Source organism: Budorcas taxicolor, chromosome 12, assembly GCF_023091745.1.
Source record: "Budorcas taxicolor isolate Tak-1 chromosome 12, Takin1.1, whole genome shotgun sequence".
NCBI lineage: Eukaryota > Metazoa > Chordata > Mammalia > Artiodactyla > Bovidae > Budorcas > Budorcas taxicolor.
In genome coordinates, this window is record NC_068921.1 from 86,823,222 (window position 1) to 87,069,158 (window position 245,937).

General features: G+C 58.7%; 8 protein-coding genes across 9 annotated transcripts; 4 read left to right on the forward strand and 4 right to left on the reverse strand.

The window, feature by feature from the left end:
• Positions 1-3,916: 3,916 nt before the first annotated feature.
• ADPRHL1 (ADP-ribosylhydrolase like 1) lies at positions 3,917-29,612 on the reverse strand. Its single transcript, XM_052650005.1, has 8 exons — positions 29,115-29,612; positions 24,920-25,084; positions 20,923-21,048; positions 20,040-20,180; positions 19,304-19,431; positions 17,999-18,131; positions 17,420-17,573; positions 3,917-10,518 (listed from the first exon to the last, which is right to left on the reverse strand). Exons 1-8 carry the CDS (start codon positions 29,326-29,328, stop codon positions 5,766-5,768), a joined length of 5,814 nt encoding a protein of 1,937 aa, XP_052505965.1. The 5' UTR covers positions 29,329-29,612; the 3' UTR covers positions 3,917-5,765.
• Positions 29,613-32,817: 3,205 nt separating this feature from the next.
• DCUN1D2 (defective in cullin neddylation 1 domain containing 2) lies at positions 32,818-51,686 on the reverse strand. The gene is given in 9 exon segments (XM_052650048.1): positions 32,818-32,909; positions 33,601-33,694; positions 34,847-34,935; positions 39,534-39,554; positions 39,557-39,663; positions 46,684-46,852; positions 49,074-49,154; positions 49,157-50,681; positions 50,917-51,686. Coding segments are annotated over 8 exon segments (744 nt in total). The 5' UTR covers positions 49,248-50,681; positions 50,917-51,686.
• A 671-nt stretch (positions 51,687-52,357) lies between these two features.
• TMCO3 (transmembrane and coiled-coil domains 3) lies at positions 52,358-73,728 on the forward strand. 2 transcript variants are annotated; one of them, XM_052649971.1, is made up of 14 exons: positions 52,358-52,524; positions 54,324-54,403; positions 57,202-57,724; positions 58,481-58,660; positions 58,978-59,169; positions 59,397-59,525; positions 61,579-61,671; positions 64,274-64,460; positions 64,536-64,653; positions 70,056-70,251; positions 71,445-71,595; positions 72,149-72,228; positions 72,828-72,977; positions 73,225-73,728. In XM_052649971.1, the coding sequence occupies exons 3-14, from the start codon at positions 57,281-57,283 to the stop codon at positions 73,336-73,338; spliced, it is 2,034 nt and encodes a 677-aa protein (XP_052505931.1). In that variant the 5' UTR covers positions 52,358-52,524; positions 54,324-54,403; positions 57,202-57,280; the 3' UTR covers positions 73,339-73,728. The 2 variants fall into 2 exon arrangements, with proteins under 2 accessions (XP_052505931.1, XP_052505932.1); XM_052649972.1 differs by having other exon boundaries at positions 61,591-61,671.
• A 13,766-nt stretch (positions 73,729-87,494) lies between these two features.
• On the forward strand, positions 87,495-105,338 carry TFDP1 (transcription factor Dp-1). Its single transcript, XM_052649954.1, has 12 exons — positions 87,495-87,514; positions 87,854-87,928; positions 95,034-95,100; positions 95,882-95,988; positions 98,294-98,415; positions 99,266-99,431; positions 99,744-99,887; positions 100,229-100,297; positions 100,483-100,634; positions 101,764-101,930; positions 102,541-102,619; positions 104,215-105,338. The coding sequence occupies exons 2-12, from the start codon at positions 87,917-87,919 to the stop codon at positions 104,360-104,362; spliced, it is 1,233 nt and encodes a 410-aa protein (XP_052505914.1). The 5' UTR covers positions 87,495-87,514; positions 87,854-87,916; the 3' UTR covers positions 104,363-105,338.
• A 4,342-nt stretch (positions 105,339-109,680) lies between these two features.
• ATP4B (ATPase H+/K+ transporting subunit beta) lies at positions 109,681-114,245 on the reverse strand. The gene is made up of 7 exons (XM_052650340.1): positions 114,134-114,245; positions 113,455-113,583; positions 112,446-112,559; positions 112,145-112,344; positions 111,398-111,454; positions 110,272-110,370; positions 109,681-109,842 (listed from the first exon to the last, which is right to left on the reverse strand). Exons 1-7 carry the CDS (start codon positions 114,243-114,245, stop codon positions 109,681-109,683), a joined length of 873 nt encoding a protein of 290 aa, XP_052506300.1.
• A 6,342-nt stretch (positions 114,246-120,587) lies between these two features.
• Positions 120,588-133,019, forward strand: GRK1 (G protein-coupled receptor kinase 1). The gene is made up of 7 exons (XM_052650321.1): positions 120,588-121,277; positions 125,187-125,314; positions 126,610-126,767; positions 127,475-127,558; positions 129,888-130,012; positions 131,430-131,631; positions 132,721-133,019. Exons 1-7 carry the CDS (start codon positions 120,588-120,590, stop codon positions 133,017-133,019), a joined length of 1,686 nt encoding a protein of 561 aa, XP_052506281.1.
• An 8,957-nt stretch (positions 133,020-141,976) lies between these two features.
• TMEM255B (transmembrane protein 255B) lies at positions 141,977-163,716 on the forward strand. The gene is made up of 9 exons (XM_052650327.1): positions 141,977-142,031; positions 147,761-147,900; positions 150,811-150,873; positions 156,665-156,754; positions 157,148-157,228; positions 158,339-158,424; positions 158,854-159,013; positions 160,474-160,617; positions 163,570-163,716. The coding sequence occupies exons 1-9, from the start codon at positions 141,977-141,979 to the stop codon at positions 163,714-163,716; spliced, it is 966 nt and encodes a 321-aa protein (XP_052506287.1).
• An 8,322-nt stretch (positions 163,717-172,038) lies between these two features.
• On the reverse strand, positions 172,039-203,921 carry GAS6 (growth arrest specific 6). The gene is made up of 15 exons (XM_052649979.1): positions 203,839-203,921; positions 203,498-203,664; positions 189,733-189,757; positions 188,402-188,464; positions 186,256-186,378; positions 185,442-185,564; positions 181,744-181,866; positions 180,413-180,534; positions 180,212-180,330; positions 179,779-179,968; positions 177,907-178,071; positions 176,682-176,850; positions 174,351-174,523; positions 173,195-173,423; positions 172,039-172,463 (listed from the first exon to the last, which is right to left on the reverse strand). The coding sequence occupies exons 1-15, from the start codon at positions 203,909-203,911 to the stop codon at positions 172,312-172,314; spliced, it is 2,016 nt and encodes a 671-aa protein (XP_052505939.1). The 5' UTR covers positions 203,912-203,921; the 3' UTR covers positions 172,039-172,311.
• Between the last annotated feature and the right edge of the window lie 42,016 nt (positions 203,922-245,937).

Consider the following 245,937-nt stretch of genomic DNA (forward strand, 5'->3'; position numbering starts at 1 on the left):
CAGGCTCCCGGCAAGTTCCCAGAGGCGGGCGTTCTGCCCACAGACCCCGGAGGAGGAGAGCGCTCTCTTGACCACCCACTGTTGCGGGAGGCTTTGGGGGCTGGAGGACGCGTGGTTGTTCGGCTTGTTGTGAGGCTGGGGGTTCACAGACTCACAGTCCCGGGGGAGCGACACCTCTGCCAGAGCTTCTGGTGGCCCCGAGACCACCTCCCTGCCTCCAGCACCGTGGAGCCGAGACCCCGCCCCCTGTGGGCTCTGGTCCTGCGTCTTCTCCAGCTCCTCCTGCTCCGACTTCCCAGGGGCCCCGACGGGCTGAACTTTGGAGCATATTTCCTTCCGGACTTTCTAACCCGTGTAGGGACTAGAAGAGCAGGTATGCATGTGCATACCTGTACATACGTGCACACGTGTACATCTGTACATACGTGTACACGTGCACACATGCACTCTATTTAACGGGCTCTCATTCTATACGACGCTGGAGCCACTCTTGAATCCTCAAGCCACCCTCATGCATTGCCCAGCCCTGCCCGCCCTGGCCCCTCTCAGACCCGGAGAAAGTGTCAGAGGACCTGCCTCCATGCGCCTCAGTGAGATCCGGAGTTAATCACAGGAGGAGGTGACCCCCCCCCACAGGAGTCCATCCTCACAGCCCATCTGCATGATGGTTACGGACAAGACTCTCATCCACGGGGACTGCAGGGGAGCGGTGACTGTCCACACGGCCCCGGAGGCAGGGACCCCCGCTCTGCCCCTACCCACCCTGCGGGCACAGTGGGGTGGCCCCTCACCGAGCAGGGGCCCCTCCTGGCCCCGAGCAGGATCAGCTGCGGGGAGGAGGGTCCCTGCGCCCGGTGCGACGAGCAGCTGAGCTGCACCCACCCCGCGAGCCCCCTGCGTCTGCACGCCCTAGGGGCGGTGGGACCCAGACCCTGCAGGGTTCCTGGGCCTGCAGTGCCCTCTGGTGACGCTGGCCCTCTGTCCCAGAGCTGAGTCTGTGCCCAGTGGGTCTGAGCCCTCCCTCCACCCAGTGACCTCGGCCCAAGACTCGGGGACAGGCACACGAGGACAGCCAGTGGGCACTGGGGCGGGCGGGGACTCACGGGTCAGCGGGGCGGGCCAGCGGGGACTCTGGGCGCTGGGGCGGGTCACCGGGACTCGCGGGTCAGTGGGGACTGTGGGTCACTGGGTCACCGGGACTCGTGGGTCAGTGGGGACTGTGGGTCGGCAGGGACCATGGGCACTGGGGCGGGTGGGCCGGTGGGGACCGTGGGTGCCAGGGTGGGTCACTGGGACTCGTGGGTCAGTGGGGACCGTGGGCACTAGGGCGGGCGGGCCGGTGGGGACCGTGGGTGCTGGGGTGGGCCGGCGGGGACTCACGGGTCAGCAGGGACCATGGGCATTGGGGTGGGTCACTGGGACTCGCGGGTCAGCGGGGACCATGGGTCAGCGGGGACCGTGGGTGCTGGGGCAGGTCACCGGGACTCGTGGGTCAGCGGGGACCGTGGGTCAGTGGGGACCGTGGGTGCTGGGGTGGGTCACTGGGACTCGTGGGTCAGCAGCATCACTGGGACGCAGGAAGGGCAGCCTCTCGCTGCCTCCCGACGCTGGGAGACAAAGAAGGGAGAGTCTCAGGTGCGTTTAGGGTAACTTGGGGAACAGTGACCCAGACGAGAGCCTGTGGTCCTCCACGGTCAGCGCGGCCGCCGGGGCCCAGAGAGTCAGAGCTTCTCGTCTCACTGCTGCCGCCCGTCGGCAGGGCGAGCGTGGAGGCCAGCGCATATCGGCTGGCTCCTTCAGGCTGTTTCTGAAAGACTTGAAATTCTCCCCTGGCTATGCGTTTCCAGCGCGTTCACACCTCCGCCACGACCCCGCCTGGCCCGCAACTAGGTGATGAGCGGCTCGCGTGTGCCTGGGCTCCATCCAGCCCACGACCCTCCAACTTTGCCCCGGTCAAACCCCTTTGGGCCTCACCCAGGTGTCTGCCAAGGTGGCAACTCTGGAGGGAGGGGAGACCGGGCCCCTGGTGAGAGGCGTCTTATATAATCAACATGCAACCTGTAACAGGAGCCGAGTTTTACCTGAGCAAACTGAAGACTGTAGGTGGGAGCCATCCTCCCAGGTGGTGCTGGGAATCTGTCCTGGAGAAGCAGTTTTCAGCAGTTTTGTGGCTTGTCGGAACAAAGAACGTCAAACAAGTCAGGGATCCATTCTTCCATGGTTAAAAAAAAAAAAACAAGCGGCACGTGGTATCTTAGTTCCCTGATGAGGGACTGAACCTTCGACCCCTCCATTGGAAGTGCAGCGTCTTAACCACTGGACCTCCAGCTGACAGAATCCAACACGGACGTTCTTTACTTCTGGTCAGAACATCCCTTTCTTTACCAGCTAAAGCAGACGTAGTGTGCGTCTGATGGGCGGCAGGTGGGCTGTTTTAGCGGCATCAAGCCCAGGTTAACTTGTGGCTGAGCCGGAGGGTCTCCCCAGACCTGGACGTGGAGCACTACTCCCCTCAGAGGCTCGGAGCGTGCGGTCCCAGCCCCGACCTCGGGGGGACGGAGGCCAAGTTAATCACCAGCGGCCAGTGAGTTCACCCATCCTGCCTGGGGTCGGACCACCCGTGGGAGCCCGAGACATGGGGCTGAGAGCGTCGCGCTGCAGACTCAGGGGCAGGAGGCCCGCCGGTCAGGACTGTCCCGTCCGGGCCCGCTGGCCTCATCGCCGGCCGTTCACCCGCCACCTTTCTAGAAAGCTGGCTGTGGGAGCGAGGTGTTCTGCACCCCAGTTTACAGAAGTGGGGGTGTTGGGGTCCAGCACTGCCTGCTGACCCTGGAGCTAAGCCCGCATCCGTGGGGTGGACGGTGGACGACATGAGCCTACTGCAGGAGCCGGCTGGCGTCCAGGGAACCGCGGGAGGGGCGGGCCGCGTGGGAAGCTGCGCCGGCTCTCGGTGTGGTGGGGGCAGCGGGGTTCCTGCTTCACAGGTTTGGGGCTCCTCCGTCCCTGCGGTCCAGGCCAAGCATCTGCTTGCTCTGAGCAGGCCTCCAGGAGAGCCCCCCGTGCACACGTGCGTGGGGTCACGGTGATGCCCCCGACCTGCAACCTGGGTCCTGTGACCATAACCCTTTGTCTCCAAAGCTTACCCACGTGTGCTCTGACCTCTAACCGGTGGGGTCCTAGAACTTTCTGAAAGACTACAGTCCTCAGGCGGCTCCAATGGAATCTCCCACTGTTTTTCTTGGATCAACTATTGATCAGGTTTTCTGTGGATATGAGAAAAGCCAGCTTCCTTAGGCTCTCAGTTCTTTCAGGGAAAAGGCCCGGTGCTTTCACAGGCCGCAGGTGGATCCACGCACTGAGGGTCCTGGGGGCACCCCCAGAGCCAGGCCAGGCCTCGGGGACGCTCACACCTGCTCTTCTGAGAAGTCCTTCCTGGGCAGAAGGAGGGGGACACGGGGACCCCGTCTCCGGCGTCTCCAGGCACCAAGGAGCTCGTCAGGAGAGGCTGGACACAGGCCCGCCCCCGCGCGCAGTGCTGGGCTCTGGAGCGCCAGGCCCGGGCTCCCACTGGCAGCCTCCCTACCCACCCTGGTGCTGACCCCAGGCCCTGCTCTGGGCACTGCAGCCTCCCTGGACATCCCGGGGAAGTGGCCACTGCCTCCCCCAGCCCCCGCTTCCAGCCCACCGGGCACCTGTGCGTCCCGGGACAGCGCTGGCTTTGTCCAAGCCCTGGGGGCCCCCTCGAGTCCCAGGAAAGCCGCTGGCCTTGTCCCAGCCCCCAGGGCTCCCCTGTGTGTCCTGGGACGGCTGCTGGCCTTGTCCGAGCTCCCAGGGACCCCACTGGGAAGCCTCCGCTCCTACTTCTTGACCTGAGACCTGCCTCCCCCACAGCTGTCAGAGAGGTGAGGACCAGGTGTGTGGCGAGCCGCATGTTTTATTTCCTTTCTCAAGATGATTTCCAGCTGAATAAAGTTAGTAGAAATTCAAAGGAAAGAATACCACAAAATATATTTAGTTAATTCTTGCCTAAGGGATCATTTTAGAGTTAACTTGTATACAAAGGAGGATAAAATAAGGAACATTGAATCAACAGCTGACGGTTAATATGTAATCAAATATTTAAAAAGTCACGACCGAACCGCAAAGATGCCCTCACTACACAAATACGCAATGCTGAATTTGTACACTCCTGAGCGACACTGCTCCTGACGGGGCACCTGAAATAAAAGCGCACGCCCGTGATCCTGGTGACAGCGTCTTCTCCTTGGGCAGCACGCACATACATACACACGTGGGGCTCACGGACGGGTCTGTAAACAGAGCCTGAAAGCGCTGAATCGAGGTGAAAGCCGAGGAGCTATTTCAACCTAAGAAAGCATGTCGCTAAGACGCCGATGTAGACGTCGGCCACCTGCCCGCCCACCGCTGCCGCAATGGTTGTTTCAGCCCAGGGGTCTCGAGGGTCTTTCTTCTGTAGAAAAGACATCCCATTTGCAGTGTGAGCACTCTGTCCACCAGCCAAGCTCGAAGGGCCCGGTGGTCCAGGCGGGGGCCCTGGACCAGCTGAAACGGACCCCCAGCAAGTCCTCAGGGTTCTCCAGGACCAGCTGAAATGGACCCCCAGCAAGTCCTCAGGGGCCCCGGACAGCTGAAACTGACCCCCAGCAAGTCCTCAGGGGTCCAGGACCAGCTGAGACTGACCCCCAGCAAGTCCTCAGGGGCCCCGGACAGCTGAAACTGACCCCCAGCAAGTCCTCAGGGGTCCAGGACCAGCTGAGACTGACCCCCAGCAAGTCCTCAGGGGTCCCGGACAGCTGAAACTGACCCCCAGCAAGTCCTCAGGGGTCCAGGACCAGCTGAGACTGACCCCCAGCAAGTCCTCAGGGGCCCCGGACAGCTGAAACTGACCCCCAGCAAGTCCTCAGGGGTCCAGGACCAGCTGAAACTGACCCCCAGCAAGTCCTCAGGGGTCCAGGACCAGCTGAAACGGACCCCCAGCAAGTCCTCAGGGGTCTCTCTGTTCTCCTCTCGGGGGTTGCTGGGAGGACGGTGTCGCCGGCAGTGGGGGCCATGGGAGGTGGCCCCTCGGAGGCTCAGGGTGGGGTGGGGGGCTCAGGTGTTTCCACGGACACGACTGGCTGCATCTCAGTGGATGTTCTGGTCTGTCTAAAAAGAGCGCCAAGCCCCTCCTGCTCCTCCTCTTGAAAAGGGAGCATGCAGTGTGCACAGCGCTTTTATCTCCTCCGTCTCTTTGCCGACCGCTGCCTTAAATCCTTTGTGTACCAGAGTACAAATCAACAGAAAGGTTAAATGAGATGGTGCCGCTAGGCGCGCAGTAGGGGGCGGGCACCCCCAGCCCCAGCCGAGGCGCTGGGCCTGAGCAAGTGAGCCTGCGGGAGAGGGGTCAGGCCGGGGGCTCTGCTGGGCTCCCCACACCTCTGCCAAGGGCCTGCAGGGTCTGTAGCTCGGGGGGCCGACCCCAGCCCCTGCGGGTGGGCGGCCCCGGGGCCAGCGCCTGCCCAGGCCCCAGCAGGACTCACAGGCCCTCGGACGCTGCTCTGACAGCCGAGGGACAGATGAGCTGGGTGACGGGCCCCTCTGCTCAGCAAGCCCTGAGGGAAAGCGCCTGGAAGCAGTGCTAGGAATGGCCTTTCACGGCTCTGAGAGTCAGTGGCCACCGGGTCTGTTGGTTCTGGCCAGGCTGGGGGTCTGGAGCAGCCGTGCCCAGACCCCAGTGAGATCTGGGCCTCTGACGCCACTCGGGGTCACTGCGGAGGCCTGTACTTGTCGCTGGCCCTGAGGATGGTTGGCCTAAAAGACAGCTCGAAGGACCTCTGGTCACTGAAGCTCTGGGCTCGGTACTTGGCCAGCTGCGGCCCGCGCCTGCCGCGCCCCACCCCGGGGGCGTCTGGGGGCCCCTCCTGGGCAGGGCCACGGGGCGCAAGGCTGCTCCCCAGCTTGGGTGTGGGCACTGCAGAGCCTGGCACTGGCTGGAAGCTGGGGGCCGCTGGACTCCGCCCCTTCTGGATGCTGGAGGGTGCCTGGATCTCCCCCTCCTGGGGGCTGGGGACTGCCGGACTCTGCCCCTCCAAGCTCTGCCCCTTCCTGAGACTGGGGGCTGCCCGACTCCGCCCCTCCTGGATGCTGGAGGGTGCCTGGATCTCCCCTTCCCAGGGGCTGGGGGCTGCCTGGCTCTGCCCCTCCTGGATGCTGGAGGGTGCCTGGATCTCTCTCTCCCCGGGGCTGGGGCCCGCCTGGCTCCGTCCCTCCTGGATACTAGAGGGTGCCCGGCTCTGCCCCTTCCTGAGACTGGGGGATACCCAGGTCTGCCCCTTCTGCATGCTGGAGGGTGCCTGGATCTCCCCTTCCCAGGGGCTGGGGGCTGCCTGGCTCTGCCCCTTCTGGATGCTGGGGGCCACCTGGCTCTGCCCCTCCCAGGGGCTGGGAGCCGCCTGGCTCTGCCCCTCCTGGATACTGGAGGGTGCCTGGATCTCTCTCTCCCCGGGGCTGGGGCCCGCCTGGCTCCGTCCCTCCTGGATACTGGAGGGTGCCCGGCTCTGCCCCCTCCTGAGACTGGGGGATACCCAGGTCTGCCCCTTCTGCATGCTGGAGGGTGCCTGGATCTCCCCTTCCCAGGGGCTGGGGGCTGCCTGGCTCTGCCCCTTCTGGATGCTGGGGGCCACCTGGCTCTGCCCCTCCCAGGGGCTGGGAGCCGCCTGGCTCTGCCCCTCCTGGATACTGGAGGGTGCCCGGCTCTGCCCCTTCCTGAGACTGGGGGACACCCAGGTCTGCCCTTTCTGGATGCTGGAGGGTGCTTGGATCTCCCCCTCCTGGGGGCTGGGGGCTGCCGGACTCTGCCCCTCCAAGCTCTGCCCCTTCCTGAGACTGGGGGCTGCCCGACTCCGCCCCTCCTGGATGCTGGAGGGTGCCTGGATCTCTCTCTCCCCGGGGCTGGGGCCCACCTGGCTCTGTCCCTCCTGGATACTGGAGGGTGCCCGGCTCTGCCCCCTCCTGAGACTGGGGGATACCCAGGTCTGCCCCTTCTGCATGCTGGAGGGTGCCTGGATCTCCCCCTCCTGGGGGCTGGGGGCTGCCTGGCTCTGCCCCTCCCAGGGGCTGGGAGCCGCCTGGCTCTGCCCCTCCTGGATACTGGAGGGTGCCCGGCTCTGCCCTTTCCTGAGACTGGGGGACACCCAGGTCTGCCCTTTCTGGATGCTGGAGGGTGCCTGGATCGCCCCCTCCCGGGGGCTGGGTGCTGCCGGGCTCTGGCCCTCTCCCAGTAGCACTCGGGGGCCCCCCTGACCACTCCTGGGGGCTGGAACCTGGGGTGCCTCATTTCTGCCTGCTGCGAGCGTCACTCCCCCCGAGCCACTTGCGGGCCGTGCTGAATTGGGAGGCACCATCTGGCTCACCTGGGCCTGCGCTGGGAGTGCGGGGCTCCCCGAGAGGGACGGGGCTTGGCTCTCCGCAGCTGGGGCCCTCCGCTCCTCCGGGAGACCCTTGGCGTGCCCCGCCTGCTGCCTCCGCGGGAGTTCTGGGCCCTTCCCGGCATGCCTACCGAGAGCCTCCTCCGGGGGCCTGCTCCCAGACTCCCTGACCCCTCGCGAGCCGGACCTCTCACCCCGAAGGCCTTCTCCCTTCCTTCCAGAACCATCCAGACTCACAGCCCCTGGGGACCCCTCCTCTCGTCCACGCCGACTCTCTCGAGTCCCCAGACCAGCCCGCTCCCCTCCCTCCACTTGCCCGGAAGCCTGGAGGTCAGGGTGCTTGGGGGCCACCCTGTCCCCCCATGGCCCGTCTGCTGCTGCGGACGAGGGGCCGGGCTGGTGGGAAGGCCTGGCACCGAGGGGAAGCTGTTCACTGGACGAGAGGCCCGCCCTGCCCTCTGCCTGCTGCGTCTCAGGAAGCTGCGGCCTTGGAGTCCCTGCCCCGTGGGTCCCCCGTGGCTCCGGCAGGCCTGAGGCTGGAGTTGGGAGCTCCAGGCTGTCCCCCCGAGGCCTCCGCCGCACAGAGCCTGTGACTCTGCCTCCTGCCTCCACCTTCTCTCCGCCTGTGGCCACGTCTCCTGTGGCCAGGTGACCCGGAGCCGCCAGGTGGGGCTGGACGGCCAGAGTCGGCGCGCCGGGGGCCTCCTGAGTGGGGCCGGGCGGGGGCGGGGACCCCAAGGCCGAGCTGTGGCCGCCAGGCTGGTGAGCAGACTCCTCAGGCATGACACCCATGAGGCCCGGGCCTGCGGGCCACCCAGCCCCCTTACCCTCCCGCGGCCCAGCTGCCAAGTTTCTGGGGCTCGGGGCTGGGGGATTCCGGGAGGCGCTGCCCACCGGCTCCTGCCTGGGGGCTCTGACACCGGGCGGTGTCTTTTCATTTGAGGAGGAGGCTCTCTCCTCACCAAGATCACTGCCGGCGCTCCCTGCAGTTGTAGGCATGCACCCAGCTGACTCCAGGCGTGGCGGGGGCCTCCCACGCCCTTCCTGCTCACTCGGGGGGCTCCTGTGCACGGGGCTCTCGGGCCTCGCCCCAGCCCCAGCCAGTGCCACTGGCCACGCGGGGACACGCGTCCCGCTCTTGCTGCCTCGAGCGGTGGGCGCTGGCGCTTGCTGGCCCGCGGGTGCACAGCCCGTGTGGCCCCTCCCACGGTTCTCCCAGGCACCGGCGTGGCCGCCTGGCCCTCCCTGCGGTTCTGACGGCAGAGGCGGCTCAGAACTCAGGGGGGACGCGCCCTCTCCACGCGAGTCCTCCCCACGCCCGTCCTTGGGCTTCAGGAGCCATTGTGAGGCCCCGGGCCCAGGTCTGGCGTCCTTTCCTCCCAAGGAGCTGTTCTGTGGCCCCGTCGAGGAGACGGCGGCGGGGAGGTCTGGACCGCGGGCAGCAGTACCGCGTGTGGCTGCGAGCCTCGGCTCCGCCCCTGCGCCCTGCGGCGGCGCACCCCGGCTCCCGCTCTCGGCGGTGGGGGAATGAGGGGCGCCTGGGTTTCCAGTCTCAATGACCCCGCCCAGAGGACCCCAGCCTTGGTCTCCTGGCGCCCTTTGCGGGGTGGCGGGAGGGGGCGGCATCGTGTGGACCACCGGGAGTCTGACCGTGACCTGCGGGGGCTCCATGGCGGGTTGTGTGCGCCGCGCGGCCTGCGCGGAGGGTGCGGTGAGTGCGGCCAGTGGGGGGATGTGTCCGGGCGCCTTCTCCTCTCGGAGACTCTCCTGGACGGCGAAGAGGGGCTCTGGCACCCAGTCCACACTCGCTGTGTCCATCTCGTCCTCTGAGCTGCACACGGTCAAGGTGACCTCGGGGCCAGCCCCCGCGCCGCCTCCGGAGAGTCCTGGCCGCGGCCCCAGGCTTACTTCCCTGGCCCCCTGAGCAGCCCCCTGACCGCCTGGGCTGGCTGGGCCCAGCGCGGAGCTCGCAGGCTTGCGGCCAGGATGCGCTTCACCCCCGGGGGAGGCGGCAGCGGGGGCTGCCGGGGGGACACACTCGGCCTCCACATCTGGGAGCCCTGTCTCCAGGCCGTCCCTGGAAGCTGCGAGCCGGGGCGTGGAGGGCTGCGGGGGCCGCCACCCCGGCTCTCTGCTCCCTCCGGAGTTCTCTGCCGCGTCAGGGGAGGTGCCTGTGTCCTCTCGGGGCGCACGGCCCACGCCCGTGTGGGTGACTCGGGTGCCGTGGGACAGCCAGCTTCGGGGCCCGCAGACCACGGTGGCGACGCTGAAGGGCAGCGCAGGCTCGGTGGAGCAGGCCAGGAGGCGGGCGGGCGGCGCGCGGAGGCAGCTGCTGGCCAGGGTGGCCACGCGGAGGACGCGCAGCTCCGGCCGGTGCAGCGGCCTGCGCGGCGTGCGCTTCTTGCTGCGCTCCTCCGCGCGCCGCGGCAGGAGGCCGGCCTCCGCGCACAGGCCGCCGCTCTGGGCAAACTTCTCCCGCAGCCTGGCCAGCGCCGCGCTCCGCCCACCCGCCTTCCCCTTCGGCTTGGCGGCCGGGCCCCCTACGGCTGCGCGCGGCTCCACGGGAGGCTGCTCCGCGGCCTGCTTCTCCTCCGCGGCCAGGAACACCTTCAGGATGCTCTTCACCGAGCTCCTCCCAGCCGGGAGGGCCCGCGGCTTCTCGCGGCCCGGCGGCTCCCTGCCGGGGGCCGGGCGACCGGCCGCCTCCCCGGCCTTCTCCAGCAGCTTGTGGACGGTGGCCGCCACCACGCCCCTGCCAGGGCCCTGCTTGTCCCTGAAGATCAGCCGCCCCACCTCCCGGGTCCTCCTGAGGCGGGGCTCGCGGCCGCTGCCCATGAACCTGGCCTGGAGCAGCTGGAAGCGCGTGGGCCGCCGCTGGGCGTCCTGGGGCTCAGGGGCCCGGCGAGCCATGCCCTCTGCCCTCCGGGCGGCAGGAGGCCCCGGGGCCGCGTCCTCGCGGTCGGTCAGGTAGAGCAGCAGGCTGCTGAGGACGGCTCGCACCGCCGGGTGGCATGTGACCTGGCCGACCTTCTTTTTCAGGGCTTGGACGTTGACGGGCGTCTTGTCGCTGCAAACCTTGCTGCTCCTGGGGCTGCAGGGAAAGAATGAATCGTCGCAGATTTTACCATCGTTTTTCTAGGGTGAGCCCGTACATTTCTTATGGGACGATCCCATTTAAAACACCCCAAGAAGCCCAGGAATGGGGCCTGGGCTTGGCTTCTAGTCGTCCCTGCGTCTGCGGCAAGAGTCAGGGCTGCCCACGCCCCTCTGGGCCACCGTGCCCCTTTCTGCTAACTGACCGGGCCCTCTGCAGAGCTTGGAGAGGGCACTTTGAAAACTGCTTGCACTTCTGGGGTTCACTTTTCCCTTTCTAATGCGGGCCTTCCTGGTTTGAAGCTAGAGGCAAAGGAGAAAAGGAGAGACACACCCATCTGAACGCAGAGTTCCAGAAACAGCAGGAGAGATGAGAAAGCCTTCCTCAGCTATCAATGCAAAGAAGTAGATGAACACAATAGAATGAGAAAGACTAGAGATCTCTTCTCAAATTGCCCACATCCGCTGGATCAGGGAAAAAGCAAGAGAGTTCCAGAAAAACATCTATTTCTGCTTTATTGACTATGCCAAAGCCTTTGACTGTGTGGATCACAATAAACTGTGGAAAATTCTGAAAGAGATGGGAATATCAGACCACCTAACCTGCCTCTTGAGAAATCTGTATGCAGGTCAGGAAGCAACAGTTAGAACTGGACATGGAACAGCAGACTGGTTCCAAATAGGAAAAGGAGTACGCCAAGGCTGTATATTGTCACCCTGCTTATTTAACTTCTATGCAGAGTACATCATGAGAAATGCTGGACTGGAAGAAGCACAAGCTGGAATCAAGACTGCCGGGAGAAATATCAATAACCTCAGATATGCAGATAACACCACCTTTATGGCAGAAAGTGAAAGTGAAGTCGCTCAGTCGTGTCCGACTCTTTGCGACCCCATGGACTGAAGCCCACAAGCCTCCTCCGTCCATGGGATTCTCCAGGCAAGAATACTGGAGTGGGTTGCCCATCCTTCTCCAAGGGATCTTCCCAACCCAGGGATTGAACCCAGGTCTCACACATTGCAGGCAGACACTTTAACCTCTGAGCCACCAGGGAGGCCCAAAAAGAATGAAAGGATTGCCCAGTAGGCTCCAGCGAGATTTGAACTCACGACCCCTGATTTACAAGACCAGTGCTCTAACCCCGGAGCTATGGCAGAAAGTGAAGAGGAACTCAAAAGTCTCTTGATGAAAGTGAAAGTGGAGAGTGAAAAAGTTGGCCTAAAGCTCAACATTCAGAAAATGAAGATCATGGCATCCAGTCCCATCACTTCATGGGAAATAGATGGGGAAACAGTGGAAACAGCGCCAGACTTTTTTTTTTTTGGGCTCCAAAATCACTGCAGGTGGTGACTGCAGCCATGAAATTAAAAGACGCTTGCTCCTTGGAAGAAAAGCTACGACCAATGTAGGTAGCGTATTCAAAAGCAGAGACATTACCAACAAAGGTCTGTCTAGTCAAGGCTATGGTTTTTCTAGTGGTCATGTATGGATGTGAGAAGGGGACCATAAAAAAAGCTGAGCACTGAAGAATTGATGCTTTTGAACTGTGGTGTTGGAGAAGACTCTTGAGAGTCCCTTGGGCTGCAAGGAAATCCAACCAGTCTAAAGGAAATCAGTTCTGAATATTCATTGGAAGGACTGATGCTGAAGCTGAAACTCCAATACTTTGGGCACCTGATGTAAAGAACTGACTCATTAGAAAAGACCCTGATGCTGGGAAAGATTGAAGGTAGGAGGAGAAGGGGACGACAGGGGATGAGATGGTTGGATGGCATCACCGACTCCATGACTGGGTCAATGGACATGAGTTTGAGTGAACTCGGGGAGTTGGAGATGGACAGGGAGGCCTGGTGTGCTGCAGTCCATGGGCTCCCAGAGTCAGATGTGACTGAGTGACTGAATTGAATGAGCTTTGTTTGCATAAGGTAGGAAAAAGCGTAAGTAGCTTCTAATCTGTGGTTCTGTCGGTTCCTCTAACCGCACTGTGCCCTGACTCAGCCCCAAGGGGAATGTCCCCAGCTCTGAGACTCTGCCTGCTGTGGCCCTCAGGCGCTGGAGGGTCTGGCAGGGGCCTCCCTTCTGGGTCTCACCAGGGTGGGAGTGTGGGGGGCGGGGACGATGGTGTGGTGTCTGCAGAGCTGGAGTGGGAGGACTTCCATGCGCGTGGAGGGAGGAGGGCTGAGGTCACCGCCCGGGGCCGCCTTCCTGAGCCCCTCGGAAACGCTCCCAGAGAAACACTGAGACCGAGGCCTGAGCCCCACCCTGCAGCCCTGTCCCCAAGGCCCCTTCACCCCAGCTCGGCCACCTGCGGCGGTGCCTCTACAGGATTCCTGGGGCAGGGGTCTCAGCCAGGCGTCCAGACCAGACACTTTCCCCGGAGCGTGTCGGCCGAGTGCTGCTGAAGCCTCCTCCCTGGTGGGGCCCCAGCCTCTACAGTTGGTCGTTTGGCAAAGACCGGCCCAGAATCGCAGCCCAGCCCTCCCCCGCTGGCCGCTCATTCCCAGAGATGATCGGCACAGGGCGAGGGTTACTGGGCTGTGTGCGGGCCGGGACCCGTGCTAAGTGGCTGACGCCTCGGAAACCAGCACTTCTGAGTCTGCGGCGGGAAAGTGCTGGAGACACAGCGGGCGGAGACGCAAGCCTGCGAACACACTTTCTTTCCGGACTTCCACTATTTTTGCAGAAGCGAGAGCTCTATTTTCAGAAGCTGCACACAGGCAGCTCTTAAGGGGCCGGTGGGGGGCTTCCATGGCGGTGTGACAGCCGCGGGCTCCTCGGTGAGCCGGGCGCACGCCCACTGCCTGGGAGCGGGTCTCGGGCTGAGTTGCTCCGGTCCAGGCGGAGGGGGCTCTCCGCGGACCTCTGCTGGGAACCCTGCGTTCACCGCGGCGCCGTGAACTCGCACAGAACGCGGCTTCGCGCGGTCGCCTCGGCCCCCAGGACCCAGAGCGGCTGGTCTCAGGCGCAAGACTTGAGTTTCCGGCAGGTTCCAGGAGCGGACGCGGCTGCCGGCCCAGGACCCACCGTGAGAACCTCGTGGAGCAGGGCCTCTCCAGCCTCAGACCCCGACGTGGGGGCCGAGGCTCCTCAACAGGCCAGCCCTGAAGGCACCGAGCCCCGAGAGGGCGCAGGGACCGCGGCTGAAAGCAGAGCCAGCGGGGCGGAGCGGGGCGGCACCGGCGTCCGAGCACTGAGCCCGCCGGCGGGGCCGCGCCCTGCGCGGGCGCCTGCCCGCGCCACCCCCGCGGCCCGCCCCCGGCCGCAGCTCCCAGCCCGGGGCCTCAGCAGCCTGCCCATCACAGGGGCCCGCCCAGCGCTGCCCGGAGGACGGCCCCGGGGTGGGCGTGAGCAAGCCCGTCCCAGGAGGAGAGCGGAGCGCGTTTCTCCCGGGGCCAGTGGGAGCAGTAGGGCCGCAGCAGGCGTTCCTAGCGCGGTCCTGTCAGAGGTCGCCCGAAACCCAGGGTCACCCGTCACCGCCGGCGACACCGCGGCCCCCCTGGCCAACGCCGGGCCCCCGCGGCCGTCTCAGGTGGGCGGGACGCCGGCGTCCTGCACCCGCTCCTTGTCCTAAGAGGCAGCGGCGTCCAGCGCCCGCGGGGCCACGCCCCCCGCCAGGGCCCCTGGTCTGCCTCCCGGAGGGCCCGGCCGGGCCTGGCCTGGGCCCGCTCTGCCGCACGTGGGCAGCGACTGGACGGCCCCGCCCCCGCGCCCCCGCTGAGATAAGGGTCTCCTGGGCACAGGCTGCCTCGGGCCCTGAGGGTCGGATACTATTTCGGAACCTGAGATTTAAATAGCGAAGTGCTGTGGGGACGCACCCCTCATGCCTAGCGACAGCTGCTGCGGCGTGCGTCTGTGTGTGCGTCTGTGTGTGCGGCTCTGAGTGCCTGTGTGTCTCTGTGTGTGTCTCTGCGCATGTCTGTGTGTGTGTCTGTGTGTGTGTGTCTTTGTCCGTGTCTCTGTGTGTCTGTGTGTCTCCATTGGTGTCTGTGTCTCTGTCCGTGTCTGTGCATGTCTCTGTGCGTGCCTGTGTCTCTATGCATGTCTGTGTGTGTCTGTGTGTCTACGTGTGTGTGTCTGTGCGTGTCTCTGCCCGTGTCTCCGTGTGTCTGCATGTCGTGAGAGGGAGAGAAGACTCTGCAGTAAACGGGGCCCAGTGCGAGCACAGTAACAGTGGGTGAAGCTGGGCGAAGAGAACGTGGATTCCTTGAGCCGTTTGCGATTTTGTGCTTGAGGGAGGCAGAAAAGCCCCTGGCTTCGAGAATGGCCTGCAGGGCCCTGAAAACTGACCGCCCCTGCGCCAAGGGGACGTGTGAGCCCAGGCGGGCTGGGTGAGGCTCTGGGTCGAGGGTGACCTGCGCCAGGGGGACATGTGAGCCCAGGTGGGGTGGGTGAGGCTCCGGGTTGAGGGTGACCTGCCATTGCCTGTGTCCGCGGGGCTGGCCTGTGGTCAGACTCCGGCCGGCCCGCGTCTCCCCGCTCACACCTGGGGGCCCAGCATTTCCTCTCTCGTGTCTGGGGGCGGGCAGGGGAGAGGAGAAGCCCAAGGAACTGGCGTGGGCTTGGCCTGGCCGTCACCTGTCTGCAGCTTGGCCCCGGAACCTAAGCCCCGTCCAGGGAAGCTGAGGCTGAGCGGATGGCAGGTTCCTGGAGCCCCCGAAAGGCTCGAGGCTGGCATCCTTCCACCACACTGGGCGCTCACATCATATCTACTCCTTCACCGGGAACAGGTTGAGACGGGGGGCATCTTAACCCAGGTGGTCAGCGCTGCCAGTGTCGCCCCAGGAACCCCTCGCACCTTCGGGGTGAGTCCTGGGGATGGGGTTTTCAAGCCCCGCATTTTGGTGGAGCACAGAGTTGGACGCTTCCTGCTCCATCTGGTCCGGGTGCTGGGTTCATAACTGACGGGGGGGTCAGGGAGGCAGAGGGGCTGGGGGTGGGGTCGGCTTGTTGGAAGGCCCCTCCCTGAAGCTGTGGCTCAGGGTGTGAACCTGTGGCTCTCACACCCGCGTCCTGACCGGCCGTGGGGCCGTAATGCAGGCGTGCAGCACAGACGCAGGAGGGAAACGGCCACCAAATTCAGGGCAATGGAATTTCAGGCAAGAGCTAAGGAGATGGAGAGGGATGTATGTGTGATGGTCCAGGAAAATGTCCAGAAAAGTGTCAAGTGAAAAACACCCAAAACAAGTCATAGGTAATGTGTGATTCCTGTTTGTGCAGAGAAGTCGTGTGTGTGTACCACAGAAATGCGTGTGTGTGGAACCCCGCTTACCCTCACTGTGTGTGCAGAGCCTTCTGGAAGGAAGTGTAGGCACCATGACCTCGCCCTGGTGACACCAGTCGGGTGACACCCCAATTTATGGACTGGGTTTCTGAAGCTGAATGCACGTATCCCTTTTCTAATAAAAATGAAATCAGCAACTGTTACATTTTAGAACATCTGAGTACATATGGGATTCTCTTTCCTTTTATGATTTTTTTCTTTTCAAGATTTGCGTTTCCCTGGAATAGGAAAAGGAAGTGGGGGGAACGAATTTCACTCTAATTTTATGAGCCTGAGAATCTCTGTGTGTTTTAGTTTATAATCAGTCTGTAAGTAGACTCGCTGCCTGACTCCCAAGGAGGCGATGAGTCCTCCTGCGTCGTCAGGAGGGTGGAGGCCCCACGGCTCCAGCCCAGGGGCTCCCCATCCCTGGGCACAGTGGCGCGGGCATGCAGCTCTGACGGGAGGGCCAGGCACACGGCATGGAGGCTGCGTGGAAGCCCAACACGTCCTGCGCGCCTGGGCCAGGGTTGACTCACCTTAGCTGGCTTCCGTTCCTGGAACACCACTCTGTTAATCTCTGCACCCCTGGCCCTGCCTGCACCCGCACGGTGGGGCACCTGCCCTCCCCCGACTCTGACTGCTGAGTGTCCTGAGCATCGAGGTTAGTTCGGTGGCTCAGAGCCGCGGCGTGGAGCCCCCATGTCACGATGCGCGCGAGGCCAAGGGCTTGTTAGCATAGCCAGGGGCCCAGCGGGCCAGTGGAGTACCACCCATGGCCTCGGCTAGAAACATGCCCCGGTCGCTGCGGCCTGGGGCTTGGGGTGAGTGCTGCGCGTGTCTGGAGGGGACGCGCCTGACCTCTCCGCAGTAAGCCTTCACCCCGTGGGGACTGGCACCGCATGATGGGCCTGCCGAGCTGGCGACGCACGCATTACGTGTCAGCCACCACCCACTGTTCCGCTCACACCAGCCGCTGCTTCACCAAGGCTGTGGTCAGAGTTATTTTTAACAAGAGGGAGTGTCCTCGGGGAGAAGCCCGACCACAGGGAGCATGCCCAGCTCTGTCCTCATCGGCGAGCCTGGGGAAGGGCGGCCCGTTTCCAGGCGTCCTCGGTTAGTCGCTCCCAGAGGGGTTGGTGTTAAGCGCTGGTGTGATTAAACACGTGGGCTGGTGGTTAGACGAGTGTGTGGGGTGCCCCGAAGGCCCGGGCTGGGGGCCGCTCTTCCTCCTGGTCTGGACACACCGTGGGAGGGTGCAGACGGGGCTGGGGACCCAGCAGTGTGTGGGGTGGACAGGCCCCACTAGGAGCTAGAAGGCGGCGTGTGGGACGCCCTGCAGCCTGAGGCCGCCCCAGCTGAGCCGTGGCGGTTAGTGCTGTCCAGCCAGTGAGCAGAGAGCATTAGTTTTGCAACAGAATAAAATACACCGACTGTCCAAGAGGCCCTTCGTGACCTTGTATTTGGAGGTCTGAGGTGTCAAATGCAGAGTGACATCAGTAAGGCACGAGGCCAGGGCAGGGAGAACACGCTCATCGGACAAACGATGCATTTTACGCAGCAGTTAGGCCCCGGGGACCCGGAGGGCGGGCTAAGGCGACACGGGGGCTGTGTGTGGCCTTGGCGGGGAGACTTTACTTCTCCTGTGAGGACAGGCGGTGCAGCGCCTCGCCCAGGCGCCTCAGCTCCTCCTGGTGCTCCAGCGCGCGGTACAGGCCCACGGGGACAGCGTCCAGGCCGTGCAGCAGCCCGAACAGGCAGCCGGCGATGGCCCCGGTGGCCCCGCTCTCACCTGGAAGAGACGGGACCCTCAGAACTGCCCTGTGGTCCCTGCCCCCGGCCCCGCATCCCCTCGCCAGGGGGCTGAGCCGTCTCAGCCACTGCCCTGACCTCGGCCGTAGCCCAGTGAGGGGGCGGGGTGTCCCCTCCCGCTCCTGGGACGGCTACACCCCCGGTGTGCAGAGGTCTTCCCAGCCCGGGGCCCAGCACTCAGGGGACAGCCTCAAAGGGGTGATGCTCCCACAGCGCCCCTCACCCGCGGACCTCGCCTCCCAGCCTCCTCCTCCCTACCTGCCTGAGGCCCCAGGTCGCTGCCCCCTTCTCCCCTCCGCCTGCCCCGGGAGGCGCCGCTGGGCACCCCTGGGCACTCGGAAAGGCCCCCTGGTGCTGGGGAGGCAGGTGCTCCTCCCAGCAGGAGGCCCGTGGGCAGCCCCTCACCTCCGTGGAACATGGCACGGCGGCACAGCTCCGTCCAGCTGCCCTTGGCTCCCAGGAGGGCGTCGTAGGCGATCATGGGGGCGTCATGGCCCCGCCGGCCCCCGCGGCCCTCAGAGCTCCATTTCCTGTAGGTCTTGGGAGGGCACCATGGGTCAGGGGCCTGGCCTGGGCCACGCCAAGGGCCTCGGGGCACAGCTCCTGGCCCATCCCTGCACTGATGTGAGGCCCCTGTACCCAGGCACTGCCCCCGGCTGCGGTGGACAGTGGGCAGGAAAGGCCTGCTTCCCAGCGCTCTCACGCCCCGGCCTTCCCGCAGACAAAGGCAGCGAATTCAGTGACGGCCGGCAAGGGGCCTGGAATGCTGTGGCCGGGCGTCACTGCGGCCTGCACGGGGCACGGGGACAAGTGAGGCCGGGCGGGTGCTGGGTGTTTTCTGGGCTGCAGACCAGTCAGTGGACACAGTGGGAGCAACGGTGGCTCAAGCAGCTGGGGGCTCAGGGCAGGTCCCTCTGTCTGGGAGAGAAGCCTGACAAGGGGCAGGGGCCAGGCACAGCCAGGGAGATGGACACGGGCAGGTCACACTGCTGCACCTTGGCAACAAAGCCAGGTTGGTTTGAGGCAGCAGCGTCTCCAGAACAGTGTGACAGAGTCTTCCTGCATCAGGGGACCCGTGCGAGAGAAACGAGAGGGCAGCAGGAACCACTTGGAAAAGGAAGGGCAGATGCTGTTTCCACACTTCCTGACACCTGGAATACAGGGGTGCTGGCTGGAGCAGGAGCAGCCAGTCTGGGCTCTGAGGCAAGTTCTCAGAATAGCAGAGCAGCCAAACCAGGGAGACCCCCAGTTCCTCCCTGCAGGAGACTGTGACCAGCTCTGAACATCCTTTATGCGAGGATAATAAATGTCTGTCTCAGTTAAACTATAGCTACACAGGCTTTCTCTTGTGTTGCCAATCACGATCCCAGTGATTTCAGCCACTGCAGGGGTTTTCTCAGCATGGGGAATGCCACTGGTTTGCACCAATTTGTTCATCCTAGACAACCCTATATCCCTGGTCTTCAGAAGAGATGAAGTGAGATGGACTATTTTTGCACAAATTGTGCTTATAATCAAGAAGATGAAAAGATAAACGCAGTAGCCATTTCAAACGGGCTTCCTGCATGGTCGCCCACAGCCCCCCAGATGCTCCCTCAGCTCACCTCCCTGGTTTCCCACAGGTGGGGGCGGTAGGCAGGGCTGGGCCTGGGACCCCGCGCAGTGGCCCCCACTTCTCTCACCCCATGCATCTCGGGCCCAAGAGCCTACTTTTTCCCTCTCCTCCGCGTCGTAGCGGTCGGGAAAGCTGGCCTCGTTCTCGGTGTCCTCGATGATTTTTCTCTCCTCCAGGTAAAACTGCCACTTAGCTTCAAAGTAAAACCAGTGCTCCTGGTATTCTAAACACAAAGAGCAGGGAAGCAGGCTGTGCCGGCCGTCCAGCCAGGTGCTGTGGGCTGCGATGGGGAGGGTCAGAGGCAGAGCCCGTGCCCCCACCCAGATGGGGTTGGAGGAGGGCCTGGGGCTTTAGCAATGGCTCCCAAAATTAAAAGATGCTCACACTGTAGCTGCTTTGAGACACTAGCAGGGAAGATGGAGAGGGGAAAGGATGCTTGAAGGTGTGCTGAACTAAGGCAGCCATGGCAAGGTCTAAGTGGCTTCTCACGGAAATTCTGAGCCTGAATGTTTCTGTTAACTCAGTGCTGTGCCTGCAAAGTCAGGAGACAGGACATTCACTGCCCCTAATTAGTCGCCTGACATCCAAGCCCCGGAGGCACTGGTGACCCTTCTGAATCGTTTTTGTGCAGCTACACCGGCTCATGGATGATGCCAGGGGTGGGGGGGACCCCGCGCCTCAAGAGCCCAGAGAGTGTCCCCACACTGGGCCTCCTGCCCTGCGGCCAGGTAGCACCGCAGACCACAGACCTGGGGTCCGCCCGTCACACGGAGCCGCCCTCCCCCGGGCCTGGCCTCGCCGCTGTGTGTGTGGATGGGGGCGTGGACTCACCTGCCAGGTGCCGGATGGTCTTCTTACAGTATTCCTCAGCCAGCGGCACCGTCCGCAGCATGTCTCGCCCCCACTGCTCCAGCCGCTTTCCCTGGACGGCGTACGACGCAAACAGGGCGGTGCACAGAGACCCGAGGAAGCCTGGGACGCGGGACAGAGGCCAGGGTGGACCCCACGCCCGCCGGGGCCACGCTCGGGACAGAGGCTAGGGGGGCCCCCTCACCCCAGGATGGAACCCCCACCTGCCAGGGCCACGCTTGGGACAGAGGCCAGGGTGGACCCCACGGCCACCGGGGCCACGCTCGGGACAGAGGCCAGGGTGGGCCCCCCACCCCAGGATGGAACCCCCACCTGCCAGGGCCATGCTCGGGACAGAGGCCAGGGTGGACCCCACGCCCGCCGGAGTCACGCTCGGGACAGAGGCCAGGGTGGGCCCCCACCCCAGGATGGAACCCCCACCCGCCAGGGCCACTCTTGGGACAGAGGCCAGGATGGACTCCCCACCTGCTGGGGCCAGGCTCAGGACAGAGGCCAGGATGGACCCCATGCCCGCCCGCCAGGGCCAGGCTCAGGACGGAGGCCAGGATGGGCCCACACCCCAGGATGGATCCCCCACCTGCCAGGGCCATGCTTGGGACAGAGGCCAGGGGGACCCCACGCCCGCCGGGGCCACGCTCGGGACAGAGGCCGGGGTGGGTCCCACGCCTGCCGGGGCCACGCTCGGGACAGAGGCCAGGGTGGACCCCACCCCAGGATGGAACCCCCACCTGCCAGGGCCACGCTCGGGACAGAGGCCGGGGGGCCCCCACCCGCCGCCGGGGCCAGGCTCCCGAGCGGGGCTGCCGGTCCCCCTGAGCCCCGCCGCCCACCGCCGCGCTGTCACCTGTGGGGTGGTTGTGCGTCATCCTGCCGCACTCCACGCTGACCTCCACCAGCGTCTCCAGCCGCTCCGGCTGCCAGTACCGCATCCCCACGCACATTGCCTTGGTGGCAGCACCAAACCCCGAGCCTGCGTGGGGAACCTGCATTCAGACCTCTGCCTGCAACCCCACCTAACCCGGACACGCACGGCAGTCTGTGCCCACGTTTATCCGCGTCGGTGCATCAGAGACAGGGAAACTGCCCACGTTCCTGACAAAGACTAGAGATGGAAGAAGTCGCAGAGGCACGTGTTGGGACAGACGCAGCCATGAAAGGCAGGCTTTCCACTGGGGTGGGGGCCGCTCCCAGGGTGCCCCGACTGGGATCGCAGGAGCCAGACTGTCCATGGTGCACGTCCAGGCAGGCATGCCCCCTGCCTAAAAGCTGCTTCCCTGAGCTACAGCTGACGGACAACCGGCCACGTGTAGTTGACAAATGCGTGTTGTCTTGACGTGATACCCCGAGGAAACCGGTGCCCAAAGGAAAACTACAACACGTCTGTGCTTCTGCCCCCTTTAGAAACGTATACAAACAGAATCACATGGAAAGCAGTCTTTTTTGCCTGGCTCCCTCCACACAGCGTAGCTGTGCTGGGATCGTCTGCACTGTGTGTCCGTGGCTGGGCTCCGCCGTGTGGGTGGAGGGAACTCAGCCAGTTTGTCCACTCGCAGCTGACGCACGTTTGAGTTGTCTCCAGTCTGAGGCTAATACAGATAAAGGTGCTATGAGCATTGATGACGAAGTCTCGTGTGGAAGGGCGCTTTCTCTTCTCTTGGGTAAACATCTCTGAGAAGAACGTTGAGCTCATACATCGCATGAATGTTCAGCGTTGTGAGAAACTGCGGGACCAGTTTCTGAAGCGGCCACACCACTGCACACCCCCACCCTGGAATCTCCGCCACATCCAGACACCACTGCCCACACGAGCTCGCCTGTGAGGTTGGGGGTGAGCCCGTGAGATTGGGGGTGAGCCCGTGAGGTTGGGGGTGAACTTGTGAGGTTGGGGGTGAGCCCATGAGGTTGGGGGTGTACCCATGAGGTTGAGGGTGAACCCATGAGATTGAGGGTGAACCCGTGAGGTTGGGGGTGAGCCTGTGAGGTTAGGGTGAGCCCGTGAGGTTGGGGTGAGCCCGTGAGGTTGGGGGTGAGCCCATGAGTTTGGGAGTGAACCTGTGAAGTTGGGGCTGAGCCCGTGAGGCTGGGGTGAGCCTGTGAGGCTGGGGTGAGCGCGTGGGGCTGGGGTGAGCCCGTGAGGCTGGGGTGAGTCCGTGAGGCTGGGGTGAGCGCATGGGGCTGGGGTGAGCCGTGAGGCTGGGGTGAGTGCGTGGGGCTGGGGTGAGTGCGTGGGGCTGGGGTGAGTGCGTGGGGCTGGGGTGAGCCGTGAGGCTGGGGTGAGTGCGTGGGGCTGGGGTGAGCACATGGGGCTGGGGTGAGTGCGTGGGGCTGGGGTGAGCCGTGAGGCTGGGGTGAGTGCGTGGGGCTGGCGGTGAACCCGTGAGGCTGGGGTGAGTGCGTGGGGCTGGCGGTGAACCCGTGAGGCTGGGGTGAGTGCGTGGGGCTGGCGGTGAACCCGTGAGGCTGGGGTGAGTGCTTGGGGCTGGGGTGAGCGCATGGGGCTGGGGTGAGCCGTGAGGCTAGGGTGAGTGCGTGGGGCTGGGGTGAGCGCGTGGGGCTGGGGTGAGTGCGTGGGGCTGGGGTGAGTGTGTGGGGCTGGGGTGAGCCCGTGAGGCTGGGGTGAGTGCGTGGGGCTGGGGTGAGCCGTGAGGCTGGGCCGTTCGCCGTGGCTTCCAAGTCGCCGGGTGGTGACGGGCGCTGCTTCCCTGGCGTGCTCACGCCTTCCCTGGGGAAGTGCTGGTTTAAGCAGTTTTCCCATTTTTGTAGGGGTTGCTCTTCTATAATCTGGGTTTTTAAATTAGCTACTCATTTACGCTTGCAGTGCGTCTTCGTCGCTGCTGTGAGCTTTCTCTGGCCGAGGTGAGTGGGGGCTGCTCTGGAGCTGTGAGGTGTGGCGGTGGCTTCTGGGCTCTAGACTTCGGGTTAAGGAGCTGTGCACATGGGCTTAGCTGCTCCGCGCCATGTGGTACCTTCGCAGACCAGGGATCCCACCCATGTCTCCTTCAGTGGCAGGCGGGTTCGTAACCACAGGGCCCCCAGGGGCGTCCCTCATCACTAGGCTCTGAGAGGGCTCCAGGGCGTCCCTGGGGGCCCGGAGGTAAAGAAGCCCACCTGCCGGCGCAGCAGACGCGGGCTTGATCCCTAACCCAGGAAGACCCCACGTGGCGCGGAGAAGCCACGCTCTCCCTCCTCCGCAGCTGAGCCTGTGCGCTAGGGCACGGGAGCCGGGACAACAGCCCACGGCCGCGGCTGCTGGGGCCCGAGTGCCCGGGCCTGTGCTCACGGCGGGAGAGGCCCCCGCGTCCCCGAGAGAGGCAGCGCCCGCTCTCTCAGCTGGAGGAAGCCCCGGGGCTACAGAGGCCCCGCACTGGCAGCAGTAAGTGAACAAAGTCACTTTTAAAAGCAGTTCCTTACGTCCTTGGGGCTCACATCCCTCGCAGACTTGTGCTCGGCAGTGCGTTCTCCCAGCATGTGGCCTGCCTGCCCGGCCTCTTGGCCTCCGTGGCGTCTGAGGGGAGAGGGCGCCTGGGGGCTGCTGACTCAGCTCCCCGGAGGGGCCGTGTACAGTTGGCTCCGGGCCTCTGCTGCTGTGGGCAGCCTCCCCGTGAGGACGCTGGGTCTGCGTTCCCGCCGTCATTTCCTTCACAGATGAACTGCTACCCGCCTGGCCTGTGCAGGTGGTCAGGACGTGTGGGCGTCCCTCCCTGCGGGCATCCCTCCCTGCGGGCGTCTCTCCCCGGCACCCTCGGGCGTGGGCTCCTCCGCTCCGCCCTCAGAGGCTGCTCAGGCCTCTCTGCTCCGGGCGTCGGTCTGGCTGAATTTTCTCTGCGCCCGGAGGTGCTGCTTCCGACGGAGCCCGCCGCCCTCAGCTTGGCGCTCTGCACGGAAAGCGCTCCTCCTTTGCTGATAGTTCTGAGTGATCTGATGGCTGTGGGTCTTGTTGGAGGTGTTTGTTTGTTTCTTATGCTTGGAATTTATTGAGTTTCTGGGGCGTGTGAGTTCACTTCTGTAAACATCTACTTTGGACAATTCGGGCCACTGTTTCCCACATGTTTCTGCTCTCCCTCCTCCTTTAAGGACCTGGTGCTCCGATCTGTCCCACGGCTCCCTGATGCCCTTCCCCGTTTTCGGGTCCTTTCTTCTCTGTGTGTCCCACTGTGGACAGTTTTTATCGCTGTGCCTTTCAAACTCACTAATCTTTTTCCTGAAATGTCTAATCTGCTGTGAATCTCAGTCAGTGAGTTTTACTCAGACACTGTAGTGTTTTTCTCCAGAACTGTGATGTAGGTCTTTTGTACACCTGTATGTCTCTACCTAACTTTTCTAAAGCACAGAACACACAGTTTTATATCCTTACGTGATAACTCAATGGCTGTCAGAGTTTGTCATTTCTGATTCACTGGCATTTCTCTTTATTATGGACCATACCTCCTGCTTCTTTATTTGCCAGTAGCATCTGACTTGATGGTGTCCTTCAGCATCAGCCTAGAGGTCGGGCCTGCCCTTGCTGTGAGCCCAGTGGTCGGGTCCAGGACCCCGGCAGCAGAGCCCCGGGGCAGAGGCTGCCTGCCAACATCACCCCACACGAGATCGTCTCAGAGACAGACATCTTTGCAGGTGATGTATGCTTTCCTTGATGTTTCGGCTAAGAACACACATTTAAAAGGAAAGCAGTGGGAGATTATCCTTAATGCAAACCAGGGATGGTGACTGAGATGCCTGAATCCCCGGTGGCGCCCAGGCGGGGCTGGATCCCCAGGGGTCCCGTTGGGGGTGGCGGGCCCGGTCATGTCACAGAGGCCCTCCGGCCCCGCCTCCTCAGAGGGAGAGGAGAGCTCCCTGACCTTTCTCGTTGAACGGCGTGTGCCACGCTAGGAGGTAGTTATCTGGCTTCAGCTGGGAGCAGCCCTCCAGGGTGGCTGGGTCTGCCCGCTGCTCCGGGAGCTTCTCCAGGACGTCCACATAGCGCCGCACCATCTCACGGTAGAGGTCGTCCAGGCACCAGAAGTCTGGGGAGGAAGGGGGGATCAGATGCGCCCCAGCACGCGGCCCGCCCCCCCACAGGAGGGAGGCCCTGGGACCCACTCCCTGGAGAGACCCGACCGCAGATGCAATGCGCTTTGGATTTCATCTCATTTCAGAGGTGTGCTTTCTCACTGTTACACACGAGAATCTAGGAAGACCTGGGGTCTTCATGCACAGCTGATGGCTCTGTCCACGAGGGGCCCGCTGGCCTGACACCCGCCTGCTCCGCGGCCCTCAGGGTCCCCCATCCAGGGCACCCAGAGCCGCCCTCCCAGCCCAGCTGCCCGCTCCCCACTCCAGCCAAGCAGCCACACACCCTGCCCCCACCGTCCCCATCATCCCACCGTGACCCCGCGGGAAGGTGGTCTGGGGACGTGTCCTTGGAGACCTCAGGGTGCCAGAATGGGGTGCCAGGCACAGAGGGCTTGCTGACCGGCGTCTGGATGGCCTCACGCGCCCCCACAGCACAGTCAGGCCCCCGTCTGCCTGCTGTAGGCTCAGCGAGGGGTCATGAATGGGTTTTGATCACAACTGGGCGCTTCTGCCATTAAGTGAGTCCACAGCGTGGCGGACAGAGGCCACACACCCTCAAAAGCTGGGGCCCAGGGGGCCTGGCCACACGAGAGCGGATGGGGCGGCGCGGGCAGAGGGCGCGCCTGCCAGAGAGGCTGGTGACACCTGGCCCTGTCTGTGCAGGGCTGCGTGCACCCCTCCCGGCGAAGCCAGTCTCTGGGGGCCATGGGGGTGGAGGAGGACCCTGCCCCTCTCCCGCCCACCCTGGGCACAGAGCCGGAGGCAGAGCACGGTTGGCATGAAGCCCAGGTTGCCTCCGGCCCTGGTGTGGGCGGGGAAGGCAGACGCTGAGTCCAGGCAGGGTTGGGGGCGCGCTGCGGGGGGAGCGGCTCCTGTCCACCCCCACCTCTCAGCAGCGGGGCAGAGGCCTGGCACCGTCTGGCCGCTGTTTTGACTCTGGGCCATGCCGTGTTGCCTCAGTTCTGAGCTGGGCGGGGGTGTGGTAGGGTCCGGGCTGGCGGGCGTGAGTCCCGTCTGGCCTGTGGACAGTGACGCCAGGTGACACTGGGTAACCCTGGCGACGTCGGGTGACAGCAGGTGGTGCTGGCTGACCCTGGCTGGGGAGGGGCAAGGCCAGGGTGTCTGCCACCTCCTCCACCTTCCCAGTCCAGGGTGAATAAGCCTGGCCCTTCCAGGTCCCCTAAAATGGGTTGTTTTATTCTGGAATCACATTCTTTTTCAAGAGACAAAAGTTCTTTAAAAGCAAAACGGCAGCAAAATCCTGGGAACTGATCCCGAATTCAGAGCCACAGAGACTCGCGCCCTCTGGCCTGAGCTCTTGGGCGTGCTGACGCGGCCACCGAACTCGCTTCTCTGTCTCCCCCACCCGACAGACCCACCTACAAAGCTCCCTGTGAGCCCCCCAGATGAGGCCATGACATAGAGAAGGCAGCAGACCCATCCGGACCCCTCGGTAACGCCTGCGCTTCAAAGGCCACCACAGGCAGCACGAGGCGGGGAGGACCGTGGGGCCGGGACCGCTCTCCGCTCTGCAGGGCCCGCCCGCCCTGCGGGGCCTCGGACGCCCCGCCCCGCTCAGCACCCGCTTCTGTTCAGCACTGCCCATCTCAGAGGCATGGCAGAGCGGGCACGGCCGGGCGTACCCGCCGCTCCGCAGGGCCCGGCCCACGGCCACACGCCTGGGGCGGCGAGCCCTACCTGCCTTTGGAAATCATGTGAAGAGCCGCGGTCTGCCGGGCCCGGAGCAGCGCAGGTCCTGCCCCCTCCCCCCCGGGTTGGGTCGGGGCTCCAGAGGCAGGCCGAGGCTGAGCGGCTTCTGTCTGCACTTGCTGGGCGGCGCTGGGCCGATGATGCTGCTCCTCTGCATCAGTTCCTCGACCTGTGATCCGCCGTAATAAAGACCTGAAGGGTGGCTTGAGGATGCAGTGGTAACACCCATGGAGAGACAGGCCCACAGGAAGGGTCCACCGGCGCCGTGACGCACGGGGCTCAGTGTGTCCACTCAGTCGTGTCCGACTCTCTGCGACCCCGTGGACTGCAGCATGCCAGGCCTCCCTGTCCATCACCAACTCCTGGAGTTTACTCAAACTCATGTCCATTGAGTCGGTGATGCCCTCCAGCCATCTCATCCTCTGTCGTCCCCTTCTCCTCCTGCCCCCAATCCCTCCCAGCATCAGGGTCTTTTCCAATGAGTCAGTTCTTCACATCAGGTGGCTAAAGTATTGGAGCTTCAGCTTCAGCATCAGTCCTTCCAATGAACACCCAGGACTGATCTCCTTTAGGATGGACTGGTTGGATCTCCTTGAAGTCCAAGGGACTCTCAAGAGTCTTCTCCAACACCACAGTTCAAAAGCATCAATTCTTCGGTGCTCAGCTTTCTTCACAGTCCAACTCTCACATCCATACACGACCACTGGAAAAACCATAGCCTTGACTAGACGGACCTTTGTCGGCAAAGTAATGTCTCTGCTTTTTAATATGCTGTCTAGGTTGGTCATAACTTTTCTTCCAAGGAGCAAGTATCTTTTAATTTCCTGGCTGCAGTCACCATCCGCAGTGATTTTGGAGCCCGAAAAATAAAGTCTGACACTGTTTCCACTGTTTCCCCATCTATTTCCCATGCCCCTTACACAAGCTACAGTTTGTTATTAAAGAAAAAAGTTGGGCTGTTTGAAAACTAAACTTAGATGTTTAGAGGGTGAAGCACATTCTGTGGGCGCAGCCTTGCCCGAGCACATCAGGGTCACCTGCAGGCCAGAGGGCATGCGTCCAGAGGTGCCCACGCCCCTCAGAACTGGGCCTGCGACCAGTGTGCTCCGGATCCACACGCTTAACCGGGTGGATTCCGCCCTATTCCTGCCAAGGGGATGTGACTTGCTCCAGCCCGGGGGAGCACGTTCTTGACAGGGCCACGCCGGGGAGTCCTGGGGCCACAGTGCAGGCTGGAGAGGTGCCCAGGCAGGTGGGCACCCCTGGAGGGCCCAGGGATGAGGCACGGAGGGGCCTGGGGCCTGGCCAGAGACGGCCCGGAAGCCCCACAATTGCACCCCACCCCCGGGTCTTGGAGTCTGCAGACTCAGAAGGACGGCTTGTCATGTCAACCTGCTGTGACACTATCTTATCTGAGGCTCAGTTCTCCGCCTGCTATTTGGAGCAGACGGCATTCCTGTGCCGTGACATCCGAGCTAAACCCGGCTCCCGCGCGGCTGGCGGGTGAGCACTCAGTGACACACACATTCCAGCCACTCAGAGCCGCCTCAGGTTCTAATTTTGCAGTGACGCGCTCACCCTCTGACAGGTTTTCAACAGCAATGGCAAAGGGGCTGTGCCTCACCCAGACACCCGCTGCTTTTCCGAAATTCAGTAAAAATGTGTTCCTCAAATCAACCTGCTACTTAAGGAAACTCTGTTTCCCCCAAATCCAACAACTTCATGGCATTTCTTAGGGTGACAGAGAACCTGCAGCTCTCCAAGCTAAATCCGTGTTTCGGCAGATGGCATTTTAACCACCATTCATCGGGATTTAGAAACAATTCCCCCCAAATATCATCTTAATCGGCCCAACTGCAAACTGGCTTGTTATTTTATATATTTTTTGAAATAAATTCAGAAGCAAGCTAACTATTCACAGTGAGAAGTTGAGGTTTCCTCCCAAATGGGCCCAAAGTGAGCCCTCTGATTGCATTTAACTCTGAATACACAGGGTTTGCTGAGTGAACGTTTACAAACGCGATGGAAAGTCTTGGCTTAAGAGCCCAAGTCTGCAGGTGAGCAGAGTAAAGTGGCACAGTTGCCCAACAGGCTGTCTTGGAATGCAGCGGAGGCGCACCCCGACTGCCGGGGACCCCGTGTGCCGAGCTACCTCCGGGCTCCGGGCCCCTCACCTCGGGACCCCCCAGCCCCCGCCCCCGGGCAGAGCCTCACCTGTGAGGAGGCCCCCGGGCTCTGGGCCCCCCGCCCCGCCCCCGGGCAGAGCCTCACCTGTGACGAGGGCCCCCGCCGTGGCCACGTGCATGATGGTGTTGTCGCTTACCGGCCACATCTCCGGCGAGAGCACGAGATGGTCCAGCCCACCTCCCTTTCCCATCTCCTCCTGGACCCTGGCGCCCGGGGCGCTGCTCTCCCTGGCAGCGTGCCCAAACCCCAGCGCGTCCCCGACGGCCCCCAGCAGCATCGCAGCCTGGAACTTCTCCATATCTGCCCCCGGCTGCGGGCGGCCGCCGCGCTGCTCCGCCTTCAGGCCGCCCCGCTGACCTCCGGGCCGCTCATTGTGCCTCTGTCGGGAGCCTGCCCGAGTGGCAGGGACTCCTCCTCTGTCTCTGCAGGTGGCACCAATGAGAACACCGTCTGGACTGCAGCTCACAGCCTCCCCCAGCCACGTGGGGCGGCAGCGTCTGTCCACAGGGTCGGGACTGAGCTGGCTCTTCCGAGGAGGCGTCTGCGGCTCAGAGCAGCCCTGGGCGGGCGAGGCCACGGCTCTGGGGAAGTCTGCCCAGTGACCTGGAGGACGCACTCGCGTTTCTAGAGCTCCGGTGTGGAAGCCCCACACCCAGGCTCAGTCCAGTCAATCACACAGTGTGCGTCGGCCTCTCACGGCCAGGCTGAGACCCCCGAGTCCCCGGCCCCTCTGCCGCCGTGACCCCCCCAGCCCCGGGCCTCCACCCGTCTGCCTTGTCCCTGCGTCTTTGCATTCCCTGGACTCGCAGCTCACGGGTCGCCCTCAGCAGCCTACACCTGGCTCCTGCACCCAGCACCCTGCTGGGACTCAGCTGTCACGCGCGCGGCTTTGGTTTCTGGAGGGCGTGTGACTGAGGAGCACGTTGACAGAAATCTGCCACACGGGAAGGAAGAAGCAGATGGAGCTGCAGTGGCCTGGGTGTCCCCCAGCCCAGCGCTGGCAATGCCTCCCTGACAGACACAGGCCATGCTGTGTGGGGCGGGATGCAGGGCCCCCACCCACGTTCCATGGGAAGAGAGTTCATGGCAGTGCCGCGGCTGGGGGGTCCAGGTGTAAACCAGGCGTCTGGACCTGAAGCCCAGGGTCAGAAAAGCCGCCATCTGTGTCCCCAGGCCCATGGTACCACAGGGCCCAGTCCTATGTGGGAACACATCTGATAGTTTCAGTAACAGCAAGATGCTGAGATGCTAAGGTCCTAAGATGCTAAGATGCTAAGGTGCCCATAAGTGAATGGTGGCCTGTTCGCAGCCCGTGTTGAGAGTGAGGCTCTGGAACACAACTCCAGCTGGCACGGTTCTGGGAGACCCTGAAGCCAGGGGCCTCACAGTGAGTGCCCTCGGGTTGCTGGGCATGCAAGCTCCCTCCCTGAGGGCAGCCCTCTGCCAGCTGCCCGCCGTGGGGAGAAGGGCACCGCTGGGCAGAAACACTCGTGGCTGAGGCAGAGGCACCGTCCTCGGAGGTGCTCAGGGCAACTGCACACCGTTCGGCCGACGTGAGCCGAGAGGACGATGGGAGGTGAGCCCTGGCTGTGTGCCGTGAGCGTGGGGGTGGCCGCCCCGCAAAACCAGGAGCCAGAGACGTGCGTAACCGCCCCGTAAGCTTCTACTAAGCCGACATCACAGAGCAGCACGCGTGGAGGCAGCACCGCAGAGGGGGCGGTGCTGCTCCGGCCCGGAGGCTCGGTGCGTGCAGGGCGGCCACGCTCGCTCACCTCGCGTTTGGTGAGCCCGCGTGCCTCCAGCGTGTGTGCACTCTGCATGCGGTGGGCCGGGCGGGGGCACGGTTCTTCTCGGCCAGAGGAACGCCCGTGCACGCTGAGGCTCCTGTGTGTCCTGAGAGCTGTAACCGCCCACCTGAAGCAGGCATGCTCAGCAGCGGCTGCCTGACACCGAGAGAGGAGAGGAGAGGGTTCAGGCCTTCCATGTGGGACGCGATTCTGTCAGGAGGCGGCAGGCCAGACACAGCTGGGAGGGCCCCGGGTGAGGCGGCTGCTCCCCACGTGGGGCGGAGGAGGAGAGCCAGCGCAGAGCGTCCGTGCGTCCGGGGCAGAGCGCAAAGCCACCACGGCCCCAGAGAGAAGCCCTGCAGTGTTTCTGAGTGCTCGGCGCTCCCGCAGCTCGCCTGACGGGAACGCTTATGATAGAAGGACGGACGCCGGCCGTGGACGAGAGGCTCGGTCCCGTCACTGAGCTCTCCTGTCTGCTGGTGAACAAGAAGGCCCGCGTGCACAGACTGCCTTTCCTGCACAGCCTTGCGCCTCAGGATGGAGCTGTGCCGCAGACCTCGCGACTGTCACAGGCCTGAGTCCTGCAACCTCCCTGAATGGAACTCACACGTCAGAACCCACAACCCCTCGAAGGACCCTGAACGATTGTTGAGGCTTCTGTTAAAGCTCTAAGAACCCCAGCCTTGTGGGCAGAGGTGGCCTGTGTTTTCTTTGCGGACACAGCAGTGGGGCTGGGAGAGGTCAGCGACTTCCAGGCCCTGCACCTCGAGAGGGGCTGAGCCCCCACCGCACACTGCCCGCCCAGCTGGGTCTCCAGAACTCAGGTCTGAGTGGCTCATACTTCAGGAAGCCAAACTAAGCTGCACATTTTAGGCACACGTTCTGCAGAGCTGAGAGCGCTCCCCTCTCCCGTGAATTGCCCCAGTTTCTGCCCCATAAGTGGGGCCGCAGTGGGGCTAAGGGCGTGCCCTGACGTGATCGTCCACGTTCGAGGTGTGGCCCAGCCAGCGCTTCTCAAACCGCCACATGAAGCCACTTCCACGATGGGCGGGTGGGTCGTGGTGCCCACCTGAACAGCACGCAGGACAGCCGCCCTCCCAGCCCCCCAGCTGAGCATGACCCCCAGGAAGGAAAGGAGGTGGCGGGGCCATGCTGGAGGCCAGCGGCTCGGGGCGCCAACACTCCGCCCCACGTGCGTGTGACACGGTTTCCGGTTTGTGGCATTCGGGGGACAACCACATGTGTCTTACCTTCTGGATGTGACCACACGTGAAGGGCAGGAGGGTGGACAGCAAGTGCTCACATTACAGATGGAAGAAAGCCAACAGTTGATTTTTAAATTTAAATTTATCACAAAAGAGATAATTTCTCACAGAAAAATGTCTTTTTAAATGTAATAAAATACATTTTTTAAAAAAAGCATACTTGCATACTTTATGAAGCTTCTTAGGTAGCGTAATGGACACTTAGCAGTGAACAGACCCGCTGACTTGCACACAGTTTAAAGTTGCTGTGCAAACCTCAACAGCCTGTCGACCTGTAAAACCATTCCCATGATCATCCAGAGAAAACAGAGCTGATAAATCTGGATAATTCAAAAAACTTACGTCTTAATCCTGGCACCAAATTTAAAAACCTCAGCGTCTACGACTGTCTTCTCAGGACATGTGTCCGGCCACCTGACCGGCGGTTTCTTGGGTGTGGTTCCCGGACAACCAGTGGGTGTGAGCGTGCAGGGCTCACCAGGATCTGAAGGTACGAGGCTGCAGACAGGCTCCGCCCCTCCACAGTCACGGAGGGCTCCTACCGCAGGGCTAGAGCCCCGCCTCCAGGCGCCCAGCCGCGATCACCGAGGGTCTCCGGCACCAGTAGTCAGCGGCGTCTTCTCTAAGCAGCGGGAGGGGGTCTCCAGGCTCACGACTGGTCAGGAAGAAATGGGCGACGGGCACAGCTGGCCAGCATCTCCTGCAGGACGCGGTTCCCGTTCATCTAAATCCAACTCAATTTTCTGCCGAGACACGACTGCCTTTACCACCTGTGACCACCGGCCGTGCGTATTCTACGAAATCATCTCTGAGAACAGGCCATGCTCCTAAAGGAAAGCAAAAGGTTTGGAAAAATCAGCGTTTTAGGATAACATTTTTCATAGTCAAAGGACCAACATTTATATCTCAAGAACTCAAATGATTTTAAACTTCTACACGTAATGGATCAGCTGAAATGACCCTCCTCGGCTCTGGCCAGCCGGGAGCGGCAGGTGCTGTGTGCTGGCATGCACGCGTCTGTGAGCAGCGCCCACCGCCAGCCCCGCTGAGCATGTCCACAGTCACGTCTGCGCTGGGCAGAGGGGGCTGAGGGTGGACATTCTTTCCGAGCGGGCAGCGCCCACAGTGGGAGAAGTTCCCTGAGCCCTGACACATGTGGGGTGGGGGCCACTGCAGGTGGGATGGTGCTCAGGTGAGTAAACACAGGCTGGAATCCTCCGTGTGCTTCGGCGGCATGATGGAATAACCGCTGGCCACACTGCGGTCAGCGGGCCCCCGTCACCATCCTGCTTGTGGTCCTGCCTCGGGGCCTCTGCACGCCCACCTTGAAAGCTTCAGCTCAGAAGCGGTCCTCCCGACTTTAAGTGTGAGCGGTATTTTCTCTTGTGGGATTTACAGGGCGTAATAAGTGAGTACCAGTCACTCCATCACTCCTGTCTCACACACGGGGTCGGGCAGGGGTCAACGGGGACCCACCTGCCCACTGGCCATCACCTGAGGTCTGCGGACTTCGTCTACCTTCTTCATCGTAGTTGGACATGTCATCTGCGATCGTGTTTCCAAAATCTAGAAGGTTCCAAGTGTCCCTCGGGATCGATCTTTTGTGATGCTCCTAAAACACAAGAGGAAAAAGCAGTGGGCCGCTGGCTCAGATGGTGCTCTCAGCCCCGCGGTCTCAGGACACAATGCGACCAGGCGTGAGGACCAGACCAGCACTGTTAATGCAGCAACGGAGCTTTGGGCCAGTGTTAGGGGCTGCATGACACCACTGTGCAGCTGCAGAAAGCACACTTATGGAAACACAAAATAAAGCAAAAATTGTTGACTTTTATTTCACATAGAAAGGCAGCATTTTTAATCTCTGTACCCAAGCCTGAAGCCAGCTCGGAAACAACATGGGCCAGCGGCGTCTGGAGGCGGTCACTTCCTGTGAACCAGGCAGCTCTCCACAGGGCTGGACGCGCCCCGCCACTGGACACTGCAGACACTGGAGGGCCCACTCTGCTCCTCGGGGGCCCCAGCTGGAGAGCAACCCCAGGTCTCCCGGAGGCTCCCGGCCCCCTAGAGCCTGTCTTTGCACATGTGAGTGCACGTGTCCCGAGATGGCTCCCAAGCTCGTCTCACACTCCAGAGTGCGTGCACACGGTGCGTCACGCGTGCTCATCTGCTCCTGCTGCTCCCCGCGCGCCCCGGGCCCCGCGCCGCCCCCCGGGCCCCCCGCCGCCCACCGTGCGCCCTGGGCCCCCCACTGCCCCCCGGGCTCCCCACGGCCCCCCGCGTGCCCCGGGCCCCCTGCGACCCCCCGTGCACCCCAGGCCCCTTGCTGCCCCGCCCCGGCCCTCCTGCTGCACATGCTGGGGCCCTTTCCCAGGTTGCTCCTGGAGGGCCACCCCACACCCCTCCACGAGAAGGACTGGTCCTCACAGAGCAGGGGGACCCTGAGCAGGACAGCACAGCCACCTCCTGCGGTCAGGGACGGGCCCGGCAGCCTGCACCCTCCCCTCGGCCGTGGTCGCCGAGAGGTCTCGGCCCATGAACGCCCTGGGGCGGGGACCACAGACACACAGTCTGGAGGCGGCCTCGAGCAGCCTGGCCCGAGCCCATGGCACCACTTTGTGCAGGAGGCAGAGCATGGCCGCAGGTGGGCTCCCTGGGACCGCAGCTGGGGACACTGGTTCCTCAGGGCCCGCAGACAAGCAACCGGTTATTGGGACAGTAACTGCCCTGGCTAACCCTTGCATGGGGACCCGGCAAGCAGGAAGACCCTTATCAACAAGAAGGTGTTCCAAAGATCTAGAAACTTAAACCTTCCGGATACTACCAGATTCCAGTACGCGATGGCCATTTCCAAATCTGGCAAAAAGAGAGAAGGCGCTTATGAGTCCCAACCCCTTTTAACACAGCACAGTGACCACTTCTTGGCACGCTGGAGTTCTCTTAGCCACACTTGGCAGTCTTACCCATGGTTACATGAGGTCTAAGGCTTACGGAAGAGCTCCTGAAGCTGAATCTGACTTGGTACCTTGGGGAAAATGGCTTTGAAAACGATTTGTGTACTAGGATAGTTGGATGTGTCGATAATTATCCCCTAATAAAAAGCCTCTTGATGAAAGTGAAAGTGGAGAGTGAAAAAGTTGGCTTAAAGCTCAACATTCAGAAAACGAAGATCATGGCATCTGGTCCCATCACTTCATGGGAAATAGATGAGAAAACAGTGGAAACAGTGTCAGACTTTATTTTTTTGGGCTCCAAAATCACTGCAGATGGTGACTGCAGCCAGGAAATTAAAAGACGCTTACTCCTTGGAAGGAAAGTTATGACCAACCTAGATAGCATATTCAAAAGCAGAGACATTACTTTGCCGAATAAGGTCCATCTAGTCAAGGCTATGGTTTTTCCAGTGGTCATGTATGGATGTGAGAGTTGAACTATAAAGAAAGCTGAGCACCAAAGAATTGTTGCTTTTGAACTGTAGTGTTGGAGAAGACTCTTGAGAGTCCCTTGGACTGCAAGGAGATCCAACCAGTCCATTCTGAAGGAGATCAGCCCTGGATGTTCTTTGGAAGGAATGATGCTGAGGCTGAAACTCCAGTACTTTGGACACCTCATGAGAAGAGTTGACTCATTGGAAAAGACTGATGCTGGGAGGGATTGGGGACAGGGGGAGAAGGGGATGACCGAGGATGAGATGGCTGGATGGCATCATGGACTCGATGGACGTGAGTCTGGGTGAACTCCGGGAGTTGGTGATGGACAGGGAGGCCTGGCGTGCTGTGATTCATGGGGTCGCAAAGAGTCGGACACGACTGAGCGACTGAACTGAACTGAATTAATCCATTATGAAGACTGTTTTTCTCATGTACTGGGCTCTCTTGACAGCTGGACCAACCTGAATATGATTAGCTGGATATGATTAACGCATACCATTTATACATACATTAAAAAAAAACAGCTCCACGCACTTTCTAAGTGATGAACTACAAGTTAAAAGCTTGTTCAGAAAGGAAGGGACACAGTGCTTTCCAAACAGACCTTCCTTGCCACGGTAAGAACTAAAGTGGAATCTGATTCAAAAGTCGATCCCGTAAGTCTCGTAAAGACTTGGGATTCCTTAAGATAGATCCAAGACAAGTCAGCAAGTTGTTTGGTCACTAGTAGAAGTCAACGTCCTCATTTTCCCCCAGCTGGAAGGTAGCAACAATTTCACGTCTAAACAGACTGACGCCGTGGGCTGCATCACAAGGTGGGATGTTCACGGACACAGAAGCTGAGCGTCAGGGCTGCAGGAGAGGGGCTTGCTCTCTGCTCACTGCAAGGCTGGTATCGGTTTATTTCTGTGTGATTGATACACCAGAACATCAAGGGGCTGAGAAGGAAACTTTTTGAAGCTGACAACCTTCAGCTAGGTCGGCTAGTCCTCACTGTCAGATGATAGAACCACAGTCTCGCACCGAAATAGTGCTGATGTGTGCATGCCAGGTGAATGAGGGCAAAAAGCAGGCAAATAAGTATTTAAGGCAACAAATGCGTTCAATGCAAAATAGTCTAGCAAACACCTTCCAAAAGATTTTCATCTAAATCTGGTTTGGCCCGACTTGGACAGAAGTCTTGAAAGCTGAAGCTCTGACCTGAGGTTCCCCGGTCAATCGCTAGAAATGGGTGAGCAAGAGATACGTGAGCGGTAGCCAACTTCAAATAAAATGCTTCTATCTCCTGTGTGTTTAGCGTCCCCAAGATAACTCAGTCTGAAATAACCTGGAGTCCTAGCCAGAAAGCAGTGGTCCGAAAACCTGAGGAGCGGGCAGGAGAGAAGGCTGGCTGGACCTTGCCCGCGGGCCCACGCCCTGCTGACTTTAATTCCTCATCTCTGAGGAAAATCCAGACTCAGCTCACCTTAGGGAGGGAAAGCCTCACACTGAGAGATGGAGGCAAACCTGGGGAAGAGAGAAGAAGGAAGCTCCATGGCAGACATTAGATCTGGTTACCTTTGGGTTCGTTTGGTCCTAGAAACCCTTCTTATGAAGTTCCCGACGTGCATTATTTGTGAAGCACACGACTCACAGCAGATGCCTGCATTTTCAGAGACCCAGCATCACCTCAGTGGATATGCCGAGTGCTGTCCTGATGGACCTGGCCATTTGCAAAGCAACAGCAGCACTCAAAGTGATAGAACTTGAGAGCTGAGGTCAAGAACAGAATCTCCTGTACTGGCCGTGAAAGGAGTCGTCGGAGCAGCTGTTTTCTTTCTGAAAACCTCTGGAAACCCTACCTCCTGGGTAAGAAGATGGTTATAAGATGTTCCTAAGCAAAATTTATGTCTGTGATGCTCCATTTAGAATTAGATCATAAAGATGACCATTCTGTCAAAAAAGAACCTTTGGGCTGATGGAAAAATTAGTTAATAATTATGAAACTTTACTTCCTCAAAAATTATGGTTTCTCAAAGCCAGCTGATTGCGGACTCGAGCCAGTATAAACCATGCCGAGTATCTCACATTAAAGCGGAGCATCAAGGAGTGTTAATCACCTCCTCTACTAGGGGGCTTCCGTAGTGGCTCAGCTGGCAAAGAATCCGCCTGCAATGCAGGAAACCCCAGTCTGATCCCTGGGTCGGGAAGATGCCCTGGAGGAGGGAACGGCTGCCCACTCCAGTGTTCTGGCCTGGATAGCTGCATGGACTGAAGAGCCCACGGGCTCACAAAGAGTCGGGCACGACTGAGCAACGAAGCAGCGCTAGGCTGAGGAATAACCAGCAGGCGGTACGTGCCCCTCTTACTACATACCACATGCTCACAGGTCTGAAGGGGATGAAGCCTCGGCCTGCAGGCTGTTTCTCCACCCTTTCCACTGCTGTCCACGCTGGTTTAGGAATTATAGGAACACTTGAATCAACCTCTTTAAATTACATTTAACCCTTCAGAAGACAATGTCGTAAACTCTGGAAACTGTAAAATCAACTGTTCCATCTGGGGTTCACAGCTGTAAAATTACTCTTTTTTTTTTTAATTGAAGCACAGTTGGTTTGGGAGATAGTGAAGGACAGGGAAGCCTGGCCTGCTGCAGCCCATGGAGTTGCAAAGAGTCAGACACGACTGGGTCACTGAGCAACAACAGCGGATAGCGGTCGCCTTACAACGCTGTGCCAGCCTCTTTCATGGACGACGGGGATCGGTTCTGGGGTTGCTGCCCTCCCGCCTCGGGCCTCCCTCCCGCTCCCCCATACTCACCCGGCTTTGTATCTTTCTTTCTTTAAAAAACCCTCAAAAAACCTTCTAAAATAAAGTGTGGTGTTTGTGAAGTGTCCAGGTATGTCATAATTTTCCTGAAGAGGCTACCTTTCCCTTTAATACGATTTTATGTTCTCTCAGTGAGTCTCATGAGCACAGACGAAAAAATCAGTAACTGTTGCAATTCTTCAGTGACTGATTCTGACAAGCATCTCATTTGTCTATAGGCATAAAGTACATACTGATTTTTTTTTTTTCCTCTCAGTAAAGGAATTACAGGATAAACTATGAATTTCTCCTTTTCTGCTGCCTGATACTCAGGCAAAGCTACTTAAAATAAAGGCTACACATGCCGGGCTCCATGCTGCAAAAGTGCTTCAAAATACTTCTCCTCACGCTGAACTTCATGACCAAAGAAAGTAAATTTATTAACTTTAAAACAGGTGATTAACTTGGACTAAGTTACAACCTCTTAGAACTTAGACTGGAATTTTAAAAGCACGGCCAGCGTGACGGCTTCAGATGGAACCAACGCTGTAGGGTTTCCAGGCAGCTCCCACCTCCCCTGCCTGCAGCCCTGCAGCCTTCTGGCGGGATCACCACCCTGCAGGGTGAGCTGACCCGCGTGGCACAGAGGGCTGTCCGGCGGAGCCCTGCAGAGCCCTGAGCCAAAGGATCATACACGATAAAAATGATGGCTGCTCAAAACCCTGAGTGTGAGGTTCTCTCTGACATGGCAACAGAAATAAGCAGATTTTATAGTCCTCAAATAAACCAAAACCTCAAACCGGAAATACAAGCTAAAGAGTTTCTGTATATACCACATACGGTAGTGCACAAGTAACATTTTGACAAAATCATACATCTCTGAAAGAAGAAGAAAAATATAATCCAACACACATCAGAATTAGTTTAAGTAAGTTAACATTAAATCCCCAGCCCAGGACGAGACTAATGTCACCTGCCCACGTCTCTAACCCATTAGACGATTACACATCAGTAGGAGAGAACGCAGAGCATCTGAAAATTACTCCACATTTAAAATTGCATTTTTGGCTCCACACGTCAGGAGTGACTGCAGGCTGAGGGGCTGGAGCGCGTGGGACTGTCCCAGGGGCGAGGGGCGCCCTCAGTGGGGACCCCAGAGGAGGGGCCCGCCCGGAGGCCTGCTGGCCACGCCCGTGAGGCCTCTCGAGCTGACCGGCGTCTGGCAGGCGTACTCGCCTAGCCCCTTCTGCCCCGGCTCCTAGCGAGGGTGAAGGTGAACTGGTAAAGGGCCCTGGGCTTCACCGCGTCCTTCAGCTCGTGCTCCAGTCCGGGCAGTAGGGCCCTCAGCTTCTCTGTGCTGTCGCACCTGGAACAGAGCCTCACGTGGGCGTCGCGGCGGCGGACAGGGCTCCAGCCTCCCCGCGCTCCGGTGCGGCCTGAGGCTTGGGCCTAAGGGCGGAGCTAAGGTCCCTGCTCTGGCTACAAGGGCTAGAAAGGGCTGGCCCTGTTTGTGGTGAAAACCCCACGCTCTGTGAAGAAACCAAACCCACTGATTCATATGGCGCATGGCCTGCATCTTAGCAGAGAGGCCACTGGGCTTCCCAGGGGGCACAGTGGTTAAAGAACCCGCCTGCCAGCGCAGGAGATACAGGAGGCGCAAGTTCGATCCCTGGGTCGGGAAGATCCCCTGGAGGAGGGAACGGCAGCCCACTCCAGCGCTCTTGCCTGGAGATGCTCATGGACAGAGGAGCCTGGCAGGCTGCAGCCCATGGGGTAGCAAAGAGTCGGACACAGCTGAAGCGGCTTAGCACGCACACAGAGATGTCATCAAAAGTAAAGGAAAAACCCCACAGAAGCTGCAAGGCTCTCCTTGCCTGTGTGGGCTGGAATACAGCCAGGGATAAGCCCGGCAGCCGGGGTCCCGCAGAGACCTGCACCCAGGCGTGATGGAGACGAGGCGGGAAGACCTGGGCCCTCGCTGAGGGCAGAGCTGAGCCGACCTGCAGCCTGTACCGTCCGGGAGGAGACAGGCCTGCAGACTCAGGCCAGTGTCCAGGGAATGCTTCATTACAGCGTGCTGGACTTAAAACAGCCAACACAGGAAAACAACTCTATCGCTTTAAAGCTGGATTTTCCTCCAAAAAGTCAACAACCTTAGGAATATTTAAAAGCCCTCACTAAAGCAGGCTTTAGAAGAGTGAAACATAAAATCGGTGGCCTATTTTGACTGCATGGCAAGGAGGCGGCTGAGAGCCACACGTCACTGACCTGCGTGCCCCGGTGTGGCAGTCCCCGAGCCCGCGTGGAGCTCGGTGTCTGGCGGGTGAGCGGGGCCCCAGCCCCCGTCCTCCTCCAGGCCGTCACCCCTGCTCTTCTCCGCGCCCCATCACGGCACTTGTGCTCCTTGTCGGGCCAGTTACCCCTGCGTTGCAGTTGATGGATGGAAACTCCCGAGTTCCACTTTGGTTGTGGGTTTCTGTGCCAGCGCTGTGTGTGTGAGGCTCACCCGTGTGACACGTGGGCTCTGGTGGTTCACCTCCGCCGTCTCACAGCACGCCACTGCGGTCACGCTGAGCAACACCGCTGTGCTACAGGCAAGCATTTCGGCTGCTTCTGGTTTTCTGGTCACGAAGAATGTTAAAGGTTCCCGTATGTGTATCCTGGCACACAAGTGAATGTGTGAGGCAGACACCCACCCACGATTCCACAATTCTTGTCAAACCCTCCTCCGGGTGACTGCCCACCTGCAACACTCGGCAGCTGTCCTAGAAAGGGCCTGGTTTGGTGAGCCCCTAATTTGCACCCCCCCCCCCCCCCCGAGTGGGGCTGAGTGCTGCCTGCGTCCTCACCGGCCCCTCGGGAAGCACCCTCTGTGAAGGGCGCGGTCACGCCTCCTGTCCGTTCTCCGCCAGGTCATCTTTCTCTCGTTTTGGGGGGGTGCTCATGTCAGCAGAGCACCTCACGGCCCCCGCCCCTCCTTCCCCGCGGGGGGCCTCCTGGTGCCACTTCTGGTCAGAAGTCCTGGTTTCGGGGCAGCACGGTTTACGCACGGTTTATGCACTCGTCTCTCTGCGGTGGTTTCTGATGACGCAGGGCTGCAGGTATTCTCTGCCTGCGGCCTTCGCCCGGAGATCTGCAACTCACTGAACTGACGAACCTTCTCCCACCAAAGCGTTAGTCGCTCGGTCGTGTCCAGCTCTTCGTGATCCCATTGCCTACAGCCCGCCAGGCTCCTCTGTCCATGGAACTCTCTAAGCAAGAACACTGGAGTGGGTGGGCACTTCCTTCTCCAGGAGATCTTCCCAACCAAGGAACTGAACCTGGGTCTCCTGCATTGCAGGCAGATTCTTTACCATCTGAGCCCCCAGGGAAGCCACGTTTTCCCAAAGGACTAGCCAGTTCCCTCAGGACCCTTTCATGAAAAGCCCCTCCTTCTCCGCATCTCTGCTATAAATCGAGTGTTCTGGAAACACAGCTTTGTCTCCTGGCTCTCACCCTGCCCCACTCCATGCACTGCTGATTACTGCAAGTACCGCGTTACACTCTGATAAAATAGCTACCCCTCCCTTCTCTGTTACCACAATAAGTTACATTAGTTAAGTTTGTAATGTTAAACAGATCTTGCATTCCTGGACTACAACAAACTGTCATCACAATTTATCCTGATTTTTGGTTGACTCGTTTTGGAGGGTTGATTTGTTTTGCTGAAAATCTGGTTAGGATTTTGCATCTTCTGTTCATCATGTGTCTTTTGATTCTCATGACTGAGAGACTTATAATTTTCCCTTTTCAACGTGTCCTTTCTAGGTTTTACTATTGAGGCTATGCTGGCCTCAAAACATGCTAGGAGAGTTTTTTTCCCGTACACTTCTCTGGCGTGAAACTGGTTTTATTCTCTTTATTAAAAGCTGGGTAAGATGTGCCAGTGAGCCAATCATGGCCACGAGTTTTCTCCTTCAAAAGATTTTAAATTATGGGTTCTGATTCTCTAAGATTTACGGAACTATGTCTTCACATGCCCATTTCAGTAAGTTGTCATTTTTTAAAAGAACTGCTGTATTTCTTTTCTCAAATTTATAAAGTTGTTCATAATACAGTCTCATTTTATCTGTAGGGTCTGAGTTTAATCTCCTGTTCTTTTCTCTACTTGCTGAGATGGATGCTTTCCTTACTGAGTTTCAGCTTTCTAAAATATGCGTCCAAGAAGCCGACCCCCACGTTCTCACACAGTTTCATCACTCAAAACACTTTCTAATTTCTGTCGCAACTTCTTTCTCAACCGCAGGGTTATTCAGAGGTACAGTATCCACACAGATTTCAACCTAGCTAGCTATCTTTTTGTTACATTCTTTTCTTGGTTGTATTGTGCTCAGAAAACACATTGTATCACTTCAACTCTGGGACATTGTTGCATCTTAAACTTACCTTAAGGCCCAGTTTATGCCAATATTCATAAGTGTTCTTTTTGAAAAGAATATGTATTCCTCAACATCAAGGGCAATGTTCTATTTCCTTTTCTGAATTTTCTATTTACTACTGATTTTTCATCCACTCAGTCTGCCAGTTGGTAAGATGTGTGTGAGAAGATGGGAAGATGTATTCCCCATTGTGCTGGCAGATTTCTATCATTTTCTTCAGAGGTTTAATTTCTGCTTTAAGTAAACCACACTGTCCTGGTAAAATGGACCTTTTGTCATCAGGAGATGGTCTTCAGACCTGCCTCCACTCTCCCCTTTCCCTTGCTCTTTAATTCACTCACACACGACTTTCCCTCCTTGCTCTCATTCATCTGCATACTGGTTGGTTTCTCTGCGTCAAAATGTCTCTAGTCGAGACATCACATGAGGTCTTCAGGGAATGCGATCCCAGGTGCTAATACCATCCTGCTCTGCCTGCCTTGGGCTGGAGCTGGGGAGCCGGGAACTCACAGGATGTGTATCCACAGGACTCCAGGGCCTTAGATGGCAGAAGCAGAGAGCCAGGGAGACGACGCGCCCCGACCACTGCAGGACCAGCCTCCAGAGGGAGGCTGGGGCTGACTGACGCTCCACTTCCAATGTCCCCGCCCCTAACCAGCAGCTCAGGTGGTCTGAGGACACCAGCCCACCACCTTCCCAGGCTGCTGGCCTTCTGAGTAAAGCACCTTTCCTTTTTCCACCAAAAAAGGGAAAGAAAAGGTCTTTTCTTGTCTGCAGAATTGCTTTCTGCTTTAAAGCTTGCTTTAACACACTAACAGCCACAGCAGCCTACGTCTGGCTCACGTTCGCCCGCTGCTTTAGACTCTGTGCCTCAAATCGTTCTGTGCCCTTACGCCTCAGGTGTGTCTGCTGTAAACAGTACATGCAGTAGCTCAGTTTTAAAAGCCGACCTAGCGCTTAGTTCACTCACGTTTAATATAATTACGTGAATGCAAACACTTTTAGGCTTAAATCCTCCATTTTATCGTGGGCTTGCTATCTTTCCCGCGGTAAGCTAATTTTCCTTTTGTCCTTTTTTTCTTGGATTCTTTCAGATTGAATTTGATGTTTTATAGTGATTATAACATATACAAAGGAGAACAAATCTTTTTTCCAACTGTTTCATCTTTTTCACTTTCCCAACAGCATCTTTTGATGCTGGTTTTAACTTTGATCAAGTCCAACTTACCACTTTTTTCATTTATGGTTAGTACTTTTTCTGTGTTTTCTGAAAAAGCTTAACCAGAGGTTACAGTTTCTTAGTCTGTCTGAAACTTTGGTTTCAGTGTCTTGCACAGGTCTACAATCCTCCCCGGCTGATTTTCAGGTATGGTATGAAGGAGGGACTGAGGGGAAGCTTTTTCATGTTTGCCCGTGTGTCAGCATCATTTGTTGAAAAGACTCTTCTTACCCCCCACCGAAATAACGCACACTAACAATCCTGCAGCAGATGAACAATGTGGGAAGACTTTACTAACTCATCAAGACTCACTCTGAAGCTACAGCAATCAAGAATACGTGGTGCTGGGTTCAAGACAGATAAAAAGACCCAGGCGCACAGCAGGAAAGACCCACACAGACCATTTTTTGCTTTGAAAAATGTCAAGGTATTTCATAAAGTTTATTCAGTTTATATCAGAATCCTCAAGCACCCAAAGATAAGGTGTAGAATTAACTATTAAAGGCAGGTATCCTAACCACAGTCAGCAGTCAGCAGCCAGGAAAAGTGTGAGGAGCTCACAACGGAGCGGACACAGAAGCTAGAGTATTTCCAGAGCTTAGCACCGTTTAGAGGAGAGGAAAACGGCAGCCACTCCAGTGTGCCCGCCTGGAGAATCCCAGGGACAGGTGAGCCTGTTAGGCTGCCATCTGCGGGGTCGCAGAGTCGGACATGCTTGAAGCGACTTAGCAGCAGCAGCAGCACCATTTAGAGGCACAGTCCTTCACGCCCCTAAAAGCACACTTTATTCTCCACAGCATAGTTCACTAGCGCATTCACAAAACTTTTTATATTTTAAATGGTGCTTTCACCTTTAACTGCCCCACGAGGTGGGGAGACAGAGCAAGCCACTGGCCATCACTAACTTGTGACCTTAAATTATATTCTGTAAACTCCAGGTAACAGGGTGTGAGACGATCTAAAACATTTTGGGAAGATTCATGCTCAAAACCTTTAAAATATGTATTTAGTTATGACACTTCATAGGCTAATAGGAATTTTAAAATTTTATTTGTATGATGTATGTCTAGACAATATCTAAGAAATACCATTAATTGTCTCTGTAAAAAGCACTTATTTCCAAAAGCTCCCGTTTTGGGGCGATTTTAACAGGTGGGGTAACTGTGGTCCAGAAGTCATAGAATGCTCTTTTAACGGGTCTTTCCGGTTCCAAGATCACTGGAACTTCTAGGCTTTCCCAGGTGCAAAGAATATGAACACATGTGCGGTTACAACACTGTTATAAAGATACCTGTTGTTTGGTTGGTTTTAAATTGGTTTTATCCAACTACCTGGAATGTGGTAAGATATTAGAAATAAAGTCTCATAGGACTTACCATCTTGACAGACTCCTCTTGTTTTACTGAAAACAAGCACCCTGTCTGCACAGCCCTAGAACATGTTTACTAAGGCTTTCGAGCTCCTTCGGGAGCTAAAAATAAGTGAGTCTAAGTTGTCAACACTGAGACCTCAGCATGTCAGCAAGTCAGCAGGTTGGCTTCCACACACTTCATGAGACAGTGCAGGAAGCTTAATGGTTAAAAGCCATTTACGTTACATGCTTTCATGTAATTCTCTGACTCACCTAATAAGAAAGAAACATCTTAAGGTATTAACGAAGATCATGGCATCTGGTCCCATCACTTCATCGGAAATAGATGGGGAAACAGTGGAAACAGTGTCAGACTTTATTTTTGGGGGCTCCAAAATCACTGCAGATGGTGACTGCAGCCATGAAATTAAAAGACGTTTACTCCTTGGAAGAAAAGTTATGACCAACCTAGATAGCATATTCAAAAGCAGAGACATTACTTTGCTGACTAAGGTCCGTCTAGACAAAGCTATGGTTTTTCCTGTGGTCATGGATGGATATGAGAGTTGGACTGTGAAGAAGGCTGGGCGCCGAAGAATGGATGCTTTTGAACTGTGGTGTTGGAGAAGACTCTTGAGTCCCTTGGACTGCAAGGAGATCCAACCAGTCCATTCTGAAGGAGATCAGCCCTGGGATTTCTTTGGAAGAAATGATGCTAAAGCTGAACCTCCAGTGCTTTGGCCACCTCATGAGAAGAGTTGACTCATTGGAAAAGACTCTGATGCTGGGAGGGAGTGGGGGCAGGAGGAGAGGGGGCCGACAGAGGATGTGATGGCTGGATGGCATCACTGACTCGATGGACGTATCTGAGCGAACTCCGGGAGATGGTGATGGACAGGGAGGCCTGGCGTGCTGCGATTCATGGGGTCACAAAGAGTCGGACACGACTGAGCGACTGAACTGAACCGAACTGAAGGTATTAACGAACCTTTTACTCCAACTCTAGGTAGAGCAGAGAAGTCAGACAAGCAAAAGACAGAACGACATTTTATTAATGCTTAACGTAGCAACACGACAAATTATATATTTTGTACACAGTATTATGAAATAAATGGCTGAAAACAAACAAAAACACCTGGATGTTTATGTTACTCAAACCTGGAAGGAAAAAATTAAAAAGGAGAAAGTGAAACAAAAGGAATTAATCTGAATAAAAATACTGAACAAAACCTTAATTGGAATCCAAAAGAAAACTGAAGGGTTAATAGCAGAAATGCACAAGCAGTTTGTAAAATACACAAAAGCCATAAACTGATATGATATTTACAGGTCGCTGAAAAATAACATCGAAGATACTTTCCTTTCTGAAAAAGTTTAAACTGAGACCAGCTTACTTACCCAAGTTCTGTCATGCGGTCTAAAAATTCCTTTTTGCTAAATTCACATTGAGTTGCAGCCCTGAATTTCCACGCTATAACCAAAACTGTGATACTGGCAGGATCTAGGCTTAAATCATCACAAAACTGTTGAATTCCATCAATTCCAATTTTATTTTCATCTTGTGGGTCTACAGTTAAAATTAAGGGAAAAATAAGTTAAAAACTTGGATATTTTGAAAAGTATTACTAAAATGGGTGGAAAGAATGTATTTTTAATATATCTATCAATGCACTGCAATTTTAAAGTATATATGAAAGAAATAGTAACAGATGATAATTTATCCAGAAAATACTATTTTTAAAATCTAGATTTCTGGGTTTTCAGGGGGAAAAAAAAATCACTGAAACTTCTCTGAAAATGTCATCATGAATAAAAATTTTGATTTCCCTAGAGTAAAATAAAAATTCAAGTTTACAGAATTTTAGCTTGCCCAAAGGCAAACTGCCATGGAAAACACTGCATGGTGAAGCACTCACAGGAGCTCAAGGATTTATCACCACCTTTCACGGCAAAAGAAAGATAACGTATTTTCCAAAAGCGATTTCATTGTTAGAGTGCTGACACCACTGCACAGCACTACTCAGTCTATACACCCACATTTAACAGCTGAGAAATTCTGGCTTACCCCTCCCCTAATTTCTAGTTTAGAAATAAAACTAAGGAAGTTAGCAATTTTCCATGGGAAAATCAAACAGTGACGCCCACTAATGCATCCGCAAGAGCACACCGGTGAGGCCCCGCGAGCTTGCCCGTCTCCGGGCCCGCCTGGCGGTGACGTGCCACCTGCTGCTGCGGGAGGCGCCGGAGCAGGCCGTAGCACTTCACTCGGAGCAAGGTCAAGCGCAGCAGACTCATCCCCACACAAGGTCAGACTCCTCAGTGCTCAGCACCACATCTAAGGTAGGTTGCCACCTGAGGAGACCGCGGGCCCCGCTGCTCCAGCAGTCACCAAGGCCCTCCAACTCTGGCTCACAGGTCGTGCGAGCGGGCTCACAGCACAGAGGGGCTCCCCACGCCCCGACGCAAGCCCGTGCTCCTAGCGCGGCAGACGGTCAGGAGGGCAGGCAACTGGGTCTACCGTGCCCTCACCCATCAGCTGTCCTGATGTGTTACAGTAGCTTGGAAGCACGTGTTCACGTGTACACATTCTGTAAGGATAGATGTTTGTCATCAGTGTCTAACTATATATTTTCAGGGCCCAAATCTTGAACTAAAGAATAAAGATAACTTTCATACAAAAATATTTTTGAAAGGCAGCTGCACATATCTGAATAACTTAAAAGATCTGCTGGGCATAGAACTTACGAAATTAGCTCAGTAATTAACTTAGCCAAAAAATCTGAAGCACGCCGAAAACGATGTTCCTTTTTGGAGAACTGCAAACACCAACCTGTTTTTTAACCACAGAAAGTTTCTGAACTAAGAGTAAAAAAAAAAAGGAAGGCCATTTTCAGTTGATTTTTTTAATCTAAATAGATTAAAATTATACACAGTATATTTTCAAAAGTAAAAAATGAAAACAATAAACAAGAAGTCAAAGTATAGGAAGTTCATGTCAGTATCTGTTTAGATGAGGATTCTCACCTTCTGCGCTCTATTTCTTTAAGTTTTGGAAACATAACAGTAACCTTAGAAGCTGCTAGAAAGAAAAAATAAGTCAGCTCTTGAGCCTCTGCCGCCTTCCCACTCAGCAGACCTGACGCCTGATGTGGAGCTCAGAGCCCGTGGAGCTGTCTGGATCTGGAGACTCGTCGTGCAGACTTGTTTGGCGGCATGACTGTGTTTTGATAGGGAAAGTGCCATTCTAAGTGCCAATTTCAATAAAAATAACCAGTCTTCAACTGACAACACAAGGTCTCTCTGCCAAGAGCTCTTCCAGAAGCTTCTGCCACTGGCACTGTGGCAGGACTCTGGCACCACCAACCGTGGTGGGCAGGGTGACCTGCACCTCCTGTCAGAACTACTCAGATGATGTGGAATAGTTCTCAAGCAGCCTTCTCACCAGGTACTCCTGCCCAGTGGAAGTGCTGGGGAAAAGTACTCTCGTAGCAGGCGTAGCCCCCTAGCCTGGACACCAAGCCTCCCACCAGTGACTCCCCACAGCTGACCCAGGCTGCGTACAGGAGGGCTTGCTGCCCATCAGCCTTTACTCTGTGCGCCTTGTCCCACCCCAGCCTCGAGCCGTCAGCAGCCACGTTCCAATTAAACCAACTAAACCGTGTAGCTGACCGTCAGCAAGGGGACTGTGCTCCTAGCGCGGCACATGGTCGGAGGCCTTGGGACACGGCATGGGAGGCTCCCAACCACCACCCCTGCGCCCTGGCCGTGCGGCGCCTTGGTGCCCTCGCCTTTGTTCCTGTTATGCAGCCGCTCCAGTTTCTTCCTGTCCATGGAGGGCCTCATGGCTCCCCTGTGAGCCTGCTCGGGCACTGGGAGCAGCTGTCCACGGCCAGGCCTGGTGGCTGCCTGCTCTGTTCTAAGCAGCGGGCGGCACTTCTCTTGCCAGCCTGGGTAAATGCCATGAGCTAGCGGACCTTGTCCTTCTGAGATGATTTAAGCTTATGCTCTGGGAAGCGAAAGCGGCAGGAAAGCCACTGAGGCCGGCCCAGAGAGCCGTTACGGCTCGATCACCAGCACCTACGTTGTATCCGGACTTAACTTCTCCTCGGTGACCGGACTGCACTTCAGAACTACAGAAATACAAAGTTTTGTTGCCCATCAGATAAAAACACTGGACAGCCTTCTGAAAATTCAAATGACAGCATCTATATAGTAACAAATACGGAAAGTCTAAACTCCCCAAATTAGAAATATCACTATTCTATGCAAGATACATTTTGATCTTTATCTGGTTCCCTTCGCATTAAGTAGGATGCTGCCTTTTTCCCTCTGAGTCTCAGGGAAATCCCCCTTTATAACACACATGTACCATCTGATGAAGTGAGGCTAGAGGGTAACCCGAGGTCTGACCATAACACCACAGCCCACCTGTGGGTCCTCCTCAGCTTCAATTAATTTCAGGCCCTAATGACCAGGAGAAGGCCCTTGAGATTTAGAAACATCATTATTTTAAGCCTTCCTCTGTCTAAAATTAGCAGAACACTGATGAAAACACACACACACACGTAACAAAAAATTGTGTGAAAAGTAACTTATAAAAGCTTCAAAAGCAGGCACAAAAAGCCCGTGATGATTAAGCAAAGATACTAACAATGAGAAGTTCATGTACATGAGACAGAAATAAGATGGAAAAACAGGGCAGAGGCTGCGGGTGGGTAATAAATAACAACACTGCCCCGTAACCGCACTATGCATAGTGTATGATGAAACCAAGTAGCCTTCTGATGCTTCCAGATACCGGAACGGTTACGGTTTATTTATTGACGGCAACCTGATGAAAACGACAGGAGAAATGACAGCAACTCACCAAGGCTGTAAATCAAAACAGATGCTAGGGCCTCCCCCGACAGTCCAGCGATCCAGACACCACGCTTCCACCGCAGGGGGCACAGGTCTGATCCCTGGTTGGGGAACTAAGATCCCACATGCTGCGTGGTGTGGACAAACTGTCCCCCCAAAACAAAACCAGACCCATCTACTGGACGCTAATACTTTATAAAACACAATGATATGACAAAGGGGAAAATTTTACTTTTAAAAGGATTTATACTGTTTTGTTCAAAAAAAGATGACATAGTTCACAGAAGCACATAGAGTAAGTTGTGACTTACGAAAACGTGTGGTTGGAAAAGAAGATGTCGATGAGGAAGTTAGGAGGAAAAAAGACAAAAAAAGCCAGAGATAAGACACAGACACGCATACCATATATAAGAGCTGAAAGCTGAAAATTAGGCTCTGAGCTTCTCAGCTGCCAAACAAAGTCCAGAGGGGACAGTTCATGTCACCACCTTCTTCAGCTCTGGAGCAGCAGGAGCTGGGCCATTTGGAGGTCATGCCTAAAAGATAAATTAATAAAGGTCCGTAAATCGACAGGACCACAGCCTACACTTCAAGCTCTGATGGACTTCACTAAGGCTCACCATGCCAAGGACATTAAATTATTATCCACGGCTTTTAAGGGAAGTCGGTGGGCTTTCCCTACATTTCATTGTCTTACCCTCTTAAAATGTCCAAAATTTTTATAAAAAATGTGGATAATCTAGGAGAGAAACATCAGATAAATTCTCTAACCTCTGGAAAAGGTCTCAAGCCTCTTCACTGTGGCCTTGTGAAGAACCACTTCTGTGATGTGGGCACCAAGACTGACCATATATCGAATGAAGATACGCCCGTAAAGTGCCCTTCCAGAGACACCGAATACAACAGAATCTCCTCTTAGGGTCGCTTCCAAGGGGCTGACCCAGTTAAGGGTGTAGGCTGAGTCACCCTGATGGTTCTGGGCTCAGCAGGAGGTGGTGGTGGTGGTGGTGGCGGTGGCGGTGGCGGTGGCGGTGGCGGTGGCGGCGGCGGCGGGGGGGAGGCAAGGAGTCAGACCCAAGTGCCCCCTTCAGTCTCCCGCCTCTCCAACCTGTTCAGGCCAGGCGCCTGCCCACGCAGCCCCTTCCCTTGGGGAGCTGGGGCGCGGTCTCTGCTTTCCGGACCTGCTGGGGCCCTCCCGGCGCTGACCGGATTTTCTCCGTCTCCTCCTCCGCGGCGGCTCTCCCCACCGGCAGGGTGCGTCCTCAGGCCGCCGCTGCCCCTGCACCTCCCTCCTGGACCCCCTCTCCCGCCCGGAGCCCTCTCCCGGGATCCCGCTGCCCGCAGGGAAGGCTGCCGCAGCGCGGCCGGCTGCGTCCTCTCCCTGGCCGCCTTCCGATCCCCGCGGGCACCGCGGTCTGCGCCCGCCGCACCTCTGGACGCCGCGGAGCGCTCAGCTCGCACCGAGGAGCCGCGGCTGAGCGTCCCCTGGCTCAGCGCCTGACGCCGCCACACGCCCCCCGGCCCGGCCCCGGCCGCGGAGAAGGGGTGGGGCCCCGCGCGCGCGCCGGCCGCTCCGCCGGGCCTCGGCCCCGGCTCGCCGGGCCCGCGTCGGTCTCGTCGGCCCGGGACCCCGCTGGCCGCACGCGGAAGCCCTCCGTCACCGCGCTGCCACGACGCCTCAGAGCGCAACCCGAAGGCTCCGGAAGCCCCTCCGTCGCCGCCCCCGCCCCGGTCTCCGACCCGGTCCTGCCCCCGCCGGCGGCCCCCGCGCCACCTCCCTCGCCCCACAGCGCGCCGGCTCGCGCCCGCCCCGCCGCCTGCGCCGTCCCCGCCCCGGCCGCAGCCCGGACGACGTCCGGGGACGCAGGACCCCGACTCCCGGCGCGCCCCGCGCCGCCCGGGGGCCGCCGGGATCCAGGCCGCGCTCGGCCTCCGTCTCCCGGCGTGCCGCGCGCCGCCCGGGGGCCGCCGGGATCCAGGCCGCGCTCGGCCTCCGACTCCCGGCGTGCAGCGCGCCGCCCGGGGGCCGCCGGGATCCAGGCCGCGCTCGGCCTCCGACTCCCGGCGTGCAGCGCGCCGCCCGGGGGCCGCCGGGATCCAGGCCGCGCTCGGCCTCCGTCTCCCGGCGTGCAGCGCGCCGCCCCGCCCCGGGCCGGGGACACCGCGCCCCACCTCCTTAAAGGAGCCGCGACGCCCTCTCGGCCGCGTCGGCGCCGAGCGCGTTCGGGAGACGGCGGGCAGAGCGGGCCCTCCGGGCGCCTGACCTGGGCCCCGCCCCGGGGGCGGCCCTGCCGCCTGGGAAGGGATGCGGAGAAGTCGCCTCCCTGTCCTCCCCTCCGGAGAGCCGGACCCAGGACGCGCCGCGGCCGGAACGTCCGGGTGAGCGCTGCGCGGCGTCCGGGGCCGGGCCCTCTAGTGCGGCCCTCACGGCTCCCTTCCCCTCCCTCGCGGGGCTCTGGGCTCCTCTCTCCCCGGGCGTCTGGGCTCCTCCCTCCCCGGGGGTCTGGGCTCCTCCCTCCCCGGGGGTCTGGGCTCCTCTCTCCCGGGGGTCTGGGCTCCTCTCTCCCCGGGCGTCTGGGCTCCTCCCTCCCCGGGCGTCTGGGCTCCTCCCTCCCCGGGGGTCTGGGCTCCTCCCTCCCCGGGGGTCTGGGCTCCTCTCTCCCGGGGGTCTGGGCTCCTCTCTCCCCGGGCGTCTGGGCTCCTCCCTCCCCGGGGGTCTGTGCTCCTCCCTCCCCGGGGGTCTGGGCTCCTCCCTCCCCGGGGGTCTGGGCTCCTCTCTCCCCGGGCGTCTGGGCTCCTCCCTCCCCGGGGGTCTGGGCTCCTCCCTCCCCGGGGGTCTGGGCTCCTCTCTCCCGGGGGTCTGGGCTCCCCCTCCCGGGGGTCTGGGCTCCTCTCTCCCGGGGGTCTGGGCTCCCCCTCCCGGGGGTCTGGGCTCACCCACCAGGGGTCTGAGCTTCTCTCTCCCTGGGGGTCTGGGCTCCTCTCTCCCCGGGGGTCTGAGCTTCTCTCTCCCCGGGTGTCTGGGCTCACCCACCGGGGGTCTGGGCTCCTTCCTCCCAGGGCCTCTGGTCTCTCCGCTTCCTCCCCAGGGCACTCTGTCCACTCTCGGGGTTCCACCCCCCAGGCTTTGTGCTGAGGACGGTGCTGCACCTGAGCGCCTTTTCCAGGCCCGCGCACCTGGCAGCCGATGCAGGGTGGATGCGGGCCGGGGAGGGCGCGATGGGAGCGCGGGCAGGGGCTGTGGACGTAGCGGGGTTGGACTGTCCACACCTCCCTCCCCCCTCTCCCCCATACCCCAGCCAGATCCTGGGCTCAGGTGTGCGGAGGAGCCACCCCCCCCCTCCCCCCGCCTTCCTGCGGGACCTCACCTGGGAGCTCACATGTGTTTGTCCAGGGGTCACGCGGCCTCCGGGTCCCTTGAGAAGGAAGCACAGCATGGCCCCCAGTTAATATGTGACTCAGGGACAGCCCCCAACCCACCTTCGGGGAGCTACTCCAAGGAGGGGATGTCGAAGGTGGCTGCGAGTCACTGGACAGGTGCCAGCGATTGGATTGGTACCTGTCCAGAATACTGGATTTTGTACAGTTTAATTAGCATTACATATTTTAAAATTTATTATTGTCCATAAGAATTTTCTGTCCTTCCTGTTTTGATTTTTAAATTCATTTTCCAGTTCTTTAGTGATTAGAAATGAACCATAAGTTGTTTTTACAGGATTATAAGTGCTTTACCTTTTAACAAATAGAATTTACATCACCTAACTTGTTAAAGTGTAAAATAGGCTTTTCAGGTAAGGGAAAGGGAAGTCGCTCAGTCGTGTCCGACTCTTGGCGACCCCATGGACTGCAGCCCACCAGGCTCCTCCGTCCATGGGATTTTCCAGGCAAGAGCACTGGAGTGGGGTGCCATCGCCTTCTCCATGAATGAGTCTGCCTGTTTGTAAAAGTGTGACTGATGGAAACAGTGCAGCCACTAGGCTATCACACTGCGCGAGTTCAGTGGCCCAGAGGGAGCACAAATGCTCTGCAAGCCACGTTGAGTTAGGTTGCTTCCACCCCAGGTGTCTTTGCCTCCTTCTTTGTTGCTGGTTTGTGCCTGGAAGCTCTGGTGGAATCTGGCCAAAATGCTCACGTCAGACCGTCCACTGCAAATAACCCTCCTGCTCTCTTTTTTCCAGAGGCTTTGCACCTGCTAACCCTGATCCCGCTGGACCCTGGAGGCTCGCTCTGGAATTCTTGCCTGGAGCTCTGGTGCCAGGTCAGGCCCCCCTCCCCCAACTTAGGGCCAGGGGTTCAGCTGGGTGTGGACATTCTAAGAATTCATTATAAGACCAAAACAAGTCCAAAGTGCCTTTTTTTAATAGTTAAAAATAGCAATAACAGGGACCTCCCTGGTGGTCCAATGGCTAAGACTCCAGGCTCCCAATGCTGGGGACCCACCTTCCATCCTTGGTCAATGAATTAGATCCCGCATGCTGCAACTAAGACCTGGGACAGCCAAATAAGTAAATAGAATTTTTTAAAAAGGAAAATATATGCCATTTATTAAAAAAAATATCAATGACAAAATAACACCATTTACTGAAGAGAAAACATGTTACAGTTTAGTAGTCCATAGGATTTGGTAGTTGAATTTTAAAGTAAAATGAGAAGTTTATGAAGAAGGAGTGATTCATATTTTAAAAAAATATTTATTTGATCGTGGTGGGTCTTCTCTGTGGCTTGACGGATCTTCAGCCTTTGTTGCAGCCTGTGAGACTTTTAGCTATGGCCTGTGGGGTCCAGTTCTCTGATCAGGGATTGAACCTGGGCCCTTTTCCCTGGGAGCACAGAGTATCTGTCAGTCCTGGTTCACATTTTAAGGGTCTATAAGTGATTTCAGCTTCATGTTCATAGACATCTGTCAAAAGACAGGCGCTCTTCTCAGTGGACATACGGCTGCGACTGAAATCCTCACAGGCTTCTCATTAAAGTGACTGAGCCCCCAGGTGTGTCGGGGGAGGGAGAGCCGACTGCAGGGCCTTGTCAGGGAGGAGCCGTCATAATGGACAAAGGGCGTCGCTCCCGAACTGGCTGTGCAGCGGCTTATCTTCCTGAAGTTTGGAATCTATAAAAGATTCACTTTCTGTGATCTTTTGGAGAAAACGTGTGTGTCTAGACCTGTGCCATTAACTCAGCGTTTGAAATTTGTGTCTCGATTCTGAAAAATACTAAATGTGTGCACATTTGAAGTTGAGCTTGATTTCTTTCCCTCGAAACAGTAGAATCTTAGCGCGTGAGTCCGTAAAATAACAGGTGAGCACATATTGCTGGTGTCAGTGTGATTGGCCAGTGGTTGGTTTGTTCAAGGTGGTAACATTTACTTAAAGCTGTGCTGAGCCTGCACGGCAAACTCGGTAACGCAGACAGCCCTAGTTGTGTATCCTGTCTTGTCGGGAAGTGAGCTGTGCAGAGTCTCTGGTCCCTGGGAGACGTGGGGACCAGAGGCTCTAAACACGTACTGAACGGATTCCTGACTTCATCAGAGTCCTGGGGCAGCATGCAGTCTTCAGCGGGTGCCTTCTGATTGTCATTCTGAACACGGGTCCCTCTCCTGCTCAGTGGGGGCCTCTTCAGGGTCTGCCTGGGACCGTCGGCCCCCGCTCAACCACGGGCCGCGGCCTCCTGTGCCTCTGTGAGCTCTGTGGCTGCGAGCTGTTGGTTTGTTTGGGATTCTTAGAAACGCACTGTCTCATTTTTGCTGCGTCTAATCTACTTTGCCTGGGAAACCAGATTAAACTCATTAGAGCCGGGATTACCGGTGAAGTGAAACGGTATTTGTATATTGTAGAATGCCACGTGAGTCCTGGAAACTGGGTTTTGCGTTCTCCCTGGCGTAGGACTTGGGCCTCACTGCCCAGCTCAGGAGTGTCAGGCCGCCTTCCTGGGCTCTGCTGCGCCTGCACCTCTTCCGTGCCCTCCTGCCTCTGTGGCTATCCTTTCTGCTTCCCTCCTGCACGGCCTCCACCCATGCCTCCACCAGCCCTCTTCTAGGTGGCACAGCCCCTCACCCCACAGGCAGCGCTGAGATCCGGGCCCCATCCAGCCCCTCGCCCCACAGGCAGTGCTGAGACCCGGGCCCCGTCCAGCCCCAGGCTCCGTCCGGCCCCTCACCCCACAGGCGATGCTGAGACCTGGGCCCCGTCCAACCCCTCACCCCATAGGCGGCGCTGAGACCCGGGCCCCGTCCAGCCCCTCACCCCACAGGCGGTGCTGAGACCCGGGCCCCGTCCAGCCCCTCACCCCACAGGCGGCGCTGAGACCCGGGCCCCATCCAGCCCCGGGCCCCGTCCAGCCCCTCACCCCACAGGCAGTGCTGAGACCCGGGCCCCGTCCAGCCCCTCACCCCACAGGCGGCGCTGAGACCCGGGCCCCGTCCAGCCCCTCACCCCACAGGCAGTGCTGAGACCCGGCCCGTCCAGCCCCTCGCCCGGCAGGCAGGGTGCGCCAGGCTTCTGCCTGAGGCCTCCCTGAGGGAGGAAGCAGAGGGGCCTGGTCTGTGGCAGGGAAAATGCTCCAGTGTGGTTGTGGTTTGTGACTGTCTCTTTTCTGTCCTTGACATCTTGTTAGCCTGCACCTTAGACTCATGCTGGAAATCAGACCGAGGTCCAGGTGGCTCAGGGAAGCGGACGGGCCATCTGGTGACATTCCAGCTCCGCCTCTGGCCCCTGGAGCTGGTCCCCAGCTCCACGTCTGTGATGGGGCAGCAGGCGGCGCCCCTGGCCTTGAATGGGAGGAGTTTGTGCCGTTTGCACATGGTAGATGTGGTACATACATGAGGCTGAATTTCCCTTAAAAAATTGCCTTTAAATTCAGGTGTAACCTTCCAGGCACCGTACTCCACATTCAGCACTGACTGCAATCTAGATGCCTTAAATAACTCAGATGTTTCTGTTCATCTAGGGAAAATGACATTTTCCTCAGAAAAGTGATAGCTTTTAGTAATTATGTAATACTTTAATCTCAATCGCAATGAATCATCTTTCAACTATATGTGACAGTTCGTCTCTTCTTCAGCTGAACGTGTGCATCTGAAATGCCTGCTCAGCGTAGCCGGAGTCCCTGGGCGGCCCGGCCCTGACCGTGAGGCTGGATCATGAAGGTGCCGGGGAGGAGCCACTTCTGGACGTGGCTTTCGTTCCTGCAGCTGCTGGCAAGCGGCGCGGAGCAGGAGGACCTGGCGGGGCCCGCCGTCCAGCTGCCCCGCGGCCGGGGTGCGGCCGTCCCGCGGAGGAGGCCGTGGGTCCTAGACGGCTGCAGGAGGCTCTCTGGGCTCCTGCGCCAGAAGGCCGTGGTTCTGAACAAGCTGGAAGACGCGATCAGAGCAGTGGAGAGGGACGCCAGCCTCTCGGACCAAGAGAAGCTGTTCCGGGTGCACACGCTTGAGATTTTCCAGAAAGAGCTGAATGAAAGCGAGAACTCAGTCTTCCAGGCCGTGCATGGCCTCCAGAGAGCGCTGCAGGGTGACTACAGGGACGTGGCCAACATGAAGGAGAGCAGCCGGCAGCGCCTGGAGGCCCTGCGGGAGGCAGCCATCAAGGCAGGTCCGGGCGGGGCCGTCGCCCCCAGGGCTGCGATCCGGTCCAGCGGGCGCGGGAGGGCTGCACCGCCGCGCAGAGCCACACCTGAGCTCGCTGGGTCTCTCGCGTGCCTGCCCGTGGGGAATCCCTGCCTCCGGAGAAGAACGGCTCGCGCTCTGTGGTGACCCCACGTGGAGGCAGGCCCCTGTTGCTGCCCGCACTGCCCGCACTGCCCGCACTTCCAATCTCTGATGGGAACTTTTAGCATAAAAGCTGATTTTCTTCAAGGCCCACAGGCTGAGAACTAAAGGGTTAAGGTAGCTTTAAACAAATGTATACACTTGAATTAAGGACTGTGATAAAGGATACTTTTAAAATGAGAAGAAACTATTGTATCAGATTAATATTTGTATAACATTTTAAAGCTATCATTTACGCCATCTATTTATGTGGCAGACACTTTAAATATACAAAGTATCATTATTGATCTTCCTGGAAAGGCTAGGATATTATTACACAGCTTTAAAAGTAAAAGGATACAAATGATTAGGCTTTTCTTCCCCCAAGTGTGGTATTTCTTCCAGCAATGAGGTGACGGGGTGTGTGGCTCCCGGGCGTGGTCCTGTCTATTGTGAGACACAGACCGCGCCCTGCCTGCCCAGGTGCTTCCCTGCCGTGTGTGGCCGGGAGCCTCTGAGAGCTTGCTCCTGGTGTGCGCGGGCTGGCCAGGTCCCCTTCTTAATAAGCATCTCTCTTCATTTCTCGCGCGTGAATAGGAGGAGACGGAATATGTGGAGCTTCTGGCAGCAGAGAAACATCAAGCTGAAGCCCTTAAAAACACGCAGCATCGAAACAAGAGTCTGTCCATGCTGGACGAGATCCTTGAAGACGTGCGGAGGGCAGCCGACCGCCTGGAGCTGGAGATCGAGGAGCACGCCTTCGACGACAACAAGTCGGTGAGTGGCTGCGGCGCTCCCCGCGGGGTGTGCGGCTGCTCCAGCTCGCGCGTGTGTGTTGGCACAGGCTGGGGGCACAGGCAGAACGGCAACACTGCGCCCCGGAAAGGGGCTCGTGTGGCCCTGCGGACACGCACTGGTTCCCCTGCTTGGCCCCGAGTCTGGCCGTCATCGCACCCCCGCACCCCCGTCCCCGGTGGCCCGTCTGCCTCCCGCCTGACAGTATTCTGGAGGCGTTCCTGTCTCTCTCTGTGCGGGATACGTGAATTTGAACGCATCTGGCTGGTTTCAGTGACGTGACGTTGGTCTTCCTGAAGGTCAAAGGGGTCAATTTTGAGGCAGTCCTGCGGGTGGAGGAGGAGGAGGCTGACTCTCAGCAGAACCTCAGCAGGCGGGAGGTGGAGGAGGACCTGGGCCTGAGCATGCTCATCGACTCTCAGAACAACCAGTACATCCTGACGCGGCCCCGCGACGCCACCATCCCGCGGGCCGACCACCACCTCATAAAGGTAGCCTCGCCCCTGACCCGCCCCTGTGGTCGGATTCTCGCGTTCTGGTTCTGTGCTTTTAGACCCCCCAGGAGTGAGCCACAGCTCCTCCCTGGACGCTCTGGAGGCGCCGCGAACCAGCCCCCACCTCCTCTCCTCCGTCTCCCCTTCAGGGAAGGCAGGGCGCTGTCCCCCACGGCTGGCGGCCCCCTTCCCCCCGCTGACCGGCGCCTCTCGCCCTCGTGCAGGACATCGTCAGCATCGTGGTGCTCTCCCTGCCCTGCGGCTGGCTCTGCACCACCATCGGGCTGCCCACCATGTTCGGCTACATCATTTGCGGTGTGCTGCTGGGGCCCTCCGGACTCAACAGTATCAAGGTCAGAACAGAATCTGCTGTGCAGGGCCTGCTGAGCTTGAATTGATGAAGGTGGCCGTTTCTTATAAAGCACGTTAGAGATGTCCTTTAGAATTTAGTAGGAAATCTCTAAAGCATAGGAACGTTGTTTTGTTCATTAATGAGTGAGCAAGTTGCCCAGAGAAAATGACCCTGTTCTTGTCTTTAAATGATACTTGTTTTAAAGATTCTCTGTGCAGTAATACAGTGGGTTGGATTATTCAGACACTGAAAGGAGCTGAAAATGCTGGATTAAGTACTCTGCACACTGAGAAGCTGAGTGCTGAGCAGTGGTCAGGCCGTGGTGTCGTGTGGCCAGGGGCGTATTGGGCGACCCAGGCAGCCCCTGTGGAGGCCGTTCGCCGAGCAGCTCTTCTGGCAGTGAGGAGAGAGTCCCCAGCCTTGTGTCCTCTCAGGAAAGCACGGTGTGGACACGGGGGGACGAGAAAGCCAGGAAGCGGTATCCTGGCCCCTTGCTGTGGCACCCTAACACAGGGCATGGGAGAGCATGCCCATCCCCACCTTGCCTGCCACCGCCCTGCGGCCGCGCCCGCCTCGGCCCAGGCTCCCCCGGACCACACAGGCCAGGCCGGAGGCCTTGACGCTGAGCAGTCCTGACCGCGGACAGGTTGCCGGGTGAGAAGGGCCGTGCTGCCAGCCGAGAGCCCAGACTCAGCGGGGAGACGCACGTGGCTGCCTGGGAGCCTGGGTGCATTCATGACTCGGCCTTCAAGTGGCAGTTTCCGTGTGATGAGGTGGCATGAAGGCGGTCGGTGGAAAATCCCCTCCTGTCCTGTCCTGCCCCCCCCCCCCCCCCCAGCACGTCTGCCAGCGGTACAGGCACAGACGTACTTCCCTCTCTGTTTTCTCTTGATGGCAGGGAGTTAAGGCCGACAGACCCAACTGGGTGCTGTGGAAACTGTCCTTAACAAATTACCTGCCCCGTGGAAAAGTGGTGCGATTACAGTAGCGAAAGACACCAAGGTAGAAACCCCAGATCACACTAGCCAGAAGCGGGAGTGGGTAATGGCGGAAGCGGAAGCGCGCTTAACTGTGCCTCAGTCTTCATCTTTGCTAATAGGGGGTTAGCAGGCTTTCAGCGTCCGAGTCAAGAAGTACAGGTTTAAGCATGCTACTTTAAAGCAGGTTGCAGCCTCGTTTTCAGAAGGGGGGAAGATGGTAGCAGTGAGGAAGCGTGAAAAGCAGAAGACGCAGAGAAGCGGGAGCAGACGTGTGTGATAGCAGATGTCCGTGGAACAGGCTTCGCTGCGAAAAGACGCAGGTTCGCAGATGGTGTCAGGAAGAAGCATACGTTAACCAAGGTCGACTCAGAATAACACGACCGAAGGCTGAGCGTGAAAGGAGGAAGACGCTGGCAGGAGCGGGCGGTTGCTGCTGTTCACGGTCTGCGGACCACGGACGTGCCCGGCGGGGCCGGGGCGGCTGCTGACACGTGAACACCGGACTTGAGTTTCACGTGCTCATTAACAACGGAAAGACTGACAAGCTGGTGGCCGCCATGGAAACCTCAAGTGTAAATGGCGTACATAGCACCACATGAACAGCGCTCCCTCCTGTAGAGCGGGGACACGGGGCGAGCGCTCCTGTCCGCCAGGGCCTGTGGGGGTGCCCGCCGAGGTCCGGGGGGTTCCACACTCCTCTCACCAGACCCAGGGAGCGTGAGACCGTTGTCAGTTAAGCATCAGCCTCAGCGTTAGTGCCTCCCTGTCCCCACAGGAAGCCGGTGGGAGGAAGCAATAGAAATGTAGTGGCATTCGACGAGCTTGAAGACACATGAATTCGTGAGCTGGTTCCTAGAAAATAAATGAAAATACTCCTCCAGCTAATCAAGAAAAAGGAAGGAAAGTGCCACACTCAGGAATTGCAGATTTTCTCAGGTGTAGAGGAAGTCTGGATAGCTTGTGTTTTTTTTTTTAAATACTAGGCTTTTGGGGATAGTTCCTCTGAGTTAAGATGATTCTGTGAATGTCTTACATATGTTAAGCTACCTGGTTTTGAAACCCTCTGTTTTTCAGTCGATTGTGCAGGTGGAGACGTTAGGAGAATTTGGCGTGTTCTTTACTCTGTTCCTTGTTGGCTTAGAATTCTCCCCAGAGAAGCTAAGAAAGGTGAGTCCAGCCGTGCGCCTGTGGTGGCGTCCCCTGCAGCTTAACATGCTCTGTGCTCAGCGTCTACGTTCGTGGCTTGCCCAGCAGGGTAGAATATGGTGTTATAGTTTGATGTTATTTTTGGAACATAAGTTTCAAAAGATAAATTTTTTTTAAAGCGGAAATGCAATGAATAAGTGGAATTAGCTTTCACGTGTCTAACTCCAGACCAGGTCTTAGAAGGGATACGTTCAGACTTACTACCTTAGGGGTCCCACCAAGAGGGCCCAACTCTGCTAGAGGCTGAAACACCATAGGGGTCAAAACTTCAGCGTGTTACTCTCGGGAAAGTTCCTGGTTCTAGTTCCTAAATGAGAGGCAGACTTTGGCTTAACTGCTCTGTCACTGTAAGATGAAAATATCTGAAAGATTAATAGTACACGTTTAGGGCCTTGTGTATCCACAGACGTTAAATTGGTGGAAGCTGCAGTTCCCCCTCAGTGTCCTGGCTTCTAGAACGATTGCTTGGAAAGCTGGCATATTCCAGAATGGAAATGGAGTTAGATCAGAAGTAGATCAATGAAAAGCCGCTTTGTGTTTGAACAGACACATCACATAGGAGGAAAAAGCTGGTGGGGACAGGATGGGGTGGTGATGGACGCTGCTGGCTGCAGGAAGGGCAGCTCCCGGATCCCTGGGTTTTCGCGTGTGTTCAGCTTACAGACGTTCACAGCAAATGGTGTTGCTTGAGGGTGGGAGCGCGGAGGGGCAGCGTCCTGTCCCCCGTGTCCCCGGCCTAGCCATCTAGGTCGCCAGTGTCCTCATCCAGGCCGTGAACACTGGGGAGGTGCAGGTGTCCCCTGGCTCCAGAGGGCTGTGACTTACCTTTCCCGCCCTGAGGTCTTCAGTGTCGCCCACTGTGAATTTCCCTCTTTGTCGGGGTGGTGCTTGGGATGCTCTGGGGGGTTTGCACCTGTTCCTGCAGCCTGAAGCAGCGCTCCCAGGGCAAGTGTGTGTCCTGAGTTGGGGCAGGAGCCTGGGTGGGACTGGCCCCTAGTGGCTGCCTTTGGGTCTGGGGTGAGCTGGGGTCTCTGACGGCCCCTCAGCTCCAACATCCCCAACCGAGCGCCGTGAGCTCTGGCTGCTCCCCGCCTGGTGGCCCTGACCCTTGACCTGCACCAGGGGCACCTCCCGCTGCTTTGTAGGCAGGCTTCAGGCGCGGCGTGTTGGCTCTGAGCTGACGGTTCTCTTGCTGTGTTGGGTACATGTGGGAGATTACTGGTAGGGCCTTGAGGTGTTAGGAACCGTGCGCAGGCCCCTCTCGAGCCTTGGGTGAGTTCTCCCAGACGCCTGACTGGAGGCTGTTTAGAGATGCCTGGCTCTGTGCGCTCCTTCCTGGGCCTTGTGGCTATGGACACATCTCTGCTCTGCTGTTGGGCGCCCAGATCGTGTTGTCTATCCTTAAGCCACCTGGGCTGCCCAGGTGTGTCCCAACCCCGACGCCCAGGATCATGGACAGGCGCCGTTTCCATTAGAAGAGGGGCCGTGGGGGTCCTCGGCTCCAGCTGCGTTCTGAGGATGGGGTGCACGCGGAGAGGGAGGGGGGCGTGCTTAGTCCTCAGCAGTGCCCCGTGCTCAGGCGTCACATGTGAGCATCCTCGGTTTTCCTGGTGGTGTGCCCTGTGGTTACTGCAGAATCGCTTTCTACAGGGCCAGCTGGTTCCTGAGCAGGGGTGCTTCTGCTCCTCAGGGCCATGGGTGCTGAGGCGTGTGTGCACGTGCTCTGAGGTGTGTACGCACATGCTCCTCGGGGCCGTGGGCACTGAGGCGTGTACGCACATGCTCCTCGGGGCCGTGGGCACTGAGGCGTGTACGCACATGCTCCTCGGGGCCGTGGGCACTGAGGCGTGTACGCACATGCTCCTCGGGGCCGTGGGCACTGAGGCGTGTACGCACATGCTCCTCGGGGCCGTGGGCTCTGAGGCGTGTACGCACATGCTCCTCGGTGCCGTGGGCACTGAGGCGTGTGCGCACGTGCTCCTTGGGGCCGTGGGCGCTGAGGCGTGTGTGCACGTGCTCTGAGGCGTGTGCGCACGCGCTCCTCGGGGCCGTGGGTGCTGAGGCGTGTGTACACATGTTCCTTGGGGCCGTGGGCTCTGAGGCATGTGTGCACGTGTTCCTCGGGGCCATGGGCGCTGAGGCATGTGTGCACATGTGTTCCAAAGTGTGTGCGCGCACGTGCTCCTCAGGGCCGGGGCACTGAGGCGTGCACACGTGTTCCTCGGGGCCGTGGGTGCTGAGGCGTGTGTGCACGTGCTCTGAGGCGTGTACGCACATGCTCCTTGGGGCCGTGGGCACTGAGGCGTGTACGCACGTGCTCCTCGGGGCCGTGGGCTCTGAGGCGTGTACGCACGTGCTCCTCGGGCCGTGGGCACTGAGGCGTGTGCGCACGTGCTCCTCGGGGCCGTGGGCTCTGAGGCGTGTGCGCACGTGCTCCTTGGGGCCGTGGGCTCTGAGGCGTGTGCGCACGTGCTCCTCGGGGCCGTGGGCGCTGAGGCGTGTGAGCACGTGCTCCTCGGGGCCATGGGCGCTGAGGCGTGTGCATGCCCCTGTGCTCTCCCAGGTGTGGAAGATCTCCCTGCAGGGGCCCTGCTACATGACTCTGCTCATGGTGGCCTTCGGCTTGGTCTGGGGCCACCTTCTGCAGATCAGACCCACCCAGAGCGTCTTCATCTCTACCTGCCTGTCCTTGTCGAGCACACCTCTGGTGTCCAAGTTCCTCGTGGGCAGCGCCCGCAGTGACAAGGAAGGTAGGTGGGCGCGTGTTCTGAGTGATGCTGGAGGTGACTGACTTGACGTGCTCTTAGTGGCGTCTTCCCGAGCAGGCGACATCGACTATGGAGCGCTGCTGCTGGGGATGCTGGTGACTCAGGACGTGCAGCTGGGGCTGTTCATCGCCATCCTGCCCACGCTCATCCAGGCGGGAGCTGGTGCTCATGCCAGGTATGCTTTCTGCTGTGCTTTGTGTATCAAAACACTGCTTAGCACTTTTTCCCGAAGACATGGAACTTGTGCAGCGCAGGCTGAGAGCTTAGCGACAGCCGTCACACCCCTGGGCTCAGACCCAGCGCCACGGCTGTGGGCGTTCACTTTATTTCTTCCTTGCTAACCTGTATGCTTTTTCTTTCTTTTTCTTGCCTTATTGCACTGGCTAGAGTTTCCAGTACTTTGTTGATGAAGATGGTAAGAGTAGCTGTCCTTGCTTCTTCCTGATCTTAGAGGGAAAGCATTGATTATTTTCTTCATTTTGTGTGATGCTAACTGGGATTTTGGTAGTTACTCTTTATCAGTTCCTAGGTTGCTCAGAAGTTCTGTCCTGAGTGCACGTTGGATTTTGTCAGGTGCTTTTTCTGCATCTACTGATAGGATTGTGTGGCTTTTCTTCTTTACCCAGTTTACATGGTGGGGTACATTGATTAATTTTTGAAGGTTGAACCAGCATTGCATATCTAGAATAAATCCCACTTGGTTATGGTACATAATTCTTTCTGTGCATTGCATCATCTGATTTGCTAGTATTTTGTGGAGGATTTTTGTGTCATGAGAGATACGGGCGTGTCGTTTTCTTTTTTATTCTCTTTATCTGGTTTTGGTATTAGAGTAACACTAGGCTCGTAAAATCATCTGGGAGGTGCTCATCACTCTTCTGTTTCCTATTTTCTGGAAGACATTGCATAAATTGCTGTTAATTCCTCCTTAGGTATTTGGCAGAATTCTCCAGTGGAACCGTCTGGGTCTTGAGAGCTCCTTTTTGAGAGTTTTCTGGAATTAGGAATCCAATTTGCTTTATAGTTTCAGGGCTGCTGGCGTTATCTGTTCATATCGTTGAATTGTGCTAGTTTGGTTTTTTAGGAATTGGTCGGTTCCATTTAATTGTCAGATTTATAATTATCGTTTGCAGAACCTTATTTCCCTTTTGATGTCTGTGAGATCTGTAGTGATTTCGCCTATTTAATTCTTTATTAATCCTTTCTCAGAACCAGCTCTCCGTCTCGCTCATCTGTTGTATTTCTGCGGCTTTGCTTTTGATGCCATTGTTCTCTGCCCTCCTTGGTATCGTTTCTTTCCTTCTGTTCGCTTTAGGTTTTTTGTTTGTTTGTTTGTTTGTTTTATTTATTTTTTTTGTTTATTTCTGTTCTTTTCACTTTAGGTTTATTTTGCTCTTCTTTTTCTAGGTTCTTGGCATGAGCTCAGATTATCGATTTGAAAGCTTCTTCTTTTCTACTGTGAGTGTTTAGTGCTATGCATTTCTCTCAAAGCACTGCTGGCTGCGCTCACTCACTGAAACATTCTGAATCTTTATTTTCATCCGGTTAAATGCATTTAGAATTTTTCCTTCGATGCTTCCTCTTTGATCTGTGGATTGTTTAGAAACGTGTTGCTTAATTTCCAAGTGTTTGGCGATTTTCCTGCCGTCTTTATTTTATTGGTCTCTAGTTTGATTCCACCATGGCAAGAGAGCACACCCTTTGTGTGGCTTCAGCTCTTTCTCATTTACTGAGGTCTGTCCTCTGGCCCCAGGTGTGATCTGGTCAGTGCTTCAGAGTCACCTGAAAATAAAATGTGCATTTTTTAAATCATTGTTGAGTGCTCACACGCATCGGTTATTCCCGTCTGCGCACATGTTGCTCAGAGTCTCTGCGTTCTCGCTGTAGCCCGGCCGCCTGTTGAGGGAGGTGGTGCTGAGGCCTCGGCTGTGGCCCGTCCGTCTGCTCCTCCTTTTAGCGCCGTCGGCTTTTGCTTCACGTGCTTGGGGCTCTGCTGTTTGGCTCATTCATATTTAGCATCGTTTCGTCTCTAGTGATTTTTCTTGCTCTGAAATTCACTCTATCTGATATTAATACGTAGTCCCTCCTGATTGATTCTTTATTCCTGCAGACCACAGGACATCCTGTCCTTCCTTCACCTTTCACCCTCTTGCCCTGTTGCATTTGAAGCGAGTTTCTTACGGACCACGTTTTGTTGGATGATGTTTTTGTGATCAGCTCAGCAAATCTTTGACTCTCAGTTGGTGTGTTGGGACCATTTACATTTAAGGTGGATACTGTTCTGTTGGGGCTTGAGTCTTGAAGTTTCATCCCGCTGTCTGAGTTTCTCGTCCTTTTCCGTTTGCCTTGCGTCCCGGGGCACGTGCTCACTCTAAGCGCTCTGTCTTGGTTTGTTCGGAGTGAGTTTTAACATGCTGCTTTGCGTGGCCCCTCCTGTGCCTCTGCGGGCGTCGCAGCGTCCCCACATGGACTTGGTCGCTGCTCTCAGCATTTCACCACTTCCTGGGAGAACGTTCCACGACTTGTGTGAAATGTGGATCCTATTTCCTTCTAAGGCTTTTTCCTCCCCTACTTTTTAAATGTAATTGTTGTATTTCGTATTTTCTCTACTTACGTTGAGTACCATTATCTGATGGCTTTTTAAAGTTTTGCTTCAATAATTAAATAGAATTTCTAAGTTCTATTTTTCTCCCTTGCCATGCAGCTCACAGATGTTAGCTCCAAGCTAGGGATTGGTCCTGGGCCTCTGGCAGTGAAAGCTTGCCGTCCCAACCACTTGACTGCCAGGGAATTCCCCTGAAACAGGATTTCTGAAGCTCATGAGAAGTATTGCTCACTGTGCTTCCTGTCTGTCACCCATCTGACTCTCCTTCTCCTCCCTTCCTTGCGGTCTCCTTCCTGCTTGAGGACTCTGGCCCCTGTCTCGTTCGTCTGCTGCGGGCAGCAGGCTCTCTTGGTTTCCCCATCCGAGCGTCTCCCGGCTTGGTCCTGAGGGCGCCCGTCTGCGGTGGGTGTCTTCCTCCCGGGGCCTGGGCGTGTGTGCTGGCCCCTCCCTCTGGCGGCCCAGCGAGGAGCTGGCTCCTTCCGGCCGCGTTTCTCCGGAGCGGCGCGTGGCTCCGCTCCGGCTACTCCTTGTTTTTAGTTTTCAGGCGTGACCTGGCGTCTTGCTCGGGCTCACGGCGCACACGGCAGACGTCTGTTTCTCGTTGTCCCGAGGCTGGCGTTCTCCCAGACCGCTGGCCACTCATGTGTCCCCGGGCACCGGGGAGGCGGGGAGGCTGCGGCGCCCTGTGGCCTTTCCTGCGAGGCGGCTCATCCCACTGCTGCCCTGCCCCCCGAGGCCTCCCTCCGCGTGGACGCGCTGGGGCCGCAGCAACCGAGCTTGGGAGCCCGCGACTCTCTCCGGGTCTACTCTGTACGGCATTCGATCGGCTTCTTGGAGCCTCAGGTTTCCGTCTCTGGCCTAATTTGGGAATTTCAGCCGTGGTTTCCGCAGGGGCTTTTCCAGGCCCCACGGTGCCCACACGGCTCTCCTCTTGCCTCGGGGGTCTCTGAGGTGCTTCTTCGTCAGCCCGTTTCCTGTCTGTGGCTCAGACTGGGTGAGTTCTGTTGGTTGTCAAGCCCCCGGGCCCAGCATCTGTCACGGCCTCTGATCTTTGGTGCATCCAGCTTTGGTTAGTATGCTGTTTAGTTTTATAATTTCCATTTGATTCTTTTTGTAAACTTCTGTTTCGTTGCTGAGATTTTGTTTTTGTTTTTTTTTTTTAACCATTGTTTCAAGAGGATTTTTAATTGCTACTGAATCATTTTTATGACAATCGCTTTAAAATCTTTGTCAGATAATTCTAACAATGACTGGGTCTTGATGTTGGAATCTCACTCAAGTTGTGGTTTTCCTGATTGTTGGAGTTTTGTATCTGATGAGTCTCTGATTCTTTACTCATTTTTAAAGCCAGAGGCCCCATGTTGAGGTGTGGTGGGGGGTGGGGGGGGGTCATCCTCCTGCTGGGCCCCGCCTTGAGGGCCTCAGACAAGCCTGCTTCATTGCCTATCAGCAGATGGAAGCATTTTGTATTTTATATATTTGCCTTTCGCCAGATGTTATATTGAGTTTCAGCAATCCAAAAGTGATTCAGATCTCTGCTCCACTCCCAGGTAGCTCATCCCGGCGGGGAAGGTAGGAAGGGCAGCTGGTTAACTGACATTCTCAAGGGTGGAGGCCCCCAGCTCTGCGTCGGCCAGCCCCACAGCCTGGGTGAGGTCGCTTCCTGAACACGTTGGACGTCAGTGTCCTCCCTGGCAGGATGCGGCCGGCGGGGGAGTAGCCTGCCTCCTGGATGGTGTGTGCGGGTCGCCAGCAGGGGAGACTCACAGAGCCGTGAGCGCGACCCTCAGCCACGCAGCCGTCAGAGTCTGTTTAGCAGGAAGGCGAGCTAACTGGTCTGTCCCTTTGATCCTAAGTTCTTTAACTGTCAGAAAAGCAACCTTACTCACAGCCTTGTTTCTTCTGGCTACAGATTTTCAGGGTAACTGAACAAAATTCTGGACAGAAAAAGGATTGTAATTTTAGCTGGAGGTCATTTGAGTTCTGTTTGGGATGCACAGTAAGTCACTCCCGAAACGGAAGCAGGGACCGATGGTGCTGGGCCCCCACAGAGCTTGGGCATCACTCGGGAGCAGGCCCCTGCTGGCTAGACAGCCGCAGCACCCTCAGAGACTTGGAAAGCTGTTCTTTTCTATCTTCCTGATTTAAAGCTCACCCAGTGCAGGTCCTGATCCCATTGATTTCTTTCCAGTTTAGTCCCGAGACGCTATGTTGACTGAGAACTTTACTGACAAGGCAAAGTGCCCTGCATTGCATTAGGACTGTAGAAACGGCCGCAGCTTGCACAGCGTTTCTCAGTGAAGCTGGGGCTGCCCTGTGCCCCGGCCCCTCCACGCCAGGGCGTGTGCCCCGCAGAAGTGGGAGTGCCTGTCCCCAGGCGTCCCCCGTGGGTGTGGCAGCACAGGCCTGCCTGAATCACACCCCGATGGGGATGCATTCTACCTGAGAGTGTTTACCGCAGCGAGCAGAGGCGCTCACGTGCGAGAGTTCATGGAGCATCAGTCGCACTGCCTTTATTCTAGAAAGAGCTTCGTGCAGAGCCCTTTTCTCTGTGACGGAGTGACAGGGGCCTCCGAGCTCTGGCTTGGGGGCAAGGACTGGCATCCCCAGGTGGGAAGCCTGCGGTGTTCAGGGCACAGTTGCCTTATGCAGGATTTCAGATGGTGGTTAATCCTGGAGAGGAATTTTATCCCCTGCCCTTGGCAGAGACACATAAGCTGTCAGCCATGGATCTTTGCATCCTATACAGTGTATCTGCTCCAGAGTGCTGATTACAATACAATTCAGCTTCTATATTTGATTCAAGTAACTGAGTTTCTGAGGTTAATGTTAATTAGGTTTCATTCCGGCATTTGGGAATAAAGATGTGTGTGACCTGGGTAATTTGCTGTGTGATGTTGAGAAGGAAAGGAAGGTCTTTCTGCTGGACTGGGGTGTGCCTTGGGGAGAATAAGGCCTGTCTCTCTCCCCAGTGTCGCCATGGAGGCCCTGCGGCTCCTGGCCCTGGTCGGGCAGGCCCTCTTCTCGCTTGCCGCCGTCCTGCTCGTCTGCCTGCTGGTGAGGACCTACCTCGTGGGCCCTTACTGCCGGAAGCTGCACGCGGAGAGCAAAGGCGGCAAGGAGACCCTGGTCCTGGGCATCTCCGCCTTCACCTTCCTCATGCTGACGGTAACAGCCGGCCTCTCGGCACGCACGTGGTTGGGGCAGGGCTTTCTGGCTCGCGCTGCTCACGGCTGGCGTGTGTGAGGTGCTCGTTTTCACGCATGTGCCGTTGTGCTCGTGTCCCCGGCTGGGGTGTGCTCGAGTGTCTGTCCTGCACGCCTCACACCTAAGGCGAGAGTCGGTGTGAAACTGTTTTCATTGTGTTCGATGAGAACGACCTAGTTTGCGGCATAACTTCTGCTGCTGTGATGTGAGAGGCTCACGTGGAGGCTGGTTTTCGATGCAGCCTTTCCAGCTGGTAAAGAATCCGCCTGCAATGTGGGAGACCTGGGTTTGATCCCTGGGTTGGGAAGATCGCCTGGAGAAGGGAACGGCTACCCACTCGAGTATTCTGGCCTGGAGACTTCCATGGGCTGTACAGTCCATGGGGTCACAAAGAGTCAGACGTGACTGAGCGACTTTCACATGCACGTCCCAGCTGAGGGTCAGGCTTCTTGTAAAGGAGGGTGGTGTTCCGGGAGACCCATAAATAGTCCGAGTTGTGGTGGCATCATCTGCAGGGCAGCAGCTGCAGCCCTCGACGTGGGCCGACCCCCCTTGTGTTCAGCCAGTCAGGGTTCACGTGCAGGGAGTCGGTGCCGGGACTGTCTGTGACCCCAGGCCCGAGGGCGCTGTTGGTCCCGGCCGTCTGTCGGCGCTGTGCGGCGCGTGTTGGCTGTGCGCTGTGGCGGCTGCGAGCACTCTGTCCGCTCCCTCCCGGGCGTGTGCTGGGCTCCAGCACCGTCGTCGGCAGGGCCTGTGCTGCTCTTGTCTCGGTCTAACCCGAGTTAGACGCACGTCGCTCCCTTCCTGCAGGCGCCGGGGGCGGGCACAGGTTCCTGTGCCATGTTTATGATGCTCAGGAGTCGGGCAGTTTATTGACTCAGGATAGAGAAAGCGTAGCGCAAATGCTTGTGCTCACACGGCAGCCCCACAGCGGTCCCCACGAATGGTGGTTTCTCCTGGTTCATGGCCGTTTCCTCTCGCCTCTGGGCGGTGACCTGGTGCTTGCCACTGTGTCCTCCCCGGGGTCCTCCCAGGACGCTGGGCAGGGGCCAAGGAGCCGGCTTGCGGGGTTCTGCGGGGACCCATCCGGCGTGAGCCTCCTGGCAGAGACGCTGCTGCGTGTGCCCAGCATGGCCTGTGTCCCCCCTCCCCAGGTCACCGAGCTGCTGGGTGTGTCCATGGAGCTGGGCTGCTTCCTGGCTGGAGCCCTGGTGTCCTCTCAGGGCCACGCGGCCGCCGAGGAGGTTGTGTCCTGCGTGGAGCCCGTCCGCGACTTCCTGGCCATCGTGTTCTTTGCGTCCATAGGTGACTTTCCTCCAGGGCTGATGCCCCCGCTGGGTCTTATCTGCTCACACGTGTTTCTACTAATAATTTGTGCGGCAAAAACAGTTCCCGTGGAGGCTAGGGACTGAGGGACTCTCACTGAGGAGGGAGGGTCTGAGCTGAGGGATGTGGGCTTTAAACAGGTGGTCCTGCATGGCCCCTGCTCAGCGGGGTGGCAGGTCCTTGTCAGCGTGTCCACACCAAGTGTGGGGGGAAATTCTGATTTCAATACAAAACACCCAAACTGGCATGTTTAGGCTGCTGCCCTGGGAACGTCCCCGTAGGGTGGGGGAATCAGCCTGGCCCCTCGCTCACGCCCGGCCCTGCTTGGTGGGCCGGATCGGCCCCAGAGACGTCGAGTGCGTGGCCGTGTAAACGGGCTCCTGGTTTGGTCCTGGTTCCTGAAGGCCAGGCGTGCCGCGCGGGGCTCTGGGTGGGATGGGCGGGGAGACCCCCGTCCCTTCCTGTCTTGGATGCGGGGCTGCAGGGAGGCTGACCGCCTGGCCTCAGAGGGTCACTTGCCCTGTCCCTGCAGGCCTTCACGTGTTCCCCACCTTCGTGCTGTACGAGCTCACTGTCCTGCTGGTCCTCACGCTCTCAGTGGTGGTCATGAAGGTATGGTCGCGCTTGTGAGGGCCACTCTGTCTTTGGTTTGCCCGACACCCTGCCTGCCGCTTCCTGCCTGGGTGACCCCTGCCTCCCCTCCCTCACCCCAGCTGGGACCGCTTGGGCTTCTTGGGTCAGGGTGAGCCTCCGTCTCAGACTCTGTTGAAAATGGGGTCTTAGAAGCTGGGAGTGAGAAACTCTGGACCCTCCAGAGGAGCCTCGCTCTGTACTTTGTCTTGTCCTGAGTCTAAACCACAAACCCCACTCTTGTACCAAACGTGCATTTTAATGGCCCTGGAGAACTATCTTGCCACTTCCCACTTGTGTCCTTTGTGGCTCCAGACTGTTGAAGTGCCTGTGTTAACATGCGACCCAGGAGCGGAGGGCGGAGGAGGGGTTTGCAGCGAAGGAGCCACACCCCTCCCAGGCTGCTTTGCTCAGGCCTCACTCGCAGGGTGTTAAGAGGACAGTTCCATCCTGATGGCTGCTCCATACTCCTGGGCAGCAGGCCTGGTCTCCCCGGGGTGGGGGTGCCTCAGTGTCCTCTCGCGTGGCCCTGCGGTGGGGGCCGGGCGGGCCGCTCTGGGCGTGACCCGCCTCCCTGGCAGTTCGTCCTGGCAGCCCTGGTCCTGTCCCTGCTCCTGCCCAAGACAAGCCAGCACGTCAAATGGATCGTGGCCGCTGGGCTGGCCCAGGTCAGCGAGTTCGCGCTGGTCCTGGGGAGCCGGGCACGCAGAGCCCGAGTCATCTCCCGAGAGGTGAGTCTGCCCCGCTGCCTGGGCTGGGGGCCCGGGAGCAGGGGTGCAGATCGAGGTCCCCAGGGCTCAGGGGAGGGGAGCCCGCCCTCCATGGCCCCGCCCCTGCTGCGGGAAGCCCTGCCCCACCGCAGGAAGCCCCGCCCTGCTGATGCCCCGCCCCACCACAGGAAGCCCCACCCCACCCTGCTGATGCCCCGCCCCACCACAGGAAGCCCCGCCCCACCCCGCTGATGCCCCGCCCCCGCAGGTGTACCTGCTAATCCTGAGCGTGACCACGCTCAGCCTCCTGCTCGCCCCACTGCTCTGGCGCGCTGCTGTCGTCCGGTGCACGCCCCGGCCAGAGAGGCGGTCCAGCCTCTGAGGACCAAGGCCAGGTGACCGGCGGAGCACCGCTCCTGGACCTGCTGTGCCCGCGCTAGAAAGCCTGAGGAGGCTGCATCTGTGTAACGCTGTCTCGGCGGTTATGCCTGGATGTGCCTTTTCTCCTGAAATTACCGTTAGCATCATGTTGTTACTCCATCTCTTTGTGTGTTTTTTTGGTAAGGAAAAAATTAAGGAGGCTTTTTTATTTATTGAACAACTTTTTGTTGTAATCTGTTGGTCAGTAGTTATTAAACGTTTCTGTGATGTGAGCTTTTAATTCTGACAGTTTGGAAAGTTACTTTTAATACGTAAAGTCTGTGTTTTCTAGAGACAAAGGTCTTTTACATGTCTGTTTGTTTTTTATTACAATTTTCAGACACTTTCATGTCAATTTTTATTAGGAATACCATTCCTTTAAAGTATTTGGTTTTGAATCATGAGACTATGCATTCTTAATAAAGATCATTTATGACCAAAATATAACTAATTGAAACTTATTGGTTTCATTGGATTTTTATGTTGGGCTCATCTTCGTTGTCACGTGTTACCTCACTGTCTGAGAGGTCAGGAGGGGCATGGCTATCTGGGAAGGCTAAGTTCTGACTGTAATTCTAAAAGTGTGCATTGGTGATTATGTCCCCATTTTAGAAACCATGCAGCCAAGATGTGATACTTACAAAGCTTTCCCGAAGGGGTGCCTGAGTGAAAAGTTCCTATAAATACAGGCTTTAAGAGCCCAACAGTTTGACCAGAACCCTTGGCACAGAGGGGGAGACATATGAAGGGTGATTATGGATCACGGACGTAAATTATGAGTTGCAGGAATATGAGCTGAAACATTAAGATGAAGTAAGTTGAACCGGTGTGAAGGAAATCGATGGAGGAGCGATGTGAGTGTGCTCATTTTTAGAAGCCAGCATTGGTTTACTCGTTTCTAACCCATTCCAGATGGTGCCACGGCCTCCGATCCCTGGGCACATGGACAGTGGGGGCGGGGGGGTGCCTGAGGAGCCCGTCCCTGCTGCCCGCCTGCGGGCGCTGCGCCTTGTCCGCGTGCCCCTGCCTCCAGCCTGTGTCCTCTTTGCTCTCGTGTCTCCAGCACCCAGGGCAGAGCCGGGAGCTCTCACGACCGCATGAGACCTGTTGGTTGTGCTGCCTCCTGCGTCCCCTCCAATGTGGAGCTAATCCTCTGACACTGGAGCGATTAAGGACGTGCCCTTTGTGACCAGAGGAAGCACTGTTGGAAAAGCCCTGCGCTTGCAGGGGCCTGGACCCTCAGCCCTGCCCGGAGCTGTGAGGACGGCACCAGCCTGGGCCCACCCCACCCTGGCCCTGGGACGTGGCCTCCTCACCTTTTTCTCACCAGTGTCTTCACCCTCGCCTCTCTCTGTCCTTAGCGTGCATAAGCCTGCTCCAGGCTACCCCGTCGTGAACTCACAAAGCCATCTCTCAACCCCGGTCCTCACGCTCCCTTTCCCATGTACACTCAAGCAGGCCCAGAGCCCTGCTAACCCCTGTGCATGAGACTGCAGACCACCTGCCTCCCAGAATCAAGCCTTGACCCATCACCATTTCCTCTGGGCCTGTTCATGGCCCAGCAGAAACCTCAGGCCAGAAGGAAGTGGCATGATATACTTCAAGTGGAAAGAAAAGACATACAACTCGGAATACTCTGCTTAGTGAGGCTGTTACTCAGTTTGAAGGAGAAATGAAGTTTTACAGACAAGTCAGATTTTCTGCAGGGCAGAGCACACGCTCGGCCACAAAACAGTCTCCCTAAATTTAAGAAAAGTGAAATCCTATCAGGCATCTTTCCCAACTACAGCAGTATGAAACTAGAAACCAACTGCAAGAACTGCAAACACACGAGCACGTGCAGGCCAACCGGCACTGCTACCTGGCACATGGGCCACTGAGGAGGCGAGAGCACCTGGACACGGGTGCAAACGAAGGCAGCAATCCCGACATCCACGGGACGCAGCTGAGGCGGTTCTGAAAGGGAAGTTCACAGTGACACAAGGTACCTTGGGAGACAAGAAAATCTCAAATTCTACACAGACACTAAGGCGAAGCGATAACGCGCCTCTGCGTTCATTGTGGCGTTATCTGCCAGGATGCGCAAGCAACCTGCGTGTCCAAGAGCGGGTAAAGAAGGCGTGGTGTTTTTATATACAGTGGGATACTGCCCAGCCATAAATAAACAAAAACCCTTGCCATTTGTGAGAACATAGATGGAACTAGAGGGCAGAGGGAGTGAAGCACGTCAGAGAAAGACAAATGCTGTATGAGTTCACTTGTATGTGAACTTAAAAATGAAATGAACAAACACGACAAAATAGGAAAATGCAGAGAACAAACAGGTCGCCAGAGGGGAGGAGTATGAGGGAACGAGTGAAGTGAGGGAAGCTAGGAGAAGCAAACCTCCTGTTATGAACAGATGAGTCACAGGGCGAACTGTGCCACGTGGGGAGTGCTCTCAAGAACTAACGTCTCTGACAGGTTGTAGCTAGGCTTACAGCTGTGATCAGTCCATAATGGACACAAGCGTCAGGCCACGGTGTCCCGCACCGGGAATCAGCACTGTGTTGTCAGTGAGACAGCGACCACAACCGCGGGACAGATGAGCTGCAGCGGGGTCCCGGGAGCGGTGGGCACTGGGGTCAGAGGAGGTGCGGCCAAGCAGCCCACCAGCCCTCGGCAGCCTGACCAGACTCTCTTACGGGGGAGAGGGGATTTTACCAGTGTGCTGTGAGCACTAACATAGCCCTCTGGGACAGTCTGCAAGGATATGTAGGAAAACAGCAAAGGCCCCACGCCAAGGCCCTCAGTAGAGAAAGCACAGACTGGAGTCCAGTGTGCAGCTCAGAGCATGTGAATATATAAGAGGGGTGTCTGTGTGAGTGTGTGTGTGTGTGTGTGTGTGTGTGTGTGCGTATGAATGTGTATGTGAATGTATGTGTCTGTGTGTGTGTGACTGTGTGTGTCTGTGTGTGTGTGTATGTGTGTGTGTGTGTATGTGTCTCTGTGTGTGTCTGTGTGTGTGTGAATGTGTGTGTCTGTGAGTATATGTGTCTGTGTGTGTGTGTATGTGTCTGTGTGTGTGTGTGAATGTGTGTGTGTGTCTGTGAGTATATGTGTCTGTGTGTGAGTGTGTGTGTGTGTGTGTGTGTCTGTGTGTGTGTATGTGTGAGTGTGTCTGTGTGTGTATGTGTCTGTGTGTGTGAATGTGTGTGTGTGTGTGTGCGTGTGAATGTGTGTGTGAATGTATGTGTCTGTGTGTGTGAGTGTGTGTGTCTGTGTTTGTGTGTGAGTGTATGTGTGTGTGTGTGTGTGTATGTGTCTGTGTGTGTGTCTGTGTGTGTGAATGTGTGTCTGTGAGTATATGTGTCTGTGTGTGTGTGAATGTGTGTGTGTGTATGTGTCTGTGTGTGTGAATGTGTGTGTGTCTGTGAGTATATGTGTCTGTGTGTGTGAGAGTGTGTGTGAGTGTGTGTGTCTGTGTGTGTGTATGTGTGTGTGTGTGTGTGTGTGTGTCTGTGTGTGTGAGTGTGTGTGTCTGTGTGTGTGAGTGTGTGTGTCTGTGTCTGTGTGTGTGAATGTGTGTGTGAGTGTATGTGTCTGTATGTGTGTCTGTGTGTGTCTGTGTGTGTGTGAGTGTATGTGTGTGTGTATGTGTCTGTGTGTGTGTCTGTGTGTCTGTGTGTGTGTGTGTGTCTGTGTGTGTGTGTATGTGTCTGTGTGTGTGTGAGTGTGTGTGTGTGTCTGTGTGTGTGTATGTGTGTGTATGTGTGTGTGTGAGTGTCTGTGTGTGTATGTGTCTGTGTGTGTGTGTGAATGTGTGTGCGTCTGTGAGTATATGTGTCTGTGTGTGTGTGAGTGTGTCTCTGTGTGTGCTAGTAGTGTGATGCATTTATTTTCTCATGCTGAACTCCCTCTGTGTTCCTGGAATGATGGTGTCTAAGTTGATGAAAACCAGGAACATGCAAATCCTGGACACTCCGTGAAGTCAAATAGGATGCACTCACAGATCCACACTGAAACGCTTAATAATCAAACTCAAGAGGACCAAGGCTGAGAACTGCGAAAGCAGTGACGTATGACTCCTCACTTACAACGCATCCTCAGTACAATTAATAGCCAATTTTTCACCTGAAGCCACAGGGGGCGATTAATAGCCAGTTTTTCACCAGAAGCCATGGGGGGCAGTTGTTGCCGTTCAGTTGCTAAGTTGTGTCCATCCGACTCTTTGCAACCCCATAAACTTCAACCTAGAAAAGACTAGAGGTCTATTCAAGAAAATTAGAGATACCAAGGAAACATTTCATGCAAAGATGGACTCAATAAAAGACAGAAATGGTCTGGACCTAACAGAAGCAGAAGATATTAAGAAGAGATGGCAAGAATACATAGAAGAGCTGTACAAAAAAGATCTTCACGACCCAGATAATCACGATGGTGTGATCACTCACCTAGAGCCAGACATCCTGGCATGGGAAGTCAAGCGGGCCTTAGGAACATTCACTACGAACAAAGCTAGTGGGGGTGATGGAATTCCAGTTGAGCTGTTTCAAATCCTGGAAGATGATGCTATGAAAGTGCTGCACTCAATATGCCAGCAAATTTGGAAAACTCATCAGTGGCCACAGGACTGGAAAAGGTCAGTTTTCATTCCAATCCCAAAAAAAACAATGCTAAAGAATGCTCAAACTACCGCACAATTGCACTCATCTCACACGCTAGTAAAGTAATGCTCAAAATTCTCCAGGCCAGGCTTCAACAGTACAGGAACTGTGAACTTCCAGATGTTCAAGCTGGTTTTAGAAAAGGGAGAGGAACCAGAGATCAAATTGCCAACATCCGCTGGATCATGGAAAAAGCAAGAGAGTTCCAGAAAAACATCTATTTCTGCTTTATGGACTATGCCAAAGCCTCTGACTGTGTGGATCACAATAAACTGTGGAAAATTCTGAAAGAGATGGGAATACCAGACCACCTGGCCTGCCTCCTGAGAAATCTGTATGCAGGTCAGGAAGCAACAGTTAGAACTGGACATGGAACAACAGACTGGTTCCAAATAGGAAAAGGAGTATGTCAAGGCTATATATTGTCACCCTGCTTATTTAACTTATATGCAGAGTACATCATGAGAAATGCTGGACTGGAAGAAACACAAGCTGGAATCAAGATTGCTGGGAGAAATATCAATAACCTCAGATATGCAGATGACACCACCCTTACGGCAGAAAGTGAAGAGGAGCTAAAGAGCCTCTTGATGAAAGTGAAAGAGGAGAGTGAAAAAGTTGGCTTAAAGCTCAACATTCAGAAAACAAAGATTATGGTATCTGGTCCCATCACTTCATGGCAAATAGATGGAGAAACAGTGGAAACAGTGTCAGACTTTATTTTGGGGGGCTCCAAAATCACTGCAGATGGTGACTGCAGCCATGAAATTAAAAGACGCTTACTCCTTGGAAGAAAAGTTATGACTAACCTAGATAGCATATTCAAGAGCAGAGACATTACTTTGCCAACAAAGGTCCGTCTAGTCAAGACTAAGGTTTTTCCAGTGGTCATGTATGGATGTGAGAGTTGGACCATAAAGAAAGCTGAGCGCCGAAGAATTGATGCTTCTGACCTGCGGTGTTGGAGAAGACTCTCCTTGGACTGCAAGGAGATCAGTCTTGAGTGTTCACTGGAAGGACTGGTGTTGTAGCTGAAACGCCAATACTTTGGCTACCTGATGTGAAGAGCTGACTCACCTGAAAAGACCCTGATGCTGGGAGAGATTGGGGGCAGGAGGAGAAGGGGACGACTGAGGATGAGATGGCTGGATGGCATCACGGACTCGATGGACGTGAGTCTGAGTGAACTCCGGGAGCTGGTGAGGGACAGGGAGGCCTGGCATGCTGCGATTCATGGGGTTGCAAAGAGTTGGACACGACTGCAACCTGTCAGGCTCCTCTGTCCATCACCATCTCCTGGTGTTCACTCAAATTCATGTCCATTAAGTCGGTGATGCCATCCAACCATCTCATCCTCTGTCGCCCCCTTCTCCTCCTGCCCTCAATCTTCCCCAGCATCAGGGTCTTATTCAGTGAGTCAGCTCTTCACATCAGTTGGCCAAAGTATTGGAGCTTCAGTTTCAGCATCAGTCCTTTCAGTGAATATGCAGGACTGATTTCCTTTAGGATGGACTGGTTGGATCTCCTTGCAGTCCAAGGAATTCTCAAGAGTCTTCTCCAACACCGCAGCTCAAAAGGGTCAATTCTTTGATGCTCAGCTTTCTTTATGGTCCACCTCTCACATCCATACATGACTCCTGGAAAAACCATAGCTTTGACTATACGGATCTTTGTTGGGAAAGTAATGTCCCCACTTTTTAATAAGCTACCTAGGTTTGTCATAAGAGACTTCAGTGTCCCACTTTTCTTTTTAGAAAGATATTGACTCATTTTTGCTCATGTTGCACTGGGGCGTTGCTGCAGAGCTGGGTACCGCGTGGGGCTCTCGCTGCACCAGCTTCTCTCGGGACACAAGGTCTAACGTGCTCGGGTGTCAGCAGTTGTGGTGTGTGGCCTTAGCTGCTCTGCGGCATGGCGGGTCTTCCCGAACCAGGGATGGAACCCTGTGTTGGCATGTGGATTCTTATCCACAGAGCTAGCATGGAGGTCTTCAGTGTCCCTCTTTTGATAGTGGATGGAGTGCCCGGACAGAAGGTCAGCAAGGAGGCAGAGGACGAGCACAGCATTGTCTGTTGACCGAAAGACTCAGCTTGCGGACCTTGGCTCCCTGACCAGGGATCAAGCGTGCCCCGCTGCAGTGGAGGCATGCAGTCCGCCGCTGCAGCCAGGGGGCCCTGAGCTGGTCTCCATTTTTAAGACGTCACTCTGGCTGCTGAAGAGAGGAGAGAGGGGGTCAAGGCTGGAGTAACAGGAGATGGGCATTGTCTGCTCCAGCCCTCAGTGAGGAAGGGGCCGGCCGGCTGGGGCGGGAAGCAGAACTCGAGAGTGCTCAGGCCGGCGGCTGGCTTTAGTTGCTGAGGACGAGTGAGGTGTTTGACTTCTGTCTACATTTCTAGTCTGAACAGCTGGGTGGACACAGTTCTTCTCCTGAGTGAGCTGGAGCCAGGTGGGGAGGGGCTGGTTTGGGAGAAGTGTCGTGAGTTCACCATCGGTTTTATCGCATGACATCTTAAAGATCAATCATCTTGCCAGTTTTTTTTTTACTGAGCAGTTGCGCTAGCTAACACTCCCATCAATGGCATACAAAACCGAGATTTTAAACCAAGGTTGCCTTGACGGACTTTGTTTTCTAGTCATAAAATGGAAAAACTAGATGGATAGATGGAGAAAAATTGCACCTCGGCCGTGTTGGAGGGTTTAGAGTGGGGCGAGGAGAGAATGGATGGGGAGAGTGCCTAGAATGGCACAGACGAAAATCCAGAGAACTACCACACTCAGCTGCTTAGCTGTGCCCGACTCTTTGTGACCCCGTGGACTGGAGAGCCCGCCGCATCCTCTGTCCATGGGATTTTCCAGGCAAGAGCGCTGGAGTGGGGGGCCATTCCTTCCTCCAGATATTTCTCCAGAAATATCACAGGTTGGATGAAACAATAACTGCCTGTGCCCATTTCCCCCACTGCTTTTGGAATGTGGGTCTCTGGTTCAGACTCTTCCCTCTCTGATGCTCTCGGTGCCTCCCCTGGGTCCCGGCCCGTTCCGTCCTGTGTCCTTCTCTTTCCTTTCAGAGACTTCTCAGCCTGCAAAGACCCCTCAGGTCTGCATCTCCCCAGCGGCACCCCCAAGCCCCCAGCTGCTCTTCCTGGAGCCCCCGAACCACCAGTTTCCTGCCACCCTGTCCCTTGCCTGCCCTTCCGTGCCCTCCTCCTTGCCTTCCTTCAGCAGATCTTCGGCGGGGCTTTGCTGCTCTGCTTTACTGAAAATGCTCAGATGAATGTCAGTCATCTGCTCGCCAAGCTGGATGGCCTCTCTTCGCCTGACACTGCTATCATCCCTCCTGTTTAAACACATGCTTGCTTGGTTCTGTGGGTCAGTCCACCCGGGTCATTAGCGACCACTCTTCATGTTTAGAGGTTGAAGCAGCCAGCGTTCTGGCAGGAATAGAGGGCCCTCTGACTGCACTATCTGCAGAGCTGGGTGTGGGCGGGGCAGGTGGCGAGTACCCCGGGGAGGGTCCCCCGGCCTGGGTACGGAGGGAGGAGGGGCGGTGGACAGAGAGGGATGCGCACACGGCCGGCGGGCCGGGGAGGAGGAGGATCCGGTGGACCGACCTCTTCCGCCTCTGCGGCGCGTCCTGCTGGCCGAATCGAAGGACAAGGACGGGCAGAGCAGAGCGGCCCGGAGGCGGGGTGGGGATGAGAGGCCAGCCAGCAGGGCGGCGGGGTCATCCTTCCCGGGAGCGCGTCCTCCGTCGGGGCCTGGAGACACCCCCAGAGCGCACCGGCCTGGGCGCGCCCCCGGCCAGGGCAGTCCCGGCGGTCTCGCGCCGTGAACGGCTACCCGTGTCTCTGTAACGTTCCTCTGCGGCCTTCGAAGCACCTGTCAGAGACGCCGGCGCGGCCGCCCAGCCCCGTCCTCTGCCCAGCGGCCCAGCCCTCCCTCACCCGCCTTCTGGGTCTCCGCCCGGCGCCCGTGGACGTGGGCCTGGGGGCTGCCCCGCTGTTCCCCGGGCAGCCGCATCGCCCGCTCTCCGCCGCAGGCTCTTGCGCGCCGGAGGCTGCTGGTGTCCGAAGCAACTCGCGGTGGTCAGCACATGTGCCCTCGTCGTCAGCGGGAGGCAGGTGCTGCGTGCCAGCCGAGGGGCCCCGGGGCGCCCCTGCGGGAGCTGGAGTGGGCCGAGGCCCGGGCGCCGAGGGTCCGGGTCAGGCCCCGGGGCCGCCATCCGCGGCTCCTTCCCGCCGGGCGCCGTCCAGAACCCCTCCAGCCTCCGCGCCGCGCGCCCCCGCACTGCCTCTGCGGCCCCTCTCCGCCTGCGCCCGAGGCTCAGCCCTTCTCCCCACTCCACGCGGGGCTCACGTCTCTGAGACGCAAGCCCTCCTTCCTTAAGTCGTCTCGGAACATCAGCTGCCTGCCGCTTTCTTTACAGACCTGGAAGCGCTTGGGCAGACAGAGGGCCCAGAACCGTGCCTGCGTTTTCTAGCGTCCCTCACGGCCAGGTGCGCCCCGCTGAGCCAGCAGGACTTCACGGTCCGAGTGTGCGCGCCGCTCCCAGCTCAGCCCCGGCTGGAGTGACCGGCAGGACCCCCTGCTGTGGGGCGGCTCACAGCCCGGAGCACAGCCGCCCTCTCCACCACCTACAGGAGCCTCTGCAGGCGCCGCCTGTCCACCTGGGGGAGACGGCGGGGAGGCCACAGGCAGCACTCCTCAGGCAGGGGACTGGGCGTCACCGCAGGCGCCCTTCTCTCCTTTCCGCGTTCCGCCCGCCCCGCCGCGCTGTCTTCAGCTGAAGGCGGTCCTCAAGCCTGAGTTCTGAGCCACTCCGAGAGCCCCCCACCTTCCATGGTGCGCCCCGTCCTCACGAGGTACACACTTTCAGCTTCTGCTTTTCTCTCGTTAACCTGTCTTTTACGGGGGCCGCAGCCTAGAGTGGAGGGGGAGTTACTTCTCCACTGCAGGTGGCGTTCGCAGGTGGGGCCTTTGGGGGGAATTAGGTCCTGGGAGCAGCGCCCCGCGAACGGGCTTAGTGCCATGTTAGGAGGGCCGGGCAGCAGCCTTTGCGTGTAAGGCAAGGCGGGAGCCATCTGTGAGCCAGGAAGAGGGCTCTCACCTGAACCACCCAGGCTGGCACCCTGAGCTTGGACTTCCAGCCTGTAGAACCGTCAGAAATAATTTCTGTTGTTTATGAGCCGCCAGTCTGTGGGGTTTTATTGCAGCTGCCCTGCCTAAGACACGGATGTAAGCAGCCACAGGCATTTTCCAAGATGTGTCCTCTTCTGCAGGAACACGCGAATCCTCACGTGTGCACACTTGCACACACACCCCTCAGCTGCTCGTAGACCATCTCAGCATCACCTTCGCTGTGAAGCCTTCCCCGATTGCCTGCAGAAGCCATGTTCGTTCTGGCTCTCTGCTTCCACAATTCCCGTTTCCGACCATGAAGGAACCCTTTCCCCATCATATTTGGTCGTACGGGAGCCTGGCTGTCCCGTCTGAGCAATCCTCTGTCTTATTAATCTGCACGCATCAGCACGCTGCCCACACGTGTTCATGGCTCAGAAATGTTCGGTGAGGGAGGGGTGCAGGACAGGCAGAGCCTTTGAAATTGTGGTTTGTCTTTATAGCAAAGAACTGTATTTTCATCTATTTATTTCTCAGCTAAAGGGATTTGTGCATCAGAGAGGCCAAGATTGCTTATCCAAGGTCAGCTGACTTCCCTGCATCTCAGCTCCATCGTAGCAGGTGGGCTAGAGGGCCCTTCTCTGTATCAGCAAGTGAGTGGATAGCAGCAGGGAAATAACCAGAGACATGAGGTTCTGCACAAAGCCAGGTTTCCTAAAACTGTGCTGTGGGCTCCTGGCTGGATTATATTGGGGAAGAAAGTAACGCAGGGCGAGGTGGGCGTTCAGCATCTCTGGCCACTTCCCCGCTGCTGTCCACCGGCCTTGCGGATTCAGAGAAAGGCCCTCCAGCCCACCTGCTACGATGAAGCTGAGATGAAGGGAAGTCAGACAACCCTGGAGAAGTAATCTGAGCCTTGACATTGTATGAGTCCGTGGAGAACAACCTGGATATCATCTTAACGGGAGCATCGGCAAGTCACCCAGATGAGCGCTGCGGTGGATTGTGGGGTTTATGGGCAAAGGAATGAAAGGGATTTCTTTGAGTAAGTTTGAGTCAGCTTGGATGCCATGACCTTCTAGAGCTTGTCAGGTCCAAGGGGAGCTTTTCAAAGGACTGCGGCTTCAGTCTGTAGCTGGTTGTGCAGGTGTTTAAGACTGAGTGACCCCGAGGGCACAGCGACACAGGAAGGCCAAGGCCTGACCGTCTTTCCCGGAGGGTGGCTTGGTTTTGGCCAGGAGTTTTCCGAAGGAGTCCTGAAGTAAGGAAGAGGGAGAAACACAGCCACCTTGGTGTGTCCAGGTAGTGGGTGGGGCTCAGAAGTGGCGGCCTCTTTGTTGGGGGCCAGGGGCTTTTCCTGAGGCTTGCCAACAAGCCACCTGATTCACTTATGTTTCCTAATACGCAGAAAGAAGCAAGCAAACAAATTTTTCCAAAGACACCTTTATTGCTATCTGGTCAAAGAAAGAGAAAATGTCACCTGTGCACACGCAGAATCCCTCACCCAAGTCTCTGGCCCCTTCCCCGCTCCATTTCCCCACCTCTTGATGTCACCATTGCCGTGGTCACCCAAGAAGGTGGCAGACAGAGAAGAGACCCATCATGGAGGAGGGATCCGAAGACAAGTTGGATATTTAAGACTTCGAATTCACATTTTCAAGGGATTAGAAACCTTTCTCTCTCTTCAAAGGAGAGTTTAATGGGGGTGGGGTAAGGCTTTGTATCAGGCCCACAAAGAAAGGGGGCGCAGTGACAGGTGGGCGTTCTCCTGGGAAGCCCGGGTCAGCCTTCTAACGGAACACGGAGCAGCACCATCTCCTCGTGCTGTCCCGGAAGACACAGTGACGGTGCAGTCCCAGGGAGGAGCAAGTGAACACTGGTGGAAGTCTCACCAAGACCGCAACTTCTGGCACACTCCCCAAAGCAGGCAGGACTGACGGACACACGCGTGGGGTCATCACCCGCCTAGGTCACGTCTCTGCCAGCCTAGGGGTTTCAAGGCGAGATGTGGCCAAAAACATTTGGATCTTCAACCAAAATTATGTTGTCACCTTTCAACAGAGGCACAGGCCTTCTGTAGGGTAACCGACTATAAAGGCAGAGGTTCCGAGCAAACCAGAGGTTTGTTTCAATGCTGCGGCAGCGCTTGTGAGCTCAGAGTGTTTCACGAGTGATTTCTGTGCAGAAATGATTTTGAATATGAGAGCTAGTTAGTCCCTGTAAATACTGGTCAACGACTGGACTCTTGAATCTGTGGGGAGAGGACTCGGGTTCGGACTCTGATCCTTTGTTTCTCCTCTCTCCAAGCGCCCAGCCCTCACCCAGAGGCTTGTCCGTCTGTGCACCTGAGCCCCAGGGAGCGGCTTCTGGCTGCTACATGGGGGTGAAGACTCCAACACAGTGAGAAAGACGGAATTTCTTGGAAAGAGCAGCGGGGTGAGGAACACAGACTTCCTGAGAAACGGAACGGGGTGGGAGGTGCAGGCACCACAGCCCTCCCAGTGGGGAGCTATGCATGTTTCTCCACAGGGAGGTGGAGGTGTCCAGCCTGCAGGGACAGAGGACGGTCCCTCCGAAGCCTTTTACTCCCCACTCCTCCTGCCGGGTCTTCATCATCCCTGTTGCTCTAAGTGTAGCATACTGATCAGCAGAAAGAATGGGAAGCTAAGTGTAGTATACTGATCAGCAGAAAGTATACTGATCAGCAGGAAGAATGGGAAGATTCCTGATTTTCAAGAAACCAACGCTAATTAAGGGTTAAGAGTTCAAGACTGGAGTGGCTTGCTAGAGAAGCAGGTTGAAAGTGGTTAAACTGTGAAACCGTCCCAGGCAGCGTGTAAGGCGATAGCTCAAGTCCTCTGTGCCCCATGAACTCTGGACTCGGCCCCCACGCCCTGCCTGCCCTGGCCCTGCTGATGGTGAACCGCCGGCGGCAAGTCTCCAGAGCTCAGACTCCGCTCAGCCCAGGCCACCTGGTGATAAGGAGCAGGCCGGCACCCTTCCGTCCAGAAGACTCAGAGCCTGGGCAGAGGCCGGGCGTGGGCATGGAGACCTCGGGCTGGGCAGGAACAGGTGAGCACCCGGCGGACAGGGCGCTGCGCGTGCACACACTATCACCTCCGAGCATCCGCATGAGCACACACCCGACCTCCTCTCCTTCCTGTGCACACACACATGCACCCGCTCAAACATGCCTGCGGGCACAACCCCAGCCTGCCTTCCTCCTCCGAGAGTACACACACTGTGCTCCTCGAGCCCGCTCCCCCAAGTGCACACATCTGCACGCGCGCGCACACACACACACTCTTCTGGCCTCTGTGTGCACACTCTGGCACCCATCCCCTCCTACTGGCCGTGCACACATGCAAGTGTGCCCCCATGCCTGGCCCCCGTGTGTATACACACTCATCTCCACACCTTCCACTGCTTCCCAAGTGCCTACGAAGTGCGTACACACCCCCAGCCCGTGACGCCCAGGAGCATGCACGTCCACACACACCAGGCCTCTGTCCCCGTGTGCGCACAGGTGCACACGTCCCAGTTCCTACCCCCAGGGTGCACACACACGCACGCGCACCCCCATCCCTGTCCCCCGTGTGCGCACATGTGCACACATCCCTGACTCAGCTCCCCCGCACGCGCACCGCGGAGTCCCGGGCCAGGCCCTCCTCTGCATCCGCAGCCGGCGCGCGCACACACGCGGGCACGCGCGCACACACGCGGGCACGCGCCGGAGCAGCTCATCTTCTCCAAGCGCGGGCCGCCCGGCGGGAGGAGAGTGGGGGGTGGGGGGGGGGGGGAGGGGGAGGGGGGGGAGGAGGAGGAGGAGGAGGACGGAGCCGAAGGCGCGAAAAGGCGCGCAGGCGCGCTGCGGGAGCCGGGCCGCCGCCCACGTCACCGCGCCGCGCACGTCACGCCGCCCGACGCTCGCAGGGTGAGCCCCGCGCCCGGCGCCTCGGCAGGGCAGGGACCCCGGCCGAGCGCCGCCGGGCCCGCCGCCCCCCGCCCGCCGCCCGCGGGTGCGCGCCCGGCCCGCGCCGCCCGCCCGCCAGGTGCGGCGCGCCGGGGTCCCCAGGCCCGCGCCCGCGCCCGCGCCGCCGCCCCCGGCCCGCGCCGCGTGCGCCGCCGGGCCCCCGCGCGCCGGGGCCGCCGCCGGGGCGCCCAGCGGACCCCCGCGGGCGGCGCGGGCCGGGCGGGGCCTGCGCGCAGCCTCTGGGCGGCGCGGGCGCGGGCGCGCGGGGCCGGGGGCCGAGGTCCGGGCCGCGGGCCCCACCTGCCCGCCGACTGCCGGCTGCGGCGCGCGGGGCGCGCTCGCGGGAGGCGGCCGCGGCCCCGGGCGCCCACCTGTCAGAGTCACCGGTCGGCCGGTGGTCGCGGGTGGGCCCCGGGGGCGTCCGCGGGTCGCGCGCGGGGGCCGCTCCGGGTGGGGGGCTCGGGCCGCGGTGCCAGGCTGGTCCACGCCGGGTCTTTGTGCGCCTCGGGGAGGCCGGCGGGCAGCCGGGCTGTGGACGCTTCCCTGCCTGAGATGGCTTTAAAGTCCCCGGGCGGGGAGGGGGGGGGGGTGCGTTTCTGGGCCGCGCCCCCCGGGACGGAGTGAGGGCTTGGAGAGGAAGGGACTCCTGCCGCTTAGATGGGTGGTGATGCTGAGGGGACGGTGGTGGTGTCAAGTTCTCATTTCAGCCTGGCTCATTCCTCCCCTCTCCTTCTTTTTACCAGGAAAACCATTTTTCTTTTCTGGAGGGTGACCGTTACTAGCATCGATTTCACGGAACTGGTAACATGGCAAAAGATGTGAGTACGTGTGTCTGCTTTGTGCTGGACCGATGTTTGCCCAGCACTGCGTTCTCGGTCACTCCCCACCTTGTTTCAGAATGACCACACATAAACTGCGGGCCTGTCGGTGTTCAGACCTTTCCAGCAAAGAGACAAAGTAAAGGTGAGGAGGCGGGGACAGCCGGTGGCGCTGCGCGCGGCCTGAGCCATGCTGGCCTCTGCCTGGGCCACGCAGGCCTGAGCGGTGGAGGCTGCGTCTCGAGGCTGGCCGCCGCCGGCCCCTGGGTCTCTTGGAGGCTGGTTGGAGGCTGGCCGCCGCCGGCCCCTGGGTCTCTTGGAGGCTGGTTGGAGGCTGGCCGCCGCCGGCTCCTGGGTCTCTTGGAGGCTGGCTGCTGTCACCCGCCTGGGTCTCTTGGAGGCTGCGTCTCGAGGCTGGCCGCGGCTGGCTCCTGGGTCTCTTGGAGGCTGGCCGCCGCCACCCCCCTGGGTCTCTTGGAGGCTGGCTGACTTGTGAATCAGCCAGGGCTCTGTGAGAGGACCCCCTGCCTGTGGAGGCGCGGGGGCTGGCGAGCCTCCCTGAGCACCTGCTTTGTGTGTCCCCTGGGAGTTAGTTCAGCTTCCAGTCATGAAAACGCTCAGCACTGGACTTGGCAACTGTTTTTCTCAGAAAAAAAGGAAACGTGATAAACAGAATGTGAACAATTCTGCTTTGTTTACATTTGTTGTGAACCCATAGAATATCGTGAGTAAACTTTTTCGCATTTTGCAAGAAATAGGCTTTTAGGCCTCCACGCAGAGCTGACTTCATGGGCCGTGGCGCTCCATCCTAACCTTGGTAGCATCAGTGAAGGTCCCTGAAACCCCAGCTCTGTCTGCCGGTGTTTGTCGGAACATGCTGTTCTGTGAATGTCGGGAAGAGAGGCTGTTTACTTATTTACTCATCAGTTGCATGGAGTTGGAAATACGGCCTGAGGCACAGTGTGTCCGTGTCTGTGGGGCCAGAATGGCACACTTGGAGCCCTTTTGTGGGGGTGAGCTCGGCCTCCCGGGTGGCGTGTCTGTGGTGCAAGTCGTAGGCTGCGTGTGCCGTGGGGGTGACTTACTATCTCTGAGAGTCCATGGTCCCACTGGGTCCTCCGCTCGGTTTGCCCCAGGATGAAGGCCGGGCGGGGGCCTGGCTTGCCTCCTTTGCTGTGTGAACCCCCGAGGGTTGTGACTCCTCTGAGGCACCTGGGGGGTATCAGGGCGGATGGTTGTTGCCCCGCCCGGCTGCAGGAAAAGCGCTGCCCAGCGACCTTGTCCTCGGTCCCTCCTGGAGATGCAGCCTCATGGAGCACAGGTGGCCCGATGGTGGGTGGGGTGACACGGCCCATCCTCTGTGGGGCAGGGAGGTGCCTCTGGAGTAGGTGATACTGGCCTGAGAGTGGGGCGCAGGTGAGGTGGCCACGCCTGTGCTGAGCTGAGCTGTCGGTGTGCTGGAGCCAGGTCTCAGCTGGGCTGGTGGTCGCAGCCGGCTCTCTCTCCTGCCGTCTGTGTCTAAGGCGCGTGTGACGTTTGAGTCTGGGAAGATGACTCTGCAGCCAGTGTTGACTTAGGTCATAGGGCCTAACTGTGGTCTCAGATGTAAGTCGAAGCCCTTTGAGGTGAAGTGGGTGGGCTGGGATGCCAGGGCACGGGGGCAGAGCTCTGGGGGCTCCGTGGGGGCTGTTGGGGCCTGGGGGGCTGGAGTTGATGCTGGGGGTCCCGGTGGAGGAGGTTGAGGGGCCGGGGAGGGGCGGTGTTGGGCATCCCCGTGGGGCAGGCAGGTCTTCCCAGCAAGCTGGAGATGCTCCTGCCCTGTTCCAGGCATCGGGCTCAGAACCCTGCTCCGTCTGCCTCGCTGAGGGTGTGGGGTCTGCAGGAGTGGTGGTGGGCAGGGTGGGCCCGAGTCAAGGAAGCAGCGTGCTCTTCCCCTGAACTTGGAGGGTGAGGTGGGGCCGTGCTTGAGCTCTGAGGCGCCACCTGTCCTGGAGCTGCTGTTTCTAGCGCTCAGAGAGGCGTGAGTCTGTTTACAGAGACACATGGATGGGACACTGCCATTCCTGTGTCGAACCGTTTCCCATGATGGGGACAGAGCCCGATGCCTCAGGGTTCGCTGCCACATTCCCTTTGAAAAGTGGGTCTCAGCGCGTCCTTCACTCCCTGGCCCGTCATTGCCCCCAGGCCCTCGGCCCTGGTTTGTGGGACTCACCTTGGAGCTTGGGGACTGTCTTTCGTGCGCATGTGGGGTAGTTCCAGGAATCTTGCAGTGAGACCCCCAGGTCAGAGAGGCCTGCGGGTGGGCGACTGTGGCATTGGGCGCGCCATCCAGGGATGCCTGTTCCCTCCCCCATGGGAACCTGTTGCCCTGGTGAGTGAACATGTGGTTTTGATTTACGAAACTGGATGTCTGCGGGTTTTATTTTGTACCTTGGGTCTGGTGAGAAGATCGTGATCGGGGGGTTTTCAGTGTGCAGGACACTCCTGGGGTGGAAATGCAGGCACAGATTTCCATCTGACAGGGGTACCCCTCACTGTCAGATACATCCTGCACTGAACGCCGCAGTTGTGTGACGCACAGGGGGACGGCGTCTGATGTGCACTGAGCATGTGCGTGTGTGTGTGTGCACGTGTCTGCTGAGCATGTGTACAGTATGTGTACGTGCTGAGCATGTGTGTACAATGTGTGCACATGCTGGGTGTGTGCACGTGTGCTGAGCATGTGTGCAAATATGTGTACCAAGCATGTGTGTCATGTGTGTATGCTGGGTGCGTGCTGTGTGTACACGTGTGTGTTGGATGTGTATACATGTGTGCTGAGTGTACACGTGTGTGCACTGGGTTTGTGTGCATGTGCACACGTATGCCAAGCATGTGTGCACCCAAACGTGTTCGGTATGTGTGCACGTGTGCTGAGCATGTGTGCACGTGTGCATGCGTGTGGTTACTGTGTACACACGTGACTGGGCATATATGTGTGCCGCGCATGTGTGTTCGTGTGTGTGCTGGGTGTGTGCACGGGTGTGTGTGCTGAGTGTGTGGTGCTCACGTGCCCCTGCCTGGGCTGTCCCCACCTCCAGTCTGGCCCCATGAGCAACTGGGAGTCCTTGGCCTCTGGAAGACTGTGGTTATAAAGAGCCGGCGTTGTGGCTCTGGTTGTCTGGAATTGGCCGGAGGGCCATCGGGGAGCCTGTGACAGCCCTCAGCTCTCAGGGGAGGAGGTGCAGGGCCGCCGTGCCCCCGGGAGGACCCGTCGTCCTCATCCAGTGTCGCACTGGTCTGTAGTGAGCAGGGGCGGTCGCTGTGTGGAGTCACAGGCCTGCTTTCGCACAGATGCTCCAGGACTCTCGCGTGCCTCCCTCTCCCTTGGCTGTGGGAGCCGGGCTGGCCTCGTGCTGGCGGGAGAGCCTGGCTCAGTCCCGAGCTGGCCAGTGGGTCGCGGTTGTAGCTGCTCTGTGGCTGCCTGTGGTGTTCCGAGTTCATGGTAACATCCCTGGATCATGCTGTCGAGGGCAGGAAACCCACAGAAACCGTGCCGAGCCTGAGCTCCCGAGGTCTGGTTTAGCAAGCTTGTCTAAAACACACGTCCTGCGTGTCGCTTTCCAGGGGCCGGGGCAGCGGGCACGTGCTTGGTACCCAGGCCTCGCCGGGCTGAGCCAGCCGGGTGCTGAGCGGCCCTTTCCTTCCCGCCTGAGGCCCGAGTGAGAACACCCAGCCAGCGCCGCTGAGCGCCGAGGCAGCACCCCTGTGCTTGCTGTTGTGACAGGTTTTCGTGTTTGAGCCTTTTTTTCTGCTGTGTGAACAGCAGGAAGTCATGGCTTAGTGGCGAGTGCGGTCCTGGAGCGCCCGGCGTGTCGCACCTGGTGCTGCCCACGTCCTGACTGTCGGGCGGCGCCCGGCCCCGTCCCTGGGCTGAGGGTGCTCCCAGGGCTCGGGGGGCCCAGCCTGGCGCAGTGTGACCCCGGGGCTGTTCTCCACACACAGTCACCTTTTTAAAGCTGTTCTCTCTGCTGCTGAATGAGTCTCGCTTTTCTCCAGCATAGAACGAGCAGACGGCTCTTGCTCAGACACCAGGCCTGGCTCCTTTCTCTGAGGTTTCGTGCTGTTTGTTAGGTGAGGCTGGGCTGGGGCCACAGCCCTGGGGTCACTCCCTGCGTGAGGACCAGGCCTCTGGGGCTGGTGCTGCCTCGGCCCAGGCAGAGGTGGAACATCCCTGGGCCCCTCCGTCAGACGGCCGCCTGCCGCCAGCGTCTGTCAGCACCGAGGGCCTGGCGGGAGCGGACTGCTGGGGTGCTCTGGCCGTGGCCCGTCCAGGCTTTGAGCTGAGGCGCTGTGTGTGGCTCTGAGGGTCCAGTTTGAAGCTGGTCTCTCTCTCAGCCCCTGTTGTTTGCCTCAGGACGTCGGCTGTCGGGCTCCTGTTTCCCAGGATCCAGTTATAAAGGGGATTCTGGTCTGAAACAGCAAACCCTGTCCATCTGCTGGGCTCGCAAACACAGCGCCTCTGATACCCATGTCCCAGGTCCTGTCCGCCAGGCGCATGCTGCTGGGGACCTGGGCTGGGGCCGGGGAGCAGCGCTGGACAGACCTCGGGGGGCCTCTGCCTGCAGACCAGGGGCGACAGGAGGCAGGAGAGCCAACCCCTCGGGCCGAGCTCCTGGGCCTCCCCGACCCCAAGACAGGAGAGCCAGCCCCTTGGGCCGACCTCCTGGGCCTCCCCGCCCCGGAGACAGGAGAGGGCGTGCTAGCCCCTCAGGCCACCCTCTTGGGCCTCCCCGCCCCTGAGACGGGAGAGCCAGCCCCTCAGGTCGGCCTCCTGGGCCTCCCTGCCCCAGAGACAGGTGAGGGCGTGCTGGCCCCTCAGGCCAACCTCCTGGGCCTCCCCGGCCCGCTGATAGGTGCGGGTGTCCTGGCCCCTCGGGAGTATGCTGGCCCCTCGGGAGAGTCCTGGCCCCTCGGGAGTGTCCTGGCGGCGCATGCCTGCCTCAGCAGGGAGTCTCCTGTGTTGGTTGACGGTGTCACCCCGCAGCTTTCCATCTCCGACCTCGGGTTTTCCATTCAGCAAAGCTTCCACGAGGAGCGAATGTGAGCTGCTTAAACAGTTCAAGGAGCGTTTCTTGCGGCTGTAAACGTGGCGTGAGTTGTTCCTGAATAGAAAACACAGGCGAATGGGAGAGCAGAGTGTTCTGCCAGCCCATCTGAGAGCAGTTGCTGGGAGCCTGTGTCGCCCCTCTTGGGGTGGCCGCGGTCATCCGTGGTGCAGGCACGTTCCCTGTGGGCGGCGCCCCGAGCTGCCCGCCCCTGCGCTGTTGCTGTCCCGGATTCACTCACTTTTTCCTTCTGCCTCGTGTTTAGCAGCTGCGTGTTTATTTGGTCTGTTGGGAAATCATAGGTGGTCAGCTACAAAAAGCGAGCTAAGACGGGAAATAATAAAAAACGAGACCTTCTCCCTAAGCTCGTCTTGCAAAACTGGAGCACGTGTGTGGGCCCTGGGCCCCTGGCGTGCAGCACGAACCCTTGGTGAGAGGCCCGCCCGCGTGCACGTGCCGCATGAGCTGTGGCCCGCCATGCCGGCTTTGACCTCTGTGGGGTGGAGGACATCTGGAGACCCCGAATGCGGCCTTGCAGATTGTTTGCAGTTTTCCCCACGGTTTCAGTAACGGATACAAGCGGCACGAGTGGGTGTTTAGAAGGAAACCGCTGAGTGGTGGCCTGAGGCGCCCGTCTCGAGAGAGTCCTGAAGTGGGGGTTAGCTCGCCACATCCCCTCTGCTGGTCCCTCGCGGCCAGGCCAGAGCCGAGGGGTCTCTCACGCTGGCACAAGTGCACAACGATAACCCACTCTGGGTCCTCAGTGGAGCAGCTGCCCCGGCCGCGCGTGGACACCCGCAGAGGCGTGCACGGCGTCTGAGACGTGCCCAGATGGCTTCCCCAGACGGGCGTGCCGGTCACACCTGCTTCCACCCATCTTAACGCCCCGATCTCAGCACCAAATTTGATGATAACTTAAGAACCCACGAAGCCGCGCTGCCTGACGGGCGAAGTTTCAAGCTGGTTTCAGTTTCAGTTGATCTTTGGTTTGGAGGCTGGATGTGTCTCTTTGTGAGCTGAATGTCCCCATCGGGCAGTGGCTTCCTCTCGACTTGCACCCCAGGAATTAAGGACATTCATGTGGCCTTCGTCATCCTTCAGCACGAGGGGCAAGTGCACCATCATTTCGGGCAAAGCTCTGGAGAGCACCCCCGAGTTCACAGCTGGCATTCGGCCTTGGCAGCAGGCGACCTCCAGGTGTCTGCGCGCCCCCGGCCCCTCCGTCCTGGTGCAACATGGCCAAGGCCCGGGCGGGTCTGTGCTGCCCCACGCCGCCTGGCCTTGTTCTTCCTGGGATTAGGCTTGAGGGCCTGGCAGGGGTCTTCTCTCTCTCTTGTCTCCTTTGCTTTTCAGAAAGATCAGAGTTTGAGTGAAAATGTCTTGTGCTAAACCAACCGTGTAAATCAGCCCAGAGCTTTGGGGGTGAAGCAGGGAGCCTGCCCCGTCTCCCTCCATGCCCTCCACCCCAGTCCTGGCTGCCGCGTAGGCGCGCCTGTGGGTGGTGGGGCGGGGCCTAGAGGGCCCGAGGCCTACTGCGCTGGGGGGTGTGGTCCATCCCGGGGTCAGGGCGCCCGCGTCTCCAGCGCTCTGATCGAGCCGGGGCTCCCCGAGGGGTGGTGGCTGGACATGGCTCGGGGGCATGGTCCGTCCCGGGGTCCGGGGCGCCTGCGTGTCCAGCGCTCTGATCAAGCTGGGGCTCCCCAAGGGGCGGTGGCTGGACATGGCTCAGGGGCGTGGTCCATCCCGGGGTCGGGCGCCTGCGAGTCCGGCTGTGAGCTAGCTGGAGCCCTGTGCTCAGGCCAAAGCACCAGTCTGCTGCCCCAGCGGTCCCCCTCGCCGACCTCAGACGTGACTGGTGAAAGGGCGTGCAGTTCGGTGACGAGAGCATTGTCCCAAGGGTCGAGCTTAAAGGTGGAAGCAGCTGTTGTTCCACAAGTGGCGCAGCCAATCGCGGTGGGTGCCCACGTGCCTGGTGGCAGCTCGGCCGACGCCGTCTCACTGGGTTGTTGTCCCCGCAGGCCGGTCTAATTGAAGCCAACGGGGAACTCAAGGTCTTCATCGACCAGAACCTCAGTCCTGGGAAAGGTAAGGGCGCCCAGCTGGGCCCAGCCCTGCCGTGTGTCTCTGGGTCCCCGACGTCCCGGGGGCCTGGGCTCGGTGGCCGCGTCTACCTGGCTTGTAGTGCTTGCTGTGTGTGGAGAGCCAGGGCAAGTGGAAGCGTGCGAGGCCGTGAGCATGGCACTGGGCACGCTTTCCCCCCCGTCCCAGGGCCGCCCCGTGCACCCTGCCGGGACCCCCGGCGCGCGAGAGCAGCAGGGGCCCGTGTGCACGGTCGTGTCTGCAGTGAGTGCGGGAAGGTGTCTGTCCCTCGGCTGTGCGTCCAGGTGTCCGAGCGTGGGGGCCAGCGTCCTCGCGGTCGCTCCTCCTGGGCAGGAACGTGCTGCAGGAGGAGAAGCCTGTGAGCCTGCGCCCGTCTGCAGACACGCAGGGAGGTGTCCAGGCGCACTCAGTTCCAGCTGAAGTTCTCTGAGAATCAGAGCTGTGAGCGCCGGGTCCTGTGGTCCCACCAGAACATTCTGTCGGGGGGCAGGCAGCCCACGGGGTTTGGGCAGGTTGAGGGCAGCCGGGGTGCAGCGGAGCCCTGAGGCCTGCATGCGAGGGCCTGGTGTGCACCAGGGCCGGTGGTCGAGAGAGGGCGGTGTGGGCGCAGCCGCCAGGTTTGGGAGTCAGGCTCCGCCGAGGTGCCTGCAGCCGCCCGTGGGTCTGACGGGGCCCAGGGCAGGAGGGCGGCCCGAGCCGCGCTCGGCTGCTGCAGTTGCCTTGAGCCGGCCTCAGGGTCGCTGTGACGGCGCCTCTCGCGTTGCAGGTGTGGTGTCCTTGGTTGCCGTCCACCCCTCCACAGTGAACTCTCTCGGGAAGCAGCTCCTGCCAAAGACCTTTGGACAGTCCAACGTCAACATCTCGCAGCAAGTGGTAAGGCCGGGAGGCTTGCCGTCCGAGGCCACGGTCTCGGGTGCGGGGCCAGTGCCGGGCGCCCCTGGCGCGGGGCTGCCTGCCCGCGGCTTCCCGGCCGCGCCTGCCTCTGCCCTCGTGGGGCCTGCTGGGCGGTGCAAGCCCTCGGGTGGGCCGGCTGCTCCTGGCCGGGGTTTGTTGCCTGCCCGGGACGTGGGGCTGGCACCGGGCCAGCCTCTCGTGGGTTCGGGGCTTGTGAACGCGCGGCTGGCACCGGACCAGCCTTTCGTGGTTCGGGGCTTGCGGACTCGGGGCTGGCACCGGGCCAGCCTCTCGTGGGATCGGGGCTCTGCAGAGGTGGGCCGTGGCTGCTCTGGCCTTCCTGGTTGGTGGGAGGGGTCAGACTCCCGGGGCCTCGCCCGGTGACCCCCAGGAGCCCCGTCAGCTCCTGCCTGCAGGCTTGACGGCCTCTTCCTGATGCGACTCGTGGCCATGAGGGGTGGGGCATTCGTGTCCCACCCGCACCTGTGGCCTGGCCCCCCGGCAGGTGTGTGACGGCCCGTCGCTCAGCCCCACTGTGACGGTGACCGCGTTGGCTCAGCAGCTTTGCTGCAACACTCCAAGTCCATAGTGCGTGGAGGCTGGGGCCTTCCTGGAACATCACGTCAGTCAGTAAACGTCTTTCTGATGGAAGCTATAATTCACATCGTCTTATTTTGTAGGTACAGTGTGTTGTGTCGTAGCAGAGTCACAGCTGAGAGTGGCTCGGGGAGCGTAGGGACAGCTCCTGTGCTGTTTCCAGTTTAAATAGCAGGAGCAGGAGTGACACGGAGGTTCCTGTCGGTGTCCCGACCTTCAGCCCCTTAGCAGACGCTCCCCCACGGCTTCCCAGAGCCAGCTCAGGCCGAGCTCATCAGCCGGCACGATCTTCCCCGCACCCCGGTGCCTCTCTGGCTGGGCACAGAGAGCTGGGGGTTCTCACAGGAGGTCGGTGGAGAGCAGTGGAAATCAGGGTGTGAGGGTGGAATGAGCACCCACAGGGCCCTCTGTGAGGCTGAGGTACCGCCCACGGGCATGGGGTGCCCTGCCCGCCCCCGTGTCCCGTGTGGTCCAGGAAGGCCGCCTTGGGAATGCACAGCCAGTGGGCACCTGCTCTCCCTGCAGGGCAGCTGTGGCTCAGGGGGGTGTCCTCCGGGCGGGCGGGGAGCAGGCGCTAGCGGGGGGCCAGGGACCGAGGCGGGGGATCGACAGCAGCCTGGCCGCGGGCGGGGCGCCATCCCGAGCCCGTTCTCCTGAGCGCTGGAGGGACGGCTCTCGAGGAGATGAGCCGTGACCCGGGGCCTCCTCAGCACTCATTCGCGAGGCCTCGGCTCTGGGGATTCTCGCCGTCCACCCTGGTCCAGTCTGGGACACACGTGCCGTTTGATCACTTTCTAGAACACGCGCTGTTTGATTTCATATCTCTTGAATGAGAGTGAAACGCTGGTGATGCTTTGATCATTGGGAACGTGGATTAAGAGACTGGGACTCAGCTGAGCTGTTTTCCCTTCCATGGTTTGTGGATTGCTGATATTCATAGGTGACCTGGGCTTAAGGGTGATTTGCAAAGTGCCAGGTCAGCTGTATCAGTGCTGCGGCAGGTAGCCCTTATCCTGCTAAGCAGCGGACCAGGGGGAGCATCCAGCTTAAAATAGCACAGCCGTGGCCCGCCCTCCACCGCCAGCGCAGGGGGCCTGGGGCTCCCACGCCGGTCACCAGGAAGCACTGCTTCTGAGTGGTTTCTGGGCTCAGGCACGAGTCCCTGGGAAGCCGAGCTCCTGCTTGGCTGGATGAGGCGGTGTGTGCATGCCCCGTGAACATGGGGCCACGGGGCAGGGCTTCTGGGCCGCATGTCTGTGCCCGAGCAGTGGGCGCCTGCCTCCGCCCCGGTGGCACTGCCCCCCGCCCCCGCCCTACGCTGGCCAGGGTGCCCAGGGCTCCCTGCATGGGTGAGCGGGCGCTGGGGTCGCCGCAGTGAGCCCCACTGGCCCTGGGTTCTTTTCCTCTTCGTCTCCGGGGCTCGTTGCTGCCCCAGTGAAGCAGAGTCTCATCTCTGTCTGGGTTGCGGGGGAAGGAGGTGAAAGTGGGGCATGCGGGTCTCAGAGCTGTCTCCAGCCGCCCGTGTGCAGCAGGCGGAAGGCAGCCAGGGCTCCGGGGGCTCTCGGGACCCTCCTCCAGCCTCTGGTTAACGACACTCAGCGGCGGCTGTAGGTAACAGGAACTGATGAGGCGGCAGTGTCATGTGTGGGAGATTCTGACTGTTCTGAATTGTCTCTTTTGACTGTAGGTGATTGGTACACCTCAGAGACCTGCAGCGCCAAACACTATCGTGGTAGGCAGCCCACACACCCCGAACACTCACTTTGTCTCCCAGAACCAGCCTTCAGAGCCCTCTCCTTGGTCTGCCGGGTGAGCACTGGAACACCCCCCCACCCAGCCTCTGCGCGCGCGTGGGCACCAGCGTGCCGGAGGAGCGGGCAGTGGCCCCGCGAGGCCTCGAGAGGCCAGGCCGTGGGCAGCCGCCCTGGCTCCACTGAGGGCTGGGCTCCGGCTTCTAAGCGCACTGTCCATGCTGGAAAGTACCGTCTGTGGAGCCCCAGGAAACGGGCGGGCCTTCCAGCCTCTCTCCTGCTGCTAAACACGGCTGTGGGCAGCCCCATGCCGTGGTCACACTGTTGCCTGGATCCTTTCCTCCAAAAGCAAAGTAACGTGAAACAGTTTTACTCAGAGGTCAGCTTTGTGACTGTCCTTAAAGACAAAAAGCTACTCGTTCTAAAGCAACAACCATCAGTCCCCGAAACCCCCCAGTGGGGAACCTGGGTGGCCCTTCCCCTGATGTGGCGACTTAGAAGGTCAGGTGTTGGGTCTGCCTCCCAGCTGCCATGTGGCCTCGTCTCAGCAGAGCTGCGTTCACCCCAGATTCCGAAATTTGCAGCGAAACTTCCGTAGCTCCTCACAGCCAAGGACGTTTTATTACGAAGCACCGTTTAGCATCTGGACACCAGTCCGGTGTGTCCCGGGTCCTGCCCTGCTTTTCCCTAGAGTTGAAGAGACGTGTGGGGCGCAGCCACGTGGAAGTTTGTGCTGCAGCCTTTCAAGGAGGGGGGGTCCCTGGACGGGGGCCGGAGCCAGGCTCCCACCCCTCCTCTGTTGGGCATGTCCCATGGGGGCCCCTGGCGGCACGAGCCGGCCCCCAGATGCAGGTGTGGCCAGCCCGCGCTTCGAGCTGAGGCCGCGGCCGCCCCGTGCTGTCTCGCAGGAAGCGCAACCGGAAAGGAGAGAAGAACGGGAAGGGGCTGCGGCACTTCTCCATGAAGGTGTGCGAGAAGGTGCAGCGTAAGGGGACGACATCCTACAACGAGGTGGCCGACGAGCTGGTGGCCGAGTTCAGCGCGGCCGACAGCCACATCCTGCCCAGCGAGTCGGTGAGTGCGTCGGGCGGGCCGCCCTGCCGCCTCCCGCGGGTGCGGAGGCGGCCCCGGAGCCCTGGAGAGGCTGCCCCGCCGCCTCCCGCGGGCGCGGAGGCGGCCCCGGAGCCCTTGGGAAGGATGTTTCTTGACCTGCTGGTGCCGGGAAGCTGTTGCATCCCTGTGGCATCTGCTTGCTCCTGTGGGCCATGTGGGGGCCGCCCTGGGCGGGGGGGCAGCGTGTGGCCTCGGGTGTGTCCAGGGTCCGGTGCTCACGTGCTGCTCTGCACGTGGTCCTGGGCCGTCGGGAACCCCCCGCGTCTCTGCCAGGCCTACGATCAGAAGAACATCCGGAGGCGCGTGTACGACGCGCTGAACGTGCTCATGGCGATGAACATCATCTCCAAGGAGAAGAAGGAGATCAAGTGGATCGGCCTGCCCACCAACTCCGCCCAGGAGTGCCAGAGTCTAGAGGTGCCCGGCTGCCTCCCTGCGGTGCTGGGCGGGCCTGGGAGTGCTGGGCACATCTGTGCTGCCCCTGGCGGTGACCCGGGGCTGGAGGCTGATGGCCCGCTTGGCCTGTGGGGGTTTTAAAGAAAGTCGTATCCACGCCCAGAGGAGCGGAAGTCGGGTGGAGGCGGCACAGTCCTGAGACGGAGGAGCCGCCCGCACGCCTGGCAGCAGCTGCCTCGTCTGGCCCCCTGGCCCCCATCAGGCTCAGGGCTCGTGTCTTTCGTGACCGTGTTGCCTTGGATTTTAAAATATGCTTCAGAAACGAACCGCTATGGCTTTGTTTTGGTGTCTGGTCTTTGAAGGTGGAGAGACAGAGAAGGCTGGAAAGGATAAAGCAGAAGCAGTCGCAGCTTCAGGAGCTCATCCTGCAGGTTAGGGGCTCCCGCGCAGAGGCTGCCCTCCAGGCACTCGGTTCTGGGCGTGCTTTCCCTGGCCTCTCAGGGGACCAGCCTTCTCGGTGCTGGCTGGGGCTGGGCAGGGCCGTCGCAGGTGCCCAGGGGGAGGTTAGCTGTTCGGTGGCCGCGGGTGTCAGCGTGGGCCAATTGTGCGTCTTTAGCAAATCGCCTTCAAGAACCTGGTGCAGAGGAACCGCCAGGTGGAGCAGCAGGCCAGCCGGCCGCCCCCGCCCAACTCGGTCATCCACCTGCCGTTCATCATCGTGAACACCAGCAAGAAGACGGTCATCGACTGCAGCATCTCCAACGACAAGTAGGCCGTGAGGGCGGGCTGTGCCCGCGGGCGTGGGCGGGGCCTGCTCTGCCCCCGCTGCGTGGGCGGGGCCTGCTCTGTTCCGCCCCCCGCATGGGTGGGGCCTGCTCTGCCCGCTGCGTGGGCGGGGCCTGCTCTGTTCCGCCCCCCGCATGGGAGGGCCCTGCTCTGCCCGCTGCGTGGGCGGGGCCTGCTCTGTTCCGCCCCCCGCATGGGAGGGGCCTGCTCTGCCCCCGCTGTGTGGGCGGGGCCTGCTCTGTTCCGCCCCCCGCATGGGTGGGGCCTGCTCTGCCCGCTGCGTGGGCGGGGCCTGCTCTGTTCCGCCCCCCGCATGGGAGGGGCCTGCTCTGCCCCCGCTGCGTGGGCGGGGCCTGCTCTGTTCCGCCCCCCACATGGGTGGGGCCTGCTCTGCCCGCGGGCGTGGGCGGGGCCTGCTCTGCCCGCGGGCGTGGGCGGGGCCTGCTCTGCCCGCTGCGTGGGCGGGGCCTGCTCTGTTCCGCCCCCCACATGGGTGGGGCCTGCTCTGCCCGCGGGCGTGGGCGGGGCCTGCTCTGCCCGCGGGCGTGGGCGGGGCCTGCTCTGCCCGCGGGCGTGGGCGGGGCCTGCTCTGCCCGCGGGCGTGGGCGGGGCCTGCTCTGCCCGCTGCGTGGGCGGGGCCTGCTCTGTTCCGCCCCCCACATGGGTGGGGCCTGCTCTGCCCACGAGCGTGGGCGGGGCCTGATCTGCCCCCCCACCCCGTGTGGGAGGGGCCTGCTCTGCCCCCGCTGCGTGGGCGGGGCCTGCTCTGTTCCGCCCCCCACGTGGGTGGGGCCTGCTCTGCCCACGAGCGTGGGCGGGGCCTGCTCTGCCCCCCACCCCGTGTGGGAGGGGCCTGCTCTGACAGGCCACGGGGCGCGGCTCCCAGGGAGTTCACTGGCGGCTTTCCTTACCCGGGCTGTGCAGCCCCTTGGAAAGGAGGGCGGCGGGGCCCATCACGACGGCAGGCGGCACCTGGGGCCTGTCCCGGGGGCGTCGCTGCCTCCGATGGGTGGGTTGTGTGCCGGGGAAGGTTTGGGGGCTCGGGTCCCCAAGCCAGGCGTCGGCTCCGTCCTGGAGATGGTGCTTTTCTGACGGTGGCGGTCGCCTCCAGGTTTGAGTACCTGTTCAATTTCGACAACACGTTTGAGATTCATGATGACATCGAGGTGCTGAAGCGCATGGGCATGGCCTGCGGGCTGGAGTCCGGCAGCTGCTCCCCCGAGGACCTGAGGGTGGCCAGGAGCTTGGTGCCGAAGGCGCTGGAGCCTTACGTGACAGGTCAGTGGCATGGGGGGTCACCCGCCCGCGGAGGGAGCAGAAGCAAGGGGGGCGGGGGCCGAGGGGGCTCGCGGTTCCGGGGGGTGGTGGTGCCTGTAGGGTTCTCAGCTGAGCAGGAGTCTCGAGTCTGTCCTGCTGCCCCCACCCCCGGCCAAGCTGGGGATCCTGGCGGCGGCGGGGGGCACTCTGGTGAGAGGAGAGGTCTCCCTGTGCCCCCCTGGTTGTGGGTTCCCTCACGAGCCCCGCGTTGGGTGGCCTGGGGGCTCCCAAGCCCTGCAGGACGTCCGTGAAGCAGCTCCTGCTCGCCAACCCCCAACGCCAGCGGCTGCCCCACTGACCCCTGCTGCCCACCTGTTCTTGGCGTTGTGGTCCGCCTGGGAGGAGGGGAGGGTTGTGTCCAGGAGGCGGGCCGGGGTCCCGCCAGGAGGCGGGGCAGGGGAGCCGTCCCCCCTTGGCCCGTCCGTCTCCTGGAGGCCGTGTCCCTTCCCGGCCCTGCAGTGCCGTCTTCGCCCCTCTCCGGAGGGGTGCCCGGCCCGGAGCCATCGGCCCTGTCTCAGAGTCCTGTGGGCTCTGCTTTGTGACGTTTGCCTCGTTTTCTTTCTCTTTGCAGAAATGGCTCAGGGATCGCTCGGCGGTGTGTTTGTCGCGTCGGCGGTGTCGACGTCTAACGGCACGCGGCTGTCTGCCAGGTAACTGCGCCCCCGGGAGCCGCGCGGCCACCCTCCCCGGCGGGAAGCCCGGGTCTCATGTGAGTGGCCTCCGTCCTGCTTGGAGCGGGGCTCCCTGCGCAGCGGACACCAGGGCCCCAGGGTCGTCCGGAGCTCGTGCTCTGGGCAGAGAAGCTGTTTGTCCTGATGAGATTTTCCCCGTAAAGACCAGTAGGGGTACATGGATTTTATTTTTCTATTAAAGTAATTCAGTGCAGTGGCGGCAAAACCACCTGAACTGCGTGGCCGGCAGCCTGAGTGACAGGCTGTTTCTCCATCTGTTTTTTTTCCCTTTTCTTTCAACACTTGAAGTCACAGTGTGCACGCAGTGGTGCTCGTTCCTCTTATTTTGCCGTTTACCGCGAGCATGGCTCTACGTGTTGAAGGAACTTTTATCATTTCAGTCAAAGTGTGTTTGAGCCGTGACCTCACGGGCCCCCGGAGCAGGGCTGGGTCAGGCCTCGGAGTTGCTCCTGGTTTTTAAAGATAAGCATAAGGTGATTTCCGTGTGCGTATGGACAGAACGGTGGTCTTGTGCAGCCTCACGTTGGGCCTCGTGCATGTTCATATCAATTCTGAGCATTACAGGGCGTCTTGTTCCTCATACACATGAAATCAGCAGCATGCAGGCCCAACAAAGCCGGCTTGGCTAGTAAGCCCTGTGTGCACCTGCCTCGAAGGCGCGGCCGCCACCGTGCTGGGCGGCCTCCACGTGACCCCAGCTCGGCCTCGGTGCGCCCGAGGGAGGGGCAGGCTCCCTGTGAGGGTCCCAGCGCCCAGCCCCTCGCGGGGTGCCTGCACCTGGTTGCATTTTGACAGAGGTTGGTTCGGTTTTAAATTCTGAATCTGCCACTGTGCGTGGCCCAGTCTGTAAAATCTGAACACTGGTTATTCCGGGAGGTGGAGTTTGGGTATTTTCTAAAGTTTCTTCTTTAAGAAATTCTATTAATGAACTTTCGGGCTCTCGTCAGTGTTTTTAACAAGATGAAAGCCAGCACCATTTCGGAAGGAGAGCTGACACTGGGGCCCTGGTTCTGAGCCGCCCTCTCTGGTCGTGCATTTGGGGTTCCTGGCTGCAGGCAGCCGCAGCTTCAGCCTGTTTTCCACTCTTTCAGATGTGGTCGCTAGATGGGGGTTTCCCAGATATGGGGTTACTTTGTCAGAGAGCGTGATACCTCCTAGGTTTTGTTGGGCAGCATCAGTAAACACCAGTAAAAGGTATTAAGACACACGCGTGTGGTTTTCTCCTTAAAGGGAAATATGCAGAGTGTTGGAAAACCGTGTGCACATGTGTGAATGCACACACGTGCCTCACACGCCCCACTCTTTTCCTCCCCGGAGGGCGTGGCGGGCAGAGTTTGGAGGAGGGTCTCGGGGGCGTGGCGGGCGGAGTTTGGAGGAGGGTCTCGGGGTCTCGGTTGGTGTGCCGGGGCTTCTGTTCCTGGCGCGGTGAGAAACAGGAGCCCACCCGAGCTGCTCGCTCCGTCGTGCTGGGCCAGGGTGACGGTGAGCTCAGCCTGGGAGAGGCGGGTTCCGTGCCGCCCGGCGTGTGGCCCCTGACGTCCCTGTCCTTGCAGCGACCTGGCCAACGGCGCGGATGGGGCGCTGGCCACGAGCTCCAGTGGGTCGCAGTACAGCGGGTCCCGGGTGGAGACGCCGGTGTCATGCGTCGGCGAGGACGACGAGGATGACGAGGACTTCAACGAGAACGAGGAGGAAGACTGAGCCGCCGCCCGCGGCCAGGAGCGCGCGGGGAAAGACCTGCGTTCCGCGCCCTCCTCCCAGAAGAGCTCGCCGACCCCCGGGCTCAGGGCGCTTCTGACGAGCCGCTCACCGTGCTCCGGGGGTCGCGACGAGCCGCCTGAGTTTGACACCGACGCACGACCTCTACTCTTGCAGATTTTGTGTTTTCGTTTGCTGTCTTTAAGTTCAGAGTCCATCTCGCCCCCTCAGAGTTTGCCGAGTTTGCCGGAGAAGTGCTGCCTTCCCGCCGCCCGGCGGGCCCAGCGCAGCGCCCGGGGGCACCGTGGGCCCGGCCGCGCCCGGCTCTGCGTCTCGCCGTGTCACTATGGCTTCGTCCCCTTAAATTATACTGACTGCGTGGCCCCATCGGGCTCACACTGTGGGTTTGCCCTGTGTTGCAGCAAATGGATTGCAAGGTCCCTTTTTGTTTTTTGTTTGTTTTGTTTGGTAAAAGTTTACTGCCACGCTGGCGCAGCTGTGGAAACCGAAGCTTGGAGGGTTTATTGCTTATGGTAAGATTCGCCTGATTTCTTACAGGCAGCGTTTGGAGACTTTTTATTATATAGTTGTTTACATACTTATAAGTCTATCATTTAAGACATGTACTGAAACAAATGTTGTATTTGTTTCGTAAGCATCTTCCTGTAATCTATTATAAAGTTGAAATTAAATATAGAGAATGTTTTAACAGTTTTTTAACTCAAAATTTGTCAATCATTTTTAATAGTTCTTTTTTTATAAAAAGAAAAAAGAAATTTCAGGACAGGCAGTAGTCTCTTTTAAAATGTATTCACCAAGAACCATTAACGGCACAGTTGCTGTTAGCTGCCTGTTCTAAAATAATAGTCTTTTTATTGGAACACAAATAAACTTTTCTGTAATATTTTGTGGAATAAAGAGACTTTAATTGTTTGACTTGTTTAACTTGGCACTGTTAGTTTTTATTAATAAAGTGCGCATGGGCATTTTAAACAAGCTGCGTGTCCCTGTGATTCGGGATGCTCTCTGGAGCTCGTTTACCCCCACTAGGCCCTTCTCTGCAGGGCGGAGTGGGTGCAGGCCCTGCGGTGGATACAGGACCTGCCACGGCCCCAGCCTCTCCTGCACTGCCCTGGGGGCGGGTGAGGAACGTGGTCCCTCGGACATGGCCGAAGTGGCGCCTCCTCTCTGTGGCTGGTGGTGGGGAGAGCGTCTATTCCTTGTCTTATTTTTGGAAGAACTGTCCTCATCACCTTGGGGCCTCCCAGGTGGCCCAGTGGTAAAGAATCCGCCTTCAGTGCAGGAGACATGGGTTCTGTCTATGGGTCAGGAAGATCCCCTGGAGGATAAAATGGCAACCCACTCCAGTGTTTTTGCCTGGAGAATTCCATGGACAGAGGATCCTGGTGGGCTGCAGTCCATGTGGTCGTAAAAAAGATGTGACCTAAATGTAATCAGTCCTGAACATTGACTGGAAGGACTGATGCTGAAGCTGAAGCTCCAATACTCTGGCCACCTGATGTGAAGAACGGACTCATTTGATAAGACCCCGATGCTGGGAGGGATTGGGGGCAGGAAGAGAAGGGGACGACAGAGGATGAGATGGCTGGATGGCATCACCGACTCAGTGGACATGGGTTTGAGTAAGCTCTAGGAGTTAGTGATGGAAAGAGGCCTGGTGTGCTGCAGTCCATGGGGTCGCAGAGAGTCGGACACGACTGAGCGTCTGGACTGAACTGAACTGAGACACAGCCTAGGATATGTGAATATTACCACTACCTTTAACGTTTGAATCCTTATGAAACACGACCTTCGCAGACACAGCCCCAAAAGGTCAAAAGCATGGGGAAGCTGGGGCGGAAGGACGGGGGTGATGCCCTCACAGGTGATGGGCCTGCAGTGAGATGACCAGCCCAGCCGTTCCTCACCTTCCTTCTTGATCGCAGGAGCTGAGACAGAGTTCAAGGCTTCGACTTTCAGAAAGAGAGTGAGATGGTAAGATGGGCAAGGCCAACGCTCTGTTCAGGCTGCCTGAAGTCATGAGCGAAGTTTCAGTACAAGGTGTGGACTCGAGCGGTCCTGTCCCCGACACGAGCGGGCAAGGGCGGGCACGAGCGGGCGAGGGCGGGCACGGGCGGGCGAGGGCAGGCACGGGCGGGTGAGGGCGGGCCACAAGCAGTCCTGTCCCCCAGACACGAGCGGGCGAGGGCGGGCACGAGCGGTCCTGTCCCCCAGACACGAGCGGGCGAGGGCGGGTACGGGCGGGCGAGGGCGCTTATCCTGTTATCCCGACTGTGACGTGTGTGCTGAGGGATGCGGCAGAGGGACGGGCAGCATCAGGGCCACGAGCGGGCGAGGACGGGCCACGAGCGGGCGAGGACGGGCCACGAGCGGGCGAGGACGGGTCATGAGTGGGCGAGGACGGGTCATGAGTGGGTGAGGATGGGTCACGAGTGGGTGAAGACGGGTCACGAGTGGGTGAGGACGGGTCACGAGTGGGTGAGGATGGGTCACGAGTGGGTGAAGACGGGTCACGAGTGGGTGAAGACGGGTCACGAGTGGGTGAGGACAGGTCACGAATGGGTGAGGATGGGTCACGAGTGGATGAAGACGGGTCACGAGTGGGTGAGGATGGGTCACGAGTGGGTGAGGACGGGTCACGAGTGGGTCAAAACGGCTCACGAGTGGGTGAGGACGGGTCACGAGTGGGTGAGGACGGGTCACGAGTGGGCGAAGACGGGTCACGAGTGGGTGAAAACGGCTCACGAGTGGGTGAGGACGGCTCACGAGTGGGTGAAAACGGCTCACGAGTGGGTGAGGACGGCTCACGAGTGGGTGAAGACAGGTCACGAGTGGGTGAGGACGGGTCGCGAGTGGGTGAGGATGGGTCACGAGTGGGTGAGGATGGGTCACGAGTGGGTGAAAACGGCTCACGAGTGAGTGAGGATGGCTCACGAGTGGGTGAGGACGGGCCACGTGTGGGTGAGGACAGGTCACGAGTGGGTGAGAGACAGTCATGAGTGGGTGAGGACGGGCCATGAGTGGGCGAGGGACAGTCATGAGTGTGTGAGGTGAGCCACGTGTGGGTGAGACAGGTCACATGTGGGTGAGGCAGGCCGTGTGTGGGTGAGGCAGGCCGTGTGTGGGTGAGTGAAGGTCTTGTGCAGGGGAGGTGGGCCGCGTGTGGGTGAGGCAGGCCACATGTGGGTGAGGGACAGTCACGAGTGGGCAAGGGTGGGCTGTGTGGGTGAGACAGGTCACATGTGGGTGAGGCAGGCCGTGTGTGGGTGAGTGAAAGTCTTGTGCAGGGAAGGCGGGCTGCGTGTGGGTGAGGCGTGTCACGTGTGGGTGAGGCGGGTTGCATGTGGGTGAGGCGGGCCGCGTGTGGGTGAGGTGGGTCACGTGTGGGTGAGGACGGGCCATGAGTGGGCGAGGGACAGTCATGAGTGTGTGAGGCGGGCCACGAGTGGGCGAGGACAGGTCACGTGGGTGAGGGACAGTCACGAGTGGACAAGGACAGGCCGCGTGTGGGTGAGTGGAGGCCGTGTGCAGGGGGGGCGGGCCGTGTGCAGGGGAGGCGGGCCACGTGTGGCTGAGGGTGGACCCCGCGGGTGAAGACGGGCCCAGCACAGCTGCGGCCGCGTCCCCAGTGTGGCGCCCCTGCTCGTCCTGGCACTGCGGAGCTGACACACGGGGGGCAGGGGCTGCGGGTCTGTGGCCGGGGCGGGGAGCGTGGGCAGGGGTGAGGCGCTGGCACCCTCACCTCCGCGCTCTTCCTAGCTGGCGCTCGGCCTCAGCCCGGCCGTCCTGGAGTGCCACACCTCAGGGCTGCCCCCACCCCGGCCCCCTGCCGCCCGTGCCCCGCGGGGGTGGCCTGTAGCCTCTCGGGGCCACAGTGATGGGCTAGTGACTCCCGAGCTCTGCAGACAGGGCGCCTGGGGCGGCTCGGGCCACGCCCTGACTCGGGTGTTACTGCAGCGGCGGTCCCTGGGGGGTGTGCACAGGCTCCTGCGAGGCCCAGCGGCCACCTGAGGCCTTGCTGGTGTTGGGCCTGGCGGGAGAAGCATCCAGACTTGGACCCAGGCCTCTGACCCCTGACCCCGGAGCCCGGGCTCCCCTACCCTAGGGGCTGGTCAGCCTGTGTCTTCAGCAGCCACTTGACAGGCAGGTCCAGCCCTCCTGTCCACGGGCGCCTTGTGGCCGGCTGGAGCTAGTCCTGAGGCCGTGCACTCCCCTCCCTGCCCCTGGCAGGGACATCCCCTCAGCAGCCGGACCGATCCCCCCCCACTGAACTGGGTCAGCAGCCCCGCCTTCCGGGGTCTGTAGGGGGAACCTGAGCAGGCTGCCTACGGTGTGTGGACCCCGCGGGCCCCATCGAGACCTTGGAGTCATTTCTGGGGTGACTATACCCCTGACCTCTGACCTCCCGTGTGTCGTGGCGTCCCCAAGATGGCCTGGTCCCTGACCTGACATTTCCCAGGTGGCTCAGAGTTGCCACCGTGGGGCCAGCAGGGAGGACGTCCGCAGCCCAGGGCCCCTGTCCCCCGGCTCCTTGGGCTTCCTCTGGGGGCTCTGGGTGACAGATAATAATAGCAGATATGTCGTTGGGACAGAATGTTCTGTTTCTGGGGGCTTCTGAATGGGCTGGGGCTGGAGACCCCCGCCCTGGAGGTTGGAGGGGAGACTGTGCTGGGAGGAAGGCCACCTTCTGGGGTCCAGGCTCCACCACGTGGCCACACCCTGCATCCTGGCCGCGTCGTTGGGGCAGCCCCTCCCATGCTGATACATACTTACCCGACTTGCAGTTGAAAGCGTTATAGAAAGAGAATTTTTTAGTTAATTTTAGTTAATTCTTTTTAAGTTAACTAAATAAATTTTATTCATTCCATTTTTTCAGTTAACTCTCCCCATCATCAGGAAAGACGTGACTCTCTTATGTAGGTTAAGAGTGAAATTTAATAAACTTGATTTTTACAGTTTAGGAGTTGTATTTTTTAAAGCCGGAGTCCAGAATGCCTGAAATCCTAAGTCAGCTTCCTGGTGTTCATAGTCACGTATAGGAACAGTAAGTTACAGCGAGAATGGTCGGTCCACGTGGCCGAGGTGCGTCCTCCCACGTCTTAGCTGTGCAGCCGCCGCGTTATGGTCCCCGTGTGGGCGTTTTTTGAAGCTACAAATCTGCCTGAAAGGTAAGAGGTCTGATGGGATCTTGATGGTGCGAGCCTGGCAAGGGGCTGTCTGGTGCTGAGCTGCGCTGGTGCCGGCTTCCGCTGGAGGAGGCGTTGGGGTCGCCCTGTTCCTGGGGGCCAGCCCGGGCCCCGCTACTTCTGGATCTTCAGCTTGAACTCCACCTTCCCCTCGTAGGGGTCATGGGGGTTGTCGAAGGTCACATGCTCCGCCAGGATCTTGCACACAACAACCACCTCCTTGTTCTTGGGGACGTTGAGGAGCTTCGCGGCCACCAGCGGGTTGCTGTAGTGGGGCTGAAGAGACGCCGGTTAGGGTCCTCGTGAGAGGGCGGCTGGGCGCGCGGCTGGGTGCCCAGCACAGAGGCGGGGCTCTCACTGAGTTACAGACGTCTCCTGCTTAGAAATGAGGAGCCCCGGCCCAGAGGGACGGACCCGTGACGAATGCGACGTCAAGCTATACCTGATAAGAATTAGGCAGCACAGAGGAGGAAGCAAGAGCTTTGGGGGAAATGATTTTACGTGGATATGCAGTTGTCTAAGGAGGCCCTTGGAAGGTAAAAATGAGATTTGATGTCAATTTTGGGTGAGGACGTGGGCTTGGGAGACCCCCGGAGGTTGAGCGGTTAGGGTGGGCAGAGTACAGCCTGGCTCCCTTTCACAGGCAAACGTCTCCAGCCGCCCCTTCGTGAGCAGCGGCTGCTGTCGGGCCCGGGGCCCACGTACCTGGGCCTTCTTCCCGTAGTAGGGGAAGTAGTGGAGGCTGTAGGAGCCGCTGGGCGGGAAGTACGCCACCTGCAGAGCCGGGGCGCCCCGGGGCCGGTCCTGCGGGCGAGAAGCTGCTGCGAGAACGGCCGGACCGGGTGTGCGCACGCGCGCGTCTCCGTGCATGCTCTGCGTGTGTGTCTCATGTGTGCACGGGTGTTCGTGTGTGTGCACGTGTGCGGAGCAGCTGACTGCACGAGCAGGTGGCATGAACCAGGTCTAGTCTGTGTCGTCGACCGGGAACCCTTTCCTGGTGTAACTGGTTAGTTCATAAGACGCCGGTGACTTACCGAAGTGGCACCTTCCAGATTAAACCCGCTTAGGATAAAAGGGGTGACAGGGCCGAGTGTGTGGGGCCGGCAGCCCCCGAGGCGCATGGCCCGCCTGCTGCTGGGGCTGCCCTCGTCCACCGTCAGTGTCCGCGAACGGCCCGTCCGAGAGCAGGAAGGGGCACTTTGGTGTCTGTTAAAATGTCAAGTCAGCCTACACGTGTGCCATCAGGGAAGCTGGAAACAGGAAGCTGGGGCAGGATGCACCCTGCGGCCGGGGGGCGGCACCAGAGTGTGCGATCGCCCTGGGGCCCCTGCAGACAGCAAAGAGCCCGGGCCCAGGCGCGACAGAGCAAACTGTAGAAAGCACTCAGTGAAGACAAACTGAGTTTTATCCATGTGGTACTTAAAAACACATTTTGAGAAAAACTGGACTAAATTAATGGCAATTCTTGGCAGCACGTAAACTCACACTGTTCATCAATGGCGCTGGTGTTAATCAGCATCGTTTTGTAAATAAGCAAACAAAAGCACAAAAGAGGGTGGTGGAAGTGAGTTGGGTTTTCCAAATTGCCACAGACATCCTGAAGTGTGTTGGGGATACGCTGTCTCAGACGCTTTTTTGAAGCAAAACAAAGTGCTGTTTTTTCTTACTGGGTTTTCATCCCTGTGATAAAAACCACTTAGCGTGAAGGTTCCTGCCACCCGCACACCTGGTTTATTAGGCGACCCCTGAGATGTTTTTAGGGGAAACCTGATCAGGGTTTCCCGAGGGGTTCCCAGCCCAAACAGGACGACCGTGCCGGTGGGTCACTCACCAGGAAGGCACAGTCCACCCTGGGGGCCGTGCTGTTGCCGGGGAGAAACTTGACGATCTGCAAGGGAGCGGCTGTGAGTGCAGGGGGCTGGGGGGGTGGGGGGTGCCTGGGGGTCCTGCTCTGAGGACTCAGCAGGTGTGCCCCCTCCTGCTTCAAGCCTGTGGTCTTGGCTGCCGAGCGGCAGAGCTGGACGGTCAGCAGAGCCCAAGCCGCGGCATCCGCCCCCCTGCGCCTCCCCACCCCGCCTGGATCCACCTCTGAAAGCCCCGGCTCCTGGGCCCCTCTGGGCCCAGGGTAGCATCTGCCTCATTCACGGGGACCCCGGCCTTCCTGCTCTGCGTGCCCACCAGGGAACAGACCCCGGCTGGACCGGGCTGAGCGCAGGGCACAGGTCTATGCCCTCCGCCGCCTCTCAGAGAGGAAAGTGAACAGCGTCACCCCTGCCAGATCCCTCGCCCCCTGGGTCCCCGTCCATTGTGGGCAGCCTCCAGAGCTTTGCTGGGTCCTCTCGGTCCGTCCCTCAGCGCCTGGCCCCGGTGGGTTCCCAGGCGCCCTCCCCACGCTGACCGCCTGGCTTTTCCCAGCTGTCCTGTGCACAGGACTGCCCTGGGCTCTGCGGCTCACCAGTCAAGCAGGCGGGGAGTCCGGATGGGCGCTTCCAGGTGAGGGGCTGCAGGCTCCCCAGCCAGCCTGGGGCCTGGAGGGGCGGAGAGCAGGGGCCCTTCTCCCTTCTGCCCCCACACTCACCCTGTTCATCTTGATAATGAAGCACGGCTTTCCCTCTGTGAAACCGAAGGTGGGGTCGGGCTGGCCGGAGCAGTTCTGCAGCATGTCCGCTGTGAACTTGCAGGAAAACTTGGTGTGGTTCGGGGCCAGGAAGCGCTCCTGGAAGAAGTACCTCTCGGACGTGCAGTTGATGTTGTCCTCCTGGGCTGCAGGCGAGTAGCCTGGGGGGGACACACCTGTGGTCCTGCCCCAGCAGCAGCCCGCCCCCTACCCAGCTCCTCAGGAAAGGAGAGTGGAGACCGGGGCCTGGGTCCCCCCTTACCCGCCAGGAAGTGCCGCAAGGCCTGTGTGAGCCCTGTCCAGGTCCTGTTGTCAGACACGTTGTAAGAGATATCCAGGCCTTTGTCCCCGTAGGTGTCCGGCCTCAAGGTCACCCCTGGAGAGAGGACGCAATGCCTGGGGTCTGGCTGCACGTTCAGGCCATGTGAGGTGCTGCTGGCCTGCCCTAGCGGGGGCAGCGCCCAGTATGCTGGGGCCAGGGCTTCGAAGGCCCCTGCCCTCCCCCGGTGCGCCCAGGAAGGCCCAGGACACTGCACAGTAGCCAGGGGGCCGCTCAGGTGCATGAGGCCTGGTTAGGCCCCGGGGCTCCCTCTGCAAGAGGCCCGCCCCTCACCCTGCCTGCCAGCCTGCGGGTTTGGGTGTGGTTTCAAGCGCTAGTCTACTACGCCCTGTTCTGAGATTGCACTGAGATCCTCCACATTTGATCCGTTTGTTGGTTGTAAAGATTGACCCCAGCAGTCACAAGAATTTGTGGACGATGCTCAGGGTGGCGGGCCCGCCGCCTCCAGGCACAGCCCAGCACTGCTCTTGGGTGGTCTTGGATTATTTTCCTCAGAAGGCACTAAGGACGCAGGGTTGACAAACACCAAGTCACTGGGCTGGAAAAGCTGAGCTTCCTTACGCACCCTTCCCGCCTCTCTCTGTTTTGCTGTCTGCCCTCAGCCCGGGTCAGCGGGCTGCGTGCGAAGGTCTTGGTCCAGATGCTGTCTCCAGGCTTCAGAGGGGCTGCCCGCCTGTCCCTGGCCCGCGCGCCTCCCCAGCGCTTCCCCTTGTTTGGGCAGTGACACAGGTCTGTCACACGGCGAGCGGCCGCCCCCCTTAGACAAGACCCCAGCCCTGGGTCTGCTGGCCTCCTGCCGGCGAGGAGGCGGGGATCCCCTGGGAGAGCGGCCTCGGTGCTGGACGCCTGCCCCCTGCCTCCTGGTCCCCTGGTGCCTGTGTCTCCACAGCTTCCCCAAGGGGTGGGCGGAGCCGGGCCCGCCGCAGGTTACCTGGCGACTTGAGCTGGTCCTGGTAGTCGGGCGTGTAGGGGTCGATGGTGCACATGAGCACGTAGATGCAGAGGGCGAAGACGCCCGTCATGACCACGTAGAAGGCCACGTAGTACAGGCTGATCCACACTGCAGGCAGAGGCGGGTCAGGAGCTCGGGCACCGGGAGTGCGCGCCCAGCTCACCTCACCTCTCGGGTGGGCACTCACCTGCTCCCGGAACAGGCTCACCCCAATAACCCCGTGCCCCTTCACTTAAAATTCTTCTTAAAGGTTGCAGTTTTGGGAACCTAGCTTTAAACCCGCTGCTCTGAAATCCAGGGCTGAGCCTCTGGGGCCCGTCCTCAGCTGCCCTCTACTCTCTGGTACCCGGGGTCAGGGGTGTCAGGGCCTGGGCAGACCTTTGGGGTCGGCCGGTGGGGACGGGAGGCTGGGGGGGCTTGGTCTGGACCCTGGACCCACCAGCCCCTGGCAGCCGCGGGGGGGCCCCTGCTCTCTCCCAGGCCCCCGGGACCGCCAGCCCCTGGCAGCCGCGGGGCGGCCCCTGCCCTCTCCCGGGCCCTGCACGCACCCCAGCAGGACAGCGTGCGGCCCAGCACCTGCCCTCTCCCGGGCCCTGCACGCACCCCAGCAGGACAGCGTGCGGCCCAGCACCTGCCCTCTCCCGGGCCCTGCACGCACCCCAGCGGGACAGCGTGCGGCCCAGCATCTGCCCGGTGTCCGGGTTCCAGCAGTAGCGCTGGAACTCCTCCATCCGCTGCCCACATGACTTTTTCTCCTGCAGCGCCGCCATCGCTGACCGCGGCTGCCGGGGCTGCAGGGAGGCCGCACACCCGGCTTTTAAGGTCTCCTCCTTGGAGCCCAAGGGCACCACGGCGCCCAGCTGAGGGAGGCCCCGGCAGGTGTTATCGGCCCTGCCATTAAGGTGCCCTCTGCCGCCTCCCTGGGCATGTCGGGGCAGCGCCCTCACCACCAGCCCCTCCTCACGCGTGCCCTTGGCGGGAACTTTATCTGCTCTGATAACAAGCAAGCAAGGAGACCAGCAGGCGCTCGGGAGGGGCTGGCAGGAAAGCAGGTCGGCGAGGCCGGGCCTGTACCCGGCGCCCAGCCATGGCCGAGAGGCTCGAGCTGAAGGGGCAGGAGCCTGAGGTTGCCGGCGGGGGTCCCGGAGGGGCGGGAGCTGGGGGCTCCTGTCTCTGTCACTGCTGCTGCTGGAGAGCCAAGCTCACCGGCGCCCCGGGAGGTGGCCTGGGGGCTCGGGGTCCTGACACTCGAGCGCAGCTTGGGTGACAGCTCACATGCTGCCCTGAAAGCCACACAGGGGCCCACCGCCCTACAGCGAGACACGCTTTTCACTCAGCGACGCCGGGCCCCGGGCGTGCCGTTCAAAGGCAGGTTCTGACCCGGATGGGCCCAGTGGGCCGGGGGCTCCCGGGGGCCTCGACTGCGGCTACAGGACCACAGCCATATCTGGGCAGTGGACACGCCGCCCAGAGCCACATCCGAGTGGCCTGGGGAGCCTTGGCGGCCTCTGACACTGGTCTCAGCCCTGAGTTTCTGAGTGGGCTGACCTGCGGGTGGCCTGAGTGTCTGGACCACCCCCCCAGACCCCTGGGGTGTGTGGTCAGAACCAAGGAGCCTTGGCTGCTACGTAGCCGGGGCCGTGACCTTGGCTCCCCGGGGAGCGGACACCGCCCAGGGATGTGACGCCCTGCTCTACGATGAGGCCACGGCAGGCAGGGGTGGTGGAGCACAGGCTCCTTTGCAGACCCGTCAGAACTGGCTGGGTTGACGGGGATCGCCCACAGCTCTAGCTGTGCAGCCGCCCACTGTCCTGCTCCCTCTGAGGGACCCACAGGGTCAGATAGGAAGGTTTCTTCCAGGGTGAGAACTATGAAAAACCCTCCAGGCATTATGCCGTTTTCTTCAGGGTGATTTAGAGTTTGTCAGCAAAATGATAAAAATTCATTTATCATTCAAAATGATAAACTGTAGCATTTTAGCTTGGACTCACAATTTCTTGGGTTTCTTAACGGGCGGATCCTAGGTGCTCTCCTGCACACTGTTCCCGGTCATGGCTTCGGAACTTCAGGGCAGTAGAAACGCAGAGTGTGGCCTCGGGCTTTGGTCTCACTGTCCACGCCCGTGGAGCTGGGACCCCAGGCGAGCAGGCTCGAGGCGCAGGGCAGCAACTGCCAGACACAGACTGCAGCCCTGGCCTGCACAGTGCAGACGCCCAGGGCTTAGTCTGGGGCTGAACCCTCACGCTCAGGCTCTGAATTCCCACAAGCATGAACGTGTGTGCTGAGCTGCAGACGTGCTTTCTCAACGACCTTCTCGGGACATGTGTCCATGGTTGGGGGTGGGCACTGGGAGAGGGCAGCTTCCTGCCCAGCATGCCTGCGGGACCACTTGAGCAGATGACCTCCGAAAAGGGTGTGCCCCAGACCGTGGGGGCTCACCCCAGGTTCCCACCTAGGGGCCATAAGGAGCAGGATCCACCCCTTCGCTGCTGCTCGGGGGCCCGAGGAGTCAGCAGAAACTGAAGCGCCAGATGGGAGGAAGATGCCCAGTGGATGACCACTGATCAGAGCAAGACCTGGGAAGACTTCAAAAGGAATCAAAACAGGAGCGTCAATAGGTGTCAAGACTGGGGTGACAAAGGCTGCCATCATCGACAGGTTGTCAAGCTGCCGCAGTGAAAATGCTTCATTGAGCATCTGTGAACATGCTTGAACAAATGGGAAAACAGAAGTAGGGAGTTTAAGGAAAGAAACCAAAGATACATAGAAGAACCAAATGGAAATTTTAGATTAAAAAAATACAGAAGCCAGACTACAAAGCTCAAAGAATGTATTCCTCAGCAGAGGGGAGGGGAGAGGGGAAAGAATCAGTGACTTGGAAGAAAAAAAAATAGAAGTTTCCAGGTTTGAACAAATAGAGAGAAACTAGAGCCAGAAAAAATTGTGCCGAGCTCGGTGCCCAGGTTTGGTAAAGACTGACGCCCGAGTCATTGGGGTCCTGCAAGGGCAGAATAAAGGGGGGTGAGGAGTGAGCCTTCAGATCCAAGAAGCGGAGAGAACTGCTAACAAGGCACCCCACCCCTGCCACATGGCAATCGAACTTCTGGATTTCAAAGACACACACAAGCAACTCTAGAAAGCAACTGCTCAAAACGAAAAGGACTTCAGTCCAGTTCAGTTCAGTTCAGTCGCTCAGTCGTGTCTGACTCTTTGCGACCCCATGAATCACAGCACGCCAGGCCTCCCTGTCCATCACCATCTCCCGGAGTTCACTCAGACTCACATCCATCGAGTCCGTGGTGCCATCCAGCCATCTCATCCTCTGTCCTCCCCTTCTCCTCCTGCCCTCAATCTCTCCCAGCATCAGCGTCTTTTCCAATGAGTCAACTCTTCGCATGAGGTGGCCAAAGTACTGGAGTTTCAGCTTTAGCATCATTGCTTCCAAAGAGGTCCCAGGGCTGATCAGGTGTTAGTCTAGCAGAACGTGTACAGGGCTTTTGTACTGAAGACCGCAAAGTGACCATGAGACAGAAATCTACATAAATGCAGACACATAGTGTGCTCACAGGTTGCAAGACTCTACACAGATGTCCGTACTCCCCAAACTGATCTACTGTCTTAACACAGTTTCTATCAACATCCAGGCAAGATCTTTTTTTTGTATCTAGGGATAGGGCTACTCTAAAATTTATTTAGAAAGGCCAAGGAACTAGAAAAGTTAAATATTTTATTCTTTATTTGAAATATTTACTTTTTTAGAAAATATTTTAAAAATGAAAAATAAGGTAGGAAGACTTGGTCTGCATAACTTCAAGGCTGCAAGGACAGATAGAAACACATCATCAAGACAGTGAGGGGCAGAGATCGATAAACACAATAGAAAACTCAGAAGCAGATTCACGCCCACGCGCCCATGGGCTTTGACAGCAGTGCCAAAGACGTTCACCGAAGCAAAGACGACCTTTTTAACACATGGAGCTTGAGCACCTGAACGTCCCATAACCCCGACCTAGCTCACAGCTTGCAAAAAAATTAACTGAAAGTGGTCATGGATTTACACGTGAAAGTATAACACTTTTAGAAAAAAAAATGTGAGAAAATCTTTAAGAACCAGGGTTAAGACAGAGTTTTAAGACTTGACACCAAAATAAGAAAAAAACTGAAAAATTGGACTTCAAATACAACATCAGAAAAGCAAGCAGTCCAGTTAGAATGTGGTCAAAAGACGTGAAGAGATATTTCACCAAAGAGGATTCGTAGACGGGAAATAAACACTTGCATAAATGTCCAACATAACTGGCCAGTGAGGAAATGCAAATTAAAACCACAGTGGGGTACCACCTATCACAAGAGCTGAAATAAAAAATAGCGACAACTCCAAATGCTGGTGAGGATGCTGAGAAACTGGGTCGCTCATATGTTGCTGGCAGGAATGGAAAATAGTAGTTGGGGTTCAGTCGCTAAGTCATGTCTGACTCTCTGTGACCCTCTGGACTTCAGCACACCAGGCTTTCCTGTCCTTCACTATCTCTCAGAGTTTACTCAAACTTATGTCCATTGTGTTGGTGATGTTATCCAACCATCTCATCCTGCACCATCTGGGGAAAAGTTTGCCAGTTTCTTAAAAAATCAAACATGCAAATATCGCAAGTGCATAACCCAGCAATGCTCTCGGGCATTAATCCCAGAGAAACTAAATTTTATATCTGTAGGGATATCTGTATGTTTATAGCAGCTTTATTTACGATAGCCCAAACTGGAATCAACCTAGATGTCCTTCAACAAGTGAATGATTAAACCAGCCATGGTCCACCCGCACCGTGGAATACTACTCAGGTGTGGGTAGGCAAGCCACCTGCTTGCCTCCAGGGAGTCACGCTGAGTGAAGAGCCAGTCCCCGAAGTTATATAATGTGTGACTCCACGATGGACCTGAGTTTGAGTGAACTCCGGGAGTTGGTGATGGACAGGGAGGCCTGGCGTGCTGCGATTCATGGGGTCGCAAAGAGTCAGACACGACTGAGCGACTGAACTGAACTGAACTGAACTAATGTGGAGTTGTTTTTCAGCTGCTGAGTTGTGTCTGACCCTTTGTGACCCCATGGACTGCAACATATAACATTCTTGAAATGACAGCTTTATGGAAATGGAGAATAGCTGAGTGGCTATCAAGGTTCAGGACAGTGTCAGGGTGGGAAGGGGCGGCTGTCTATAAAAGGGGACCACGTGGTGTCGGGGGTCCTGAGTGCTGGCTATGTCCACGTCGGTATGCGTGCTTCGATCCTGGGCTGAGTGGGGGAGATGCTGTCACTGGGGGACGGGGCCAGGGCGCGGGGGTCTCTGCATTACTTCTTATAACTGCACGTGAGTCTACAGTTACTCTCAGTAAAACTTAAATTTTGGAAAAGGACCCGATGAGTTTAGGGAGCTCTGTGTACTTGACTCCTCTCGCCGGGCTTGCTCTTCAGCCTGTAAGCCCCGTGATAAACACGTCTAAGGTTGCTTACCCTGTGCTTCCCCCGGAGGGAGCTCAGAGTTCATCCAGTGGGCTTCGCTGTCCTCAGACCCCGCCTCTCGGGCTGCGTCCTGACCTCAGTCCCAGCCCCGTGCCAGGCCCACCGAAGCAGACCTTTATTTCTCCAGGTGACTCGAGTGCCTGGTGCCACTGGGAGGCACTGGCTCAGGACACAGAGTCAGGAACACTAAGGAGGGGACTCCAGCCCAGGCCTGTGCTGGGGCTGCTGTCCCATCTGATCCCTGGCGGGTAAAGAAAAGGCAGCAAGGGGTTGCAGCGACCGGCCCAAGGTCACCTGCTAGGAAGTGCCGCTGGACGCGCCAACCCGCCCTCTCAGTGGCGAGCCCTCTCCTCTGCCTCCCCAGCTGCTGCAGAGTCCGCCGTCCTCCCACCCCTGGAGAGCCTCCCTGCCCTCTGGAGCCCTCCCCTCCCGCCGTGGAGGCCGGCTCCCTGGCCCCTTCTGGCTGGGGCGTTCTGCACTTCTGTGGCCCTTCACCCGTCCCTTCTTTAACTGTCACCAACCCCCACCACTTCCTTGTCATTTTTTCCCTTACTGTAGGTACCGAGCACCTGCTGCCCACTAGAGCAATACCGGCAAGGCTGTGCCGAGGTGAGCCCAGGTGCCCCGTGAGTGTGCCCCAGCTGTGTCCAAGTGTGTCCCAGGCGTGTTCTAGGCATGTCCCGGTGTGTCCAAGTGTGTCCCAGGTGTGTCTCGGGGGAGCCCCGGGTCTGTCTCGGGAGAGCCCCGGGCGTGTCGCGGGGAGCCCCGGGCGTGTCCCTGGCCTCTCCATCCTCTTTCCTGCCTCTCTCCGTGGGGTCTCAGCCCCAGGTGCAGTTGGTGTGTCCCGCATGCCGTTCTGTTTCCACCTGGATGCTTCTCTTGGCATTTCTGCTCCACCAGCCACACCGGTGAGGGCAGGGGCTGATGGGGAGCTGACTCCTCGGCAGGAGCCAGGGCCCCAGGCGAGGGTGCCACCAGCCTGACACGCTGTTCTCAGGGCCAGGTCGGCACGAGTGTCCGGGCTCACATACTGACCGGTGCCCTGGCCAGGGTGTCCCCTGGGCAGGGTCTCGCCTGTGGACACGCGGGAAGTCTACTCATAAACCAGCATCCGCTGGTCTCCTCGCTGATTGCTTTTCTAAAGACGAAGATGGCACACGGTGAGGAGAACCAGCCATGTTCGTGAACCGAGGCTCCTCCTGGGCCCCGTGTCCCCACCAGGGAGCAGATGAGGCTCCGGCCCGTCTGCTCGGGCCTGCGGGCTGGACGGGGCAGCTCCCGTGAGGCAGGGGCTCCGGGCCTGCGAGGTGGGCCTGGGCCCCGCGTGCCCTTCCTCGCAGGAAGCAGTGGGCAGTGCAGCCCGGCTAATCCGTCTGCGAGCAGCTTAGGGATTGTCTTTTTCTGGCACCTGCTTGCTGCCCTGCACGTCCTCCACTCTGGCCGGGATTTAGCCCGAGCTGCGTCAGCGGGCTTCCTGGGGCTCCCGTCGCCCGGCCAGCCTCCCGTCCCGAGGGTGGGCACGGGCCACAGGCCAAGGGCAGCAGGTCAGGCCGGCTGGGGACGCGGGAGTCAGACGTGGACAGGGCCCGGCGCTGGGATGGATTTCGGGTCCCTGGAGACGGTGGTGGCCAATTCGGCCTTCATCGCCGCCCGGGGCAGCTTCGACGCGAGCAGCGGCCCGGCCGCCCGGGACAGGAAGTACCTGGCCAGGCTCAAGCTGCCCCCGCTGTCCAAGTGCGAGGCGCTCCGGGAGAGCCTGGACCTGGGCTTCGAGGGCGTGTGCCTGGAGCAGCCCATCGGCAAGCGGCTCTTCCAGCAGTTTCTACAGGCCCACGAGCAGCACGGGCCGGCCCTGCAGGTCTGGAGGGACATCGAGGACTATGACACGGCCGACGATGCCCTCCGGCCGCAGAAGGCCCAGGCCATCCGGGCCGCATACCTGGACCCCCAGGCCCAGCTCTTCTGCAGTTTCCTGGATGCGGAGACAGCAGCGCGGGCCCGGGAGGGGGCGGGGGACGGGCTCTTCCAGCCCCTGCTGCGGGCCGTCCTGGCACACCTAGGCCAGGCCCCTTTCCAGGAGTTCCTGGACAGTCTCTACTTCCTGCGCTTCTTGCAGTGGAAGTGGCTGGAGGCCCAGCCCATGGGCGAGGACTGGTTCCTAGACTTCAGGGTGCTGGGGCGGGGCGGCTTCGGGGAGGTGTTCGCCTGCCAGATGAAGGCCACCGGCAAGCTGTACGCATGCAAGAAGCTGAACAAGAAGCGGCTGAAGAAGCGGAAGGGATACCAGGTGGGCTGTGCTGCTCCGGGGGGCGGCCCTGGGTGGGGGTCGGTCCCCTGCACCCCCTGGTCATACCCGCCTGTCTGCACAGCGGCCGAGCGCCTGGCCAGGGCCACGGGCGTGGGTGAGGCTCCACACTGGGCCTGCGGCTCGGCTCGGCCGGCTGCTCTAAGCCTCTAGCCCTGCGCCTGGGACGGACCAGGTGGCCGTCCTCCTCGAAGCACGGCCTGGGCGTAGCTGGCGAGGGTGGTGTGCCAGCTTCCTCATCCTCCTCGGTCTGCTGGCGCCCCCACGAGACACAGCAGCCAGTGCCGGGGAGGCTGGATCAGTTCCCCGGACCCCTCCCTCTGGCTTCCCGGGACACCCTGGTTGCGCAGTGAGGAGGCTGCCCAGGGCGTCCCCAGGGCCAGTGCGGGGAGGCCGGGGCGCCCAGCTCAGCGCTGCCCGGGTCCTGGGGGGGGGGGGCAGGGGTACACAGGGGGCAGAGGCCCCCGGCTCTGCCTCTGGCATCAGGCTCCGTTCAGGCGGGATCAAAGTGGCTTAGTGTCTCGGATACTCATCTCCGGCCGTGCTCCGTCTAGCGCCAGCGTTCCCGTGCTGGGGCGAATGGCAGCCCCCCCGCAGCACTCCACCCAGGGCCCCTGAGGGCGCTCCGCCCAATGGACTCTGGGGCAGCAGTCACCCTCGGGCCATCTACCTGCAATCTTAACCCAGCTGTTAGGGAACTAAGCTGCTTCTCTCCCGAGTTCAGGAAACTCACTGAACTTTTACAGTAAAATCTGCCTAAGATCTTCCCCTGCAGTGGAGAGAAAGGGCTTCCCAAATCAAGAAGGGCTCTTCTCCTTACCCAGCACAACTTTTAGAAGCACTTTAAACGGACTTCATAGGGTTTTAAGATGAGTATAGAAAGAGGCTAGCGGTGCAGGGTGGCTTGGGAGGGTGCTGGCTAGTGGGCCCGGCTGACCTCCACTGTCCAGAGGCCTGGACAGGAGGAGAGGCGGGTCTGCAGAGGCGGAGCTGGAGGGAAGGCCGGTGCTCACAGATGCCCAGGGGCCCGCGTGGCGTCAGGGGCATTTGCAAGGCTGGTGGTTGGAGCCCCCTCGCTCGAGGCCCCAAGAGCCCTGAAGTCCCTGCACGTGGCGGTCCCCAGGCTGTGTCCTGTCCCCGCGAGGCGGGGCCTGTGGGGCGCGTCACTCAGTCCTTGTGACTGCACTGCTGTTGCTGGTCAGCCGCTCAGTCGTGTCCGACTCTGTGACCCCGCTGACTGCAGCACACCAGGCCTCCCTGTCCTTCACCAGCTCCCGGAGCTTGCTCACACTCATGTCCATCGAGCTGGTGATGCCACCCAGCCACCTCACCCTCTGCCGTCCCCTTCTCCTCCTGCCTTCAATCTTTTCCAGCATCAGGGTCTTTTCCAGTGAGTCAGCTCTTCTCATCAGGTGGCCAAAGTGTTGGAGCTTCAGCATCAGTCCTTCCAACGAATATTCAGGACTGATCTCCTTTAGGATGGACTGGTTGGATCTCCTTGCAGTCCAAGGGACTCTCAAGAGTCCTCTCCAACACCACAGTTTAAAAGCATCAATTCTTCGGCACACAGCCTTCTTATTTTCCAAATCTCACATCCATACACGGCTACTGGAGAATATCATAGCTATGACTAGATGGACCTTTGTCAGGAAAGTGATGTCTCTGCTCTTCAATATGCTGTCTAGGTCGGTCATAGCTTTTCTTCCAAGGAGCAAGTGTCCTTTAATTTCATGGCTGCAGTCACTGTTGCAGCGATTCTGGAGCCCAAGAAAGTCCACCATTGCTTCCACTTTCCTCCTTTTATTTGTCACGAAGCGGTGAGACCAGATGCCGTGATCATAGGTTTCTGAATGTTGAGTTTTAAGCCAGCTTTTTCACTGTCTCTTTCACCTTCTTCAGGAGGCTCTTTAGTTCCTCTTCACTTTCCACCGTTAGAGTGGTGTCATCTGCATGTCTGAGGTTGTGGATATTTCTCCTGGCGATCCTGATTCCAGCTTGTGCTTCATCCAGCCTGGCATTTCATGTGATGTATTTTCTGCATATAATTTATATAAACTGGGTGATAACATACAGCCTCGTGGTACTTCTTTCCCAATTTTGAACCAGTTGCTCTGTTCAGTTCAGTTCAGTTGCTCAGTCGTGTCCAACTCTTTGTGACCCCATGAATCACAGCACGCCAGGCCCCTCTGTCCATCACCAACTCCCAGAGCCCACCGAGACCACGTCCATTCTGTTGATGATGCCATCCAACCATCTCATCCTCTGTCGTCCCCTTTTGCTCCTGCCCTCAATCTTTCCCAGCATCAGGGTCTTTTCCGATGAGTCAACTCTTTGCATGAGGTGGCCAAAGTATTGGAGTTTCAGCTTTAGCCTCAGTCCTTTCAATGAACACCCAGGACTGATCTCCTTTAGGATGGACTGGTTAGCTCTCCTTGCAGTCCAAGGGACTCTCAAGAGTCTTCTCCAACACCACAGTTCAAAAGCATCAATCCTTCGGTGCTCAGCTTTCTTTATAGTCCAACTCTCACATCCATACATGACCCCTGGAAAAACCATAGCCTTGACTAGATGGACCTTTGTTGGCAAAGTAATGTCTCTGCTTTTTACAACCTCTAGAGATCAAATTGCCAACATCCGCTGGATCATTGAAAAAGCAAGAGAGTTCCAGAAAAACATCTATTTCTGCTTTATTGACTATGCCAAAGCCTTTGACTGTGTGGATCACAATAAACTCTGGAAAATTCTGAAAGAGATGGGAATACCAGACCACCTGGCCTGCCTCTTGAGAAACCTGTATGCAGGTCAGGAAGCAACGGTTAGAACTGGACATGGAACAACAGACTGGTTCCAAATAGGAAAAGGAGTACATCAAGGCTGCATATTGTCACCCTGCTTATTTAACTTCTATGCAGAGTACATCATGAGAAATGCTGGGCTGGAAGAAGCACAAGCTGGAATCAAGATTGCCGGGAGAAATATCAATAACCTCAGATATGCAGATGACACCACCCTTATGGCAGAAAGTGAAGAGGAGCTAAAAAGCCTCTTGATGAAAGTGAAAGAGGAGAGTGACAAAGTTGGCTTAAAGCTCAACATTCAGAAAACGAAGATCATGGCATCTGGTCCCATCACTTCATGGGAAATAGATGGGGACACAGTGGAAACAATGTCAGACTTTATTTTTTGAGGCTCCAAAATCACTGTAGATGGTGATTGCAGCCATAAAATTAAGACACTTACTCCTTGGAAGGAAAGTTATGACTAACCTAGATAGCATATTGAAAAGCAGACACATTACTTTGCCAACAAAGGTCCATCTAGTCAAGGCTATGGTTTTTCCAGTGGTCATGAATGGATGTGAGAGTTGGACTGTGAAGAAAGCTGAGCACCGAAGGATTGATGCTTTTGAACTGTGGTGTTGGAGAAGACTCTTGAGAGTCCCTTGGACTGCAAGGAGAGCTAACCAGTCCATCCTAAAGGAGATCAGTCCTGGGTGTTCATTGGAAGGACTGAGGCTAAAGCTGAAACTCCAGTACTTTGGCCACCTCATGCAAAGAGTTGACTCATTGGAAAAGACTCTGATGCTGGGAGGGATTGGGGGCAGGAGGAGAAGGGGACGACAGAGGATGAGATGGCTGGATAGCATCACCGACTCGATGGACATGAGTTCGAGTGAACTCCAGGAGTTGGTGATGGACAGGGAGGCCTGGCGTGCTGCAGTTCATGGGGTCGCAAAGAGTCAGACATGACTGAGCGACTGAACTGAACTGAACTGAAAAAATATATCTGCAACTCCGTGTTTTATTGGGACATTTTCCGGTTGGTGGCACCTGGCTGCTTGGGGCGGTTTTTCTTTCCTGCCTGAACCTGGGGGCTTGCCCCGCTCTGCAGGGTGCGATGGTGGAGAAGAAGGTCCTCGCCAAAGTGCACAGCAGGTTCGTCGTGTCTCTGGCCTACGCCTTCGAGACCAAGACGGACCTCTGCCTAGTGATGACCATCATGAATGGAGGTGACATTCGGTAAGGCTCCCCTCAGCCTCATGGGAGCAGGGCTCGGAGGGCTTGGCTGACTGTGCAGGGTCTCTGGGGCCAGAGGGGCTGCTTCCCACGTGCTGAGAATGAGTGGCGAGGAGGAGAAGTCCTGTCCTCATCCAGCCTTCTTCTCTGTCTTCCGGTTGCTGGTCCTTGAGGCGTCCGGGGTCTCAGTGAGATGTGGGGGCCCTGGGGGCGATGGCAGAGCTGGAAGCACGGTGTGGGGACGTTGGAACCGCAGCTTGGCCATCGGCCTGCGGGGAGGACCCGGGGTCTGGATTTGTGGGGGACCCAGGGGCCCGACCCTGGGCTCTCGGGGGGAAAGGACTTGCCGGTCAGCTGGGCAGCTCAGCCACGCTTGGCCAGCGCTGGTCTGTGCGACGGGGATAAGGATAAGCACTGGTGCCCCGTGGCTGCTGCGGAGAGTCAGCTCGGGCCTCTGAGACCCTCAGGGACTCACACGTCCCTCCCGAGCGTGCAGGGCTGTCGCTGGGCCCCGGCCCTCCTCTGGGCGCTCCTGCACTGAAACGGCCGGGCGAGTTGTTGGCCGCCCTTCCAGGTGAGGGGCTGAGGCTCTGGCTGAGTCACCTGTGCGTGTTCATGGAGGAGGAGCAAGGGGTCTGGAGCATGCAAACAAGAGGACGACCTTGGCGCTCGCCTGCCGCCACCCGCCCACCGCGCCCTGCAGGGTGCCGGGAACGCGGTGCGACGCGGCGTGTGCATGGCCCTGCGCTGCGCTGCACGCTGCGCCTAGCCGCACCAGGCGAGGCTGCCGGCGCCACCCTGCCCCACAGCAGCCTCTGCTGCGCCACACGCCCCTGCACGGCGCGGTGTTGTTATACTGTGGTATAGTATGTTATTCCGCACCACACTCCATTACACCTGGCTGCAGCCCGCGCTGGAGCAGGCTCCTAGGCTCCGTCACCCGCCCGAGTCAAGCGGGCCTCGGGCTGGTCGCGGCCCGCCTGCACCTCCCTTTGCCTGGCTTCTCTGCTGGTGGCTTTGGGGCCCGTTTCCCAGCCCTGAGGCCGGGGGGGGGGGGGGGGGGGGCGGGGCGGGGCGGGTCGGCTGGGAGAACCGCCTGCTTCTGCTGGTAGTGGCTCTGGAGAGGCTCGAAGAGGACGAGGGCACCAGGGCCGGGGGCCCGGCTCTGCTGCGGGCTCCTCAGGCCTGGTGGCCTCAGCCCTCACCGTTTCCCCAAGATTTTACTTCCCATCAGAATTGCGGGCCCGTGGCTTGTGGCTGTGCCAGAGATGCACGGGCTCCACGCGGTCCGCCCCCAGGTACCACATCTACAACGTGGACGAGGAGAACCCTGGCTTCCAGGAGCCTCGCGCCGTCTTCTACACGGCCCAGATCATCAGCGGCCTGGAGCACCTGCACCAGCGGAACATCGTCTACCGAGACCTCAAGCCTGAGAACGTGCTGCTGGACGACGACGGTGCGGCGGGCTCCCTGCTCTCCTGCCTCCTGGCCCGGCCTCCCTGAACTCCTGCCTCCCCTCCTGACTCCCCTCTCCAGCCTGACAGGTCATCAGTGGGGGAGGGACCAGCTTTGATAAACGCTGGTTATAGTTTATAGTTCCGTAGCACAAAGACCCAGCTGACGTCTGTTTATTGTTCGTTCAGTGATTATCCCCAAGGGAAATCTGGAGCACGACTGCGTGTCCAGGGCTGCAGGGAGTTGGTCCAGGCATCGGGAGTGTGTGGAGCTGTTAGTAAACAGTTAGGGCTGCGGCCAAGTCCCTGCTCATCACTTTCCTTGCTGCCTCTGTGAGGAGTCAAATTTGGCTTCTTATCAGAAAGCTACTCCAGAGGCTGAGGCCCCCTGTAAGTGACTTAGGGCCTCCTCCCCGTCAGAGGCGAGATGGACACCCGATGTCCCCACAGGCCGAGGCTGCAGAGCTCTCGAAGGAGGCTGGCTGGGGGCCGGTGACCTGGACCCCAGCTGCAGGCGCGGCTGGACGCCCCCGTTTGTCCACAGCAAGGAGTGGGGTCTCCTGTGTGTCTGTGCTGTGCTTGCGCACACGTGCGTGCCTGGTATGCACGTGTGTGCGTGCAGAGGCTGGCCGGGGCTCCCGCAGCTCCAGGAAGACCAGGGCCTCTGTTCATGGGGCTGCAGGTGACCTGAGCTGTGTTTGTTCCCCAGGCAATGTCCGCATTTCTGACCTTGGGCTGGCCGTGGAGCTGAAGGAAGGGCAGACCAAGACCAAGGGCTATGCAGGGACCCCAGGTGAGGGCTCTCTGAGGGCGCAGCCTCTCTGGGGGCAGGGGCAGGGCCTGTCCTGGGGTCCCGTGGCCCAGGGCAGGGGTGTGGTGAACGCTGGGGTGTCGGAAAACTGCTCTGCCATCTGCAGAGGGGGCAAGGGGCACGGCCCATCCCGGAGTCCCAGGTCCTGGGGTCCCGGGGCCCGGGGCGGGGGCATGGTGAACACTGGGGTGTCGGAAAACTGCTCCCTCATCTGCAGAGGGGGCAGGGAAACAGCTGGGGGCCTGCACAGCTGTGTGGAAATGGCACCCATGCCCACCCTTGGGGACGGAAGCTCCCCAGCACCTTGGTGGACAGAGTCTGGGGTCCGCGCTGAGGGCAGCAGGGCAGAGGGAGGGGCCACTGGGCGGGGGCCGGGCAGGGGCTCAGCTGTGGGCATCCCAGGGGGCAGACGGGGAGATGGCCTCGGGGGGCCCCCGGTCCACCCTTCCCCATGCTGCATGGCCACGGGGAGGCTGTGCAGTGGGGGCTGCTCTTGTCCAGAGCGTGTGTGTGTGTTCACGTGAATGTGCCCGGCGGGCCCTGCCCCCATCCCCTCTCACCGCCAGCGGGTTGGAACAGAGGCTTCACAGTGGGGGACGGGGTGGGGGTCTCACCACCGAGGCCCCTGGGGGCCGCCGGGCACCCAGGCTCACATTCAGACTGCCGTGCCCTCTATGCTCCCGACGGCCCTGGGTTTCCGCAGGCTTTCCCGGCAACTCTGCTCCTCCCGTTTGTTCAGCTCTGGGGAGAAAGAAGGGGCCTGGGACTGGGGCCTCTGGGTTTCATTCTGTCCCATCCTGGGCTCTCAGCTCTTTTGGGGGCTGTCTGTCCCCACGGTAGGGCTTTCTCATCTAGGGCTTTACTTAGGAAAAGGTTCTGTTTTGAATATTCTGGACCTTGGGCCAGATCTCTGAGGTTCCTCCCTGGGCGTGAGCGTGTGAGGCAGACGCCTCTCACCTCTTCCGGGGAACCGCGTCCTTAGGAGATCGCCGCAGGGGCCCCTCCGTGGGGCCAGGACGCGGGCCGCTGGACCGCCGGTGTGGCCCGCCCCGCTTGCAGGGGGCCCCGCTGGCCGCCAGGGGGCGCAGGCCTGGCAGGTCGGGCGCCGTCCTCGGGCTGCGGGGAGCCGAGCCTTTGAGGTCAGGCGCCGGGTGTGGCCGCGAGCAGCCCCGCAGGGCCTGGGGTCAGGGTGTCCAGTGAGGCCTCACGGAGCCCTCCGTACCTTCTCCCCCGGCCCCGCTTCCTCCAGCCCGGGTCAGCCGCGGTGCACCCGAGCGGGGACTTGCGTGGCCGCGCCGTGGGGAGGGGGAGACGGGAGGCTCCCCCCCGGAGGAGCTGACACCCTCCCTGTTCACTCCTCGTGCCCCCCGCTCGATCTTTCCTTCACGCGGCGACTTTCACCGTCGCCACTGAAGCCCGCGTCTGTGGTTCTGAGCGGGCGGCGTGGAGGGCAGGGGCCCGCGGGCTGTCTGCCGCAGCCGAGACGCGGTGTCTCCGCGGGGCCTCCTCCTGGACGTTTCCATGGAGAACGGTGGTTGGTGAATGTGTCTTTCTTGAGTCTGCGGCACCTGGACGGCAGCGTAATTTCCTAATGGGAGGCTGTGTTCGGGGCCAGTGATTCTTCTGAACTTGACCTGCAGCCCCTGGGAGAATGTCCTGTGGTCATGTCCCCCTTCGGAACTCGCCACAAATACGGGCAGACCCTGCAGGGCTCAGAGAGGCTGGAAACAGACACATGTTCAGCTTTGGTCTGGGGGGACATCCAGTCATCGGAGCACAGAAGCCCCTGACTTCCTGAGTACCCCTCTGCCCCAGGAGTGCCCCACGGGCCCCAGATGCTGCCTCTCCACATGCCAGGCTGGCCTCCACACCAGGCATCCAGGGCTGGAGGCTGGGGCAGGCTCCAGGGTGTCCCCTTCAGCCGGTGGGTCCCAGCTCCCCAGAGGTGGAGTGCACAGGCCACCAGCGTCCAGCCCGCTCTTTGGACACTGGAGCTCTGGCCTCTCCTCTTGTGCCCTTTCAGGTGGCAACCAAGCTCCTGCCTCTGACCACAACCTCGCAACCCTGCAGGCCCCTCGTGAGCCTCAGATGCCCAATCCATCTGCCGTGGGCAACAAAGTGGGGCGAGACCCACCCTGGATGGGGGGGTCACTGCTAGGAGCGGCCGTGCCTAGGGGACACTCAGGACAGGGGTGCACCTCCCAGGGGGCGGGGGTCTGCGCATGTGTCACGGTACAAGGATGCTGCTGGCTCCAGGGGGCGGGGTGTCTGCCCCTCCCGGTGGCCGCTGAGTCCCGCTCCTCCTGCCCAGGGTTCATGGCCCCCGAGCTCCTGCAGGGGGAGGAGTACGGCTTTTCCGTGGATTACTTCGCGCTGGGCGTCACGCTGTATGAGATGATTGCGGCCCGAGGGCCCTTCCGAGCCCGCGGAGAGAAGGTAGGAGTGCCGGCAGGCCTGTGTGGGGGGGTCACGGGGCAGTGTCCCCCGCTGACCTGGCGGTGGCCCTCTGTGGCGAAGCACTGGGTTCTCAGGGGCAGGTCCGCCCTGGGCAGGACGGGGACATGGTGACGTCATCCCCGGTCTCCAGACGCCAGCCCGGCTCCAGGAGCAGCTCAGCCTGGGGGCTCTCCTCCCTGGTGCTGACCGCAGGCCTTGCTCCAGGCACAGCAGCGTCCCTGGGTGTCCTGGGGCAGTGGGCACTGAGGGGCTCTGGGCCGGGGAGGCCCACTCCTGCCTGGGGCGCTCTGCCCTGCCCAGCAGGGCTGTGAGCAGAGGCCTTCTGGAGGCCCCATCTGTGTCCAGAACAAGAAGAGCAAAGCAGCCTGTCTCGTGGGCGCCACGCCGCCCAGCTCGGAGCTGGGATGAGGGGGCCCAGTGTGGACGGCACTTCAGACGAGGCTCGTCTGCTGTGCCCATGGCCCCTCGGCCTGCCTGGAGGTCTCAGCTGTCCGCCTCTTCTGCTAGACCACCCAGGGGCACCCTATCCAGTCCCCGCGCCTCTCCCGAGACAGTTGAGAGAGCAAACCGGGTCCCCCAAGAGCAAGGGCCTCCCCTTGACAACCGTGCAGGCTGTTCTGGGTCTGAGCCTCTGCCTTGAACCAGCGAGTCTCCCCGACTGCGGCTCAGAAGAGCAGCAGGATGGGGTCCACGCTGGCCTCGGGACCGAAGCCCCCCAGGGCCTGTGCTGACCCCACGGCCTGCCAGGGTCCCTGTGTTCTGGTGAAAACCCACATAAGGAGCTTTTATGAGACTGAGCTATCATGGCCTACCCGCTGTCCGGTCCATCGCAGTCCCTCCGAACGCTCTGTGGCCCACCCTTGGTCTCTTCAGTGGCGAGGGCCCCTGGACACACCCGCGACACGGACGGGTCTCAAACCTGCCACGGTGAATGTGAGAATGTGGACCCGGAGGAGTGACTCTAGATGGTTCCACCCCCCTGAAGTTTCAGGAGTTTCAGGAAGGGTAGATCTGACCGTCAGGGAGAGGCCCAGTCAGCGTCTGTCTGAGGTAGGGTAGAGAATTCTGGGGCGATTGTCAGGGAGGGTCCTGCTGATGGAGCCACTGGAAGTGGCCACTATGCTCTGGGGAGCTGGCTTGAACTGTGGCCCCATGGACCCTGTGGACGCCTGCCCCTTAGCAGCTAGAGGGGAAGGTGGTAAGGGTGCAAGTCTCTGCCTTCAGGGTTTCGTGCCCTGACGGCGAGGCTGAGCCGGTCCGTGGGAGGGTGGTGTGCGCCCCTCCTGAGGCCAGGCTGCCTGGGCCGTGGCACAGCTGTGTCTGCAGCTGCAGGGGGCCAGGCGGCGGGAGGGACCCGCGGAGTGACTGGGCGGACGGTGCTGCACCCGCCGTGCAGGTGGAGAACAAAGAGCTGAAGCAGAGGGTCCTAGAACAGGCGGTCACCTACCCCGACAAGTTCAGCCCGGCCAGTAAGGACTTCTGCGAGGCGCTGCTGCAGAAGGACCCCGAGAAGCGCCTGGGGTTCCGGGGCGGCTCCTGCGACGGGCTCCGCACGCACCCCCTCTTCAGAGACGTCAGCTGGCGGCAGCTGGAGACCGGTACTGCCCATGGGGGGGCTGGGGCTGTGTGAACCCTGAGACCGCCCCGTTCTGTGGGCATCCAGAAACTCAGTGTGAAGCTGGTGGGTCGGGCGGCCGGGGCAAAACCCCCGCAGAATCCTCTGCCCGACGGTGCCACAGGCCCCGTCCCTGCTCGTCACAACAAGCCCTGGACCGGACCTTCTTGGGTCGGGCCTCTCGGGCACCCTCGGAGGTGGCAAGGGTTGGACAAGTCTTGTTGAAGCCACCCTGACCCACCCTTGTGCTCATCACCCAAACTCGTGGCTGGGCGCTCCCATTCAGGAGCCCACGGGCCGAGTCGAGCAGGACTTCTCCAGCCGGCATCCAGCCCGAGCTTGCTGCTGGGTCTCTTGTGAGCAGGTGCAGGAGAGAGTGGGCGTGTGCACGTGTGTCTGAGGGGGAGACACATGGGGCCCACCACACCCCCGAGCCACCTCCCAGGAGCTCGAGCCTGTGACCTCACGGCCCAACACTCTCGTAGGAGTCGCCCTTGAGGGAAGGGTTGGGTGGAGGCAGCCCCGGCTAAACTGGGGGTGCCGGCGCCCGGGGAGCCACCCAGACCAGCCCTGGGTGGGGTTGGTGGTGTGCAGGGCGGCCGGCAGCCTGAGCAGTCAGCACCCGGGAAGCTGGAGCTGGACTTTCATCCTGAGGCCACACCCAGCTGGGCTGACTCGGCCCGGGGCCCACGTGGACGAGGGTGGGGCGAGAGGGCAGGCGATTATCCTGAGTGTCCGGGTCCACCTGCAGGCTAGAGCCCAGCGTGGGGCCAGGGGCACAGCAGGCTGGGGGTGTTGGGGCTGGGACAGTGCCCACCTTCGTGACGGGCTTCCTGGGAGGGCGGAGGGGGTGGCAGTTGTGGGCTGGGTTCTGATGACGGGAGTCCTAATTGGACTGAGTGTCCAGCCTTGCTTGGCACCCTGGGCGGTGGGGGCGGGGGGGGGGGGGGTGGGTCTCATGGCTCGTCTCCGCCAGGGCAGCGTGTGGGAGGGCAGACACACGGGGCTCTCAGCAAGCGGCCCCCTGGCCCCGGCTGTCGGCTCAGGCTCGGGGTCTCCTGTCCCCCTGCAGGGATGCTGACCCCGCCCTTCGTCCCGGACTCCAGGACCGTCTATGCAAAGAACATCCAAGATGTGGGTGCCTTCTCCACGGTCAAGGGCGTGGCCTTTGACAAAGCGGACACGGAATTCTTTCAGGAGTTCGCCTCGGGCACCTGCCCCATCCCCTGGCAGGAGGAGATGATTGAGACGGGCGTCTTCGGGGACCTGAACGTGTGGCGGCCCGACGGGCAGATGCCAGACGACATGAAGGGTGGCTCCGGGCAGGAGGCAGCCCCCTCATCCAAGTCAGGCATGTGTCTGCTTTCCTAGGCCGGCCGCGGCCCCCGGTGGGTCGGCGAGCCATCCCACCAGCCACTCAGCATGGGGGGAGGAGGCCGGTCCACCTAGACCTCCAGCCCCGGGTAGGAGCGCCAGCGGGAAACGGCCCACTTTTTGGCACCATTTTGCTCAGAAAGTGTCCAGCATTGGTTTCCAGATGGAGTCCACCCTGACGCACGGCTCTCCAGGGCGCTGGCACAGACAAGCAAGCTGGCAGCGGTTTGGGCAGCGGGAGAGGGGCTGGGCTGGGGTTCCTGGCCCCTTCACTGCAGCTGGCCAGGCCCTGGCTTCTCAGGGCTGGTGCAGAGATAGCAAACCCTGGCCTCGGGGCTCGTGGGCCCCCCTGGAGAGGCCAGACTGGGGGCCTGGCCCATCTCCCTCAGTGCCCAGCTGCTGGGCCCGCCACAGCCACCAGTCATGGTGGGGCCAGGCTGGCCCCTCCTGCACACCGGGGACGCTGAGTCCCGGGCGTCCAAGAGGAGGGAAGGGCACAGGGCCCCAGGGTGAGACGGGCCGCCAGCCACCCTCCAGCTTCCCTTCCTTCTGAGACCGTCTCCAGCCAACCTCACCTGTGTGCGGACCCGCTCAGCCGGGCAGCTGGGGGCAGAGCTGTCTCCCTGCAGGCCTGTTCCCGCCCCCTCACTGCCTCTGGGCCTGCAGAGCCTGGCCAGCGCCGGGCCAGTCTAGCTTTGTGCGGTTGGCTGCCTGATGGCCAGGGCAGGCCCCTCCTCGTCTTGAGCACCCCCTCCCTCAGACCATGTCAGTGCAGCCAGCGCACCCGCCACCTGCGGCCCCACGGCCTCGGGACAGCGTGATCCTGAGAAGCAGGAACTTTGAGGCCTCGGCTCAGCCACTGGGAACCCTTGGCCCTGCCGGTCTGGAGCCGCTTCCCCGGTGCGTGTGGGCAGATGGCTGTCCATGCTTCAAGTGTGTCTTTGGCCCCTCATGCACCGAGGACATTAAAGCCCTTTCGTGATGAATAAACCTGCAGGATGGGTCTCTCTCCTGTGCGCTGGTCACAGAACGTCCTGGAAGGGCCCGGCAGAGCCGTCCAGGTCTGCGCTCCTGGTCTGTGACCTGGAACTGTACCCAGACACTGACGCCGGCTTTGTGTCCTAGGATAGGACATTGTCATCGGGTGGCTGTAGACCCCAGTCGCCTGCAGCGGGGGCAGGAAACGCCACTTCTGGCCTTTCTCAACCCATTTCATCTGCTCCAGGCCCCCGTGGCCTGAACAGAGTGGTTTAACCCTCAGGGTCCGGGAGCGGTCTGACGGGGAGTCAGCACCCGCAGTGGGCCTCCCCGCCCGCCTTCCTCTTGAGCTTGGACGGCCAGATAACTGGGGTACAGCTGAACTTCACATAAACAGCAAACAACTTTTTTACGTGTGTCCCAAATATTGCATGGGACACACACTAAAACCTTATTCAACACTTGTGGCATTTTAAACCTGGCCCAGCTGTAGCGGAGAATACACTGGACCTATGGATCAGCAGTTATTCCAGGAGCTAGTGGGTCTGTGTGGACACAGTCACAGAAGCCTCACACGGGACCTGAGCTGTCTCTCTCTTGTGGCCTGCTCGGGGCCCCCCACCCCGATAAAGTGACAGCCAGCCCCATGTAGGCACAGGCAGCAGAAGTCCTCTAGTCACCCCACTCTTATTTTAAAAAGCTTTAAAACTTTAACTATCACATAGAAAAAAGTGAATCACCAAGGCCCACATTGATAGCAGGCTCCTCCGCAGGGGCAAGGAGCCGTGCCCACCGGCGCCCCGCCCCACCACCCCTCCCCACCCCACCACCCCTCCCCGCCCCGATGGGCCCCCTCCCCACCTTGAAGCTCCCACCTGCCCCCGCCGGTGCCCCCATCCGCCCCCTGCTCTGCCCCCCCTCCTCGCCCCCCACCCCCCTCCATCCCTGCCGCCACTCTGTAGACACCATAAGCAGCACCCAAGGCACGAACTTAAATGCCCCATCATGAGGCTGGGACTCTGATCCCTTGGCACGGTCTTTCCCAGCCGAGCTGCAGGGACGGCCTCCCACTCCTGGCCATTCGAAACCTCCAGGCCGGGCTGAGGCCGCCGGGGGAGGTGCACAGGGCGGCTCCTGGTCGGTGCTCACGGTGATGCTTTGTGTGTCTTCGGGACCCTGCGGGGGCCTGTCTTGGTGCAGACCCCCTGACCAGGCACGCCTGGAGGGGCCTTGCTGTCACTCCAGCTGTCCCCCGCAGCGCTGGGCAGGGGACAGGCTATCCAGCCCAGCCCCTAGACGCAGCAGCAGCAGCTCACCCATCTGCCCCGGGCGGGTGACCGCTCCCCCAGGAGAAGCCCTCGTCCCTGGCTCCCTTGGCCCTCTGCACTCACCTCAGGACCCCTGCAGGGAGCACGGTGGGCACTGGGGCCCTGTGGGCATCCCCACGCCAGGAGCCCGAGGAGACGCCACTCTTCCACCCTGCGGTGCGCTCTGACGAGACCTGTGTCAGAAGGTACCCCACTGCCCCCCACCCCCACTGAGCATATTTCCTTATTGACCTGGAGAAGCTGAAAATGACTTCATTGAAACTTTTCTTTGTATTAATAAAAGACAAAAAATGCAATTTCTGTCCAAGTAGAAATGCGTAAAAATAGTTTAAAAATAGAGATGCACTCTCTAGATTGTGCTACGGTCCCGGTGCACGCTCTCCTTCAAAATCACAAAGATGCACGTGCAGATGTGTACGGACACACACACACACAGAGGCATACATGTGAACAGACACGTGCACAAACATGCACACACGTGTATACACAAGTGTACAATAAACACACACAGACATACATGTGAACACGTGTACAGACACGTGCACAAACATGCACACCCACACACGTGTATACACAAGTGTACAATAAACACACACAGGCATACATGTGAACACGTGTACAGACACGTGCACAAACATGCACACACGTGTACACACAAGTGTACAATAAACACACACAGAGACATACATGTGAACACGTGTACAGACGTGCACAAACATGCACACCCACACACGTGTATACACAAGTGTACAACAAACACACATACACACAGACATACATGTGAACACGTGTACAGATGTGCACAAACATGCACACATGTGTATACACAAGTGTACAATAAACACATACACACAGGCATACATGTGAACACGTGTACAGACACGTGCACAAACATGCACACACGTGTACACACAAGTGTACAATAAACACATACACACATACACAGACATACATGTGAACACGTGTACAGACGTGCACAAACATGCACACCCACACACACATGTATACACAAGTGTATGATAAACACGCACACACATTTATATGACACACACGGGCACACTCATGCACTCACACGCATACATGTGCACATGTATACACTCGTGCACACACACACATGCATACACACCTGCACTCACACGTGTGCACACTTGCACCTGCATACACCCATGCACACTCACGAACACTCGTGCACACATGTATACAGACACATGCTCACACATGCACACACACGCACACTTTGTCTCCATCTCTCTCTAGATTCAGAGTTGCTGGCGCAGCCCCACAGCCGCCACGTCTGCACACTCTGCTCTCTCCCCGTCTGGGCAGGTTCCGGTAGCCCATCAGGCCCTACTGCATGTACAAGTAAGTCCCCTTTTTTTCTGAAGCTGCGTCCCACACTTGTCTGAGTGGAGCTGAGGCCCAGGAGAGGCAGAAACACCTTGAAGGAGGGCCCCCCCACCAGGGCATCTCCATGGAGATTCTGGGGCTATTCAGGTGATACGAGCTGATTCTGATAAACACAATGACTAACTAAACAGAACTGCTAAGAATCATGCAACCTGAGGTCAGCGAAGGCTGAGGTCACCTCCTCTTACTCCACGATAGGACCAGCCCCTCCGCAAGTGTCTGGACGCACAGGTTGGGCCTGACCGAAAACCTAGCGTCTACCTTACAGGCCTTCTGCCAGCCAAGAGAAGAATAATTTGAAAGGAAAACCTCAATTTGAAAGCATAGGATTAAAATAAATATTAGCTAGGCTCTCAGGCTTCATGTAGACAATTTCAAATGAAGATTAAATAGGCTTGATTTGATTTTGGAGAAACCAAACCTCACTCTCTCAATGAGAGAGAGCAAGGATTTTGTCCAAGATGCAGGGCTGCGGGGAGAAAGCTTATTAAGGTCCAGGGCCTGAGATGTTGGGGGCGGTCGCCCTGGGGGCTCCCTGTCCCAGCTCCTCGCCAGGCCCTGCGGGTCCAGATCACCCGGGGTGGCCGCCTTTCCCTGGCATGGCAGAGTTTGATAAGGGCCGCGGGTGGGAGGCCAGGCCTGCGAGGGGCACAGCTCTGCCCACACAGGCATTGTCCTGCACGTCCAAGGGGACAGCGGATCCAAGGCCAGCAAGGCACCCTCCCTCTGGGAAGTCGGGGGTGGGCTTCCCGTGGTGACTGAGCGCCTGAAAGGTGAGCCCCCTGCTCAGGCTCCTTAGGGGCTGGGAGATCACCATTACAGGCTTTCTTGCGAAGCCCAGGGTGTTTGTAACTTAATCCATCCGTGTCCCCGAGAGCATCTCCCATCTGGCTCATCCCTCACTGCATCAATGGGCGCGGGAGGCTAGGAGACACAGGCCCCACCTGCATTATTCATCCCCAGCTCCTGCAGGGTGATCGGTTACAGGCGTGCTCTGCAGACTGCCCCACGCCAGCGCCTGGGCTCTGGGCCAGGCTCCCACACACACTCCCTCAGTGATGAGGGTCCCGCCGGCACGGGGCTGAGGACCCAGCATCTGGACCCCACCAGGCCTGCGGCTGCCAAAGGGGTTTCCTGGCTGATTCACGGGGGTCTTCTAATCCCTCTCTTTTCAGGGCTGGCCCTGGTTTCAGAGCCTGCTGACCCCTCTCTGCTCAGGCAGATGGAGGTGACGGATCCTCTTGGAACAGGCCCAGGAGGACCCCGCGGAGAGGGGTGCGTCCAGCAGGGGCATCCGCCTGGGTGGGAGCCGGTGTCGAGAGGGTGGGGCTGCTCTTACTCACTCTCTGCGCACATGGTGTTACCGGGCGCCTGTCGTGAGCCGGCTGCGGCTCTAAGCAAGGCCTCAGTGAACCCGGTCTCCTAACAGGACTGAGTGGACGCCGGGCTCACCTGCCCACCACCCCCACCACCCCCACCGGCAGTGTCGACGGCTCATCCTCCCTTCTCGGGTGGCCGGTCATGCACTTTTAAGTCTCCTTGATTGTAATTTAAGAAGCGAAGTTCTAGAATCTTCTTCCTCTGCCCTGTTCTAGCTGGAGCCCGTGAAATCTACCCTCCGAGGAGGGAAGCCTGGGGCAGGGTGGACGGGCGGGAGCCCCTGGACTCTTCCTGGTTTGGTTTCTCCAAAGCCGAAGCCCAGGTAACTGAGGGGCAATGGCCGCAAGGCGAGCGGGGGTCGGCCAGCACCTGGGCAGCCTCGGCCCGGCAGCTCCGGGTGGCCCCTCCTGTGGCCTGGACGTCCACCCTCTCTCCAGGCGGGGAAGCAGCAGCAACACCAGCCACCTGAGCTCGGTGGGGAGGGCGGGCGGTGCGGGCTGAGCACTGCTGTGACGGAGCAGCGCCTAGACGGGAGCAGGGGCCAGCCAGACGGGTGTGGACCTCTGCTGTGGGGGCCATGAGGACAGGCCGGGCCATCAGCTCCGCTTCCTGCTGTCTGGGGCTGAGCCAGCCCCCCACCAGCTCATCATGCTTCTTTCCGTCTCCAGGGGCTGGGAAGATTCCCCCCACCGCCACCTAGGCATGAGGCAGATGCAGGAAGACCTCACCATCTGGGATCCTTGGACTTGATGGTGATTTCTCATCCTCCCCACAGCCCTGCTCACAGGGCCCCTGGAAAGTGGCCCCCAACAGGCTGGACGCGACATGGCCCCCCAAACCCTGCACCCCCTGCCCTGTCAGCATCCTCTTGGCCGGAAAAGCCTGGTTCCCAGTCCGGCTGCTCACGGACCCCCTGGGGCCCTCAGACTTCTCCCTCCAGGGGCTCTGGTTTGAGTTCCGGGCGCTGGGATTATAATGGCCCCCAGGGGTTTCCGGTGCGAGACGAGGGCGCCATGCTGGTCATCAGGAAGCCTCGGTCTCCCCTGGGGCCGGGCCACACCCCTGGGGACTCCCATCTCTCCTCTCAGGACGGCTCTCGCGAGTGCTATCGTCATCATCTGCTCCATAACACAACAGCACATTTTTTTTCTCCTACTATTCACCTTCAAAGCTCTTAAAGGGCAGGTCTGTAGGACTCATTTTCACGGTTCTCTTAGTATCTTGAACATAGAGGAAATTCAGTCAATATTTGTTGATTGCATGAACAAAAGATTAAATGTCTGTAGTCAGGTAAATACACGCTTTCATATTTGCAGGATGTAACCACACCCTGAAATGGGACTGGCCTGGTTCATGTCTTGTTTCTGCCACCAACCAGCTTCTTGACTTCAGAAAAGTTATTCAAACTCTTAGTGCCTTGGTTTCCTCATCTGTGAAATGGGTAGAATATTGTACAAATTAATGAAGGCATGTGCGAGCAGGGTGAAGCGTCTGAGACGTGTCCACCTAACATCACCCTCGTCCCATCCCACCTGAGAGGTGAGTCCAGGTCGGCTCAGGGCCTCTGGGTGAGACCCTCTGAGGGAGTGGGGACCTGAGCTCAGGTGAGAGCCGTGGAGGTAGGGAACCTTAAAGTTTTCAAATATTTCGCACAGCAGGAAGGAGTCTGGTGCTGGGGATCATGGCTGTTCCACTCAGTTATCTTCTTGATGTCAGTAATAATTGGTCCAGACTCTGACTGTCCTCAGACCAGTAGAAGACAGATTTCCTCATCTTCTCATAATTGCCTTTGTGAGAGCTAAATTAGATTATGTTTCAAAAATACCCTGATCCCAGACTATGGCTCCCTGCAGAGCTGGGCTGGACACGGGCGTCCTGAGGCCGCGGCGGGGGCACCGGGGTCGGCCAGCGTCGTCAGCCTCAGAGCCGGTGCGCGTGCAGTTGTGTAGTCTGCGCTCTTGTGGGCGAGTCTGGGGGTGGATTCTAACGACGTCCGCCCCAGGTGCGCGTGCAGAGTCTGCCCTGGTCACGTCCATCTGCCTCCTGGACCTCGGTTTCCTCACTTGGGTGGGGGTGGGGTGGGGGACCCCCGATGGGGTGCCTTGTGGGGACCTGGACCCTGCTGTGCTCCTCAGGATCCCCTGCTCAGGGGGCCCAGAGACAGTTTCCAAAGACCTGCCCAGCTGCAGTGGCATCGAAAACCTCCGGCAGGAAATGTGTCTATTGGAGAAAGTACCATTTCTGGCAACAGGGGCACATTCTTTAAGAACGGTTTCAGCAGATCTTTGGAACAACAGGCACAGAATGAGGCCCGCACGGCTGCCTCACCACCTGCACCCCCTCCTGGTCTGCACCATGGCCACCTTCCCTGGACCTGAACATCCTCGCAGGCCTCCCGGGCCACCTGCTGCCCTGCAAGTGCCCTCTCAGTGACCCTTCTGAAGCGGGCTCGCCTGGACACTCCCGTAGGCCTCCTCCCATGTGCTTGGCCACCCTCCTGGTCTGCCCAGGGCTTCTTTCCCAGACGGCTGCCTGGCCCCATGTCACGCCCTCGGGGTGGGTGGGACGTTGCTCTGGTGGGCACCGGAGCCTCCTCTCAGCCTCACGCTCTCCCCCCTCTGGTGGCCAGTGTGGCCGCTCAGGCCGCCCTCGCCCTTGGGTGCCGTATTCCCTCTCCGTTGCCCCTTCTCCGCCGAGGGCCCGTTGCTGTGCGAGGGCCCGTTGCTGTGCGAGGACCCGTTGCTGTACGAGGACCCATTGCTGTACGAGGACCTCTGTCCCCTCGTCCATCGGTCTTTCCTGAGTGAAGGGGACGGTATCTAGGCTGCAGAGCGGCTGCCCGTGCAGAGCATACAGGGCACCTGCGGGTGAGCAGCGCTGCTTCTCACACTTACAGTCTGTGCACAGGTGTGTCCCACTCGCTTCAACACCACGCACTCACACGTTCGCTGTAAGCTGCGTTCGAGTTTTTCTTGCTGGTGTGTGCAGCCCCATCACGCAGGGACCCTGGACCTGGTCGCTGTTACACACAGAGCCGTCTTGTGTGCAGACCCCAGGTGCCAGGGCTTTCTCTCACAATGGAGCCCCTTCAGAACTACTGGGCTTCCTCACAGCGACTTCATTGACAGATATTCTGAGTCGATGGGTCTGGGTTGAGCTCAGGGCAGCAGTAAATCTTTTTAAAAAGATCTTTAGATGATTCTCTGGGCTTAGAACCACAGGTCTTGGTCACGTCCATAAGCAGGAATTGCTGGCTTCTAAAGAATCTGCCTGCCCACGCAAAAAACTCAGGAAGGAGTCGCAGGTTCAATCCCCGGGTCAGGAAGACCCCTGGAGGAGGAAATGGCAGCCCCCTCCAGTTTTATTGCCTGGAGACTCCCATGGACAGAGGAGCCTGGCAGGCTGCAGTCCATGGGGTCTCAGAAGGGTTGGGCGTGACTCAGCGACTGAGCGCAGCGAAGCAGAGCGGACAGGGACCCACCTTCCTTTGCAAACAGCGGTCTCACTGTGGCCACGCCAGGGAGCTCCCGTCCCGCAGATTCTCAGCGTTACCTACCGTCCCACCTCTAAGGGTCTGCCCGTGACCAGGCCGGGGGTTGCGGGGGGGGGGGGGGGTGGAGGCGGGGCGAGGGCGGGGCGGGGCGAAGGTGAGGGGCGGGGCGAGGGCAGGGCGAAGGTGAGGGGCGGGGAGGGGCGCGGGCAGGGGTGGGAGAGGGGCGGGGCGAAGGTGAGGGGCGGGGCAAAAGTGAGGGGCGGGGCGCGGCGGCCGCTCGGAGCGGACCTAAGGGCCCGCGCTCGCGGCTGGTCCTCGCGGCCCCGTGCCCCACGGTCGCTGTCGCGGCAGCGGGAGAGCAGCCCGGGATGCACCCGCTCCCGCCGCCGGTGCCCGGGCCCCTGGCCCTGCTGGACACGACAGGTGAGCGCGCAGGTGAGCCGGGCTCCGTTTCTCCGGTGCCCGAGCTCCCACGGGCCCCCTCCCAGCTCTTTCCTGAGGGTCCCGACTGCGCGGGCCTCTGCTCCACCGTCTTCTACTGCAGACAGTCAACCACGACCCGCACAAGCCGGACTCTGCGTTCATTCTTCCACCCAGCTTCAGTCTCCAGCGTTTTCTAGGAAAAGGTCATTCCTGAGGCCGGGGAGCTTCTTTCTCCTTGGGCTTCCCTGGGGCGGCTGGGCTCCCCGCGCCCTCTCCAGACGATTCCATAATTTCAAGGATTTCCCTCCCAGCCTGATGCAGCCAAGCCGGGCTGGGACACAGGAGGCCGGCGCCTGTATTCTCTGCCGGAGGCCGCCAGGAGGGGGCTGTTTTCTAGACGGAGGCGGGGAGACTAGAGAAGACGCCCTGGGAAGGGCACAGAGATGCCTGGGTCCTGAAGGGCTTCACGGACCATCCAGTAGGAAATGCCGGTTTAAACTCCCAGCCCTGGAAAGTCTTTTTAAAAACCATATTAGTGATGTCACTTGATTTTTAAATGATAACCGAGGAATCAGGAGTCTTTCTAAAAGAAACAGTTCTGTGACCAACACTCTCTAAAACCAAATGCAAACAGTTACTGATTATAACAGATAGTTGTTATTATAGTCATTAACTATTTATGGTTATTGCCATTATTATATTACAATGACTTGATTTAAAAATAGCATTTTAGATTTTTTCTTCTGAGGAGGAACTTTAAAAAATGCTAAGAGTTCGTTTTTTACTTAAAAATACTAAATATTAGCGTGGCTGGGATGGGATTGTGGGTGTTTTCTGCCTTATGTTTCTGCGTTCACACCCTTGGGGATGTGTTTTGTAGAAAAGTGGAATAAAAGGGAAATTGTTGGCTGAGGGCATGTCCCTGTGTCCTGGTCCATTTCCCTGGAACAGTTGCTTTGTCCCCACGGCCGCTGTTAAGAGTAGATGATTAAACAAGCTCCTTCTTTCTGGGCGGCCTGGGCCCTGCCCGCCGGGAGGGGGTGGCTAGGTGTCTGCGCGCCCCCCACCTTTGTGATGCACCCTCCCAGCTCCACTCAGGGAAGAAGGTGCAGAGGGCGGGACAGTGACTGGCTCCACTCTGTCCTTGCGCCTGGTCGCTGAGCCACTGAGGTTGGGAAGGGAGGCTGGGAGGAGGCTGGGAGGGGAGACTGGGAGGGGTGGCTGGAAGGAGAGGCTCGGAGGGGAGGCTGGGGGGAGAGGCTGGGAGGACGCCGGGAGGGGAGGTTGGGAGGGGTGGCTGGAAGGAGGCTGGGAGGGGAGGCTGGGAGGGGTGGCTGGAAGGAGGCTGGGAGGGGAGGCTGGGAGGGGAGGCTGGGAGGAGAGGCTGGGAGGACGCCAGGAGGGGAGGTTGGAAGGGGAGGCTGGGAGGAGAGGCTTGGAGGGGAGGCTGGGAGGGGTGGCTGGGAGGAGGCTGGGAGGAGGCTGGGAGGAGGCTGGGAGGGGAGACTGGGAGGAGGCTGGGAGGACGCCGGGAGGAGGCTGGGAGGGGAGAAGCACTGGGCTGAGCAGTCTTACTGTTAGCAGCAACTGTGACCCTCTAGCTATCACGCGCATCAAATCACGTCTAGAATCCTCATTTGCGCGCTCTCACCGCTCCCTGTAGTGGTGAAGGGCAGGCGAGCAGGGCTCTGTGGCTCGCCCCACTTGCAGATCATTCACCCTTTCAGCATGAGGGGGTTCAGGTGTGGGAACCCCATGTCAGGCAAGAGCCCCATGGCTCCTGCTCTCAGCGTCTTCCTCCTGCAGGGTCGGAGGGGTGGGGGCACGTGCAATCACTCAGCGTGTCTGGCAGCCCCGCAACAGTTCATGGAAATTGCCAGCACAGCTCTAAGCCTAATAGTTGAGATTTTAGCTGACAGTCAGGGCACAGCCTTACGGTGCTTCAGTTATAACAGTGCACACGGGAGACTCCTGCTGACGGGACAGCAAGGTTGAAGGAACAAGTCAGGGAGTCTGGTGTTTTCCTCCAGCACAGACCCCCCCCCCCCCCTCTCCAAAGCCTGCCCTAAAAGTGCGCGTGTGTGACGGTGGTCAGGAGCATGGCCCCCCTTCCTTTCTTGAGCTCGTTTCCTGTTGTCTGACGTTCACGTGAAGTCCCACGTGTGTGGCGCCGCGTGCAGTCTGGGACCCTGCCGTGGTGCCTCTCTTGTGCCCGTGTCACTGAAACAAGGCCGCTCAGCACCATCCCTTCCCCGTCTGCTGTCTTCCCAGACCTCACGTTCTCTCAGAAGCTACGACACAATCCCAGCAAAAGGGCTGCTCCGCCTGTGCTGTTTAGCATGCGGTGGTTTCACAGGGAAAGTCAGACTTGGGAAAATGCGGTGAAACGGTGCAGTTAGATTGAAGATGGTTCCAGGAAGCTTCACATGGTCCCGAAGGAGACGCCTTTGACGAAGCCTGTCAGGACATCACTAACGGACTTGACGAGGCCCCAGAAAAACCATTCACCTGGTGGCTGCCCTCCAGTCCCCACTCATGCAGCTTCCGAAAGGGGCCAATCAAAGCGGAGCTGAGAGCCTTTGGAACCAGAGTGTCATCGCAGGGAGGCAAGGGGGTCAGCCAGACGGGCTCACGGAGTTAAGAGCCCAGGTCCGACAGTCGGACTGGCGGTGTGAAGCAGGCTGAGGTGTCAGGTAGTTATTTTGAGCATAATGAACGTATAATGCATTAAAACAGTAAAAATAGCAAAGCCCTCTGAGGAGGAGGGCTTTTGATAATTTCGTCAAACACTTAGTCCCATAAAATTTCACTTCCGGCATCTTCCTGCTCTAAAAACACGCTTTACAACTGAGATTGGTCTGGGCCCTCGGGAAGAGGGGTCGAGGGCGAGCATTGCCCAGGACACAGCACGGCCGTGGGCTCCCCCGTGGGGCTTGGGGCTGGGCAGAGTGGCCGGTGCGTAGGAGAGGGGAGCCCCGGGCCAGGTGGGCAGGGCGGAGGCTAGAGGGTCCCTCTGGCTGCTGGACGGCCCGTGTTGCTAGTGTGATAGCTGCGTCAATGTCCAAGGCAACAGCTTCGTTAATTTTCCAAACCGTAGAAGAAGATGTGTTTCCAGCTTTTGCTTCCTTTCTTTCGGTGTACCTGCCATGCTAAAGTCGATCGCCCAGGACAGGATGGCGCCTGTGGGGCGGTGGCTTTCTCTCCCTCGCTCACGCACTGTCAGAGTGGTCTTGCCTTTCCATGGTCTCTTCCCCTCACAAGACACCCCGGATCAGTCGCAACCGCTGACCTTTCGGTCTCCGGGGGAAACCAGCTTGTACTTGAATCCTTGGTTTCAGGCTTTAAATGTGCAAGGAAAAATAAGTGATTGCTTCCGCATGCTTGTGACTCTACCAGGAAGATTCAGGAATAGCAGCGAATGAGGGAAAAGCCCTCCGTGGGGACCCCCGGGCCCGCTGGGTCCCAAAGGTGTGAATCGTCCGCTCACACCTGGGCTGTGCAGCCTGCGGGCTCTCCTCTCATCGGTTCACCCTTAACAGGTCTTATATATTTGCAACAAAGACTATCAGAAAATAGCAGTGAAAGAGCAGGCGAAGGGTGGAGGGCCTCTGGGGTGAAGTGACCTTCCAGAGAGCTTCGCCCCAGCCAGGCCAGTGGGTAGAGCAGTGTTCCCAGGCCGACCAAGCGATTCTGAGTCAGCACATTGACTCAGGGTTTTGGGCAATTTATATCTGAGTGCGTGACAATCTGATTTTGGGTGGCATGGCCTTGGCCTGCTGTTCCGCTTTGCTGATGGGACTGCAGACAGCATGTAAATCTTCAGGTGCACAGTCCAGAGCGGCAGAGGCGGGTGAGTGCTGCTGGCGGGGACCGGGGTCATCTGAGATGGTATGTATGTATGCCACTCATGTCCACCTCTGTGTGACCCCAGGGACTGTAGCCCGCTAGGCCTCTCTGTCCGTGGGATGGTCCAGATCTGAGATGGTGGGTGTGGTCGAGTGCACAGCTGCTTCCCCAGCGAACACACGTACAAACTCACATCAATTTTTCAAAGTTTGCTGTGGGAAGAAGCACCATGCTTTTCTTTCATCCCATTTTGTTCTGGAGTCACAGGGATCAAGACCGCTCACTCTGCAACAAACTGGGCTCCGTGTGGGTCTCTCACCGGCCCTCTGCCTGGCTGTCTTTTCCTCTGTTGTGTGGTTGTTGATGACCACGTAGGGATGGGAGTAACTGAGATTTGATTACGGTAATAATTATTAGTATTACAATTATGGTTATTGGAAACAAGACTTCTTGCCTTCCCTGAGACGCGTGTGGGGAAGGTGGTTCCACATGATACCCGGGAGTCCAGGCTTGGGGGAGGGAGGTGCCAGTGATGGCAGGGCTCCTTGCTTGCTCTCTAGAGCTCTGTGACTGCAGATGCCAGGGCATCCACAGCAGTGCCTTGCAGCCTGGAGATGTGATTCTGTTGCCTAAGCAGAGTTTGGAGGTGGGTGAGCCAGGCCTGTCTTTCTGCCCTGCCTCTCTCTGGGTGCGACGTCCCTTGCCGAGGTTTCCTCACAGAACAGAATGGCTGCAGGGGCCCCGTCTCTGTGCTCACACCCCACGCTGTGGGAAGGATGAAGGGGGAAAGGCCAAGGCAATGGTTCCTTTAAGAGATTTCCCGTAGGTTCCAGCTGACACCCTTGTTGAGATGGAGACTGTTTGCTGAGGATGTAATCACCCAGCAGCAGGGGCTGGGAAGCGCCACCTCTCAGCTGTCCCGTTTCCACGCCCAGCAATGGGCCCCGCTGACAAGGGGAGAGGGAGGCGGGTGTGCAGGTGGGCGGTGGCGAGCTCCGCACACTTTTATACTTTCTGCGCCTCCCATTCGATGTCTTGCGAGTTTGGCACTGAGCCGAGGCCTAGAGGTGGGCCAGCGAGAGAGACTGGCTTGGGGCGGAGCCCGGGACCAGGGTGCCCTCACAGAGCAGCGTGGATTCATGGGCGGCCCAGAGGGGTGGGCACCCTCACTGTGCCCAGCCTGCATGGCCTGGTCCAGGCGGGGTGCACAGGTCTTCCCACCAGCCTTGGAGCTGGGCTGGGGTCCAGGCCTGGGGAGCACCAGGCCCCTGCTCGAGTGGCTGCCTGGCTGTTGCCGTGGGCTGGGGCCGGGGTGGAGGGCTGGGGGACTTGAGACCTGGGGAGGGCTCGGCCAGCCTGATGAACTCGCTGTGTGCAGGCGCCGTCCTAGGCAAGAGGGGGCTGTCAGGGAGCAAGGCAGAGCCCCCCGCCCTCGGGGGCCCATGGTCTGGGGGACAGCGTCAGGGAAGTGGACACAGAACGCGTGGATGGTGGCCGTGGCTTGAGACACTCTGGGTGCAGCGGGGGCCTCGGGGGAGGGTGGCCGGGCTCCCCTTCTCACTGCAGGTGGTCTGACGGAGGCCCGGGGGAGGGTGGCTGTGCAGGAGGGCCAGTGGGGTCTGTGCCGTTCACCAGGTGACAGCGAGGAAGCGGGCGAGACCTCAGGCTGGGCACAGGAGGGGCCGGCGAGCCGTCCCGCTCTCAGAACTGGGGCGGGGAGGGTGGAGGCAGACACCCACGGTCCCCAGGGAGCGCGTCCCAGGCCCTGCCCGTGAGCAGAAGGCTGCTGGCAGGAGCCGTGGCTGCTGGGACGCCTGCGAGGTGCCGGGACCCTCCCCGAGCCCAGCACCTTACCCCCCGGCTCCTGTGTCCTCCCCCGGCAGGGTTTGTGAGAAGAAAGAAGACGGCCCTGTGGTTTGTGGGGGCTCTGCTGGTGGTGTCGGCCTCCATCCTGACCGTCGGCCTGGCCGCGACCACGAGGACTGAGAACGTGACCGTGGGCGGCTACTATCCCGGCATCGTTGTGAGTGTCGGGTCCCTGGGGGGCGGGTCTGGGGGCCCAGATAGAGTTCCGTGTGGTGCTGACACGCACCACCCCAGCCCGCAGAGGTGGAAGTTTAGGTGGTTGCCTGCATCATCAGATGGCCCCGTGGGGTGTAGGGTCCTGAGAAGCGGGGAGGGAAAGAAGCCAGAGGCAAGGCGTGTGACAGGCCCTCCCCAGGGTCCCCAGAGGGAGCCAGCCCTCTCGGACATTGGACTTGGACTTTAAAAGAGGCCACGAAGCCTGGATGGAGGTACGCTAACACGGCCGCATGGGAGCAGCAGGAAAATGAGCTGATGCAGTCCGCATCTCTGCTTCTGGGTAGTGACCCCCCGCGGCAAAGTCACAGCCTAGCCAGACCTGGCAACAGCAGCCTCCAAATCCGAGATCTTCAAGGCTCTGAACTGTGAGGTCGTGTCCGCTGTTGGCAGTAAAGTTTGCTCCCGGCGCTGGCGCTCAGGGAGCGCCGTGACCTTGCCCTTTATCAGACGCGACGCCCGGGGTGGAGTCTCACATGGTGATGAACAGAGATCATAAAAATGGAGCTTCTTTAATTTCTCACCAAAAGTGTTATCCAGATGCGTAATGAGGCCAATGACATTTTAGCCAGGATGAAAATATTTTGCAGCACCTTCGTTTCATCTTCGTCTTCTTCTTTCTGTACTTGCTGCGGTATAAATCTGCGTTCCCTGTGTGCCCTTTATGAGTGACCTCCCACGAGCAGTGTCTGTGCCTGTGCGGATGGCGTTCTCAGCGAAACCCCTCGAGAATCTGGCTTCCTGGCATGTGTCCTGGACGGGGCGGGGTGTGGCTGGGGCTGGTGGCTGTGAGGATGCGCCCTCCAGGTGACCTGCAGAGCGTCAGATCGGCCTTTTCCAAGCTTCAGTGGCTCGGGATCTCACCTTGAGGTCACCTTCAGAACGTCCCGGGTGTGTTCAGAGCCTCGCTCTGCAGAGAACCTGCCTCCTGGGCAACGACCAGGGCAGAATTGGCTTCAGCTGGATGTTTTGAAAGCAAACGTGGACACGACAGATGAGCTTTGCTCAAGGCAGATGAGGATGAAAGTCACTTCTGGGGACACACGGCTCCAACCCTGTAGTGAAGGGTGTGCCTCAAGCAGAAATTGGGCGAGAGGGTGCAAACACCTCAGCATTTTGGGAAGAGGGTTTTTTTTCAAATCCGAAGACATGGAACTTAAGGCAACAATAGGCATATTTTAATTCATTTATACTGGAGGGGATTTTGCTCTCTCGGATGGTGGAGCGGGACTGCAGTATTTGGAAGAAAATGCCTTTCCTTGCTCCTTGAGAGGTTTTAAATCGCTGCCGAAAACTGCATCTGTGTGCTCACGCCTGCCTCATGGATGTCCTCACAGAGAAGACACTCATGGACGCAGGCAGGTCTGACGCTTATGCATGGAATTTGGTGCCATGGCCTTAGAGACGCCCCAGCCCTGCTGGCCACCCCTGCCGGCTCCTCACGGTCACTCTGAAGCCAGCAGGTGGGCAGAGCCACGGGCACCGTCCGGCGGGCTCCAGAGCCGGGGCTCAGGCCGGCCTGTGTGTCTGCGAGGGGCTTGTCTCCCCCTGCGCTGAGCAGCACCCCCGGCGTTGCTGGAACTCCACTCTTCAGAAACTGAGACGTTCCCTCTGGGGTGGGCATGGTGGGATGAGGCTGTCTGCACCCCTGGGCGCCAAGACGTGCACAGCCCAGGGGTTTCCCCCCTGCACCAGCGTCACCCGTCCCGGGCGAAGAGCCAAGGCCGGGGGCCAAGCGGACGGTCCCGGGAGTTACCTGTCCGCCTGCTCAGCTGAGTGACGGGTGTCAGCCTGTCTGTCTGGAACAGCCTTGGTTCCGGCTTCCTGATCCTCCCCAGTGGGTCAGCCAATGGCCCAGGAGAAACCCTGGGACGGGCCTCTCTCTGACCCCCTGGCGCAGAGGGCGGGTCCCCGTGAAGATGTTCTCCATGTTGGGATGGGGGCCCGTGACGCTCTTTTCCCAGAATCAGTTCAACTGATGTGTTGTTCACATCATTCAGTGTTCAGCTCAGTGATACGTTCAGCTCAGGCGTGTCCGACTCTTCACGGCCCCGTGGACTGCAGCACGCCAGGCATCCCTGTCTTTCACTATCTCTCAGAGTTTGCTCAGACTGAAGTCCACTGAGTCATTGATGTCCTCCAGCCATCTTTTTCTCTGTCGTCCCCTCCTCCTCCTGCCCCCAATCGCTCCCAGCATCAGGGTCTTTTCCAATGAGTCAACTCTTCGCATGAGGTGGCCAAAGTTTCAGCTTCAGCATCAGTCCTTCCAATGAACACCCAGGGCTGATCTCCTTTAGGATGGGCTGGTTGGATCTCCTTGCAGTCGAAGGGACTCTCAAGAGTCTTCTCCAACACCACAGTTCAGAAGCATCAATTCTTCGGCGCTCAGCTTTCTTTATGGTCCAGCTCTCACATCCATACACGACCACTGGGAAAACATAGATGGACCTTTGTCAGCAAAGTAATGTCTCTGCTTTTTAATTCGCTGTCTAGGTGGCTGATAGCTTTTCTTCCAAAGAGGAAGTGTGTTTTAATTTCATGCCTGCTGTCACTGTCTGCAGTGATTTTGGAGCCCAAGAAAATAAAGTTTGTCACTGAAGGAGTTCAGGTATTTGAACATAAGATGAGAACACGGTTGAGAAGAGAGACAAGAGCCCAGCAGCTTCACTGTGATCCCCGGCTCTGACGGAGAGGCCCACTCCCGTCCCCGCCACTCGTGGTTGCAGCCGGGGGTGGGGTGGCCAGCCTGCTCTCTGACGGGTGTCCTGAGGTGGGCGGCCACTGCTCGCTGTCCACTTTAGGCTGTCAGGCCTGTAACCTGAGCGCTCTCTCCCTTGTTTTCCTTTGGCGTCAGCTGGGCTTTGGATCTTTCTTAGGAATTATTGGCATCAACCTGGTGGAGAACAGAAAACAAATGGTGAGAATGTGTGTTGTTTCAAATATGGGCAGTGAGGCGCGTGGGGGGCATGTTGGGGGTGTGGGGGTGGGGAGTGTGGGGCGGCGTGTGGGCAGTGGGTGGGGGGGAGTGTTGGGGGGAGGTTTGGGGGAGTGTTTGGGGGAGTGTTGGGGGGAGTGTTGGGGGTGTGGGGATGGGGAGTGTGGGGGTCGTGTGGGCAGTGGGAGTGGGGGGGAGTGTTGGGGGGAGTGTAAGGGGGGCGTGTGGGGGGTGTGGGGGGTGTGAGGGTGGGGAGTGTGGGGGGAGTGTGGGCAGTGGGGTGTGTGGGGGGAGTGTTGGAGGGAGTGTGTGGGGCTACAGGGGTGGGGAGTGTGGGGGCTGGGCTGGGTGGGGTGTGGGTGGGATGTGTGGGGGCTGGGCTGGGTGGGATGTGGGCGGGCATATCCCCCTCACAGCTCTGGCTGTAAGTGTCCCTAGGAAAGCCCCGCCCCAACCCAGCACCCCAGGATCAGCCCCTAGCTTTGCGCTGTAAACAGAGACTTGGGCCTGAGTGGCTGCTGTTCACATCCTCGTCTAAGTGAGCCTCACCTCCTGGGATTGCGAGTTATGTTCCACAGCTTCATGTGGTGTCTTAGCAGCTAAGATTGGACACAGGAAGAAAAGCGTAGGGTTGGTCATTAGTTTAAGTCACTGTGTTTAAAATTGAGGCAAAACCATGCACGTATGAGCGCTTGTCCTTGAGTCAGGAGCGCTTGAGTGTTCTCCTGCCTCTGGGGTATGAGAGCGAGTAGGCTCTCCCAGACTGGGGAGAGAGGGCCAGTGCAGAGCCAGGAGGACTGTGGTTCAGAGGGCTTTGCAGAGGACACGTCCACAGCTGTCTGTGGGCTGTGCACGCCAGCCTTGATCGGTGCTAGAAACCTGATTTTTATTGACTTTCCGTTTGGAATCTGTGTTGCTGATGTGCCCCTTTGGGAAGCGGCTGTGAGAATGCTAGTTAATTTTGCCGGTTCAGTGTGGCAGGGCTCTGTGAGGTTCAGGAGGGGTGTGCCGTTTCTGCCTCGTCTCACATCAGACGGTGCTGGTGTTTCCGCCTCTACACGCGCTTCCGTCTTCCTGTGGCGTCACCAGTGCCGCAGGGGCTGCCCTGGGCGTCTGCAGTGTGTGAGGATGCGGGGAAGGTGACGCCTCTCTGGGAAGCAGCCTGGCAGCTCCTCAGAGGGTCAGGGCAGAGCAGGGCATGTGCTGTGGTCTCTATGCTGGCCGCTCTGGCGGGTGTGCCGGGGGCCCGTCGTGGACTTGCCTTTCCTTGATGAGTGATGTTGAGCTGCTTTTCATGTTCTGATTGGTTTTTGTGCATCATTTTTTGGGAAATGTTTATTCAAGTCCTTTCCAGACACAAGTCCCTTATCCGGTAGATGACCTTCGGGGGCTCCACCCATCCTGTGGGGTGTCTTCTCACCTTCTTGACGGTGTCCTTTGAGGCATAAAAGTTTTCAGTATTCCAGTTCCAGTTCAGTCGCTTAGTCGTGTCCGACTCTTTGCAACCACATGAATCGCAGCACGCCAGGCCTCCCTGTCCATCACCAACTCTCAGAGTTCACTCAAACCATCGAGTTGGTGATGCCATCCAGCCATCTCATCCTCTGTCGTCCCCTTCTCCTCCTGCCACCAATCCCTCCCAACATCAAGGTCTTTTCCAATGAGTCAATTCTTTGCACGAGGTGGCCAAAGTACTGGAGTTTCAGCTTTCGCATCATTCCTTCCAAAGAAATCCCAGGGCTGATCTCCTTTAGAATGGACTGGTTGGATCTCCTTGCAGTCCAAGGGACTCTCAAGACTCTTCTCCAACACCACAGTTCAAAAGCATCAATTCTTCGGTGCTCAGCCTTCTTCACAGTCCAACTCTCACATCCATACATGACCACAGGAAAAACCATAGCCTTGACTAGACAGACCTTAGTCAGCAAAGTAATGTCTCTGCTTTTTAATATGCTATCTAGGTTGGTCATAACTTTGCTTCCAAGGAGTAAGCGTCTTTTAATTTCATGGCTGCAGTCACCATCTGCAGTAATTTTGGAGTCCACAAAATAAAGTCTGACACTGTTTCCACTGTTTCCCCATCTATTTCCCATGAAGTGATGGGACCAGATGCTATGATCTTCGTTTTCTGAATGTTGAGCTTTAAGCCAAGTTTTCACTCTCCTCTTTCACTTCCATCAAGAGGCTTTTTAGCTCCTCTTCACTTTCTGCCATAAGGGTGGTGTTATCTGCATATCTGAGGTTATTGATATTTCTCCCGGCAATCTTGATTCCAGCTTGTGCTTCTTCCAGCCCAGCATTTCTCATGATGTACTCTGCATAGAAGTTAAATAAGCAGGGTGACAATATACAGCCTTGACGTACTCCTTTTCCTATTTGGAACCAGTCTGTTGTTCCATGTCCAGTTCTAACCGTTGCTTCCTGACCTGCATACAGGTTTCTCAAGAGGCAGGCCAGGTGGTCTGGTATTCCCATCTCTTTCAGAATTTTCCAGAGTTTATTGTGATCCACACAGTCAAAGGCTTTGGCATAGTCAATAAAGCAGAAATAGATGTTTTTCTGGAACTCTCTTGCTTTTTCAATGATCCAGCGGATGTTGGCAATTTGATCTCTGGTTCCTCTGCCGTTTCTAAATCCAGCTTGAACATCTGGAATTTCATGGTTTATGTATTGCTGAAGCCTGGTTTGGAGAATTTTGAGCATTACTTTACTAGCATGTGAGATGAGTGCAATGGTGCGGTAGTTTGAACATTCTTTGGTATTACCTTTTTTTGGGATTGGAATGAAAAATAACCTTTTCCAGTCCTGTTTCAGTATTAATGAAGTCCATTTAACCTACTTTTTCTTTTGTTGCTTATGTTTTGGTGGCATTTCTAAGAATCGCATGCCAATTCCAAGGTCATTAAGATTACCCAAGGTCTAGGAGTTTTATCACTTACGTTTAAGTCTGGTGTGAGCATGTCTGCGTAGTCACTTCAGGCGCGTCTGACTCTGTGTGACCCCATGGACTGTAGCCCACAAGGCTCCTCTGTCTATGGCATTCTCCAGGTAAGAATACTGGAGTGGGTTGCCATACCCTCCTCCAGGGGGTCTTCCCCATCCAGGAGTCAAACCTGCCTCACTTACGTCTCCTGCCTTGCAGGTAGACTCTTTACCACTGAGAGCGGATTTTGTGTACAGCATGGGACGGGCCCACGCTCCAACTTTTGCCTGCCTCACTTACGTCTCCTGCCTTGCAGGCAGACTCTCTACCACTGAGAGCGGATCTTGTGTACAGCGTGAGACGGACCCACGCTCCAGCTTTTGCCTGAGGCCTGTGGCCATTCTCCTTTTCAGCGTGTGCATTCACAGCCCTCGCTCTCCCGGGTCCTGGCTGGGCTGCGTCCCCTCTCACCTGGACCCTGTTGTTGGGGCGAAGCACCCGTCTCCACCCAGCTCTGGGCGGCCCTCTTCATATCACAACCTTATCTGCTTGGTATTTGCATTTTAAAATCACCTGCCCTTGTTGAAATGTAGACGGTGGGCCCAGCAGAGATTCGAAGATGACCTTCTAGCTACTGAGTAACAGCTGTCCCTCTCCTAGGAGAAGAGGACCCCTCCCCCCCGCCGCCCCGGACAGGGAGGTGCGTTCGCAACATAACCCAGAGCGTCCTGTGGTTGCCAGGGCAACAGACACATCCTCTCTGTAACATCTGGGGGGTCTAGCCGCCCTCACACAGGAGAGGCACCTGCTGGGGGGTGAGTGGGCCTTCTGCTAACATTAAACCACTAGCAGCTGGAGGGGGCCACGAGGCCTGGGAAGGACGAGGCGCTGGGACGGAGCCCAGGACACGCAGGTCTCGGCTAAGAGGACACTCTCCTAACGCTTGTCCTGACAGGTTTCCTATTTCCAGTCAAGGGCTTGGAGGAGAGGACTTCCAGTGTCTTTCCCAGCACTGGCGCCTGGACCCTGGGTTCTCGGGCAAGTCCATGCGTGCAGTTGTCCCCGAGCCGTTTATCAGACTTGTGATCCTGCTAGCACTGACTTCTAACGTTTCCTGAAGGTTGATGAGGACGTTCAGGTCGTGGGGACTTGTGCAAACTGAGTCAGACCACGTTTACACATCTGGGGCAGGCAGGCAGCCCTGCGTGCCAGGGTACTTTGGAACTCGTGTGCTTTCTGTGAAGCCTGGAGGCAGTTGGGTGGAAGTGTGGTGTGAAGGTCTTTTGGCCGAGACTGCAGGTCGGAGCTAGCTGTCAGTCAGGACGAGGAGCTCGGGTCTGTGAGGTCGTCAGGTGGTACCCGAAGGCCTCACCGGGGCAGCGGGCCTGATGATGGCTCTGCTCACCCACCCGCTCATGGCGAGACCGGCAGGGCCCCTGGCCCGGGGCTGGCACTCAGCTCGGGCACACGGGCTGAGCAGACACCCACTCCCAAGAGGGCCCAGGGATGGCTGCACGCAGACCCGCTGGCCCAGCAGAGCCACCTCCAGGGCTCCGCTGCTTGGGGATGCCGCAGGGCCCTGGGGGGAGGCAAGGGGTGGCAGCGCCCCCCAGGAGGCTGTGTGCCTGTCCGCTGGAGCAGGCTTGCTGGCCAGGTGTTGGGCAGACCCAGTACCTGCACAGCGAGGAAGGGCCATGAGGAAGGCGCCCGGCCCCCTGCCCCCTGGGACAGCCCCGTGGGCCCCCTGCCCCCGGGACAGCCCCAGGGCTGAGCGGGCCGCCTCTGGCCATGTTCTCGAAGCTGAAGATGAGCTGCCCTGTGAACGAGTGTTGCACTCTCCTTGGCAGCTTGTTTTACAGAAGTTCGGGTGAGAGTTCCGGTCACTTACACACTTCCCAGGATGGAGAACTTACCCTCATGTTGTGGACTCTGCGCGGCTCTGGGAGGGGTCCTGGTGCAGGGCTGTGCCTTCGTGTTGTGGACTGCACGGCTCTGGGAGGGGTCCTGGTTCAGGGCTGACACCAGCGACTCTGACAGGAGGGCACACAGGAATTCTCCACTGTTGCTGTTTGTTTTCACAAACCTGAAATTGTTTCACAAGAAATATCGAAAAAAATGTTAAAGGGGTGGCCGATCTGAGGCATGAAGACAGGTTCTCAGCCTCGCGAATGACAGAAACGTGGGGAGCGACAGTGAGGCTTGTCCACTGTCAGGTCAGAGGAGGCGCGTGGCGGAAGCCAGCAGCAGCGTCCTTGGGGACACCAGGGGTGCGCGTCAGGCTGTGAGGGGGAGGGCCCACTCGTTCCCTGGGTTCTGGCATGCAGAGATGCCCGCTGTGTCCCTTGGCACCTGTGGCCCCCGTCCTGCAGAAACGCTCGCGTCTGAGCCCAGGCTTTTCTGTGGAGCTCGATTAGGGTCTTGGGAGCAGAGTTTGCTACAGCCAGGAACGGCCGGGCTCTGGGGGGCCCTGACTCATCCACGAGGCTGTGCGGTGGGGCGACAGCTCCTGTGTGCCTGCACCCCTGTGCCCCGTGAAACAAGCGAGTGGCCGGGTAGGCCTTGCTGAGGTGGGGCACCCCGGCCAGCGTGGTGGGTCTCCAGCAGCCATGGTGGGAGGTGAGGACCTTGCGGAGCTGCCGCAGGGTTCTGGGCGAGAGCCCTGTGGGGTTCCAGGCAAGGACCCAGGGGAGGTGCCGTGGGGTTCCGGGTGAGGACCCTGCAGAGTTGCCGTGGGGTTCCAGGCGAGGACCCCAGGGAGGTGCCACAGGGCTCTGGAGGGACTCAGGACCTGAGCGGGGTGGGCGCTGGAAGGTTCTGCCACCCCCGAGCCGCTCCCATCTCTGCTTCCAGCTGGTGGCGGCCATCGTGTTCATCAGCTTTGGCGTGGTGGCGGCCTTCTGCTGCGCCGTCGTGGACGGCGTGTTCGCCGCTCGGCACATTGTGAGTCCTCCCCCCAGTCCTGGTTCAGGTCTCAGGTGCTGTGTGCGTTTAAGAGATCATCAAAAGTCCAGTTTCCTCTTGGGGACCCAGCTCGGCGACCCTTCGGAACCCAGCTCGGCGACCCTCACTGTCTGCATGCCCTCGTGTTGTCCAGTTGCTGGGCTGCACCCCTCCTTTCCCCTTGTTGCCCCACCGTAGCCAGTCACCGTTAGACCTGAATTCCCCGCCTTCTCCGCAGCTCTGGGGTGAGCTGCGATGTTCCTGCCTGTCTCCCAGGGGCTCTCGCTGGCCACGGCCTCGCCCCTTCGGGCTCGGAGCCTGTAGTGACAGGTCTGAACTCACCGCGGGTGGCTGCCGATCTGCGCTGAGGCCACCCTTTCCACTTCCCTGCAGGAGCCCAGGCCCCTCATGGCGGGCAGGTGCCGGTTCCACTCCAGCGGAGCTGGCTACCTACACGACGTCCACCAGCTGGAGGTGAGGGCCGGAGCTCATTCTCTGTCTGACCCATGGCCTGTGTCCTGGGGCCACGGCCCTGTCCTGGCCCCAGTGTCTCTGCTGCGTCTTACCACGTATCCAGCGAGGAGCGGGGCGTCCGCCGTCACCTTCACCCTGGACTCACAGTAGCCCCGCATCCACTTGTCCAGTCTGTGTGGCTTTTGAGATGAGCCTTTTATTGACTAAGTCGTGCTCACGTGGGCCCCAGCTCGCCGGCCGTCCCGGGCTGAGGACACAGAGCTTTCACGTCTGTTCTGGGAGCGACGGGGGTGTGGTGGCCACGTGGCCCCCACTGTCCTGCCATCTCTCATCTCATTGTCTAGTCTATGAAGTTTGGTCAGTTTGGTTAAACACAGCCTCTGACGCTGTGTGCAGAGGTCAGGAAGGAGGGGCGCAGGGTGGGTGGTGGGGAGAAGGTGGGAGCAGGGGCGTGGGTGAGGCCTCGTGGCTTCTGGGGACACTGCCCGCTGCTGCCCGCCCACGTGGGACACCCCTTCTCTGAGGGCCTGGCCTGCACTCCTGGAGGGAGCTTGGGGGCCTCGTTCTGGTCCGTGGGGGCCATTGCCCAAGTCCCTGTCCTCACTCATGCACGTTCTTCCCCTCAAGTCCTCCCTAGGGTCCCCAGCCTCCCTCCACAGCTGGGTGGTCTCTGCCCCACTTACCGCCCACGTGGGGGTGGCTGGCTCGTGACATTGGTCACAAAGCGCCGAGGAAGGAGGGGAGGCCTCTACAATGTGGGGACTGGCTTTGGTCACACCGAGCTGCTGGGAGGTCCGGAAGGGTCTCCCACCCGGAGAGGTCCCTCCCTGGAGGGTCTCCCACCCGGAGAGGTCCCTCCCTGGAGGCACGGGGCTGAGGCCCTCTCCCTGACCTCGTCCAGCAGCAGGTGCTGGTCAACTTGGCCTGTTACCTCCCCCTGCAGGGAGGCTGTGTCGCCCACCAGCCTCTGCACCTGACCTGGCAGAAGACCAGGCGGGTCAGGAAGCATGCACTCGGGAAGTGCAGCTGCCCGGCTGGGGGCACAGTGCTGGGTGAGGGTGAGGGCGGGGCTGGGCAGGTGTGGGCGCCTTGCTGCCTCTCTGCTTGCAGGTGGCCTGTCCCTCCCCGAGCGGTGGGTGTCTGCTGAAGGTGAAGAGTAACACTTGCTACTGCTGCGACCTCTATGACTGCCAGGGGTGAGAGGCTGCGGGGCAGGGCAGGGGGCGCGGGCCCGAGGCCTGGGCAGGCGTGTTGGTGTGGTTCTCTGGGGAGGGGCTGGCGGCAGGCGCAGGACTCTGGGGTGTTTCAAAGCTGCGTGCCCTACCCCCTGCCCGAGGCTGGAGGGGTTGTTCCAGGGATTGGTCCAGCCCCTAGAGGCAAATCTCAGCTCTGTGGAGATCGCCCCCCGAAGCCTAGGACCCTGGAGTTTCGGGCCCACGTGGGACCAGTGGGGCAGCATGTCCTGCTCTGCTCAGAGGCCTGGGGCTTTCCCGGGTGAAAACGGCCTTGGGGTCCGCTGCCTGCTGCGTCTCCCTGCTGAGGGCCCCAGTCCCCCGCCCCGCCCCGCCTGCCCGCCAGGGCAGCGCCTCTGCGGCTCCAGGTGATGTGTGCCCCTCGCCATGCAGTGCCCGGAGCCCCACCGTTTATCACGAGTTCGTGGGCGTCAGCACCTGCCGGGACGCGCTCCATCTCTACTGGCTGCTCTGGGCCTCGGCCGTGCTCAACGTCCTGGGGCTGCTGCTGGGGGTCGTCACTGCTGCCATCCTGGGGGCCTTCAAGGATGCGGTGAGTGCGCCTGCCCCTGCTGGGCTGGCCGCAGCCTCGGCCCTTCAGCCTGTCCTCCCTGAGGTGGGAGTGTCCTTGAGGCGTGAGCGGCCTGAGCCCGCTCAGGGACAGAGCGGGATGCGGAGCCTGGTCCCCGATGGCCTTGCCATGTCTCCCTGGCCTGAGGCCTGCGGAATTCCAGCGCCTCCGCCCCATGGGTCCGGGGCTTGGGCCTACACTTCCCCAGGCACAGGTGACTCCGTGTGCGTCCCCAAGAGCCTGCCTGAGTGTCTGGGCGGCTCTCCCCATGGCTGGCATCCTCCCCTGAGGACTGGCTTTTCCAGGCCATATTTTCAAGCGGAGCCCACAGGGCACCTCTCACAACCGCCCCCATCCTCGGAGGTGCCGCATGTGAGGCCCCCAGTACCCGGCAGTGCCCACGACCGCCTGCATCAGCAGCCACGCTCCCATCACCCAGCTTTAGAGAAAAGGCAGTGTGGACGCACCTCCAAATGGCCCCCGTGGTACAGACCCCAGCGCCTCCCCAGCTCAAACAGCCGATGGGCGGCTTGTTACCACTGACCCGGAGACTGGCCATTGCCCGCATCTCTCAGCTTAGCCTGGAGCCTCTCAAGAGCTGTGACATGTTTCTGGAAGGTTTCCTGACCCCAGGCGAGTCCTGGGAGACCATGGGAGACCCCGGTGCCCCCGTAACCTCCCTTCTCCCTGGCTCCCACCCTGGGCCCTGCAGACCCCAGGCCCGGCTTCTGCTTGGTCACAAGGCTCGGCAACCAGCCAGTCCTCTTGCCCCTGGGATGGCCAGGGTCTGTGGGGCCTTCTAAGGGGGCTTCTCCTGCAGGTCAGAGTGTTCCCCTGGCAGAATCTCCCAGGACAGGGAGGTTAGCCTCGATAGGTGCTCAGTGTCTGGTTCCGGGCCCTGCGAGCCTGGTGGAGGCAGCTGGTCTGTCCCCAGGGACGGTGGTCAGCCCGATGGGCTTCCCAGAAGGGGTCCTGTGCTCACTGAGCTTGTGACAGAGCCTCTGCAGCTTCCCTGGGGAATACGGCAACCCCCCCCCCCCCGCCCTCCCCGAAAGGCTGCTCGTCACACAGGAGGCCCCTGTGTGTGAGCTGTGTGCTGGACAGCTTCCTCTCGCAGACCTAGAGCTCCGGGGTGTTGGGAGAAGCAGGCAGTGACTCCTTAGAATTTACACCTATGAGTGGATGCTCTTGTAAGTGTTGTGCACCTTATAATTGAAGAATCACGTTAAATGGAGACACTTCACTCGCCACCTGAAGGTCTCCGCTGCCAGGGCCCTGGAGGCAGGTCCCAGGTGAGCTTTGATTCCATCAGAGGGAGGCCCACGGGAGGCCGTGGACTGTCACCTGGGGACTCCACAGGATGATTGCTGTCTCCTGCATGACTGCTGGACGGGGCTCTCCAGAGCCAGGCTCGGCCGACACGTCTCCATCCTCTGCGGCAGGTCCCGCTGGCCCAGCTGGCCTATGGCCCGTCTACAGCGCCTCGGGTCCTCTATGACCCTGCCCAGCAGATCCTAGCCTGCTCAGGCGTCCGCCCCGGGCCCCCAGCAGTCCCAACCTGCTCGTCCTACCCGCTGCCTCTCCAGGTAGGCCGAGCGCCCCGGCTGGGGCGGGTCTCACCTCACGAGCAGCCGCCACCTGGGACGTGCTGCCCAGGTGGGACCCGGGGGTGGGGGACTTGGGCTGAAGGAGTGCAGGGGTCTGTGGCGCCCCCTCCTGATTAGGTGGGGGAGGTGCAGCTGGTGTAGACCAGCAACGGGGCGGGATGACATGGGGGGCGTCCCCAGGCCCCTCGCAGGACGTTTGACGGCCCCGGGGATGCGTTTCGGGTGTCCTTTGCTCCTTGTGGCCCTGGAGACCCAGCCAGCTGACCCTTCAGGGCCTCAGCTTTCCTAATCCCCATCCGGGTCCCCTGGAAGTTGGCTGCAGTTTCCTGGCCAGACTGACCGGGTGGGCCAGCTGCCTGGCCCCCGTGGCATGCCAGAGTCCCCAGGTGGCGCCTGCGGGTTTCCAGCCTCCAGCCTTTCCTCACCCTCAACAGCGGCTACCATGCAGGCTTCAGTCTCACACACCTCTGGAGGCCTTGGGGTGCTGTGGGAGGAGGCGTGTGGGGTGAAGCCTTGTTCATAGAGCAGCATCGCTGGACCGCCCGCCAGCCACCAGCGCACCCCCAGCGTGACGGCCCAAGTGCCCTCGACTGTTGTCCTGTGGCCTTGAGGGGCAGAGGGCCTCCGTTTTGAGGGGGTGGTCTTGGCACATCCTCTGGTCTGTATCGATGATGACGAGGGCCTGAGAGCTTTTACCAGCAGCACGTGTAGGGGCACAGTTCCATGCACAGCAGTAATCAGACTCCAAGGAGATGCCGTGTGTGCCTCGTCAGGAGGAGGACAGATGGCTGCTCCCAGCTCTGCTCCCAGCGGAGGAGGAAAGGCACTCTGCAAGTGTCCGTGCAGTCACTGGCAGTGGAAAACACTCCTGCGTGACAGAGGGAGCGAGCCGCTGTTGGGAGCTGTTTTGAGCAGTTAGTCAAAAGAAAAATCACAAAAGGGAACTCACCTTCCTGACTCCCTGGGCTGCCTGATCAGGAAATGCAGGAATAAGGACCCACTGATAATCAACTCACATCCTGTAGTGAAGGACCTTGCACTCTGTCACTAAGGGCCTTACATCCAGTAAGTAAGGGTCTTGCATCCTTTACTAAAGGACTCTTTGTCTGCCCTCCTGATGGCATCACCTGTGTGAGCGGAGCCTGGTTTGCCTCTGCGCTGTGGCGGCTTCCTCCCTGGTTCCTGGTAGTTTCTTGGTTCCTGGCGGTTTCCTCCGCGGTTCCTGGCGGTTTTCTCTGCGGTTCCCACTGGTTTATTCTGTGGTTCCTGGCGGTTTCCTCTGCAGTTCCTGGCGGTTTCCTCCGGTTCCCACTGGTTTATTCTGTGGTTCCTGGCGGTTTCCTCCGCGGTTCCTGGCGGTTTCCTCCGCGGTTCCTGGCGGTTTTCTCTGCGGTTCCCACTGGTTTATTCTGTGGTTCCTGGCGGTTTCCTCTGCGGTTCCTGGCGGTTTCCTCCGCGGTTCCTGGCGGTTTTCTCTGCGGTTCCCACTGGTTTATTCTGTGGTTCCTGGCGGTTTCCTCCGCGGTTCCTGGCGGTTTCCTCCGCGGTTCCCACTGGTTTATTCTGTGGTTCCTGGCGGTTTCCTCCGCGGTTCCTGGCGGTTTCCTCCGCGGTTCCTGGCGGTTTCCTCCGCGGTTCCCACTGGTTTATTCTGCGGTTGATGTGGTTTCCTCCCTGCTTCTCTCAGCGGCTCATTTCCAGTGAAGAACAGAGCACGCACGTGCACAGTGGGAGCTGGGGTCCCCACAGACCTGAGAGGATGTTCTCTAGAGATTTCCTCTGTCATCCGAGGTCAGAAAGAAGTGTGAATTTGAGAGAGAGAAAGCAACAGAGGTGGGCAGGGGCCCAGGGCCCTTGGATCCTAGAGCCCCCTTAGAGGGTCTCCAGGAGGAGGGGCAGGCAGGCGGGTGCCCCCTGGCCCTGGGCTCCTGATAGGTGGAGTGCAAGGACCCACGCAGCCCCACTGCAGGCCAGAGCCTGCATGCGCTCACTTTGTCCCGTCACAGAAGGGGTTGCTTGCTTTACTTACTTAATGTTGGTTTTAATCAGGCATTTCTAACCCTTAGAAGTGAAGAAAAAAGAGAGAAATTTAAGAGGTTTGTTGGCTGGTGGAAAAAACCTGGATGTTTTATTTGTTTAAAAGCTGTGCTGTGCCCCCGCGTTCTCTTTGCAGGGTCACTTGGCATCCAGGTGCGATAGTGTGGGTGGTCCTGAGGCGCAGAGCCAGTGGCGTGTCTGCACAGAGACACACAGAAGGACGGATTTGTAGATGGGGCGGCACACGGGCAGACTCACAGGGAGAGGAACGAGAGCTAGAGGGAGAGTCCGGAGTCTGGGGCAGGCCACAGGCTGGAGCTCCGGGAAGAATGGGTTTTGCAGTTTGCATCTGAAGGCATCTGGAGGCGGAATTCCCTCTGCGCGGGGACCTCAGGCATTCCTCTTCAACTGATCGGATGAGGCCCAGCTGCAACAGAGAGTGTGATCTGCTGGTCCACAGCTACAGAACACCCTGAGGATGACATCTAGACGGCAGTGTGGCACCTGGGCACTGCCCGCAGTCTAGCCAAGTTGGTGCATGAAATTAGCCATCACACACTACGGAGAACATTGATGTCCCTGGTTTCCCTTAACACATGGAGCTTGAGTGAGCCCGGGGCCCCAGACGAGCTGGGCAGCCTTTCCCTGGGGCAGGGTTCACGTGTCCGTGCGTCCAGTGGCAGGTGGTCGACGGCCACCCTTCTGGGTATTGAGACCAGTGTCCCGCCGGCGCAGTGGGGGGCCCCCGGGGCTGAATCAGGGCCTCCTGTGGCCCCTGGGAACTCAGCCTCATCAGGAAGCAGTCACCGCCTACGGGCCTGGGCCTGGGGGCTGAGCCCAGGTGGGCTCTGAGGGGCTCCCGCGGGCTGAGGACGCTTTTCTGTTTGATTGCAGCTGCCCGGTGGCTTCCCGGCCTCACCCGGCTCCGACCTCCCTCTGCCCGAGGACTCGCAGCCCCAGTCCAGCTCCAGCTGCCGCCACCCCATCAGCATCCCCACCCACCTCCTCCCTGGGGAGAAGCCCCCTCCCTACACACCGTGATGCAGAGGGCGTAGACGGAAAGCAGGAGTTTGGTCTTTCAGAGCAGCCCCTCCCCACAGTGGCCGCCTCCTGCAGGCCCTCCTGCAGGCCCTCCCCACAGTGGCCGCCTCCTGCAGCCCCTCCTGCAGACCCTCCTGCAGCCCCTCCTGCAGCCCCTCCCCACAGTGGCCGCCTCCTGCAGGCCCTCCTGCAGGCCCTCCTGCAGGCCCTCCTGCAGACCCTCCTGCAGACCCTCCTGCAGCCCCTCCCCACAGTGGCCGCCTCCTGCAGGCCCTCCTGCAGACCCTCCTGCAGGCCCTCCCCACAGTGGCCGCCTCCTGCAGGCCCTCCTGCAGGCCCTCCTGCAGGCCCTCCTGCAGACCCTCCTGCAGCCCCTCCCCACAGTGGCCGCCTCCTGCAGGCCCTCCTGCAGGCCCTCCCCACAGTGGCCGCCTCCTGCAGGCCCTCCTGCAGGCCCTCCTGCAGGCCCTCCTGCAGACCCTCCTGCAGGCCCTCCTGCAGACCCTCCTGCAGCCCCTCCCCACAGTGGCCGCCTCCTGCAGGCCCTCCTGCAGACCCTCCTGCAGGCCCTCCTGCAGACCCTCCTGCAGGCCCTCCTGCAGGCCCTCCCTGGCTCATCTGTGCCGGAGAGGCCAGGACTGTGCCGAGCACCCCAGTGGTGAGGCCACTCCGCGCGCCCCGCCCCGTGAGACCACACCCCCAGCTGAGCTAAAATTCCCGCTGGCGCGGCCGGGCCTCGCCGCTTACAGAGCAGTTCTGTTTCTCTTCCGTGCTCCTCACCCGTCGTCATGCACCATACCGAAGGGAGTGCGGCTGTGCGCGGTGAGGGCCGCTTCCCAGCAGACGTGCTGTTCCCAGGGAGGGCAGGGTGGCCACCCTCAGCGCGGCCCGCCTGGTGCGCGTCTGCCCAAGGGAAGTCCTCCCGGCTTGAGTATAAGCTCCGTCCACGGCCTGTGCAGGCCGGGGTTCCGCGTGGGCTCTGCTCCAGTGGTGTCCTGGGGTTGGGGGGCGGCGAGCTCCTGGGGCTGCGTCTGTCCGACTGTCAGCCCCCGGGGTGTCCAGCAGGGCCGGGTCTGCTTCTCGGCGGGGGCACCCCACATGGGCCCCCAGCTGCAGCGCAGGCGCCCCTGAGATGCCGGCTCTCTGCTGAGAAACCCCTGCAGAGGCCGCCTGGGAGCAGCTGTGCCCGCGGCCAGACACGCCTGGGGAAGCAGGTGAGCGCAGGCCTGGAGCTGCTGCAGAGGAGCGGGGGCGGGGAGGAGCGGGGGCGGGGTGGGGGCGGGGAGGAGCGGGGGCGGGGCGGGGAGGAGCGGGGGCGGGGCGGGGAGGAGCGGGGGCGGGGAGGAGCGGGGGCGGGGCGGGGAGGAGCGGGGGCGGGGCGGGGAGGAGCGGGGGCGGGGCGGGGAGGAGCGGGGCGGGGAGGAGCGGGGGCGGGGCGGGGAGGAGCGGGGGCGGGGCGGGGAGGAGCGGGGGCGGGGCGGGGAGGAGCGGGGGCGGGGCGGGGGAGGGGAGGTGGCCGGGTCAGCAAGACGCGGTCTCCGGCGCCCCCTACCGGCGGAGACGCAGTTCCGTCCTGCAGACCCGTTCCAGCCCCACGTTCAGGACGGTCCTTACGTTCACACGCGTCTCCCTCTTCCGAGCGTGGATGCGTCCCTACAGCAGGAGGGTCCCGTGCAGTGTCTGGCCCCGGGGTGAGTGGGCAGGGCGGGTGGGCACGGACTCCCTGGCCCCGTCCCCCCTGTCCGCCGTCAGCAGTGTTGTCTACCGGAAAGAAGTACATCGCTTCATTGAAAACATTTTCTTGCTGAAAATACCTAAACAACCACAATAGTAACATCAAAGCCCACTGATCAGGAGTCACTATACAACTATGATAAAGAGTTTGAGACATCACAGGAATTACTGAAATGGGACACGGAGACACGAAGTCAGCAAACGCTGCTGGGAGAGTGAGCAGCAGGCCCAGGGTGGCTGCAAACCTTCAGTCTGTAAGGGCAGCATAAAGGGCAGTGTGTGCAAACCGCGGCCAAGCGAACGCGCCGGTGTTCTGTCAGATGTGGGCTCGCGAGCCCCGTGTTGCGGGGGGGCCCAGCCCGGCGCTGGCCTTGTGGCCTCTGTGGGCAGGACGCGGCCCCACCCCAGACTGTCCCGGAATTTCAGCTCCAAAGGTTACAAACCCAGCAAGGCCACTCCTCATCAATTTGGAATTTTAGCTCCAAGTCATCGTGGCCAATCCTGTTAATTCTTTGACTCGCTTTGGGCATATTGTTAAAAAACAAACCCAGCGAAGTTTAGGCAGAGTAATTCCATCGGCTGCGATGGACCCTGTGGCCGCTGAGAAGCAGTGTGGAGGCTTTGAAACGTCCTTCACTTGGCTGGCTGGGCAAGCTGCAGAGCTCTCCCTTCTGGGGGCGTCATGTCACGATGGCAGGTGTTTGGGGCCTGGAGAGGCTGAGTGTACGCCCGGAGCCCCCGGGCGGGTGCCCCTGTGCCCAAGGCGGGCTCTTGCAGGATGAGTCTGGCCCAGCCCTGAGACTTGGGCAGGTCATTTTCCACCAAAGAAACCTGGTTTGAACATCACGTGACACAATGGCGTATGAGAGGAGACTTCACAGGGCTGTGTTTCCCTGCCTAGCCTGCAGAGAACACGGAGACTGCTCTGTTTCTGAGGCTCACAGGGACCAAACGGGCCTTGTTTAGGGTGAGGAAGGTCGTCTTACTACGCACGACACTCGACAACCCCTCCGGGTCCCCAGCTCTGCTCCAGCCCAGCAGGTGCCCCTGTGGCCTGGGTGCTGGGCAGGGAAGGAAGGGGGCGTCCGGACCACAGCCCGGGATGAACTGCTGTCCTCTCCCTAACGTGAGCCATCCTCATCACAAAGGCAAGGAGGCAAACTCCTGACTTTGCAAAAGTTACACGTATAAATTTAGGGGCTTTTCATAAAGAGTTTCATAGTCACTGAGACATTTATTTATGTTGAGGAGTATGTCAGGGTGTTGGTCTCAAGTCAGGAGTCATCGAGTGACCCCAGCGGGCTGAGGACCAGGGCCCAGCTCCTCCCTCCCCACTGCAGGCATGCCTGGCTTCCTGCTGTCCAGGGAAAGCGGCCAGGAGCCCCCTCCCCAGCCCCGTCACGTGTGTCTGCTCACTTCGATTCATGTCAGGCGAGGTCCTGTCATCCCACCTTCCCTCGTGGCATCTGTCCCCGCTTACTGGGGACACCTGGTGGACCTTGCAGGCACTTAGGGCTCTGCGTGTGTGGTGCCCAGGGGCCTGCTCGGGATCAGGGCGTGCCCATCCAGTTGCCCTCCCCGCTCGCCGCCCTGAACGCATCAAAGAACGACACAGACCACACCTCACAGTCCTGGATGGACAAGCACTCCTTGGAGCCAGAGAGACTGTGTCTGTCTGGGTCAGACGGGCTCCAGGAGGAGTCCTTCCTGTCCGGGGGAACCTTAATTTCACGTACTCGGTGTTTTGGGTGCAAAGTGCAGAAACAAGTGATGTTTAAACGCCCGCAGCCGTGTTGCTTGAACGTGAATTCTGGGCACAGGGCTGTGGGTCGGCACGAGGGCTTCCTGCTCTGCCTACAGCCGTCTTGGGCTCCGTGCTGCGGTGTGAAAGCACCTTTACGTGTCCATTGTCATTGCTCCTGGAAGTGTCGGTCACGGTGGGGATGCTGCCTGATCCCAGGAGCTTCCGCGGCCACGAGGCTAGAGCTGCTGGGGGGAGGGCCTACCTCCCTGGAGCCCTGGCGTTGGCGCCAGCGCAGCTGCTCCCCTGCGGGGCACCGGCATCCTGCCCTTTGGGGGCATCTGACCTGGTGCCCACCGTGCCAGGCAAGAGCAGGAGAGGAGAGGAGACAGGACGTCAGGGCCGAGCCCCAGAGCTGCTCTTGTGAGGGGTCGGCCCAGCGCTTGCAGAGGGAGGGGCGCCACACCTGAGCAGAAACCCCGTGTCCACGGGCTGGGCTGTGCTCGAGACCAGGAAGTTCTCTTTCCTCTCCGCCTTTGGTGCCCTGTCCCGCCCCCTCAGTTTCTGCACTCAGATATGAGCCACGAGCCAGGGGCGTCCTGGAGCCAGAAATCCCATGGCTGACTCCCAGGCCTCTGGCTTCCTCAGCGGGTAACGGCAGAGCTCAGCGCGGGCCTCCGCTGGGGTCTGACCAGGGCTCACCCCTCGAGCTGCCCAAGGTCAGGATGTCCACCGGCCCCGCTGACCCATCCGGGGCCCCACAGCAAGAGCCTCATCCACCCAGAGTTTAAGAACCGAAGTGTTCAGCGCAGCCAGGGGTCTGCGGTCCCTGCAGTGGTTCCTGGACGCACACGCGGCTGGACAGGGAAGACCTTGGTCCGGGGCTGCAGGGGGCGAAGGCGCAGCCGCTGGAGCAAGCAGCAGGGCAGTTGTAGCCCTGCAGCAAACCTGGGCCCCAGGTCGTGGGCTGACCTTTGATCTCGGACACGACCCCTGGTGGGGTCAGCGGGCTCAGCATTTCCCCAGGCTGTCCACACCTGCGTCTCCCGCCCGCGCGTGCTGTCTGCCCTGCCAGGTATTTCCATCTCGCCTGGAGCTGATACAAAGTATCAAACGCCAAAGCCAGCAATTTTGCTCTTGCCACAAAAACGTCTCTGTCCCGCAGCCTAGCCATAAAGAATGTGAAGGATTCAGCCCCAGCCTGCTGGGGCCCTCTCCCCGGCCCCCAGGACTCCCTCCCTTGCACACCCCGTGTGCCCCTTCCTGCCCTCCAGGCTGCAGGGCAGTTCCCCCGCCTGGCACACAGCACCTGCCCCGGCCTGGCCTCAGTGTGCTCCAGGCGCCCCTCCCGGGGCCCATTTCCGCCAAGGCCTCCCCAGCCCAGAAGGCTCTCCCTGGGCCTGATGCCCGTGGGGTGTGACTGCTGTGCCTCCGGGCACCACCACGGGGCTGGTCCCGGTGGGGCCTCCCTCTGCTGAGTGACCCGCCTCATCCTCGGTCACAGATGAGGAGGCGGGCTGGAGGCTGGGCGTGGGATGGCCAGGGAAGCTGTTGATGGGAACAGGGTTCCCTGCTGCCACGATGGAATGTTCTAGAACTGAACCCAAGTGCTGGCTGCACAGCCCTGTGAAGGTGTGAAACCTGCTGGGTTGCACACTGCTGGCGAGTGGTCATTCCGGTGTGCGAGCTGGATCACAGAGGACACGCTCTGCGCGTGGTCAGGGGACAGAGCGTGCTCAGTTAGCAAGACACCCCTTAGCAGCAGCGCTGGGAGCCTGCAGTCACCAGCGCCCCCTAGCCCTGCCTCTCCTGTTCTGACAGTCCTCCCCCCCGCACCGCCCCCCCCCCCCCCCCCCCCCCCCGCTCTGGGCGTGGGGAGGGCACACTGAGCTGGTGGGAGCAAGCATGACCTTCCGGTGCTCCGAGAGGAGCGGGCAGGGCCTCACTCCTCAGCAGCTCGTGGGTGGCACCTGCCTCTTTCCCTTTCCTCTTTGCTCAAACTCTTTAATCACAAAACTGAATGACTACTATAAATTGAACAGAAAGCGCGCTGAGAACCCCGGTGTGAGCGGCAGCTACGCGGAGCAGGGCCGTCACCGAGGCCGGGGCTGCCCCCCCATCCTGGGTCCACCCGCCTGCGGTTCTGCTGTGCGTGACTTGTCCTCTGCTGAGCTGCACACCTGCGACAGACCGTGGGGCTCCGCCCCGAGACGGGGACCCGTGACTGCCCCTTTGGCTGTGGGTGGCCTTGGCTGGTCTTGGGCTTCCTGTGTGTATGCGGCGCTCCCGGTGTGGATTTAGGATGCATGGGAGACTTGGACTTTGCTGGAAAACACCCAGCCCCGGCCCTTGGGTCAGCCCAGACCAGTCTCAGCTCCAGGCTGCCAAGACTGGGTCCTACTCGGCGCGAGAACCCTTCACAGCTGTGGGCGCAGGGGTTCCTTCCTGAGCTGCCCACGCCCACATTTCCCCCTTATCGATGAAGCTGGCCCCGTGGACAGACACCTTGGCCACTGGCACTTCCTGTCCTGTCCAGCGCTGTCCGGCCTTCTGTTGGGTCATCACTCTCGCTGATTTGCAGGAGGAGCTCTACCCTTTCTTGGCTAACATGGTTACCCCACGTTAATCGGTCACCGTGGTTCCCGATGTTTCCTCTTCTCAGCTGGTCTTGTTCCGCTCCTTATGGTGCCCTGACGAACAGATGTTCTTGATGGTTGGTTGGTTTGTTTGAAGTGGACTTTATTATCTAGAGCAGTTTTGGGATCGTAGCAGAATTGCCAGGAAGGTGCAGAGGCCTCCGCGGTGCAGCTGCATCCGCTGTGCCACCTGCACTCCTCTGTCGAAGACCAGGCGACTCTTTCTGGGGGTCCGTTTCCGGGCTCTCTGTCTGTCCAGTGATCCATCACTCACTTTTTTGGCAACACCAGGCCATATGACTGCCGCAGCTTCACAGTCTTGAAGCTGGCTAGCTTCCTGCAACTTTCCTTTCTTCAAGTTCTTGATTTTAACACAGCCCAATTTTTAAATATTTTTCTTTATCATGAGAGTATTTTGTTTTATTATATATTTTAAAGAAATACGTTTTAAAAATCCTAGTTCATGAAAACACTCTTCTATCAAAGGGGTCAGCACAGTTCCTCTGTAAAGGGACAGGTTTGGAGGGCCCGTAGCTGAGAATCCACCGCTGAGTCCTGGCTAGAGCAGCAGAGAAGCTGTAGAGAATTGGAAGTTAGTGGGCAGAAATGTGTGCCAATAAAGCTTTATTGACAAGAGCAGAGGCGCATCACAGTGGGCCCACTGCCTAGAGTGTTGCCTTATCTTCTAAATGCCTTATAGATCACCTTTAGATTCAAACATGTGCTCTGTTGGCGCTAACAGCATGTGCTGTGTGAGCTGGAGTTGGATTCCCCACCTCTGTAGTGCAGAGATGGCACAGGGGTGATTGCCCCAGGGCATGTGCTCGAGTGTAAGAGACGCTTCTGCCGTCTCAGTGTGTGGGTCTGTGTCGGGGGGACAGCAGGCAGCAAGGGCAGAGGTTCCAGTGCCACCACATGCCCTAAGAACAGCGCTTGACACAACCACCATTATCAATTCATCCGTACTATCCGAAAAACAAGAAACGCAAACAAATACTACAGAGCTTCTATTTAAAAAACAAAAACACCGAGCTCCACTCAGACCACAGCTGGGAGGTGTCTTGCAGCCTGTGGCTCTGAGCTGGCCGTAAGCTTTTTCTTGGCCGTAGTTAGAACAACCCTTGGCGCCCACTGGAAGTCTGTGTAAACCACGTTAGGAAACAGATTGGGCCTCGCTCTCCCTGGAGGGAAGATGAGCCCGCGGTGGTCAGATGGCTCCGAGAGCTGGCCCCCACCTGTGTCTGTGGCGTCTCGTCCCGGAGCTCAGCATGTGTCCTGTCTGCTCTCTGGCCGTCCTGGCCTCTGTGAGAGAGGGGGCGGCCAGGTGCAGGCTCCTAGCTGACTGGGGGAACATTCCAGAAGAACATTCCAGAGCCGTCTCCAGAGTAGATGAAAACCAGAGCGCTCGGCGGGAATGCTGCGGTGCCAGGTCTGAGAGGTGGCTCAGCCCGAGTGGCTTTGGGCTCCCGAGGCGGCCCGTGGTCAGATGGTGAGCAACAGGGGGTCCCCTGTGGAGCATGGGCAGGACTGTGCTTGCCCCCTATTTCTCAGAGCCGTGCTGGCCAGCTCCAGGAGGCCGTGGGTGGCGGGCAAGACCTGAGCAGATGGCACCCCGACACTTGGCTGCCTGCCTATCAGCTTCAGGACACACTTTGGGGTTTGGTGTCTGAAAAAATAAACAATCTTACTTTTGAGAAAAAAGTCTGTCTGTTATAAAAACAGAATCCACTTTGGGGATGGAGTCAAGCCAGCAGGTGCTGGAGATGCCCCCTGCAGCCCATGCTGTGATGGTGCCCACAGTCCTGGGCGTGTCCTGCTGCGGCTGCAAGCCGCCCGCTCGGTCTCCCGTGGGTCCCACGCGTTCCCCATGGCCGCCCCCCCCCCACCCCGCCCCCTACTCCTGGAGCCAGAGCGCGAGGCCCCACGCACTTTACCTCCTGCAGACCCGGCTCACTGCCCGGCCCCTCAAAATGAGGAAACAGGCCCCCGGTTTAACCGGGGAGCCGAGGCTGGGGGGGCATGTCCGGGAGCCGCGGCGCTGACCTGCCGTACTTCCAGCCCCGCCGGCGGGCGCTGGCGCGGCCTCTTCCGGCGCGGCCTCTTCCAGTGAAGCGGCGCGTCCCCACCAGCGGGACCTCGGGCAGCAGCAGCGGGGGGACGGCCCGCTGCGAAGCAGCAAGGAGCGGACACCGCCAACACAGAGCTAGAAAGGTTCTGTAAATATTTTATTTTTCCATAGTTTTGAGTCAGAAAGAAGCAGCTGGTGATAAAAATAACAGAATTCTTTTCCCGGGTCCGCTCAGGCGGCGCGGAGGTTAGTCCTCTATGTACACGTATGTTACAGGCGGGGAGGGAGGCCCCGAGGGGCTCGGCGGGCGGGCGAGGGCTCAGTGTCTCCGGCGCGGGCGCGGGCGCGGCCGCCGTGCTTCCCGGTCCAGCGGAGGCTGCGGCGTGCGTGGGGCGGGGCGTCTGCGGCCCGGAAGCCTAGGCGGCGGGCTCGACGGGAGGGCAGGAGTGGGACGTGATGTCGCTGTGCTTGTAGGCGGCCTCGTCCAGGTCCAGCGCCTTCCGGTTGACCTCCAGCGTCATGCAGCCGCGGTAGAAGGCCGTGACCGGAGCCGAGGTCACGGGCACATCTGGGCCGCGGGGAAAGAGCAAGCGCGTCTTAGCGGGTGAGCCGCCCGGAGTCTGGGCGCCCCGCCGCGTCTCCAGCAGAGCGTCGCCATGCAGCTCAGCCTCGAGCCCCGGCGGGCAGCAGACGCCTGCCACCAGGCTTGGCACGGCACCACGGCACCCCGACCCCACAGGGGGGCACACAGATAGTCGCATCCATTAAATATTATCTCCTCGTCCGGAATGAGTCCTGCCTAGGGCTTCCAGGCTCTCTTATCCTCTTCAAAGCTGTTTACTAAAACTAAATGCAGTTGGAGTCTGGCGGCCGAGACACGTGGAGGCCCGCCAGAGCGGAGGGAGGCCCAGCGTCTCCCACCTCCCCTGCGCTGCTGGGATGCCACCTCCGGATGCGGCGGGGGCAGGCTCACCCGGCCTGCTGCCCGGGCAGCTGGACACCAGGCCTCGGGGGCAGGCACTGGAGCACCTGGCTCCCCGTGTGGCCATGGGCTGGCCCTCCCCGCCGGCCTTGGCCAGACCCACCATCTGATTCCCATGGGGGGTGTTCCTGGAAGGTGTGGGGTGGGGGACAGCTTCAGGCTGATGTTTGTCCCCCTGAGTGTGCTGTCAGCCTGACCCCAGAGCAGCTGGGCCGGGGCCGACGTGCGCAGGCGATGCTGCCACAGGCTGGCTCCGCCCGCCTCCCTTCCCTACACAGCGCCCGGCCCTGCCTGGGGGAGCGAGTCGGGGCCCCTACCTGGCAGCCCCCCGATGAAGGTGCGCACGGAGCCCTCCAGGTGTCTCCCGAGGACGGCCAGCTGCTCCTGCAGCCCGGCTGGGCTCACTTCACTCTGGCCCTGGGTACCATCCACCTCCAGCGTGGCTCTGTCCTTATTCACAGAGATGGTCACCACGTGCTCCTGGCCGTCGCAGACCTTGATCTCCATCAGGACCAAGGTGACGCCCTCCACGGCCAGGACGACCAGCTGTGGGGAAAGGCACAGCTGGCTGGGGCGGACGGGCTGGTGGCCACGTGCCCGTGGGCCCTCCTGTCCTGACGAGGCCCATGGGTCTCCCGTGGGTAGGGTCACTTATGGCCAGAGCGTGACAAGAACACGGTTTCTACACGTGTGAATGACGGGGAGCTGGACCCCCTCCAACGTGATTGAGGACCAACATACAGAGCTGCGTGTCCCCGGGTGGGACGTGGAGGAAACACGCTCCGGCCACAGGGCCACACATGCATCGGCCTGGGCAGAGGTGACCGGGGCTCCCACCGTGTCTGCGGCCGGGACTCAGGGCAGAGCTGCCCCTTGCACATGGCGCTGCCACAGAAGCAGCAGAGAGGGGCCAAGCCTGGGTCCGTGCCCATCAGCTCGCAGCCACAGTAAAGAGGGGAGCTGATGGCTCCTGCAGGTGGGCTGACGTGGGGAACACACCCCTCTTGGGACAGAGGCGGGGGAATAAACCCATTTCCACTGCTCTTGCCTGGTCTCTGAGCAGGCAGCCAGCGCGGGGACGAGTGACAGTCGGGGGTGGGGTGGGGACTGTATGGAGGTGACGGCGGCCTGGCCAGGGGCGGATACTCAGAGCACTGCCTGCCTCCAGGGGCGGCCGGTGAGGGTGTGAGCCTGTTTGCACACTCACACACGTCATTTGTGAGCAAAATCATTCGGCTTGAATACAAGCGATTAATTCAAATTACACCGCTGGGGGTGGGGGGGCAGGACGGTCTCCCCACTGCACAGCCAGCCTGTGGGACTCCAGCACCGTCCCTGAGCCACCAGAGGCCATTGAGACGCTGCTGAGAGGTGGGCGCTGGAAGCTCGAGGGCGAGAGGTGGTGCTGAGCTTCGCGGCGGCTCCGCCTCAGAGCGAGGGGGGTGGGGGGGAGCGGGCAGCAGCCAGCGGTACCTGCTTCTTGAGCTTCTTGGTGGAGTGGTAGTCGACCAGCGCCACGGAGAGGGCCACGGCCTGGCGGGGGCCCACCAGCGCGAACAGCACCCCGGTGTCCGCGGCGGGGCGGACCCGAGCCACGGCCTCCACTGCCCAGGTGGTCTTCATCCCGCCGGCCGGGGACGTCCGCGCTGCAAGGACGGCCGCGCATCACCAGGCGGCCCAGACTGCGCGGCGGAGAGGCGGCGGGAAGCCGGTAGGTCGGGGCTCAGTGGCCCGGCCGTCAGGAACGGACAGGGGGCCCGGCGCCGGACTCCTGAGGCCCCAGCCCGCCGAGAATGGCCGCCTGGCCACTCCCCAAGAACCCGTTTGAGCGGCCACCGGCCGCCCCACCCAGTCCGGCCGGGCCCACCCCCTGGGCGCCCGACTCCCCGCCCCCAGGACAGGAATGGGGCGGGGCTCAGCCCCACAAACGGAAGGACCGGGAAGGGCTGGGAAGGCAGTGAAGACGGCTGGACACCGCGTCCAGTCTTCCTCCCCGAGCCACGCCTTTCCGCTCTAATCGACGCTCCGCGGGTCCGGCGCCACCTACACGACACGCGTTACAGGACACGGTAGGCATGTGTGCGCGCGACAAGCCGCCTGCGTGGGTCATGTATGTCATCCGGAGCAGCCTTGGTAGCCGTGCTGGGTCCGGGGCTCAGACGCGAACACCACGTCGCGATCTCTGCGGGGTCCCCGGACGGAGGTGGGGAGAGGGGCGATCTCTGCGGGGTCCCCCCGGCAGAGGTGGGGAGAGGGGCCTGGCTGCCAGAAGCGTGTTTGAGGGGCCAGCGCCTCAGCTCCCCTGGGAGGTTTCCTCGGGTGCCAGGGGGTTACCCGCGTGCCCCTTGCCCAGTGGCTTCTGGGGCTTTAAGACCCGCTGAGCCCAGATCTTCGGCCTGCCGCCGAGAACGGTGCCTGTAACTCCTGACACGTCCCTTGTGTGTCGTATGGAGGACAGGACGGCCCAGCCCGACCGCCGTGTGGCTCTCATAACCTGCAGATCTGAGCCCCGCAGCCAAGCGGGCACACAGGCAGTGGGGCTGTGCCGCAAGTGTGTTGCGCCTGACACAAACCGCCACAAGGACGCCCCCGGTCTGCGCGCACAGAAGCGAGGGCTGAAGGGGCGGTGTGCGCTCCGAAAGAGCTGCAGTCAGGAGTGAAGGGTTCTCCTTGGGCAACCTGGTGGCGCTCGTGACAGGTAAAGCCAAGAAGAGATGGGGGGGGGGGGAGCAGGTCCCATCTCTGCCCTGGACAGACCGTCCCTACACTTGGGCCCCGCAGGGCGGTGAGGGTCGCGTGTGCACCTCCAACCATGGCAGGCTCGGAGTCTGGAAGCAGAGGCGCTGGGGCATGCGGGCGGGGGGTGAGGCACACCTTGCCGCCCCGAGGAAAGAGGCTCACGGGTCCGTGTGCTGTGTCTCCCAGGCCGTGACACACAGCCGCCCAGCATCCTCACGTCAAAGGCCACCAAGGCCACGAGCCCGGGCACAGTGACGCCTCCGGGCACAGCGGTGCCTCCTGGGGGCAGAGGTTAGCTCTGGCCCTGCTGGAGGAAATCTGGGGAAATCCTGAGGCCAGACTCAAACAGAACTGCTGTGCCCCCCACCCCCACGGTCCACACCGTGCAGGCCAACCCCTCAGGGCAGACGCGGCCACAGTTCCAAACTGGAACATTCGCTCATTTCACGTAAAGCTGACGTCTAGGTGCCCACTCGTCAGCGTGCGAGGATGACTGATTTAAACTGTTGCTTAATACTAAAGGGGAAGAGGTCGTAGGAATTAAAGGCCCTGCTTTACAGAAGCGGGAGGGACTCTGGGCAAACCGCCATCCCCTGCAGCCACCCTGACCCCTGGCTGCCCGCCCTGCCTGCCCCCCTCTTACTGGGGTCACAGAAAAGCTCCTCTATAGCTTCTGCAGCTGCTGGAAAAGCCTCAGTTCTCTGAGGCACAGTTGCAGCTGGGGCCTCGGGCCCTTCCGTCAGGGGCCTCTCCCCATCTCTTCCTGCTGAGGCTGGAGCACTGGACTCCTGGTGGTTCAGCCCCTCCCCATGGCCCACAGCGCTGTGGCCGCAGATGCGCTCAAGCGTGTTCTGTCTCAGAACCTTCCTGGAAGCTCCCGCTTCAAGCCCAGCGTCCCCCGTCTCAGCCACAGGCCCTCCGCCCTCTCATTCTCCCCGCAACCCAGCGCCTGGGCTGGCCATCCCTCAGGTGCTTGCCTGGGGGGCACTGGGCGCTGCTGCTGTTTCGGGGAATCTGGGCCAGAAGGCTGAGCACAGCCGTCCCCTGGCAGGAGCGGAGACTCACCGTAATCCAGGTGGAAGAAGGCAAGCCCGCTCCCGGGGAAGAAGGACCCCCTCCCGGCCGCGGAGAAGCACTGCATCTTGACGTTCGCCTTGACCGTGTCCTGGACGGCGGTGTCCTCACCATCCAGCCAGTGCCAGCTCCTCAGGCAGCCGTCCAGACGCGGGTTCATCTGGTGAGACAGAGGCCCCAGCAGCTCCCTGGTGCCGCCCGTCCTACGGCGCCCTGCTGCTCACGCACGTGGCAATCCACCGCCCGCGGGAATGGACTCTGCTGAGGGCAGTCGTTCTGCCCTGGACCCATTCAGGGCCGTCCCCACCCCCGCCTGCGCCCGGTCCCCCTTGGCTGGCAGGCATGGGGCGCCCGGTCCCCCTCGGCTGGCAGGCGCGGGGCGCCCGGTCCCGCCTCGGCTGGCAGGCGCGGGGCGCCCGGTCCCGCCTCGGCTGGCAGGCGCGGGGTGCCCGGTCCCGCCTCGGCTGGCAGGCTTGGGGTGCCGCCTACCGCCTGGAAGGATGGGCGAGGGGACGTGCTCATGCCTGTGCTCACGCCAGGCCCCCGGAGCACGGCTCCAGCTCAGCCGCACCTGCCACAGCTCTGAGCAGGTCGGGCCAGCCCAGCCTCATCTGGAAAACCAGGAGGGCCTCCGGGGTGTGGACAGCCCTCAGCCCTCGGGGTGGGGGGACATGCTGCGACATTGCCCTCACTCGGAGCCTCAGCGTGTGGACTCTTGTCTCCTGCCCGCTGTGGAAACCCAACTTGGAGCCAGGGGCTCACCGGGTGTGAAAAGGGACAGGACTCTGAGAAACAACCAACACCGACCTCTCATCAGGTCTTACTTCCCCTACGGGAACCCCAACAGCGTCAACAACCCAGAATGTTCTTGGGGACTGCCCACAAAAAGTGTTAAAAAGTAAGTTCATTGTTCTTTCTGTGAGAGGATAATATTGTGATTTATCTCCTCTCCAAAATAGACATTTTCATTATTGATTCAGACGAAACGGCAAATGAGTCTCGTAGAAAGAGACGGTGAGGCAGGTGAGATAGCTGCACTGGCGGCTCGTTATATCCTGGAGACGTCCACCTTTTCCCAGATCCTTTGCCAGACCTGGCCCGCGTGTTAACTGTCCTCCTCCCCCACCCAGGGCTCGGACCCCGGGGACTGAGGATGTGGTCTCTGCCCTCCGCAGCCCCCTGGGCTCAGACCCCAGGGATGAAGGGGAGTGCTTACAGGATGCACGAGGTCTTTCTCCTGGAAGGGGATGCCCCCCACGGTCAGGTTCAGATGGTACAGTCCTCTGTCCAGCTGGAACAGGTCCCCGGCCACAGCGATCTTCATCACATCGTCCTTGTTCACCTTGATTACCAGGTTCCGCTCGAGCTCCTCAACAGAGATCTGAGGAGCACAGGCGCCATGAGGCGGGCGTGCAGCTCCTGAACTGGGGCCCAAGCTGGCGTACCAGCTCCCATCACCACGTGGGCCAGGAGACCCCCAGCCTCGGGGGTCCAGGTTCACCACCTACACCACCTCCCTGGCATCCACGGTGTGGCTCAGGGCCCGCCAACTCCCCCAGGGGGCCGCTCCACCCCCTCGTCCCCCTACCTGCGAGGGAGCCTCCCCTCCCCATCTCTGGCCCTTAGCCATCTCAAGCCTTAGCCAGGGAGCTGCTTCAGGAGCCTGGGGTCACTGCCCCTGCGCATCAGCCCGGGGTTCTCTGCTCCACCCTGGCCCTTCACCTCTCTGCCCTCAGCTGAGCATGTTTAGGCGGGAGCACAGCTTCTACCCGGGCATTTCCTGCAGTGGGGCAGTGCCTGGCGCAGACCAGATGCTGAGTGAGCACATGAATTCTCTGTAAAACTCCCCCCTCTCCCCTGCTCTCCTTGTAGGAGAGTTTAAAGCCGATCACTCTGTGTTCGGTGCGTCTTCCTCAGCCCCAGTAGCCCCTGGCTTCCTTTTCGGCTCCAGTGGAGAAACATCCGGGTGCGGGGTCTGAGTCTGCTGAGGAGGCAAAGTGGGGGGGCGGGGGTCTGGCGGGCGCCAGAGAGCAGGCAGACCGTCATGGAGCCGGGTGTGTCTGGAGGTGGGCGGGGTGCTCGGGCCACACACCCGCTGGCCGTGCCTCCCCCAGCCCCACTCCCCGGCAGAGTCCCGGCAGCTCTCAGCCTCCTTGTGCACCTCGAGCTCGGAGCAGCGGGCCCCCACGTGTGGCGCATCCTCAACCCCGGGGACAGCTTCCCGGCAGAGCGACTGTCTTATCTGGCCCTTTGCAGAAGGCCGCCTCCTGCTGTCATGATGGTGCCTGGGGTTTAAGAGTCTAGGAGTGGAGGAGCTGGACCCACTGACGGGATGGAAACACTAGCAAACGTCTACAGTGCTTTTATTCGTGGAGGCCAAGTCAACTTTTTCCATTTTATCTTTGCTTAGAAAGGAAAAAAGAATGCTTTTCTCATTTCTCTTCCAAGCACTTACTTCTAAAAGCCCAGTGCTAACAGTTTGGGAGGAAGCCCGCGTGTCACAGGCCACCTTGCTCCAGGCATCGTGGTACCGACAGAGCCGACGGCCGAAGGCCAGGCCCTGGGCGATCAGGGCGCCTCCATCGAGGGGCAGCCAAGTGTGAGCCCTGGAGGTCAGCAGGATGGGAGCGGGCCCGGAGGCAGAGCCCGGGATGGTGGTGTGAGTCACGGCCGACCCTGACCCCCACTGACAGCATGAGGCGGCGGGGCAGGCACCCAGACCTCGGCCCGTTATCAGCCTTGGGGCAGCTGATGGTCTGGACTGGAGGGTCCTTGGGAACGGGAGCCCTGTGTGCTGCAGGGGCCCAGTGGCCCTCCTGGCCTCAATCCAGCGGCCTGGAGCCCCCACCCATAGTTGTGACAAACAGAAGTGTCTCCAGACAGAGCCAGGTGGCCCCAGTGGAGCTGGTCCACTGAGGACTGCGGTCCCAGCAGTGGAAGCCCAGCTCAGCTTCTGTGATGAGATAACGCCCGTCAGGGTGCAGACTTCCTGCCGGAGCCGCCCTGCTGGGGCCGTGCCCGCTGACCATTGAGGGAGTGTACGTGAGCATCGCGGGGTCCTGGGCAGGGCTGCGGGGGCCCCACTCACCGTCTGCCATGAGCCATGGTTGATGACGGGCCCGCTGCTGGTGACGCGGCCCACGCCCTGGTAGCGGAGCTGCAGCTCCAGCCGGCCAGCCCGCAGGCCCAGCACGATCCAGGTGCTGTCCTGGTGGCCTCCAGCGAAGAACAGGATGCCCTCGGGGTCGAAGGTCCTGAAGTCGAACTCAGCCACCAGTCTGCGGGCCGGCGGGAGCAAAAGGGTCACTGTAAGCTGTGGCCTGTGTCCCTGCCTGGCCTCAGGAAGCGCCAGGTAGGCAGGCTGGGAGCCGTCGGCACGCTGATGCTGGCAGTGAGTCGCTGGGCAGGGAAGGCCGACACCAGCCTTGAGACCCACGTGGCTGTGCTGGGCGGCAGTTGCCCCGACCGGGCAGCCTCGTGCCCATGTCCCCTCGGGGCCAGATGCCCTCCCACCCTCTCACCTCGTGGGCTGCAGCCGTTTGAAGAGCAGTTTGATCACGGGCATTGCACTGAACATGCGGCCCAGGTACAGGGAGTTCACGCTCTTGGCCACGTTGAAGGGGACGCAGGGCAGGATGTCCTGTCGGGGCGGGGGTCGCGGCCGTCAGATGGGGGCGCCGAAACCCCAGGGCCCTGCCGCCCCGCCCACCACGCAGGGCTACCTCGCACGTGCTCATGTCCTGGGACAGCTTCAGGCCCCCGCGCCCGTCGCAGTGGCAGGTGTAGCTCCCAGGGGAGTTGACGCAGGCCTGCTCACAGCGCTGCTCTGCGCACTCGTCCATGTCTGCGACCACAAGGGAGCCCCTGAGCCCACGGGGCCGCCAGAGCCTGCCCCCATGGCACCTCGGGGGATGCGAGGCCCAGCGTGGAGCCCCGCGTGGCCCAGGTGCACGGCTCCCACCCGGCTCCTTCCTGGGGACACAGCTGTGCGCTTGGATGGCAGCCCTCAGCACGGCCAGGTCGGCACACACAGGCCGCCAGGCTCACGGTTCAGGCGTGGGTTTGTGCCCAGGACAGTGGCCAGGGTGGGGGAGCCGGGATGGCCTGGGGGGTTGGGGAGGCAGGCTGGGACCACCCATCTCCTTCCTCATAGAGGGGCAGCCACAGGCCCCAGGCAGGGAGGTGGTGGGAGGCAGCGTGGCTGTCTGGGCCCCTGGACGTGGCTGGGCCAGGTGCACTGGGGGGCAGGAGAGAAGGTAGCTGCCCAAGAGCCGGGGCCCCGCCTGCCGCCTCCCTGTGTCTCTGGGGAGGGGCCAGTCGCACAAGAGGCAGGCGTCACGTCACACGCGTGCAGGTGCAGCAGGGGCCACAGCACATGTATGGTGAGACGGGAGCCACGTGCGTGCAAGTGAGGCAGGGGCCACATCGTGTGCATGCAGGTGAGGCAGGGACCACGTCACGTGTGTGCAGGTGAGGCAGGGACCACGTCGCATGTGTGCAGGTGAGGCAGGGACCACGTCGCATGTGTGCAGGTGAGGCAGGGACCACGTCGCGTGTGTGCAGGTGAGGCAGGGGCCACATCGCATGTGTGCAGGTGAGGCAGAGGCCACGTCGCATGCGTGCAGGTGAGTCAGGGGCCACGTGGTGTGTGTGCAAGTGAGGCAGGGGCCACGTCATGTGTGTGGTGAGGCAGGGACCACGTCATGTGCGTGCAGGTGAGTCGGGCCACGTCGCATGCGTGCAGGTGAGGCAGGGGCTATGTCACGTGTGGGCAGGTGAGTCAGGGGCCACGTCGTGTGCGTGCAGGTGAGTCAGAGGCCACGTCGAGTGCGTGCAGGTGAGTCAGGGGCCACGTCGTGCGTGTGCAAGTGAGGCAGGGGCCACGTCGTGTGTGGTGAGGCAGGGGCCACGTCGCGTGCGTGCAGGTGAGGCAGGGGCTATGTCACGTGCGTGCAGGTACTCAGATCCTCTGGGGAGCACGCAGCACACAGCGCTCCCTGGAGCGTGGCGCCCTGTGCGTGCCTGTGTGTCCCGAGTGGCCTCAGGTGGGTACCTCGGCAGCCCTTCTCCTGCAAGCTGAACACGTAGCCCTCGTCGCAGATGCAGGAGTAGGAGCCTGGCAGATTCTGGCACCGCGCCGCCCCACAGGCGCCCGCGTCCACACATTCGTCTACGTCTGCAGGAAAAACCAGCTGCGTCAGGTCCACCAGGCGTACTGGCGGCCGGCCTGGAAGGAGCTGCTGCCTGCTGGCCAGGAACTGTGGAGGGGCGGCCAGCTCTGGGGGAGGAGCCCAGCCTTGCCTGGCGGAGCCAGTGCTGCGTCCTCCTCCCCCTCCTCTCCTCCCCCTCCCACTGTCCATCCTCTTCCCCCCGCCCCGCTGTCTCTTCCCTTCCTTCTAACCATTGGGTTTTCAGCCCCAGCCCAGAAGCAGGGCTGGGGGCGGGTGGGGAGTTTCTGATCGGGGCCTGGCTGAGAAGCCTGATTCCTGTCGCTGTAGAGCGCTGGCTGGGCTGGTGCACAGAGTTGTTGCCGAATCCAAATGACAGCAGGCCAGGAAGGTAAAAAGGTGCTTCCGGGGCCTTTTAACCTGAAGCCCCACCCCGCATCCCCAGAGTCCCCCCGAGCACCAGGCTGACTGCACGGGCCTCACACTGAGGTCTGCCCGAGGAAAACCAGCACCACAGCCACAGTCAGTGACTGTCTGGGGTCGTCCTGAGGCTCCTTCCCCTCTGCCACGTGGACAAACCAGTATCAACAGGAGAAGCCTGCAGCCAAGAGCTGGTTCCTAAGGAGACAGAGGGACTTTCTAGAAAGTGCAGCTGGTACTTCAAATAAGAGCTGCCCGCAAAGACTCAGAGCTGCTCCCGACTGTCACAAGTGCAGCTCGGCAAACATGGGCTTTCAGACATGGAAACTAAGGTTCCTCCCAGAGACAGCGGGAGTGATCCACGTGCTCCCCGCAGGGAGCCTGTGAACCTGCGGGGCCCCCACTGTCAGGGCTGATCTGCACTGGGCTGCCCAGCCCACAGGCACTGCAGGAGCCAGGCTGGGCCGAGCCCACGTGGGCAGGGCTGGCAGTGGGTCCAGGTCCAGACCAGCCCCAGCTATTCAGGGGCGGGAGGTGCCAAGTGGAGTCCCCAGGCGGGCAGGCGCCACGCTCACACTGGGGGCCATGGGCAGGTACCCCACACCGTGCTGTCAGCTGCCAAAACTTCACCACAGTCATAGGGGAAGCTTGCAGCCCGCCCAGCGGTCTTGCTCAACCGAACTGGCTCCGTGAAAGCTCACGATGAGCGATGATGGCCTCTGGGTGGTCCCATCGGCAGCCGAGAAAGTGCCCAGAGACTCGTCTGCAAGGGCTGGGCAGCACTTCAGAGCAGACCCCAGGAGCCCAGCCCGCAGGTGCAGGGTCCCCACCCCCTCGCGCTCAGCATCTCAGGGCTGACCACAGAGGACATGATGAGAAGGTGCCTCACTGCAGGGATCCTAAGGAATCGGTGATGCCAAGGCGCAGGGCCCGCCCTGCTGCCCTGCAGTCAGGGATGCGGGATGCTGGGGTTCACTCAGAGCCGGAGGTTGCCTCACCCCTGGGTGGTCTGCGAGGCCGACCAGAGGTTCAAAGCCACCCCTCGGGGTTTCCCGAAGAGGGCGCCTTCTCAGGGCGGTGCCAGTGCCTGAGGCACCACACGCACAGCACAAGGGCTCCCCTAGAGTCTGAGCCCTGCAGTCTGGGCCGGCCCGCAGGACTGCCCTGGAAGCTGCGGGCACAGGAGAGGCTGAGCCAGAGTAGAGAAGGGCTCCGGGAGAAGCGGGGGAGAAGCCCTTGGGTTCCTGAGCACTGCCCTGCACGCCCCACAGTGACCGCCCTGCGACATGGCCTGCCTGGAAGCGTGTTCTCAGGGGGAGGCAGACGGCTGTGAAGGGCAGGGATGGCAACTGCCACCGGGACACGTGGAGGCCTCCCACATCTCGTCAGGCCCGGGAGGCACCGACGTGCATGGACTGGAAGCGGTTTCTCCAGATAAGAGAGCCAACCCGTGTCTGTGCTCGGGGCCCCTCTGGGGCTCCCAGACCCCGGGCCCTGACCCCTTGTGATGCCGCGACAGATAGGAATTCATAGAGAGAGGGAGGCAGGCAGGCGAGGTGCCTCTGGAGAGTGGGATGAGAGAGGGGTGCCCCTGGGGAGCGGGCAGCTTGCAGTGGTTTCTTGGGGTGCCCCGGGTGCTGGCTGTGGGGAGCCCCAGACTGACTGAAGAAGTTGGGGGGGGGCAGGGTAGCTGCCTTCTGCTTCACTCCAGAGCAGACCTTTCTCAGAGGAAGGCTGGTGACTGGGGCCTTGGGAAGCCAGTGGGGCGGGGGTGGTAAGGTAGGACCCTGGAGGCGTCGAGCAGAACCCTGCAGGCACCCCCCCACCCCCAAGTACGAAACTGAGCAGTTCTGTTCAGGACCACAGTCACACTCAGAGTTGGATGAGCATTTCTGAGGAGGTTTACAGAGGCTGTGACTGCTGCCAGAGGCGAGAGGCGGACTGCACGAAGCGCAGGCTGCAGGTGCCAGAAGTGGCTCGTCTTGAGCAGAACTAAGCCTGTGGCCTTGAGAGAATGGGATTCACACTATCGCTCCCGACAGCCTGTGTCTCTGTGGGCATCGGAATCGTTTGTTCTGCCCGTGTGTATAAGGAGGCAACTGAAACCGTCAGCAAAGAGATGCTCCAGGCCTACACAGACATCGTTTCCTCTGAGACCGTGGCGCCCGTGTCAGCAGGAAGGTTACAGAAGACAGACCTTCAGCTCAACCCCTCAGAGATGCAGTGACGTTCTGGCAAGTGCAGACGTGTGAGCAGCCCTTTGCAGGACTCTGCCCTCAGCAGGAGGCCCCCTTTCTCGCCACTGTAGCAAAGCTGTGTTGTAACCAGCTTTTAACCAGGCCCCGCCCTGCTCGCCCATCTCTGGCCCAAGTACACCTTCACACAGCACCTTGCTTAACTTCATGGTTCTTTCTGCGGACCAAAGAACCAGAAACAAACAACAGATGACCAGATCTCTCCCCCAGCTTCCCCTTCAGTAACCTCAAGAACAAACTGTGTGACCGAAGAGTGAGACCGTGCCTGGAGGGGCCGTGAGGAGAGCTGAGGGGCCTGCACGCTGTGCGGGGAGCAGGACGCTGACACCCCATCTCAGTGGCTAATGAGACTCCTTTCTGCATCCCTTTAAAAGTGCTCAAGGCCAAGCTGAGGCTTTGGAGGTGGTTTTGGGGGCTGCTGAGCCCACCATCTCCCCAGATTGCCAGCACTCTGATTAAAGGCACCTTCCCTTTCTACCGTTTGTGAGCTCTGATCCTGTGGCAGTGAGCAGTGGGACCCCAGGCGTCCTGCCCGCACCTCCCCACAAGGCATCCGGGGCCCTGACATCACAGGAACGTCTGCAGGCTCTGTGGCCGGGAAGGAGGCCTGGCGACCACCCCACCCCCTCTCCCCGAGCAGGCAGGCCTCCCCAGCTGGGCTGGCTCCGTCCACAGGTCTGCGTGAATCAGCCTGTGTCCCGGCTCTGGGGCCCGTGGCCACGGACAAGCCTGGGCATGTGCTGTGTCTGCGGGACGTCCTCCTGCCCTCCCTCCAGAGCCAAGGAGCCAGCCACAGCCTCAGCCTCGTGCAGAGGAGCCAAGCGATGGAGGCTTCAGCCTGCCGGCTTCTGGCAACTGCAAAAGCGAACGGGTGCGCACAGAGGCTGGGGGTCCCGGTTCAGGCTCACCGTGGCAGGTCCGACGGTCTGGGGAGAGCGTGTAGCCCCCGTGGCAGGCACACTGGAAGCTGCCCGGCTGGTTGTGGCATATTTGGCTGCAACCCCCGTTCTGCTGGCTGCACTCATCGACATCTGGGAACAGGACACGGAGCCAGAGGTGACCCACACCTGCCTGGAACACTCGGCAGCGTCTGCAGCCCCAGCCCCGTGGAATCCACCCTCAGATTCTGGGTGGGGGGCACAGGGATCCAGTTCCCTGGCTGGATGGCAGGCTCTGAGGGGCTCAGGGCTCCCTCTGCAGCGAAGGAGTGCCCGAGGGTTCTAACCAGGCCCCAGGGGTCTCCTGCAGCTTCTCTGCTGACCCAGCACGCTGTGAACTCAAGGAGGGCAGAGGTGAACCTGCTCTCGACTCCCTTCCGATCGGTGGGGGCCCAGACAGTGGGGCAGCCTGCCTCAGGGAGGGCGTGCCCCCTCCCCCACCCCCCCGGCGCCCTGGAAGAGCTGGCCTGGCTCAGGCACTGCTGGGGGCTCAGCACGGTGGCTTTTCAAGCTGGACGGAGCCCTGTCCGGGGCAGCAGCAGGACGCCCGCTGCCCAGATGTCCAGGCCCCCGGGAGGCTTGAGAGGGTGCGGGTCCCGCCCACCCATCTGCCCCTTGAGAGCCGACCAGCGAGGGTCCTGTGCCCCCACACAGCTGGCAGCCCCCCAAAGTCTCCTCACTCCTGTTGCAGCCGGACAGGCTGGTGTGGCTGTGTCCCCCACCAGCCCAGGCCCTTGGGTGGCCCCGAGGGGTGGCCTTATCTCCCCAGGCGATGCAGCCTCACCTCTGCTGCAAAGTCGCCCTGCCCAGCCGTCTCTGCACTGGCAATAGAAGTTGCCCATGAGGTCCTGGCAGACTTGGGTCCCTTTCTTATCACAGGGGTCTGGAGAGCACTGGTCAGGCAGCTCTGGGTGGAAAGCAAAGAGAAGGGGGCCCTGAGCTGGCAGAGCGCAGAGGCAGCCCCGGGGCACTGAGGTCGCCCTGCTGGCCCTGGCTGGCCATACCGATTCCCACCTTCCCCAGAGGGGCTCACAGACCAGGCCGGCTAGGCCCCAACTGATCCCAGGAAACTCAGGCCATCTTGGAGGGAGCGGCCACCCACCCAACAAGCTAGAGGCTGGGGCTGCACCCTGGGGAAGCGGGGGAGAGGCCAGGCCCGGCAGGGTCCCAGAGCCAGACCTCCCAGGGAGCGGGTCACAGGGCCCCGGTAGGCACAGGGGGCAGGTACAGGTCCCCACCCCACTGTCCGGCTTTCCCCAAGACTCGAGCAGTGGCCCCTGCTCCCCGAGCGCTCAGCAGCCCTGCGTCCAGCTCGCTCGGAGCATGCCCAGGACCCCTGGGCAGGTGGGGACGTGCGCGGGGCCAGGCAGCTCCCGGCCCAGACGGTCCCACCATCCCCTCACAGCACCCAGCACGTCAGGGGCCCCATGGGAGGCAGCTGGACAAGGGTGCGTCCCCACCCGACACACTCGGTTAGACTGAAGTTATTGCAAAAGGACAAGCCCGAGTTTATTACCTTCGCCTGGGATTTGCCTAGAATGCCCAACACCCTCCTTTACAAATCTCAGGGTCCCCAGGCCGAGAGGGCAACCCCGCCTTCTCCTGGGGGTGGACAACTCCCAGCAGGAAGAATTCCACCCGCTTTCCTTTGCTGCCTCGTTGGGAAGCTCATCTCTGGGGCAGGGTGAGGAGCGTGTTTGCGGGTGTCCCAAGCTTCTGAGGAATTTGGTGGACGCAGGCAGCCCGCGGACAGGCTCTGGGCTGAGTCCTGATCCAGGCCCCACAGGAGGGAGGTGAGTGGTTATCTGCCCGCTGACGGCGGTGGGAGGGTGCAGGGGGAGGGTGCAGGGGGATGCCGCCCTGTGCACTGGAAGGCTAGGCATCTGCCACGGTCAGTGGAGGCCAGTCTCGAGGCTTCCGCTCCTCCTTCCAGAAATGTGAGGGCAACGGCAAGTTATGACCTGGGCAGGGCGTGCTCAGAAGGGCAAGCACCGAGACACTGCCCCTGTGGGGACAGTCGGGTCACAGATGGCTGCACCAGAGGCTGAGGGGGCAGAGAGAACGTGTCTGCTCCATGGGACTCAGGCCAGAGCCAGGCCTGGAGTCAGGCTCAGCTGAGACGTGTGTATGTGTGGATTGAAAGCCATGTGACCAGACACCAGAAATGTCAGTGTTATCATCTGATGATTTAAAGTAATAGTAATAATGAAGATGCAGGGTGAGCTGGGGGGTATCTTGCACCTTTACTACAAATGGCTAACTTGCAAAATCTATCGTCAACTCCTACAAACTGAGAAAGGTAGGCAAAGAATATGAACAAGCCATTTGCAGAGAAAGAAATACACGAAGCTTGGCTTCACTCATGAGTAAGAAAAACTAAGCTGAACGGATTGAGGGTCATTTCCTCACTTTTCTACTGGAAGAGATATAAAGTAAAAAGAAGTACATTTGGTTGGTGCAAGTATTGGGGGGCACTCCCGCCCTCTGTAGGGATAATGGGCCAGGTCTGCGTCAAAACCGGGAAAGGACACAGCTTTCCCTTCGCACTTCCACTCCTAGGAGCTCAGAGGTGCTCAGGGAGGCAAGGAGGCCACTCTGGCTTGTTTGTTCAAATAAAAAACTGGACAGAGCCCCAGAGTCTGCCAGTGCACCTTGCTTGCCAAGCATGCTGCCCACCCAGTGGGCTGGGAACATTCTCAGAACCAGGGACCGTGGTGAACGGGACTTGACTGACCAGGAGGCAGGCCCAGACAGGCCCTCCCTCCACCTCGCAGAGGTATGCATTTCATGCCGCACACACTTTGGCTTAGGGCGGAGGGGGCTGACCTCAGGCTGTGGCTCCGAAGGCCACAGGGACACTCGGGGCCCCTGGGAATGACTGCGAGACCCCAAGATCCCAGGCTTGGGCTGTGAGGCAGGAGCACACTTACTTTGCACACAGGTGACGAAAGCTGGGTTCTTTCTGTACGGAGATCCATGTTCATTGATGCATTCTGCAAGACACGGAGAGGGCGTCACCCCGGACAGACGTGCTCACGCTGACGCGCCCAGGCGCCTCCATCGGGCAGAGCTCTGTCCACGGGGCGCCGGCCCCTGTAACCTTGAGGAGGAGGCTCCTGCGATTGCACAGAAGGCTCTCTGGTGGCCCTCGGGAGGCTCTCTGACCGCGGCAGAGACCTGAGCTCCATCTCAACCTGACCCTGTTTGGAACAGCGCCCTGGGTTTGCTGGAGACCAAGCTCCTCTTCCCTCCTACACAGTCGACTGGGCCTCCACACGGGGCCGGCGTTGCGGAGCGACCACGTGCATCTGGGCACAATGGGTGCTGAGCCACTTCACTGGCCTTTCGGGAGGTCGCTGCTGCTCAAGCAGATGTGAAGGACATGGGCATGAGGCGGCCCAGGGGACCACAGTCACCCCTCCTGAGGAAACAAACCCGCACACCCAGGAGCAAGGCCGCACGGGGCGCGGGCTGGGCTGCACCCCCGGGAGCAAGGCCGCACGGGGCGCGGGCTGGGCCGCCCAGGGCCGGCCACGGTCCACCCTGCTTGCCACCAGACGTGTGCCCCAGAGAAGCAGCTCTACCAGGCTGCAAGGCCAGCGGAGAAGTGACCCAAATGCCCTTGGCCCATTGGAAGGGAGAGCCCCGAATGCCTCTCTCGCTATAAGTACAGACATCCCAGCAGCCCTCCGGACAGCACTGACCGAGGAGCAGCTCCGTGGGGACTTCCAGATCGCCCTGGAGCAACGGGCCGCCTTCCTCTCGCTCCGCCCAGAGTCCAGGGGGCTCTCCAGCCCCCCTCCCCCCAACACTCATAGAGACGTCGCTGCTTGACAGCTAAGGCGGCTTGCTTGCACAATCTTGTCGTTCAAGTTAAGCAAAATCATCTCTAATGTTCTCAGCTTTAGTCTTATGGTGTCAATAGCTACAGCCCACACAGACAAGAGCTCCACAGGGTCTTTGGTAAGGTCACAGGGGGGAGTCCTGAGACTAAGTCAGCCATATTCTCTGCTAACCAGCTAGGCTGGGGGTCAGAGTGGAGCGGAGGTTTGCCAACAGCGACGTTGGCTGCTGGCAACACTAGCGGTTACCACGGTGGGAGGGACGCAGACCAGGCTTTGCTCCGGGAGCCTGGGAGGCCCCACCTCACTGTCACAGAGCTCTGTCCCTGCAGGAACGACTCGGTGGTGAGGTCTGAGCAACCTCTCCTCCAACACGTAACATGTCTCCCCGACCAAAGGAGGCCGTGATTTCAACTTACCCAAGTACCTTGGATAAAAGTACTCCTGTGGAAAGAGAAAAAGAAAGGCAGCGGTTAACTGGCAGTGCCTGGCGTCTCAGCACCCCAACGGCCGCTGGGCTAGGAACCTCCCCCTCCCCCCGGGAGGCAGGTGCTCACAGAGCGCGAGGGCAAGGATGGTCCAGGGAGCTGCCTTCTGCCTCTAAGATGGCAGGGAGGGGGAAGGGAGGGGAGGGGAGAGGCAGGGGGAGGGCAGGGGAGAGGCAGGGGGAGGGGAGGGGAGAGGCAGGGGGAGGGGAGGGGAGAGGCAGGGGGAGGGGAGGGGAGAGGCAGGGGGAGGGCAGGGGAGAGGCAGGGGGAGGGGAGGGGAGAGGCAGGGGGAGGGGAGGGGAGAGGCAGGGGGAGGGGAGGGGAGAGGCAGGGGGAGGGCAGGGGAGAGGCAGGGGGAGGGGAGGGGAGAGGCAGGGGGAGGGCAGGGGAGAGGCAGGGGGAGGGGAGGGGAGAGGCAGGGGGAGGGGAGGGGAGAGGCAGGGGGAGGGGAGGGGAGAGGCAGGGGGAGGGGAGGGGAGAGGCAGGGGGAGGGGAGGGGAGAGGCAGGGGGAGGGGAGGGGAGAGGCAGGGGGAGGGGAGGGGGAGGGGAGGGGAGAGGCAGGGGGAGGGCAGGGGAGAGGCAGGGGGAGGGGAGGGGAGAGGCAGGGGGAGGGGAGGGGAGAGGCAGGGGGAGGGGAGGGGAGAGGCAGGGGGAGGGGAGGGGAGAGGGAGGGCAGGCCCAAGAGGCCCAGGGCTTCTGCAGGGTGCTTGCGTGCTGAGACAGACCGAGCATAACTAGCAGCCCAGGGCCACCGACAGCAGCTATCCCACGTGGGTAAAGTGTCCTTCAGGAGGATGAGAAACATGCCGGAAAGAGCCCAGCCTCAGACTCTGGTGGGAGGACTCCCAGCAGCTACTGTGTTTGTAAACCAGGCCAGAAGAGGACAGAGGGAGTGAAGGGCACGTCCTTTCAGCGAATTGCAAGGTTGGAGCTGGTCTCCAGCTGCCAGGGGGCGGGGTCACAGCAGCCCACCCCTGCCTCTGCCACCCTTCAGGGCTGAAGGCGGAGCCGTTTGGTCCTAAATCCCCTCCCCAAGGAAACCAAGGGACCTCCACAGCTTGCTGGTGTCTAACCCTCCTGACCACCCTCCCAGGAAGGTCGCTCTCATGAGCCCATTATCACAAATGAGTAAGCTGAGACTCCAGGCCAGCCGCAGCCCTGCTTCCCCATGACTGCGTGTCACCTCCATCACTGGGCTGGGCCCCTGGGCCTGGGGGCTGGGTGGGGGCGCCCTGGGCAGATGCGGTCAGCTCATGCTTTTAGAAATAACCTTCTGGTAGGGGCGCTTCTTATAAAAATGTTATCTTAAAAGCAAGTCCAAGTCCAGGGCTTCTGAAGCACTGGAGAAGGTGGGATCCGGGCAGGGTCGGGGGGAGGGGCCTGCCCCCCTTGGCTCCCAGACCTGCTCCCTACAAACCAGGCTGCGTTTTCTCCTCCCAGTTTCAGTCCTGCACCAGTGGGCTCTGGGAGCAGACAGACAGGCAGGTTTGGGGCCCTGTGGTGAGCACTCTCCGGGTCCCCCGGGATCTGTGGGTCGTGGCATCTGTCTGGGGTGCGCAGGAGAGCAGAGGGCACCGGGCTTTGTTATGGAGGGAGGGGTTTGGTTCCGAAAGAGAAGTCAGGGCGGGGGTGGGCAGGGTCTGCTCAGGGCAAGGAAGTCAGGGGTCGGACCAGGGCCGGGCAGGAGGGAGCCCGCAGGGCGGGTGCCTGCCTCTCACAGGCAGCCACGAGGCTGCAGCTTTGCAGAAGGATGCACCCCACTTCCCCAAATCATAAAGAGTTGGTAATGTGACATGTTTTAATACTGACCCTGCGGCTGTGAAAAAGCCCTCTCCTGGAGGAGTAAATGCGGGAACATGTGGCCAAAGCCCCTTCAAGGAGCTGACCCAAGGCAGCGGGGCCCGCCCAGGTCTGCAGCGGGGCTGCCGTGGGCTTTGGCCGTGTCACGCTCCACGGCATAGCACACTCGAGCCCCTCCTCTCCTTCTGCTCCTCATGAGCCATCGCCCGAAGGGGAGAGGAGAGCCGTTCACGTCCCTGCGGGGCCCAGGTGAGGCTGGGACTCCGCCCCCACGCAGCCACGCATGCTCCCCACCCTGAGCGCAGACGAGCTGGGGACACCCACCCCCAGCTCCGCTGAGCTCTGCGGACGCTGCCCTCCAGACACAGCGTGTCGGTGGTGCCTGAGTGCTTTTGTCCGGAGTGTCTGGGACCTTTACCTGGGTCACACAATGTGGCAGGGCACTCACACCACACTGCAGCAAATGCGGCTGTTTCTCAAACAGTGAGCTGAGAGCTTATTGCTTCCTTTAACCCTCAGCTGTCCACAGTTTTAGTTCCAAAGATCTCTACTCTTCGTGAAAGCAGGCTGGGTGTCACAATAGTTTGCTCATCGACAGGGCGGACACAGGTGTTCTCCCCGGGAGCCGGGGGGGAGGGCCCGCCAGGGCCCGGCCAGGCCAGCACCCTAGTCTCATCTGGAGGCTGCTGTTGCCCAGGCACTGGGCCCCGAGAGCATGAAGCTCAGCACAGCCCCTCCTGCAGGCAGGCACCCAGACTCCCTCGGTGCCCGCTGACCCTGCAGGGCTCCACACATCTTCCTGGCAGGGTTCAGACAAAAGCATTCTTCCCTTCCTTCCCCTAATTCCTCTCCTGAGATTCTCCCAACTAGGTGCGGAGGACTCTATGAGACGGAAGGAAACGTGGACGCTACTTCTCAGGCCACGGGCCTCCCGGATGCCCTAGGCCCTGCTCTCCCAGGAGGACCCTAGGTGGGCCCCCAGGCACCCAGTGCGGGCACTGCGTCCCCTCCGTCCTCAGACACTGACACGCAGGCTGCAGGGAGGTCCTGGAACTAAGCCCTGACGTCACCAGCCAGAGGCACAGGTGGCCCAGGGCCCGCGGCAGCTCCGCACATGCATGCGTGCGTGTGTGTGTGTGAGACAGCTGGGGCTGCAACACCCCTCCACCCCCACAGCCATCCCCTCCCACCCGGCCTGCCCCCACGCGGCAGGGGCCGGGAAGGGTTCTCTGAGTCCCAGTCACACCAGTGTCAGGACGAGCTGCCCTGGATGCTATGCTCAGGGCCTGGGGCAGGTGGCAGTGACTGCTGGGGCATGGAGGTCCCAGCGCCTGTCGCTACTGAGAGCTCTCCCGCAGCCCCCTTCTGCCCCCGGCACATCCCTTCGCACCACCCCCTACGAGTCCCCACTGCCCCGGGGACCTGCGGCATCCCAGCTGCTGGCAGGCCCGGCGTCCGCGGGGCCCTGAGGCAGCTGCAGGCTCCAGCGGATGGGAGACCCAAGGCCCAGGGTGGGGCATGAGCCAGGGACTGGAGGGGGCTGGTCCCTCCCAGCACAGGTTGTGAGAGTGCAGCCGGAAGGCCCGCGTGCGAGTCGTGTTGTGCAAAGCCTCCTGGCGTGGCTCAGTGCTGTGTCTCCTGCCAGGCACGACAATACTCTTGGAAATGGACCTCATAAAACAGGTTTGTTTCCAAATACTGCTCCCCCACAGCAGAGATTTGAAGCTGCTGTCCAGCATCCAATTCTCCCTTCATCCCCAGTAACAGAACTCTGGATTCAGTTAGAGCAAGAGTGCAGCCAGCCGCAGGACTACACGTCCCAGCCGCCCTTGCAACTGGGCGTGGCCGTGTGGCTAAGTCCTGGCCAATGGGACACACAGGGCGCGAGACAGGGTAAAGGCAGAGTGTGGTACCTCCGTTCTCTGGCCTCCTTGCTGGAATGCAGATGTGATGGCTGGTTCTCCAGCATCTTGCCCACTGTGCGAGGAGGCCTGGGGGACAAAGGCCACGCACTCGTGCCGCGGGGCACAAACAGATGGTGTAAGTCCCAGGGCCCCCACCGCTGAGCAGCCCTGGGCAGCCTGCCCGCCACCTTTCACATGAGAGAGAAACACACTGTCTTGTTTAAGCCACTCTGATGAGGACAACCAGTCCATCCTAAAGGAGATCAGTCCTGGGTGTTCACTGGAAGGACTGATGCTGAAGCTGAAGCTCCAGTACTTTGGCCACCTCATGCGAAGAGTTGACTCATTGGAAAAGACCCTGATGCTGGGAGGGACTGGGGGCAGGAGGAGAAGGGGACGACCGAGGATGAGATGGCTGGATGGCATCACAGACTCGATGGATATGAGTCTGAGTGAACTCTGGGAGATGGTGATGGACAGGGAGGCCTGGTGTGCTGCGATTCATGGGGTCGCAAAGAGTCAGACACGACTGAGTGATTGAACTGAACTGAACTGGATGAGGCCAAAGTACCAGGCTAACTGAACTTGAAAAATGAGTGCAAAAATGTGTGTTATGGCCTGCAAAGCGAAGATTTCATGAGTCAGTGAGAATGTTCTGGGAACTGGGCAGCACGAAGGGCTTTCTTTCCTTCTCCTGTGCTCTCCTGGCAGAGGCCTCCCAGGGCTGTGGGCACATCCCCTGCACGGCACTGCTGATCATCCACAGCTTTACTCGGAGAGGCCTTTGTTCTCAAGGCCAAATGCAGCTACGATGCTCACCTGCACGGCTGGGGTGCCCACCAGCAGGACAGGAAGCCACTGGGCTGCACTGGGTCCTAAGCTTCTCCAGGTCCTGAGCCTGCCCGGGGGCCGTCCTGAGCCTCCCCGGGGGCCATCCTGAGCCTCCCTGGGGGCTGGGCCTCGCCACACCCTCTGGTGGCACGGGAGTGACCCCACTGTTGGCCAGGTGCTCTTCCTGGAAGCTGTGGATATGCTGGCAGGAGCGGAAAAAAGCAGGCGTGGAACCTCCTGGGCCCCAAAAGGGCAGCTCCAGCTGACACTTTACAGAGCGACAGGGAACTCTGAGCGCCGCTCCTGCCCCCCGAGCTGTCCCTGCCCACACATGCTGGCGGGCCTTGGGGTGCTTGGACAGCATGGGACGGGGGCAGGGAGAATGCTGCCCAGCTGCTGCCAACAGAGACATGCCCACCAGTTCCTGGTGAGCAGGGGGCCTCCACGGGGAGCCCACAGAGCAGAAGGGCAGGGCAGGAGCCAGCAGAGATGGCTGCGCAGGGGTGAGGCCTCGTGGTCTCAGGAGCTGGGCGAGGGCACAGTGCGTGAGGGCGTGGGGGTCATCCCACACCCAACCCCTCCTTAAAAATTACTTTAAAACGTAACGACCTGCACTCTCCCAGGGTCACAATTCCAGGTGTACACACGTGGACGGCAGTGAGATCGCTGGACTGAAGTCACCACCACAGGGCCAGGGACCCCAATATCTATACTAACCCACAAACCGCAGCAGGGTCTGCAGCCCACAAACAGCTCCGACCTCTGAGCCAGCGGACACAGCACAAGCACATCCCGCGCGCACCGGCAGAGCTGGAGTAAAGCAACAGCCTCGCTGGGTTTACAACGTCCCAGCCCAGCCGCTCGGAATCTCAGAAACCAGGCTGTGAGCATCAGCTTCTTAAAGGGCATTTTCTTTCTAAGTCCCATAGGCAGACCTGCAGTGTCCTTCAGACTGTCTTTAGGTTTTCCACAGACGCTGAGCCCCCGGGCGGGACGATGCATCATTTAGGGGCCTGCCCCGTCATTAGGCAGCAGGGCCCAGCTCCGCACTGGGCTGACCCCCCGGGAGTAGCGTGTACGAGGGCTCAGGGGCAGCAAACAGGGGCCAGACAGAGCTGTCCCTCCCCCAAGGCCACCGGGGGAGAGGCTGGCCCGCGTGTGGGCCCGTGTGCCACCCATGTAACCAGCAGTCTGCAGGCCTCTGGGTCGTGCGGAGTCAGCTCCAGGGAAAACGCAATGGGCCAGGCAACTCAGAGAAGCTGCCCAGCTGGCTTCAGTGGAGGAAGCCTGGGAGGGACTGGGCCCTGGGGGACGCCTGGCTGCAGTGAGCAGGGGGCTTCCTGGACAGACAGGAGCTGGGGCTGAGTCTGCACCAGTTGGGCCTGGTCCCATCCTTGATGGACCCTCAGGGGGCAGAGGGGAGTGTGTCTCAGCATCTGAGTGAGTGAATGTTAGGGAGCTGCTGTCACGGTGGGGCGGGGCGTGGGGGCAGGTGGGCCTTGGGTGTCCTGGAGGTCACTGGGGGTGACAAGGTCCCCCATCCCTCCTGCTGGGACCCCATTTCTGTGCCCCTGAGACCCCTTAGGCCACTGCAACAAGGCAAGACTTGAGGGAGGGGTCTTCCCCTCCTTCGGGGTATCCCCCCCTAAGCTGTCCCTAAGATGCTGGGATCATAGGAGACAGGTGTCCTTGGACAGTCAACACAGCTCAAGAGAAGACCAGCAGCTCGCAGGGCTCTGAAACCCACTGCACCCAGAAAACCCTCCTGGTGGGGAACTTCCCCACCACAGAGCCCCTTCATCTGAGGGGGAGTCAGGGGTGGAGAGAGACAGAGACAGACACCGCCAGACGGAGACAGAGAGACGGAGAGACAGAGAGATGGAGGGGTGTGAGGTCAGCAGTCAGCTCCAGCCGCGCCACGTGCTGGCAGACCCTGGGCGAGCTGCGGACGCGTGAGCATCACTGTCTGCGGACCTGTGAGCGCCGCGTCTGTGGACGTGTCAAAATGACTGTCTGCAGACATGTGAGGACCGAGTCTGTGGACCTGTGAGCACCGAGTCTGCAGACGTGTGAGCGCCGCGTCTGTGGACATGTGAGCGCCGCGTCTGTGGACATGTGAGTGCCGCGTCTGTGGACGTGTCAGCATCACTGTCTGCGGACGTGTGAGGACCCAGCCTGTGGGCGTGTGAGCGCTGAGTCTGCGGACGCGTGAGCATTGCTGTCTGTGGAGGTGAGAGCACCGAGTCTGCAGACGTGTGAGCACTGAGTCTGCAGACGTGTGAGCGCCGCGTCTGTGGGCGTGTCAGCATCACTGTCTGCGGACGTGTGAGGACTGAGTCTGTGGGCCTGTGAGCGCCTAGTCTGTGGATGTGTGAGCTCTGAGTCTGCAGACGTGTGAGCGCCGCGTCTGTGGGCGTGTCAGCATCACTGTCTGCGGACGTGTGAGGACCGAGCCTGTGGGCGTGTGAGCGCTGAGTCTGCGGACGTGTGAGCATCGCTGTCTGTGGATGTGTGAGGACCAAGTCTGTGGGCGTGTGAGCACCGAGTCTGCGGACGTGTGAGCATCGCTGTCTTCATCTCAAACAAACAAGGGGATGGAGGACCAAGACCTGGAGCCCCCTCTGACCTGCAGGCCTCAGGTGGGCCCTGTGCTGGGAGGTGGTGAACCGGGCCTGGGCCACGGGTCAGGCTGGGTGAGTCTTTCATCCAGAATCCTTTCCTGAAGCCAAGGGCAATGGTACGGGCTCTGGTGCCCTCTTGCCTTGAAGGACCTACATAGGAAGGTGACTGTGCTGGGCTGGAAACTTTCGGGAGAACTCAGGGAGGCCAGCAGGGCGCCCGGCACCCAGAGTTCTCTGAACAAGACCCTAGGAGGAGGACAGTGCTGGGAAGAGAGAGTAACAAGAAAAGAAAACAAGATAAGGGAGTCTATAACAGAGCTGCAGGGGAGGGCAGGGTGGACACTCCTGAGGCTGAAAGAACGTGGAGAAGACTATTCCTCCCTGGAGGGAAGCCTGGGAAGTACTGGATGCATCAGGAAGGCCCCAGGCTCCTTCCTCTCCAGGGCTCCAGCGCAGTGCAGGCCAGCTCAGTGCAGTCGCTCAGTCGAGTCCGACTCTCTGCAACCCCATGAATCGCACCACACCAGGCCTCCCTGTCCATCACCAACTCCCAGAGTTCACTCAGACTCATGTCCATCGAGTCCGTGATGCCATCCAGCCATCTCATCCTCTGTCGTCCCCTTCTCCTCCTGCCCCCAATCCCTCCCAGCATCAGAATCTTTTCCAATGAATCAACTCTTCGCATGAGGTGGCCAAAGTACTGGAGCTTCAGCTTTAGCATCATTCCCTCCAAAAAATTCCTAGGGCTGACCTCCTTCAGAATGGACTGGTTGGATCTCCCCGCAGTCCAAGGGACTCTCAAGAGTCTTCTCCAACACCACAGTTCAAAAGCATCAATTCTTCGGTGCTCAGCCTTCTTCACAGTCCAACTCTCACATCCATACATGACCACAGGAAAAACCATAGCCTTGACTAGACGGACCTTAGTCAGCAAAGTAATGTCTCTGCTTTTGAATATGCTGTCTAGGTTGGTCATAACTTTGCTTCCAAGGAGTAAGCGTCTTTTAATTTCATGGCTGCAGTCACCATCTGCAGTGATTTTGGAGCCCCCCAAAATAAAGTCTGACACTGTTTCCACTGTGTCCCCATCTATTTCCCATGAAGTGATGGGATTGGATGCCATGATCTTCGTTTTCTGAATGTTGAGCTTTAAGCCAACTTTTCACTCTCCTCTTTCACTTTCATCAACAGGCTTTTTAGTTCCTCTTCACTTTCTGCCATAAGGGTGGTGTCATCTGCATATCTGAGGTTATTGATATTTCTCCCGGCAATCTTGATTCCAGCTTGTGTTTCTTCCAGTCCAGCATTTCTCATGATGTACTCTGCATAGAAGTTAAATAAGCAGGGTGACAATATACAGCCTTGACGTACTCCTTTTCCTATTTGGAACCAGTCTGTTGTTCCATGTCCAGTTCTAACTGTGGCTTCCTGGCCTGCACACAGATTTCTCAAGAGGCAGGTCAGGTGGTCTGGTATTCCCATCTCTTTCAGAATTTTCCACAGTTTATTGTGATCCACACAGTCAAAGGCTTTGGCATAGTCAATAAAGCAGAAATAGATGTTTTTCTGAAACTCTCTTGCTTTTTCCATGATCCAGGGGATGTTGGCAATTTGATCTCTGGTTCCTCTGCCTTTTCTAAAACCAGCTTGAACATCAGGAAGTTCACGGTTCACGTATTGCTGAAGCCTGCCTTGGAGAATTTTGAGCATTACTTTACTAGCTTGTGAGATGAGTGCAATGGTGCGGTAGTTTGAGCATTCTTTGGCATTGCCTTTGTTTGGGATTGGAATGAAAAATGACCTTTTCCTGTCCTGTGGCCACTGCTGAGTTTTCCAGATTTGCTGGCATATTGAGTGCAGCACTTTCACAGCATCATCTTTCAGGATTTGAAACAGCTCAACTGGAATTCCATCACCTCCACTAGCTTTGTTCATAGTGAAGCTTTCTAAGGCCCGCTTGACTTCACATTCCAGGACGTCTGGCTCTAGATTAGTGATCACATCATCCTGATTATCTGGGTCGTGAAGATCTTTTTTGTACAGTTCTTCTGTGTATTCTTGCCACCTCTTCTTAATATCTTCTGCTTCTGTTAGGTCTATACCATTTCTGTCCTTTATCGAGCCCATCTTTGCATGAAATGTTCCCTTGGTATATCTAATTTTCTTGAAGAGATCTCTAGTCTTTCCCATTCTGTTCTTGTCCTCTATTTCTTTGCGCTGATCGCTGAAAAATGCTTTATCTCTTCTTGCTATTCTCTGGAACTCTGCATTCAGATGCTTATATCTTTTCTTTTCTCCTTTGCTTTTCACTTCTCTTCTTTTCACAGCTATTTGTAAGGCCTCCCCAGACAGCCATTTTGCTTTTTTGCATTTCTTTTCCATGGGGATGGTCTTGATTCCTGTCTCCTATACAATGTCACAAACCTCATTCCATAGTTCATCAGGCACTCTGTCTATCAGATCTAGGCCCTTAAATCTATTTCTCACTTCCACTGTATAATCATCAGGGATTTGATTTAGGTCATACCTGAATGGTCCAGCGGTTTTCCCTACTTTCTTCAATTTGAGTCTGAATTTGGCAATAAGGAGTTCATGATCCGAGCCACAGTCAGCCACAGTCAGGTCTTGTTTTTGTTGACTGTATAAAACTTCTCCATCTTTGGCTGTGCGGGCCCAGGAGGGCTTAGAGGAGCTATCCCACGTTGAAGGTCAGGAAGGGCGGCAGTAAGGAGATACCCCTCATCCAAGGTAAGGAGCAGCGGCTGTGCTTTGGTGGAGCAGCCGTGAAGAGATACCGCACGCCCAAGGTAAGAGAAACCCAAGTAAGATGGTAGGTGTTGCAAGAGGGCATCAGAGGGCAGACACACTGAAACCATACTCACAGAAAACTAGTCAGTCTAATCACACTAGGACCACAGCCTTGTCTAACTCAATGAAATTAAGCCATGCCGTGTGGGACAACCCAAGATGGGCGGGTCATGGTGGAGAGGTCTGACAGAATGTGGTCCACTGGAGAAGGGAATGGCAAACCACTTCAGTATTCTTGCCTTGAGAACCCCATGAACAGCATGAAAAGGCAAAATGATAGGGTACTGAAAGAGGAACTCTCCAGGTTGGTAGGTGCCCAACACACTACTGGAGATCAGTGGAGAAATAACTTCAGAAAGAATGAAGGGATGGAGCTAAAGCAAAAACAATACCCAGCCGTGGATGTGACTGGTGATAGAAGCAAGATCTGATGCTGTAAAGAGCAATATTGCGTAGGAACCTGGAATGTCAGGTCCATGAATCAAGGCAAATTGGAAGTGGTCAAACAGATGGCAAGAGCGAACGTTGACATTCTGGGAATCAGTGAACTAAAATGGACTGGAATGGGTGAATTTAACTCAGATGACCATTATATCTACTACTGTGGGCAGGAATCCCTCAGAAGAAATGGAGTAGCCATCATGGTCAACAGAAGAGTCTGAAATGCAGCACTTGGATGCAATCTCAAAAATGACAGAATGATCTCTGTTCGTCTCCAAGGCAAACCATTCAATATCACGGTAAACCAAGTCTATGCCCCAACCAGTAACACTGAAGAAGCTGAAGTTGAATGGTTCTATGAAGACCTACAAGACCTTGTGGAACTAACACCCCAAAAAATGTCCTTTTCATTATAGGGGGCTGGAATGCAAAAGTAGGAAGTCAAGAAACACCTGGAGTAACAGGCAAATTTGGCCTTGGAATGTGGAATGAAGCAGGGCAAAGACTAATAGAGTTTTGCCAAGAAAATGCACTGGTCATAGCAAACACCCTCTCCAGGGCCCCACAGCCCCTGGAATCAGGAAGGTACCCACAGCTACCTGCTCAGAGGAGGGGCCTGTCCACAGAGAGGAAGGCGGCCCAGGGTGGAACAATATGCCTGGGCAGGAAGCACCCAGAACACACCCAGCACAGAGGGCACCGCCTCCATGGATTCCAGGGCGGGCACGTGGCCCAGAGAGCCCACTCCAGGTGCCGGAGCCCCCACCCAGCCCGGGCACAGGGTGCCCTCCCCCCCCTTCTGCCCCGCCCGCAGCCCTGGAGACTCGGGACGGAGGAGGACGTCCTGCTGCAGCTGGCGGGTGAGGACAGGCTGTCCTGGCAGCGGCCCCTTGAGCTGGCAGTGCTCTCAGCCCAGAGGCCGCGGCCTCCCTGTCATACGTCAGGATGCACGCGGCTCCCGCGACTTCCTGAACTAAGGCCAGGGCCTCGTTGGGGTCACACCCACACACGATCACAAAGAGCCTGGAGTCTGAGGGCCAGGAAGCGATGCTCCTCAGGAGAGACCAGACTCTCAGGAGCCGGGGCCCATGGGCAAGGCCATAGGGCTGCCTCACTCGACGCGCTGCTTTTCCAAAGGCTTATTAGCAGTGAGTTGTGTTTGCAGGGTCTCCCCCTGTCCTGGGATACAGAACTTCTTCAACGTGAGGGAGGAGATGGCGTGGACGCCTGGAGGGGCATCTGGTTGACCAGAGCAGAACCGGACATGAGGAAGTCCCCTAAGCACCAGCCCCAACCCCCAACCCGAACTGGCTCCTCCGGAAGCCACCACCCCTCAGTGAACGCAGAAGGAGCCGGTCCGCCCGGGAAGCTGGTAATAAGGGGAAAGGTGTGACTGTGATTCGGGGACGGGTCAGGAAGCAGGACAGGGTTCTGAAAAATCACACGCGGCTTTGATGTGCAAGGAGTCCACGTGTTCCTGACGGGGTGGATGGGGCGGGTGTGGGAGGCAGCTCCCCCGGGAAGGGAGGGCAGGGCGCCGGGGGAGCACGAGGCCCTGTGTAAAAGCCGCTGCCCTGAGCACCGCTGTCCTTGCCCTCGTTTCACCCACTGCAGACGAGGTTCCTGAGGAGAGCGTGGCCACCCACTCCCGTGTTCTTGCCTGGAGATCCCCCATGGGCAGAGGAGCCTGTGGGGCTGCAGTCCACAGGACTGCAGTCAGACCACACTGAGCAATGAAGCACAGACACGGTTGTAACAAGCCTGAGATCAGCTCCAGCGGGGCGGGGCAGGCTCTGGGGAGGGTGCGGTGGCCAGCGTGCAGTGTGTCCAGCCCAAGGCCTCTCTGTCCTGCAGGAGCAGCGCTGGTGGGGGAGGCGGCCTCACCGCCCGGTCACCTGCAAGCCCCATCCCGTGCTCTGTAGGAGCCAGCGCTCCAGGCTGGGCCTGCGACTGGCAGGAACACACTTATCACACACCCCGCAGCCAGGCAGCGACCCAGGCAGCCAGCACACAGCCCGCATGGGACCTTCAGAAACGCTCCGCGGAGCAAGCTCCGCGGGGCCAGCAGGACGGGCAGAAGAGACGGGGCGGGGCAGAACTGCTGCTCACAACGGGCCGACGCACACCACTGCTGACCGAGAGCCACCGGTCACAGCTCAGCCCTGCAGCTGCGGGCTGTGCCAAGGCCAAGGAAGGGCACAGCTCGGCCATCGCCATCAAGCTTGTTTCACAGAGGGGACCACGGGGTGGGTCAAGCCAGCCAGTCAGGAACGTGAAAGCCTGCAGCCTGAGATGCTTATTCCACCCCAGAAGAATTCTTTAAAAGAAATATTCCAGTAGAAGCAAAGACAGCTGTGAAATCATCCTGACCTCAGGGTGTGAAGTGCGGCAGGGTGAGCCCACCCCTCTATCAGCCCTACTTCCCTGCGGGGGGCTCCCGGGCACACACCCCAGCCTCTGCCCCACCTAAGATGGCACAGGGCACCCAGGGCCACTCCCCGAGGCCGGCTGCCTGTCACCCCACGTTCTTCACGACATTATTAATAGAAGCTTGTTCTGAGCCAGCATCTTAGGCTCCTGCAGTCTCCGCGGTTCCCAGGGCGCACCTTGCGGCCTCCTGGCCCGCCCTCCCGCGTGTGCCAGCCCTGCTCCGCCCTCCCCGTCCTCCCTGCCCGGGACCTGCTGCCTTCCGGCACTCCAGCCCTCCGTCTTTGAAGCTAAGGCTCCCGCCTCTAGCTAGATAGGGAACGGCGGACAGCCCCACCCCCTCCTCTAATCTGGCCAAGGGGGCAGGGAGGCAGGAAACTGTTCCGGCTCTCCAACCATTTATTTCGTTTACGTTAAGCCGGACCCTACTGCTTTCTGGCTGAGCTGTCAGAGTTGCAGTTTCCCTCAAGGCGGCTGCCTTCCGAGGCCTGCCGCGGTAAGTGTCTGCGGGCGTCCGCAGGACCCCCCGCGGGCATCGGCCGCCCCTCCTCCACGGAGGGGCACCTGGCATCACCGGGAGAACAGGGGCTCGAAAGGAGGAGGCCTGAGGGTGGCCGGGGCGGCACACAGCGCCCTGCCCTTCCGCCGCCGCTGCCGCCCTCCTCCCTGCGTAAGGGTCGGTGTGCCCGCAGGAGGGTTTGCCGCAGACCCCCGGCTCCCGCCCGTGCGCGCGCAGACCGGGGTCCCCTGAAGGGTGGTGCCGCGGGAGCGGGGCTCGAGGGGACCCGCCTGCCCCGACGCTCCGCTCGCGGCCCCAAGGCTCGGGGCGCACTCCTCGCCGCCCCGCGCGGCCCCGCGCTCACCGTCTCGGGGTCGTTCTCGAACACCTCGCGGGCCTCCTCCCGGCTGCACATCTCCTCCACGCACTCCCTCTCCAGGTGGCCCTGCTTGGCCTCCTCGAAGACCTGGTAGGCGCGGCGCTGCCTGGGCCTCAGGAACTGCGCCGCCTCGCGCGCCCGCAGCATCACGGCTTCCCGGGCGGGCGGGAGGAGCGGGGAGAGAGCGGAGACGCGCCGTCAGCGCGGCGGCGCCGGGGCCGGGGCGCGCGGGGTGCGGGCGCCGAGGCTCCCCTCGCCCTCCGGGGGGGGCCGGGTGCTGGGGGGGTCTCCCGGCCCGGCGCGCCCCGGCCCCGCGCGGTACTCACTGTGCGCCGACTCGGAGGCCAGCAGGAGCAGCAGCAGCGCGGTGCCCAGGGCGGCGGCGGGTCCGGGCGGCATGGCGCGGCGGGGCGGGGCGCGCCGGGGCCGGGGCCGAGGGCCAGCACTGAGACCGGGGCCGGGGGCCGGGCGCGCGCGGTCAGAGCGCCCGGGGGGCCGTGGCGAGGCTCGGGCGCCGAGGGGCCGTGGCTCCGGGCATCCTGAGCGGGCGGCTCTGAAGGTCACATCCCGGCGGCGGCACCGCGGCGCTCGCGCGGGGCTGGGCGAGGGCGGCGGCGGGGGCGGGGCGCGCGGCAGGACCGGCCTCGGGGCCGCGCGGGGCGGGCGGGGCGCGCCGGCCTCTCCGGCGGGCCGAGCCGGTTTCCTCGGGAAGATCAAAGCCCCGAGGGGCAGCGGGTCTTCCGGACGAAGGCGGGGAGTCCCCACTTCCCCCGCGCCCGCGCCCGGGAGCTTCGCCCCAGTCGCGGGTTAAGTTTATGTCACCGGGCGGTGCGGACGCGGAGAGGAGGCCACGCGAGTCCAGCCTGTCAGGTACAGACGGACATTCACCAGCTTCCGACCTCTTTCCACCCCGTTCCCCAGCCGCGCCCCAGATCTCCGCGTCCTTTCAGAAGACTTCATTCCGGGGCACGTACTGTCAAGACTATGCACCCACCAAAGGAGAGAGAAACTGAAGTCAAAGCGAGCCCCACTGGGGTCCAGGGAGCGAGATTAGATGATGTCCTTCCGTACTTTCTGTTTTCACGGCGATGACGCTGGACGACCTCGGGGGCTCCCAGTAGCTATTTAAACCGAAAGCAGCGTTCTCTCCTTCTGGGAGACCAAGACTTTCTGTCTCTCGTCCTGGAGTATTTCGCAAAGTCACAATAAACACACACACAAGCAAAACCGAAGCAGAGCAGCCCCCTCGGGGGACCGGGGCGGGCAACCGGCCGGCGCCGCCTCGGGGGTCCGACCGGAGCACGCGCCCGCGACCGACCTCCACCCCGACCTCCAGTCCGCACCTGCGCCCACCCCACCTTCCCTGGCGGGACATGAGCGCCGCTGGTGGCAGGTGTCTTGAGGTCAAAGGTCTGAAGGCGGCATAGTGAACGTGAATATCAGCGAAAGGGACGCTCCTCCAACCTCTACAGAGAGAATTAACACTTGAATAGCCCGCACGTCGGCCTCTGTGTCTGCACTCTGTCCCTAGCCTCCCACCTCAGCCGGGACTCCACGAGCAGTGACTCAAAGCCGGCTTGGCAGGCGCTCTCACAGAATATTGACCACGTTAGTCTTCCTGCTTGTCCTGAGGAGAAGCCCTGCTGTCAAAAATCTGGGTGAGGTGGAAAATCCTTTAGTCGTGATTTACACCGGATCTTCAATCAATTGGTGGCATTCTGTTGTTGGAGGTCCCAGAGCTTCTTGGATCTGTGAGCTTACGGTTTTCATCGAATTTGGAACAATATTTTGCCATTATTTTTCAGATGCTGTTTCGTGTCCCTCAAGCCTCTCCTCTCTTCTGGGAATTCCAGTGGCACGGACGTATGGCTACTTAAATTTTCCCAGTGTTGCAGCCACGCGTTCCGGGAAACAAACTCACTCAGAAGGACAGTGCAGATAGCGGAGTGAACTACACTGTCGGGCCCGAGGCAGAGTCTCCTCTCAGCCAAGGACCCCGACCAGCTTTTCTGAAAACTTTATATACCCTAAGTGCACGTGCCCAAACCCATCTCCCCCAATTCCCTGAAACTAGTCTGAACAAAAGAAAAGAAGATACAATCAAAGTTAACCCATGATTCATATGCCTTAAGCCTAGGTCGTTAACAGTGGACAATTATCAATAGGCCTGTGGTCATACCCCAATAAGCATAATAGAATTTATGATTCTATTCGGTTACACAGATAATTAGGGTATTCTTTTAGGCAATGGGGAGTCTAGGTATGAGCCCTGGGGCTCTTCCATCCAGGGGGCCTGGTTTTCCAGTTGGTGTGTCGTTTCCATAGATACTGGGCATAGAGCTCCAAGTACACTGTCTGGCCCTAGATGGAGTCCTGCTTTCAAGATGCAGCCTGCTCTGTCTGTTTCCTGCTTCATTCCCCCCTCTTGATGCTCTTAACTCATAGTATGAGCATCATTCTTAGGGATATACCGCACCCTGACTCTCCAACCTCCAATTTGGGAGAACGACATCAACCTTTGGGTTGGTGACAAAGTTCATAATACATTGTAAAATAAGGGTCCACAAAGCAGAACTATCAGGGCAACTGTAACAATGGCAAATATAGTCTTCCACCAATCACCCTTCACCCAAGATAGGACCGAAGTCCAAAAAGGAAGATTTTTCATCGGACATTCTTTTACCTGACCTTTCCTGTCATCTAGGGTGGCTGACATGCAGCGAGATGAATCAGGATTATACACACAGCATTCAACTTTGATTATAGCACAGGCCCGTCTTTGTCCTGAAACTATGGCTTGTCTCAAGATGAGACCAGCAAGTCCTTGCAGCAGCGGCTGATTGCAGAGCTTCACCTCTGCTTCTTCTTTAAGATGACCTTGGTTTCCGGGGATCGGTGGGGTCCTTTGGTGGAGTCCGCCCGGCGTTCTCCGGGTCTGCTGGTATGCTCTCCTCACCCTCGAGTGGTGGATCCAGGCAGTGACTCCTGCGACTCAGCTGCAGTCGGGCTGCTGAGCGCAACAGCAAGCGGGCCCTTGCAGTGTGGGGCCAGGAGGCGAGCTTCCGGCCCTCGACCACACCTGATCCCAGGCGCAAACTTGTGAATCTGTTCCCCAAGGGGGAATGGCACCCTTTCTTGTACAAGCTTCAGTTCAGTTCAGTTCAGGTCAGTTCAGTCACTCAGTCGTGTCCGACTCTTTGCGACCCCATGAATCGCAGCACGCCAGGCCTCCCTGTCCATCACCAACTGCCGGAGCTCACTCAGACTCACGTCCATCGAGTCCGTGATGCCATCCAGCCATCCCATCCTGGGTCGTCCCCTTCTCCTATTGCCCCCAATCCCTCCCAGCATCAGAGTCTTTCCCAATGAGTCAACTCTTCTCAAGAGGTGGCCAAAGTACTGGAGCTTCAGCTTTCGCATCATTCCTTCCAAAGAAATCCCAGGGCTGATCTCCTTCAGAATGGACTGGTTGGATCTCCTTGCAGTCCAAGGGACTCTCAAGAATCTTCTCCAACACCACAGTTCAAAAGCATCAATTCTTCGGCGCTCAGCCTTCTTCACAGTCCAACTCTCACATCCATACATGACCACAGGAAAAACCATAGCCTTGACTAGACGGACCTTAGTCAGCAAAGTAATGTCTCTGCTTTTGAATATACTATCTAGGTTGGTCATAACTTTTCTTCCAAAGAGTATGTGTCTTTTAATTTCATGGCTGCAGTCACCATCTACAGTGATTTTGGAGCCCAAAAAAATAAAGTCTGACACTGTTTCCACTGTTTCCCATCTATTTCCCATGAAGTGATGGGATTGGATGCCATGATCTTCGTTTTCTGAATGTTGAGCTTTAAGCCAACTTTTTCACTCTTCACTTTCACTTTCATCAAGAGGCTTTTGAGTTCCTCTTCACTTTCTGCCATAAGGGTGGTATCATCTGCATATCTGAGGTTATTGATATTTTTCCCGGCAATCTTGATTCCAGCTTGTGTTTCTTCCAGTCCAGTGTTTCTCATGATGTACTCTGCATAGAAGTTAAATAAGCAGGGTGACAATATACAGCCTTGATGTACTCCTTTTCCTATTAGGAACTAGTCTGTTGTTCCATGTCCAGTTCTAACTGTGGCTTCCTGGCCTGCACACAGATTTCTCAAGAGGCAGGTCAGGTGGTCTGGTATTCCCATCTCTTTCAGAATTTTCCACAGTTTACTGTGATCCACACAGTCAAAGGCTTTGGCATAGTCAATAAAGCAGAAATAGATATTTTTCTGGAACTCTCTTGCTTTTTCCATGATCCAGCAGATGCTGGCAATTTGATCTCTGGTTCCTCTGCCTTTTCTAAAACCAGCTTGAACATCAGGAAGTTCACGGTTCACATATTGCTGAAGCCTGGCTTGGAGAATTTTGAGCATTACTTTACTAGCGTGTGAGATGAGTACAACTGTGCAGTAGTTTGAGCATTCTTTGGCATTGCCTTTCTTTGGGATTGGAATAAAAACTGACTTTTCGAGTCCTGTGGCCACTGCTGAGTTTTCCAGATTTGCTGGCATATTGAGTGCAGCACTTTCACAGCATCATCTTTCAGGATTTGAAACAGCTCAACTGGAATTCCATCACCTCCACTAGCTTTGTTCGTAGTGAAGCTTTCTAAGGCCCACTTGACTTCACATTCCAGGATGTCTGGCTCTAGGTGAGTGATCACACCATCGTGATTATCTGGGTTGTGAAGATCTTTTTTGTACAGTTCTTCTGTGTATTCTTGCCACCTCTTCTTAATATCTTCTGCTTCTGTTAGGTCCATACCATTTCTGTCCTTTATCGAGCCCATCTTTGCATGAAATGTTCCCTTGGTATCTCTAATTTTCTTGACGAGATCTCTAGTCTTTCCCATTCTGTTCTTTTCCTCTATTTCTTTACATTGATCATTGAAGAAGGCTTTCTTATCTTTTCTTGCTATTCTCTGGAACTCTGCATTCAGATGCTTATATCTTTCCTTTTCTCCTTTGCTTTTCACCTCTCTTCTTTTCACAGCTGTTTGTAAGGCCTCCCCAGACAGCCATTTTGCTTTTTTGCATTTCTTTTCCATGGGGATGGTCTTGATCCCTGTCTCCTATACAATGTCACGAACCTCATTCCATAGTTGATCAGGCACTCTATCTATCAGATCTAGGCCCTTAAATCTATTTCTCACTTCCACTGTATAATCATAAGGGATTTAATTTAGGTCATACCTGAATGGTCTAGCGGTTTTCCCTACTTTCTTCAATTTAAGTCTGAATTTGGCAATAAGGAGTTCATGATCTGAGCCACAGTCAGCTCCTGGTCTTGTTTTTGCTGACTGTATAGAGCTTCTCCATCTTTGGCTGCAAAGAATATAATCAATCTGATTTTGGTGTTGACCATCTGGTGATGTCCATGTGTAGAGCCTTCTCTTGTGTTGTTGGAAGAGGGTGTTTGCTATGACCAGTGCATTTTCTTGGCAAAACTCTATTAGTCTTTGCCCTGCTTCATTCCGCATTCCAAGACCAAATTTGCCTGTTACTCCCGGTGTTTCTTGACTTCCTACTTTTGCATTCCAGCCCCCTATAATGAAAAGGACATCTTTTTGGGGTGTTAGTTCCACAAGGTCTTGTAGGTCTTCATAGAACCATTCAACTTCAGCTTCTTCAGTGTTACTGGTTGGGGCAAAGACTTGGATAACTGTGATATTGAATGGTTTGCCTTGGAAACAAACAGAGATGATTCTGTCGTTTTTGAGATTGCATCCAAGTACTGCATTTCAGACTCTTCTGTTGACCATGATGGCTACTCCATTTCTTCTGAGGGATTCCTGCCCACAGTAGTAGATATAATGGTCATCTGAGTTAAATTCACCCATTCCAGTCCATTTTAGTTCACTGTCGACGTTCGCTCTTGCCATCTCTTGTTTGACCACTTCCAATTTGCCTTGATTCATGGACCTGACATTCCAGGTTCCTACGCAATATTGCTCTTTACAGCATCAGATCTTGCTTCTATCACCAGTCACATCCACGGCTGGGTATTGTTTTTGCTTTAGCTCCATCCCTTCATTCTTTCTGAAGTTATTTCTCCACTGATCTCCAGTAGCGTGTTGGGCACCTACCAACCTGGAGAGTTCCTCTTTCAGTACCCTATCATTTTGCCTTTTCATGCTGTTCATGGGGTTCTCAAGGCAAGAATACTGAAGTGGTTTGCCATTCCCTTCTCCAGTGGACCACATTCTGTCAGACCTCTCCACCATGACCCGCCCATCTTGGGTTGTCCCACACGGCATGGCTTAGTTTCATTGAGTTAGACAAGGCTGTGGTCCTAGTGTGATTAGACTGACTAGTTTTCTGTGAGTATGGTTTCAGTGTGTCTGCCCTCTGATGCCCTCTTGCAACACCTACCATCTTACTTGGGTTTCTCTTACCTTGGGCGTGGGGTATCTCTTCACGGCTGCTCCAGCAAAGCACAGCCGCTGCTCCTTACCTTGGATGAGGGGTATCTCTCCCGCTGCCCTTCACCCCATAGTCTCCTCCAAATCCCTTCTTTAAATTTTAATCATGCATTCCAATACAGTTGCCTTAGATTCACTTTCTCCCATCTTGCTTACCTTCTCCGACCTTCTTCTGCTTTTTCTTTTCATTCTGTCTACGAAGTTCTCAGTACCCTATGTACTTCTGATATTTCCACTCAATGACACTTAAATTGCCATTCTGCCTCCTTCCTAATTGGGGTGAGAAGAGCCTTACCTGCCAGATCCCAGAGGGAGAAGGGGGATCGGCGTGCCTTCATCTGCCGGTCAGCACAGCTGAACCAGAACACCACGTGGTCCAAGACTGTTTCTCCCTTAACTTTTAAAGTCCATCTGCCTTGGTGGGCTTGATCAGGTGTGGATGAAAAGACAGATGGATTAAACATCCCATGTCCCAGGCCATCTCCAGGAAAGCCAATTCATACTCACTTATGTATCACTGCAGCCATGAAATTAAAAGACACTTACTCCTGGGAAGAAAAGTTATGACCAACCTAGATAGTATATTCAAAAGCAGAGACATTACTTTGCCGACTAAGGTCCGTCTAGTCAAGGCTATGGTTTTTCCAGTGGTCATATATGGATGTGAGAGTTGGACTGTGAAGAAAGCTGAGCACCGAAGAATTGATGCTTTTGAACTGTGGTGTTGGAGAAGACTCTTGAGAGTCCCTTGGACTGCAAGGAGATCCAACCAGTCCATCCTAAAGGAGATCAGCCCTGGGATGTCTTTGGAAGGACTGATGCTGAAGCTGAAACTCCAGTACTTTGGCCACCTCATGCGAAGAGTTGACTCATTGGAAAAGACTCTGATGCTGGGAGGGATTGGGGGCAGCAGGAGAAGGGGACGACCGAGGATGAGATGGCTGGATGGCATCATGGACTCGATGGACGTGAGTCTGAGTGAACTCCGGGAGTTGGTGATGGACAGGGAGGCCTGGCGTGCTGCGATTCGTGGGGTCGCAAAGAGTTGGACACGACTGAGCGACTGAACTGAACTATGTATCCCCCTCCTTTAGCCTAAAAATTCCGAGGGGGTCAAGAATTTCACAGCAGACGGGACACCTCCTGGGGGAGGGCCGAATACGAGCACACAAAAAACAAGTTTCTTCTCCTAAGAATCCCCTGGCAATTGCTTGGTAATAATTTTCCCCAAGACGACGTGGACACCGTCTCCTAAATGACCTTCTCAAATTTCCTTCCTAAGTGCTAACATGCTTGTCAATCTGTGTACCAAGCAATCGTTGCCACCTGCTTAATCCAGGCTCCTGTGGGTCTGTGCACCTTCTAATCCCTCCCAGGGGGGTGATCAGGCCCCCTCTTCCACCCTACCGGCTGGGTTCCTCCTCACCTGAGCGCTCAGTTCCCCTGCTGCCGTCCACTACCTGCTAACGTGAAAGCTCCGGGCATTGAGAAGCAGAATCCTTCCAGAAGGGCAAGGCGCCTTCCCCCCTCTAGAAGATTCGAGCCTCAAGGCTTCGGAGTATTCCCAAATGGGACTTGTCTCCTCAAAGTGAGGAGTTTCCTGGCCCGTGCACCTAATGTTGTAGCTGTGCATTCTGGGAAACAAACTCACTCAGAAGGACAGTGCAGATAGCGGAGTGAACTACACCGTCGGGCCCGAGGCAGAGTCTCCTCTCAGCCAAGGACCCCGACCAGCTTTTCTGAAAACTTTATATACCCTAAGTGCACGTGCCCAAACCCATCTCCCCCAATTCCCTGAAACTAGTCTGAACAAACGAAGAGAAAGATACAATCAAAGTTAACCCGTGATTCTATGCCTTAAGCCTAGGTAGTTAACAGTGGACAATTATCAATAGGCCTGTGGTCATACCCCAGTAAGCATAATAGAATTTATGATTCTATTCGGTTACACAGATAATTAGGGCATTCTTTTAGGCGATGGTGAGTCTACGTATGAGCCCTGGGGCTCTGCCATGGTTGAGGGGGTGGGGAGTCTGGTCTTCCAGTTGGTGTGTCGTTTCCATAGATACTGGGCATAGAGCTCCAAGTCCACAGTCCGGCCCTAGATGGAGTCCTGCTTTCAAGACGGAGCCTGCTCTGTCTGTTTCCTCCTTCACCAGCACTTACTAAATGCTCTTTTTCACATTTCTCTCTGTATGATTTTGCTACTTTCTATTGCTGGGCCCTCAAGTCCCCCCGTCTCTCCTTTTGCAGCATCATATCCATCCATCCATGCAGGGTCTTCTTCATCTCCGACATTTGTTTCTGTTTCTGGAGCTTCGCCTGAAGCCTTTTCGGGCAGGAACAGAGCTAGCTGCCCTCCTGCTGCAGCCCCGCGGCGCGACCCCTGGACCAGGGACTCTCCAAAGCCCGTGAGCGGAAGAGTCCCACTCTGGCGGAAGGGACTGGAACCGTCCAGGCCTTGAGAGAACCTCGGGGTTGGCGCCTCTGATCATTTCTGGTGGCTCTTTCCCAGTCTTGGGAGTCTTCCCGAGATTGTAGCAATTCAGCCACAGAGGTCTCAGAAGCTCCGTCTTTGGGCCGCGGTCTCCTGGGAGGGAGCAGGTGGCTGGGGCCCCCTCCGTGCAGCCGGAGAGGTCTGGGCCCTCCTCACCTGAGTTCTGTCCCGCAGACTCACTCTCACAGCCTGATGGCATTGTCTGGAATACTGTCATTTCCTAGATTTGTCTGGTTCTGCAGTTGTTTCAGACTCTGCCTGGTACATCAGACAGAAAGTTGAGTCTGGGCCACGTAACACTGTCTTGTCCAGAACAGAACCCTCCAGACATAGTTTAATGAAGGTTTTTTTTTTTTTTTTTTTCCCCAAACCGTGTTTCCCACCCACTGGCAGGTACTTGGGGCTTCCCTGGTGGCTCAGGTGGTAGAGAATCTGCCTGCAACTCAGGAGACCTGCGTTCAGGCCCTAGCTTCAGTGTTTTGTTAACCTGCAGTTTTTAACGATGTAGGGTAGAAATAAGAAAAGGAGTATGTCAAGGCTGTATACTGTCACCCTGCTTATTTAACTTATATGCAGAGTACATCATGAGAAATGCTGGACTGGAAGAAACACAAGCTGGAATCAAGATTGCCGGGAAAAATATCAATAACCTCAGATATGCAGATGATACCACCCTTAAGGCAGAAAGTGAAGAGGAACTCAAAAGCCTCTTGATGAAAGTGAAAGAGGAGAGTAAAAATGTTGGCTTAAAGCTCAACATTTAGAAAACGAAGATCATGGCATCCGGTCCCATCACTTCATGGGAAATAGATGGGGAAACAGTGGAAACAGTGTCAGACTTTATTTTGGGGGGCTCCAAAATCACTGCAGATGGTGACTGCAGCCATGAAATTAAAAGATGTTTACTCCTTGGAAGAAAAGTTATGACCAACCTAGATAGTATATTCAAAAGCAGAGACATTACTTTGCCGACTAAGGTCCGTCTAGTCAGGGCTATGGTTTTTCCTGTGGTCATGTATGGATGTGAGAGTTGGACTGTGAAGAAAGCTGAGCACCAAAGAATTGATGCTTTTGAACTGTGGTGTTGGAGAAGACTCTTGAGAGCCCCTTGAACTGCAAGGATATCCAACCAGTCCATCCTAAAGGAGACCACTCCTGGATGTTCATTGGAAGGACTGATGCTGAGGCTGAAACTCCAATATTTTGGCCACCTCATTCGAAGAGTTGACTCATTGGGAAAGACCCTGATGCTGGGAGGGATTGGGGGCAGCAGGAGAAGGGGACGACAGAGGATGAGATGGTTAGATGGCATCACCGACTCGATGCACATGAGTTTGGGTGAACTCTGGGAGTTGGTGATGGACAGGGAGGCCTGGCGTGCTGCGATTCATGGTGTCGCGGAGAGTCGGACACGACTGAGTGACTGAACTGAACTGAACTGAACTGAAGGTAGAGGGTAGCAGAGTCTTATCAGATGTGAGTTTTTATTTCCACTGTATTTCTCAGAGTACGTGCTGGATCCTGATGTAAAATGCATTTATTGCTGTGGGTTATGGTCCAAAAGTTTGAAAGATGCCGCTTACCATCGTGAGTCGATGTGGCCCGGCCACATGGAGGTGAAAGTGCTGCTGTGAAGGCCCTTCAGGGTTTCCCCGGCTGCTCGCAGCTTAGCCCTGGGTCCCAGGACCCCCAGGCCGACCAGGGTGGTCGCTCCCCCACTCTGCCCCACTGGGGGTTCCCCGGCAGCCTGTGACTTACAAGTGGTCTTGTGCCGAACTCTGTGTGGTTTCGTGGAATGCTCTAGGGTCTTGCTGGAAACAACAGCCATCCCCAGGTGAGGCTGCTGAAGTAGCCTGGTCAACCCTGCTTGTCTGAAACTAGTGCCTCGGCCTGAGGCTGGGCCTGGCGAGGGCACACGGGGGTAGGGGGGCCCTGGGCCCAGATGCAGTTCACACCCCCAGGCCACCTCTGTGGTCACCTTTCTCCACCTGTTTCCTTATCTGGGACGCAGCACAGGTAAGGGGCGTGGGAGAGAAGGTGCTGCGGTCGCCTTGCCGGTGTATCTGGCTGCAGGGTCTGCTGCTGCTCAGCAGACGCTGGTTCAGCCCGGGGCGTCCGCGCACTCAGCTCCAGCACATGAGCCGCGTGGGGATCGCTCTCCAGAGGCACCTCGTGGGGCTGGGTATGCGGAGGCCGTGGCTCTCGGAGGACGACTGGGCCAGTGACCTTGCTGTGCTCAGGCAGGAGGCAGCTCCCCGACCTGCAGGCCTTGCGGGCTGGAGCACAGGCTCTGCGCCTGTTTGGGATGCAGCGTGGGCCCGGGGTGGCCCCCTGGGCCAACTGCCGGGACTCCCGGATTCAGAGGCGTGTCCACCAGGGCCAGTGTGGCTGCGTGTGGAGCCCATTGGTTGGGCAACTGAGAAGTCCGGCTGGTGCTGACCTCGCGCTCTGGCGGTGCCGGATGCCCTGGTGCCAGCCGGTGACATGTTGTCTGGGAGCAGTGAGGCGGTGCTGTCCTGAGACCCGAAGAGCCGTGCGGTTCTGAGGGGCCCGGCCAGAGCCCCAGGGTTGCATCTTCGTGGCCCGAGCGGCCCTGGCACCGTGTGCTCAGCTGCTCTGCAGGCTCGCAGAGCCCCCTGAAAGGGCAAGGTTGCTGGGCAGACGGAATGCCACAGACGCCCCTTGTGTCCGTTCACAGAAGAGCCGTTTTACCGGAGGCGGAGATAAACACGCCACAACAGGAAGGTTTACATTTTTAGAATTTGCGGGTCACCAGCTTCTATTTAGAACATTGTTTTTCCTTTCTGGCTGATATGGTGTTTGTTAGAAAACTACGTAAGCTGGCTTAGACTGCATTCTAAAGATCTGAAACCCAGACGCAAAGCCTCCCTTTCCTGGAGCGGCCTCCTCGTGAAGTCACAGTTCACGGGGCTTCCTTCTCAGGCACTGGCACTGGCAGGGCCGTGGGGCTCGGGGGCCAGGGCAGAGCCCCTGCACGCCACCCCGCAAAGCTCCAGGCGGGCTTTGAACCTTATCACTGGGACAAAGACTCGGGTTTTGCAAAGCCTGAATGGAAGTCTCCTTTTCATATCTCCTCATCTTCCAAGCAGATTTTCTTAGCCAAGTAGGTCTGAACACACTGCAAGCTGATTTTAAGTTGAGGCAGAGCAACCATGAGGAGACTGTTCCTGGGAGGGTTAGTGGTGGCTTCTTCCGGCGGGAAGCAGCCACCAGGAAGGGCCTGGACGGGGTAGGAAGGGGCAAGGGAGGTGGGCGCAGGCGTGAGGCGCTGAGAGTCAGCTAAGGACACAGAGCCCTCTCCATCAGTGCTGAGCTGGGGACACAGAGCCCCCTCTATCGGGCACAGGGCCCCCTCCAAGGGGGCTGAGCGGTGGACACAGAGCCCCCTCCATCGGGCCTGAGCTGGGGACACAGAGCCCCCTCCATTGGGGCTGAGCTGTGGACACAGAGCCCCCTCCACTGGGGCTGAGCTGTGGACACAGAGCCCCCTCCATCGGGGCTGAGTCGCGGGCTCTGCGGGGCCCAGGACCATCAGGCCTGAGCTGTGGACACAGAGCCCCCTCCATCGGGCACAGGGCCCCCTCCAAGGGGGCTGAGCTGTGGACACAGAGCCCTTTCCATCGGGGCTGAGTCGTGGGCTCTGCGGGGCCCAGGACCCTCCCCGTTAGCCTCCCACCTTCTGCTTCTGTGACTCCCCAAGTCTCCGTGTAAGACTGATCATCAGTTGCCATTTGCTGAAACATCAGGGTTCCCACAGCTTTCAGCACGCTGGGCAGCAGGGCTTGGAGCTGGCACCTCCCTGGAGTGTAGTGACGCGTGGTGGCCTGACCTCCGCTTGCTGCCCAGGTCACTGAATGCACACACACAGCTGCAGCGGCACGGAGCCCGCTGGGGAGGGGATGCGGCCTCCATGGGCCCGAGGGCTGCCACGTGCCTGGGGCCATGTGGCTGACAGCGGCCACCTGTGGAGGGTGCAGGGGATGGGCCCTTTTACTGTGTTCTTGCATCTCTGCACCGGTTCTGTCTTTTGCAGCAAGCACGAGTTATTGCTGCAACAAGCCCGTGAGTATCGAATGTTGGAGCCCCTGCCGGTGGGGAGGCCCAGGCGCAGAGCGAGGGGCCTCCGTAGATGCAGAGGCCAGGCTGTGAGACCCTCCCAGGCTTTGTGCTTGGAGGAGGCGCCTCCCCTGGTGTCGAGGAGGCTGAGCGTGTGGTGCTGCCTGAGCCTGTGTCTCCGGCCAGCCGCGCCCAGCCTCAGAGGTGCTCAGGGCCGCCCAGACTCAGAGGTGCTCAGGGCTGCCTGTCTGTTGGGCGAGTCACTGGGTGGTTCTGTCTGTAACAGCCGTCAGGCTCTTTGAAGAGTCGGACGACCTGGTCTCTGCTGAGGCCAGGGGTGGGCGCCTGGCCAGGTGCCAGGCCTGCTGTGTCACTGATTGTCCAGCTGACAGAAAGGGGGGGTCGTGACAAGTCAGCAGTGGCATCCCCCGAGCTCGCCCCCTGTTTGGTGACGGGTGCCCTCAGTGCCCGGGCGGGTGGGCCAGGCGGGGCTCCGGGTGGCTCCTCCCTGCTGACCGTGTGATGAGCTGCAGCCCGAGCCGCCTCCCGACTCACGCCAGCGGCACCCCCTGTGGGGACCCGGGTCGGTCCTTCGTGGCCAGAACGTGTGCACCTGTAGGAAGCGGGAAGGGCGACGCTCAGGCGTCTCGGTCGGATCTGCCTTCCAAGGCTCGTCTAACAGCGCCACGGGGGAGGCCGCCTGGGGACCCTGGAGTCGTGTGCAGCCTCAGTTTTGAACTCACCACCTGCTGACAGAAACTGAATCTGGGATTATGAACACAGGTGAGGCGTAAACAAAGGATTGTTTCCTAGATGAGCTGGTCTGAGCCTTGAACTTTAAACAAACTGGTAAACTTTGCTTTAGTTAGTGCAAAAAGCCTGGATTGGTGAGAGCTTGAAGACACCTAGAAATCCTCCTCTGAGGAGGATCAAAAACGTTCCCAGTAGCCGCAGGAGCCCCTGGGGTTGACCAGCTGCTTTAACACTTGTGGCGTTGGTTTCAGCTTCAAGGACAGGCCAGGCGAGCGGTGACCTGTGAGGCCGTCCCCAGCCAAGACACCAGCACGTGGACTTGGGCTCATTTCCTGAGGTCAGCAGAACCAGAAGGCCCATCTCTGCAGGCTCCCGACCCCAGGCTGCCTCCGGGGAAGATTGTCTCTCTGTGGGCATGACATACTGTAGTTTTAAAAATTTTAAAACCTGACTCTCACGCAGATGCAGAATGAACAAGTGTCAAATATTTATGCTCTCATTAACGAGGGAATCAGAGAATTAAGTTTTCCAAGAGCTTTTTAAGGACCTGGTGTCCACAGCCGCTGAGGGGTATGTGTGCAGGGCTGCAGGGCTGGACACCAAGCTGGTGTGTGTCCCTCAGTGTCTTGTGGGAGGAAGTTATTTGCCCCTTTGCCAGTAAAGCTCTGAGCCCACAGCGACTCTGCAGCCCGACTCTGTGACCCACAGGGCGCTGGGCCCAGGTGAAGGCCTGGGGGGCTGGGCAAAGGGACAGGCTGACGGTGGGGTCTCACCTCACGCTCTCTGGCCAGATCTCCAAGTCTGGGGTATTTTTTTCAACACAGATGGTGCTATCCTCTCTGAGAGGAGGCCACCGTACTATCAGACAACGTGGTGTGTCCTCAGGTAGTGTTTAGCCTGCTCTGGCTGGTGACTGGAGCCGTGACTCCAGGTAACAGGGAAGCTGGCTCACAGGCCTGATCCCCTCATGAACCCCCTGGGGTCAGTGCCCACCCAGAACACCTGGTGGAGGGGGCCTGCAGGTGCCCCCTGAGGACCACCCATCCTCAGAGTGGGCCTGCTTCCCGAACAGTTCTTTATCTGATGCTTAGTGGAGAGCAAGATTCCTGTTGGAGTTTCTGTTTGGAAGCCAAGAGTAGACCGCAGGCTGTTGCACCTGTAAGGCGGATTCCAGGTGGTGAGTCTGGTCCCGTTCTCAGACCCCACAGGCCGTGGCGCCCACCTTGGCCACTCCATCCCTGGTGGGGTGCTGTGGGATTTGCTGGTGTTTGGTGCTCAGGGACCCTCAGACCTGGAGGCGGGCCCTCCCAATCAGGGCAGGTGGGTGCTGGCCGGGGACGTGAGACTGCACACGTCCCCACACCTGTCCTGGCCGTCTGCGAGCAGGAGGGGAGCCTCGTGTCTGCTCCACTCCCTGAAAGTCACGAGGGTCTTGGGGCTTGGACGTGGGGGTGACTCCGTGGTACAGGCCAGCCACCCCCGTCTTCACAGGTAGTGCTGTGTCCCCTGAGGAGGCCTGTCTGTCCTCTGTCCCGGGCACGGGTGCCGGGTGACACCCTGGTACTTACTTAGCCACCGACCCCCCACCCTTCCCCGCTGCAACTTGTGAAGCCCAAGGTTGCAAGCAGCCTGTTTGCTTGATGAGGACATTTCCTGGGAGCTGAGCAGGGTGGGGTAACTGGTCTCCAAACAGCCGGCTTCCAGGTGACCGTCCCGGGTGAGTGAGGACCGAGGGTCTGCGCTCAGCGGGGGCGGCACTCACTCCAGAATACGGAGCGGGTCTTCCTCCCGGCCAGGGCGTTGGGCTCTGGGACGTGTGTGAGTCGTGTTCCACGTGAAGTCACATCTCCTTCTGCTTTTTATCGAAAGAGGCAGGGCAAGCCACCGATTAGTTATGGCTGCTGCTGCTGCCAGACGCTGTGTCGTCATGGAGGATAGAGCCGAGCCCGGCCTGGACGCCCTCCGTCCCTCAGCCCCCGAGGCGTGGAGGCCGGTGTTCTGGTGCCGAGAATGAGCTCATGCCGTCCAGGGATTTAACAGAGCAGATGACTGGCTGCCCTTGTGCTCAACGCACGTGTGGTTTCCAAGTGTGAGGTGGGTGGCCTGGCGCTGCTGCAATGTTGGGGGGACGCAGAGGCGGACGTGGGCCCGAGCTGCTGCCCCCTTCTCCAGGCTGCTGCCCTCCCTCCGCCTGGCAGGCTCCCCACGGGAGGCTGGCACCCCCATCTGCTGCCTGCTGGTCAGGGGCCACGGCATTGCAGAGGGACTTCACGGGTGAACAGCCCAGATGGGCTGCAGGGCCCTGTGTGCGGATCGAGGTCATCTTTGTAAACTGGAGAGGACTTCATAATCACTGAGCGTCGCGACGGTGCTGGAAATCCCAGGTCTGTGGTGTCTGAGGGCCGCGGTGTTCCCAGGGGCGGTGGGGGACCCAGCCACCTCTTGAGAGTTGCATTTTGAGCACTTTCATCACACTATTTTGCTTTCATTCCCATTTTGCAGACGGGGGTGTGAGGCTCAGAGATGGTGAGCATCTCGCCTGGTGTCAGAGGCAGACGTGGTTGGGCTGAGCTAGAGTCCGGTTCAGCGTTGCTCCCGTCTCGCGGTGACCCCAGGGCCGTGGGGGAGGGCGTGGATGAGCTCCTGCCATCTCTCGTGTTGGGAGACATCGCCGTGTCTCTGCTGGGGAGCGTGTCCTGTTCCTGACGGGTCCACGTTGTCCGCTCAGTGTTGAGGTCACCTGTTCTCCGTGTGACACCTTTAGAAAGCAGTCGTTCTCCGAGCGTGCGGCCTACGTCCTGTTTGCATCTTCTCCAGCTGAGGGGCACCTGGGGTGTGTCTGCTCTTCGGCTGCTGTGAGTGATGCTGGTGTGAATGTTGGTGTGTTTGCTGTGTCCCTCGTACTTCCTACTTGTTCCCATAAACACGGCTGTGTCATTTTTCAGCTACGGTTAATTGTTTCAGAAGTGCATTTTGAAAATATTATCAGTGCCCTTATTTCCATTCCATTAAATTCAATATGGTTAAATTACATAAGTTTTTTTGATATAAATGAAATATTTAAACTTATAATATTGTGAGTTTCAATGTACTTGCTTTTCAATTTTTCAGTATCTTTCTCAAAGACTTCTCCTGTTCCAGAAAAACTGCTAAACACACACATAAATGCACACTTCCAGAGGTGCCTGTTCTTGCTTCTGTCTCAGGCCCCGATGTGTCCCTACGGGCTCTCACTGTCTGGTCCTGGGGGCACTGGGGGTGGGAGGAAGCAAAGCGTCATCATCACCATGGGAATTATCAAAGACTGGTTTCTGCCAGGGCCCACAGGTATCTTCTTGATTCTGAAGGAAGCGCCTGCAGGAAGCTCGGCTGTGTGAGCTTGGTGCTGGGCCCCAGTGGCTTGGCGGTGGTGTGGGCTATGGGCACCACGGTGCCGTCTTGCCCCTCCTCGGGGGCGCCTGCTCGCCCCACGCCTCTGTCCTGTGGCTCAGCTTTCACGCGGTCTTGGCCCGCACAGCCCGGCCCCCCTCCTGGCACTCCAGCCCTGGGCACCCGGCAGCCACAGGCTGTCCCTGGGGCCCGTGGCCTCCATCCCCAGCAGTGCCAGCGTCCGGCCGCAACTCAGGCAACCTGTTCCCAGATGGCTCGGCCTCCTGGGCCCCGAGGCCCTGGGGGCTGCTGTTTACCTGCGGTCTTGCCGTTTGGCTGGGGCTGCAGAAATTGGGGTTCTGCCTGACCCAAGTCTCCACCTGACTTCCTGTTTCTGGTTCTGAGATTTGGCCCGAAGGCCGAGGAGCGAGTGGCTGAAAGACTGCTTGGCCTCGCTGACACATCAGGGACCCGAAAGGGAGCGCTGCAGCGTGCTTAAGCGGGAAGCGGCTGCAGGTCCCGCGGCCTGTCTGGCACGTGGCCCAGCCCAGCGCCGCCACCCCCCCCAGTAGTGACGGAGCCCCGAGGGGTGGCAGGCCACCCATGCAGCCCCCGACGTGCCCCCGGTCTTTCTAAGCAAGACCCGAGACTCGTCTCTGGGGCTGGAATGCGGCAGAGGAAACGCTTTTGTGCAGCCCAGCTTATCTAATTTCCCAGCTTGTTGCTCCGTCTTATCAAAACAGGCCACTTCCTGTGTTACACAGGGCGGGGAGGTGTGAGCAGCCCAGGCAGTGGCCGTAGCGAAAGCCTGGTGTCGGAGGAGGTGGCCCTCTGCCTCTGGTCTGGACGGGACGGGCGGCTTGGGGCTTGGACTGTGCGGACACTGGGTCAGGGACACGGTGGGCTGGGCAAGGGGAGGCCCTTCACCTGCTGGCCTTCCCACTTGGAGCCGCCTGCAGCGTGGTGCCTGGCGGGAGGCGGGCCTGGAGGGCAGCGGAGGAGGTGGCGTGTGCGCAGCCCAGGTGTGTTCCCCCCAGATTATTGTGAGTGAGCGGCCTCGAGGGCCCCTCATCCACCCAGGTGGAGGCTGTGCGCCCTTCCCGAGGGCAGAGCCCGCCCCGAGGGCAGAGCGGTCCGTGTGGTGGAGGGGGCTCCGCGCACAGCCAGCCCACCCCCACCGCAAGGATCCGGCCCGCCTCCGGCCTTGTTTTGTCTACACCCCACCTACTTCCTCATAGGATTATTTTAAGCCAGTCCTAGACGTCATAGCATTTTATCTGTAAATATTTCAGAAAGTATTTCTAAAAGCTAGATAAGAACTAAAAACACCCCAGGAAACCGCAACTCGTATTTTACAATGAAAATAAGTTGACAGTGATTCCTCCCGGTCATCAGATAGCAGAGTGCGGATTTCCCCGGCTGCTTCCCCGGCTGTTTCTCCTGCAGTTTCTCACTGTTTCAGCGTCTCTTTTGCCATCTTCTGGTCCAGGCCAGGCCAGGCTCTGGGCTGGGCCCGGGGAGGGGTCAGGCGTGGCCCAGGGCACCTTGGGGGGCATTCCTGTGCACTGGGGCCAGAGTATGGGGCCCAAACCGTCAGGAACTTGGCCGCCCTCCGCCCAGGGGAGTGTCTGTGCCCAAGAGTGGAGGCGGGTGTGTGAAGGGTGCAGAGGCCGGATGGAGAGGTGGGCTGGGACCCCGCCCTGGGGCTACGACAGCTCCCCTGGATGAACTTGACCGAGGCTACAAGCACGTGAAGTGTCCAAGCGAGCTGGCTGCCCAGAAGCCTTTCTTCCCATGGTTCTGCAGTGACCCCTGACCCCCAAGCCCCCTCGCCCATCAGCCTCCCTGAGGGAGCACCTTGTGTTGGCAGGAAGTCCTGAAGCTCAGCTCTGAACGTGCGCGCGGCTGTGACCGCCATTCTGCCCCTGAGTCCCCGACCCCCAGGCTCACTGTCCTCGTCCTGGGTGTGAGGGGGTAGAACCACACAATCTCCGGGCGCCGGTAGAGTCTGCAGTCAGGGTCAGCTCCCTGCTGCCCTGAGGCCTCCCTGACTCCGACCTGCCGGCCTCCCTCCTTCCCTCCTTCGCTCGTCAGGACTCTGAGGTTGCACTCGCCCCGGGGCCATCGGTACCATCGCCGTCTTAGAGCCTCCTCGTCCACAGTCCCACTGGCCACAAGGGCACATTCCGCAGATCAGGGGTGGGTTGGGGGGACGTTACCGCCACCTACACAAACCCGAACAGCTTTGCCCCAAGCGAGCAGATGCCTCCCCAGGGCGCCCCCGGACTCCGGGGCTCCCAGACTCCATCAGGCAGTTTTGCCGAGATTCTGGGCCAGCATGAATGGTTTGAAGAGATGTCCTGATCAACAGTTGTGTCATCAGCTGTTGACAAGACATGCAGCCGTAGTTCCTGTGAGAAGTGGCCTTTCAGACACAGACATTCCTGTGCTGGGGCTGCCCCGCACCCGTGGCCATTTGGCGATGGGATTCTGGGCCCTGGATCCCCCCGTGCTCCAGGGCGGGCTGGGCTCCGGGACGTCGGGGCCAGCGTCATGGTGCAGCTGCCGCTGCCTCTCCCTGGGGGATCACGTGTGAGAGGCTCGGGGCCGTCAGCTGTGCCCCTGAGGCCTGCAGCCCCACCCGTCCTCACCGGGACCCTCTCCTGGGGTTCTCGCATCCATTCTCGCATCCATGAGTTGATGACTATTTACCAGATTCACATCAGCGTCCTCCAGGAACCATGGAGATGTGGAGACGAGAGGCACGAAATCAATTAAAAATTTAAATATAGAGCCTTTTGCAAAGAACTTACCTTCTTTAATGGGGCAGAGCTTAACCAATAAATTGTCCAGATGACACACCTGGAGTGTGGGTCCTGACAGTGGGGTGAGAGGTGTCTCTGGGGGAGGTGGCTTCCTCCCATCTGGGGTGGGCCTGGGGGATGAGATGAGCCTGGGGCGGGGGGGGCTCCAGCTGCGAGGATGCATGGGGCACGTACCCTGAGTGGGGACTGAGGCCGGGGCTGGAGGCAGGGGTCTGGGGAGACCTCGGGCATCTCCAAGGTGACTTGCCCGGAGGCAAGTCTGAGTCTGACTGGCTAACCCCGTGAGCAGTGGAGCCCAGCCACAGCCCGTGGGCGCGCCGTCCACACGGTCACGGCGAGGGCCTCGGCTGAGGACAAAGGGGTTGTCAGCAGGACAAGCTTGCTGCCAGCCGGTTCACTGACTAGAGGGCCAGTGTGGCACGCAGGAGCTCTGCTCACCAAACCCTTTCACGTGTCAGGGGAAGGGACCTTGTAGGACAAGCACCCACTAGCCCAGCCCTTTATCTGCTTTGGACTTGAGGACAGCTAGAATCGGTATGTCAGCTTGAGGAGCTGAGATGAATGGGCCGCTGACCTTTGGCGTTTGCTGAGATGCTTGTCATCTTTCTTGAGAATTGCACCAGCCACCCCTCCACCGCGTGCTGGGGAGTTAGGGAGCAGCCATCTTGCTTTATTTCCCATCTGAAGAGAAAGCTGTTTGCTGTTTCACTGTAATCAGTATATTAAGTGTAGGTCCTTTAAATGCCCTTTATCAGCTGAAGCAATCACCCTCTATTTCGCTGTGTTCTTCTAATGCGGGTTTATCTAGTTTGCTGGGTTTTTAAAATCACGAATGTCGAATTTTGTCAAAGGCTTTCTGTATATGTGTCTCCACACATCTCAATGACTGTATGGATTAATTTTTTCTATAATACTGTAAACAACAGAAATTGATTTCTAATTAAATTTTTAATCTTTGAGGTAATTGAAGATTCAGGCTCAGTTGTAAGCAGTAAAGCAGAGAGACTGCTGTGCCCTCTTTTGCATTCCCCTCCAGCAGTAGCACTGGGGACAGAGTCGCAGCCGGGCGCGGAGGGCGGCAGAGGCCAGCAGGGGCTGGGGCGCCTGGGGCGGCAGAGCCGGAGAACAGCTCCGTCCTCACGAGGGTCCAGCAGGCGCCTGCCTTCCGTCAGGCTCCGGTACCTGCAAGCACTTGGTTTTATGTTGTGTCTGGAATTTACACTTGTTATGTTTGGAAAGACGGGTTCCTGGGGAGCTACTGCCATGAAGTGGGGCCTGTTCTTCTCTGTACCTCTTATGCTTGAAGGAAACGACTGCTCTTTGGTCAAGTGTACAGAGAACTTACCCCGTTTTTCTTTATTATGTTTATTTCAAAAGGCTGTTTGTGTGTGAAAGGGCTCTGTCCGTACGTGTAACAAATGTGAATTATTATTGTCGGGTTGTAAGGGTTCCAAAATCACTGCAGATGGTGACTGCAGCCGTGAAATTGAAAGACGCTCACTCCCTGGAAGGAAAGTGATGACCAACCTAAACAGCATGTTGAAAAGCAGAGACATTACCTTGCCGACTAAGGTCCGTCTAGTCAAGGCTATGGTTTTTCCAGTGGTCATGTATGGATGTGAGAGCTGGACTGTGAAGAAAGCTGAGCACTGAAAAATTGATGCTTTTGAACTGTGGTGTTGGAGAAGACTCTTGAGAGTCCCTTGGACTGCAAGGAGATCCAACCAGTCCATTCTAAAGATCAGCCCTGGGATTTCTTTGGAAGGAATGATGCGAAAGCTGAAACTCCAGTACTTTGGCCACCTCATGCGAAGAGTTGACTCATTGGAAAAGACTCTGATGCTGGGAGGGATTGGGGGCAGCAGGAGAAGGGGACGACCGAGGATGAGATGGCTGGATGGCATCATGGACTCGATGGACGTGAGTCTGAGTGAACTCCAGGAGTTGGTGATGGACAGGGAGGCCTGGCGTGCTGTGATTCACAGGGTCGCAGAGTCGGACACGACTGAGTGACTGAACTGAGCTGAAGGATGCATGTGTGTGCGCTAAGTTGCTTCAATCGTGTCTGACTCTGTGGGTCCCCACAGACTCTAGCCCACCGAGGTCCTCTCTCCTTGGGATTTCCCAGGTGAGGGTGCTGGTGAGGGTTGTTGTTCACTTCCCCAAGGGACCTTCCCAACCCAGGGCTGGGACCCGCGTCTCTTCTGTGTCCTTCGTTGGCAGGCAGGCTGTTTACAACTAGCACCACCTGGGAAGCCCCCGGCTGCAAGGGTATCACCTGACAGAGTTTAAAATGATGCTGTTAATTTTATTAGCCTTTTCTCCAGTTCTCTGGATTTTGTATCCAGAGAGGTGACCAGGTTTCCCTTAGAGCAGCCTCTTTCCCTTCAAGACTGTAAAGCTGTAAAAACATGTGGCAGCAGAAAAATCATGTTTCCATCTATTGCTTTCCTTCTTTCCTTTCTTCTTTCAAATGTAAATCCTTGCTTCACCTGAAATGTATTCTAATACGTGGGGTGCAGAATAAAGTGCAGGAATTTTGCTTTCCCCAGATGGATAGTTTATTGAATGATTTATCACTTAAATATCTTATTTTGACTCAGTGCTAGCCTTTTCTTTTAAGTGTTGCTATACCTGTTCCACAGATGAGGTATCTGAGATCAAGTTAAATAAGTTATTCAAGGTCTCAGGGCTAAAAACTTTGTGGAGCCAGAGTCGAATCAGGTTTGCAGGCTCCAAGGTCACCCTCATCCCCTCTTCTAGCTGAAAACCCTGTCTGACGTCAGAGCTCCACGGGTCCTCTGGACCCCATCTCCTGGGCGACTGGTTTAGAATAGTTGCCGGCAGTACAGACGTCTGTGGTTTCGGGTCTGATCTGCCTTGCAGGAGGCATTGTTCTCACAGGAGTGTCCTTGTGGCCTGAGACAGCTGAGCGTCCTTGGATGACCTAAGGCAGGTCATCCTTCACCAGATTTGGCTTCAGGACACCCTGACAAGACTCTGGAATTGATTGCGGAATCATGTATTACCATCTGAGATGCACCAATTGGATTCAGATGGAAAAGTTGGAAGAAGTGGGACGACTCCTGCCTTAGAGACAGGCGCGATGCAGTGGCTGGCAGCGAGGACGCTCCTTCCCTTTATCTGCGCCTTTGTGGTGGGAGAAGGGTGCTGTTCTGAGAGGTAGAGAGCAGTCGGCTTGGCCAACGGGCGGAGCCGCGGGAGCGCTGCTCCTCACAGCGCCAGCGCCCCAGAGGGTCAGCATGAGTCGGGTCCCCGTCTGTGGCAGCTGGCTGGCTGTGGTGCCTGACCCAAGCGCAAGACATGCAGCTAACTGGGAGATGCAGGACCACCACCCGCTGCACGGGAGCAGACAGCCGCCAGCCCACTCATGGATTCCAACACAGCAGACATGGGAATGCAGACTCAGCTGCTGTCCACTCAGTGAAGGACCTGCAAAAATGATGCAAGCTGCTCTTTGCTGTGTGGGAGGTGAGCCTGTCGGTTAAGTGGAGCTGGGGTCCAGGCTGGTGGGGCCTGTCCACTGGGACAAAGTCAAAGGCTCCACCCCGATGCACCTTGCGGGGCCTTTGCCGGTGACAGTCTTCAAACATGCAAACAGCAGTGATTGAAGGTTTAGAGATTTATTTGGCTGGAAAAGTTATTTTCGAGGTTATCAGGCATTTTAACTATTTAGAGTTGGGGCAGAAGTAAAGCAAAGAGGATGAGGAAGAGGCTGTGTGGAGGGAGATCATCCCGAAGAATAACTCTGATGATCTGGAACTTTAAGCAGAACCTGGTTTTGGATGAGAGAGCCAACCAGAGAAGAGAATCCAAGCCCTTAGCCGGGTCCTCTTGGGCAGTTTGGTTAAGCCCAGTCAGGACACTGCTTCTGGACCGTGCATCCTGATGGGTGTGGAGAATTGGGAGGTAAGACTTGCATACCATGGATTATGAAGCATTGATCGGAGAAGGCGATGGCACCCACTCCAGTGCTCTTGCCTGGAAAATCCCAGGGACGGGGGAGCCCGGTGGGCTGCAGACCATGGGGTCGCTAGGAGTCGGACACGACTGAAGCGCCTTAGCAGCAGCAGCAGCAGCAGCAGCAAGCATGGATAAATTGATCATCCTATGTAGCCTTCAGGTTTACCCGATGGTTCAGTGGTAAAGAATCCACCTGTAAATGCAGGAGACTAGGGTTCGATCCCTGGGTGGAGAAGATCCCCTGGAGAAAGAGATGGCAACCCACTCCAGCACTGCTGCCTGGGAAATCCCATGGACAGAGGAGCCTGGAGGGCTACAGTCCACGGGGCTGCAAAAGAGCCCCACACCGCTTAGCGACTGAGCCGCAGCAGCAATGTCGTCTTCACCCCTTTCAGTGACTCCCCACAGCCCACTGGGGAGCAAGGGTCCTGCTGCTTCCTTTACAGGCACGGGCCTGCTCTTGAACCTGGCGAGTGTGGACGCTTGCTGAATGTGGCCCCGCCTGTGGAGCCGTCCTCGTCGTCCTGGCTCGGGAGGGAAGGGATGCCGAGCCACCGCCCTCCCCTTTCAGGACATCTGGGTGGAGATGCCGTGCTTCTGTTATTGGGCCACGTGTGGATGAGTCCTCAGTTCCCTGGGGAGGGGCTAGGGTTGGGGGGACCCCAGCAGCGCTCGCACAAAGGGACAGCAGGTGGTTCCCAGCGAATGCGGAGAACACGGGACACGGGGGAGCCTCAGGCTCGCTTACGAGCTCCCCCCACGGCTGATGGTGGCCAGGGCTCAGAGTCACCAGACAGGCCGGGGTCCCGGGCGCGAGCTCCGGAAACAGCCGCAGGGTGCTCCGAATCCCCTGGCCGGGTCTAGAAGCAGATTCCTGTCGCTGAGATGCCCTTTCCCCTACAGCACAGCAGGAGCTTAGATGCTCTGAACTGTCAACACAACAGAGGCTTTTGGCTCCTGTGGGCCTGAGGTAATTATTTCAAACTTGATAGGGTGTGGAGTAAGAATACATCATTGCTAATTGGACCTCAGGCTCCAACAAAGCAGAAATAAGGTTTATCATAACCACCCACAGACTGAAGGAAGATGAAAGCAGTGCTCTGAGTTTAGGGACCACAGGCAGAGCCGCCCCTCCGGCCGAGTTGGCCCTGAAGGTCTCAGCGTCTCGTGACCAGATGCCCGGCTGCCCCCACAGCCTCGCACCCCACCCTTGGTGGCGGCCTCTCTTTCTTCCTGCCTGTGGAACCTGCAGGGTGGTTTCAGGAAGAAAATAAATCAAGCTGTACGGGAAGCAATGAAAATCAATAATTAGAGGCAAGTTTCCAAGAAAGAGATGAGAACGCTGTCACATGTCCCGTGAGGGCTCTGTTCTCCATGCGGCGGGAGCTCTTCCCGCCCCGGGACCCCACCTCTGCAGGCCCCCGCGCCCCGCCCAGCAGGGGCTCCTCAGGACGGGTCCCCAGCCCCGGGCAGGACTCGCGCTCACTGAGGGCTCCAAGCTTCCTGTGCACATTTTCCAGCACCCAGGATGCTGGCTGAAACAGCAGGTGCTGCATGAACAGGGAAGAACCGCAACTCTCTTGGTGGACTCATCTTAAACTCCAGGTAATGCATGCTTTAACATGTTTTGCACAGCTGCTCAGGGTAGAAAAATAAACTTTTCTCCAAAACTCTCCAACAAAATGCCAGTGTTTCAATATCCAAATAGATTTTGTTTAATTAAAAACACCAGTTCGGTGTAAGGCCAATCAAGAAAGAGACATCAAAAGTCGTAAAGACGTTTATATCTTTGTGCCCCGAGATATTCATTACAGGACAGCATGATGGATGATTGTGAAAAATACAAACAACTCAAGTGTCCAAGTGGGAGGTTATTAGTCGGCCCTTGGTGGGTCCTGTGGATGGATGAGGTGAGGCAGCGAACCCTGGTGCTGATCCAGAGTTACTGGCATCCGCCTGCTCATGCACGAGGGACGGTCACGCGTTCTGTGTCACAGTAAAGTGGTACCTATGATGTATGGGAACAACTGTATTTTTCTTGAACTGTGATGGGCGTCCTTGGTGGCTCCGCAATAAAGAATCCACCTGCCAATGCAGGAAGCACCAGTTTGGTCCCAGGATTGGGAAGATCCCCTGGAGGAGGAAATGGCAACCCATTCCTTCATTCTTGCCTGGAGAATCCCATGGACAGAGGAGCCTGGTGGGCTTTAGTCCATGGGGTCGCAAAGAGTCACACTCGAGTTAGCAACTAAACAACAGCGCCGTGATATAAAATCTCTCAGAGAAAATGGGGCAGAAACGTGCACTGCCCTTTTCCCGGGTAATTTCTTCCTTTTTTCATTTGTTTGTTTTGCTTTCCCTGTGAGGAGCATTTTACCATGGCTTCAGGTAGTGAGTGTTCTCTGCCCTGCACACGTGACTGCTGTTGTGGCCCGATCCGCCCTGCCCTGCGGGAAGTTCCCGGAGCTGACTCGCACCTTGGGCGGGGAGTGGGCGGGGCCTGCGGGCGGGCCGCCTCCCCCCGCCCCCCCACCCCCAGGCGGATTCGGAAACAGGCGGGAAGGCACGCGGTGCTGGCAGATCGCGGCCTCCCAGGGCAGCCTTCACGGGGGAATTACTGTGTTCCTGGAAGAGGCGTGAATCATTCGCTCACAGCTCCATTGTCTCGCCGCATGCCTTCCCTGTGAGGTTGCCGCTGGTGGCCCGGCAGCCTGCCGCCGCAGGGCCTGGGAGTCTCCAAAGACAGTCTGTCCGAGTGTCTGAGTGTCTGCCTCTCTGGGCAAGTGCGCACGTGGCTTTGTGCTCACTTTCCCCAAATAAGCCTCCTGGCAAAGGCAGAGGACCTTTGTTGGTGACTTGGGTTATCAGTGCCTTATTGGAGCATTTTCTGAAGGAAAATGGCCAGAAGGAGAGCTGGTCTTGGGGAAATGCTCAGATGGAGCCAGGATAATTAATACCCCACATGTGTGCGGGCACGCTCATTGCATGTCAGTTGGGTCCGACTCTTTGCCACCCCGTGGACTGCAGCCCACCAGGCTCCTCTGTCCATGGGATTTTCCAGGCAAGAGTACTGGAGTGGGGTGCCATTTCCTCCTCCAGGGATCTTCCTGACCCAGGGGTCAAACTCATGTCTCCTGTGTTGGCACATGGATTCTTTACCACTGAGCCAACTATGAAACCACCAATAGTAATAATAAATAAGTGAAGTCGCTCAGTCGTGTCCGACTCTTCGCGACCTCATGGACGGTGGCCCACCAGGGTCCTCTGTCCATGGGATTCTCCAGGCAAGAGTGCTGGAGTGGGGTGCCATTGCCTTCTCCAGGGGGTCTTCCTGACCCAGGGATGGAACCCGGGTCTCCAGCATTGCAGGCAGATGCTGTACCGTCTGAGCCACCAGGGAAGCCCCGATAATACTGCCCCCAGTAAAAAACAACGAAAGTCCAGCACGAGGCTCTCCAAAACTAACGAGGCATTTGGAGAAAACAACTGTCCCTGTCCAGTTACCAAGAGCTGAGGTGGGGGAACCTGGGGGAAGGAAGGACAGAATCTTCACGGAGACCATGTGCTGAGCAGGAGGCCTCCAAACTCATGCTGTCTCTCAAGTTGTGATGAATTTACACTATTTTAAAGGGAGAGAAAAGTCAAGGTTCGTAAGCGTGAGGCAGGTCACTGGTATTCAAATACCATGCTTAAAATTGCAATAGGTGTTTTAAGAGAGCAAGCAAAAATGCAGGGTTGATAATACTCCAGAAGCACTGAGAAGTACAGAAAGGTGATGTCCCCAAAGGAGCTGGTAGAATCGGAAGGTTTTCACCCGTAGATTTGAGGGCAGTCGCGGTGGAGGAGCCAGAATAACACAATGGTCGCGGCAGCAGCTGCTGTCTACAGGGTGCTGTCACATCCTGTCATGTCACTTTGCCGACAAAGGTCCATCTGGTCAAGGCTATGGTTTCTCCAGTGTATGGATGTGAGAGTGGGACTATAAAGAAACCTGAGCGCAGAAGAACGGATGCTTTTGAACTGTGGTGTTGGAGAAGACTCTTGAGAGTCCCTTGGAATGCAAGGAGATCCAACCAGTCCATCCTAAAGGAGATCAGTCCCGGGTGTTCATCTGAAGGACTGATGCTGAAGCTGAAACTCCAATATTCTGGCCACCTGATGTGAAGAGCTGACTTATTGGAAAAGACCCTGATGCTGGGAAAGATTGAGGGCAGCAGGAGAAGGAGATGACAGAGGATGAGATGGTTGGATGGCGTCACCGACTCAATGGACATGAGTTTGGGTGAGCTCCGGGAGTTGGTGAAGGACAGGGAGCCTGGTGTGCTGCAGTCCATGGGGTCGCAGAGTCGGATGCGACTGAGCTGAACTGACAGGATGTGACGCGCGTGCTGTCTTGTTTAAGCCCACAGCAAGCCTCCGGGAGAGGCGTCTCGTATCAAGCGTACAAATCAGGAGACGGGGGCATCCAGCAAGTGGGTGTCTTGCACGAGACCAGATAGTTAGCGAGCAGTCAGAGCCGCGTGGCAGCCCACACACGACTTTCAAGCCCTTACCAGCAACGTGGAAACCGGCTCAGAAGCTAGCTCCAGAAACTTTCCGAAAGTAAACCTTGGCAAGGGTACTATAGCCGACCTTGCCCAAAAGCAATGTTGAAGGGAAGACTCCACCCCCATCTGCAACCCCAGGCACCTATTCGTCAAATTTTATATTCGAAGAAAGGAGAAAGGATCATAGAAACGCCCATGAGGAAATGAGAGGGGCTGTCTGAGCCCTCACCGCCCCCCTGCCAGACTTCTGAATCAAAAATGCTTGGGGGATATCAAGTAAGCACTTCCAGTGCGTCCCTCTCCGCCGCGGGTCCCTCTCCGCCACGGGTCCCTCTCCGCTGTATGTCCCCGGCTGGAGCCTCAAAGGGACACGTCTGAGGCATCGCTCTCGCTTCTCCCTGTCAGACCCTCCCGGGCCCTCACCTTCCCCGCTTCTGCCCTCAGAGCTCCACTCACTTGGGCGCCCAGCTCCTCCCAGCCCAACCTCTTTGGAAAAGGAATTTCTGACTAGAAGTCCCAGTAACCACAAGAGCCGTCCACTTAGATATGAAGCCAGAGCCAGATGGACCATTACCAGGAGCTGGCATCTGGTCAGGTGTAGCCGGAGGCTTGTCCCAGCTTGCCCTGGTCATTCAACCTCACAGAAACGTAGTCCACGATCTGCCTGTTTGGATTCCCTGGAACCCACTTATGTTGCTGAGGTGGGGTTTTATTCTGTTCCAGAGCAAGTGGTGCATATATAGAAAGCAGTGCGCAAAGGTATTTCAAGATATTTACAAGCAATGAAAGCGCAGATGCAACACAGCGGTATTTATACCATGAGCTCAAGCGTTAGTTCACACAGAAGTGTTTCTCAGGTTTCAGCCTTTTGCATGCTAATTCCAAAGTTTTGCCATATCTGAGTATCTGCCATATCTAAAAAATAATAATACTTTTAGTATTTACTTCATGCACCTTTAATAGATTAAAATTTTAAATACATCCCGTGCCACCTGAAAATATATCTATAAAGTCAGCTTCGTGGTACTTGCTGCCTGTTTTTTCTACAATACACTGAAATAATTAGCAACTTTTAAAATAAAACGTATCCATCTACAGACCATCTCAAACTCCCGGGAGACATCCTCCACACTCTGAGACGGGAGGAGATGGGTCACTGCCTTCCTCTGGAAAGGGGAGGTAGGACAGAACGAGAAGAGCAGGATGCATAGCCGAGGGCAGTCACAGAGGAAATCCCCTGCCCCTGCCCCCGCCCCCGGAACAGAAACCCCGCTGCAGTACCGCCACGCTGGTGTCGTCCTCCTCGTTTTGGTGGGAAAATCATCGATCGGGAAAATACAGGCAAGTCCCGATGGAAATCTTGGGAAGGAAGCTGGCTCTAGTAGGTAACCTCTTACCCCAAGGACACGTTTGCAGTAACAGGGTTCTGATGGGCACATCTGACACAGGGAGTGTTGTTCAGTCGCTAAGTTGTATCCGAATCTTTGTGACCCCATGGACTCCAACACGGCTGGACTCCCTGTCCTTCACTGTCTCCCAGAATTTGCTCAAACTCAGGTCCATTGAGTCGGTGATGCCATCCAAATTCATGAGCACTGCACACCATTTGAAAAACACAAGAAAAATACAAATGAGGAAATAAAATCATTGAGAGATCACCACTGTTGAGGCTTTCACGCATACTTGGTGTCTTAACACATATTTAGATGCCTGACTATGCGTGTCACACCAACATGTGCACTCACCGACCCTTGTGTGCACGCTCAGGCATGTCCAATTCTGTGACCCCACAGACTGCAGCCTGCCAGGCTCCTCTGTCCGTGGGATTTTCCAGGCAAGAAGACAGGTGGGTTACCATTTCCTATTGAGGGGATCTTCCCAATCCAGGACTCAAACCTGCGTCTCCTGCATTGGCAGGGGGATTCTTTACCACTGAGCCACCCAGGAAACCCCATATGAACATATACATTTTGCAAAAAAAGTGTTTGGGCTATCCACTTGATTCTGCCACATGCTTTTTCTACTTTGCAATAATGTTAGCACTTTTCAAGTTTCCTAAAAACTCCTCTGAAATATTATCCTAAAGGCTTCATGGTATTTCCGAAGTGGAAATGAGAACCGATCTGGCTGGTACCAGACCATGGGCAGCTACAACTGGGCACCCGTTCACTGCAGGCTTCACGTCAGGCACAGACGCCCAGACACGCATGAGCTGCAGTGCCCATTTGGCCAAAACGGAGCATTTGTGGTGGGTTAGCACCATCACGGCTCCCCGCTTCCCCCACGCTTTTCACTTATCAGACTGAACATTTCGACCAACGAAAGGGCTCCGAGGGCACGCGGTGTCCCTCGGACGCGCTCTGCCTCAGGCCCTGCGGTGGAGCCCGCGTTCCACCTGCTCCGCACACGTGCGCGCCGCGGGCGCTCCTGTTTGCAGGCGTCTTTTCTCTGGGCGCTGGGGCCTGCCGTTCCCCGTCTCCGGCCCCGCGTCCGGTACTGCGTCCGCATCTCTCGCCGCTCGAGTCTCTCCCTGGCAAGTCTGTTGTTTCCTCAGCGTAGGATTTGTCACGCTCCTGGACCTAATTCGCCCTGAGGTTTAATAGGCTGTGTTGCTGTTTTAAATGGATCCTCTGCCCTCACCATCCCTGGCTAACTGGTTCTGTCTAGCGTCTGGGAAGGCTGTTGGGTTTGTACAGTCATTTTATCGCCCACCCTTGCCACTTCATTTTTGTTTTGCTAATTGTGAGCCCATTCCTTTGGGCGTTTGGGAAAGTTTTTTGACTTGAAGCTCTGATTCTGCAATCAGCCAGACCTGTGTTTAAATTCCTAACACACCCTTTGCTGGATCCAGGCCTTTTGCCCCCGAGCTTTATCAAGATCAACAACAGTGTGTAAGTTTAAGGTGTACAGCTTGGTGATTCAAGGCATGCATCTGCCGTGAAATGATCACCACGAAGGTCAGCTCTGTGAGGTCTGCGCTGCCTCACAGAGTGAGCGCATTGTTCCAGATGTGCTAAGAACATTTACCATCTGCTCTCAGCAGACTTCACATATTCAGCACAGTGTTGTTAACTGCGGGTGCTGCTGTGGGCTGCCCATCAGACCCTCGGAACTTATCCATCTTAAAACAGAAAGCTTGTATCCCGTGACCAACATCTCCTGAAAGCCCAGCCCCTGTGGGGAAGCCGCTCCACTCTCCGTTTCTGCGAGCTGGATGCTTTAGAACTGCACATACAGGTGAGATCATACTGTGTTTTCCCTTCTCTGACTTATTTTACTTGGCATAGTGGTCTCATGGTCTCAGGTTTTATCCATGTTGTAGAAAATGGCAGAATTTGCTTCTTCTTCACGGCTGCATAACTGTTACCCAGTTGCCGTTCAGGCACTGTCGTATCCGACTCTCTGCGACCCCGTGGATGGCAGTACGCCAGGCCTCCCTGTCCATCACCAGCTCCCAGAGCTTGCTCAAACTCATGTCCATCGAGTCAGTGATGCCGTCCAACCGTCTCATCCTCTGTTACCCCCTTGTACTCCCGCCCTCAATCTTTCCCAGCATCAGGGGCTTTTCCAATGAATCAGCTCTTCGCATCAGGTGGCCAAAGTAATGGAGCTTCAGCATTAGTCCTCCTCAGATGATAAACAGTCTGCCTGCAATGGAGACCCAGGTCCAATCCCTGGGTTGGGAAGATCCCCTGGAGGAGAGAATGGGAACCCACTCCAGTGCTTTTGCCTGGAGAATTCCGTGGAGAGAGGAGCCTGGACGGCTACTGTCCGTGTGGATGTGACTGAATGATCATCCAGTTCACACGTGCCTAATCATCCAATATACACGTGTGTGTACTTACGATAATCATGGGTGAATCAAATGTGGTGTATGTGATAAACATGCGTATGTGTGTACGTTACAGCATATAGCACTCACAGCCGTGATGTAATGCTCACCTGTCGGCAGATACCTAAGCTGTTTCCATGTCTTGTCAGTGGCATTCCCAGCAACAATGCAGGAGGCTTCCCTTTCTCCACACCCTCACCAGCACTTGCTACTTGCCTTTTTCACGATAACCACTCTGACAGTGTGAGGAGCTATCTCTCTGTGGTTTTGACTTGCGTTTCACTGGTGATTAATGGTGCTGAGCATCTTTCCACGGCCTGTTGACCATTGGACAATGTATATTTAGGTCCTTTGCCCATTTTTAAATCAAATTATTTGCCTTGCTGTTGAGTTGTACGAGTTCCTTACGGCAATATCCCTTACCAAATGTGTGACTCCCCCCGCGCTGTAGGCTGCCTTTCTGTTCTGCTGGTGGGCTCCTCTGCCGCGCAGAAGGTTTTACTTTGATGTAACCTGATTTACTTTCGCTTTTGTCACTTGTGCTTTAGGTATCAAATCCCAAACCTTTGCCACGACCGGCATCTAGCTGTCCCTTTGTGTTTTTTTCTAGGAGTTCTACAGTTTTTATCCAGTTTGAGTTAACTTTGGTGTTATGACAGGGGTCCAGTCTCATTCTTCTTCATGGGGATATTCAGCTTTCCCAATGCTGCTCATTACCTTCTGAAAGCCTCGGCTCCTTGTCTGTACAATGTTAGTGGTCAGACCCGCCTCCCAGGGCCCCGACAGTGTGTGTGAAACCGTGATCAGACATTCTTAGAGAAGCCACATGGAAGTGATGACAGCTTTGTTTCCTTTCTCCACCCCTCCCTTCGTCTTCTGGTGTCCCAGCTCTTATTTCTTTCTGTTTTGGTCTTACTGCACCAGGTGGGACTTCTAGACCGCTGAGCACAGTGGACACAGAGAGGCTTCCGGCCAGGGCCCTGACGGCACCAGGAAAGTGTGCTTCACTCGGAGACCCTGCTCTGTCCCTGCTTCATCTCCCATCAGGAGCCCCTCCAAGTCCACAGTCATCTCCTGTCCTGGACTTGAAATCTGAGCTGCTTTAGTACGCACGCGCCACAGTCTGGGAGCCTGACCTGGGCTCGGTGCCCTGTGGATTGGATGTTCAGTAGTAAGCCCCTCAGTGTGAGCTCACTCAGCACAAGCCCAGAGTGGTCTCCAGGACCAGCTGGGCTCAGGGTCTGGGACCCCTGTCTGGGTCCACCCTGTGCGTTACCCCTCTCTGCCTGGGGGTCTCCACCTCTCCCCACCTCCCTCCACCCACCCACCCCAGCGGAAGGATTTGCCCTGGGCAGTTAGCCCGATGATGCGGTAAGACTTTCCTCCCCACCCCCTTCTCCTTGCTTATCTCTAAGTCTAAAGAAATGTTGAAATGTGTTGGGCAAAAACATCTGGGCAGCTTCCAGGTAGAGGCAGGCTTATCTTCGTGGAGAGGATTTATGAGTTCAGACGTGCAGCCAAGAGAGGAGAATAAACCTGGCAAGTAGCACATGTTCAAGAGACTTTCCCACCGAAATAAAAGGCAAAAACATGCTAAGGGTGTTTCCTTTTATTTCCGTTGTCAACGTTTTTTCATCAGATAGTGTTGCTAAATCACATCAATGCCTTCTCAGGGTAGGGGAAAAAACAAACATTCCTTTTCTGATCTACTTCCTTTTTGCTTTCTCAGTGTTGCTTTTCCAAAGGCGCAGGTGTTGGAGTTTTGGTGAAGCCCAGTTTATCAAGTTTCTCTCATGGCCCGTGCATTTAGGGTCCAAAGCGATCTTTGTGAAAATCCAAACTTCGCGTTTTCCTCCTGGAAATCCTGCATAGGTTTTCATTTAACATTTGGGGATAAGATCCATTTTGAGTTAGTTTTTGCGCGCAGTGTGGTAAGGGTCAATGCTGATTTTTTTTTTCTCCACATGAATATCCAGCTGTCGTAGCAACAGTTGCTGAAAGGCATTCCTGTCTTCAATGAGCTATCTTGGCACCTTTGTTGAAATGACTTGGCCATATACCTGTGGGTGTATTTCTAGTAAAACATAAAGACAGTTGATTTTTTTATGTTGGGCTTGACTCATGCCACCCTGCCCAATTCATGATGTTTCTCCTGGTGCTTGTCTTAGCATGCATAAATAGGAGCCGATTTTTGTCAGATGGTTTTCTGTGTGTGTCCCCTGCCGATAGGACCATGTAGTTTTTCTTCCTTGGTCCGTTAATACGGTGAACTGCACTGGATGATTTAAAAACACTGAAACAGCTTCACATCCCGAGGGTGAACTTCAGTTATTCCTGGCGTAATGTGTCCCGCGTGTTGCTGGACTCTGCTGATGCTTATGAAGGATTTCTGCATCGTGTCTTCTTAGTTTCCCTTCAGCTGAGATGGTCTGACTTCCCCTCAACCTGAAGCCGTTGTTGCGGATACAGGCCTCGAGGCCGACCCTTCCTTTAGCGTCTGAAAATGCCAGGCTCTGTCCTTTAGGCTTTCTTGCTTTCTTATGAGACAATGTTGTAATGTGAGTGGTTTTCTGAATTTGTTGATTTAAATGTGTAAAACATCATTTCATTTTGTCCTCAGCTTTCGGAAGTTTGACTTTGCTGTTTTTTTGGTGTGGATTTCCCCTTTTTGGAATTCTTTTTTCCAGCTTAATTCTGTGGGTTTAAGGCCTTTTGCAGAATCTCAGCTGTCCCTGCCCTTATTTGTGTTTTCTTTAGCATTTCCAGCTCTGTCTTCACGCCCGTCTCCTCCTGGACCCTGCGAGGTGAAGCCGTGGCCCTGCAGTCCCTAGCATTCTGAGAGGTTTGGTTTTCGGTCTGATTTCTCTCTGTTGCTCAGACTTGGTGGTTCTTATCGGCTCAGCTTTCCGGCCACTGATTCTTCCCTCTGTCTCCTCCATTTTTCTGAGCCAGTCCATTCGGGTTTTTCTTATTTCAGTCCCTCCTTCCAGGAGAGCCATCTGCCCAGCTAGTCTCTATGCCAGTTGGGAGCCGTCTCTCTGGGCCCCAGGAAGCAGGTCTCAGGACCCAGGGAGCATGGTCAGATGCCGGGAGGACGGGTTGAGTCCGGCCCAGCCACCCGTGCCAGGATCAGGCGGGCATTCGGGGGGACTGGGTCGTCACGGGACCACAGCTACCCGCCCAGCACACTGTCCCTGCTTCCCTGGACGCAGACAGGCTGCCAGCCAGCCCTGGGGTGGCGGTCGGTCCCCTGATGTCTGCTCAGGTTCAGAAGGCAGTCTCTCTACGTGGCTTCATTTCTCAGACTCAGGCTGTTCCTGGGACGACCAGGACACACACAGTGGCGGAGGCGACAGGCACCCGACGACCCGCGTGTGTCCCGTCGGGGCGCGTGCACAGACGGGGAAACGCCCACGATGGCCTCACCTGAGCTTGTGTCCTGACGAGGGCTGGGCGCAGGAGCCGCGGGGCCAGGCTGCTCCGGCCCAGGCCTCAGTGCTGCGCTCTGTGGCCCCAGCCAGCGGAGGCGGCGAGAAGCCTCGGGCCCTGCTCTGCCCCGCAGGGACGTGGCCACGGGCGGCGGGCGGGTGAGACAGCAGGTCAGCCTTCCTCTCGCGCCAGCCTGGGACTCCTGGCGCACAGAGGGCCACAGGCGCCCCCTGCGGACCCACGGCGTAAGCGCAGCATGTTTTCTTAATCCCTCTCACTGTGTCTGTGCCTGGTTCCACGTGGCGTGTTCAGTGGAAGGAGAACTCGTGCTTGGCTCCAGCGGACGCTGCAGTTGGAAAGAATGTCCTGCGGTGGGTGAGGGAGCCGGAGGGAAGGCTGGAGGAGGCAGGGGCGGCAGGGGCGGCCACCCACGTGACCCTCGCGAGTGGGCTGGCCTTCGGTCCTGGCGCCCGGCGGTGCTAGCGGCGTCTGGAGCGCCTGCGCGTGCGCTGCGGGCAGTGACTTCCTGGCTGATTAGAAGTCAGGTCCGCATTGTGGCTGCATCTCGGGAGCCGTCGCCTGAGCCCTCCCGTGATCAGAGGCCCCGCTCCCGTGAAAGCACAGCTCAGAGCATCTCTGCTCAGAGCGGGACCTGTGTCCTAATCACACTCTCAGTCCTTGCCCGGTTCAGAGTGCCACAAAGCTGGCCGCGCAGAGCGACAGCTGCAAGTCCCCACCAGTCTGTCCTTCTCAGACTGTTCAGACGGATGTTGACATTTTGGCCGGTGACTGGCTTGCAGAAAACTACAAGAGGATTTTAGAAGAAGCGTGTTCTTGGCAAGCAAATTAGATAATCCTGCTGTGTTTCTGTGACTTTCCTCTGCAATTGTGGTTCCAAATCATAGACAGCGGTTTCCTAGGAGGTAAAACCCCAGGAGACGGAAGGCTGTGGGGGCCGTCGGTGGATAGATGTGGGTGCGGGGCCACCATCCTGAAGGTTCGGGCGTGTGCTGAGGTTCATTCCACCTGGAGCTCCGAAGCAGGTACTGGAGGGGTGGCGATGCCGCACGGCCGGCTCTCTCAACACCCTCCTGATGGTGCAGAGAAAGTGCTTGTGAAACCTGGACACTGTGCCGCAGAGCTCACAGCCGCATCGGTCATGCTCGGAACGTCTCTGGAGGGCAGAGCCAGGCAGGCGGCAGGATTGTGTCCCCAGGGGAGAACTTCAAGACAGGCATGCCTGAGGCCGCCTGAGCCTGGCGGACTGCGCAGATGGAGGTTCCGAATCCGGGGGTTGCTTCCTTCTCCTCTGGACGCAGTCACCAAAAAGCGTCTCAACCGTCACTCCGTGCGTGGCCGCTCAATCGTGTCTGACTCTTGCGACCCCACGGACTGCAGCCCACCAGGCTCCTCTGTCCATGGGATTCTCCAGGTAAGAATACTGGAGTGGGCTGCCATTTCCTTCTCCGGGGGATCTTCCCGACCCAGGGATCCATCACCTGTGTCTGCTGCGTCGCAGGAGGACTCTTGGCCCGCTGAGCCCTGGGGGAGCCTCACTCACTGAGTGAGCACGATGGCCTGAGGGCCGTGCTGTTCCTGAGACAGGGATCGAGAGGCTGCCGCGCTCCGACTTGAGGGCAGGGGACACGGCTGCTCCATCTGTTGCCTCTAGAGGCGTGGTGGCCAAGGCTGACCCTGGTTCCGTCTCTCCACCCCACTGCCCCAGGAATCAGATGGCCACGTGGACCTCACCCTGCAGTGATGCCCCAGCACATGGGGTGAAAGAGGAGGAGAAGGAAAGGGAGCCAGCAAGATGCGAGACTGGAGGGGCAGCATGGGCTGGTGGGCATCGTCCCGCCACCTGGGGGACAAGTAAGTGTGGGCGTCACCCGTGGGTGGTCCCGAGGAGGTTCTCCCCGAGGAAGCAGCTCAGGCCAGCGCAGCAGCTGCCCACCTTCTCTGCGGAAGCCGCCTTGGCCGTTACTGGGAGTGTGACCACCGGCATGGCCCTGGGGCCCAGCAGGGCGGGGAGAGGGCCCGGTCGACACAGCTCCGATTCAGGCAGGAAACGGGCTCTGAACACAGGAGGGTCCCAAAATCACAGCGGTGAGAACCTTCCACCCAGAGTGTCCTGAGGACAGAAGCTCTGCAGAAGCCCGTCCTAGGAAAGCGTGTGGAAGGAAGTTCTTGGCCCCAGGCTGGAGCAGACTGGCTTTTGCCCAGACCTGGAGGCCCAGCTGCCCAGGGCCTCAGCGTGGCGCTCAGAGGCATGTGTGGTCCGGCCCACTGCCTGTCACGCGGATGGGCACTCCCACCGGCAGCTGCTGGTTCAGGCTGGGCTGCCTTGTCATTAACCCTCGCACGGACCTTCGAGGGCCACCCTGAGCTCGCTCCTTCTCCTCCTAGAGGGTCATCTCTGAGCCCTGAGAGACAGTGGCCCCCAAGGCCCCCGGGTCAGCATCCACTCTGGCCGTGGCTTGGAGGACGCGCCCGGACCTCCTGAGCTCTGCAGGGTCGTTGTGGCCCAGCAGAGCAGCGTGTGGAATGTGTTTATTTAGTTCCTGGCTCGCAGCAAGTGCTTGATAAGTTTCAGAGATCGTCCCAAATATTTCTAGCGCTGCTGAGGCCGAGTGTTTGAAACTGCATCTGGTTCATCTTAGAGCCTCTGCAGCAATCCCGGCTCTGCCTTGGTTTAAACTTGGGCCTGGGATCTGACCCCTATAGGTCAGAGAACCCCTTTCCACCTGTCCTGGGGAGGACTGGGGTCTCTGGCCGAGCTGCGAGCAGCCCTCAGTGGTGGGTGGGCGACCAGACAGAAACCGCACAGCTGGTAAGCGCCTGTGTCCAGGCCTTGACTGAGGCTGACCCTGTGCCTGTTGCAGAAGACTCCTGAGAGTCCCTGGGGCAGCAAGGAGATCCAACCAGGCCATCCTAAAGGAAACCAGTCCTGAGTATTCATTGGAAGGACTGATGCTGAGGCTGAAACTCCAGTAGTCTGGCCTCCTGATGTGAACAGCTGACTCACTGGAAAAGACTCTGATGCTGGGAGGGATTGGGGGCAGCAGGAGAAGGGGACGGCAGAGGATGAGATGGCTGGATGGCATCACTGACTCAGTGGACATGACTTTGGGTGGACTCCAGGAGTTGGTGATGGACAGGGAGGCCTGGCGTGCTGCAGTTCACGGGGTCGCAGAGTCCTATGCGACCGAGCGACTGAGCTGACTGACCCTCCGCCCGACGGCGGCCGAGCCGGTGCCCTCCCGCCTGGAAGTGGTGTCACCGCGTTCGCCCTGCACCCCCTCTGGCCCCAGGTGAGCAGACTGGAGGCCTGCACTTTTGCTCACTGTGGGGCAGCCCCGTCCCCACAGGGTCCTCTGTCCCCTGCTTCTCCTTTGCTCCCCTTCGTCGCTGCGCCCCACCCCCCCGCCCTACTCCAAAGGGCGGAGCTGTGCAGCCGCAGCTTAGTAAAGGCTTTATCTGATTAAACTTTAAAGTGCGGACATGAGAGATTTTCTCCTTTAGTTTTACTGCTTTAAGGGAAAAATACCCCAAATGCAATGTGAGTCTCCCCTCAACTCTCTCAGCCACCTCCTCCAGGAAGCCTCATGGAGGAGCCTGGCCCTGCCTCCCCCGCAGCCCGGCTGGGACTGCCTGCTCCGCACTCGCTGTCTGTTAAGGTCCCTGGGTGGCCGCTTTTGTGTGACCACCACCTCTCGGGGCCAGTGGTCAGCCAGCCTGCAAATGGAGTTCACCAAGAGAGGATCAGCCTGGACTGGCAAATTCACTTGACGTTTTGTCACTGTCTTTATTGAGTGAGTGTGGAATTTCACCCACTGATACATACTGACCGACCACTCGATGGTAGCAGGGTGCTGGGTTTCTCCCTCCTGCAAGGGAGATGGGGGTGATGCAGGCATGGGATCTGAGGGAGATGGAGGAAGGAGCAGGGGCCTCTGCCCGCAGGCAGCACTCTGTGCACCCAGCTGTCCACCCAGTTGTCCACCCCGTCCACTACCCATCCACTCCTGTCCACCCAGCTGTCCACTCTGTCCACCCAGCTGTCCACCTCATCCACCCTTGCCCCTGCCATCCACCCAGCTGTCCACCACTGACCACCCACCTGTCCACCTGGCTGTCCACTCTGTCCACTCACCTGTCCACCTCGTTCACCCGCCTGTCCGTCCCCTGTTTTGGGGTGTGACTCTGCTGCAGAGAGGCCAGGGCAGGGAGGCCTTGTGGTTAGAAGCGGCCCCACCTACAGCCCCGCCGCCCCCCCCTGCCCCCGGCTTCTTCCTCTTCCCCACACCAGGCTCGGTTCCACAAGGGTGGCACAGTCAGGAGCTCAGGCACTGCTGCAGGAGGTGATGCTCTGTGTCCGTTGCTACGGGTTCAGTTCAGTTCAGTTCAGTTGCTCAGTCTTGTCTGACTCTTTGCGACCCCATGAATCACAGCACGCCAGGCCTCCCTGTCCATCACCATCTCCCGGAGTTCACTCAGACTCACGTCCATTGAGTCCGTGATGCCATCCAGCCATCTCATCCTCGGTCGTCCCCTTCTCCTGCTGCCCCCAATCCCTCCCAGCATCAGAGTCTTTTCCAATGAATCAACTCTTCGCATGAGGTGGCCAAAGTACTGGAGCTTCAGCTTTAGCATCATTCCTTCCAAAGAAATCCCAGGGCTGATCTCCTTCAGAATGGACTGGTTGGATCTCCTTGCAGTCCAAGGTACGCTCAAGAGTCTTCTCCAACACCACAGTTCAAAAGCATCAATTCTTCGGCGCTCAGCCTTCTTCACAGTCCAACTCTCACATCCATACATGACCACAGGAAAAACCATAGCCTTGACTAGACGGACCTTAGTCAGCAAAGTAATGTCTCTGCTTTTGAATATGCTATCTAGGTTGGTCACAACTTTTCTTCCAAGGAGTAAGCGTCTTTTAATTTCATGGCTGCAATCACCATCTGCAGTGATTTTGGAGCCCCCCCCCCCCAAAATACACTGTTTCCCCATCTATTTCCCATGAAGTGATGGGACTGGATGCCACGATCTTCATTTTCAGAATGTTGAGCTTTAAGCCAACTTTTTCACTCACCTCTTTCACTTTCATCAAGAGGCTTTTTAGCTCCTCTTCACTTTCTGCCATAAGGGTGGTGTCATCTGCATATCTGAGGTTATTGATATTTTTCCCGGCAATCTTGATTCCAGCTTGTGTTTCTTCCAGTCCAGTGTTTCTCATGATGTACTCTGCATAGAAGTTAAATAAGCAGGGTGACAATATACAGCCTTGACACACTCCTTTTCCTATTTGGAACCAGTCTGTTGTTCCATGTCCAGTTCTAACCGTTGCTTCCTGACCCGCATACAGATTTCTCAAGAGGCAGGCCAGGTGGTCTGGTATTCCCATCTCTTTCAGAATTTTCCACAGTTTATTGTGATCCACACAGTCAAAGGCTTTGGCATAGTCAATAAAGCAGAAATAGATGTTTTTCTGAAACTCTCTTGCTTTTTCCATGATCCAGCGGATGTTGGCCATTTGATCTCTGGTTCCTCTGCCTTTTCTAAAACCAGCTTGAACATCAGGGAGTTCACGGTTTACGTATTGCTGAAGCCTGGCTTGGAGAATTTTGAGCATTACTTTACTAGCATGTGAGATGAGTACAATTGTGCGGTAGTTTGAGCATTCTTTGGCATTGCCTTTCTTTGGAATTGGAATGAAAACTGACATTTTCCAGTCCTGTGACCACTGCTGAGTTGTCCAAATTTGCTGGCATATTGAGTGCAGCACTTTCACAGAATCATCTTCCAGGATTTGAAACAGTGGGGGAAGCTTAAACGAGCAGAGCCTGGCCTCGGCCCGGGGAGTGCAGACACGCGTGCTTTCTGTGCTTGGTAAGTCGGTCGAGGTGCTGAGTCACAGACGTGAGTTTTCACTCTGGCTCATTCATCTGTGGTCTGAGCTACACATTTCCTCTTCTAAAAAATGTGATTATTGACTAGATGAAGTGAACGTTGGCTTTAACCTTGTAAGTCAAAAAAAGATAATTTTATTTTATTATGAAAATATTGAAAGACACAGTGTCACTTACTTTTTAAAACCAGCCTTACCTATTTTGTGGAGAAGGCGATGGCGCCCCACTCCAGTACTCTTGCCTGGAAAATCCCATGGACGGAGGAGACTGGTAGGCTGCAGTCCATGGGGTCGCCGAGAGTCGGACACAACTGACCGACTTCACTTTCACTTTTCACTTTCATACATTGGAGAATGAAATGGCAACCCACTCCAGTGTTCTTGCCTGGAGAATCTCAGGGATGGGGGAGCCTGGTGGGCTGCCGTCTATGGGGTCACACAGAGTTGGACACGCCTGAAGCGACTTGGCAGTTACCTATTTTGGGAGCTCCTTGTTTCTCGCACAGTTAACCACATATGCACACACATCTACACAATTTCAGTCTTGCTCGTACACTAGTGTTCCGACTTTCTCCAGATAAGGTGTTTTGCACGTATCTTTACAGATGTACATGTTACCAGTTGTCAGTGATAATGAGCCATAAAATGAGCCTTGAACTACCTGTTGCTAGACACTTTGGGTGGTTTTCTGTTTGCAAACGTACAGCTCTATCATTTGTCCTCTTGCCACTTCCTCATGGGGTTTGA

What these genes read in the sequence shown, in the direction of transcription:
- GRK1 (XM_052650321.1), top strand. Translation starts at nt 120,588, where the DNA reads ATGGATTTCGGGTCCCTGGAGACGGTGGTGGCCAATTCGGCCTTCATC. An exon ending in TCCGAGCCCGCGGAGAGAAG is followed by an intron (nt 130,013 to 131,429) that starts GTAGGAGTGCCG and finishes CCCGCCGTGCAG; the next exon opens with GTGGAGAACAAAGAGCTGAA. An exon ending in CTGGCGGCAGCTGGAGACCG is followed by an intron (nt 131,632 to 132,720) that starts GTACTGCCCATG and finishes GTCCCCCTGCAG; the next exon opens with GGATGCTGACCCCGCCCTTC.
- ATP4B (XM_052650340.1), bottom strand. Translation starts at nt 114,245, where the DNA reads ATGGCGGCGCTGCAGGAGAAAAAGTCATGTGGGCAGCGGATGGAGGAG. An exon ending in CCGCACGCTGTCCCGCTGGG is followed by an intron (nt 113,584 to 114,133) that starts GTGCGTGCAGGG and finishes CTCTGCCTGCAG; the next exon opens with TGTGGATCAGCCTGTACTAC. An exon ending in ACTACGGGAAGAAGGCCCAG is followed by an intron (nt 109,843 to 110,271) that starts GTACGTGGGCCC and finishes GCGTCTCTTCAG; the next exon opens with CCCCACTACAGCAACCCGCT.
- TFDP1 (XM_052649954.1), top strand. An exon ending in TTCAGGAGCTCATCCTGCAG is followed by an intron (nt 100,298 to 100,482) that starts GTTAGGGGCTCC and finishes GTGCGTCTTTAG; the next exon opens with CAAATCGCCTTCAAGAACCT. An exon ending in GGCACGCGGCTGTCTGCCAG is followed by an intron (nt 102,620 to 104,214) that starts GTAACTGCGCCC and finishes CTGTCCTTGCAG; the next exon opens with CGACCTGGCCAACGGCGCGG.
- TMCO3 (XM_052649971.1), top strand. Translation starts at nt 57,281, where the DNA reads ATGAAGGTGCCGGGGAGGAGCCACTTCTGGACGTGGCTTTCGTTCCTG. An exon ending in TGCGGGAGGCAGCCATCAAG is followed by an intron (nt 57,725 to 58,480) that starts GCAGGTCCGGGC and finishes GCGCGTGAATAG; the next exon opens with GAGGAGACGGAATATGTGGA. An exon ending in CCGACCACCACCTCATAAAG is followed by an intron (nt 59,170 to 59,396) that starts GTAGCCTCGCCC and finishes GCCCTCGTGCAG; the next exon opens with GACATCGTCAGCATCGTGGT.
- TMEM255B (XM_052650327.1), top strand. Translation starts at nt 141,977, where the DNA reads ATGCACCCGCTCCCGCCGCCGGTGCCCGGGCCCCTGGCCCTGCTGGAC. An exon ending in GGCCCTGCTGGACACGACAG is followed by an intron (nt 142,032 to 147,760) that starts GTGAGCGCGCAG and finishes CTCCCCCGGCAG; the next exon opens with GGTTTGTGAGAAGAAAGAAG. An exon ending in TGGGGGCCTTCAAGGATGCG is followed by an intron (nt 159,014 to 160,473) that starts GTGAGTGCGCCT and finishes CCTCTGCGGCAG; the next exon opens with GTCCCGCTGGCCCAGCTGGC.
- GAS6 (XM_052649979.1), bottom strand. Translation starts at nt 203,911, where the DNA reads ATGCCGCCCGGACCCGCCGCCGCCCTGGGCACCGCGCTGCTGCTGCTC. An exon ending in TCGAGAACGACCCCGAGACG is followed by an intron (nt 189,758 to 203,497) that starts GTGAGCGCGGGG and finishes CTCTTTCCACAG; the next exon opens with GAGTACTTTTATCCAAGGTA. An exon ending in CTTCATCGGGGGGCTGCCAG is followed by an intron (nt 172,464 to 173,194) that starts GTAGGGGCCCCG and finishes CCCGCGGCCCAG; the next exon opens with ATGTGCCCGTGACCTCGGCT.
- ADPRHL1 (XM_052650005.1), bottom strand. Translation starts at nt 29,328, where the DNA reads ATGGAGAAGTTCCAGGCTGCGATGCTGCTGGGGGCCGTCGGGGACGCG. An exon ending in CACGCCGTTCAACGAGAAAG is followed by an intron (nt 21,049 to 24,919) that starts GTCAGGGAGCTC and finishes TTCCCCACGCAG; the next exon opens with GCTCGGGGTTTGGTGCTGCC. An exon ending in GACGCACAACCACCCCACAG is followed by an intron (nt 20,181 to 20,922) that starts GTGACAGCGCGG and finishes CCCGCGTCCCAG; the next exon opens with GCTTCCTCGGGTCTCTGTGC.